This window comes from Mytilus galloprovincialis, chromosome 8 (genome assembly GCF_965363235.1).
Source record: "Mytilus galloprovincialis chromosome 8, xbMytGall1.hap1.1, whole genome shotgun sequence".
Taxonomy (NCBI): domain Eukaryota; kingdom Metazoa; phylum Mollusca; class Bivalvia; order Mytilida; family Mytilidae; genus Mytilus; species Mytilus galloprovincialis.
The window spans coordinates 86,624,899-86,913,256 of record NC_134845.1 but is presented as its reverse complement, the minus strand read 5'-3'; the positions used below and the strand labels follow the sequence as shown (position 1 = coordinate 86,913,256).

Here is a 288,358-nt window from a genome sequence, read left to right as displayed (position 1 = left end):
AAATATTTTGTCAAAACATTATGAAAAGAATTAAACTAGCTAAATATATTTTAGTCAAAATGTTTGGTACCCCTTCAAACACGTCTCTGTAAAAAAAAATGTAATGATACGATAAATCCACAGTAGAACTATTTCAACTTTAACAACATCGTGACTTTGTACAACCTTGCAAAAGATTACCAAGACATTTAAGGAAGCTGGCTTGTCATGTTTTAGATGTTTTGTCAGATTTTCGGAATCCTCTGGTTTTATCCATTTGAATGCATTAAAAAATTTGCCCGGTGACCCCCATTTTTCTTTTTGTAAATCTTTTACATGTATTATGATAAGCCATCTGTAAAAGTCTTTTAAAATTTTAATTACTTTTTAACAGTTTTTGAGAACTTCAACTTGTCAATGATAAAGGTATGAAAAATCAAGAGAGAATATTTTCCCGCCAAAATTTCAATGGCTTTTATCTAGAAAACAAGCACGGTGACCTATATATTTTTATTGCTCTTTGGATTCAATTATTAATCCCCTATCTATATAAACTAGTGTTTTGAAAAGTTAATTACTTTGAAAATGAAAATCAAACTCCCTTAACATGCTGAATAAAACTACAACTTCACTTTCCCAAAGAGAGCACATCATTTAAGCACAACTACATTTTATAACAAGGTATTCAGATTGTCCTAGTTATTCACTATAACAGAGCATAGCATAGCGATATAGGGAGTAAATGACCTGTCGACGATATGATGTGTCATGTGCTGCAGAAAGCGTCACCTTATTGTGTGACAATGAAGTATATTGTTCAGTGTATACTTGAATGAGTAAGACGACAGGTGACACTTGTGAAATAGGACATGTCTATGGAGACAGAAACCACATATGAAACACAATATGTTTACTCCTGAGGAGCACCTGGGATTACTTACGATTTTCGAGGGGTTCGAGTTGCTTAGGTTTTATTTGTCTTTTGTTATGTTTTCCTAAAGCATGATCGGATATTTTAAGACTACAGTTTAAACATCCTTTTGGTATGTGTTGTCTCTCTTGATGAAGAGTCGATTTATCAAAGATAGTAATGCCTTGCAGATTTTAATTAACAAAACAGAATAAAACATCAAATTAATCCATTTTTATTGTAAAAACCATAAAGAACATTCCAATGGCAATTGAGGTTGATATATACCCATGTATCAACAGAATTTAACATGAAATAACGATTATACATGTAGCTTAATTAATGTATGATATGAATTAACAAAACGAAAATAAAACAAAATATAAAATGTATCCGAACTTTTATTACAAAAACCAACAAGAATTTGTCCATAGTACACGGATGCCCTACTCGCGCTATCATTTTCTAAATTCAGTGTACCGTGAAATTATGGTAAACAAATCTAATTTGGCATTTAAATTAGAAAGATCATATCATAAGGATCATATGTACTAAGTTTAAAGTTGATTAGACTTAAACTTTATAAACATAATCTACCTTGACCAATAACTTTAACCTGGAACTTGCACTATCATTTCCTATGTTCAGTGAACCGTGAAATTGGGGTCCAATCTACAATTTGGCCTTAAAATTAGTACGATCATATCATAAGAGGAATGTGCACTAAGTTTCACATTGATTGAAGTTCATCATCATCAAAAACTACCTTGACCAAAACCTTTAACCTGAAGCGGAACAGACGGACAGACGAACGACCGAATGGACAAACGGACGCACAAACCAGAACACATTATGCCCTTCTACTATCGTAGATGGAGCACAAAAAATGATTTCCATTGAAGGAAATGTCATCATGAACCAACGTATATTATCACAAAGTTACATGAAATGAAATAATTGAATATAATAGTTATTTTCCCAGCATCGAATGTAGCTTAATGAATGCAGCATTATGTATTTGAAAGCTTCCAATGAACAGCTTAGCTACACTTTTCCCCATTATAAAAGTAATATGGTTAGCAAAAATAAGTAAAACTAAAAGAAATGAAAACAATTATCCTTCAAGGGAAAGAAATTCAGCCTTTATTCATCCACCATCATGTTATCACATGAAGTCCATCATCCCTCTATTTTTTTATTTCTTTGTAGTTTTCAAATCAAGATTTCTGGTTAGCATTCCTTTTCCATGTCTTTGTATTCTTGAATCTTTTCTCTAAAAAAAATTGAATGGGTGAAAAATACTGTTTTATGCTCATGTCTTATGTCAAAACTATTTAAAAAAAAAACACTAAAGCAACTTCTATCAACCTTTTTTCCCAAAATGACACCTGCCAATTACGTATGCTCTTCCTTAAATTCTACCAAATGTTGTTTGAAGAAATATAATAGAGAACGAAGCATAATATGTATTCTTATTGTTAACATGACTGCCCAGAATAATAGCTAACTCTAACATCATGTACATGTTGTAAAATCTTGTGCTGGTTGTTTAAATATGTGAAACTATGGACGTTTACACGTTTTAGATTTTTTTACCGTCAAGAAAAGCTGTTGAAAAAAACAGAAGTCTATAACATAATGTTATTAAGTATTATTTTTGTTCATTTTTTTTAAATATTGAATAAATGCAATGAATAGTGACAATACACACATATTGTATGGTTTCCCAACATTTGACCTATCTTGGCGTTGCTGAAACATCTATTTAAATGATAGATACATCTTAAAATGTGCTACACAAAACATATGAAAAAAGTAAATGAATACAAAAATCAATAAATTATTTTAGAAAACAATATTTTTAATCAGATCTAAGGACAATTTTTACATTCCGAATGAATCTTTCCGATTGACTCTCTCCTCTATCGACCAAACTGTGTTGTAGTAAATTTTAGTAAGTATCGAATAATAAAATTATTTAACATTTTGTTTTCAATTGTTTAACATCTGTGCAATGTCTTAATTTGATTATATTTCAATTGTGTAAGGTATATATACCAAGCCCGTCAAATGCTCAATTTGAATTTGCATACCGATTTCAGAATTATCAAAATTATTTTTTATAAGGTTTTAACGAATTTTAATTGAGTTCATGATTTTATAAAAAAAAAAGCTGACATTCAGATATCATTTTAAAACTGACTGTTCATACTTATTAAGAATAATTTTGATAAAATATGAAACTAATAATATGTTTTTGTTTATTCTTTTTTTTGTGTGTTGATCACATTAAATATTTCTTAAATTTTTGTATTGTTTAAGGTATCTTGTTGCATAATTATACATACCTTTGTATACATATCGTGTAAAATTTCAAAAACAGCATTGTATTTTAAAGTAAATTGCAGTGAAATCTGAACGTAACATGTACCTGGACAATCTTCTTAGTTGCCCTGTGATAGTTTGGTTTCATTACCAACAAAATATTTTCCCCCGCCAGAGGGCGATGGGTTATTGTTAATTTTATATTCAAATACTTATAGTCAGTGCCACTTCCGTGTGTCACTGTACATGATGTTGTAGACCATAAGCCCCACTGACCATCTACTAAAATACAAATATCATAAACAAAGAATGATTAAACATTTGTAAGGTAAACATGCAACTTCATCTTTTAGCTTAGTTTATTTTTCTATGTTCTTCTTTTGTGTGTTTTTGTTGTGTGTCTTTTTATTGTGTTTTATTTCTCGCCATGACAATGTCAGTTTGTTTTGAACTGCTAAATAAAGAAAAAAAATATGGTATCTTTCTTTCTCGGTCTATTTCACATCAACCAAACATGGTGAGCTTTGGACTGCTAATAACTTTACAGTTGAGACATTTTTGAAATTTATTTTACAAATCGTATAAAACTGTCATGCAAACACAAGTAATTAGATATTTCTTTTGCATTTTCAAACTAATGACCTTTCATTTGACACGATAGTGACTGTGCACATGTTATGCTTCTTTTATATATTTGGAGGATTCTACTAACACAGAGTAATAACGATTTTTCCATTTTAATAGAAAAATCCGCCACGTGACATGATTCGTCACAAACAATCACTGACGAGGACAGAACGTTAATGTCCTTTGATATGAGTGCCCGTTGTAATTTATGAACCACATAAAATAGTTTGGGACCTGACTTGATTCCTAATTTGCTGGTGTATATAATTTTATAAATTTCCCTCTCTATTGAAAGAATATATGTGTACTATAAGATATGTTTTCTAGTAATTATTATCTTCTCAACATAATTTTAAACAAATATGTTATCCTTATTGCCATGAAAATAGCTTACCTGGAATTGTACAGCTTGATATGTTAAATTTAGTAATGCCCGTGATTGAATCAAAGTCATAACCACCGTGTATCATCGTACAGCGGATATAGGTACTAACCAAGCGGGCATGATCGATTTTGAACTGACATGGTAACGAAAATCTTTGTTTTATTTTATCAACATTCAGTGTACATTTTTCAACATCTGAAATTCCTGCTCAAAAAAAATTTTCCCATCGATTTTTTCATATTATAAGACAACTTTTATATTTTAATACGAACAATTAACTTGCAAATTCGCAAATAGTTGTGAATGTCAACACTAACTTTCAATTTCGATACAATTGTCGAGACATTTAGATGTTTTACCTGAAAGAAAGCTAATACAGGGCAAAAGTAATAGTTACCAATCATAAACCTACCTGTGATTACTCATTCCTTGAAACTATTTGGGTAATAAACGAGTATGAAAATTTCGTTTTTGTGTACGGTGTACAGCAACTTCACTATGCACCGTACAGAAGGATTTATGTGGTCAGCTAAACACTGTACTCAACGCCTCATTTCTGAATAAAATATCGAAAAAGACATATGCATGAAAGATTTCAATGCCAATTATTGATACAACTATAATTATCTCGCGCACAGTGGCCTTCTATCAGAAAAAAGAGTTCAAATGAGTATGGAATGATATCGGATGAGACGAGTGCCAACTTCTTTGACAACTATTTGCACACGTTTTTGGTAATCGTTCATGTTTTGGGAAAATAATGAGACACCCCTTATCATCAGCCTACAACCAAATCATTTCTTAATACAACAATAATGTTTAGATTGAGGTACACATTGATAATATGTGAACCAAACAAAGATTTTCGTTACCGTGTGAGGTCAAAATCGATTACGCCCGATTGGTTAGTACCTATATCCGCTGTACTGATGATACACGGTGATAACAATTTCCTTCTGTATTACTGAGTTTAGTTTGAGAAGCCATTCATTCGATCAAGTCGATCATATTGCTACATATTAAAGTGTTGAAATTAAAAATTCTGAAAAATAAAAGTTGGGTGCACTTAAGATTTAAATACGCATGGTGTATTTTTTTTTTTTTTTTTTGCCTTTAAAAAAACATAGCAAAAACATTAATAAACTACATCAATAAAACTAAGAATGGAAATGAGAAATTTGTCAAAGAGACATCAACCCGACCAAATGACAAACAACAGCTTAAGGTATCCAATGGATCTTCAACTCAGCGAGAAAACCTGCATCCGGAGATGGCCCATAGCCTACTTCTAAATAAAAGCGTGTACCAGGTCAGTAAAATGGATGACACACCAAACTTCAAAATATATAAATGAAATAAAATGGGGAAAAACACATACATGACTGATACAGACTAAAGGCTCCTGATTTTGAACAGGCGCAAAAATATACTTAGTGAGTGAGATGTAAACCGTCTACTTTTACTTCTAGACAATAAAAAGAAACACATACAATGTAGTTATACGCACACTAAAACTCAGTTAAAGTGTACACCGAGTCCGATGTCAGAATAAGTAACAACCGTAACTTATCAAAGTGACAATGAACTACTAGCATTTACTGACATTTCAGCTCAATACCCTCAATTAGACTGATTGAAAGATAATGTCTTCATCATATGAAATCAAGTATAATCCCTCCCGTTATGGGTTTAGTATCAAGCCTTATAAAATCAAAGTATCTCGATGCTTCCACCGATAATATATTCAAGTTATTTCTATTAAGAGAAAATGAAACAAAAAAAAAACATTACCGATAGTTAAAGATACGACTCAAGGGTAAACATTTTTTTTATTACTTTTGTTCTTTTATTCTTTTGTTCTTTTTATATTTATAGGACATTGCTTATTAAAGTATATCAAGATATATAAAAATTACGTACAAGTCGGTTATCCTTGTCTTGTTTCTAAATATATTGGATGATATTGTTGTAAAGTTGTTGCTACTTAAATCTTTGAAATTAAAACATTTAAAGAAAGAGATAAGTGGGAGGCCGGAACAAAAATAAATATGTTTCAGTCTGCCAAATTCAATATGTATCTAACCTAAGTCAATCGTATGTAATTAACTGGTTGTCGTTGATTGAGATCTGTCACATTTATTTTGCTTATTGTTTTGACCGTTGTATTTTTGAGTTGTTTTACTTTTTTCGTGTATTTTCTTTTTTTTTTTTTTTGGCAAACTTAATGGTATGATTGTGCTCCTTGTGGAAGTAATTCATTTGCGTACATCCACTCATGTTGCCTCTGTTGATTATTGGAGTATCACATAACATCCGTAATGAAAGAAGCAAACATTGGAAAAGGATAAATGTAGATATCTAGATTGATTGGTACATATCTCACGTGTTGGAGCACTTATACTTTGGATATGCAACACATAAATAGGAAATAATACGGTCTTTGTTCATACTTCACTTGCAATTGCGTTCAGTGTTCAAATCATCAAATCTAAGTATTGTTATAGATTACAATTATTAATAGTAATATAATTTGAGAACTAGAATTTCAATACTTCTTTATCCTAAGGAAATCCACCGCTATAATGTATTCTTACGACACAGAAACGCTCACGAAAAAATAATGATACTCATTGTGTCAATAATCACGTATACCACTTTTTAGTTTGTCTGGATCAATTATGTGCGCCTTTATTACGTTTCTTACTTAATAAAGAAAATCACCTGTATCTCTGCACTATTAACGTTCATCAAGCGTCTAAGTGATCGTCATAATGTAGGATAAACTAAAAAATAATATTTGTTCTGTACGTACTTAATCACAATTCCCTAATGGCAGCAGTACTGATTGTCAATTATGAGAATTCAATTTGCCGATTGATTCGTGCAATAAACATCATAGTTTTCAAACTACAAGCTGAACTTGAAAACCGAAGTATCGATGCCCCTAAACGTACTAATTCTGTTCACTAAAACCAAAGTTTTCAACGGAAATGCACGGACCACGAAAGTTCACTATTTTTTTTTTACTGAACTAGATGATGAACCAATCTACGATGTCAACCGTACAAATGAAGACCTAGTATTTCAGTATTTTTGTATTCATAAATATATTACTTACAGGGTCTTTAATGACACAAAATGTTTAAACATATCCGGTGCTAAAGTTGATATTTCGTTTCTATCTAATTTTCTGAAAATAGATTAAATATCAATGAATCGTCATTACTTTTGAATACTATTGAATACGAAATGCGCTTAAAAAATAAATTGCACGTTAGGGTTTATAAATAACTGAGAAATGGTTGGAGCAAAGAAGACGAAGAACATATTTATGATCTTGAACAAATACTTTGAAATTGCTATTCTAAAAAGACATTGGTAAAACAAAGATATTTACACGCTATTTAATGACACCAAATTCTTAAAGGCATCTTTCTCTACAGTTGAAATTGTATTAGGTGATAAAATACCGAAAAAAGATAAGGAATTACTATATCGACATTTGTTATTGATTTGAGCATTTTCAATCCGACTTGATGTCATCATTTATCGAAAATAACATATGGTCACCAAAACTCGATTGCTTTTCTCACTTTCGCCGGAATAAACTTGATCAACTTTCAATGCAAGATTCGTGTCCATCGGAATTATGTTCTTAAAGTTAGTACTCAACTTAAAATGTTAAGCCATACCAGCATGTATAAGTTAGTAAAAGTATATAGTGAACAAACATTAATTGTTTTGCTTAATGAAATCATAAAGGGGACGTCATCATCTCCACAAATCAATTAAAATATAAAATTATATTACGGCTTGTTACCGGACGCTCCTTCTGCTACTAAATTTTCTCCTATTTTTTTTGCATCATCAATGTTGTGATCCCATGCACATAAACAAATCTATACTCGCAACAATATACAAATAAGCGGTTTTGAATATATACTTAAAAGGATTAGAATAATAACAACAACTTATACGACCGAATCTCTTTTTTCAGATAAACGTTCATAAGGAATTGTTTACGTACAACACCAATTTTTGTGTATTTCGTGTGTACAGATACCATGAATTCAATTGTTAAACGAATGCTAAATTTTGTATGGAAAATTTGACAAAACCACGAAATCATTATGTCCACGAAAGTGTAAGTTTTCCTCAATGTCACAAAAATTCTAGTAGCTTCGAACTAAACTTCATTTAAAGTTTCACGTGAGTATGTGAATCAAAACATTTTTTTTGGAATACAAAGTTTATCTGGAGTACTAATAAAAATTGGATGCAACAATCGACAAATCGTTTAATCATTCGAGAAAATCGACTAAATCATGAAATCGGTCGTAGAATTTGAATAATTCAGTTCCGTCTTTCTTGATCTTGAAATCAATACTTACATAGTTTTCAATGACACAAGATCCTTAAACGTATCTGATTTGATAGTTTCAATTTGATTAACACTTAGATGTCTGAAAATAAATGCCGTGTCTCCTTTATCATGTTAATACAGTGTCAGTATACCACTATTCATGATTATTTAAATGTATTAAATATGACACAAGTTTTTAAAATGTTAACCAATCCTGGCAGGGTGAAAGTCACACTCACAAGGAACACTCAATGTGTGTAAATATATAAAACAGGTGTTGACCAAAAAAGGACGACGAGCCAATTTTTATTTTTATCCTTCATGTTTAAACGCCAAATTTTTGTAAGCTATTACAAGGGTGTTAATTTACTCTATAACATGGCTTAGCGGGTAACATTTTTTTTTTTTATCGTCACTTTCTCTTCTATACCAATCAAAAATCGATAATTAAAAGGTCAATGAATAAATTTTCCATCAAGTAACTAAAGACAACGTTTTTGCTCAAATTTTATAATTTGACAGTCAAATTAAAAAAAATAATATCTTGCTTCACTTCTGTTATTTTTGTTAATACCCAGGGCGTTGTTATGTGTGTGATGTCAATGAAAATACTTTGTTAAAATCAATCGGGTCCAGGACCAATCCAGTATATCTTATCATAATCCTTCGTTTTTAAATCAGTTTCCTATGTGCATATATTTAGAGTAATTAAGAGCTGATAAACTCAGTGTATGATAAATATATATTTCCGGTTATGGAGTACTTTTCTCAGCATTTATTTCCATATTTTTCTAGAAATTCACAATTGCATGTTTGTAGTATAATTATTGTGTGTACTAAAAAAAAGGTGTTTCGGTTATGGTCATGTAGACCTAGGCTTATCCTCATCAGGTATCCCTAGCCTATTTGTTTCCTCCTTTGTAATATGTAGAATAGTTCAAATTTGATTTCTTTGATTGGGAAAAATCCGTGGTCTAACCTGAGTATTGTCTTAGACAATCTCCATATACGTTTATTATAACCCTTTGTCGAATTGATTATCAAAACCATGATAAGGGACAAAAAACTGAAATATAGATTTGAAAAACTATATAGAACAACTCTAAGCCAGAGGAAGGGACATTGCAACTATATTAAAGAATTAAGCTTGAAAAGTAAAATGGAGCATCAATAACTTACAATGAAGTAACAAATAGTTATGTCCGAAATAAATGTGCCACATGAAAAGAATACAGGAAGCACTTAACAGGATATGTCAATTAAAGTGAAATGACAAGAAATATTAATTGCATCAACAGAATGTTATAAAGTTCTTGACTTATACATACAAGTCACTAGTTCAGATTTCATTCTCATGGGGATTCGACCACCTGTATATACGAATATTACAATAAATATTTGTTCAACCGCTGACAAATAATGTTGGTTTTTTTCTGAATGGAAAAAAAAACTAATTGACTTTAACTATTAAACTATAATTATTTAGCTGACCAATAAATAATACTATTATTTTAATAGAGATGCGAGTTATATATAGAATATATGTAAAAGATTTTCTATTTATTTTCCTTTGTAATATCGATCCAGAAGAAGAAAATAATACATTATTATGTGTATCTGTTACGAACACTCCATAACTATTTTAACATAAAGTTCAGGTCAGTTGATGTCAAAAACACACGTGCATGTATCTGTGACGTATATAGAATCAACCAACCAGCATACGAGATATTGTAATCACGTGGAAGCAATTAGATAGAAATATTTGACTGATAAAATACACATACTTATCTATCACACACGACAGGATCTATGTTTATGCTATAACATCGGAAGTAAAGGACTATTGTGTCTTATTTTTGTTAAAACAACCAGTAATAATCTTCTCTCAAATAGAGTTTGATATTACACGTTATTCTCAAATAGAATAGCAACATATAATAATCTCTCAAAAAGAGATATTAATAGAATAGCAAAAATAAAGTAATCTCTCAAATAGAGACTGCTTTTGTTTTTTTAAAAAAAACAGTAATAATCATCTCTCAAATAGGAATTGATAAAACAGTAATAATCATCTCTCAAACAGAGATTGATAAAACAGTAATAATCATCTCTCAAATAGAGATTGATACTCTGAGGATTGATAATACAAGTTGTTCTCAAAAAGAACATATAATAATCTCTCAAATAGAGACTGCTATTAATAGAATAGCAAACACTGCTTTAATAACTAAATTGTTCTCAAATAGAATAACAAAAAAAGATATTTAATGTCTCAAATACAGTATTAAAAGCAATGAGAAAAAGTTTTACATACAAAGAGACAATAATCTAAAAGAGTATTTAACTAATTCAAAGAAGGAAAAAATATATAAACACGAAATCAATAAAGAAAAAAAATATAAAGAACAATAAACTAACTGCAGAGCTTATTAATAAAAAAGAGGAAACAATACCAAAAAAAATAGAAAGAAGAAAAAAGATAAAAAAAAACGAATGTATAAACAGGTGTCGTATCCCCATAAGAGAAATCAAATTGGAACTATTCTACATATTACAAAGGAGAAAACATATAAGCTAGGGATACCTGATGAGGATAAGCCTAGGTCTACATGACCGTAACCGAAACACCCTTTTTTAGTATACACACAATAATTAAACTACAAACATGCAATTGTGAATTTCTAGAAAAATATGGAAATAAATGCAGAAGAATGCATTCCATAACCAGAAAAATGTATCATACACTGAGTTTACCAGCTCTTAATTACTCTAAATGTATTCACATAGGAAATTGATTTAAAGACGAAGGATTATGATAAGATATACTGGATTGGTCCTGGACCCGCTTGATTTTTACAAAAACAATTCACCTGCAAATGGCATACTGATCTGTCGTTTAGTATAAAAAATTAAATAACACATATCTGAGAAGGTATTAATCGCGGTTGACAATGTTTTTTATGGGTAACAATCTGCTCTATCACCCTCTTAGCTATGTGTTATTTATACAATGTTGACCAGACAATTTAAGAACTAGAAATTTATGTAGTTTATTTCAAGTCAAGTTGGTTCATCGATTACCATGTAGATAACAATAGTGTAGAAATTTTTACAATATAACAGAATTGTTACGTATATAAGAGTTACATATTTAATGTGTATTTATTATGATATTTGTTCATTTTAAGATATTATGTAACACCAGTGTACTGTAAAAAAAATATTTAGTGGACTTTATTTGCATTCAGTGAAACCAATGTTTTTTGTGGACAGTAAATGATGCTTAAATTAATTAGTAATTTTTTATGAAAATGACATGGTCATCGTGTCGGACAAAATCAGCAACTTGTTTTTCTTTATTTCATGTCAAGAATGATAGAGTAACTATACAGTTAAGTCTGGAGTAAGATTCGGAAATTAAGTAGCTGTGGGCACATAAATACTTTATGTTCGTTGGAACGAGTGCATTAAAACATTTCTTCAATACTCCTTTACTCAAATGCAATACTTACATTAGTAATGAAACAAGATCGTTGCAATTTTGTTATTATTCAATATTCTGAAAATATATGATTGATTGATGAATTATCAGCAAAATACTATTAAAATTATTTAAACACTACGATTTTCTTGATATTAGAATCGACGTCATATTCAACCAGGCCTAATTCCGAATAATTGATTGAATATTTTTCATTGTCAATGCATTCAAGCGGTAATAAGTAGTCCAAGGATGTATACATGCTGGAAATGCAGTATTGCCATAAACAGATTTGAGACGATCAGATACATTGTATTTCAAAATGTCGACCATTGCAGTGAACAATAAGAATTTAAGTCAGTTATTAATTCAATTCCATTGACGTGTGATCATTTAACGTATCTGATGATATACCGGTATTTGGAATTTGATTTTGATGTAGATGTCTAGATAACGGAGTTGTGAATTAAAAGAGAGAGAGAGAGATGAGAGAGAGAGAACGAGCGATTTTAATTGCAATCATTATTAAACTATTTCTTGGTAAAAAAACAAACCATACTTACAATTGTGTTGTAGTATGACCTAAACCATCAGATATACCCATTACATGTTTCCCGGAACATAGAACTACTGTGCCTGGGCAACGACAAGGGATGACCTCTATACATGGATTAGCACAAGTCGTTTGCAATGAACAAAGTATTGCAATAACTGTGAGGGTGTACATGATTACAAAAATGTTCTCTTTTTTTCCTTATGAGATTAAAACATATAAAAAAATGAAAAATGGTATAGATATATAACGTGACCTATGTACCTACAAATGTGTGAACTAAAACAAAAATCTATCGGTTTTTTTTATTAAGCGTAGCAATTTTCGACACTTATATCTAAAAATTTTTAAAAAATCACAGCAATTCAAACTTTTTCAAATTCTAAATTTAGTAATACCCAAAAAGAAATTATAGTTTTTGTCTATCGTATCCTTTTTGTAAAGGTTTTCACACGTACCAGTAAAGAACCATTTAAAATTAATGTTTGACTGAAAATATCTTATATCAAAAAAAAAAGATGTGAAATTATTAACATTTATACTAATCTCCACTAGAGACGAACCATAAAAGTTAGCAACCAATGATCACTGTACGGATCAACAATGTGCAAAACTTATACCGCATAGTTAGCTATTAAGGACCCTGAAATAACAAATGTAAAACTTTTCAAAACGAAAACCCAACGGTCTGATTTATGTACAAAACCATTAAGTTGGAACCTTACACTACAGGGAGATAACTCTGTAAAATCATCTAAACATTTTAATTACGTTGTGTTGTTAAGGGAAGATTAAGCTTCTTTATGATCAAAAGTAGTGTTTGTCAAACTGCTGTATAACCAGTGTATTTTTTCTGATAAAATGGTTGGTTCAATTTTTTTGAAATTTTATATATTTTTGTCAAAGGGTCAAAGTAGATACTTTGTCAAAATTTTATGAAAATTAAACGAGCCAAATTAATTTTAGTGAAGGTGTTGGGTACCACCTTAAGTTAAACGTAAGTCAAAGATGATACGACAAAAACTACATTACAGCATGTACAAGATTAGGTAAATACTAAATATGGCATGGTTAAACATTTTTGCTCGAGCCAAACTCTCTTCCTTGCATAGGACCGTGATGTACAAGTACATTGTAAGGGTCTATGCACTAGCAACTGAATAGAAGAACTACTACTGCTACATTTACTTCACACAAAAAAAAATGTTCTGGATTTTTAACACGCAATACCAAGAACAACAAGATTTGTTTCGTTGTTATTAATGATAGAGAGTCACTTAAGTACTTAAATATGTCAAGGATAAAGATTTATATATAATGAAAGATACAATTGTATGATAAAATATTTGACGTTTTATTTGTCATTGATTTTTTCATTGACTATTATCGCGGTATTGAACCACATTGACGACGTGCGGTTGGCTTTAGATGTTATGATATCAATTCGTACGATTCGAATAATAAATCAATGGCTGGTTGAATTAACATAACCTCCACAAGTTCACACTTACATGTATACTAGGTGTTTGTTATAAGTTATACTTAAAATCATTGTGTACAGGAACAATGAGATAAAAGCAATTGTATGTTTTTACAAAGAGTATATGTAGATGATATTAATAAATTTCTGAATGATTCATTACATGTATATCATGAAGAAAAGGATAATAATTCTCTTTTGACATTTTAAACTTAGACACTTTTTTATAATAAAGAAAATTTTGATTATTTCCTATCTCAAACATTAAATGACACAAGAGAACGATGATATGGTGAAATCGTATACGTTTTATAATTGTACATGTGAATATATAAAACTAATGAAATGTGGTAAGACAACCAATGAGACAACTATCCGTTAAAGTTGAACGTTGTTGTAATCAATTACAGGCAACCAAACAATCTTCAACAGTGAGCAAAGTACATACCATATAGTCAGCTATGTAAAGCCCCTCTATAGATTAAAACTGTGACAGAAAAACAATGAATTTAAATATAACAATTGTTCAGTGTAGGATTATATTTTGTTTTATTTACCATCAATATCTTTTGAATTATAGAAATAATTATAACTATATAGTATTCCACACTGTCCGTTTTACAAAAAACAATCTATGACTAAGAATATAAAAAAGTATCTTCATTCCAAAAAAGAAAACAACTTTTACAGTTCATTCAACGATTTATTACTGTTATCCAGGGAAAATACAAAACAAAAAGTTAAATTTGACACGTTAAGATTTGAAAGTTTGATGCAACACTGTATGGCATGTTAGTAAAATCCATTACGGCAGACAATGTGTTAATAGACTTTTTTATACCACTGACTTGTGACCGCAGAGTTGGGTTCTTCCGGCAGGTTACCAACTCTGTCATCAGTTTTCGTGGCAAATAAACCGTATTGTGTTTTCTATACACGGCAAACTCATGTGAAACTTCCCTCCAAATTACACCAATTACACATTTTAATGTTACTTCTTTTAGTTTATCCTACTTGACGGAGTACCAAGATGTCCTACCAGATAGTAGATTACCTGTCAATATAGTATATACTGGATTGATCACGCAATGATATAAACATAGTCTGTTCACTAAAATTGTAAGTAAAACTGTGTATTCTGTTCTACATGTAAATTTGTAGACTCAATTTTGTTCGTTAAAGATTGTCCTTTATTGACCAACTGTATAGGTTGCACAAATACAAATGAAAATGGAAATGTGTATGTCTTTAGTTATCATATTATTTAAACTCACGTTGATTATTATTTATTATTTTTACATCCTTCTTATAATCATTCCTTATGTTCATTAGTGTTAAATGAGACTGGTAGGATGGTCCAAAGTTCTTAATAAATATAATCAAAGCTGTCATTTGTTACATTTACAGAGGTCAGAAGTAGTTCAATGACACTAATTTATTAATGAACCTCAAAGTGTTAAAGGTATTAAAACTGTGGCATACAATGATTTTAATGAAAAGTTTTTTCATGTTAATATGAATTTTAAACTATGTTTGCATTGCAGATGGCTGTTTACATTTAAGCACCCATATATTCATAAAATATATAACTGCATGACTGCTGTACCCATGTTTTCACTATTTTATTTATTGTGTCTGTTTGGTTCCCGCATCAATGTAAGCATAACGAAATTTGATGAGACTTTCGTACAAAGTGAAATGTTTATTGTTATAAAACCAGGCTTAAGCCTCCATTTTCTACATTTGAAAATGCCTGTACCAAGTTGAGAATATGTCAGTTTTTGTCCATTAGTTTTTGATGTGTTTTGTCATTTGATTTTGGCATCTAAGCAGGGACTTTCCAATTTCATTTTCCTCTAAGTTCAGTACTTGTATGATTTTACTTTTAACATGTTTTCACAAGAATGAAAGAGTCATCATTAGAAAGAGTTATTTTATTCACTACAAACACTGGACAATGTTGCATTTTTAGAAAACAACCATGCATGTCTCCAATTGACAGTTTTGATAGTGTTCAACCTAATGGTGCACTAATAATTTTGACAGGCACTCGTGTCGTATAATTCAGATGGGATAATGATGGTCTTGATAAGGGTGGTATCTTCAAACTGTAAAATATAAAGAAAGAAATATTAACTTTCATACCAGAATGAAGAGTTTTTACATAAACTTAAACAGTTAAACAATGTTGAATGTAGGTTGTATGATGAATATCGGCTATTATAAGAACACATTACTGTTTTATCATTTATAATGTTTGCGATACCGTGAAATAAAATATTGAACTATTGAGCATGTTGAATATAATACTTTGAATTTCGTTCTAATGCGTAATGGCAGAAAACGACTTGCAAGAAACAAAACGTAAATGCATTTTTAAGCTCCGACGGCGCCAGTAAACTTAATTTGCGACCATCAAATCCCCAATTGAAGCCGTCGGAGCTTAAAATACAATACAGTTATCTCCTCATTCAACACAAACTCAAAAGATATGTCATCATATACAAGTATATCGTATCATTTCTAGTCCTGTAACCATTTTTCCCTTATCGTTTATCAAAATAATACAAAAAGATTGAAAAGAATAATGTGTTCATATACCAATTACAAAGCAACTGAAATTAGGCTATTCTATCTATGTCTTTCATTGTGTCTTTTTAAGCGTTCCTGATGATGGTAAATGCAGACACAATTTGTGGTAGAGTAAATTTTTTAAAGTTTTGTCTTAATCTTAAACATGATAATGTTGGTAATGGAAAGAAAAGAACAGTAAAACTGACAAAAAATTAAAATGTAGCGCTGAGTATTACTCAGTGCTTAAATTGTCAGCAATTCGTGTTCTTTTAGAAATGCTAACATGATAAAAGTCTCTAGTCGACTTTTTGTAAGAATAACTATTTTTAATTTATAAACTCTAACCAACAATCGAGTTCTTGATAAATAACTTTCAAGTAATATTAGTAGATTACATCTGTAGATATCAATAACGTTAACAAACACAAAATTTACAAAATAAATATACGGACTGATTTTAAATACTTGCATCCATCGTTACGAGGTTTATTGACCGTTAACTATGCTGTTGACATTTGCCATTCCGGGGCCTTTTAAAAATGACTATGCGGTATGGATTTTGCTCATTATTGAGAGTCATACGGTTACCTACAATTGGGTCTAGACCAAGCATTACATAAAGTAAACGCATGTTAACACCGCGTGTACATATTTCGTTAGTTAACTTCATTTTTTTGCGTTTACTTCAAATTTTAGTATTTTTTTCCCAATATTGCTGTCATTTTTATTAAACAATTCATCCTGATATAAAGATATAACTGATTTACTATGTGGATATTAAGATTTACATAATAAAGTGCCAATATGGCCAGTTTCTGTTGATGCGGACAAATAGTTTTGTTATACGGGTCAGTCTGAGGTATGCAAACTTCTGATATGTGTTTACAGTTCAATAATTTGAACACCTGAGGACATTCTGGCACTATGAATTGATGCATACCAAATTGTTTCGTCATTTTTTTTCCAATATTGCTGTCATATGTATTAAACAATCAATCCTTATATTAAAATATAACTGATTTACTATGTGGCTAATAAGATTTACATAATAAAGTGCAAATACGGTCAGTTTCTGTTGATGCGGATAAATAATTTTGTTATACGAGTCAGTCTGAGGTAAGAAAACTTCTGATATGTGTTTACAATTCAATATTTTGAACAAATGAGGACATGTTAGCACTATAAATTGATGCATACCAAATTGTTTAGTCATTTTATTCTAATATTGCTGTCATGTCGAGTACTCTCAACTCGTATTTTCTTGTTAATTCGACCTGTTGATACTGTTTATAATGCTTTTTTGTTATTTTATATCTATAAGGATCTTGTCTATATACCAGCTTTGATTATTTGGAATATCTTTCAATTTTCACTTCTTTTTACTACATTTGTATAAACTTCAAGTTTTACCTGTATTTTTTAAACCGTTTTTTGTTCTAAAGTGAAGATTTTCGAAGGGTTAAATATTTCGTAGTGGTGTCTTGCCATGGCTTTGTTTGGACTTGTTTGTTTGCCTTTTGGCCATGAATGTTTGTCCCTAATATTTTATTAACTGTGCGTTTGCATTCATATATCGCAGATCAAATTTATTCGTTCATAGTGTATTAATTTACGTTTTTTGATTGAGTTAAGCCTGCCAATTCCTATTTCACCGTGTGTTTTTCTATGTTGTGATGTTATGCTATTGTTTCAGGAAAAAGGGAGAAGGTTTGGATCCATTACAACGTTTAATCGCGCTGCAAATGTTTGCACCTGTCTAAAGTCGGGAATCTGATGTACAGTAGTTGTCGTTTGTTTATGTAATTTATACGTGTTTCTCGTTTTTATATATAGATTAGACCGTTGGTTTTCCCTTTTGAATGGTTTTACACTTGCTATTTATGGGGCCCTTTATAGCTTGTTGTTCGGAGTGAGCCACAGCTCCGTGTTGAAGGCCGTACATTGACTTATAATGGTTTACCCTTTTTTAAATTGTTATTTGGATGGATAGTTGTCTCATTGGCACTCACAACACATCTTCACATATATATATGTATTAAACAATCCATCCTTGTATTAAGATATAACTGATTTACTATGCGGCTAATAAGATCTACACAATAAAGTGCAAATATGGTCAGTTTCTGTTGATGCAGATAAATAATATTGTTATACAAGTCAGTCTAAGGTAAGAAAACTTCTGATATGTGTTTACAATTTAATATTTTGAATGAAAAGAGGACATGCTGGCACTATAAACTGATGCATACCAAATTGTTTAGTCATTTTATTCTAATATTGCTGACATGTCGAGTACTCTGAAATCGTATTTTCTTGTTAATTCGACCTGTTGATACTGTTTATAATGCTTTTTTGTTATTTTATATTTATATGGATCTGTCTATATACCAGCTTTGATTATTTGAAATATCTTTTAATTTCCACTTCTTCTTACTACATTTGTATAAACATCAAGTTTTACCTGTATTTTTTTAAACCGTTTTTTGTTCTAAAGTGAAGATTTTCGAAGGGTTAAATATTTCGTAGTGGTGTCGTGCCATGGCTTTGTTTGGACTTGTTTGTTTGCCTTTTGGCCTTGAATGTTTGTCCCTAATATGTTATTAACTGTGCGTTTTCATTCAGATATCACAGATCAAATTTATTCGTTCATAGTGTATTAATTTACGTTTTTTGATTGAGTTAAGAATGCCAATTCCTATTTTACCGTGTGTTTTTCTATGTTGTAATGTTATACTATTGTTTCAGGAAAAAGGGAGAAGGTTTGGATCCATTACAACGTTTAATCCCGCTGCAAATGTTTGCACCTGTCCAAAGTCGGGAATCTGATGTACAGTAGTTGTCGTTTGTTTATGTAATTTATACGTGTTTCCCGTTTTTTTTATATAGATTAGACCGTTGGTTTTCCCGTTTGAATGGTTTAACACTTGTTATTTTGGGGCCCTTTATAGCTTGTTGTTCGGTGTGAGCCTCAGCTTTACCCTTTTTTAAAATTGTTATTTGGATGGAGATTTGTCTCATTGACACTCACACCACATCTTCCTATATCTATATGTATTAAACAGTCCATCTTTGTATTAAAATATAACTGATTTACTATGCGGCTAATAAGATCTACACAATAAAGTGCAAATATGGTCAGTTTCTGTTAATGCGGACAAATAATATTGTTATACAAGTCAGTCTGAGGTAAGAAAACTTCTGATATGTGTTTACAATTCAATATTTTGAATAAAAAGAGGACATGCTGGCACTACAATTGATGCATATTGAATTATTGAATCATTTTTGCATTATTGCTGTCATATGTATTACACAGTCCATCCTGATATCAAAAAATATAACTGATGTACTGTGCGGCTAATAACAATTTCATAATAAAGTGCCAATATGGTATGCTTTCGTTGATCCAGACAAATAATTTTGTCCTACCAGTCAATCTGAGGTATGAAAACTTCTGGTTTTTGTTAACGATCAATATTTTGATTAAAAAGAGGACATGCTGGCACTCTTAATCGATGCGAACAAAATTTTGCTTTCCAATATAACTGTCATTTGTATTATACAGTCCCTCCTGATCTAAAAATATAACTGAATTACTGTGCAGTTATATAGATTTACTAGATGAAAGGCAAATGTTGTTAGGTTTGGTTAATGAGGTCAAATAATTTTATTTTCTACGAGTCATCCTGAGTCAGAAAGTCTGAGATGTAAAAACTGCTTGATTTTGGTGATGATTTAATTATTTGATTAATAGAAAGACATGCTTGTACTGTATATTTGTGCAGAAAAGGAAATTTTGTATGTTAATTTTCAATTAATTAAAAAGATGCAATAGCATTATTAATTTACTGTAATCGTCAATATCACGTCAATTGAAAATGAACACTTGGTCTTTTAAAGGATACTACAGATACAGTTAAGTCTGCCTCACATCTTGACTTACATCTAGAAATTGACAATGACGGTCGGTTGAAAACAAAACTTTACGACAAAAGAGATGATTTCAGCTTTCCAATTGTGAACTTTCCATTTCTAAGTAGCAACATTCCAGCAGCACCTGCATACGGGGTATAAATATGCCTATTGATACGATATTCCCGTGCTTGCATTTCCTATCATGATTTTCTTGATAGAGGGTTGCTGCTCACAAGGAAACTATTAAACCAAGAGTTCCAAATGGTGAAGTTGAAATAATACCGAATTTTGTTATCACATAAGCAACACGACGAGTGTCACATGTGGAGCAGGATCTGCTTACCCTTCCGGAGCACCTGAGATCACCCCTAGTTTTTGGTGGGGTTCGTGTTGTTTATGCTTTAGTTTTATATGTTGTGTCATGTGTACCATTGTTTGTCTGTTTGTCTTTTTCATTTTTAGCCATGGTGTTGTCAGTTTATTATAGATTTATGAGTTTGACTGTCCGTATGGTATCTTTCGTCCCTCTTTTTTTCACGTTAACTCAGCAGTTAACGCAAAAGTAAACGCCCGTTTCGACTTTAGAAAATAAGAAGACGCGCAGATTTTACGTTAACGTGAAGGTAAACGCGAGAGTAAACGCACGTTTACTTTTTATGTCTACCGAAATTTCGGAGTTCACGCACAGTTAATACGGCGTTTACTTGAAGTGCACGCGAGTAAACACCGTCTACATGTAATGCTTGGTCTGCACCTAACTGTATACTGTTAACCTCTATCATACTGCATCTTTTTTTTGATCTTATTTTTTTACCGTTTGTTACTTTTATTTCAAAAAATTGTAAAGGAAACACAAGAGATGCGAATGAAATCAAAGCGACACCCAATCGTTAAGTTTAAACTGACAACGCAAAGGCTAAAAAATATACGAAACAAAACAAGACTACTAATCAATCAACACTAAACAATACACAAAAGTAAAAAAAAAACATAAAAGCCAAAGACTGCGCAACACAAACCCTCCCACAAACTTCGAGTGATCTCAGGAATCTAATGTTTCGGAAGAATAAGCAGATACTGCCTTTAATATGTTTAAGAAGTCAGCTTCATATGCATAAAGGAACAACTCTGCAAAAAAGAGGGCCACAGTTGGTTCCCATGAAAATGCCGGTTATTTGTTGAAAAACAGATCAAACGTAGCAGATTTGTTATGTTAATCATGAAATCAAACATCTTTATAGTGTCATTTTCAAAGAGTACTTGTTTAGATTTGATTGCGTTTTTAGTTTAGGATTGGATATACTCGCATGTAAGTGCCAATAATTACATTAAATATTGACAAATATCATAATAAGAATAACCTATATTTGACAAGACACAAAATTTTTAATGAGACATAACTTAAAAATCAAACTATGTATTTCAACATTTTGAAAAATTACTCGAGATCCTAGGAGCCTCTAGTTAATTAGACAATGTTGTTGATTGTCCATTTTTTATTTTTTTTTTTTTGTGGTATTCAACTGGCACGTCAATGTCATCGAGACTAGTGACTGTTAATAGAGAGTACAAATGTAGGTACTGTTAATCAAAACTAGGGACTGTTAATCGAAAGTAGTGACTGTTAATCATAATAAAATATATTTCTATTACCTAAATAAATTGAATTTTTCCAATCGCTACCACATTTTCGTCCTGGTTCTCCGTGACAGTCGTAGTCGCATTCTGCTTCAGGAATTTTTGGATAGTTACTTTCAATTAGGACATTTCCACATAGACAATAGGAACCTACCTACAAATTATAAATTATAATTGGTAAACAGCTGGACATGTTGATTAGAAAGTAGAACTTTACCTGGAGGCAGAAATGAACGATATTTTATCGTTTTTTTATGTGTAATTAAGGTTACCAGTGCATAATGTGGAACTTTAAATAATGAAGAGGTTCAACGTTGAATTGTTGACGTGATTATTTTCTTAATGTGTTGAAGTCCCATTGGTGGTCTTCTGCTGTTTTTTTTTTTTTTTCTCTTTGATCGGATTTTTGTTACTTTGACATATTCCCCTTTTACATTCGCAATTTTTCTTGATCATTTGCTGTTCGACTTTTTGTAGAGGGTACAGTTATTAATGTATATTCAATTAACGGTTGCTTGACATTAAATTGATTTTTGTTAACTTAGGTAAAAACGGTCTTTGTAAATATTGGAAGATACGAACTTGCATGCCACAAAATCGGTATCCACTGCAATGTTGCTTACAGAATGCAAGAGACATGTGGAAGCTGCTTGTCATGTTGTGTTTCAAGTGCCTGCTAGCATCATCCTTGTAACAACCTAGATGATCTGATCTCTCTACAATAAAAACAATTAAGTTGATGAAAAGGATCGAGGCAAAATATTATAAACGGACATTGTAACGCAAGAGTTGAAAAAAAATACAACGTCATAGCTAAATAGGAGACCAACAGAAAAAAAAAATACTAACCATACCAAAAATCGAAGGTGATATCTGCTGCCCCAGAAATATATAAGGTCGATCTATACCGATGACCTTGTTAATTTATAAAATAAAAAGTTTATTGCAAAACACAAAATATTTGATATTGGTCATTTTACAACAATCTAAACAACCTCATGATAATATAACATAAAAAAGTATACCGAGTCATGAGGACATATATTGTTAGCAAAGCATGAACACATTATATGTATTTAAATAAGATTGATATGCAATGTCGAATACAAATAAAGAAAAAAAAATACCACCAGCAAAAGTAAATTAAATAAAAGTCAGTCCTTAACGACATAAAATTAAATACTAAATGTTATAAACATAGACAGAACACATTTGACGTAACTTTAACATGTTTAACCGGTTCAGAAATTTAAAAGCTATTTTAAATATTGAGAAACATAAAAGTTTTTAAACACTTTCTTCTGGTACGATTTAAATTTGCTAATTTTGGTTATAAACGCAGATTTCCTCTATAAAACAATTACGATTAACATTTACATCTTGACGATAATCATTGAAAAATTCCAAAACAGATCTGTCAAAGCAATTTTGGTTTTGTTTTTTTGATTAAAATTTAAATAAAGGCAACAATAGTATATCGATGTGCAAAACTCATATTTTAAAAAAAACAAATCCGGGTCACAAACCAAAACTGAGGGAAACGTAAATATAAGTTGTGCCAGATACGGCTAAGGTAATCTATTCCTGGGACAAGAAAATCCTTGGTTTTTCGAAAAAATCAAAGTTTTGTATCAGGAAATTTATAAAAATGATCACATTATTGATATTCACAATTACCATATTCCTGACTTGGTACAGGACATTTTTTAAAGAAGAAATGGTGGGTTAAATCTGGTTTTGTGGCACGCCAAACCTCCCACTTTAATGGCATGTTAAATATGACATTAAAATGACAACACAACATTACAGGACTACAATACAAATAATTATGAGAACATATTTGACAAATGAAAAATAGCTAACAAAAGGCACCAGATTTAAAATTTTAATACGCCAGGCCAGAAGTGCGTTTTGTCCACACAAGACTAACTAGTGACGCCCAGATACAAAAGTTTTAAAACTATTCAAACTATTGATAAGAACTGATTTTTAATTTTATTCATTAACTTACAATATTGTGATCTAATTATCTTTTTTTTTAATGCAAATTTGTGTAGTCGCACGCTTTCTTTGATAAATTGAATTATGATGTAATGTGTAACGTGTATGGTGTAAAGAAACATCGTATGTGTATGTTCCAATGGTGTATACATATAGTGAATGGTGTTAGTGGGAGGTTTACACCATTTAATGACTGTATGGCATATTCAATATCACACTCCATATCAACCCTCAACCAATATAATAATTTTGCAGAGCACTTAGTATTATATTGTTGTCTTGGATTGATATAGGTGTGATATTGAAATAAGACATATGTTATTTTCTATTATTCTGCTTTGACACATTTATAATATTTTTGTTTTATCAAATCACACAATGTTATCAAAATGTTAATTGACATATTACGGGGATAACTAACCAGTAAATGATCATTTTAACCAATTTAAGAAAATCGTACCTAGTTTAACACACACTGGAATGTCTTTGTTCGTGATAATACAGGTTTCTCCAAATGAACATGGATTTGGCCAGCATGTATCTGATTCCTGTAAAAATATATTTGTTATTAATTGGTCACAACTCATTTGTCGATAGATCGAACAAATTGCACTTCAGTGAGCATAGTGAGAGAAAAACCTATTTTATTCAAAATAGCTTGTCAAATTTAGATATAATTGTAGGGAGCAATTCAAAAAATATTCTTCTAATATGACGTGCTTCTTTTGATTTGTAAACAACACCGTGATAAAATTCTCGATATATCTATACTTAACGCAGACTCCAAGATGTACACAAATGGCTGTTTAAATATGCCTCCCACGTTAATCCACATGTATCGTAACATATGTGTAAACGGTTGTGGATTTCGCTGTGTTAACAGTTACAATTGAATAAAACCCTACAGAACATTTATTTTGATTCTGACGCAAAACAAAAAGAATTTACACATTAGAAAACGGAAAAATGGACAAAAACAAAATTAATTAAAATTCCGCGAAATTCCAGTAATGATTTTGGCGCATTAACGTCATTTCAAAATATGACGTCATACGAATGAAAACGTCAAAGCTGAAGGTTTTTCTATTGCGTTTACCTTCTAAACTCGGATACAATTGCATTAAAGGTAGGTTTTGCTTGTTTTCTGTTATTTTGCATTATTCCCACATTTACTGATTTCAACAAGTCAACATGGCGGGTCCTTGGTTACAACATGTCAACAACTAATTTGACGGTAGCTTACGATAAAAAGATTTAAATTTAAAATTGCAAATGTTGGGTTTACTGAGAAGTACAAAAAGTAATCACATTTTTTTTTCTAGCGGTTAGTTAAGAAATCATACATGCAGGTTTATTAGATTTGTTTTACATTTATCGAACAGTGGGTAAAATAGAACAGCCACACACACGGTATACCCATCTTCGCTTCAGTTTTTTAATGATCGTATTTGTCCTATCAGAATCAAAATCAATCATGGAAGCCATAGATTTGTTGTAAATTTACACATGGCCTGGGCCGTGATATTCGTTAATTGTATCCCTCGCTAACGCTCAGGATAAAATTCGAATATCACGCCCCAGGCCATGTGTAAATTTCCAACAAATCTATGGCTTCCATGAATTATTTCTTAAATAACTATGATGACTGACTACCACTTCTTTAAAACAAACGCATTATAATTTGTCTGTTATAGATATAACTAATTGTATAAAAAAATGTTCATCCCATTAGGCTATACAAATTATCTGTTTGGCCGTGTATCCATAAATCAAACAAACGATATATTTTTACCTGAGTGTGTGAATAATATTCCCTTGCTAAACCTATGAACAGTTATTCATGATGGCTTTATATTTAAGTTATTTGTACATGTGATACATTCACTTTTATAATTTTCGTGTGATTAAAAGACAACAAATAATGATCCAGAGTCGTTTTATGCTCCCTATAATGAGCCATGTTATAAAAGTCACCCAGTTATTTATGTTTTTTTTTTGTATACTATCATGCAAACATCAACATATATAAGAATACGAAGTCTAAGCGAATGAGTAACACAATCTTAACAAGATAAAGAGAAAGAACAATCCCTTACTTCAATTGGTTTGTGCAGCGGGAATACCAGAGCCCATTACATACATTTTCTGGGATAACATTTTCCGGCTATTACTTTTAACATTTGATATTACCTTTAAGTTTTTCAGTGATGCTTTATGGACATGATAATTTTTATATTGTACTGTCTTAGTTTATCTAGTATGTATTTTTATTTTCTTTATAATTTGTTATACAATTGCTTCAACATATAGAGATAAAACTGGCATGACAAGTTTAAGTTTTGCTAAAAATGGATATAAATCTTCCGCTGAAATGAGTTATACTTTGGCGCAATTACGTCCTTTTGCTAAAATGTCCTCTATTTGAGATAAAATGTCCTCCGCCGTTTCAGTGGGAACTTTTAATACCCTAAGGCCATTTATAATAATTCAATGGGAATTGTTAAATTAATCATACGAAATGTACTTTTAATCAGCAGTAGTGACAACAGTGACATATTGGGACATATGGGATTTGTTTTTATTATCTATTACTTGGCCAAAGATATTTTTGATATCTTGTAAAATAACAAAGTCTGGTTAAACAATTTTGGAAATGTTAACAGGTTCTGCACATACATATATAATTAAAAGTATAAACAAAATATAATTACATGAATAAAATGAATAAAAACATTTGCAAATATGTATAATCTCATTAATCAATATTCCGAGCTATAACACATGTATCACTGCCCTCAATTATAATAAAAATAGAAATAAGACACATGTTCTTTAAGTACTTACTATTTCCCATGTTGACATTTCTGAGTACATGTAATGTTCCTTATCTATTGTTGTGGCCTGTTGAGTCGCGTTAAGCAGCTCGCAGTATAAATGACTTTTAACAAAGTTTAACGCAGTACATCCTGCGTACCTAGTGCATCGTAACATGCACATCCTTGGTCCTACATTGAAAAACACTTTCAGTATCTGAGATTCAAGGTACTGGCCACTTTGAAAACTTCCACCAGCTACTAAACACACTAAACACCCCATTGTGAGAATTAAGTTGGTGACCATTACATTAATAATCAACATTGTCCTAGAACGAACCAAAATGTGTTTCAAATTGAAGTATGTATAATCAGGAATCCTCAATACAAATCTGAAACAAATCAAAGTATATCTAACGTACAAATGTGTATATTGAAAATTACTGTATTACATTTCGTTGACAAAAATTAACTCATAAACAAATAGCCATATTATAATTATAGAATAAGACGCGTTTTAAAAGGAATTTATTGGTGTATAAACTCGACCAATTCACTCACTAAAAGACTTTTATGATATGTTTGTGAGTGACTTTGTCCAGTTTATACACCAACAGATTCCTTTAAAAAGGCGTTGAATCCTTATATTCATTACAATTGGAGATGAGGAATATACTTTTCCACACTCGTTACCTCTATCACACGTAACTTGTTTTCATTTCATTGAATATGCCTCACGTATGAAGATATTTGTTGGTTAACGCAAAAATATGTACTCAATGAAATTTGCTATCTGGACAAAAATAAACTGCAAAAACTCTTTTTATCATTCAAACGAATATTTTTGTGTTTATTATTTATTTATTACATGTATTATTATTGATAACGTGCAGTGGAAATGAATTCTGTTAACTTCGGTGTTATTATCGCCGCCATTATGTTTAAATTGGTTACGTAACTAGTTCGGTCAACGTCGTTATCATCGTCTATCGAAAAATGACCAACGTCAAGATCAACTACCGAAAGTCCTCTCGACCAATCATATCGGCGTATTCCCTAATATTCAAATCATATAAGAGTTATACATCAATGAATGCATGTTATTATATGGAGAATTAAATTGACATCCATAAATGAACAGATGTTTATATATACCTTAGTAATGTTAATTCAGAAATTATTGAGTGCATTTATTATTACGATTTTGTTATTTTAGACTTAAACGTGATTTCAATTTTTGTGATATTGAGAAAAAAAATCCTGTTTAATTGATATAAAAAACGCGAGATTAAAACATTACGACAATTACCCTGTCAAATTTGTCGCAATAATTAAATCATTGCAATAATTTCTTAGTTTACAGAATATAGATTTACTATGAATATGAATACATTCATTAAAGTCTTATGAAACGAGTTTCTTGAAAGAGTTGATGTTATCGAAATTATTGAACTAATGCATGAATATATACTAAACTAATCTTGCATGCAAGTTTTTTTGTTTTTGTTTTTTTTTTCTTTTTTCATTTAATACTCATTTATCATGTTTATAATGTGTTGTATCTCAATATATTCATTCAATGGTTGTTAAGTTTATTCACTTATCTAAGTATTGTCAAAGTTGCACATTAAACAACAATTATAACAGAGATGTGTCAAGCTTGGCAAACAGGTTAATTGAAATAGCCAAGACAATGCAAATGTCCAGGTTCATCATAAAAATATTGCAAATGACATTTTTTTTCAAGTTTCAAAACATGTCTACAAAAACATAACCCCATAGTAATGTCAAATTACTTTAAAACTAAGCTATCAAATACAAATATTTGTTGATAAGAAGTAACATACTTATTTTTTCCGAATTTTACATTGTTGGCAAATCTCTTCATCCTTGTTTGGGTAGTCTCCTTTGAGTTAATCATCCCATTATATAGTGGATCAATATTGCCAAAGATTTACCTAAGAGTTCTCTAATTGTAGTTAACAATCGCTCAAAATAAGAACAACTTACCACAAACCTCAATCCATTTAAAGAAAAACCATATCCTTTCCGCGGTAACTACAATGTTCCATGTGTTACTATACACTAGCATAAATAAAAATCTCAAAAATACTGAACTCCGAGAAAAATTCAAAACGGAAAGTCCCTGATCAAATAACAAAATCAAATGATAAAAAACATCAAACAAATGGACAATAACTGTCATATTCTGACTTGGTACGGGCATTTTCAAATGTAGAAAACGATGGATATAACCTAGTTGTATAGCAATAAACCTTTCACGTGTATGACAGTCATATCAAATTCCATTATAATTACAACGATGCGTTAACAAAACAGACATTCTATGTTAAATTGTTAAAATAGGGTACCAGCAGTCATTACCCTGTCACAATCTCAATTTGAACAAAAACAAAGAAATATAAAACAAAGAAACACAAAAAGCATCTATCAAATTTAACAACTACATTCGTTGCTTACTTATGTATGTATTAACCACTCAATGCTCCAACCCTTTTTGTGATGTTTCCCAAAAAAGGCAGTATCATCGGCTAAGAAGACCAGGTAGATAAAAATCTACACAAAGACACAATTTATTAAATGAATAAATAAAAGCAAGGAGGACAAAAGGTCCCCTTGTTTAACACTAAGAAGATTACTAATGAACATCAGGTTGCATATTTACGAATCAATTAGGCGACGCACTGATGAATATAAACTTTTAACAATAGATACAAATTTATACCATTATTTAAGAGGTTGTTGTCATGAATTTCTTCTATGTCGTATAACAACATCCTTTTGAATGTGCACGGAGGCACAACATAGCTTCAGTTGAGGAAATTCTACATGTGGTATTATTATACCTTACATATATTACAAACAATTCTATTGGATAACAACTTATCACGTGACATGGAATAATTTGGTTAACTTTCATGTAATTGCATGGGAGGACGAATAACCCTTAAAATTTACACCAGCGGTGAATAACCCTATTATTCACCGGCGAATAACCTTTTTAGTGTCTAGATTTGCACTCGAGTTACCTCCATGCAAATGACGTCAAAGACGTAAATAAACAAGATGGCAGCGTTCACGTTACACTGACAGCCCATCGAGAGACGAGGAAATAAGGCTTTGGAAATGAATAGAGTGTCAGCAGCCGATGTTATCTCCACTAAACGGTCCTTTTCATGGCATTAATATTTTACGAAAATATTCTACCTTTGTTGTACATCCGAGAAATTCTAGAACACAAACATGACAAATATATTTTCCTGAGCTATTTTCAAACGTCAGCTTGTGTTTGTTATGTAAAAAATATAGTGTTCAAAATGCCCTTCCACTGTTTATTCGGTATAATAAAACAATTGTGGCCCCATAGAATCGATGAATATCCAAAATTATCAACCCTTAAAAGTTATTTCACTTCGGGCTGCGCACTCATTGAAATAACCTTCTCGTGTTGACAATTTTGGATATTCACCTTTTCAACGGGCCATAATTGTATATTATTCCATACACTGTTAACAACACATCTTCAGTTGAACAATCAGGACAAAATCCATAGTTATTGTCTATTAATTTTTGTTTGTCTTCTGACCATAATACTTCGTCGTTTTTTTTGGTGTGTAAATTTTCTAAAAATTACCAATTCAGGGACAGCAGCCCAACCAAAAATTGTCTGATTGGTCTAAAAGTTTCAGGGCAGATAGAACTTTACCTAATAAACATTATACCGTTTGTACTATTTTAAGCCATGTCGGCCATCTTGGTTCATGGGCTAGGTCATCGGACACATTTTGTAAACTAGATATCCCATTAATGATTATGACAGAGTTTTGTTAAATTTGGTCAATTAGTTTCAGAGAAGAAGGTATAATACCACCATTGATTTTCGCCTTTTAGTCTTTGTTAAATTGGCATTTAAAAAAAATGTACAGTATTTACCTTTATTTTAACCAAAGAAATACTTTGCATAAATAAAGTTTAATCCTTTTCAGTGCTACACTGAAAATTTCACACTACATTTCATCGCATATAAGAAAGTAACCATCACCGGAAGTAAACAACCCAAATCGTATACTGTTTTTACTGGTAACTATGTAACGTTAACTTTCCAAAATATTTTATAAGACCATCAACTAAAAAAGGAATGATGCTTTTAGACATCCAACATACATGTTTATGACTAAGAAAAATTTAAGTGCATTGAAATGCAGGGTTAATTTTCTACAACTGTCGAATGCAAGGGAATATTTTTTTAGACCTACTTTCGTATATAACCGGATGTGACGTACCATGATTTGGTGGTATTACACCTAAAAAATTACTAAAATTTTAGAAAAACCTTTAACTATAAAGGGCAATAACTCATTAAGGGATCAAATGACAACTTTGGTCATGTTGCCTTATTTGTAAATCTTACTTTGCGGTACATTATTGCTGTTTACAGTTTATTACTTTATATTATAATATTCAAGATAATAACTAAAAGCTGCAACATTTCCTTAAAATTACTAATTCGGGGGCAGCAACTAAACCACGGGTTGTCTGATTTGTCTAACAATTTGAGGGCAGATGGATATTGACCTGATAAACAATTTCATCCCCATGTCAGATTTGCTCTAAATACTTTAGTTTCAGAGATATAAGCCAACATCTACATTTTACCTCTATGTTCTATTTAAGCCATAGCGGCCATCTTGGTTGGTTGGTTGGGTCCTGGACATATTTTTTTAAACAAGATACATTAGTGATGATTGTGACCAAGTTTGGTTAAACTTGGCCAAGTTGTTTCAGAGGAAAAGATTTTTGTTAAGACGACGGACGGCGACGGACGACGGACCCCAAGTGATGAGAAAAGCTCGGCCCTTTGGGCCAGGTGAGCTCAACAAAAGGGAACATCGAAGAGGATGTGTAACTATCATCAAGACAAAACATAGAAAACTCAAGACTAAGCATCAACAACCAAACCACTAACAGGGGTGATGCTCCGGCAGGGTCTGAAGATCCTTCTCTTCATGTGGCACCTGTCGTGTTACTTGTGTATTGCAACACGGTAAAAAGTCTATTTCGGTAAGTCGATTTCACATTCGTGGTGAAAAGGGAAATGAATTGTAGTTACGACTTAAAGATCATATCCGGTATCATCGATGAAACGGTTAGTCAGTAAAAGTCATAAGGGATGATAATCATGATAGTATATGAGCTCCACTGCGATCATAACAATAATTAAATATATTTGTTCCTGTGTTGCAATCAATAAATGAATTAAAGCCGAAGGTTATATAAATGAAATATATATATATATATATTTACCTTCACAATAAAAAGAAGTACATATACAATGTTTGTCATCCGTTCTTAATTGATATCGTATTATAGCCTAAAAGATATATATCAAAGGTATACGGATATTCACTTTGGTTTCCTTTTTTATTAGTATCCAGTAGAATGGCGTAAAATAATCCGCCTTGATTTATTTAACTGTTTAATTGACTTTTTCATAACTACATCAGTTCATATACTATATTATTTATACATTAATTAAACAAAAAAGAGAATTATTTGTTCATCCATGTGTTGAAGTTCAACAGCTTGTGACTTATATTTAAGTCCTTTGTGCAATACATTTTATCAATTCGTATGGTAATTAAGTACAAAGTAAAAACTGCATGCGCTATAAATATGTTTCTATGTCGGTAAAGTTCTATAAGGTTAACATTTTAACTGGGCCTTTTCTTAATGAACATGAATAATACAAATAAATATCGGCCAGTACTTTTAGTCACCACAACAAACAAGAGTGCTTTTGAAAATGTTCCCTAAACAGCAATATCGATAAACCAGGATAAAAAAAATATGAATTCCTGACGTATTTAATAGTCCATATAAAATAATTTAATCATTGAAATGATAACATAAATATAAAGAGTTGACTGATAATAATTTCGCACATGATAAAACATAATTATCTAGCTGGATGCTTCCTAGAATGAGGATATTTGATCAATAGTCATTTTTTTTTCCTTCAATAAACGTTTTACTAAATACAAAACATCGTTCGCATATACCATCATAATCAATTCACTGCTTGGTGGTAGAAATGTGGTAACCTTTACTATATTCTCGTCCGGCAAAAATCCCGACCGTTGTAAATACGCATCCACATTCAGTTGCAACAGAAACGTTAAATATGACGACTAGTCACGGTAGTGGTAGTGTCACACTCTCTGTACATGGAACAAAATTTTTTGAATAATTATCTTTGATCTTTCCATGTAAAGTTTAATGTCGTGACGATCAACAAATAACATCATCTATTGTCTATTTAGTGTGATGAAAGTAATGATAGATCAAGAAGGATAATCCTGGAAATATACAAAAGTGTACAAAATATACAAAAGTGTTACTTAAACGTTATGTAGTCTTGTCAATAATAGTTTGTTGTTGTTTATCAGTTTGATCTCGATTTAGGGTTTCTCTATAATTTGTTTGTTTAACTAGTACTGTGGAGTATTTTTTTTATACATGCCCGACAGGTTGTACGTAGAAAATCCTTCCCTCTAATTTTTAGAAATTATCTTCAAAAATATATATATATATCTGTGCATTTCCACAAAATGTTCAATGGTTGCCACATGTGGGCAACATTAACTTATACTTCGTTAGCACGGGATATCCCAACGGTTGTTGTAGGGTATTTTTTTTTTTTGGGGGTCTGTTTTTGATATTGTGTTCATTATACAGTTGTTAGCCATATGAGCCGTTTTATTCTTATTCTTATGCTTTTGATTTTTGAATTGAAATTATTATATGATATTAAAATAGGAAAATGTGAAATGTTCGCCAATGAAACAACCTATCAAAAGAGAACAAGTGTCATAGCAATTAACAAATATTGGTCACCGTACTACCTTCAAGACTAATTCCAACCCATAACGCATGGTCAATTATAAAAGGGCCCGAAAAGACAAATATAAAAGATATATGGCATATATGATGATCATCGACGAAAAATATCTAATTTGAAATGAGCTGTTTTGTTTACCTTTCTACTATTAAATCTTTTGTCTTGATGCATATTAGATTTATGATTAAATCTACCAAAAATAACAATGACAAACTGTCAATCAGAATTATATATCATATATACTGAAGGCCTTACGGTGACCTATAAGTGTTAATTGGGATAAACTTAGTTGTAAAACCTCGGGTGCAGTGATACACAATGAAGCTGTATTTCTTTGAAAGCATTAATGAAGTGTATTCTTCACTACCTCGCTTGATTACACATCTTACGAATACTGGAATATAATGATGAATTGTATATAACTAATTTACTTTCATAACAAGATTGTGAACAAACTATTCATTAACTTTTCTTAATCACTAAATACATGATCATTTGTTTTTAATTATGAGTTTGATTATTCCTTTGGTATCTTTCGCCTCTTTTATAAAATGACATACTCTGTTCATTTTACTTTTCCTGTAATTATCACAAATGCATTAGGAAAATATAAAAGACAAGTCACCTAACTTGTTTTTGTGATTTTTAACTCAAAACAATTGAATGTATTTTAAAAACCTGTCAGCTGACAAAGCCTGATGATTTTGTTCAAAGCAGGAATAACACACCAGTCTTCACGACACGACTACTAATACATGTAAGAAACACCTGTTTTGTTGTTTTTCTTGAGCGAAATATGCGAGCAAGTGCCTAGGGTTTCAAATTTGTGAAACAGGGAGTTAAAAAATGATTTTGAAATATCGTTTATTAAAACAGTAAACTTTTTTTTTAGATACTATATATCACCGTATATTTACTTGTATCTATTTATTTGTAATGATTCCTCCGCCATCTCTGGAAATCCATGTTTATGTTTTAAACTGTCATGTTTTAAGCGTTAAACAATCTACGGTGTAGAAAATGTTTACCATTTGCTGAGCCCTTATGATTCGATCAAGGACATACACAAATCTAAAACGTATTCATATGATGAGAGTCAACAACATATGTTAACAGTTCTAACAACGCGATTTGATTGACCCTACATGCACATTTATATTTTCAACAGTATTTTAGGAGTTTTTTATGTTTCTGTATAGTGTATTGTGAGTTGTAGTTTGTCGTTTGTCTTTTCTTTCGTTTTCATTGTGCCATAGTATTGTATTTTTAGTGTGTTGTCGTTTTTCTGTCGTTTTTATTCACTCATAGTATTGTATTTGTAGTGTTGTTTAAGGAGAAAATGAAAAATTAATAACAGTTTGATGCACTACAAGTTTTTGTCTGATTCTAGGAAATATAGCGTGCTTTATGCTTTGTCTTTTATTCACACCATCTGCTCTACTTCCTTTGTATAATTAAAAATGGGAACACGCTGTTTAATTGCATAATACTGCGATTATAATAATCATCAGTAAAAGCAATTCTTCTAGCATTCCGGATGATAATTATTCACTAATTGATTGGGAAATATATGCGGTATCCTTAATATCGTGACCATATGTACATTGATTGACAGATAAAGGCAATAGTATAATACTCTGTTGAAAAGTCATAAACCGATAAAGCTTAAATAAATCTGGGTCACAAATCAAAACTGATGGAAACAATCAACTAAAAGTGGAAACAAATAGAACAACAGAAACACTGAACTGCTACAAAAATAAACGTCTATATACAGAGAAACGGACTTTTTGGATAAGAAAATAAACCAAAATAAAGCTGTGAGAAATAATATTACAAATGAATAAACATTTGACCAGACAGAACCAATTCCACCCCAATTGCCGTCCCCACACCAAAAATAAATCATCCATATCCGGAATTTGAACATATAAATACGCTTACATTTATTCCTTCTGGTAGCGACCCATGTTGTTCAAAAGACGTACTTTTCAAGAAACGAATGCACAAATACAAAATGATGAATATATATATAAAGCCGTTTCCGCTGGCGGTTTCTTTGGTAGACGGTTCATATTGACAGTCTAACCGTCGGGACCGACAATATTTTGACGCATTTGCACTCCTTTCTTTTATTCCTATCTAAAAGTAAAATGAATATAGGTCGATATTTGAAACGATAATCATTTTTACTTAAAGACAGTGTGTTCAATGATATTCTGAATAACTTAATTGGTATGAAATTTTATTTTTAAGCAAGACGCGCGTTTCGTCTACAAAAGACTCATAAATGACATTCGAACAAAAAAATGTGTAAAACGTCAAATAAAGTAAGAAGTTGGAGAGGTTTTTCCTTCATGATACATCTTTAAAACTGAAGATGATATACCAAGTCAGAATATAACTAGCATTGTTTTAAGTTACACATCAAACACATTATAATTATTCATATTCAATACAAATACCTTCGTGTAGGCTGTCTACCTACTATATTACGTAAAGTGTATGCATCAACTTTTTTTTAATTCAAGCAATCTTTCAAGTTATCATGTTTGTACATGTGTTTATTCTATTTATTCTTTCGTTTTAGAAAGTCACGTGGTCTTCTTATTCGTTATATCCAATATATAAACAGCTGATGTGTCGATCTGCTGCAAAATACGGAAAGGATTTACAAAAACCTACAGTTTATCTATTTTTGCTAACAGTAAGATTTCATTTAATATATGTAGGTAATGACGTATTTAAATTGATTTACATTTAGGAACATATTAGGCAAAATGAAATTCTGACAGTGCATACTAGATACAAAATTGTTTTACTGAATTATTATTATATGTAATTTAAATAAACACGTTGAAAGATGAAAATGGTAGCATAACATTGTGTTTGCAAAGATTTGACAAAACGTTTCGAAACGGTATTTTTTTCTTCCCCGTCATTTCAGATCCTCCTCAAGGGCTTTTGATTATTGTGATTACTTGACAATTTTAATAAAGATTATCTAATTAACAGACACAATTTTTCATTAATTATATGATTGTACTTTTGATTATTTGATTATCTTGTCTAATACATAATAAATGATTATTTCATTATTTTGGCAAACATTATGTATTTAGGTGATTAATGGGACACCTTCGTGATGGCCCTCACTTATTAAAAAGCTATTTAAATTGTTCTTTGCAGGCATTTCACAAAAGAAAGTTCGGTGCTCGTTGTATATAACATACGATTTGCAGGCTTAGTAAACAGATACATTTGTTAATTATTTAATCATGTGTATTTAAGGTAACAGCCGATTTAACTGTTTTGTTTTAATTCAGTAAATCAAATAAGATCCGTATCACTATTTCATTAACATTATAAGTTAATTATAGTTTAGAAATAGCAAGATCGTTGTTGTGTGCTGTAATGTATCTTACAAAATACAGTTAAATAACATCTTTGATAATTATTATTAATAAGATATATTTTGTTGATGAAGTTGTACAACATGTTTGCAAACATACAGATAAAATGTGAAAAAAAAAACAGTTGTAAAAAAAAATGTACAATTGTAAACAGCATATATATCTATATATTGCTGCTACGTAGGAATCCATACAGATCTGTTCATATCTTTTTGACACTGAAAATGCTGTGCAATGAGTTCACCCTTTTTTAAACACAAATATTGAGTATAAACAAATCAAACGTACGTGTGACATGTATAAGTAGTATATGATGTACTTATTGTGATTGTGCATGTTGTGTGTAGCTTTTCTGAAATAGACAATATACAAATATGTTTAATTTTTATAGGAGTTTGTAAAATACAGGACCCTCAGACACCATGCAATCATTTACAATTGGTTTGATATATGTTCTACATATTTATCCTACAGTCTGCGCTACTTTGACAACTGAGGATATAAGTAGCACTGGTACGTTCACATTATATTGTCAGAATATTTCGAATGATTCGAGTACACGTGATATGCGTTCTAATCCTAACTATAACAGTTCAAGCAGCATAACTATTTCTTCGAAGTTGTTTTTGCGTAACCTAAAGGAAAACACCAATGTAACGACGATGGGTAGCGCAATGATGTTTCAACCCCAAACAGACCATCTTAAAGGCATATATGATCAACTATTATTTGCACAAGACGTGTTTGTTATACCTTTCGTGTGTCCAATTGGCATTATAGGGAATGGGTTTGTAGCAATTAACTTATTTTCTAAACGGAACGCAAATTCGTCGTTTATTTACATGGCCTTCATTTTGCTGGCAGACATTCTTAGCTTGGTATCTGACTTGTTTCTCCCTTTGGCTAGACTTCTTCAGCTGAACGAATCCAAGACACTTTATGAAACAGCAGTTGACATTTATTTTTGGAATGCCGACATCTTGAGTTTTCTTTTCCGGAGATTCAGTTTGAATGTGTTCTGCGTTTTGTCATTTGAACGTTTAATAGCAATCAAGACCCCTTTGAAACTACACTTGTCGATTACAGCAACCCATTCAAGTATATTCATTATATTGGCTTTATTTGTAAGCATTTTTGCGACGATTGTTACACCGTTATTTACTAAAATGGTACCTTTGTATGGGAATGCACTGAATACAACGATCTATACACATTCCGTTACTGACTTTTACCTTGAGAATGAGGAATATTTTGGAATATTGATGATAATCGTTCGTTTTCTTGACGGACCCGTGCAGATCATGTTTTTTACTGTCATAAATGGAATGATTGTTCACGTGTTGTATAAAAACAAACTTGCGATGGCTTTATCTGAGAACCAGGATAGAACGAAAACTATAAGCAAGTTACAATCTAGATTATGTAAAATATTCTTAATTCTGTCCGTCACAAACATGTTTGCGTTTTTGCCAAATTCCGTAATTATTATAGTGGCAAAACTGTTTCCAGAAACGGGACTTAATATCAAATCCTATTCCATGAAACTGATTATGTTTGGTGGAAACATTCTGCGAGTTCTGAACAGTTTGACAGATTTTGCTGTTTTTCTCATTATGTCAAAGGACATTCGTAATGATTTCAAAAAATGTTCATTTGTAGGAAAAAGAAGATTAAATTTAAAGAACTATATTTGAACAATATGAACATGATAGAATATACTCAAAGTTGATTTGATAGAAATTGCGGTCGATTTATCAATTATTTTCAAAACTATCTCATCATACGAATATGTTGTAATTTGCAGAATCAATACAAATGTTAATTAAATTATTTGACAACAGCCTAGGGTAAAATGTATCTAAAACGATGGTTGTTCTGCTTACGTGTTTGTTGTTTGTTGACAATCAATTAATTCAATGTTTGCCCTCGAGCTTTTTACGTAGACACTACACACTGTTCAGACATTACTAGACTCGACACTTAACTGTAATCGACGTTGGTTTCGATTTCATGTAATAAGTCTGATTCAGTCCTTGGTCATCTTGGTGTAGTCTGAAATGGTCTCGACAAAGGGCTCGACCTTTCCTCTCCTTGTCTTACCTTCAAAATTTGTCTTGACTGGTCTGAACCAGCCTATCTAATTTAAACCGAAAATTATAGCTTTTTTTACCTTTTGATTAAAATTTAAATTTGAAAGCAATAAATCAAACTACCAAACAACCTAGTATTCTTTAAGATCAATATATAATTAAGATAGTTAAAGAGATTGATGAAAATCCAAGTTGATTTGAATAGGTTATAGATTTAATTAAAGATAAATATCTGATTTAATCAAAACTGAAAATTCTTCATTTTTTTGTTTTTAGCTCTGATATAGATTCGAGGTGAGCTGTTTTCAGAGTGAGAACCAGAAATGACTAGCAACTGTACACGGGCTATAAGATAGCAGCAAGTCATAAAACATACTACATTTTCTCAATGAATGTTGATTACAAATTTCTGATGTCCCATTCAAGTACTAAAAAGAGGGACGAAAGATACCAAAGGGACAGTCAAACTCATAATCTAAAACAAACTGACAACGCCATGGCTATAAAATGAAAAAGACAATCAAAAAAACAATAGTACACATGACACAACATAGAAAACTAAAGAATAAACAACACGAACCCCACAAAAACTAGGTGCTCCAGAAGGGTAAGCAGATCCTGCTCCACATGTGGCATCCGTCGTGTTGCTTATGTGATTACAAATCCGGTAAATAGTCTAATTCGGTAGGTCACATTCATGAAAGGGAAGGGGTTGAAGTTACGACGTAAGGAACATATCCGATATCATTTGTGAAACGGTTATTCCATACCGGTCAACCAACTCGTGATGGCGTCCGTAAAATGTACGAAGGGATGATTTCAACTTCACCATTTGGAAGTCTTGGTTTAATAGCTTCCTTGTGAGCAGTAACCCTCTATCAAGAAAATCATGATAGGAAATGCAAGCACGGGAATATCGTATCAATTGGGAGATATATACCCCGTATGCAGATGCTGCTAGAATGTTGCTACTTAGAAATGGAAAGTTCACAATTGGAAAGCTGAAATCATCTCTTTTGTCGTAAAGTTTTGTTTTCAACCGACCCTCATTGTCAATTTCTAGATGTAAGTCGAGATATGAAGCCGACTTAACTGTATCTGTAGTATCCTTTATCTCCAATTCGATGGGATAGATGCGTTCCACATAGTCACCAAATGTTGAATAGTTTAGTGAAAGAACGTCATCTATATAGCGGAAAGTAGAGTTAAAGGATATTGCTAACTTCTTATCTTTCTTCCAAAGAAGTTCCTGCATGAAGTCAGCGTCATAATAATAAAGAAACAAGTCGGCAAGTAGAGGGGCACAGTTTGTTCCCATTGGGATGCCGACAGTCTGTTGAAAAACACGTCCTCCGAACGTTACAAATATGTTGTCAATCAAGAAATCAAGCATCTTGATAATATCGGTTTCAGAGAATTTTTTGTTTGAATCAGAGTGATTCTTTACAAAGTATGATTTATCCCTCCCTAAGACAAGATACTTGTATCTACGTTGGCCACTTTTTTTATGAAGCAAAGTAATACCAACTCTTTCAATTTGTCTTTTAGTTTGGAATGTGGAATACTTGTGTAAAGAGTAGAAAAGTCAAATGTTTTAATACTGTTACAAGATGAAACATACGCCTACGCCTACGCAATCCAGTGTATCTAACACACATCCTCTTCATGGTTAATTAAATAGAAAAAATAAATAAAATCTCTGTTTCAATTTCTATTTCAAAAGTCTGCTTTCATGTAGACTATTTTCACATTAGAATTAAAATTCTAACTTCAAACACAAAACGTATTTTAAACTTTATAAAATATCTTAATTTTATTAGGGCTAATTTATCAAACCATTTTACAGTATAAGGCATGATTTACCATATTACGCAAGTTTGATGAGATCATTTAACCAGTGTGCATACGAGATGTAAGTTCTGTGGAACGGTCCCAATAAATGTTTATTTAGGAAATAAAAAACTAGTGATATATAGTAAATAACTCAGTAACTAGTTCAATTTTTATTTCCGATTAAATCCATACGTCATACCTTTAAATTGTAAAACCGCAGCATTTTATGTCACTGTTATATCTACATAAAAAGAAGTGAGGACAATTTTATACATTTATTTTAGGTGTCTAATTGTGATGCCGGTTTGTCTTTCCAGGAAATTATTGTTTGCATTCTATTTCTACCTTCATGATATGAAACATTTAACAATGTTTAATGGAACAGCTAGTAATATTTCTTTTCATGTTTTATTATACTCGTGATATAAATGAAATGTAATCAAATGAAATATAAATCAGTGTATTCTTGTCATTTCAGTTGCAATTAAGTATATTTGAAAATAAAAATAAGGAGATGTGCTACAATTTCTTCATAAACATGTTATATTGTGTTTACGTAAAATGTTTTCTTATACATTAGTCAGTAGGCTCATGATGAACATGGTATATTGTGTTTACGTAAAATGTTTTCTTATACATTAGTCTGTAGGCTCAAGATGAACATGGTATATTGTGTTTACGTAAAATGTTTTCTTATACATTAGTCAGTAGGCTCATGATAAACATGGTATATTGTGTTTATGTAAAATGTTTTCTTATACATTAGTCAGTAGGCTCATGATAAACATGTAATATTGTGTTTACGTAAAATGTTTACTTATACATTAGTCAGTAGGCTCATGATAAACATGGTATATTGTGTTTACGTAAAATGTTTACTTATACATTAGTCAGTAGGCTCATGATAAACATGGTATATTGTGTTTACGTAAAATGTTTACTTATACATTAGTCAGTAGGCTCATGATAAACATGGTAGAATAACAAATCTAAAATCTACTTTTAGTTTGTTGTTTAATTATTCGTGTCTAAGTGACAATATGCAAGAAACATAGGGAAGTGTAGCGTAACATAAATTTAGAGTCTTACGGATCCAAAAAGCAGTGACAACTCATTCTTGTTGAGCTATGCACCAAATAGATTTAATCTGCAATACCGGCGAAATAATACAAACAATGTTTTGATAAATAAAAAAAAAGACTCATGTGTCAGCCCGAACAGAAGAGCTCACGTATTACAACACATTACTGTAAAGCTACTGGCCAAATGGAACGTCATTCTTTAAATACTTTAATGTACCCCCTATCAAGTCTGATACATTTGATATGTTTTTTTTCTGTATTTTATTCTTTTAAATATTTTATCTGATTTACATGATCATTACTGGAAATCAGGGATATTTATATATTTTAAATATTCAAGTCTAAGATATAGACCAAACAGATTATGTCTAACTTGTCTTATTCTTTAAAATAAATGAAAAGCTTTTGAAATCTATTTACTATTAAAAGTAATGTGCACTTAGTCAAAATTCCCAGGAGATTATTTTAACATGTTACTACCGGTAATACTTATGGTGATTCACATTATGATGTATGCAAAAGTGTTGTGAAAGGTCTGTTTCAATTATAACAAGTAACAAAAAAATGAATAATTTCAAATTTACACTGAAATTTTCTCTGACATTTTCTAATAAACAGCATTGTAATTCATTTTTTGTTCTTTTTTTATGCTGCTAAATTTGACTTAATACCAATAATTACACGATTACTTATTACCAAGTTAGTTAATCATTTTCTTGTAATGGTTATAAAAAACATAAAATAACTGCATTACAAACTTTATCATTACTTTATATTATGTCATAGAGATTTGAATGTGACGCCAGTTTGTGTTGCGTTGATACATTCGTGTGACGCGCAGTTTATATTTCCTTAGTGGTGTACATCTGAACTGCCTTATATTAATGTCCGTTGTTATTCAGTAGTTTGCCTGTTGTGTGTACTATTAAATTATTTATTTAATCACACTTGTTTCTTTCCTGCTTTTGGCACCAAGGTTAATGTAGTCCCTGTTTTCAATGAGAATTTCGTCATGTGTACAATCATCAATTACAAGCAAAAATGTTAAAAAAAGCAATTGTTCTCGGATTAATAAGGTTTAGTTTGAGGGTATTTTGTACCGTGCTACAGATATGTGCCTTGAGTTTATAGAGTTCCGTTTAAAATTTCTTTTTCCCAATTTTAATGTAAATATAAAAGAAGTTAGCAATATCCTTTTATTCTACTTTCCGCCATATAGATGATGTTCTTTCACTAAATAATTCAAAATTTGGTGACTATATGGAACGCAGCTATCCCATCGAGCTAGAGATAAAGGATACTACAGATATAGTTAAGTCAGCCTCATATCTTGACTTGTATCTAGAAATTGACAATGAGGGTCGATTAAAAACAAAACTTTACGACAAAAGAGATGATTTCAGCTTTCCAATTGTAAACTTTCCATTTCTCAGTAGCAACATTCCAGCAGCACCTGCATACGAAGTATATATCTCCAAATTGATACGATATTCCCGAGCTTGCATTTCCTATCAGGATTTTCTTGATGGAGGGTTGCTGCTCACAAGGACGCTATTAAACTAGGAATTCCAAATGGTGAAGTTGAAATTATCCCTTCGTAAATTTTACGGACGCCATCACGAGTTGTTTGACCGTTATGGAATAACCGTTTCACAAATGATATCGGATATCGGATAGATTTTTTGCGTCGTAACTACAATCCCTTCTCTTTCATGAATGTGACCTACCGAATTAGACTATATACCGGATTTGTTAAGCAACACGACGGGTGCAACATGAGGAGCAAAATCTGCTTACCCTTCAAGAACACCTGAGATCACCCCTAGTTTTTGTTGGGGTTCGTATTGTTTATTCTTTGGTTTTCTATGTTGTGTCGTGTGTGCTGTTGTTTGTTTGTCTTTTTCATTTTTAGCCATGGCGTTGTCAGTTTCTTTTAGATTTCTGAGCTTGACTGTCCCTTTGGTATCTTTCGTCCCTCTTTTCCAAACATTTAAATTGATTGAATTTCATAAGACTTAATTATTTGTTTGATTTCTTTCCGTCTTGTTATGCAAACACAAATAAGCTTGTCTTTAAATCAATGTTAATAGTTTGTATAACATTACATATAATAAATTGTAGGGTTTTTTATTGTCTGAAACATGAAGTCTGTATTGCTTTTGTCATTTTTTTTTTCTGAAATGTAAAATGTTATTGATAGAAGGCATGGTGTAAGTAAATAGTTAAAGATTTACACGATGTTGCATCCCCTTTGTTTTTATTAATATAAGATGAAATAATTTGAACAAACAATATTCGGTGATACACACTGCAATCGTTTAGGTTATATTTAATGTGATTTTATTGGCCTTTTTATCTATTTTAGGAGAAAATATTATAAGAACTTTAAAAGTACGTTATATAGGTGTAGATAAACAGAAGTCCATATGTTGTACAATGTATTATAAGGAGAATAAAAAGGATAGAAGATATCAAGGTTGATTGTTAAAGAAAAACAACAAAACAAATAAAAAAACAATAAAATATTGGAGCTGAAACATTACAATGAAAACTATTATAAACATTTAGCAGCTTAGAATATCTATAAATGGGATAATAAACGGGAAACTCTACGCTACAATTTACGACAAAAGGGACGATTGTTTGTTCCCTGAAACTCCACACTAAAATTTACGATAAAAAGAAACGGTTTTTTGTTTCCTATTGTTAATTTTCCATTTTTAGAGGGTGATGTTACCTTGGCACCATCTTACGGTGTTTATATTTCACAGTTCGTTCGCTATGCCCGTGTCTGTTGTGACGTTTTTTATTTTAACGAGGGCAATCTATGCATTACTGGTAAATTATTAAACCAGGGATATCATTATAATAAATTATAAAAATCTTTACTATTTTTTTCTATAGATATAAAAAATTGGTTTTGAAGTTTGAAAACTTACTTCAAACGGGATAGCACATCCTCATTTTTACGGAAATGTTCTTAACCGTGCCCGGAAATTTAGAAATGATCCTTGTAAACTGATCGCTTCTTTAAATAAACTTATTCTAAAAGGTTACCAACTCAACACTGTAAAACGATCATTGAATATTGTTTTATTGGTATCAATATTGATTTTGTAATCAGTAAATTAAAAGCAAACTAAATATTACTAGTATGTTATATATATATATATATATATACACATTCATGGATCTACAATCTGTCGATACCCGTCACTTGCATTGCACAAGGTCATGTTTTTTCTCTGACTGTTTTTGACGTTTTTAAATTAAATCCTTTGGATGTTGGATGTGTACGGATTGATAGTTTAGTCTTAGATGTATGATTTTTTATTAGTTGTTAGTGGCTTTGAACTGGCTTTCATCTAACTGCGAGTACTCTAAGATCTGTTCCTTGTGTCTTTTTGTTGTCGGGATGTATAAGTACTCGGCCACGACCACTTGTAATTTTGTCCATTTGTTGAGTTAAGCCTTTTTGAAAAGATTTTCATATTTTGTCTTATGTTGTACTGTTATACCACTGTCCCAGGTAAAGGGGAGGGTTGGGATCCCGCTAACATGTTTAACCCCGCCACAGTATTTATGTAAGTGCCTATCCCAAGTCAGGAACCTGTAATTCAGTGGTTGTCGTTTGTTTATGTGTAACATATTTGTTTTTCGTTCAGTCTTTTATACTAATAAGGCCGGCAGTTTTCTAGTTTGAATTGTTTTACATTATCATATCGGGGCCTTTTATAGCTGACTATGCGGTATGGGCTTTACTCATTATTGAAGGCCGTACGATGACCTATAGTTGTTAATGTCTGTGTCATTTTGGTTTCTTGTCGATAGTTGTCTAATTAGCAATCATACCACATCCACTTTTTTTATTAGATAAAGGCAACAGTAGTATTCCGCTGTTCAAAATTCACAATCCATAGAGAAAAAACAAATCAGGGTTAAGAACTAAAACTGAGGGAACCGTATCAAATATAAGAAACTACGACACAACAGAAACATTTACCGAAATGCAACACACACAGAAACGAACTATAATATCCATTTTCCTAACTTGGTACAGTGCATTTTATGAATAAATGGTGGGTTTTAAATATTTCTTTCTCTAACATGCACATTTTTGTTTAATAGTATATATCAAATACGCTAGAAATGTCAATTAAGAGGTTTCATTGTTTTGTATTTTAACAGTTTAGAAAATGATCAGGAGGAACATCATACCGCCTTTTAATGATAAGACGTCTAATATCAAATTGCATAAACCGCTTACCACCAAAATGATATTAACGTAGAAAAAGAGATGATTGTTTTTACTTTCTTTTTAAAGTATTTTGTAGTTAAGCACTCGTGGGGTGGTTAAATTTTCTTATTTAGAAAATAAGAAAAACAAAAGAGAATATGCTAGATTTGTTTTAATAATAAAGAGACATATAAAGCATTACATTTTTTTCTGGTTCGATTTTTTAAAATATGATAAAATTATAAAGAGATGATCAATGATTTTGAAGTAGAAAAATACCCATAAATAACAAGAAAACGTAAAAAAATTTACTTTTTAAAAAAATCATGCATTAAAGCAAACTAAGCAACAACAAAAAAAATAACATAACCACAAAGTACACAACATTCATATGAAAAAGACTCCGCAATACTTGAAAGATAAAAAAAAAACCAATTTGAATTAATAACATGAAATAAATGTTTTTCAGATTTAAATTCTTTCTCAATACATTCAACTGTTTTTATTCTGCAGTTGACAACAATACATGTTTTCGTGGGACGAGAAATGAGATCTTGAAACAATCTATTTACAAATTGTGTGATGCTTTGAACAACATGACATTATTCATGTACAATATATCACGTTTGATGTAATTAATGAAATCTGTTAATTTACATGACAATACCTGATAATAAGTGAATTGAAACTCTACAGCTGAAAAGCTTTTCAAAATTCAAGTGCGTAACCTTTGCTTTTGACGATTTAGAGGTAAACATACCTTATGTAGCAACTATCAATCAGTTCAGACGAAGTTTAACCAAATTTGATATGAAATACAGCATATACTTGTATATTACATTACCATAATGGATTAAAAGTGTTTTGATGACAGCAATACATTAAAGAACACATTCATGAATGTTAATTATAAGATACAATTGCTGCGTATACTTTTGCATCCCGAACATTCTTGCCATGCGTTTTTTTTTTACATAGAATTTGCCTTTTGTAAGTGTTTAGATAGTCTTTGAAAATAGCATGCAATTGCATGTCTTTAAAGTGAACAACCATACAGATGCGATAGGTATTACTGTAAATCAGTAACTTATGTAACTGTTGTTCTATGGGTGGGTATTACACTTGATTTTTTGTTTGTTTTTGTTGATTGTATTACCGTTTGTTAATAAATTATGAATAAATTGATGCAGTAATATCAATGATAATATATCATAGTACAACAAGAATCCTAGTGTTCTATAATAACTAAGATTTTTACTTGATTTTATTTAATACAAATCAGAATTCTTTCTTTAAATAGTAGATATTGGAAACCCAACTTGTACTGTAACATTTACATACATGTACCGTCTGCTATTCTAACTTCATTTTAATATATATCTAACGATAAACTGACCATTTACAACAACACTTTTTTCATTGATCTTAAAATATCCACAAAACACGGGACGTAGAAAAATATTCAAAAGTTTATTATTTTCTGTAATCAGGTTTTCTTTGTCGTTGGTTTTATTCGTTACTTTATATTAAGGTAGATCATAAGTAAATTTTTTTGAGACAGAATTTTCTTATAATTTGCCAAAATGAAGATTTTACTATGCTTTATTCCAAAATGTAATAAAAAGTATGGGTCACTTTGCTATTTTTCAAGCTATGAGTCGTTGAAAATTGCCTAAATGTGGTTAGTTTGTTCATGAAAAAACACATCAGAGTGCATAAAAAATTCTATGAGATATAATTTTGAAATAAATTGTGAAAAGACAGGTTTCATAATATCTTTTACAATATCATGATTTTCTTGATAGCGGGTTGCTGCTCACAAAGAAGCTATTAAACCAGGAGTTTCAAATGGTGAAGTTGAAATCATCCCTTCGTAAATTTTGCGGACGCCATCACGAGTTGGTTGACCGTTATGGAATAACCGTTTCACAAATGATATCGGATATGTTCCTTACGTCGTAACTACAATCCCCTTCCCTTTCATGAATGTGACCTACCGAATTAGACTATTTACCGGATTTGTTATCACATTAGCAACACGACGGGTGCCACAAGTGGAGCAGGATATGCTTACCCTTCCGGAGCACCTGAGATCACCCCTAGTTTTTTGGTGGGGTTCGTATTGTTTATTCTTTAGTTTTCTATGTTGTGTCGTGTGTGCTCTTGTTTGTTTGTCCTTTTCATTTTTAGCCATGGCGTTGTCAGTTTGTTTAAGATTTATGAGTTTGACTGTCCCTTTGGTATCTTTCGTCCCTCTTTTACGAAACTAAAAAGAAAACATTGTGTCATCGTACTTGTTTTCAAGTAAAAATAAAAGAGATTCCACATAAGCCCCGTATAAATTTTGTACTAAAAGAGTTATCTCCCATTAAATAGCTCATTCTAAAAAATATGATTTTAAAAACCAAAACGGTTGATATTTGTTAAAATATTGTGAATAATACAATAAATTAACAAGTTTCTTTATACATATAAACAGTTTAATCATTAAATTGCAAATGTGTTTCCAAATTTGCTTATTTGGGCAAATAAATAGACCGATTTTGTACTGTGATTGTACAATTCAAGATGGCGGCATAGCATGAATCTACCTTAAAAGAACTATGGTATAAGTTTCGTCTATTTATATATTATGTATTAATAATGTCTTGCTTGGACAATTTACGTTTTGCACCTATTGTCGTTGTGCTTCATTACTTTGCTTCATGTCTTGTGAAAGTCCTTATTGATCCAATATCTGAATCAGTACTTTTGATCTATTTACTCATAACAAAATCTTTTTCCAGACCAAAAATATTATATTTTCAAGTATTACCGTTAATGACAAATTTCTATTAGCTAATAATACATTATTTAAACAAATTCGATTTTTACCAACTTCTTGATTGTATTTTTTTCTGAGTGATAAGATGTCTTGAAACGTAGATTCAACGTTTTCCAGTTTACCTAGAATCTTTAGCTATATCAAGAGTACCAGTGGTGCATGTGGTATGAATAAAGGCAAAAGTAGTATACCACTGTTCAAAACTCATAAATCTATGGACAAAAAACAAAATCGGGGCAACAAACTAAAACTGAGGGAAACACATTAAACATCAGAGGAGAACAACGACACAACATTAAAATGTAACACACACAGCAACGGACTAAGCATTAGACAAAATCCGATGAGAATAACCAATATAACATCAAAACCAAATATATGAATTTTGGATAGAAAAGTACCGTGACACGAATGAGTTTCTCATAACTATTTTTGTATTTATAACTATTTTGATTAGTAAATTATATGATTATCATTAATTGCCTTTGTGCTGATGGACCTGTTTGTTTGTCATTTGTAAGTACTTATTTATCAATCGTATCCGTAGCGTTTGATCTATAAAGTCATCCAAATTAACCAATTTTGCTCGTTAAAGATTGTCCATTTCTAACCAACTGTATAGGTTGCATAAATATAAATGAAAATGGAAATTTATATGTCTTTAGTTATCATATCATTTAAACTGACGTTGATTATTAATCATTATTTTTACATCCTTCTTATAATCATTCCTTATGTTCATTAGTATTAAATGGGACTTGTACGATGGTCCAAAGTTCTTAATGAATATAATCAAAGCTGTCAATTGTTACATTTACAGAGGTCAGTATTTAGTTGTTTTAAGTAGTTCAATGACACTAATTAATGAACCTAAAAGTGTTAAAGGTATTAAAACTGTAGCATACAATGATTTTAATGAAGAGTTTATCATGTTAATATGAATTTTAAACTAGAATTTACACAAACTATGCTTGCATTGCAGACGGCTGCTTACATTTAAGCAACCAATTCCACCAAGCATCTGACGATAATTTATAGCTGTGTATTTTTAATGTTTAGCAAACATGTCGAAATATTCATAAAATACATAACTGCATGATTGCTGTACCCATGTTTTCACTATTTTATTAATTATGTCTGTTTAGTTCCCGCATCAATGTAAACATAACGGAATTTGATGAGACTTTCGTACAAAGTGAAATGTTTATCGTTATAAAACCAGGTTTAGGCCACCATTTTTTACATTTGAAAATGCCTGTACCAAGTCGAGAATATGTCAGTTTTTGTCCATTCGTTTTTGAAGTGTTTTGTCATTTAATTGTGCCATGTAAGCAGGGACTTTCCAATTTCATTTTCCTCTGAGTTCAGTATTTTTATGATTTTACTTTTTACATGTGTTCATAAGAATGAAAGAGTCGATCATTAGAAAGAGTTATTTTATTCACTACAAAAACTGGACAATGTTGCATTTTTAGAAAACAATCATGCATGTCTCCAATTGCCAGTTTTGATAGAGTTCAACCTGATGGTTCACTAATAATTTTGACAGGCACTCGTATCGTATAATTCAGATTGGATAATGATGGTCTTGATAAGGGTGGTCTTGATAATGGTGGTATCTTCAAACTGTAAAATATAAAGAAAGAAATATTAACTTTCATACACAGCAAGACTCAGTGATAGCGAAAGAAGTTAATGCTAATGCAAGAACGTTTGTAACGTTTATTTTGATTGGATAACGTCAATTACTTAGTATACATGGCATCAATTATCAAATGATGTTATCGGACGTACGCGCAAGCGCAGACGGCATATGACAGATTTTAAATACATGTTATAACGTTGTTTTCTGTCAGCTTCATTAGAATGAAGATAACAATATTGTATTTTAGGCTCCGACGGCATCAATTGGGGATTAGATGGTCGCAAATACCCGTTTACTGTCTCCGCTAAAGCGTCGCCAGTAAACTTAATTTGCGACCATCCAATCCCCAATTGATGCCGTCGGAGCTTGAAATACAATATAGTTATCTCCTAATTCAACACAAACTCAAAAGATATGTCATCATATACAAGTATAGCGTATCATTCCTAGGCCTGTAACCATTTTACCCTATTATCAAAATAATACAAACAGATTGAATAGAATAATCTTTTCATATACCAATTACAAAGCAACTGAAATAAGAATATTCTATCTATGTCTTTGATTATGTTTGTTCAAGCGTTCCTGCTGATGGTAAATGCAGACACAATTTGTGGTAGGGTAAAAATTTTAAAGTTTTGTCTTAATCTTGAATATGCTAATGGAAAGAACAGATAGTAAAACTGACAAAAAAAAATAAAATGTAACGCTGAGTATTACTCAGAGCTTACATTGGCAGCAATTCGTGTTCCTCTAGAAATGCTAACATGATAAAAGTCTCTAGTCGACTTTTTGTAAGAGTTTCTATTTTTAATTTATGAACTCTTACCAACAATCGAGTTCTTGATAAATAACTTTCAAGTAATATTAGTAGATCACATCTGTAAATATCAATAACGTTAACAAATACAAAATTTACAAAATGAATATACGGACTGATTTTAAATACTTGCATCCATCGTTATGAGGGTTATTAACCGTTTACTATGCTGTTGACATGTGCCATGCCGGGGCCTTTTAAAAATGACTATGCGGTATGGATTTTGCTCATTATTGAGAGTCATACGGTTACCTACAGTTGGGTCTAGACCAAGCTTTACATAAAGTAAATGCATATTAACGCCTCGTGCACATATTTCGTAAATTAACTTTAATTACGTTAAATTGGTCAAAATGGAAATTTCTAATGTCTACTGTCTACCCAAGTGATTGTGTAAATTAAGAAATAAACTTTTACGATTCAATATTTTGATGAAAAGAGGACATGTTGACATTATAAATTGAGGCATACCAAATTTTTAGTATTTTTTTCCCCAATATTGCTGTCATTTATATTAATCCATTCATCCTGATATAAAAATATAGCTACTTTACTATGAGGATATTAAAATTTACATAGTGAAGTGCCAAAATGGTCAGTTTCTATTAATGCGGACAAATAATTTTGTTATGCGGGTCAGTCTGAGGTATGCAAACTTCTGATATGTGTTTACAGTTCAATATTTTGAATAAATGAGGACATGCTGGCATTATAAATTGATGCATACCAAATTGTTTAGTCATTTTATTCTACTATTGCTGTCATGTCGAGTACTCTCAAATCGTATTTTCTTGTTAATTCGACCTGTTGATACTGTTTATAATGCTTTTTTGTTATTTCAAATTTATATGGATCTTGTCTATATACCAGCTTTGATTATTTAGAATATCTTTCAATTTTCACTTCTTCTTACTACATTTGTATAAACTTCAAGATTTACCTGTATTTTTTTCAAACCGTTTTTTGTTCTAAAGTGAAGATTTTCGAAGGGTTAAATATTTCGTACTGGTGTCTTGCCATGGCTTTGTTTGGACTTGTTTTTTTTTGCCTTTTGGCCTTGAATGTTTGTCCCTAATATTTTATTAACTGTGCTTTTGCATTCAGATATCGCAGATCAAATTTATTAGTTCATAGTGTATTCATTTACGTTTTTTGATTCAGTTAAGCCTGCCAATTTATATTTTACCGTGTGTTTTTCTATGTTGTGATGTTATGCTATTGTTTCAGGAAAAAAGGAGAAGGTTTGGATCCATTACAACGTTTAATTCCGCTGCAAATGTTTGCACCTGTCCAAACTTGGGAATCTGATGTACAGTAGTTGTCGTTTGTTTATGTAATTTATACGTGTTTCTCGTTTTTTTTTATATAGATTAGACCATTGGTTTTCTTGTTTGAATGGTTTTAGACTTGTTATTTTGGGGTCCTTTATAGCTTGTTGTACGGTGTGAGCCACAGCTCCGTGTTGAAGGCCGTACCTTGACTGATAATGGTTAACCCTTTTTTTTAATTGTTATTTGGATGGAGAGTTGTCTCATTGACACTCACACCACATCTTCCTATATCTATATGTATTAAACAATCTATCCTTGTATTAAAATATAACTGATTTACTATACGGTTAATAAGATCTACACAATAAAGTGCAAATATGGTCAGTTTATGTTGATGCGGACAAATAATATTGTTAGACAAGTCAGTCTGAAGTAAGAACACTTCTGATATGTGTTTACAATTCAATATTTTGAATAAAAAGAGGACATGATGGCATTACAATTGATGCCTACCGAATTATTTAGTCATGTTTGCATTATTGCTGTCATATGTATTATACTCTCCATCCTGATATAAAAATATAATTGATTTACTGTGCGGCTAATTATAGTTTCATAATAAAGTGTCAATATGGTATGCTTTGGTTGATGCAGACATATAATTTTGTCCTACCAGTCAATCTGAGGTATGAAAACTTCTGGTTTTTGTTAACGATTCAATATTTTGATTAAAAAGAGGAAATGCTGGCACTCTCAATCGATGAGAACAAAATTTTGCTGTCCAATATAACTGTCATTCGTATTATACAGTCCCTCCTGATCTAAAAATATAACTGAATTACTGTGCAGCTATATAGATTTACTTGATGAAGGGCAAATGTTGTTAGGTTTGGTTAATGAGGTCAAATAATTTTATTTTCTACGAGTCATTCCGAGTCAGACAGTCTGAGATGTGAAAACTGCTTGATTTTGGTGATGATTTAATTATTTGATTAAAAAAAAACATGCTTGTACTGTATATTTGTGCAGAAAGGAAATTTTTTATGTTAACTTTCAATTAATCAAAAAGATGTAATAGCATTATTAATTTACTGTTATCGTCAATATCACGTCAATTGAAAATGAACCCTTGGTCTTTTAAAGGATACTACAGATACAGTTAAGTCTGCCTCATATCTTGACTTACATCTAGAAATTGACAATGAGGGTCGGTTGAAAACAAAACTTTACGACAAAAGAGATGATTTCAGCTTTCCAATTGTGAACTTTCCATTTCTAAGTGGCAACATTTGAGCAGCTCCTGCATACGGGGTATACATCTCTACCGAAATTTCGGAGTTTACGCACAGTTAATACGGCGTGTACTTGAAGTGCACGCGAGTAAACACCGTCTACGTGTAATGCTTGGTCTGCACCCAACTGTACATTGTTAACTTCTATCATACTGGATCTTTTTTTTAATCTTATTTTTTTTACCGTTTTTTACTTTTATTTCAAAAAATTGTAAAGGAAACACAAGAGATGCGAATGACATCAACGCCACACCCAATCGTTAAGTTTCAACTGCCAACGCAAAGGCTAAAAAATATACGAAACAAAACAAGACAACTAATCAATCAACAGTAAACAATACACAAAAGTAAAAAAACCAACATAAAAGCCAAAGACTGCGCAACAGGAACCCTACCACAAACTTGGGGAGATCTCAGGAATCTAATGTTTCGGAAGAATAAGCAAATACTGCTTCACAAATGCAACTGCCTTTAAGAAGTCAGCTTCATATGCATAAAGGAACAACTCTACAAAAAACGGGGCCACAGTTGGTTCCCATGAAAATGCCGATTATTTGTTGAAAAACAGATCAAACGTAACAGATTTGTTATGTTAATGATGAAATCAAACATCTTTATAATGTCATTTTCAAAGAGTACTTGTTTAGATTTGATTGCGTTTTTAGTTTAGAATTGGGTATACTCGCATGTAAATGCCAATAATTACATTGACTATTGACAAATATCATAATAAGAATAACCTATATTTGACAAGACACAAAATTTTGAATGAGACATCAAACTATGTATTTCAACATTTGGAAAATTACTCGTGATCCTAGGAGCCTCATGTTAATTAGACAATGTTGTTGGCTGTCCATTTTTGATTTTTTTGTGGTATTCAACTGGCACGTCAATGTAATCGAGACTAGTGACTGTTAATAGAGAGTACAAATGTAGGTACTGTTTATCAAAAACTAGGGACTGTTAATCGAAAGTAGTGACTGTTAATCATAATAAAAAATATTTCTATTACCTAAATAAATTGAATTTTTCCAATCGCTACCACATTTTCGTCCTGGTTCTCCGTTACAATCGTAATCGCATTCTGCTTCTGGAATTTTTGGATATTTAATTTCAATCAGGACATTTCCACACAGACAAAAGGAACCTACCTACAAATTTTAAATTATAATTGGTGAACAGCTGGACATGTTGATTAGAAAATAGAACTTTACCTAGAGGCAGAAATGAACGATATTTTATCGGTATTTTTTATGTGCAATTAAGGTAACCAGTTCATAATGTGGAACTTTAAATAATGAAGAGGTTCAACGTTGAATTGTTGTAGTGATTATTTTCTTAATGTGTTGAAGTCCCATTCGTGATCTTCTGTTGTTTTTTTTCTCTTTGATTGGATTTTTGTTACTTTGACATATTCCCCATTTACATTCGCAATTTTTCTTGATCATTTCCTGTTCGACTTTTTGTAGAGGGTACAGTTATTAATGTATATTCAATTCACGGTTGCTTGACATTAAATTGATTTTTGTTAACCTAAGTTAAAACGGTCTTTTAAAATATTGAAAGATACGAACTTGCATGCCACAAAATCGGTATCCACTGCAATGTTGCTTACAGAATGCAAGAGACATGGAGAAGCTGCTTGTCATGTTGTGTTTCAAGTGCCTGCTAGCATCATCCTTGTAACAACCTAGATAATCTGATCTCTCTACAATAAAAACAACTAAGTTGATGAAAGGGATCGAGGCAAAAGATTCTGAACGGACATTGAAACTCAAGAGTTGAAAAAAAATACAACGTTTTAGCTAAAAAAAAAAAAAGGAGACCAACAGAAAAAAGTACGAACCATACCAAAAATCGAAGGTGATATCTGCTGCTCCAGAAGTATATAAGGGTCGATCTATACCGATGTATAAAGTGTAAATTGTAAATCGTAAAACTAGCGTGTGTTTCAATGAAATCTATAAAATAATTTGTAGATATTTTTTAATATCTTTTGTGCGTTGATGTTTTTAAAAGTATCATGTGCTTTTTTTCATATCAGAATAAGAACAATTGGATTATTGCTGAAATCGGTTATGAGTACATGTAATGTTCCTTATCTATTGTTGTGGCCTGTTGAGTCGAGTTAAGCAGTTCGCAGTATAAATGACTGTTAACGAAGTAAAAAGCAGTATACCCAGCGTATCTAGTGCATCTTAACATACACATTATTGGTCCCAAATTGCAAAACACTTTGAGTATCTGAGATTCAAGGTACTTGCCACTATGAAAAACTCCACCAGATACTAAATACACCATTGTGATAATTAAGTGGATGACCATTGCTCTAATAATCAACATTGTCCTAGAACAATACAAGTATGTTTAACGTTGGAGTGTGTGTCCTTAACACCTATCTGAAAAAAATCAAAGTATCATATATCTGATGTGCAAACGTGTATATTGAAATTTACTGTATTGCATTCCGTTGACAAATGAAAAAATAGAAGAAGAAAACAAGATTATAATACATCAATGTACGTGTGTTAGTATATGGATAAATAAATGAACATACTAGTACAGGAATGTATGGATGTTTATATTAAGGTAGTTAGACTTTCATACGCAGCTTAGTAAATAGATCAACAGTGAATATGAATTCATTCATTAAAGTCATATGAAACGAGTTTCTTGAATAATTTGATTTTATCGAAATTTTTAAACAAATGCATGAATATATATTAAACTTAGTTCTGCATGCACGTTTTGTTTTACATTTAATATACATCTATAACGTAGTATCGTCATATGATATTTCATTCAGTGATAGTTGAATGAAATTTATTAACTTTTCATCTTAAAAAGGAAAAACTAGACTATCAAGATAAAACATTGTTCAACTTGAAATAAAATGAAGTTTCATATGACTTTAAACCCTAATTAGTACTACACAACACGTTTACAAACTTATTATATCTACAACAGAATAATCAAGGATGATTGCAACAAAATAACAGAAGAGAAAACAAATACAATTAAAAATCATTCGAACTAAATGCAACACAATTTTATAAATACTGATACATTGCAATCAAAATTTAAGTAATATCCGATACCAAATACTAGTTAATATATACATAGTTTGTTACATTCTTCTAAAGGTGTAATCCAGCTTGGTAAAAACATATCTTTAATACGTGTTTTAAGCCTGTAATTCAGTGCGTGTCGTCTGTTTATGTGTTACATATTTGGTTTTTGTTTATTGTTTGTACATAAAAAGGCCGTCATTTGAATTGGTTTTCATTGTCATTTCGGGGCCTTTTTAGCTGACTATGCGGTATAGGTTTTGCTTATTGTTTAAGGCCGTACGGTGAACTATAGTTGTTATACCACATCTTGCCTTTTGTAGTAAATGATTAGAATGAATGCTAACTCATACTATCGAGCTGAAGTTGTTTGAGTCTTCCAAGAAACCGCTTTTGGGGACCGCATCGTTCATTGAGGTCAAATTATCATTATATATTCAATTGTTAAACATATTAAACATTGAATTAAAAAGAATTTTAAAAAAGGTGGAACAGGAAAGAGGAATTGTACCTACCATTTAATCAAATATAATTATATTTTACATTTACAATATCAAAAAAAATATGTGGAAGTAAACAATGAATGACTACCTCTACATAACAATAATCAAGTATATTTGTTGCACTCAATAAACATGATAAATAAATCTACCCATAAAATCAAAACCGAAGGGTATATAAATTAAAATATTATATATATCTTTACCTTCACCAGTAGAAAAACAGTACACACACAATGTGTCGTCCGTTCTTTATCGATATCGTGTTATAGACTCTAAAATATATAAAAGGTATACGGATATTCAATTTTGTTTCCTTATTTTATTAGTATCCAGTAAAACTGCGTAAAATAATTCGCTTTTGTTTATTAAACTGTTTAATTGACTTTTTCATAACTACATCCGTTCATATACTATATTATTTAAACATTATTTGAAAAAATATAGAATAATGGTTCATCTATGTGTTGAAGTTTAACAGCTTGTGACTTATATTTTAGTCCCTTGTGCATTAAATTTGATCAATTCGTATGGATGACCAATATATGAACGGATGTAGTTATGAAAACATGCAGAAGTTAAAGAGAGTCAAGGGATGGACTTTTTAATTAATTATTCTAACTATCTTTAAGTATCGCAAATCGCTCGTAAACCGCACGTAGCAAAACGTTACGTTAGAATCCGTAAATGCATATGACGATGGTTTTAACGATTTTACAGCGTGAGTCTACGATTTATTTAAAGATTATTTTTAAAAGTAAAATAACAAGTGCTTGCTCGTTCTGAATGGTTTCAGTCTTGGCGTGTCACGACTGCTTTGTGAATTGTTTTGAGCGATAACCAGCATGTTGCGTGTAGTTACTAGTTCTTACTTTTATCGTTTATATTCTTATGTATTGTTTACAATTGGGAAAGAAAAGATATAAAGTTTTCGAATTCGTGAAGACTCGTTCTAACACGTTACTATTAGTTACATCACGTAAACGGGTTGAAACTAACACGTTAAAACTTCGATGATTAAAAACAACTCATCATAGATACCAGGAATTGACATTTATTATTTGCGCCAGACGCGCATTTCGTCTATAAAAAAAACAAACACACATCAGTGACGCTCGAATCAAAAAGTTAAAAAAAAATCAATAAACTGCTGGTAAAAATGTTCGCCCTTTGTTCGTATTTACAGTGGAACAACTCGTAATGGATCTTATCAAATCGGCAGTAGCTCGTAAATATAGAATAAAAGACTTTTTGTTTTTGATACTGACTTGATCACAGTAAAATATCAGGTGAGCCTGATATTTCCTGTGATAAAGTCAGTCTCAAAAACAAAAAGTCTTTTATTCTGTTTATCGATAATTTAAAAAAAAATAAAAATCACTACTGTAACAATAATAGAGAAAATAACAAACGAACTTCTTTTTCGCGTCGAATCACGGCGAATCACACTTGACGTCAAAGGCTGCATAACGTCATTTGAAATTTTGTCACAGTGCAGTAAACATGGCGTTCTCTTACACAAAATGAAAAGGAATTATTGCATGCGTTTCATTAATATTCCGCTTTGGACATGACACTAACAATGGCAAATATAATGGTAGCATACCGGTAAGTCAAATTTCTTTATTTTTCACAAAGCATCAGCATAGTGATAGTCAGAAATAAGAATGATACGATATGAATCTGACAGCAGATTTTTCATCGATCATCATTTACTGTTCAACGACACGTTATAATTTATATTTTACTTAGTTTAATAAATAAAATTACATTTATTTTGTCATTATTCGCTCAGTGTTCATCCGATGAAAACGATCACATTGATTTCAAATAATTTTAAGAAAGCACTGTGAGGTGAGAAGACATTTATACAGGAGACAATGTAAGCTGACTGTAAATTATCTGAACAAGCTCATTTCCTGTCGACTTCATAATCATTTCAAACATTTTAATAGACGTCACTAAACTTTTAGCTTATAATTCTTGCTTTTTCAAAGTCATGTTAATTTATTTTCAACACGGACCAGAAAAATAAAACCTGCGGTTACCTTTAATTTCAGAAGCAAATTTAGAGGTAGGCGATCCGGGTCACAGTTATCCCTTATAAAGGCTACAATTCTGGTCAAAGCAGACTTTTATAGTTTGGTGTCCCCGGTTACGCCCCTTTTTTAAATTTATCCTAGATCCGCATATGAATATCACGGTTCACTTTTTTGTTCTTTGTTCTATGAATATCTGTCATATTGACAATGACACCACATCTTTTAAAATTGTATATGATGGTCCCACAAAAATGTCGAAAATACGTAAATTTCATTTTTTTCTAGCTTCTCTCATGCGATAGCGGTACCTTTTTAGTAACTATTTATGCGTTGCGTTTAAATTTGAATTGTAACACTTTATAGTGACTGAACAGGTAAAACAAATACTTCTCAAGAAACAGAAAAAGAAAACTACTTGGAACAGCACCATCTATGTATAGGTTAAGGTATGGTATGAATAAAAACTCCGCATGGACGATATGTTATTTGTACTTAATATAACGCATTTTTTTTTTAAAGTCTATCGGTTCTTTCATGCATTTGCTGTTCACATTTTCACAACAATCGTTCATAAAGGCTGAACTGAAAGTTTAAAACAATGTAAAGTGTTTCATTCGCCAAAAATCTCGTGCGTTTCTGCGAAAAAAATCACGCGCAATTTTGTGAATGAAAGGGGAAAGTAGATCCTTACGCGTTGCATTCGTGCATGTCATTTGCGTACTAACCCAATGATTTTTATATCACGGCCAGTCCACTGATACTGACATTACAAGCGAGTACACATCAAAGGAAAAATGTACAAATTACCGATAAAGTTTTTAAAAAGCCCAAAAACCATACAAATCGTGGGATCGTTGAGTTGATGCAGTCCGTTAGAAAAAATCCGAGTAAGTGAAAGGAGCATTAACAAAATAACAGTAATAAGAAGCTAGTCATTATAATGATTTCATTTTAGTCTTCTTTATTTCTATACTATTAAAAAATGGATTAGTTCAAAACAGTTACTATATAAAAGAAGATTATGTATGAATTTTTGAAACACTAAGGCTTTTCTACCTCAAGAATTGATTACCTTAGCTATATTTGACTAAGCTTTTAGGAATTTTGGTCCTCAATGCTCTTCAACTTCGTACTTTTTTTTTGCCTTTTTCATTTTTTGGATTCAAGCAAGAGACCAAATGACATAGTAACTGATAACGTTTGGTCACCGTTCGGCCTTCAACGATGAAAAACCAATACTGCAAAATCAGCTATAAAAGGCCACGACATGTCTAATGTTAAATATTTCAAACGAAAAAATGAACAACATAGTTAATGTAAAATATTTAATCAAGGAAAAACACATAAGAAACACAAAAACAAAGACAATGATTTATGGCCAGAAGACAAACAGAAATGGTTAGACAATCAGTATTCATAATAAATTCTACTTTATACATGTATAAAACAAATCAGCCATTATTACCCATTGTAATACCGATTGTCTGTTGAAATAAAAATCCTCTAAACTCAACAAATACATTATTGATCAAAAAGTCCAGCAATCTGATTATATCATCTTCAGTATATGTTCTGATAGATTTAGTGTGGTTCATCACATGATAAGAATTATCATAGCCCAAAACAAGAAATTTTTATCTACGATTCACATTTTTATAGAAAATGAAAACTGTTATTCCTTGGTTTTCGATTGTTGCTGTGCTACATATTTGAGTTTAGTTCATTATCCTGTACATAAGTTAGGCTTTTAGTTTTCTCGGTTGGATTGTTGGTCATTTTGTCTTTATTGGAGAGTTATCGCATTGGCAACCGTACCAAATATTCTTATTGTATGTGATATACTGACGAATATTTGCTTGAATAAAGTCATTGGCCATTTCAAAATCAAAAGGATTGTGGCTAATGTAACTTTTCGTACCACAAAATCAAAATTCAGTCAATTCATTGGTTGAATTTCCAATCTTTCGAAGGCTTATGACCAATCACGACGTGAATTACACTTTTGACAAAATACTTAGAATGCATTAGATTCTGAAAAAGCGTAAAATGACACGTTTATTCGGCCAAATCTATTTAACATAGTTATCGACACAGTGAGTTATACAAATTTGACTCGTACTCGTACTGAATGATGTGAAGTCATTTCTACTTAAAATCGAGAATATGTTTGACGGTGGACGAATTGAAGCCTATCAGTTGGCTGAATCCGAAAATATAAAAAGTGCTTTGCCATGCAAAATTAAATGTACACGTTTTTCAAACACGAGGCACGAAAACCAACGTTCGCAGGGGTGATGTCCTGGTGTTTAAAAGTAAACGAAATCTTTTGATAATGCTATGAAACCAAATTAAACGGCCTTATATAAAAATAGAATGAGAACTAGAGTATGCCATTTTTTTAGCCAACAATATGTTTATGCTGCGGGTTTTAGGGTGTGGTTTTTTTTTGGGGGGGGGGAGGGGGAGGAATGTCAAAAAAAATATATAAGATTGAACCTGATTTTATAGCTAGCTAAATCTCTCACTTGATTGATAGTCGCATTAAGTTCAATTAGAAATCCAAACAGACTAATAGCTAAAAATTTAAAAAAAAAATCGGTGTACAGCAGTCAACTTTGTGTTATTATCTTAATCACTATAATAAACAAACAAATATGTAACAAAGCAGCACTTAAAGGCATATAAACAACGCACATTAGCAAAATTGAAAGACAAGAATACAAATACACAATTATGGGATGTATAAGTACAGAGCCATGTCATATGTAACAAAAAAAAAACACAAAAAGGCATATAGACAAAGCAGATAATCCAAAATAAAGACAAGAATACAAAAATTTAGAGCACTGTCAAAATCGAATTAAGTGCAAACAGAGATAAATATATCCATGTTTATTCTTTCTTAGGGAGACCATTCGATATAAGTATTGGTGACGCTCGATTTTAACGCGATATCTTACTAGTGCTTTTCATAATAATATTATTATCAGAACTTGCATAATGTCTATTAATAATATGATTACTAAGTGTACACATATATTAATCATTTAATTCTGGTTGGTTGCTCTAGGTATGTCTTATTACATGACTTATTATATGTTGATTTAGGAAAACTATGATCAACGAATTGTATTGCTTAAGTATATCAATCTAAATAAATATAATTACTCAATATTTTAGACTGACAACCATGAAAAGTGACTTTATAAAACTTGATTATTGATGTGTAAATATGATATAAAAGCAACGAAGGAAAGTAAAAGAATATATATCCTTAAACAAAAACTAGATTTGTCTGTTAAAAGATTTAAATATTTTGCTACGACCTTTTTTAAATGAATTAGAGAACCGTATCGTTATTGTAAATAAATACATATGAAGTTCAGATGAGACGTCAATTTAACCTAATGACACAAATAACACTAGATGTTTTGGTCGACATGATTGTGTAAATAAACATAGATACCAGGACTAAATTTTGTATATACGACAGACGCGCGTTTCGTCTACAAAAGACTCATCAGTGACGCTCGAATCCAAAAATGTAAAAAAGGCCAAAATGAAGTACAAAGTTGAAGAGCATTCAGGACCAAAATTCCTAAAGGTATTGCCAAATACAGCTAAGGTAATCTATACCTGAGGTAGAAAAGCCTTAGTATTTCAAAAACTCAAACTTTTGTAAACAGTAAATGTATATATTATATAACCATATCAATGATAATTCATGTCAGCACAAGTGTTGACTACTGGAATGGTGATACCTTCGGGAAATAAATCTCCACCAGCAGTGGCATCGACCCAGTGGTTGTAAATAAACTCATCATAGATACCAGGATTAAATTTTGTATATACGCCAGACGCGCGTTTCGTCTACAAAAGACTCATCAGTGACGCTCGAATCCAAAAATGTCAAAAAGGCCAAAATGAAGTACAAAGTTGAAGAGCATTCAGGACCAAAATTCCTAAAGGTATTGCCAAATACAGCTAAGGTAATCTATACCTGAGGTAGAAAAGCCTTAGTATTTCAAAAACTCAAAATTTTGTAAACAGTAAATGTATATATTATATAACCATATCAATGATAATTCATGTCAGCACAAGTGCTGACTACTGGGATGGTGATACCTTCGGGAAATAAATCTCCACCAGCAGTGGCATCGACCCAGTGGTTGTAAATAAACTCATCATAGATACCAGGATTAAATTTTGTATATACGCCAGACGCGCGTTTCGTCTACAAAAGACTCATCAGTGACGCTCGAATCCAAAAATGTAAAAAAGGCCAAAATGAAGTACAAAGTTGAAGAGCATTCAGGACCAAAATTCCTAAAGGTATTGCCAAATACAGCTAAGGTAATCTATACCTGAGGTAGAAAAGCCTTAGTATTTCAAAAACTCAAAATTTTGTAAACAGTAAATGTATATATTATATAACCATATCAATGATAATTCATGTCAGCACAAGTGTTGACTACTGGGATGGTGATACCTTCGGGAAATAAATCTCCACCAGCAGTGGCATCGACCCAGTGGTTGTAAATAGACTCATCATAGATACCAGGATTAAATTTTGTATATACGCCAGACGCGCGTTTCGTCTACAAAAGACTCATCAGTGACGCTCGAATCCAAAAATGTCAAAAAGGCCAAAATGAAGTACAAAGTTGAAGAGCATTCAGGACCAAAATTCCTAAAGGTATTGCCAAATACAGCTAAGGTAATCTATACCTGAGGTAGAAAAGCCTTAGTATTTCAAAAACTCAAAATTTTGTAAACAGTAAATGTATATATATAACCATATCAATGATAATTCATGTCAGCACAAGTGTTGACTACTGGGATGGTGATACCTTCGGGAAATAAATCTTCACCAGCAGTGGCATCGACCCAATGGTTGTAAATAAACTCATCATAGATACCAGGATTAAATTTTGTATATACGCCAGACGCGCGAATCGTCTACAAAAGACTCATCAGTGACGCTCTAATTAAAAAAATGTTAAAAAGGCCCTTGTTTGTCATTATTTTATTTACATCAGATTACAATTCGTTTTATGTCATTTACATGTACGCTATCGATAGCATTTATACATTGCTGCGCATAAATGAAAATGAATTACTTTAAATTATAAAGAAAAGTGAGACCTGTTAAAAATCTGATTTTTGAATGAATAAATATCTTTTGTAATAAAGAATTATAGTATACCTGTCTATCGTTTATAAAGCTTTAGATCCTATGCTACTGATCAAATGATTACCTTTTTAGAAGATAATAACAACGGTCCTTCAATGAATACATTGTGAAATGTTTTTAAAATTTTTATTGAAAAAAGTCAATGAAAATCTTAACTGATCATGATTTTGATATTTGACAATGTTTGATTAGGAACTTTTCGTTTTCAATATTGATCGGAGCCCGGTATATTTGTGGTGTTACTTTTTTGTACTAGGACAAGACGATATTTCTATTTAAGTCTCACCTTTTACATGAAATTAACTTTTCATTTATATGTAGCAACTTTTCATGTTTTCTTCGACTTTTTTTCAGTTTTAATACTTGATTATAAAGCTTAAAAGAGGGACGAAAGATACCAAAGGGACAGTCAAACTCATAAATCTAAAACAAACTGACAACGCCATGGCTAAAAATAAAAAAGACAAACAGAAAAACAATAGTACACACGACACAACATAGAAAACTAAAGAATAAACAACACGAACCCCACCAAAAACTAGGGGTGATCTCAGGTGCTCCGGAAGGGTAAGCAGATCCTGCTCCACATGTGGCACCCGTCGTGTTGCTTAAGTGATTACAAATCCGGTAAATAGTCTAATTCGGTAGGTCATATTCATGAAAGGGTAGGGGATTGTAGTTACGACGTAAGGAACATATCCGATATCATTTGTGAAACGGTTATTCCATAACGGTCAACCAACTCGTGATGGCGTCCGTAAAATTTACGAACGGATGATTTCAACTTCACCATTTGGAACTCTTGGTTTAATAGCTTCCTTGTGAGCAGCAAACCTCTATCAAGAAAATCATGATAGGAAATGCAAGCACGGGAATATTTATGTTCGTCGAAGCCTTTCTGAAATAAAATCTTTAAAACTTACAGTATCTAATATGTGACGAGAGTTTACAGGACCCCAGACGTTTGCCAGGTACATAAACAAGTTGTCGGATTAAAGTAGTTTCTATATCTCAACCCTGCTCCACTTACACGACGGGTGTCACATCTGGAACAAGATCTGCTTACCCTTCCGTAACACATGAGATCACCCCCAATTTTTGGTTGGGTTCGTGTTGCTAAGTTTTAAGTTTTCAATGCTATGTCTTATGTACTGTTATTTGTTTGTTTGTCTTTTTCTTTTTTAGTCATGGTGTTGTCAGTTTATGAGTTTGAGTGTCCCTCTGGTATATGTCGCCCCCTTTAAAGCTTTCTTATTGAACTAACAATAATAGTTAAAACAAAAATCAACTGATGATATTATCATAAAAAAACTTTTTTTCTTTTTCTTATATAGATAAAAACAAAAATATACAAAACAAATTTGCAGGTTATTCATGTAAACTTTATGCAAAATCATTATAAAACAGGTAAACAACATTACTTTAACTTAAAAATAACTTAAATTTTTATACACAATCATCAGGTTATTTATATGTAAATGAAGTTATTATATTACTGGTCTTTCATTACGATATAAATTCAATAAGAAATGTAATCAAACGCGGGTAATATTCAACCCACTGATAATAGATATTTTGATTTTACTTTATTTAGAACTAAAGTTATATTATAAGTTATTACAAATATGTATAGAAAACTTTCGTACGCGATATAAATATGTATTTATTTTAGGGTTTGGTTTGATTGAAACTTTGTCAAAATATATTTAATAGGGCGACCATGGGTTATTTCATGAAATGTTTGTTCATAGAAGTGATATTAATATCACGCTTGTATTTGAAAATTCATTGTATAAGAAATTGTACAAAAGTCTCAGCTTTGAAACAAATTAAAAATCATGCATTTTTAAAGTTCTGAATTAAATCAAAGTTGAAATTCAATGGCGAATACGTGGAGTAATTAGTACTTGAATGTTTAAATTTGACTTGTGTTTTGACCGAGAACACAGCGTGTTTGTTTTGATTGTATCATTTGTTATATTTCAACTAATAGATAAATAATACTGTCATTGATACTTTATGAAATTTTCTTTTGATCTAACAGACTGATAATTTCCTTTCTCTGCACAGTATCGTTAGAAACCAAGGGCGCACTGCCCGTTGTCCATGAAATTAACAACATCGTCGTAGGTAAAATAGCAATAAACAGATTATCATTGGTCATCTCAACTCGTCGTACCGACTCCATCGAGAAAATCAATAGCGTTAAGATGATCAACGATAATCTATAAATATTTAAAACCTTTGTAAACAAAGTAAGGACAATAATAGACTGCTGTAAAAGTGAGAGGTTTAGCGCTATAAAACAAGGTTCAATCCACCATTTTCTACCTTTGAAATACCTGTAACAAGTCAGGAATATGTCAGTTGTTGTTTCATTCGTTTGATGTGTTTTGTAATTTGATTTTGCCATGTGATTAGGGACTTTCCGATTGAATATTTCTCGGAGTTCATTATTTTTGTGATTTTTACTTTTTACACATATTTTGCAAAATCACGTGAATTTGCCAACTTCAAGGACTGCTTGATAAAGACAACAGTAGTATACCGCTGTTCGAAATTCAGAAATCGATTGAGAAAAAAAATCCGGGTTACAAACATAAACTGTGGGAAACTCATCAAATATAAGAGGAGAACAACGACACAACATAAAACAGCATTAAAATGTAAAATACACAGAAACGAACAATGAAAGTCCCAACTATGTATTGGCTTCCGAAGCTACACAAAGCACCTTACAAATATAGATTTATTTCGTCTTCTTCTATTCTTGTTACCAGTACACTTGGTAGAATCAAAAACCTGATAATAAATTGTTCAAATAAGGCCTTCGAAAATAGTGGAATTAATTACTTTTTGAATGTCAAAAACTCGTTGGAAGTACTTGATAAATTGCATGCTTATATTGGTTTTTTTTTATCTGTTCAAAGTTTTGATTTTTTTACCCTATATACCATATTGCCTCACATTCTCATTATGAAAAAATTCACACAGCTTATTAAACGGGCATTTAAAAACTTTTTTAAGTCAGAATGTGAATATATATGTTCAAACTCTTTTAGGTCATTTTTTAGTAGCAATCAACAAAAAAACTATGTCAATTGGACATGCCTTGATACTATATCTGCCCTTGAATTTTTACTTGATAACATATTTGTTCGCTTTGAAGAATCCGTATATCGTCAGGTTATCGGAATTCCAATGGGGACTAACTGTGCACCACTTATTGCGGATCTGTTTTTGTATTGCTATGAGTTACAATTTATGACAAAAATCAGCAAAGACCCATCGAAACAACATCTGATACACAAATTTAATAATACTTTTAGATATTTGGATGATATTTTGGCTCTCAATAATGACGACTTCAGGATGTATAGTAAAGAAATTTATCCGGTTGAACTTACTTAAAATAAAGCTCATACTAACAATGACCACTGCCCTTTCCTCGATCTTGATATCTATATCATTAACGGAAAGCTTAATACTAACATTTATGATGAAAGAGATGATTTCTCATTTCCTATCTTTTATTATCCAGTTTTAGATGGTGACGTTCCCTTGTCACCATCTTACGTTGTTTATATATCTCAACTTGTACGATTCGCTAGTGCATTTAACAATGTTTTAGATTTCAACCAGAAAAATTTATGCATGACAGAAAAATTATCACACCAGCTAGTTTTCGATATCATAAACTAGTCAAAACATTTACTAAATTGTATCATCGGTATAAGGACATCATTCGTACATATAGCTCAACATGCAGACTTCTTGAACGTTCAGGTAATTCACATATAATATTTTATTTGAAATATTCTTTATAAAGCACACAAATGTCAGTATTCACCTCAGAAGCTTACAAAACCTTTAAATAGACTTATTAAGAAGGGATATAGTTACGATACTGTTCTCAGGTCATTAAAGATTGCATATTTTGGCGTCAATATTGATTAATTTATAGGGTCTTTGCATCGGAACTAAACACATTTATTTAAAAACCAGTTGTTGGCATGACACGGGTTTTGTTCTTCTCATATTTGTTATGATGGTATGATACTAAACCTCTCACGGGAAGTATTGTGCCTGATATTCATATGATGAAGACATAATCTTTCAATCAGTTTAATTGAAGTCTGGAGCTGGCATGTCAGTTAACTGCTAGTAGTCTGATGTTATTCATGTATTATTGTCATTTTGTTTATTTTCTTTGGTTACATCTTCAGACTCGGACTTCTCTTGAACTGAATTTTAATGTGCATATTGTTATGCGTTTACTTTTATGCATTGGCTAGAGGTAGAGGGGGAGGGTTGAGATCTCATAAACATGTTTAACCCCGCCGTATTTTTGCGCCGGTCCCACGTCAGGAGCTTCTGGTCTTTGTTAGTCTTGTATTATTCTTAATTTTAGTTTCTTGTGTACAATTTAGAGTTTAGTATGGCGTTCATTATCACTGAACTACTATATATATTTGTTAAGGGGCAAGCTGAAGGACGCATCCGGGTGCGGGAATTCCTCGTTGCATTGAAAACCTGTTGGTGACCTTCTGTTGTTGTCTCGGGTGGTTGTCTCTTTGACACATTCCCCATTTCAATTCTCAATTTTATAATATATAACGATGGCCATTTTTCTGACTTAGAACAGGACATTTTAAGAAAAAAATTGTGAGTTGAACCTAATTTTGTGGCATGCCAAACCTCCCGCTTTTATGGCAATGTTAAATATAACATTAAAATGACAACATTACATGACAGAACTACAATACAAATAAATAGGAGAACATATAGGACAGAGATACCCACGAATGACAGCTAACAAAAGGTACACCAGGTCTAAAATTTAATACGCCAGACGAGCGTTTTGTCCACACAAGACTAACCAGTGACGCCCAGATGAAAAAAATTCGAAAGCCAAACAATTACAAATTCGAAGAGCACCGAGGACCAAAAATTCCAAAAAGTTGTGCCCAATACCGCCAGGGTTTTCTGACTGGAAGAAGAACATCCTTATTATTTAGAACAATGTACACCCCTGAAAACAGTACATTTTATAAAATAGCTGTATATAATAGATTTAAATGACAAAACTAAGGTGGTGACTACAGAATTAAAACGGAAACATTACATAAAACAACTTAAGAAAGCACATAAAAATACACATCCGAGTTAGCCGTTGCCATCAACGAACAAAGTGACGTCAGATTTGAATTTCTAAAAACATTTCCCAAAATAAGATAGAAATAGGATAGAATTCAAGATTTGATTTGTAATACTGATACAACATTAATTTATAACAATGAAAATCACAATACTAATTAATATCAAATTGTGATAGTAATTAGATAATTTATTGTATTATTTAGCTATGTCGGTGTTTCTCCTGAATCAAACTATAAACCAAATAAATCGTATAAATTTCGTTGACCCAAACTAAAATCTAATAAATGAACTGGGTGCTTAATTATATTTACCATAACACACGAGTACAACAGAAAAAAAAATTAAAAACTACAAAAGTTAAGACATTTGACAAAATCTAATGAGAAAAACAAATATTACATCAAAACTTAATACATGAATTAAGGATAGAAAAGTACCGTGACACGTCTTATAGCAATGCGAATTCACACTCAGAAAAACATCCAAGATCGGGAATAAGTCACGTTTGGTAATAAAAGATCAAATGACGTAATGACAAACCACAATCTAACACGTGGTAAAAATATCCTTGGTTAGTTTGAACAAAGACACATCGTATGGATCAACCAATTTGTGATTGTGTCCGTAAAATTTACGGAGTGTCATGATTGTTGCATCAAGAACAATATCAAAGCTGTTCTTTAAATTGAGATGACCGTCTTTTAATAGTGGAAGATATAGCACGGTAAACAATGTATAACTTGTCATTTAAAGCATTTTTAGTAAATTGTATGTTATATTTTCATTATTATTTTTGTCATTTTAAGCTGTCTCCCAATGACAACAAAAGCATCGCCAAAATCAAATCATGTGCATACATGTACAAATATATGTATATCAAAATGTTTGTTTTACTTAGTGAGGCCTGTCGTTATCAATTTTGATGACACTGTTAATACGACAGCATCCTAGTATATTAAATCAAACAAAACTATAGAACTTGCATAATGTTTATTGATGATATACTATTTGTACAAATATATTAGTCATTAAATAATAGTTGTTGCTTTGATTCAGACTTTCGGATTAAAGGCCAGTATCACGTCATATTCTTTAATGCGTTATGGTTAAGTATAGTTTAGGAAACTCGTAATAAAAGAATGCAAGTTCGACAAGGTCCAACTGTAGTTCTTTTCTATTAAAATTAGAAAGTATACTGGAAAGTTTCATATTATTTTTAGAGTTTTCAATTTCCAAATGCTAATTATAAAAATGACGAGACAGTGTCTATGCTTTTTATAGTTGAGAAATCATTCGATCTTACTCACTATACCGACCTGTCGTCGTTCAATGTGTGTGCTTTCAAGGTAAGAAAATATTAGGCAATGTTTAAAACTTCGAATTCAAGCTCACAAAAGTTCTTGTAAAACATAATGAAATCGACTAAATATAATACTAAATTGTGTAATAATTTTCAAATCAATTTTATTTGAAAGTGTCTATCAACTATTAAACAGTGGTAACATACAATTGAACTTCTAACCTAAGCAGAGATGTTACAAAACATTTTCAATCCCTTTCGCATTATTTTTTTTTTCGTGTGTAAGTGTGATTTCATTTCTTTTTAATTTTGGTTTTCTGTTTTGTTTCGGATTTTAATGTGGTGCCACTTTCGCTGAACTAAATTTATATTATGTCTTAAAGACCAGCTTTGATCGACTTGTTGTCTCTCTTGCTGTAAATACTATTGGTAATTCGTATCATTACAACACATGAGTATGTTTTTCAGAAAGACAGATTTATAAAAAAAATATGTAATGCTTGCTTTCTCAAAAATCCATCTACAGAAGTTTTATTAAAAATTGTATATATTTATAGTCAACAATTATTTTTTAATGATTTGAAAATATTAAATACATCGCAATGTGTGGTCATTGAATGGTACTGATTTAAGTTGGTAAACGCACCTCCCAATTTTTTCCAAAAACGTTCAATTATATTCAAATTTCATGGAATCAATGACCGTGTTGAATATTATCATTACACTGACAATATAACATTGCCTCTGACAAAAATGTTAGCCTCATACATTCTATCGAAAACAAATAATCTGTCATTCAATCCACCTTCCCCCTTTCAAAGCCATGTATATTTTAAATCATAAATATATTTATTATATCCTTCAGTGAGTTTATATCACATGTAAATAACTTACTAGTAGTTTTTAAATAGTGGATAGTCATTGTTGTCGACATAAATAAAGACAATAAAAGTATACCACTGTTCAAGGGTCATAAATCGCTTATAGTAAGCGAAAACAAGTAATAATATAATCAGATTGATATAATTAAGGACGTTCGCTTGTCATGTTTTTGGATTTTTGTCAAATTTTCGGAATCCTCTGTTTTTATCCATTTGAATGCCTTAACATTTTTTACCCATTGACCCCCATTTTTTTATATAAATCTTTTACTTGTATAATTATAAGCCATCTGTAAAAGTCTTTTAAAATCTTTGTTATTTTTACTTAGTTTTGAGAACTTTTAAAACTTGTCAATGATAAAGCTATGAAAAATCAAGAGATATCATTTTCCCATCAAAATTTGAATGACTAATATCTATCTCGAAAACAAGCACATTGACCTATATAATTTGTTTTCCTTTTTTTTTGTTCCTTTATTAATCCCTATCAATATATACTAGTGTTATGAAAAGCTTGTTATTTTGAAACTGAGTAGCAAACTTCCCTAAGCAAAAAATAATATATGCTATTGATTAATTAACGTCCAATATCAAAACATCAACATGATTCTTATTGAAACAGTATATACTGTATTAGATTTTTAATTTCAAAATAAAAATTACTGTAGGATTGGTAAGTTAATACGAAAAAAATACCGAACATGAAGGTAAAGTTAAAAATGAAATATTGCCAATTCTTGTGTTCACATTTCTTGAGTGTTGTAAAAAAATTCATGTCCTTTCTTGTGAAATATCTGTTCTCAGCAAATGATTAGTTTAATTTTAATTATGACGTTAAATTTTTTCTTGAATTCTTCTAAAAATCTATTCTGACATACTGAAAAAGGGCAATCATGCTTGATGACATCACGTATAAAGAACACGATCTTCTGCAAATCTCTAAAAAAAAAATGCCGGATAAAAATCTTTAGAGAAACAAATTCCACCACTATGACTCGTGTATCACGATATTTCTCCACTCTCATCATTATAAGTGAAAGATTATAAAAACTTGGCAAGCCTCGCGCTTTTAATATTAAATCAAACTGTCTCGAGTCCAGAAAACACGTAACAGACTTGTGGCAGTGATGAAATCTGTGTGTCATCAATTAAAACACATTACTTTTGGTTTTTTCTAAAAAAAACAATATTACACTAACCTATATTGCATACTCGTTAAGCCAAATTTAAATGGTAGTACATGTAGCTATATTGTCCAAAGGAACCTTTGTATATAAACTTAAAACAAATTGGAAAAAAGCTATTATTTGTAGTAGCTAGGGGAAACTTCGGAGGCAAGTTATTAACCTGATTGGTTTTTTTATAAAGGTAACTCGTTTTATATGTTTGCAGGTTTACAAGGTTAAAGACCGTAACAGGACATGATGTCGAAACGCGTTTGTGTTGAGTGTGAGTATAGTCGTTTAATGTTTGAAATAGAATTGAGATTAAAACATTGACCGGTTACATGTAGGTATACTATGTAAATTTTAATATTGCGTTTGTATCAGTTATCGTTTGTTTTATATTAACACAAGTATATTTAATTTCTATATGGTTTCAACGATTCTTTGGAAGATTAATCCTTTATACTGTTAAAACAAAAAAGCTGTTATAACGTTGTAACATAAATAAGTTGACAGATAAGCAATTAACATAAATATCGAATAGATAAACATGACAGGTTTCCCTTTTGAAATAAAAAAGACGATACAAAAACTACTTGAGATTAGTTATTGTTCTTGATCACTATTTTGCCTATGATACTCACTACTTAACATAGCTGCTCGTATATTGACCATGGACAAGAATATTTTGCAATAATATTATCATTTTCATAACCTCGTATTGACATTGAAAATATTTGTATAAATGTAAATATAAATTCTTCTGTAAAACACGAACAACTATAGACGTCTCATCATTCTCTTTTTTTCAGTTGCGGTGACTATCATTATAATGTTCTTAAGTGGGGTACATGGATATGGATTTTATAGACTAGGGCAATGCCCACAACTTGAAAACTGTGTGAGTTTTGCGGTCAAAGAGGGAAACCTGTTCAACACGTTGATGCAAGAATTGGAGCCAGGTGATATCCTGGGAACAATTGACGCTGCAATGGAACTAATGTGCAGGTATTCTTCTATTCATTTATATATATAACAATCCACATATTCGTGCAAGCAAACATTTAACTCCCTTAAAATCCCTTGAACCCTTAACCCAAAACAAAACAAAAAACAAATAAATAGAACATAATAAAACATGGCTTTCTTTATTCATTTATGGATGTATTGCTAATTCTGATGTCTTTTCTGTGTCGTTAAAAACAATTTATATAATTTATCCCAAAAGGGATACAAAGTTTTCAAACATATTATTCCCTGCGTAAGATAAGCTCGATGTCTTTTAAGAATATAATTATAAATATATAACAGTGCACTAGACATGCCGTTTTAGTTTTATAGTTTGTATGACATAAACCAAAACACAGCAACAAACAACGACTGAAATACGATTGAAAATATATTTTATTGGTAAGTTTGAAATAATTGATTATTTTGTAGATAATAAATATAGGAAGATTTTGTATGACTGCCAATGAGACAACTCTCCATCCAATTAACAGTTTGTAAAAGTAAACCATTATAGGGCAAAATACGGTCTTATAATCGGAGCCTTGGCTCAGACCAAACAGCAAGCTATAAAGGGCCCAAAAAATTAATAGTGTAAAACCATCTAAACGGGAAAACCAATATATACACATGGAAAAAAGTATTGCAACACCTTGATTTTTTAAAACTTGAAAAATCAGTCTCTTATTTTGGATGGAATATGATAAAATATTTGTAAAATAATATTGAAACGTAGTTAATGATAACATTGGCTTTAAAACGAACAAAAAATGTATGAAAAAAAAAGTTTTATCTAACCAAAATTTTTATAACAAAATGAAGTGTTTTTTGTACAAAAAAATGCATTTTACAACTTTTACTGTAGTCGAACTTTACAATGTCAGACATTTCAAAATTAATCTTTCGATGATTGTTCACATCATGGTTGATCGTTATACGCCAAAGAATAAGTACTTTGTGCGCAGCCTCCATTCAAACGGATAACCGCATCTTAACGTCTTCTGATTCCTGCCATAAGTCGACTAATTTGTTGCTTAGCTCGCAGCAACCATTCTTGACGAATGGTATTAATTATTTCATGACTTGTTTTAACTGGGGTGTCCTTTCATGCACTTTGCGCCCAATTGTGTCCCATATATGCTCGATATGGTTCAAATTCGGGCTACGATTGGGCCAAGGAAGATAAACCGAATTGGATCTTCCTCCACGACGCTAATTTCCAACTTTGGCGAGCTCTGCACTATATTGGATACTGGAATCTTTATGTCTATTCGTAGGCAAAGGTCCCCGAAATGGTATTATCGCACGATAACCAGTAGCGATGAGCCGATCTCGAACAGTTCTTGTTTAAAGGCTCCTGTATGGTCATTAATCTCTTTAAATTTTTAGGATTGTATTGTTTGCAATGGGTTTACTTCTGATTAACCTTCATTATGCTTTATTTTCCCTAGCAGATGTAATAGGGGTTTTTCTTGACCTCGGAAGGTCTTTAACATCGTTTCTTTCCTGGTTTTTATTCTGAAAACGACTTATAGTGGAATGGTGATGACCAATAATACGTGCAATTATCACAGCGACGTACCTGCTTCCCTTATGCTTGATATCTGCTATTGTGCTCCAGTTATGAGTTGCGGATGACCAATTACAAGGTGTCAATAACATAAATTTATAAACTTGGTTATTTTAAGTATTGAAAACAATGACGATAAAAACATCGGTTTTAGTGTTTACGAGTACAGTAGCTGCATGTGCGGATAAGAACTGATAGAGTCGATATTTATTGATTAAACTCATGTGATATTTAAATAATGTTTAAATAGTTCTATTTCAACAAATTATTTAACAAAAAAATAAAAAGTGTTTTTTTAATTTGAATTTCAATTTGGTGTTGCAATACTTTTTTCCATGTGTATATATCAAAAACGAGAAATGAGAAACACCTATGAAACACAAAAACAAACGACATCTACTTAACATCAGATTCATGAATTAGGACAAGTGCAAATAATTGTAGCGGGATTAAACGTTTCAATGGTAACTTACCTTCTCCCTTATCTAAAACAATATTGTATCATCACAACATAAAAAGACTGTTATTCATTGTTTTAGTAATAGACCTGCAGTAATACGTTGCTTTTTGGACATGACTTATCAGGATTGTTTTCAAGTGAAAAACGCAGTGCATGCATTTGACAGAAATGATTTCCAACAAATCATTGACGGTTTTTGCTACTACACAGATGGTTAGTATTTGGTGCAAACTATCAACTTCCAAAACAAAGTTGTCGGCTTTCCGGCTTTCCGGAAATTACCGAAGTCCTGCGTTTTTTTATTGCCGAGTTTATGAGCTTTGGTCCTTGTATGGAAGTTGGAAAACTATATGATTTAAATATTGCGATAATCTTGAATTTGTACGAAATTCTCCCTCTTCTTAGAAATTTTTCCCTGTTGCTTTTCGTTACTTTTTTTATTAGAAAACAGAATTAGAGCGGGCAGTCAGACTGTTACTCGAAACACCACTTTCAAAATTGCAAGATGCAAGATACAAAACCTGTTCAAAAGCTTGTCTTTCAACTAAGAAAGAATCCCGATACTGATTAAGGTTCAGAATTCTTAATTGTTTGTTTTGATTACTAGTAAGCTTTCATTACATAAAGACTACACTTATTATATAGGTTTCGGATATATCTAGAAACGGCGAATAATCATTACCATGGCTGCGTTGTTTCATTTAGTGAGAGACCAATCCGTCAGAATTTGTTTTCAATTCAATGTTAAAACAAATAACTAGTAGTAAAAAACATTTTTTAGCTCACCTGTCCCGAAGGGACAAGTGAGCTTATGCCATCACTTGGCGTCCGTCGTCGTCCGTCGTCTGTCGTCTGTCGTCTGTCGTCGTCTGTCGTCGTCTGTCGTCGAAAACTATTTCAAGAATCTTCTCCTCTGAAACTACCTGGCCAAATACTTTCAATCTTTTACTGAATGTTCCTTATGGTATCTAATTTATAAATTGTATCCGAAGTTTTGATCTATCAACAAACATGGTCGCCATTGCTAAAAATAGAACATAGGGGTCAAATGCAGTTTTTGGCTTATAACTCAAAAACCAAAGCATTTAGAGCAAATCTGACCAGGGTAATATTGTTTATCAGGTCAAGATCTATCTGCCCTGAAATTTTCAGATGAATCAGACAACCCGTTGTTGGGTTGCTGCCCCTGAATTGGTAATTTTAAGGAAATTTTGCTGTTTTTGGTTATTATCTTGAATATTATTATAGATAGAGATAAACTGTAAACAGGAATAATGTTCAGCAAAGTAAGATTTACAAATAAGTCGACATGACGGAAATGGTCAGTTGACCCCTTTAGGAGTTATTGCCCTTTATAGTCAATTTTTAACCATTTTTCGTAAATCTTAGTAATCTTTTACAAAAATCTTCTCCTCTGAAACTACTGGGCCAAATACTTCCAAACTTTAACTGAATGTTCCTTAGGGTATCTTGTTTGTAAATTGTTTCCGAAATTGTGATCTATCAACAAACATGGTCGCCATTGCTAAAAATAGAACATAGGGGTCAAATGCAGTTTTTGGCTTATAACTCAAAAACCAAAGCATTTAGATCAAATCTGACAAGGATAATATTGTTTATAAGGGCAAGATCTATCTGCCCTGAAATTTTCAGATGAATTAGACAACCTGTTGTTGGGTTACTGCCCCTGGAGAGGTAATTTTAAGAAATTTTGCTGTTTTTGGTTATTATCTTGAATATTATTATAGATAGAGATAAACTGTAATCAGCAATAATGTTCAGCAAAGTAAGATTTACAAATAAGTCAAAATGACGGAAATGGTCAGTTGACCCCTTTAGGAGTTATTGCCCTTTATAGTCAATTTTTAACCATTTTTCGTAAATCTTAGTAATCTTTTACAAAAATCTTCTCCTCTGAAACTACTGGGCCAAATACTTCCAAACTTTAATTGAATGTTCCTTAGGGTATCTAGTTTGTAAATTGTATCCGAAGTTATGATCTATCAACAAACATGGTCGCCATTGCTAAAAATAGAACATAGGGGTCAAATGCAGTTTTTGGCTTATAACTCAAAAACCAAAGCATTTAGAGCAAATCTGACGTTGGGTAATATTGTTTATCAGGTCATGATCTATCTGCCCTGAAATTTTCAGAAGAATCAGACAACCTGTTGTTGGGTTGCTGCCCCTGAATTGATAATTTTAAGGAAATTTTGCTGTTTTTGTTTATTATCTTGAATATAATTATAGATAGAAATAAACTGTAAACAGCAATAATGTTCAGCAAAGTAAGATCTTCAATTAAGTCAATTTGACCAAAATTGTCAATTGACCCCTTAAGGAGTTTTTGCCCTTTAAAGACTTTTTTCACAATTTGTTCATCATGTTGACTTACTTTAAAAAAATCTTCTCCTTTGAAACTGCTGTATCAATTTCAGCCAAACTTAGGCTAAATGAGTTTCAGAGTATCTAGTATAAATTTTATATTTTATTTCCTTGTATGTCAAGAAACATAGCTCCTATGGCTAAAATAGAACATAGGAGAAAATGATTATTTTTTTTGGCTTTTGAAGAAAATAGGACGATCCAAAAAACATTTAAATAAATTGAAAAGCCAAAATAATCATTGATGAGAGATTTAACCAAAAGAATTAAGGTGAGCGATTCAGGCTCTTGAGAGCCTCTTGTTTTTCATGCAATTGCTGTCACTTTGTCTTGATTTATGATTTTTGAATGACAGTTTGGTATCTGTAGGCTTTTATAATGTGCAATGATGCAACAAGACAAATGCTATGCATGTTTTGCATATACTAGTAGGCTGGAATACAATACAGCATTTAGAACATTTTCTTTATTCAATATCTGTAAGTTGTGATCCAATGGATCTAAAAGTAACAAATAGTTCTTTATGCACAATTTTTTATTTCAGAAATGTCAGACCTATTACGAATCGGCACAAAAGTTAACAATCGCCATTGGTTTTTTGGCTGCATGGAAATTATGTCCATAGTCCTTACAAAATCAAAAACTGATCAAACATACTTGGAATATTTTCGATGCAGGTGCGTTTGATTTTGATATTATGTTATCATAAAATTATTGAGAATGGAAATGGGGAATATATCAAAGTGACAACAAATCGACCAAAGAGCAGATAACAGCAAAAGGCCATCAATCAGGGGTCTTCAACGTAGCCAGAAAATTCCGCACCGGGAGGTGGTCCTTAGCTGGTCCCTAAGTAAATTGTGTACATGTTCTTTTAAAATGGACGGCACACTAACCTCCAAAACTTATAAAATAATCTATACTGAAATTCAATAGCATAAACATTTTGTTCCCATCCGACATCAATGGGACCACTTCATGAATAATGATTGGTAAAAATTTTGTTTTCCATAATAATTTTGATATTTGCTATCTACCTATAACAAGTATTGAATTTTTCAAAAATAGTATTTACATAATGAAAATTGTCTTGCTAGAACTCTATTGCTAAGGCAATTAAGAAAATTAACTTTTGATACCAAAGCTCACCTTTTGTTTGTCAAAATAATGGAAGTAGTGATTAACCCTTGTAAAAACGGGTGGATTTGTCAATTATATACGAACAGACAATATAACTATGCTGAATTGAATTTTTGTTGGAGACAACTATCCAATAGAGACAACATGACGTTACAGTTAGGAACTATAGGTTGAAGTATTAAACGAACTGATTTATTTTCAAAACATTTATTCAGTATTGATATACATGTACATGGTCCGTGTGTGTTTTTTCTTCTTCTTGTTTTATGATGTTTTTTAGCTATTCGGTGATTTTGTTGCTTCTTTTTGTTACAGCAAAGACAGAACTATACCTGTATTTGATTTTCTTAGTGTGTGTTTTACTGAACATTTGAAAGGTACAAGTGATGAAGATATCATCATTTTCGTGAGAGAAAAAGCCTTAGATACTCAAAAGTATTTTTGTTTGCGAGCAGAAAAGTATATAATACAGCAAATTATAAAATTGTATTTGAAAGTTTTGTAATTTTGAAAGAGAAACTAGTTAGAGTGAAACATTAAAACAATTTGTAAAACAAAACCTACTTTATGTATTCTTTTAATTTGTTATTCAGGAAAATATTCTAGTAAAACAATTTTAATTTGCCCTTACTTTTATTTTCGGTTAAATTTGGAAATGGACTTTATCTTTTTAAGGAATGACTGTAATATTTGTTCTGTCTATGAAGAAATAACATAACAAATTTGGTGCACACTGAATAACGCGCGTAGCGGGTTATTTAACAGTGTGCACCACATTTTTTATGTTATTTCGAATAGGCAGAAAAAAATATTACAGTCATTTCTTATAATTTAATTCTAAATTCCATTTTGAACCGTAGAAAACCATAAAAAACGTTGCTGACGTCACGGTCACATGACTAAATTATGTATATGGGCTGATAACAAAATAACGTCAGCCAATCAGAAGACGCGTTACGTCCAAAATAAAATTATTGTTGGATAAAATACGTTATATTTTAATACACACAAAAAACATTGATGTTAGTTTTCTTTATTTACCTTAGTCCATAAAAAAATAACAAAATAAAACGTAACCATGGTAACGGTTATAACCCAGCAGTAGGAGTGAAAACATAATAACTGTCATATATTCTTCACTTGGCACAATCATTTTCCGAAGACGGTAGTGTGTTTAAGCTGGCTTAATAAAACAAAACCGACTAAAAACAAATCTAACATAGACGTCAACAAAAATGCTTGTTAATGGTAAATCTAACAAGGAAACCACGTATGTTGACAACTCCAGATAATTAGCCAACTGTTATTTTTTACTTAAAGCAGACAACCCTCCATTTTTAACAATCAATCATATTTGTCAGAACAAAACTATTTAAGTGCTCTCTTTTATATATACATAGGTGACCGTTTAATATGTTTACATTTCTTTTATTAACTATATTCACATGCTAGAGTAAATAAACTCAATATAGATACCATGACTAATTTAGTATATACGCCAGACGCGCGTTTCGTCTTCAAAAGACTCATCAGTGACGCTCGAATCGAAAAAAGTTAAAAAGGCCAAATAAAGTACGAAGTTGAAGAGCATTGAGTTCAGTTAAAGATTTTGTTATTACAATTAGAAAGAAAAAAATGTAACTTGAAGGTGATTATATGTTTAGACAATATACTTGGTTAAGATTTAAGAACATTTAAAAACCTCGACTACGCCTCTGGCTTTACATATTTATATAAGATGAACAATTGTTGCCTCACCTATAAAAAACGATCATTGAAATAACTATCCGAGGGAAAACACATTTCGCCATATATTAGGTACAAAAACCACTTCCAAATAATACATTTTGATAGTAAAATGTATCTGGATTTTTGTGACAGATTTGACAGGAGAAAAAAAGTTAAACTGAACTGCAATGCATTCAGAATGAAATAAAAACACGGGATGTAAATAAGTATATTTTTACGTCTTTCTTTTTCATCTTTTTCAATGTATATTTTGTTATTATCAAGTGATTTTGCCATGTGTTTCCTTTGTTCGCTTCCTCTAAATAACTGTACCCTGTGATTATTTTTTTTGTGGAACAGAAAAATAACTTTGAGTGTACATTGAATCAGAGACATATATACCTTTACTATAAATAATTTAGCTGATCTGTAAAGTTAACATCTCCATGTCTTATATATCATGTACTGTAGCATGTGCAGTACGACGCTAGATTAAAACTGACGTGTAAAGGTAACACCCGGCCAGCGAAACCTTCATTTTATGAAGCCCATGTGATCGTGAGGTCTAGCGGGGCGGTTACAGTGGAGGCGATTTGGTGTCACGATATCTCAGTAGCATGGGTTCGAATCCCGGCGAGGGAAGAACAATTTTGCTTTCAATTTGCGAAATCAAATTTACAGATCTAACATTGTTGGGTTGATGTTTAGACGAGTTGTATATATGTAAAACTTTTAAATTCGCAAACTACATTTCACATCAAATAAAAACAGTTCGTTAAAATATATATATGTCTCTGGTTGGATCTATAATTTCTGCTGCAAAGAACTTATTAGAAATTTCAATTTCACATCTGAACCACAATACAAATCTGCGCTAAAATCCATAATTATTTTTTTCAAAGTTTTTCATTCAGACGCGTGACGTGTTGAATAATATTTTGTGATGATATATAATGTATGATATGTATTTTGTATCTTGTGATATATATATTATATATACTAGAACATACCCGTGATATCGCGGGTCTGTGACTGAATTAAAGAATACAACTATGCGTTAGCCTTATTTTAGTATTGGTATTGTCATCTGATAAAGTCATGCCGATTATAAGATGCACAGTTTTCTCTGCTTTCAACATCTTTCTGTTTGAAACCGTCGACCTGGATCTTATCAATTATTGGTACTATTATTTATTTGGAAAACAAAATGGCCTGGAAAGGAGTATTTTTTTATCAACAGCATTGTCCTTTATGAGTTATAAATAAAGTTGAATTCTTTGATTCGCTGTTTGGCGCCATTCCGACTAACAAATTGAAAACTGTACATGCTGTACCTATACGCCTTATTTTAAGTCCAGATTTTTATTATTCGTATTGTCATCTTAGAAAGTTATACTGATTAAAATACTACAATCGGGAACAATGTGACAATGATTGAATTTAGTTGTGTCAACCCTGTGATTACGACCCGTGTATATAGCAAAATCTTAAATACAGCGTTTGGTGGTGCGCCTGTCAGATGCGGAACGTACAGATAAGTTATTAGGTAACAGTTGCATATACTATTGGTATCGGTATCGGATTCGACCCGGAACTTCTTAATTATTGGCAATATCAATTATGTGGAAAACAAAAGGGTCTGGAGTGGTGTAATTTTTAATCAACAGCATTGTACTATATTAGTTATATATAAAGTTGAATTCTTTGATTCTTCGTTTTTACGTGATGACGGCTGACAAATTGGACCTCGTAAGTTTAGTATTATGCTAGAACACACCCGTGATATCACGGGTCCGTGACTGAATTAAAGTATATAACTATGCGCAAGCCTTATTTTAGTATTAGTATTGTCATCTGATAAAGTCATGTCGATTATAAGATACACAGTTTTTCTCTGCTTTCAAGTCTTTCTGTTTGAACCCGTTGAACTGGAACTTATCAGTTATTGGTAATATTAATTATTTGGAAAACAAAAGGTCCTGGAATGGAGTATTTTTTAATCAACAGCATTGTCCTATATAAGTTATAAATAAAGTTGAATTTTTTGCTTTGCTGTTTTACGTCATGCCCACTAACAAATTGAAAACTGTACCTATACGCCTTATTTTTAGTCCAGATTTTTAGTATTCGTATTGTTATCTTAGAAAGTCTTACTGATTAAAATACTACAATAGGTAACAATTTGACAATTTGACAATTTAGTAGTGTCAACCCTGTGGTTATGACCCGTGTATATAGCATATTAGTCCTGAATACAACATTTGGTGGTGCGCCTGTCAGATGCGGAACGTACAGATATGGTTATAGGTAACAGGTGAATATACTATTGGTATCGGTAGCGGACTCGACCCGGAACTTCTTAATTATTGGCAATATTAATTACGTGGAAAACAAAAGGGCCTGGAGTGGTGTAATTTTTAATCTACACCTTTGTACTATATTAGTTATATATAAAGTTGAATTCTGTGATTCGTCGTTTTTACGTGATGACGGCTGACAAATTGGACCTCGTAATTTTAGTATTATAGATATTATTAGTTACATTGTGTGTAAGTGACCTAGTACGATATATATGGGGTCAGTATAATCCATATTGGGTGAGAGCAAAGCTCGAATCCCCATATGGAATTTACTTACCACATATATATCGTATTAGGTCACTAGCACACCGTGAAACGAATTTATCTTACCTTCTTTATATCTTCACATGTGGTATTTTGACTAGCGGCCATTCTTCAATCCTTATATAGATCCTCAACTTCCATTTGTCTAGACATAAAGCAAATGCCAACAATAACAACTTTTAAGCTTCAAATTTATTTTATGAATTTAGTTCAATCGCTTATTACATGTATCATTTTTTTCGTCTGTTGAATCTTTTCACGTTTCAGTTTTTTTATTTTTTTTGAAAGGGAATTAAGTAACTCTGTTATGCCAACAATAACAACTTTTTAGCTGTATGTTTTATGAACTTATTTCAACCTTTCATCATCAATTTCTACGTCTGTTGAATCTTTTTAGATTTTTCCTCAACACCGTGTTGTTTTTATAAAGGGTTACGGCATCTTTTTTGTTTTGAAAGGGAAATAACTCCTTACTAACCCCATATGGTAACCAACCCTGGGTATATTTTTTTAAGACACCCTATATAAAATATACATTGTCACCAAGTGTAGTCCTTATATATACCAATCATATCTCTATAAATCAATAGGAGGTAAGATAGATATATATATATTTATCATATGTTTAGTAGTAATTTTATACAGTAGTTTTAAATATGTGATAAATAGCCTGCTGTTTAATCCATATCGCGCAACTTTGATACGCACCCTTTATCGCATACCCTTATCTATAATACTAAAATTACGAGGTCCAATTTGTCAGCCGTCATCACGTAAAAACGACGAATCACAGAATTCAACTTTATATATAACTAATATAGTACAAAGTTGTAGATTAAAAATCACACCACTCCAGGCCCTTTTGTTTTCCACGTAATTAATATTGCCAATAATTAAGAAGTTCCGGGTCGAGTCCGCTACCGATACCAATAGTATATTCACCTGTTACCTATTATCTTATCTGTACGTTCCGCATCTGACAGGCGCACCACCAAACGTTGTATTCAGGACTAATATGCTATATACACGGGTCATAACCACAGGGTTGACACTACTAAATTGTCAAATTGTTTTCTATTGTAGTATTTTAATCAGTAAGACTTTCTAAGATAACAATACGAATACTAAAAATCTGGACTAAAAATAAGGCGTATAGGTACAGTTTTCAATTTGTTAGTGGGCATGACGTAAAACAGCAAAGCAAAGAATTCAACTTTATTTATAGCTTATATAGGACAATGCTGTTGATTAAAAAATACTCCATTCCAGGACCTTTTGTTTTCCAAATAATTAATATTACCAATAACTGATAAGTTCCAGTTCAACGGGTTCAAACAGAAAGACTTGAAAGCAGAGAAAAACTGTGTATCTTATAATCGACATGACTTTATCAGATGACAATACTAATACTAAATAAAATAAGGCTTGCGCATAGTTATATACTTTAATTCAGTCACGGACCCGTGATATCACGGGTGTGTTCTAGTATATTATATATATATATGTAGGACTCAAATTTATGGCGGGTTCCAAATCTATGGCAGATTCCTAATCTATGGCAAATGTGACGTTACATGCAAACGCCGATCAACTCTAATCTATGGCAGATTTTTGTTTTCTCCAAATCTATGGCAGTTCTTAAAAAATTGCGTCACAATGGAATAACGCAATATTGAATGGTAGCTGCCACAAACGATTGCGAAGCTCATAGATTTGAACACGATTCCAGGTGAAGGAACTATCCTAGACAATAATTTGCGGATGATTTAAAGGAAGATGTGACCTATTATTCGGAAGAGGGTCAAAATGTCCTGCATCAGCCAACACCCGCGATGTACAACATGTACAAGCTAGAGCACCATTTTTTCAGTACCGGATTATCTAAAAAGGAGAATAGTAAATATTTTACTATCTGCAGCTGGCAAATTTTATAAAGTCAAAGATAAAATTAACGGATATTGATTTAAATTGTCAACAAATAAAAAGATGTATTAACGATATAAAAAATATTATTTGAAAATTCAAACTGTTTATTTTTATTTTTTTAACTTTTTTTTGTTAAGGGACTTACTAGTTGGTCTAAGGAATTGGTAAAATATAGGTACCATGATTATATATATTTTTTTTATTTTTACGGGGCACAACATTTCAAGCCTGAAGTCTGTACTGAGGAATTCATCATTTACAAAAAAATTGGATACCATCACGATTTGGTTGACCATTACTTCACAAATGTTGATAGACATGTCGTTCATTTCCACTCGTTTCAGACACTGATGAGTCTTATGTAGACGAAACGCGCGTCTGGCGTACTAAATTATAATCCTGATACCTTTAATAACTATTCAGACAAGCCATTGATCAAATATGTACTGCATTGTTTTCCATTAGCTAAAAATTTGCCATAGATTTGGAAACAACAAAAATCCGCCATAGATTGGGAAATTACAAAACTTGCCATTAGGATTGTAAAAATCTGCCATAGATTTGGGATGGCGTGACGTCAGATTTGGAACCCACCATAGATTTGAATCCTACATATATTCTGAGCAAAAAAAGTTTAGCAACACTTTAAAAAAAAAAAAAAAATTCTGATCTTTCTGGAAAAAAATTATATAATCCGTTTCCTGGTGATTGATTTCGCGCCATTTCAGCTTTGCACGTGTAATTGATGTTTTACCTTCTGTACCTGTACTATTAAAACGATATTAAAAATTTCTTTTTCACTTAAACGTTCAGAAACACACCATTGGTAAGAAAAACACATACACCTTTGAAAAAATAAGATGGGGCGGCAACCAGGTTTCCCCAAAAAATGACCGTCAGAAAGCTCTTCGAATGGTTGATGCCGAAATGAGTGTTGCTGACATCGTGGCTCGATTAAATGTGCTTAAGGCAACAGTTTAGAGACTAACAAACAGATATCGACAGATAATTGCAACTGAACAGGATAGGAGCGCTACCTTCGCTTTACGTCAAAACGTGACAAGTTTTTTTTTCCGGCCACAAAAGTAGTGCATTGACTAAGGCAAGGACGTATAACTAATATACGTCCTTGACTAAGGGCAGCTGCTGCATGGTGTGCCTGTCAATCCTTTATTGGTACCGCACTTCTGAGAAATTGATTTTGAATAACACTATACTCATTTCCGAATTTTGACCCTCCCGCGCTCCATATATACAAAGAAATTCTCATGAATGTGAGTGATAAACGTTCATGTTGCTTCTGCGGTCCTACTAAAAAGCGCCCGGGAGCGCCCGTGAAAAGAAAAAGCGCCCGGGGAAAAGAAAAAGCGCCCGGAGAAGAAAATATAGCGCCCGGGAGAAGAAAATAATAATATTTTATAACAATATTTTTTTCCTTAAAAAATAACTAAATCATTGCTTGTTTAGTCCTTAATATAAATGGGGATATGTACGATGCTACATTTAAAGTGTTGTTGCACTTTTACATTTCAGATTTCAAAATTGTATATAAGTAAGTAAATAAATATAAATATAAGAGTATATAGAAGAATCGTGAAAGACATTGTCCTCGATCAAAATGTATATTTTGTTATTTAAAAATAATCGGTGCCTGAGGTCTAATATTTTCGCAACTGCATGGTGAACACTTTTTTATACAGATGCTGAGATAGATTTATTATATCATTTTATAAAACTAAAACTGCTTCAACATGTTCAATGGCTATGCTTATCAGGGTTTTAATGCTTAGACTTAAATTTCAAACCAAACACCTGTTTTTACCCCCTTGTTTTAACTACGGTACATGTATAGTACTGCTTTTTTCATGTGCTGATTTATTATGTGTATCTCTTTTAATTTTGATTAAATTAATATTTATCTGTGAAATTTGGGTTAATTGTCTTATACATTTTTTATTTTGATATCGTTTTTGAAAAATATTTCTTTTGGTGTCTTACATTTTATAAATCTTCCGCATAAACTGTGATCCATTATTATCAATCTTTCGAAAAGTATTCATATATTATTGTTAAAATTGAAATATTCATACTTGTTTTTGTGCTTTATTACAAATTTCTATTATCTGAATTTACAAATTACTTGTCTAAAATAAAATAAAAAATCAATGTTCATAACTTAAAAAATTTGTCTCATGCCAATAAAATATCTATATATTTTCCCCGGGCGCTTTTTCTGTTCCCCGGGCGCTTTTTCTGTTCACCGGGCGCTTTTTATTTTCCCCGGGCGCTTTTTCTTCAACCGGGGGCTCCCGGGCGCATTTTAGTAGGACCCTTCTTCTGACATGTTATAATTCCATTTTGTTATTATTATGATTTTGCAATAAAATAAAATTTCAAATTTTTGTTGCTTAACTTTTTTGGCTTATACATGTTATATATATACAACGCAATTTGTTTTACATGTACACGTATAAAAATTGCGGTTTTTATCCAACACAATCATAGAATTGAACGTACATGTAGTTTTCAATTTAGTCCTGTTATATATAAGCTTATCATAGTATCGTTTGAAATTAATATATTATGTCGATAGAATACATTCCTGTTTTTATACATATTTATTGTTTTTCAACTTATGTAGTTTTCATTTGTAATTATTTACTTAAATATAAATATTATAAAATTTCTCGATAACCATCTCGTTTTCTTTGTGATAATGTCAACGTATATTTGTTTCGCCAAACAAAAGTTCCAATGGAAACTTTATTATAAACATTGTCATAATAACTATTCCTGTTGGAACAAATATTCTATACCATTTATTCCGTTAGGAACATATTGTGACGAAAAAGTGTTTAAGTATGGAGACTCAAACTAAAGTGTGTATTCTTGTGTTTGTGCTTTGTTGTTTGGTGTCTACGTTTCACACGTCCACGGACGACAAATGCCACTTGAAAGTATACTCTTTAACAGGGTAACCCTAAAAATCTCTGGTCACATAAATAAATAAATGGATCCTGGTGTAGTCTGAACGAAGTCTTGCAAGTTAATAAACACAAAGTCGATTTAAAGTTCAATACTGTAATATTCAAAATCCAAAGTACATGTTACAGTAATACAAGTTTACAACATCTAAACTGCAGGCTCAACAATACGGTGGCATAATCTTATAAAATCTCCTACGTACGCACCTCTCGTACACAAAATCGTATATCCCTCGTATATCGTATCTCGCCCGCCTTCTCACTATCTATTTCTCTCTTTTATACTACTCTAGTAACCTGATTACAATATGGTTAAATGACTCTGAACAAAGAAATATTCTACAGGAGCTATATTACAGGAGCCCGGAGCCCGGAGCCCGGAGCTAAGGTCAATCGAAACTGAGGTCAACTGAGACACCTGCATCAACTTAGCAAAGGGGCACCAACTGATTAACATGATTGATTTGACATTTAACAAGTACAATCTGATTGAAGGCGATAAACATAGATTGTAAGGAATTACTTTATAACAGTTAATTAGAATAAGTAATCTAATTATACCATGATAATAAAACCCAATGATGCATGTAATAAACGAAAAACGTTACACAGCCCCCCTCTTAGACCTGTAATTAATAGTTATCCCATAAGGACGCGGTGTGTCAGTGTAAGATCACCCCGATGGCCGGAGGCCAGAGGGTGATCCAACACTGACACACCAAGTCCGACTGGGATAACTATTTTACATCCCAGCTGTTTTAGATTAGACGCAAACCATTTACAATTCATAAAATCTAGTTTAGAACGCCACACAACCATAACAATATACTTTATATATTACTATATGATATATACCCTTTTTGACCCCCAAACACGATGAGTAGATATCAAACAATGTCAACTCGCCCCACTTGCCAATCGGCCCACGCTATATCGCCACTTTATAAAAATATCGTCCCAATCTTGTTTACCGACTTGCCCCACTTTGAAAAAGTGTAAAATCAAATTAAACAATCAGTCTGAAAACTCACAAATTAACGTAAAAGGTTAAAACCCCACTGAATAAAGGTTTGACAACTCGCCCACTAATAAAAATATCTTGCTTCCTTTAAGTATGTCAAATTACTATTATTTCTTACAAGTCGTCCTGGTGTAGTGGTATGTGTCGTGGCTTGATATGCTAAAGGTCTCGAGTTCGAATCCCAGCATATCTACTGGATTTTTTCTACGTGAATTTTGATAGATAGTCTTTTCCGTAAAATTAATTATAAGTTTTATAGTGGATTTGACATTCCCGCCAAAATGTTACAGAACAAAGGAAAGCATGCATAACAAAGAAACTCAAACTAGAGTGATCTGGCAGGGGTGATCCGCCTCAGATCACCCCTGTTAGAACAAAGGAGCTGGGATGTAATGAACTTCCACTGTTCAGTTTATGCAGCATAAAAAATATAATAAAACTATATAAAAATTAAAAACCAATTGTTCAGAGAACAATTGTAGGTCTTTCCACTAGTAAAGATCTATTTTGATATTGAAATATGAAAAATCAGTTTAAAATGTTAGTTCTTATGGCTTTATGATGTATTTATATGAATTTAAAGCAAAGGTCAAAATGTAGAACGTCGTTTTAACCTATGACCTTGACCTCAATTTCAAGGTCACAAAGCAAGGACCTTAAATCAGAAGACCCTAGGTCTTTAATATGTTTGGTTAATGAGTAATATAACTTTACACGTAATTCTAAATGTAAGATGGACAAAAACTCCAATTTATTGTCTGCGCACCCTTTCAATCAAAATATACAAGTAAGGACATGTCGCAACTAACAATTTATGAAAAATTATTTGTCGATATGTCATAAGGTATTTGAAAATAAATGAAAATAAGCCAAAATCAAATTTAGAATATGACCTTGACCTTTGACCTTGACCTCATTTTTATTATTTTCGACCAAGGACCCCAAATCTAAAGACCATATGTCTTTATCACTTATGGTTTACCATTTAGAAATGCATATCACTTAATTAAATGGAAAAGGGGGAATAACTCTCATATGGAGTCACCGTAAAGCTTCGGTACAAATGAATATCCTAATCCTGAAGATGTAACGAGCAATTTGGTAAAATAAATTTGTCGTAATCTTTAACGGTTGCAAAGGAGTAGTGGCCACAAGAAAAACAGTGTTTGGGGAGATAACTCTTACAACGTAAAGTATTTTGTTACACAGTTGTAAAGTTTTAAAGCGTATAAACTATACGATACCATATTCCAAATATCTAAGCGACATCTTTTGAAACATCAATAATACGCAAGAAAAAAAATTAGGCGGAAGAAAAAAAAAAAAAAAAAAAATAATAATAATTAAAAACCAATTGTTCAGAGAACAATTGTAGGTCTTTCCACTAGAAAAGATCTTTTTTGATATTGAAATATTAAAAATCAGTTTAAAATGTTAGTTCCTATGGCTGTATGATGTATTTATATGAATTTAAAGCAAAGGTCAAAATCTAGAACGTCATATTAACCTATGACCTTGACCTCAATTTCAAGTTCACAAACCAAGGACCTTAAATCAAAAGACCCAAGGTCTTTAATATGTTTGGTTTATTAGTAATATCACTTTACGCGTAATTCTAAATGTAAGATGGGCAAAAACTCCTATTTATTGTCTGCGCACCCTTTCAATCAAAATATACAAGAAAGGACATGTCACAACTAACAATTTATGAAAAATTATTTGTCGATATGTCATAAGGTATTTGAAAATAAATGAAAATAAGCCAAAATCAAAATTTAGAATATGACCTTGACCTTTGACCTTGACCTCATTTTTATTATTTTCGACCAAGGACCCCAAATCTAAAGACCCTATGTCTTTATCACTTATGGTTTACCATTTAGAAATGCATATCACTTAATTTAAGAGAAAAGGGGGAATAACTCTCATATGGAGTCTCCGTAAAGCTTCGGTCCAAATGAATATCCTAATCCTGAAGATGTAACGAGCAATTTGGTAAAATAAATTTGTCGTAATCTTTAACGGTTGCGAAGGAGTAGTGGCCACAAGAAAAACAGTGTTTGGGGAGATAACTCTTACAACGTAAAGTATTTTGTTACACAGTTGTAAATTTTTAAAGCGTATAAACTATACGATACCATATTCCAAATATCTAAGCGACATCTTTTGAAACATCAATAATACGCAAGAAAAAAATTTAGGCGGAAGAAAAAAAAAAAAAAAAATAATAATAATAATTAAAAACCAATTGTTCAGAGAACAATTGAAGGTCTTTCCACAAGTAAAGGTCTATTTTGATATTGAAATATGAAAAATCAGTTTAAAATGTTAGTTCCTATGGCTTTATGATGTATTTATATGAATTTAAAGCAAAGGTCAAAATCTAGAACGTCCTTTTAACCTATGACCTTGACCTAAATTTCGAGGTCACAAATCAAGGACCTTAAATCATAAGACCCTAGGTCTTTAATATGTTTGGTTAATGAGTAATACCACTTTACGCGTAATTCTAAATGTAAGATGGACAAAAACTCCAATTTATTGTATGCGCACCCTTTCAACCAAAATATACAAGTAAGGACATGTTGCAACTAACAATTTAGGAAAAAATAATTGTCAATATGTCATACAGTATTTGAAAATAAGTGAAAATAAGCCAAAATCAAATTTTAGAATATGACCTTGACCTTTGACCTTGACCTTATTTACATTTTTTTGGACCAAGGATCTCAAATCAAGTGACCCTAGGTCTCTATCACTTATGTTTTACCAGTTAGAAACGCATATCACTTATATCAAATGCATAAGGGGAAATAACTCTCATATGGAGTCTCCAGATAGCTTCGGTCCAAATGAATTGCCTAATCCTGAAGAAGTAACGAGCAGTGTGGTAAAATAAATTTGTCGTAATCTTTTATGGTTGCGAAGGAGTAGTGGCCACAAGAAAAACAGTGTTTGGGAAGATAACTCTTACAACGTAAAGTATTTTGTTACGCAGTTGTAAATTTTAAAAGCGTATAAACTATACGACATCATATTCCAAATATCTAAGCGACATCTTTTGAAACATCAATACTACGCAAGAAAAAAATTTAGGCGGAAGAAAAAAAAAAAAAAAAAAAATTAAAAACCAATTGTTCAAAGAACAATTGAAGGTCTTTCCACAAGTAAAGATCTATTTTATTATCAAAATATTAAAAATCAATCTAAAATGTCAGTTCCTATGGCTTTATAATGTATAAATATGAATTTAAAGCAAAGGTCAAAATCTAGAACGTGCAAATTACCTATGACCTTGACCTCAATTTCAAGGTCATAAACCAAGGATCTCAAATCAAAAGACCCTAGGTCTTTATTATATATGGTTAATGAGTTATATCACTTTACGCATAATTCTAAATATAAGATGGGCAAAAACTCCCATTTATTGTCTGCGCACCCTTTCAACCAAAATATACAAGTAAGGACATGTCGCAACTAACAATTTATGAAAAATTATTTGTCGATATGTCATAAGGTATTTGAAAATAAATGAAAACAAGCCAAAATTAAAATTTAGAATATGACCTTGACCTTTGACCTTGACCTTATTTTCATTTTTTTGGACCAAGGAACTTTAATCCAAAGACCCTAGGCCTATATCACTGATGGTTTACCAGTTAGAAACGCATATCACTTATTTCAAATGCATAATGGGAAATAACTCTCATATGGAGTCTCCGGATAGCTTCAGTCCAAATGAATATCCTAATCCTTAAGAAGTAACGAGCAATTTGGTAAAATAAATTTGTCGTTATCTTTTACGGTTGCGAAGGAGTAGTGGCCACAAGAAAAACAGTGTTTGGGGAGATAACTATCACAACGTAAAGTATTTTGTTACGCAGTTGTGAATTTTTAAAGCGTATAAACTATACGACATCATATTCCAAATATCTAAGCGACATCTTTTGAAACATCAATACTACGCAAGAAAAAAATTTAGGCGGAAGAAAAAAAAAAAAAAAAATAATAATTAAAAACCAATTGTTCAGAGAACAATTGTAGGTCTTTCCACTAGAAAAGATCTTTTTTGATATTGAAATATTAAAAATCAGTTTAAAATGTTAGTTCCTATGGCTGTATGATGTATTTATATGAATTTAAAGCAAAGGTCAAAATCTAGAACGTCATATTAACCTATGACCTTGACCTCAATTTCAAGTTCACAAACCAAGGACCTTAAATCAAAAGACCCAAGGTCTTTAATATGTTTGGTTTATTAGTAATATCACTTTACGCGTAATTCTAAATGTAAGATGGGCAAAAACTCCTATTTATTGTCTGCGCACCCTTTCAATCAAAATATACAAGTAAGGACATGTCGCAACTAACAATTTATGAAAAATTATTTGTCGATATGTCATAAGGTATTTGAAAATAAATGAAAATAAGCCAAAATCAAAATTTAGAATATGACCTTGACCTTTGACCTTGACCTCATTTTTATTATTTTCGACCAAGGACCCCAAATCTAAAGACCCTATGTCTTTATCACTTATGGTTTACCATTTAGAAATGCATATCACTTAATTTAAGGGAAAAGGGGGAATAACTCTCATATGGAGTCTCCGTAAAGCTTCGGTCCAAATGAATATCCTAATCCTGAAGATGTAATGAGCAATTTGGTAAAATAAATTTGTCGTAATCTTTAACGGTTGCGAAGGAGTAGTGGCCACAAGAAAAACAGTGTTTGGGGAGATAACTCTTACAACGTAAAGTATTTTGTTACACAGTTGTAAATTTTTAAAGCGTATAAACTATACGATACCATATTCCAAATATCTAAGCGACATCTTTTGAAACATCAATAATACGCAAGAAAAAAAATTAGGCGGAAGAAAAAAAAAAAAAAAAATAATAATAATAATAATAATTAAAAACCAATTGTTCAGAGAACAATTGTAGGTCTTTCCACTAGAAAAGATCTTTTTTGATATTGAAATATTAAAAATCAGTTTAAAATGTTAGTTCCTATGGCTGTATGATGTATTTATATGAATTTAAAGCAAAGGTCAAAATCTAGAACGTCATATTAACCTATGACCTTGACCTCAATTTCAAGTTCACAAACCAAGGACCTTAAATCAAAAGACCCAAGGTCTTTAATATGTTTGGTTTATTAGTAATATCACTTTACGCGTAATTCTAAATGTAAGATGGGCAAAAACTCCTATTTATTGTCTGCGCACCCTTTCAATCAAAATATACAAGTAAGGACATGTCGCAACTAACAATTTATGAAAAATTATTTGTCGATATGTCATAAGGTATTTGAAAATAAATGAAAATAAGCCAAAATCAAAATTTAGAATATGACCTTGACCTTTGACCTTGACCTCATTTTTATTATTTTCGACCAAGGACCCCAAATCTAAAGACCCTATGTCTTTATCACTTATGGTTTACCATTTAGAAATGCATATCACTTAATTTAAGGGAAAAGGGGGAATAACTCTCATATGGAGTCTCCGTAAAGCTTCGGTCCAAATGAATATCCTAATCCTGAAGATGTAACGAGCAATTTGGTAAAATAAATTTGTCGTAATCTTTAACGGTTGCGAAGGAGTAGTGGCCACAAGAAAAACAGTGTTTGGGGAGATAACTCTTACAACGTAAAGTATTTTGTTACACAGTTGTAAATTTTTAAAGCGTATAAACTATACAACATCATATTCCAAATTTCTAAGCGACATTTTTTGAAGCATCAATATTACGCAAGAAAAAAATTTAGGCGGAAGAAAAAAAAAAAAAATAATAATAATAATAATCAGAACAAAAACAATAGGTCTTTCATCCGAAAGGTGAAAGACCTAATAATCAGAACAAATTCAATAGGTCTTTCCACGGAAAGGTGGAAAGACCTAATAATCAGAACAAATTCAATAGGTCTTTCCACCATTAGTGGCAAGGTTTCGGTGCAAAATATAGTTGACATGCATTTTGTGTCCGGACACATGGACACAACGATAAATTACAAATATTAAATATAGGAATTCAGTTTAACATAGATGCTTGATTTAATATAAATGACCAAATGACAAATGACACAATTGAAATTTCAATCAGATTCAATTTTCTTAAATAAATAAATTATACTGCAAATCTCTGTTTGCATTGTGTTTAGGCACCGGACACATCCATATAGAACACCAATGGCTATACTAATATTTAATATTTAAATCATGCCTGGATAAAGGTGTGCTATATTCAAGATATAGAGTGGATTAATCGTCAATATAATACAATATTATACCCTTATATGAAGTATGAAAAGGGACAAACTTGCGTTGACCAAATTCTTGCAACTTTTACTGTAATGAACTTTAAATACGCAATGCGCAGGCGCACGTACAATCTATTTATCCAGGGTACAGGGGAACCACTTGAAGGTGTAGAGCCGACTTTTAAATTGGTCCTCATGACTATTGATAATAAAATCAAATGGCAATGCAACTATTTCAAAGTAAGAATATATATTATATTCCTAGACAATTATCAGATATCTATGCGTATTAGACGTTTCACACTCGCCTGGCGTTAATGTTCATAATTATAGCGAAAAAAATGGGGGAAATAAAATATTTATAGCAGTATATGTAGTATAACACTAAATGATATAAAATATTTTAGTATAACACTATTTCATACTACTAAAAATATTTTATTTCCCCCTTTCTTTCCGCAATATTAAAGAAATTGTCAGGCGGCTGTTGCATATCTGTCAACTGACCTGTATCCTGTGGGTGTTTCACAATTCTGATGATTACCCGTGATACCCGCTAGTCGTTAAATAACCCAGGAATTCCAAAAATGGTCCGTTTTCATTATGATTCCTAAGCCATCAGACTGATTTCATAAGTAATTTTCCTTTGAAATACGGCGGCAAATTCGTAATTCTAGCTACCATGAACAGGAAGGGCCGTTTAACTATAGCTGTGTGTGCTGTCAAATTAACTGACCAATTAAATGTATGGCTTCACTTGACAGCTTTGGTGTCAAACACACTAATTACCTTAGCGTTAGGTCGTAAATAAATTGTGTATTTCAAATATAAAAAGAATATGTGGTATGCGGATTGCCAATTCCGACCGTGCATGCGAGGACTGTATAGCCAGTCAAGGTCGTTAACCACTTCCATTTGTTGGATTGCCAATGAGACAATTCTCCACAAGAGACCAAATGACACATAAAATAGGTTACCGTACGGTCTTTAACAATGAGTAAAGCCCATACCGCATAGTCAGCTATAAAAGGCCACGAAATGACAATTCAAAACATAGATGTAAAAACAATACAAACGAGAAAAATAATATAACGGCCTAGTGTATGTACGAAAGTGGTTTACAACAATTTGAGTTACTTCCTCTTTTTGTCACCTTTCAAAACAAACTCCTTGAATTTACGTTTATATAATTTGTAAAATAGACTAAACGAATTTAAAACAAATTGAATTTAAAATACATATTACTTTTCATTATTTTTCTACCTTAGTACAATTACAGCGTCACGTAGAACACCACATGCTGGATGTCGGCTATGCTTGACATGGGGTGGCGGTTTCGAGCGGAGAAAAACGATCCCGGCAAGTTCAAGTACCAACATTTTTTTTTTGAGAGTTGTTAGTACCAAATAATATATTGTACGGAAGGAACCGAACCGTAATCTGTTTCCTGCAAGTAATAGTAGACGTTTCCAGTGGCCTGTTTTCTCAATGACCTCTCCCTAGTTCTTCAAATGCAAGTTTCAGGATGAAATAATTCTTTTGACGATATTTTCATGTATAATTTACTTAGAAATGAAGTCCAATCATGGAATTTAACCAAATACCAGCTTAAGGATGTATTCTTCTGACATTTCAGTCTCGTTCAGTCTCACTGAAATCTCATTCTCGAATTATTTCCAAAACATGTGATATAAGTGAAAAATAGCAATGAATTTGATAATTATCATATAATCAAACTTAACTCTGTGAAAGAATTGTGTATTTCTAATAAGTAGTTTTTGAGTAATGAAATTTTCAAATTTTATTACGAATCAAGTTAGTCTTTTTTAGTGAAATTTTGAGAAAAATGGTAGAGGGGTACAAAAAAAATAATTTACCAGAAACATAAACATTCCATATAATTTTTTCTTTTCAAATTTCATAGATATGTATTTTTTTAATCATTTATAGCAAGAGAGTTGAAAAAATATGCATTTTGTTCTTTAAAGAGAGAAAAATCAAAAATTTACAAAATTGTCAATATGGAAAATTTGACATGAAAAAGCATCAAAGTCTGATAAAACTTTCTTACATTAACACCTACCTATAGTTTTTGTGAGTTGAATTTACTCAGATTGGTCCCCTTCATCTTTATTGAGAGTATGAAAAAAAGTTTAATTGTGGAACTGTGATTTTTTTCACGATAGTAGCCCAAAAATGGGTAAAAACTGATTAAAAATGGAAAAATCTTCAAAATTGCGTACTTTCAGAGGGCTGTAGCAAAAAAAGAAGCGCACCACCATATGATTTTTTCTTCACCAATTTGTTCGGGTGGGGGACAGAATGATTTCATATATGAATATAGTTGCCTGGTAAGAGCTGAAAAATAGGCATGATTAGCGTTAGATTGAAATGAATAATAATGTCCTCCCTTCCCTTCATCATCCTTCATTTATAAATTTAAACTGACCACCACGGAATAGCCCAATAGTGTTGAAAGTAGCTACTCGACGAATTCTCAATCTCTTCTCGAGTGACTTGCTTCTCGGTCCTTACTCGATTGTTTTTGACATGTCAAAAACTCTCGGGTAGATAGTCAGATCGATGACGAGTAGGGTAGACTTACCCGAACATCCTTGTCGATTGATTCAGACCAGTCTCCCGATCACGTAATTTGTCTTGATCGGGCTTAATCGAGTTGATCTGATCGGCAGTGTGAACCTAGCTTTAGTCTAAACGACGCCATGTTTTTTATGTGCCTCTGCCGTCTTAATAACCTATCAAAGAAGAAGAGATAAAAGAGAGCCAGAAGATCTTCCAAATGCAAAAAAAAAAAAAACAGAAATAGACTTCTTCTGGCTCACTTCCGAAGAACAAAAAAAAAAAAAACGCGACCCATGAATATGTTTTCAAAAACGCCTTGCCCCTATATATTTCCCCAAAAAATGGCATTATCAAATATATAAATAAAAAATAGATAAGGGGCGGGACCAAACCTATAGAAAACATAATGAAGAAATGACGAAATATACAGAATAAGTTAATTGATTTTTGGTTGCCTTGTGTCCAGTGGAAAATATAGCACGTATGTTTAGGACAAATATAATAGAGATCAAAGGATAAAGAATAGAGTGAAATGGTTAAAACTAAAAGATATAGAATTATAGAATTATAGAAACGATCTTCGATCTGAAACCCTCCCCTCACACACACACACCATAACCAGAACTGCCAATACTCGCATATATACATCTCTATACACATTTCTAAATTTGAACTCCCCCCCCCCCCCCCCCCCCCAAGACACTCTGAGGTTTTCTATCCGCTCCTGTTATATGTGTCTTATTATATACATTTTGTACGGGTCTAGATGATAGCTAAACGTACAATCATATAATTTGTTGGATACCTAATTATATTATATACTGTATCACAAAATAAACTTGTATACACCCTCCTCTCCCAATGCAGTATTGAAAAGTAAATCATTTAAAAGTCCTGATGATAAAATATTTTTTGATATATGCTCTGTATACTTATTTAAACAATGACATATAGTAATTATTGAACTACTGTGGGGCTTGAAAAAAGTCTATTTAAGGGATTCGGAGACGAGAACAGTAAAAAAAAACTCAGCAACGAAACCTAAATGTAAAATGATGTACGGCATAATACATGAGAGCACATATTATAGATAGAATTAAATATGAAGTTCATGCCTCATACAGTGAAGTCCTATGTCATAGAACTATTGTAACATGAGTTAGTAACTGGTTCCAATTTATCCTGAAGTGTCTGTATTAAAGAACTAGTTCCGGAGTATATTTAGCTTATGTCTCTACTTGTCACGGGGTCTCTGGTTCTGCTGTTGTAATTAGGTGATTTTTTTTTCTTCATGTAGCAAAAAAAGAGGTGGCTTAGTTCAAATAATTATAACTTCCTGGAAGGCTTTTTATTCTTTTTTCATGTTTGCCCTCCTGCAACGTCTCTGAGGATCAAGAAAAGTAAAAAATAATATACATGTAGCACAAAAGAACGTCATGATAACATGTATCTGGACTTAGAAGGGGGAAAAGGGGGGGGGGGCAGCTATGTATATTTTTTTTATTTCAATTAGTAGACTGTAGGGGAGTTTCTTCAGAAAAGGTATTTATTGGAGATTTTTTTGCAATGCACGCAGGCATCTGTTTCTTTCCATGAACATGTTGTGTACTGGTCACTCGCATTTTTTGCTCTACCTGGCCGTTATTGGCATTAATTGCCAGTGCACGAACTCGCACGAACACCAAATTTAGTTAGAGGGGCGATATTCTGACGCGTTTTTTTTTTATTCTTGGTCACTCAAGTTTAGAAAGAAAGGGGAGAAAATCCAATCACAAACGCTGTTGCAAATTTGACCTAAAGGCGTCAAAAATTTTCCCATGATGCAATTATTGATCATTATTGCATATAAATAAAAAAAACTATTATACCAATTGAATAGAAAATATTGCATTCAAATGACATTTTATAAAATGGAATAAAAAATATTGCATTTGAATGGAAATTATACCATTTGAATGAAAAATTATACCATTTGAATGAAAAATTATACAATTTGAATGAAAAAATATAACATTCAAATGAAAAAATATTGCATTTAAATATAAAATATTGCATTTAAATGAGAAATATCGAATTTTAGCAACCAATACCATGCCATATTAAACGGAGTGTCTATTCATCCGGCTAGCCGGACGAATAGTTTAAAATCTCTATTCGTCCGGCCATCTGTTTGCGGATGCGCAAATGTTCAATATCAATAAAGTATCATGTGACGCGGAAAGTGTCCCGGATGAGGTGTCGGATAACACGCGGTGTCGGATAACACACGCGCGTATGCAATGGACATTTTGAGAATTGGAGATCGTACTTTATATTTAAAGATGTTCTAGAGAAAACTAGAGAGAATGTGATTGCTTTAAACAAATGTCTATAGGAGTGATTCCAGAACAATAGCGTATACATGTTAACTGTGAGGAATAAGCCTTAATTGAATTAAAGTGAAATTGATGATTTACCCCATTTACCTTATGGAGGCAAAACGCATTCGGGAAAAATACTATATCAAACTTGCTTGGATGCATTGTATTTTCAAGTTATACTACAACGGAGATCTATGACCATTCTGATATGCCTAGACTGGGAATAAGACACCAGGGTTGGGGGATCCCCCCTTTTTTCTGTTGTATCTAATATACATTTTTTTCTAAAACAAATCTTATCTAAAACACAATGCTACTTTTGGGGACAGGTTACACGTGCCTACCATTTCTCTAATTTCCTATGAATTAAAAATCGCCGAACAATTTAGTAAATAAGTGAAGATGATTGTGCATAATCATATGAGGACCTTACTTTAACCAAACTCCACAGAAACAATAAACTATTTATATTACAGGAAATATTAATTCATATAGGCAGAACAACAAAAGAGAGAATCCCCCCCCCCTCCCCAAGTACCCAAAAAATGGATGGATGGATGGCCATCTTTTCCAAGACAGTCAAATAAGAATGATAACCGTTAAAAAATATTTTGTACAGAGTCAAAATATTATCATAAATTTGATTGTATGATCTATATTAAATAAAGCCATTGCATATTGATACACAAAACTATGACTAGAATCAATACAAATATTGGAATACAAAAGATCATGCACATTAAACCACTAAAGCCCTATTCCTCAGAAAATATATGCGCACATAGAATATTAGAATTAAAAAAAGTCTGAAACTTATTTCTTTTTTTTCAGAATGACTTCTTTTTTATAAAAAGATGTTAGATGTTAGATGTTAGACAATACAATTGAAAACAACTTGTGCTTTATTTAAAACCTTCAAAACAGTTATATCTACATCATTATATTTTGGGCCGGAAAAATAGCGAAAAACCGTAAAAAATGCTATTTGTCCGGCTTGCCGGATGAATAGACATTTTTGACTATTTGTCCGGCTAGCCGGACGAATATAGCCACTGCCTACTTTAAATAGTGATTAAAAGAAACCAATATATTCACAATGTGGTATAGAAGTTAATAGTAAAGATAACTTCTTGTTCAAGATAGAAAAATCCGTTATATTGTAGTTGTATTCCTAACCTATCATATGCATTTATAGTTATTCTTCTGTGTATTTTGTGTAATAAAAAAAAGTAATGTTATAAATATAATAAATTGCAATGGTTAATAAACACGAATTTGTTGCTGAAGTGGTCTGGTGATATACGTGGAAATAATATGCTACAGTCATGTGCAGATGGAACACATGAAACTTCATTCCAAACACGACCCTGATTCCATACTTTACCAGAGACCAGCAAAAAATTAAGTAGAACAAACAAGCAAACGAAATTCAAAGGATAAAAAAAAATCAAGAAATAAGAGTAGAAAATACGCTATTACATAGAAGTAAAGAATATAACACAGAAATACAAAATAAACACGGTAGTAACAACAAACACAGAACATTTTGAAATACTTCAAACATGTTTAATCAGTATACAAGCGAAATATTAGGTTTCGATTATAACCGGGTTAAGGTTGAGCGAACGGGAATTTCTTTCACAGTAATAATCAATTACACAGGTGACAAGCAATTGATTGATTGAGGCGCGTGTCGATAAAACAATAAATAACTTTCTAATTTCAAAAGATATGATTATAAAATTTGAAATTATGTAATTTTTCAAAGCCTACTTCTATATGCAATGTCCTTTGTGACAGTTGACTTGTAACATTCCATCAGGTCCTTGGTGCACATTTTAGTTCTAAGTGCACTATGGAGATCCTTAGTGGTATTTCTTCGGACCCTGTAAATTTTATTTAGTTATTTATTTTTAAAGAAATCCATTAAACTATACATTTTTGTCCAGTTATAAATACATTTCTTGAAATATTGAAATTCTGAAATAGTACTTAGCTCTTATCTATACGAAGAAATATCTATTCCCCTATTAAAATTACAAAGAGATTTCCTCATCAAATTTTGTTTTTTATCGTAATCGTAGGACGACGACTTATATAAAAATCAGTCGTTTTCGAGACATTTTTTTTACTTTAAGAAGCTTGATGCATTCGGACTTAGTTTAACAGCTAGGCCTTGAATGAATTTAGATTAAAGGAGTAGGTTCAGTAAGACCCCTTTTTGGCCCCAAAATATAGCAGTTTTACAAAATTGTTAAAATGTAACTTTTTAATTATTTATTGGATAGTAGAATGCTTCTGCTACATAAATATGGGCTGTTTTTGACAATACAATGCACATATATCCGGTACTAGCACCATTAAGTCATGCTAAATTACTGAAATCTTCACAATTCTAGCATTTTAGTTAAATTTTAGACGGTTTTCGTGTAAAACGAAAGTGGCCGCATTCGTGTTCATCCTTAATATCAGGGTTGGCAAAACCCGGTTTTTATGAGTATTGCCCAGCCCAGTGGGAAATACTGGGAAAACCCGGGTTTTAATGGGTAATACTGGGCAATACTGGGTAATATAAAATACTGGCCTGAATTTTAAAGAGGATTCAGTGATCAAACTCAATTGCAATACATTTAAGATATTTATAAACACATTTTGATTTATAAATTAGTTTACTTGTTTGAGAGTGATAATACAAGTGTATATACATTTGAAAAAGTACTATTCTTGCAACTATGAGACAAGTAAACATGTAGGCACTCATTACACAAATATTAATGGAAAAGGCCTGATCTGTCTTTATCAATAATTCTCTTCTGAAAGTCTATTAAGTCACCCTCTCGTCTAAATTGATCAAACTGTTAAAATAAATTCATTATAATTTTTCATTTTTTATTAATTTTGCATTCAACTTGACATTTACTAAATCGATCTTCTAATAACTTCATTTTTTTTTTTTTATATAAGTTTGAATTTTTCAGTATTAATTAATTATTTTGAAATTTAGCTTAATCTTATCTTTCATTAATTTGTTTGAAATCAGTGATAAAAGAATTATACGTTTTATGATTTGAAAGTGACTTATAGACCCAATGGGTCGGGTGTATATTATTGTGTATGTAATATATGTGTACTTTTTACTGAAATGTGATTACACATGTCACTATAATAAACATTTACTTACTTACTTACTTACTAAATTCAAAGAATTCATTTTTTAAATGTATATCACTAATTAATAAGTAATTATTCAGATTAGGACATTGATATGTTTATATAACAATATTCAGCATTTTCATTTCTATAAGGGCTAATGACTTGACCCTGTAGGGTGTTTATTTAGCAATATGATTGCATAGACATTTAAATTTATAATTCAAATAAACACTGCTATAAAATAAAATGCATTTTTTTTTATAGTTTGGATAGTTGAAACAATACACGGAAATTAACAAGGTATTAATAATCCTAAAATATTCAAATTTTGTATTCTGCCTACATAGAAGTAGTGGACAAAAGAATGAAATTGAATTTTCAATCTTCTAGAAACATGACTCTCAATGGTTATCTGTATAAAATGTATATATTTAGCTATAATATTATGAAACTACAGCAAGACTTTACTATTTTGTGTTGAAATAAGCTTAAAAAGTCTTATTGCCAAGTATTACCCAGTATTAACCATTTCTGGGAGTATTGCCCAGCCCGGGAAAACCCGGGATTTCCAGCCTGGGTAATACTTTGCCAACCCTGCTTAATATTGAAATATAAGTTGTATTTGACGATAATACATAACATATATATAGGTTGAGGATGAACACGGATGCGGCCACTTTCATTTTTACCAAAAACCATCTGAAAAGTGACAGGGAAAGCTTATTGTTTCTTTTTATTTATTAATGAGACCAAGTTGTATTTAATTGTCATGCCTTTCCTAACAAAAGAGGAAGTGAAAGGTCTACAAATAGTGAAATGTGCCACAAGAAGCCACTAACTAATATCAACAGTCAAATAGCACTGTGTCTAGCTGTGTCCACCTGTAGCCAGCATATTTTATAAGTTTTATACAGAAATTACGTTGTGTCCACTTGTGTCCGCCTGTGTCCCCTCATTTTTAGAAGTTTTATATAGAAATAGCACTGTGTCCAGCTGTGTCCACCTGTAGCCAACATTTTTTATAAGTTTTATATAGAAATTACGTTGTGTCCACTTGTGTCCGCCTGTGTCCCCTCATTTTTAGAAGTTTTATATAGAAATAGCACTGTGTCCAGCTGTGTCCACCTGTAGCCAGCAAATTTTATAAGTTTTATATAGAAATTGCGTTGTGTCCACTTGTGTCCGCCTGTATCCCCTCATTTCTAAAATTTTTATATAGAAATAGCACTGTGTCCAGCTGTGTCCACCTGTAGCCAGCAAATTTTATAAGTTTTATATAAAAATTGCGTTGTGTCCACTTGTGTCCGCCTGTATCCCCTCATTTCTAGAAGTTTTATGTAGAAATAATATTGTGTCCAGCTGTGTCCACCTGTAGCCAGCATATTTTATAAGTTTTATATAGAAATTACGTTGTGTCCACTTGTGTCCGCCTGTGTCCCCTCATTTCTAGAAGTTTTATATAGAAATAGCACTGTGTCCAGCTGTGTCCACCTGTAGCCAGCATATTTTATAAGTTTTATATAGAAATTGCGTTGTGTCCACTTGTGTCCGCCTGTGTCCCCTCATTTCTAGAAGTTTTATATAGAAATAGCACTGTGTCCAGCTGTGTCCACCTGTAGCCAGCATATTTTATAAGTTTTATATAGAAATTGCGTTGTGTCCACTTGTGTCCGCCTGTGTCCCCTCATTTTCAGAAGTTTTATATAGAAATAACGTTGTGTCCAGCTGTGTCCGTCTGTAGCCAGCAGTTTTCATAAGTTTTATATAGAAGTTACGTTGTGTCCACTTGTGTCCGCCTGTATCCCCTCATTTCTAGAAGTTTTATATAGAAATAGCACTGTGTCCAGCTGTGTCCACCTGTAGCCAGCAAATTTTATAAGTTTTATATAGAAATTGCGTTGTGTCCACTTGTGTCCGCCTGTGTCCCCTCATTTTTAGAAGTTTTATATAGAAATAGCACTGTGTCCAGCTGTGTCCACCTGTAGCCAACATTTTTTATAAGTTTTATATAGAAATTACGTTGTGTCCACTTGTGTCCGCCTGTGTCCCCTCATTTTTAGAAGTTTTATATAGAAATAGCACTGTGTCCAGCTGTGTCCACCTGTAGCCAGCAAATTTTATAAGTTTTATATAGAAATTGCGTTGTGTCCACTTGTGTCCGCCTGTATCCCCTCATTTCTAAAATTTTTATATAGAAATAGCACTGTGTCCAGCTGTGTCCACCTGTAGCCAGCAAATTTTACAAGTTTTATATAGAAATTGCGTTGTGTCCACTTGTATCCGCCTGTATCCCCTCATTTCTAGAAGTTTTATGTAGAAATAATATTGTGTCCAGCTGTGTCCACCTGTAGCCAGCATATTTTATAAGTTTTATATAGAAATTACGTTGTGTCCACTTGTGTCCGCCTGTGTCCCCTCATTTCTAGAAGTTTTATATAGAAATAGCACTGTGTCCAGCTGTGTCCACCTGTAGCCAGCATATTTTATAAGTTTTATATAGAAATTGCGTTGTGTCCACTTGTGTCCGCCTGTGTCCCCTCATTTCTAGAAGTTTTATATAGAAATAGCACTGTGTCCAGCTGTGTCCACCTGTAGCCAGCATATTTTATAAGTTTTATATAGAAATTGCGTTGTGTCCACTTGTGTCCGCCTGTGTCCCCTCATTTTCAGAAGTTTTATATAGAAATAACGTTGTGTCCAGCTGTGTCCGTCTGTAGCCAGCAGTTTTCATAAGTTTTATATAGAAGTTACGTTGTGTCCACTTGTGTCCGCCTGTATCCCCTCATTTCTAGAAGTTTTATATAGAAATAGCACTGTGTCCAGCTGTGTCCACCTGTAGCCAGCAAATTTTATAAGTTTTATATAGAAATTGCGTTGTGTCCACTTGTGTCCGCCTGTGTCCCCTCATTTCTAGAAGTTTTATATAGAAATAGCACTGTGTCCAGCTGTGTCCACCTGTAGCCAGCATATTTTATAAGTTTTATATAGAAATTGCGTTGTGTCCACTTGTGTCCGCCTGTGTCCCCTCATTTTCAGAAGTTTTATATAGAAATAACGTTGTGTCCAGCTGTGTCCGTCTGTAGCCAGCAGTTTTCATAAGTTTTATATAGAAGTTACGTTGTGTCCACTTGTGTCCGCCTGTATCCCCTCATTTCTAGAAGTTTTATATAGAAATAGCACTGTGTCCAGCTGTGTCCACCTGTAGCCAGCAAATTTTATAAGTTTTATATAGAAATTGCGTTGTGTCCACTTGTGTCCGCCTGTGTCCCCTCATTTTTAGAAGTTTTATATAGAAATAGCACTGTGTCCAGCTGTGTCCACCTGTAGCCAACATTTTTTATAAGTTTTATATAGAAATTACGTTGCGTCCACTTGTGTCCGCCTGTATCCCCTCATTTCTAAATTTTTTATATAGAAATAGCACTGTGTCCAGCTGTGTCCACCTGTAGCCAGCGAATTTTACAAGTTTTATATAGAAATTGCGTTGTGTCCACTTGTGTCCGCCTGTGTCCCCTCATTTCTAGAAGTTTTATATAGAAATAGCACTGTGTCCAGCTGTGTCCACCTGTAGCCAGCATATTTTATAAGTTTTATATAGAAATTGCGTTGTGTCCACTTGTGTCCGCCTGTGTCCCCTCATTTCTAGAAGTTTTATATAGAAATAGCACTGTGTCCAGCTGTGTCCACCTGTAGCCAGCATATTTTATAAGTTTTATATAGAAATTGCGTTGTGTCCACTTGTGTCCGCCTGTGTCCCCTCATTTTCAGAAGTTTTATATAGAAATAACGTTGTGTCCAGCTGTGTCCGTCTGTAGCCAGCAGTTTTCATAAGTTTTATATAGAAGTTACGTTGTGTCCACTTGTGTCCGCCTGTATCCCCTCATTTCTAGAAGTTTTATATAGAAATAGCACTGTGTCCATCTGTGTCCACCTGTAGCCAGCAAATTTTATAAGTTTTATATAGAAATTGCGTTGTGTCCACTTGTGTCCGCCTGTGTCCCCTCATTTTTGAAGTTTTATATAGAAATAGCGTTGTGTCCACTTGTGTCCGCCTGTATCCCCTCATTTCTAGAAGTTTTATATAGAAATAGCACTGTGTCCAGCTGTGTCCACCTATAGCCAGCATTTTTTTTAAAGTTTTATATAGAAATTACGTTGTGTCCACTTGTGTCCGCCTGTGTCCCCTCATTTCTAGAAGTTTTATATAGAAATAGCACTGTGTCCAGCTGTGTCCACCTGTAGCCAGCAAATTTTATAAGTTTTATATAGAAATTACGTTGTGTCCACTTGTGTCCGCCTGTGTCCCCTCATTTTTAGAAGTTTTATATAGAAATAACGTTGTGTCCAGCTGTGTCCGTCTGTAGCCAGCAGTTTTCATAAGTTTTATATAGAAATTACGTTGTGTCCACTTGTGTCCGCCTGTATCCCCTCATTTCTAGAAGTTTTATATAGAAATAGCACTGTGTCCAGCTGTGTCCACCTGTAGCCAGCAAATTTTATAAGTTTTATATAGAAATTGCGTTGTGTCCACTTGTGTCCGCCTGTAGCCCCTCATTTCTAGAAGTTTTATATAGAAATAATGTTGTGCCCAGCTGTGTCCACCTGTAGCCAGCATATTTTATAAGTTTTATATAGAAATTACGTTGTGTCCACTTGTGTCCGTCTGTAGCACCCCAAATTCAGAAGTTTTATATAGTAATAACGTTGTGTCCAGCTGTGTCCACCTGTAGCCAGCATATTTATCAGTTTAATATAGAAATTACGTTGTGTCCACTTGTGTCCGCCTGTAGCCCCCATATTCAGAAGTTTTATATAGAAATAACGTTGTGTCCAGTTGTGTCCGCCTGTAGCCCCCATATTCAGAAGTTTTATATATAGAAATAACGTTGTGTCCAGTTGTGTCCATCTGTAGCGCCCATATTCAGAAGTTTCATATAGAAATAACGTTGTGTCCAGTTGTGTCCGCCTGTAGCCCCCCATATTCAGAAGTTTTATATAGGATTAGAACTGTGTACAGCTGTGTCCACCTGTAGCCAGCAGATTTTTAAGTTTAAATAGAAATAACGTTGTGTCCAGCTGTGTCCGCCTAAATCACAAGTTTTATATAACACTGGGCTACTGTAACGACTATAATCATGATAATAGACATTGATTGTTTATCTGTTTATATAGTTATATATATGCGTGTCCATGTATCCCCGGACACAAAATGCATGCTAACTATATTTTGCACCGAAAATAGGACATATCTACTTTCCACGGAAAAGTGGAAAGACCTAATAATAATCAGAACAAATACAATAGGTCTTTCCACGGAAAAGTGGAAAGACCTAATAATAATAATCAGAACAAATTCAATAGGTCTTTCCACGGAAAGGTGGAAAGACCTAATAATCAGAACAAATTCAATAGGTCTTTCCACGGAAAGGCGGAAAGACCTAATTACTCATCTCATAGTGATATCCTAACTATCACTGGAACATAAAAAAAAACTTGGGATCCAAGAGTAACTTAAAAGACAAAATAAAATTTGTTCCGATTGACACCAAGCAAAAAGTAGGGTCCCAGGTTCCAAATTTTCATAACGACTTTAAAATAATTTTTGAGAACAAAATTAAAGTCTATGTAAAAAAAAACATAATCACCTATCAAAACACGAAATATAAAAATATATATATTTGCTAACAAGTGCTGACAATGATTTATTTAAGTCCACAATTTCTTTTTTTTTAAATGTAGTTAATCACATTGTTTAAAGGGCTCCGTGACACCATAACAATAGGTTTAGGGTCTCGTGCACCAATTTGTACTTTTAATGGGCTCCGTGACACCATAACAATATGTTTAGGGTCTCGTGCACCAAATAAAGTTAAATTTCGACTTTAAACAGTCACAAAAAAACTTCTGCATAAAACAACATAGTATACACAAAAAATAAACAATTGTTCATAAAGTCACTTGTTTTATTCACTATCTTCTTCCGTCGTTTCATTGTGGTTTTTTTCCCTTTCATTAGGCCTTCCATGCCCGGGTGACCGATACCTGGCCTCTGGTGTCGATCTCCTTTGCGTAAATCTGTCTCTCGAGAATCTCTACGGTCCCCTTCTCGGTTCTGGAAATTCTGGTGGACGATTTTTAAACATCGGGGATCTGCCTCTTCCACGTCATCTATCATGGTTATAGAATCGCACTCGGGACTCTATACCGTTATTCCGTGGGTAATTATCAGGAACATTATTTCTGTCGACATTTTCTCTTCGTGTTCCTTCTACTTCTGTAGTTACATCTTCATCACTATCCCAGTCTTCAACTTCAAATATCGGCCGCTGAACTGGTTTGAATTGCTTGGCGAGACCCTTCTCTCCAACTCTAAAGCATTCTTCCTGCATCGCATTAATTACTGCATCATGCAGGGTATTATATCTGGTTCGCTTGACAGCAAGGCGAAAATCTCCTCATTGTCCGCACTTGTCAAGTAACGTTTTAATAAAGTTCTCATCTTCGATCTCAGGACTGTCCGGATACGCTCTACAGTACAAATCCTCTATGGCTTGACCGAAATCTCTACAAGATTCTTCCGGATTTCTCTTTCTCAGTTTTGCCTCTGTCACAAAACTTTGTTTCATCGCCGTATGTCCTTTTAGTGTACTGTTGTATTGAATAAACTCATTCCAAACATCATTCCCTGCTCCGGAAAAGGTCCTCCGAACTGGATACTCATTAGATTGAGGAATTTTCCTTCCACGGATACACCAAGTATTCGGGTATTCCGTAGTAGTTTCGTTTATATCAGTAGATTCATTTTCCCGAGTATCAGTCTCTTGCAATTGAACATGTCCTGGTGATAAGCCCATGTTTTCCGATGTTTGACCGGGTAACTCAAGCTCCATGTGCCTTTGATTAGGCCTAGGGCTCGAGTACGAGGGCATTTCATCTGAGTCATAGGGCATTCCAGGGTCAGTCATAACATATTCCCGAGACTTCTGTATAACCCGATCGTTATGAAGATAAATCCATGCTGATGCGACAAGGCTTCTACTGAGAGTAAGCAAAATAATCCATATTTGCCAAAATTTCTTCCAACCATTTTCTCCGTCTTTTTCCGTATTGCTCATCTCCTGGATAACTCTATAATGATTTTTTCTTGGGTAACAGTGCCCGATGTTCCGGCGATACCGGACCTCTGGCATAGTCTCCGTATGAATATCATTAAGAGTTCGTCCAGTGGCATTCGAACTTCTAAACCCAGAATCTGGTGGGGAAAATACTTGATATCTAGAGCAATTCTGCCTTACCTGAGAGAGCGTTGGAGCCTGAGTTGATGTCCTTGTTGTTCTTTTTGGTGTTTCCATTATGTTATTACAAGTTCGTTGAAGTCACACACAGTAAATCCCACCGCTGCCACCAATGTGACGAAAAAGTGTTTAAGTATGGAGACTCAAACTAAAGTGTGTATTCTTGTGTTTGTGCTTTGTTGTTTGGTGTCTACGTTTCACACGTCCACGGACGACAAATGCCACTTGAAAGTATACAGGGTAACCCTAAAAATCTCTGGTAGCGTGATTAAGGGAATCCTGGTCACATAAATAAATAAATGGATCCTGGTGTAGTCTGAACGAAGTCTTGCAAGTTAATAAACACAAAGTCGATTTAAAGTTCAATACTGTAATATTCAAAATCCAAAGTACATGTTACAGTAATACAAGTTTACAAAAACTGCAGGCTCAACAATACGGTGGCATAATCTTAAATCTCCTACATACGCACCTCTCGTACACAAAATCGTATCTCCCTCGTATATCGTATCTCGCCCCCCCCCCCCCCCCCCCCACCTTTCTCACTATCTATTTCTCTCTTTTATACTACTCTAGTAACCTGATTACAATATGGTTAAATGACTCTGAACAAAGAAATATTCTACAGGAGCTATATTACAGGAGCCCGGAGCTAAGGTCAATCGAAACTGAGGTCAACTGAGACACCTGCATCAACTTAGCAAAGGGGCACCAACTGATTAACATGATTGATTTGACATTTAACACGTACAATCTGATTGAATGCGATAAACATAGATTGTAAGGAATTACTTTATAACAGTTAATTAGAATAAGTAATCTAATTATACCATGATAATAAAACCCAATGATGCATGTACTAAACGAAAAACGTTACAATATACTGTAATATTTATTCCTGTGGAAATAATATTCCAGAATATTCTTTCCTTTTGGAACTTATGTTATGAAGGAACTTCTATTCCGTGACAATAGAAGGTGTTAGATCGGATTTGTCAGACTTATTTTATAAATTATCGGAACATTTCGGGTGTCTACCTATATCTTCTTTTAAATCGTCTGCAAGCGCCAAGATGAAGGTTTGGCTAGATGTTTCTCTTTTCTTATATGCTTTAAGGAAGTGTTAAAACTCTTACTGAAATAGAAAACTGTTGTTCTTTCAATCTTCTTCAGAACAGAGCATGAACATTTCAGCATAGTAGTCATAGCAAGCTCCAGATGTTCTTTAACAGTTTTGACACGCCCCCAAAAAAATAATGTTTTCGCTCATGAAACAGCATTTCATTCCATTTAGAACAGTGATTTTACCAGTCCTCCACAATAAAATGATTTTGTTATGAAAAACAACGGAGGCAGAACCTAAGAAGAGAATTAGAAGTTCTTTTATACTAAATATAACTTAAACTTTTAATAAAGTCTAAAGAGGAAGAAAGATTCTGTGACATTATTTCCTTGTAACAGGTCCGTTGGGTCCAGATACACGTTTACACCCTACATGTTCCCATCTTACAAGTTAACCCCTAAGGTCTGTTTACACCCTACACGTTCACGCCCAATTTTCATTCTACACTCTGTGGTCCCTGACCTGATGAAAGAAGCCGAGGTTGTTGACATTAGAGTGCGTTCTGACAACTTAGAGCTAGATGTTCACTGCAGCTACACACAGTGCTCAGAAGATACAGATCTTGTGGATGGAGCAATGTCATGCAACTACCTATTTCCTTTAGGTTGCCATAATCTCACTTTATTTAGAAACAATGAAAAAGACATATATTTATCATGTTTATAGCAATACACTAACCAAAACATGATAAGAATTTATTCAACACAAAAATAAAACACATTGTCATAATCTCATTTAATTTACAGATACAATGAAGAAGAAAAAATGATTATTAATTTAAGCATTAAATGTAATCATATACTAACCAAAACATGATTCAGGTTTATTCAACTCAGAAGAACGTCAGAATCTATTTATTTAGAAACAAGGGAAAAAAATGTATTTACAGCAATAATACAAAATTAGTGAACACAAAACTAAGCAATGAAAATTAGGTGCGAACATGTAGGGTGCGAAAGTGAAAGGGGACATTACGTCGAACAGACCCAGATTCTTACTTCCACAGGAACAATACAGTTATTGTTCCTTGTTAAATAAGCAGACTAAAGAATAAACTAACAGATTGAGCAACCCCTTTTAAACCAATGCAATATACTTTTGTTTCTACACTTACTGAAAGCCGTCATCTATATAAAAAGAAACATTAGAAACACTTATGAACAACATCAACAATTTTAAAAACCTCTGAATATCAGTTTTAAACAGTGGTATTTATTGCTACGTTGCCTTTATTTAGGGCCGGCCGGTGCACAAATTTCATCCAACTAGAAACAAAAGTATAGCATCACAGCATAAAAAAAGACACTATAAGATATATATCAATTGAAATGTTAAGTCAATCAAAAGACATATTATCATAAACAAGACAGTAAAAGGAAACTTTACATTAACACTGAATGAATAAATTTGATCCTCTGGAAACTTTGTCATGAAAAATGCTTTAAATTCCATTCCTATCTTACAAAAAAGCATGTTGTATGATTTTTCTTGCTTTGAAATATATCAGGGTGATTTTGTTCTATACTTTATTCGTTGTATTTGACTCTAGGACAAAGTAACCTTAATTTCTGTAAACCAACTTATTTTCCCAGGCTATTATTTTCGCGACTTGTAACAAATATTTTGGATCTTTTCTTTTTAAACTAGTCTGACTATTAGTAAATTAGAAATTCATGAAATAAGATAGCCGTAAAGTGAGCAAGAAAGGGTGAAACACAAAATTAAGTATCTGCTAGTTAAAACCAGTTTTCAGGAGACTGTAAATCAGTGGTTGTCATTTGTTTATGTGTTACATATTTGTTTTTCGTTCATTTTTTTATATAAATAAGGCCAATAGTTGTCTCGTTTGAATTGTTTTTCATTGTCTTATATGGGCCTTTTATAGCTGACTATGCAGTATGGGCTTTGCTCATGTTGAAGGCCATATGGTGACCTATAGTTGTTAATGTCTGTGTCATTTTGGTCTCTTGTGGACAGTTGTCTTATTGGCAATCATACCACATCTTCTTTGTATGTATACATGTATAATGATAATTCCAGAACAGTTCTGATGTTACAATTATTTTTCAGGAGTCTGATCAGAATGGACACGAGGACTCAGATGGGGAAATTGATATTAGTTCACCTAGTCCTGTTGTAAATTCTGGTCCATTTAAACACCTGTATGATGTTAAAGTACCTACAGCAGTAAAAGATGGAGATAACTTAAAGTTCACAATTACAGTTTGTGATGTAAGATTTAGGAAAGGACAAAATATTGTGCATTATACTGTTAATTCTGAAATTATAGCCAGTTTTTTGGTTAATACGTTCAATGCGACACTGTCAGTATCGCAATAATAAGTTGGTTTTTTTTATATCTGTAAGCAGCTATTCATGAAATCACTATAATAATAAATAATAATTTTATGGCTGAATGCAATAAGTTTCTGACTTTACAGTATATTATATTATAGAAACATGAGATGAAGAGTTGTACATGTATATGATTGAGACAGCAAACCAACAATACAATTCACTGAAATGCATGCATGCACAGTACAAAATTTGAAATTAACAAGAAATTTAAAAAGATGTAAATAAATTTAAAACAGAAATTAATAAAGAGGTGTCATCAACATCAAATTTAAGAAATTATAAAGAAAACAACATTAATTTAGATATGATATATCATGTACTATGAATATATACAACAAATTACAACACTGAGAATATCCCTAACTTTTGAGAGATTAACTTGAACAAAGGTAAGAGTTAACTAGTTTTCGAAGATGTCATATGAGTTCCAATGAGACAACTCTCCGTCCAAGTCACAATTTACAAAAAGTGAAAAATTATCGGTCAAAGTACCACCTTCAACATTGAGCTTTATAAATATAATAGCTATTCACAAACAATTATAAAGCGTCCAATAATGAAGAGACTAAAGTGCAAAACAATTTAAACAGGAAAAACAACAGTCTAATTATAAATAAAAAAACAAGAACCACTTATAAACCACATCAACAATTAACAACCACTGGACAATTATGCATCTGAAGTGACTAATAGGTCAGATTGCCTTGTCTAAATGTTTTAAAGGCTTCTGACAGTGACTAATAGGTCAGATTACCTTGTCTAAATGTTTTCATGGCTTCTGACGGTGACTAATAGGTCAGATTGACTTGTCTAAATGTTTTCAAGGCTTCTGACAGTGACTTATAGGTCAGATTGCCTTGTCTAAATGTTTTCAAGGCTTCTGACAGTGACTAATAGGTCAGATTGCCTTGTCTAAAAGTTTCAAGGCTTCTGACAGTGACTAATAGGTCAGATTGTCTTGTCTAAATGTTTTCAAGGCTTCTGACAGTGACTAATAGGTCAGATTACCTTGTCTAAATGTTTTTAAAGTTTAATTGATTACAACTTGTACACATTTGACAATAATTTAATTTTGGATGTAACGCATCTTCTAATTGGCTGACGTTATTTTGTTATCAGCCCATAGACATAATTTAGTCATGTGACCGTGACGTTAGCAACGTTTTTTTCATGGTTTTCTACGGTTTAAAATGAAATTTAGAATTAAATTATAAGAAATGACTGTAATATTTTTTCTGCCTATTCGAAATAACATAAAAAATGTGGTGCACTCTGTTAAATAACCTGCTACACGCGTTATTCAGTGTGCACCAAATTTTTTATGTTATTTCTTCATAGACAGAATAAATATTACAGTCATTCCTTAATTATATTTTACTGATGATTGTATTATTTCTGTTAATGTTTATATATTAGCCAGACAATGATGAAGAACTTAGTACAGTTACCAGAATTTATGACGATATAGAATGGTTACAGCATTGTTTAATGACACAGAACAGTGTATCAGGAATTATAGTATGTATCTTTAATAAATTGATAGACCTTATATGTAAATTATACAACAGGATACAGAAATTGGGACATATCATATGATGTTTCGTTTTGTATAATTCTCGGAGTCTCATTACATTTATTTCATCACCTCCTGTAATTGTGGACCTTAAAAGGAAACCATAATACCAGTGCATGTTAACATATAATAGTGCTTTCTTTGTCTGATTCTATCTCTTTCCATTCATACATTTGTTCGTCAACCAACAGGTTTAAGGTTTTGGTTTAAGGTAGTGCACCATAAAGTTGATCAACTTTAAAATTGGATCATGAATATAAATGTATGAGGTATAAACTTAATTAAAAATATTCTAATTTAATAATGCAGGTTACTAAACTTTAAAATGTTGTAATATGAGATGGGCATGGTGTCAAATGGACACATATACAATTTTTTTTTCTCTGAAACTAATTTCTCTATTCAATTACAACCAATTTTTATTGCAATATCTACTATGATGGTTATATCCATTCATATTGTGAACTTTGTAACTGTAGTAAAAAATCAAGATTAGACCTAAAACTACACTGCAATTTGTTTTCTTCCTTTGACATAATTTTCAATTGCCTAGATTGTTGATGTTCAGGCTTGATATGTAACAATAGATTTGGATAAAATTGATAATGTCATAAAATTTGAATAAGTGGTTGTAAATTCAGAAATTATTGCGAGGTTTTAATAATTGCAAAAAATGCGATAGAGTTGTAAACGCTATAATTTAAACTTGCATTTTGTGAAATATTTTATATGAATTAAACAGGATTTTTCTCAAAATCGTAAAAATTAAAATTAAAATCGCATTTAAATCTAAAATGACAAAATTGCAATAATAATTGCACGCAATAATTTCTTAATTTACAGTATACATGTATATGCCATATATCTTTCAAAATTTTGTATAAATCTGAAAATCAACATATCACCAAATGTGCTATATTTTAATTATTAGGTACCACCTTTACCAAACAGACCAGAAACAGATGCTAAGGCAGCAGAATCTAAATCAAAGAAACAGTTAGGAAGTGGCAGTAAGGTCATGGTTCAAGATGATTTTACTCGGGACTGTAGGAGTGCTGAAAAGTAAGTGTGATGTATCTTCTGCAGATTTATTTCAAGAAGTGGACAGGAAAATAAAAATATATCAAGTTATAGTTTAAAACATATTTATTTATAGTGGATTGGGAAACAAGTTTTGCAACTTATATTAATCCCTTTCTACTTTACGGTTGCCTGATAAGTGCGGCCTTGTAGGGGCATTAGTCTGTTCTTTTTCGAAGCAAGGGTGTCTTTAATGTGGAAGAGATATGGCTTTCTCTTAACAAGGGTCAACCATTTATCGTCCCCTTCCGACGGACTAGTTATAGTATAGATGACTTACCCTGCTTATCAATCATAAGTTATAAACATTTAACACAGATTACAAATCTTAAAAACAGTTTGGTATTGGTAGTAAGGTCATGGTTTATGATGATTTTACTAGGGACTGTAGGGGTGCAGAAAAGCAAGTGTGCAGAAACTTTTCAGAAGTAGACAGGAAAATAAAACAATTATGAGGTTATAATATGAATGGCTTATTTTAAGTTTTAAACATTTTACTGATCTTAAATTTATAACATTCAACAATATTATCATCTGTGTCTGTGACATCCTCTAGGATATATAGTATCACATTAAAATGACATAGTATTTTGTATTGAACTATGTGGTACTATATTATATGATAAGAAGAGACTTTTTTGAATCTCAATGCACACACAAACCTAAAAATAAACCATTAATGACAACATTAGTAGTAGAAACTTGGTGTTTTATTTATTAAATAGATTTTTTTTTATATTAAGTTTTTATATTAGAATTATTTTTATCTTCCAGCTACTTTAAACTTGTTACTCATCATGAAGTGTTTGGAAAAGATGAAAATCTACGAAAATTTCTGTTAGAAAAAGAGGTGAGACTTTCTTTCATTTTTATATTGTCGATAATGAAGTGATATGTGTTTCAGAGATTAGTGTGACATCTATTATAGCTAATTAAACTAGATATAAGAAGATGTGGTATGAGTGCCAATGAGACAACTCTCCATCCATATAACAATTTATAAAAAGTAAACCATTATAGGTCAAGGTACGGCCTTCAACAGGGAGCCTTGGCTCGATCACACTGAACAACAAGCTATAAAGGGCCCCAATATCTCAGTAGTGTAAAACCATTCAAACGGGAAAACCAACGATTTAATCTATATAATAAAACGAGAAACGAGAAACACATATAAATTACATAAACAAACGAAAACTACTGTACATCAGATTACAATTATTGTTTAGGCGCCAGCTGAAACACACCTCCAGGATTTTCTTGCTTTATTTAAGACCTATCTGTGGCCTTGGGCTGTTTTCTGCTCTTGGCCGGGTTGTTGTCTCTTTGACACATACCCCATATTCAATCTCAATTTTATTTTAATAAAATTTTACTTTTCTATAACAATGAAGAATTGAAATTCAGTCCAAAGTGCCAAGTGAGCTTTTGTCATCATTATTTTCCTCTGCAACAACTGGGTCAATATCTAACCAAGCTAGCTACAATCTTCAATGGGGTATTTATAGTTGGAAATGTGTCCAAGGAACCTGCCTTTCAATCAAAATGGCTGCATACATGTACATGTACATGAAAATATAAAAGAGGGACGAAAGATACCAAAGGGACAGCCAAACTCATAAATCTAAAACAAACTGACAACATCATGGCTAAAAATGAAAAAGACAAACAAACAACAGCACACATGACACAACATAGAAAACTAAAGAGTAAACCCCACAAACCCCACCAAAAAACTAGGGGTGATCTCAGATGCTATATATAACATATAGGAGTAAAAAATGCATCACTGTTTTTTTTTTTCCTATGGTCGGGTTGTTGTCTCTTTGGCACATTCCCCATTTCCATTCTCAATTTTAAGTTTTTTCAAATATTTTGAAAACTGCTACTAAATGATAAAAACTGACAAGTGAATAAACATTCAGAATGTTGAGTTCTACCTGATGTCCGTTTAAAAAAAGGGGTTCAAAAATTAATTGCCTGCACTTGTTTTATACTGCAACTAGTTAATTGTGTTTATTCCCAAAATATAGTAACAAAGCTATATTTTGTATGATGTCAATTACATCATGGAACACTTTCTCCACAATCAGGGGTCCATTAAGGGATGAAAATAAGTTTGACATTTGTGTTAAGATTTAAAAGCTATTATGTATTAATTTAAGTTGCAGTATAAAAACAATGTTAGGTCAATGTCAGAAAAATATAAACTTTTTGTACTCAGAGCAATACTGAGGGAGGGCTCTGTATATTGTTCTAATATTGAATTTGAAAATAATAATATGTTACGTAATATAACAAAATCATGATAAATTTGTTACACAGTGTTACACAATTGTCCTAATACAGAATTTATGAGGTCACCCGATATGAATTTGATTAACCCAATAAATTCTCGTATTAGGACAATTGCACACTGTGTAACTATAATATAAATACGCAGACTTGTATTTTTGCATTTATTATATATTTTATAGGCAGCAGTGAAAGCTAAAGTTAAGAGAGGATTCTTCAACAGAATGTCAAATATGGTAGATGAAGCCAGAAAAGGACAGCATAAGGTATGATTAATCATCTTTAATTTATTCACAAAACTGGAGGCAGACCACATATATTAAATTTTTGCTGATAAATTATAAGAAGGGGAATCAATCTAAAAAACATTTTTTTTTTATATTAAGGCTTGTTAGAGCACAAGAAACTTGATTAGGGTCCTTCATTGTTTATTTTTAAACTTTTTTTTACCGTTAAAGCTTGTAACTTTATTTTTTATTCACTTTGCCCAGTATTCTCCATTTTTTTATATTTTAGCAGCTCGATATACTCAATTCTTTATTTTTCGGCCCAATTTTTCTTTTTTATTTTACTTTTTGGCCAATTTCGCTGCACTCTTGCATTATTATTTCCTATTCTGTATACGCCATCCAGTCTTCTTGCATGTTATCTGATTTCAAGTCTTGCATCATTCTTGTTGGTCCATCAGTTTAACTTATATAGAGGGCTTAAGAGCAGGTTAAAAAAACATCACATACATGCATCTATTTGACTTAAACGGATAGTAGCTACGATTTTCATTAAAATTACTTTTTTAATCTATATGCCGGATTTTGTACAAAAAGTAAAATAATTATGATTAAAACAATTACTGGTTACGTTCCATTAAGTGTTTAGAAGCTTTTTAACGTTTAGCACCTACATTTATTTATTGTCTATAGATAATAACTCGATGTTAAGCCCAATCCTTATTCATATGACCTTGACTCTTCAGTTCCTAATGCGCAATCGCACATTGTGCCTCGAAGGGAAAAGGGTCGAACAGGGGAATGTTATCGCGGAAATAGTACGTGAATTTACAGTTTCAACGAGAAAAGAAATAAAAAAGAGGTGCAGACAAGTTATTGTAAAATAAAAATAAAAAACGTCGACAAGATCGGTCATTAAAATCACTCAAAACACCTGTGACGCAGGCAAAGTCAAACAGAAGTAGCCAACGGTTTGCGTAATGTTTACATTTCTTCAATTTTCCAGATCACATGAACAAAAATCTCAACGTGTTCATAATTGTCAAAAATATGTTTATAAATTGACGGGCAGTAATCTCCCACCTTAGAAGAAATTATAAATCAACTTCCTAAACTTTAGTATTATTTTTCAAGTGTCCTTCATGGAGGCCCCAATTTAACACACAAACACGTGTATACATTATCGGCATGGTTAAGTCATACAAATGTAATAACAAGTGTATACTATCGCCATTGTTGGAGAATCTTGGGTTGGAATAATATGCCGGTATTTGTTATATTTTTTATTTACATAATTTGATAAATGGCGTCAAATATGTACGTTTGGTATAGAGTAATTATCAAATATGTAAAATAAACAAAAAGCACGTGTTCGTATCTATATTTATCTTGGTTAGCTCACTTGCTGTGTCGGCAAAGTTCGGGAAGTAAACCCGATGCATAATTAATGAGATGAATAGGCACACAACACGATATGAATTATCAATTATTTTTACCACACTTCTGTAGTTTATGAAAACATTCTAGCAATCTTATTGATTATATTTAGTACATATCTTTGATTTTAGCAGCTTTAAAACTTGTTCATATTTTTGTCAAAATCGTAGCTACTATCCCTTTAATTGACAAAATTTATAAACACTGCATCAACACTGGTTATTTCAATGTATGTGGTATGATTGCCAATGAAAAAACTGTCCACAAGAGACCCAAATGACACAGACATTAACAACTATAGGTCACCATACGGCCTTCAACAATGAGCAAAGCCCATACCTCATAGTCAGCTATAAAAGGCCCCCATAAGACAATGTAAAGCAATTCTAGAAAACTAACGGCCTTAATTTTAAATAAAAAAAAAAAAAAAAAAGGACGAAAAACAAATATGTCACACATAAACGAATGACAACCACTTAATTACAGGCTCCTGACTTTGGACAGTCAAGTATAGATATGATAAGTCATCTTTGCTGGCCAAGGGGATCAATCCTTTCCACTCCTCTGTACCATTCCCAGATTAAGACCACATTTGTGTATTAACATACTTGTGCCTACTAAAGACAGATATAAGTCACACCCTCTCTGACTACATCATTCTTGACCAATGACAGCACTTGAACAATTTTTAATTTGAAGGTAAAATTCAATGGCTGTGTCTTAGTCTTTAATAAATTTTGAAAAACTACCAATTACATACATTATGTTGTCTTTTCAGCTTTTGCACAAGGAACATACCTAATAAAAGTAAATGATGAAAAACTTGAAAACGGCTACCAAAAGAAAGCAATACCTTTCGGCTCCAAAATTCTGACTGTAAAATATATCTGCCAAGGTTCAGATTAATTTGATGTTTTTATTTAAGATTAAGGGGAGATAATCACAAAAATTTACATTCTACAGAAAATCTTTCTTAAGATTCTCCCCCTACACTATTTACAAAGGAAATGTGTAACATAAACACTACATAACAGTGTATGAAATATTTGTTATTTTAGTGACTAAATTCATTGGCATGTTGTTATTGTTTTTATGCCCCATTTTATTTTCTGGTCTGTGCATCCGGTTGTGTGTTTATTAATAATCTGTCCTTCTGTCCATTCATCCATTCGTCCATCTGTCCTGCTTCAGGTTAAGGTAGTTTTGGTGAAGTTGAAGTCCAATCAACTTAAAACTTAGTATACATGTTCCCTATGATATGATCTTTCTAATTTTAATGCCAAGTTAGAGTTTTTTCTCAATTTTCACTGTAAATGAAAGTGCTGATGTGGCATCCGTGTACTAGGGACACATTCTTGTTAAATCATCACTGGTGTTTTGATTCATTAAAGTTGTGTCCAACTATTTGCTACTTGAAGTTTAAATCTAATATCTTCTGAAAAACACCTTGATTTTGAATTTTGTATTAAATAGGTTTTCAACATTTAGTTTACCTTGTTTTTGTTTTCTTGGATAATTCTTAAAATGTATAAATACCTTTAAATTTTTAAACTGTTTTCAGGATGTTGATGATTTTTTTCAAAAACAAAGAGAATGGGCTGTTAATTATGGAAAGTATATGAAAGATGCATCACTGGTACGTAAAACACATATATCACATACATATACAAAATACACATGTAAATAAACATCACAGGTACGTAAAACACATATCACATACATGTATAAAATACACATGTAAATAAACATCACAGGTACGTAAAACACATATCACATACATGTATAAAATACACATGTAAATAAACATCACAGGTACGTAAAACACATATCACATACATGTATAAAATACACATGTAAATAAACATCACAGGTACGTAAAACACATATCACATACATGTATAAAATACACATGTAAATACACATCACAGGTACGTAAAACACATATCACATACATGTATAAAATACACATGTAAATAAACATCACAGGTACATAGTATATGTATAGATTATGTATGCCCTTTTCCATATTGGCCCTGGTATCATCCTGAGACTCCCATATCGGCCTCGAGGCTTAAGCCGAGGTTGGATATGGGTCAAGGGATGATACCAGGGCCAATATGGAAAAGACATATTATAATCTATTTATTACATATTTAAGTTCTGCAGGAAAGAGGAAAACAAATCCAATTATAACAATTTAATGAAACATAACAGGTAAAAATCTTAACATTTGATCACAAATGTGTTGTTAAGGATGCAATGACATACATCATTTAGGATCAGGGCACAATAACCAATAACCTCTTTATTGAAACGGGGAACTTTGAGGTTATTACATATACAAAACCTGACGTTTTCGTGACAAATATGTGATAAATATCATAATACTACATCAAAGGTACAATATCCACACATATTATATATATCACATATGGTATAACCCTTTTAAATTTGTCACATTCTGCATAAATATTTACCGTTATATAGAAATATAAGATTAGAAAAGAACTGCCATGTTGAAGACAAAATGAGAATATTAGTTCATCAAATTTATCACTAAAAAGTTAAAAAGAATGGTAGCAAAAAACCACCCATCAAAATTTAATAAAAGTGCCTTCCGACCGCTCAATACAATTAATTCTTGAACAGCCCTAACTACATTTAAACAGGGATGATTTTAAGGGTCCAAGAAATAATTGTTCTACCCTTGGCACTATAATTACATAACTTTATCAATGAGAGATTAAATTCTTGAAAACATAATAATGTTAACATTAAGATCTTTGATGCTGTGTTCAGTTTATTATAATTAAGGCTTACTGAATGTATGGACAAAATATATCAATAAGTTTTTCTCATCTTTTTTTTTCAGAATTTCAACAAAATGGTATATGCTCAGATGAGTGAGTTTTTTAATTGTAATATTATCTGAAAAATATGTATTTTACTTTCTCATATACTTAGCAATAACATGATAGCTTTTGCATATGTGTAATGAATGGAAGTACACAAGCCATAATTTCCCACCCGGGCTGATAACCCATATCAGGGGCATCTTGTGCACAAAACTCATATCAGTCTTCTCATGCAAGTTACTTCCGGTATTTCCAGTATCGTTTGTTTACTTTTCCATTGTGGCGTCAGATTTTTTTTATTATGACGTCACGTTTTCACTGTCCCTTTGGTATCTTTCACCCCTCTTTTACAGGAACTTTTGTGAAGTCCATTGACGTGGGAAAAATAACGGTAAGGTGTATTGAATCCAGTGGTAAATCTGTTTGTACAGAAAAGCTGTTATTGAAAAAAGAAGATGTAAACATGGCTAAATCTAATGTCATATAGATTTTTAAAATAATGCTAGTTTCATGGATTTACAGGATCTACAGAATCTATGTTACCATAAATATATATGGAGGTAGTGATGTTATTGTTGGACAATTATAGTGTATATTATGTTGGATACATAATTTCACTTCTTTGTAAAGTTTTTGAATGTTTAAATTATTTCATTTGTTTATTTGCCTTACATTAAGCAATTGTCGGAAGTATATGATAAAGTGATTAATACATGGCCTTCGTCTCTGGCTGAAATGAGGTTCTCAGGATGATAGCCGGGCCAATATGGAAAAGACCATGTATTGAGCTCTATTTATCATATACTTATACTAAATAACATATGATTTTTACCGTAGGATAATAGCATTAAATTTATGTAAATTCCATATTTTTCGAATTGGTGCTTAGTGGGCTGGTATGAAAAATTTATCACAAGCCTTTCTGTAATGTTATAGAATGGCATTCCGATGATACTCTGCAAATTCAGGAAAATTCACCTCAATGGTACGTTTTCAGTGAAAAACATTACAAAGTAGTGTACAAAACAATTATTTGGATACTGGAAAGTATTCTATAAAATGAAAAAAAAACAAACAAAAAAAACCCAAACAAATGATAAAATAAATCCATTTTTAAAAGTTTCAAGCATAATTTAGAAAGTGACTTTTTCTCTGTTGATGGTATATGATAGAAAGATTTCATATCGAATGTACTACATTGGGGGTCTGACATCCGTGAACTTTTCATTCTTTGAACTGCTATTTGAGAACCATGTTAAAGGATCAATATATTAATCTGTTATTTTTTTCACTGTTGAAGCATATATATGATAAAAAGGTCATCACATGTCATATTTCATATTACATGTGTTATTTGATATCAGCCATCGAGTCATGCAGCTCTTGGGCTGATATTGAACCTAGCGCTGATTATACATGCGATATGAAAAGACCATGTTATAATCTGATAGTATTATTCTTCTTGACAACAGAATAGGCAGCAAGATAGTATGAGATAATTGCTGCTACTTAGCAGATATCAACAGAAATGTTCAAATTATTTTGTCTCTTATTAGTCTATGAAAACTTCATATGGAAATCAACAAGAATAATATATGTAAAAAAAGAAGATGCTGTTTTGGTGAAAACAATAAAATGGATGTTTTCAGATATTTTTATTTTTAATTGTTTTAGTTTCCTGTAAATAACTTAGATAAATTGAATCAAATGTGATTTAATAGACAGACAAAACAATAGATGATTAAAATATAGTTTAGTTTAAACAATATTTTATTTTTCAAAAAGTGCATGAAATACAATTATATAATATAAATACTGGGATTCTGAAACAAGAAAAACTTATATAAATCTGTCTCCCTTATTTTCTGCTATGCTTTACATTTTAACCTAAATATTATCAAAATGTTTTTCAGGACTAGCAAGTTGTTATACTCATTTAGGAACATGTCTGTCAGGAGGAACTATAGACAGAGATGAAACTTCAGTCAGGATTAACAAGTAGGTCACAGAAACCTAATTTGTGCATGTTTTTGAGTTTTTAACACACTTTAGTTTATTTTCTACACTATGTTTGTTTTAATTTATTCAGAATATAACTTGATTGTAGTTTTGCTTAAATAACATATCCATGGAAACATGTAGAGATATAACCGTTTGTTGGCATTTGTATACTGTAAACCAACTAATACCCCTGAGCAACTGATTTTTTGTGGTTTTCGCAAAAATGAAAATAAATCGAATATAAATTGTTGCGAAAATTTAAAATTTGATCTTGCCTTATCTAACTACAACAGGTTAATTTGAAAATCATGAAATTGAATCGCTGTGAAGTAGGTTAGAAAGAGCTTAAGGCAAAATAAAGTATTTGCGAAAATAAGTTACAGTAATTAGTTCCATCTCTCCACTTGGTGGTATAAATTCAATTATTTGGAATAATACTCCTTTTTAAAATCCTAAATCTTGGCCTGGTACTGAATGAATATCAAAGACACTTAAGTGATGATGTTATCCTAGTCAAATATGTTAAAGGGGAGATAATCAAATTTTTTTAACTTCATATTAAAAGGGGAGATTTTTAAAATTTATTAACTTCATAGAAAGGGGAGATAAATTTTGATTTTTAAACTTCATACAAAGTGGAGGTAATCAAAACCATTATCTGCATATAAAGAGGAGATAATCAAAATTTATCAACTTCATGTAAAGGGAAGATAATCAAAATCATTATCTGCATATAAAGGGGAGATAATCAAAATTTATCAACTTCATTTAAAGGAAAGATAATCAAAATTTATGAACTTCATAATTATATGAGTGTTATTTCAGGGAAAGGGGTATCCTTTTATGAGTTCATTTACAGTTTGGTTATACAATTAAATGTATATGTTTCGGTGGTTATTTTCAATTAATATCGTTATGTGAAAAATGAAAAAAAAATAGAAAAAAAAATGATTTTGTAATTAGGACTAAAAAAGCATACCAAAAAAAAACATATAAGTATATTTGTATTTATCTACAGACCATTTCAACACTGATTTGGATTCATTAAGGCACACCTCAAAGAAACATTTTAATATTGGTCGATATAATGTTGTCTTTTTTTTCATTTTTTTTTCAATTAAATAAGGAATGACTGTAATATTTTTTCTGTCTATGAAGAAATAACCTAAAAAATTTGGTGCACACTGAATAACACGCGTAGCGGGTTATTTAACAGTGTGCACCACATTTTTTATGTTATTTCGAATAGACTGAAAAAATATTACAGTCATTTCTTATAATTTAATTCTAAATTCCATTTTAAACCGTAGAAAACCATGAAAAAACGTTGATGACTTCACGGTCACATGACTAAATTATGTCAATGGGCTCATAACAAAATAACGTCAGCCAGAAGACGTGTTACATCCAAAATTAAATTATAAGGCATTATTCAGAGGTTTCAACTGAAAGTTCTAAAACCAGAAAATGCACTGATTGCACAACTGGATGCTGCTCATTAACTAATATTATTTACTTTCAAATTATTATTTATTTAAGTCGTAATCAGTAGTACTACATGTAGTAGGATTTACACTGTTTTTAATCTGCTGTAAAACATTTTGTCTAACATTTTTTTTAAATAACCTTGTTTTTTGTTCTGCCTCACAGAATGCACAAATTGTCTTATCACTATTTATACAATTTTACAATAAATGTGCATTGACAAAATATAACTCTTTTATTGAAATCAGGATTATTTTGATAGGAACTATACTCATTGTCTTTACTCATTTGATATATTCAAAAATTGTAAACCAACTTATTTTTGCAAGTGATTTTGATTTTGTGACTTTCGAGGGTAGAAAAATAGCATGAATATAAATTGTTGCGAATATGTAAAAGCTTGGGTCTTTCATTATTAAACTACATCAAGTAAATAACAGTCGTGAAATTATTTATATTTATTGAAATATAAACATGATAAATAATTACAAAATGCTTTATAGGTACAAAAATGAACGAAAAAACTGATTTTTTATTTTTTTTTTTTACATTTACTTTACTTTGTTGGAAAAGATGAATCTCCAATTTGAATTTTCAAAAAGGTGCAAAATTACTATAGAATTTAGTATTTACTTTGGCAAAACCATGGAATAATTGAAAATATTCATGAATAATATTTTTCTCCCTCAATCTGACAACAAAAATTGTACTCTCAAGAATAAATGAATCCACATTTAGTCAGATAATCCAGTACAGCATCAGTTATAGGTTACTTTTTTTGGTGGTATGATGCAGAAAAAATAAAAAGCAATGCAATGCACAGTTATTGTAAATTAAGAGATAACTGTATTGTATTTGAAGCTTTAAGGACGTCCATCGGTAGTTTTACTGTCACAAATTTAGTTTACCTGGCAACGGGGAGGGGAGACAGGTAAACCGGTATTTGCGACAGTAAAACTACTGATGGACGTCCGCAAAGCTTCAAATACAATACAGTTATCTCTATTCTAATGCAAAACAATTTCACTATTAAATTTCAATCATGATTTCAGTGTAAAATCTTCATTAAAGAAAATTCTGTGAAAAGATGTTATCTTCTTTGGTCCGTACACTAGGTGACGTCATAGGTATGCTTCAGGCGTCAAACATAAACACCAGGCGTTTTCTGGCTTCTGTGCCGCTTCAGAATGTAATAAAATTTCATAAAAAGAAGATTTTTAGGTGCAACATGTGAATTTTTTGGCTTATTACTGTAGAAATTACATATCAATATATTCAGCATTTCAAAATGTCGGCTTGCTGAATTACAGACAAGGAGATAGAGAATTTTATGCTAACTGTCATCCAATCAGAACCATTGTTACAAAATAATTGCATTAGAATGTACAGTATTATAACTTTAGTTTTGTTCTTTAGATATCTGGGAAAACTTGGTGAAGGCATAGAAAATGCTAAGGTATAAACTATTTCTAAGAGCTCTCACCCTCTGCTAGGCTTCATTGATAATGCAGTGAGTTTTATGTTCTGGAAACAGCAGTTTTAAACATTAGATAATATTGCATGGCCAGTTTATCATGAATAGCACATAAGTGCAGTTTAGAATAGATATGAATGTGTAACTGCTAGTAAAATAGATGCATATAGCCAAAATGTAGCAGTAATGAAAAATATGTGATATTCATAGTTCCAGATTTTTATGCTCAATTTGCTAGCTATATTTTATCATTGGCCTTCTTTAAGACCCTCTCATCTTTTATTCTTTATCTTTCGCCACTTATTCTTCTACACGCCTTATCAAATACTGCTTAGCTGAAGCTAGTTGACCAATTTATACCAAAACTGAACACAGAATAATTCTGATGGTTATTATATATGTAATGATAAAAAAAATGCAATTTATTAGTTGTTTTTAGGAGAACAATGTTCTTTTTTTCAACTAAGATGAATTTGTCTTAATACAGTATTATTATACATAATTTGATATAAACTCTTGTCTGCATAAACAAAAAATCAAGCTATTGTCTCAGCATTTAACAAGAGCATAACTTACCATAAGGGTCATGAGGGACCATTGGACTGTACCTATCCTGTGCTTTTATAAGATTTAACTTGCTTTAAGTTTCAAACAAAGAATTAAGAAATAATTCTTTCATGCCATGCTCTATGCTCATTTTAACATGGGTAGGCATTATATTTGTTAATATCTTAATACCGAGCGTTAGCGAGGTATTAAATGTTTACAAATATAATGCCTACCCATGTTAAAATGAGCATAGAGCATGGCATTATAGAATTATTTCGATTCTAATAGGAATATTTTGAACTTTTGTACTTCGAAGCGGACCTATAGTAGACGCTCGAAATGTCGCCATTTTGATTTGATGAACCAAAAAGTTATAGAAAAATCAACAGTTTGTCAATAAAAAAAGATCAGAAACATTTAAACTTATTTTTAGAATTATTTTTTTTAATTTCCTAGCGAACAAGACCAACAAAAATGTCCATTTTGATCTCTGGCGTTGTTCAAAATTCATCTGACGTTGCAATTTCAATTGTGACATCAATCACGTGCAGCCCATGTTCTCTTCGAATTAGAACATGGCTTTGTACCCAAAGCTAAAGAAGAACGTCATATTAGAATGACCATTTAAATGGAAGGTTTTAGACATGTGAATTAATTGATGATTTATTTATCTCAGATGAGTGCTTCATGTGTTTTATTTCAGAATTTAATGTTTGACTCCTAAAATATCAAATATTAATTTCGTATGCCTTTTTTATTTGGAAAAAGATTATAAATTTTATTAATAATCTGAATTTTGTACTTTGTATTTATTAGTTATAATTTTTTTTTTTTTATATACGATTTGAATTTTCCAGAGTGACATACTTTTAAAATGTTAAGTTATTCCTAAGACTATTATTTTGTTTCTATTATTTTATTGATAGTTTTGTTTTATTTTTTCTCTATAGCATGGCTTAGAGGTATTAAGTGCCAATGATGAGAAGACTGTTGCCTTTCAATTAGACCTGTTTGCCAGGTACATGGATGCAGTAAAGGTAATTTAGGAACAAACACACTTTTTGACACCTGGTCCAGTATAGACTTTTGTCATCATTTGATATCTGTTATTATAAATCTGAGCATTTCACACTGTCATCCCACATTAGTTGGACCAGTGTTACCAAAACAAAACAAAAACATAAATTTTATGCAAGATGTATAAATTGCTATAAACAGCCTGGTAAAAGAGAAACAAAAGATACCAGAAAGACAATCAAACTCATAAGCCAAAAATAAACTTATTGGCACTCATACCACATCTTCTTATATCTATTTACAACACAATGGCTAAAAAAAACAACACAAACAATAGAACACAAAACACAACAGAGAAAGTTAAAGACAGAGCAAAATAAACACCAACAAATGGCACATGATTGGTTGAAAATTTGTTTTTACTGGAAAAAATTGACATTTTAAATATGCCTTCATCAAATTTTCATAAAATATTTGCATGTATTTATTAAAGAAAATGTAACCTGGTTTAACATAAAATTGAGAATGGAAATGGGGAATGTGTCAAAGCAACAACAACCCTACCATAGAGCAGACAACAGCCAAATGCCACCAATGGGTCTTCAATTTAGCAAGAAACTCTCTCACCTGGAGGTGTCCTTCAGCTTGCCCCTTAACAAATATGTATACTGTTCAGTGATAATGGACGTCATACTAAACTCTGAATTATACACAAGAAATAAAAGTAAAAATTAACATTTATTAAAACAGGAAATGTTGTTCAGAAGAACCTGTTTACTGGTGGAGTATGAAGATGCATGTAAAGCTTTAGAAAAGGCTAAACCTAACAAGAAACAGGCAGTAAGTGTTTTAAATCTTTTGTGTATATAGCAGTGTATATTAAAAGGTAGCACCAAAACATGCCTAACATGTACATTTAATGGAATTTGAAGAAGGGTAGTAGAAGGCTAGGGGTGTCATTTCAAATCCCCCCCCAAAAAAACCAAATCAATCCTTACTGGAGCCAAAAAATTGATCATAAATTCACTAGTCCTGATCGGTGTGAATCAGGCAAACATTAAGCTCTTTATTTAATTGTTTTGGAAAACATTGTCTTATTTGTTTGCTTTTATTTACTATTAACAGTTATAACTTAAATTAATTTAGTATATATTTTATTTTGCCCTTACCCATTTCTCAGTGTTGTAAATTGCGATTTTCAAATTTGTTCGATGTAATTAAAAAGAAAAGATCCAAGTTTTACATATTTGCTATGAATTATCAACATGTTGTTTTCTCTCTCTCTAAAATACGGGAAATAAACTGCTCACCAATATTACTTGGTTTACAATATTGATTTCCTAAAGGGAAGTAACTATCTCATTTGATTTCTTTAAGGCAGAAGAAACCAAAGAGAAAGCAGAGAAAATGTATGAAGAATGCACCATAAATGCCAGAAAAGAGGTAAATTTATACAAAATCTGCAGAATGTTTTTTTGAAACAATTTTAATCATCCTAATAATCTTCATATTTGTTTGCATGCAATATATTTCAGTTGAATTATAGTAAAAATGCAAACACAGCTTCCTGCTCAGTATAAAAAAATAGGAGAAGTGTTATATGCAATGAGACAACAATTCACATAAAAACCAAAAGTCATGGATGCCAGCTTCTGCTATAATAGGTTTATATATTTCCTTAAGACTATAATCATGTTTCTATTTATTTGGAGGCGGATTTATAATTAGTCGACAAGATGTTTCTAGCAATGTTTATGTATTTTAACTTTGTAGTATACATATTTTTATTTTGCCAATTTTTATTAATAAAAATTTCAAATCTATGAATTCTTATACATAAAATTTTGAATCAGTGTCATATCTGGTAAAATGAAAAAAATACTAAACTTTGAAGAAATTTCTAAACAGAAAGTCCCTTATCTAATGGCAAAATCAAAAGCTCAAACACACCAAACAAATAGATACAAACTATCATATTTTTGACTTGTGGTACAGGCATTTTCTATGTTTAAAATGGCAGACCAAACCTGGCCTTATAGGTAGCCAAACCTCTCACTTGTATGAGAGTTACATAAAATTCTATTATGTTGACCACAATGTAAATTAAAATAAACTTACTCAGTACATGTTGAATTATCAGATTTTTGTCTCGCCTTGACAGAGTCAAAAAGCGAGACATAGGTATGCTGTTCCTGGCGACAGCGTCAACAATGTATTAGTTTGTGATTAGGTCTAGTTTTGGTAGGTTAGTCATATTATTAGCCATGTAAGTCAGTCATGGTTCATTGACTTTGAATATTTGTGTAACTTGTGTAAGATGTTAAAGTATTGTTATTTTGATTTCAACATTTGCATAATCAAAATTACAAAATGGGTGAGACATATCTTTGTGATAACAGTTTATTTTTCTGTGGGACTGTATTCCTATATGCCTTTATATAACACAAGGTACTTCACTCACAATTTAGAAAAATGTCAGGTGATAATGAAATTCTGTTATATGCCGATTTGATTTATCTTTACAATGGTGTATAACATGCCTACTTTTGTTGTTGGAATCATCGGTAGCAATCCTACCCAAGTATGTCAATTGTAATTATTTTGTCTACCTACGATGGGTTGGCAATAAATGCATCACATCTCTTTATCAGGCATGGGGTAATCGTAATCAGTAATCGTAATCAGCTGTAATCGATTACATTTTGCAGTGTAATCCTATGTAATCAGTAATCATGCCATTTCCGATTACAAGTAATCATAATGTAATCGATTACATTGCAAAAAACAGGTGTAATCATGATTACTTTTAGATTACTTTAAGATTACATTCATATGATTACTTGCTGATTACAAATCTTGTATATATATGAAAATAGTTTTTGATCTAGACAATATGAAAATAAGAAAATGTAAAGCTTGAATGAAACTACATGAAACTGGTATTATCAATGATAGGACCTTGTTTAATGTGATAAATTGTATCATCTATATAACAAATTTGTATAACCAAGTGTTTTATTTTGTTAACAGTTCAGTAAAGGAAATTGCCTCTCCAATATTTTGTTGTGAGATTGAGCTCTTATGATACAAGAATATGCCTTGAAAGCATTTTTTTGCTTGATTGAAAACTTCTGATATTAACTCCAATTTCATATAAGTTTAACCAATATTTTTACATAACTACTTTGAAATTCAAATGCAGAAAACATTTAGTTCCAATTTTACTTTGATGGTCGACATAAATATATGAGCTCACTTAATTCAAAATGAAAGTTAAAACAAGATTTCATTTATTTTCAAATTGAATAAATTTTGTTTTCCGTAAATTCGTGTATATTACATGTAATATGTGCTTTCTAATTTTTATTCTTTATTAACTTTGAGCCTTACGGCTCATCAGTACAAACAAGTACATGTACAGTGTATACATGTACATATGGCATAATATTACAAACAATATGCATAGTAAACAACAGGTGACGTCAGAAGTTTCATTAGTACAAAATATATTTTATTAAAATAAACTGTTTCTTAATTTAAAGAGAAATGTATAGACTTTCCTAAGATACAAAGCTGTTCTGTGTTTTCACCTGACAATAATTATTAATTAGATCAAGTATTAAAAAATTTCAAACAAAATAATGACAATCAACCACTTTTAACTTTATTGATATTGTTATTATACAATAAAATTTTAATACCCAAGCTCACCTATTGTTTGTTAAAAAAAATGGAAGTGGTGATTAACACCTGTAAAAACATTAATGGATGTGTCAATTATGTCCCAACAGACAATAAAACTATACTTAATTATTTTTTTTCTTATTTGTTCAGGTTTTTTGTTAATTAGGCAGTTGGTTAAAATTTGTAGAAAAAATAAAGTTATATCTTTTACATAGAGAAAGGACATGCACTTGTCTGTAATAGCTATTTTATCAAATTACACATGTTACACTGTACTTGTCTATAAATTCTTTTAATTAAGATGAATAATTTAAGGCTTTTAAAAAAATCACCAAAATTAGCTTATTTGTGAGGATAAAAAATTTAAAAAAAAAACTTCGATATTGCAATATACAATGTAATCATAAGTAATCTAAAGTAATCATGATTACTTTAAAGAAAGTAATCTAATGTAATCGATTACATATGAAAAAGGGTGTAATTGTAATGTAATCGATTACATTTTATTAGCAAAGTAATTGTAATTTAATAGATTACATTTTAAAGTAATCGACCCCATCCCTGCTCTTTATATATCTCGGTTTCCTATTGGTCAATTTTATGGGAAAGTCTAAATGATTCTCAGAGTTGTCTGATCTTGTTTCATTTCATATGTAAAGTCAAGAGAGAGTCTGAATGACATTGACATCATGGGAAAATTTATGTCTAAAAAAGGAAACTTGTAACTTATTAGACATACCACAAATAACACTTGTTAGATTTTTTCACAGTATCTTATACAATTTTACTAACTTGATGATAAGTTCTATTAATAAGAAAACTAACATTTTTTTCTGAAACAATTTTTATAATTAATCATCTACTGCAAGACGTATTTTGCCAATTTTGTGTCGGTAGACAAAATAATTATGATTGACATACTTGGGTAGGATTGCTAACAATGATTCCAACAACAAAATTAGGCATGTTATACATCATTGTAAAGATAAATCAATTTAGATTTACGACTTAACAAGTTTTAAAGTTTTTTTCTGAGACGAGTGCCAGTGTGCTCTCATTGCATTTATGTTAATTGAGATTTGAAAATTATCCTTTGCAGTTGAAGACATTCCTACGAAACAGGCTGATATCCTTTGAAGATTGTTTGTCAAAGTTTGCAGAATCCCAAATAAAGACGGCAAGAGATACATATACCCTACTTGTCAGATCACTAACAGAAATCAAACAAATGGATTAATGTCTTATTGCTGCAAAAACTGTTATAAATAACTTATTTACGAACAAAAGGCAAAAGATATACGAAGATTATGACTCTGGACTTTTTTTTACACAATTTTGAGGACTTGGAAGACGTTTTTATTTTAGCTCAAGCTTCAGTTCAGAGCAGAAATCATAACATAAACAACACATATATAGACTTAATGAAAGGAGTAGGTCCGGTAAGGACCGATTTTGGCCCCGAATTTCAGTTTCATCTAACGAGATATTTAGGACACTTTTTAAACACTTAAGTGTCTATTTCAATTGATTCGATTAGTTTATGTAACAGATTTTAACTGATTCAGTCATTAAAAACACTCCGATTGAAGCTTAAATATGAAAAATCTAACAAATATGCCAAAAAACGTCACTTTTCAGATGGTTTTCGTCAAAAATGAAAGTGGCCGCATCCGTGTTCATCCTCAACCTTTATATATGTTATGTATTATCATCAAATACAACTTACATTTCAATATTATGAATGAACACGAATGCGGCCACTTTCATTTAAGACGGAAACCGTCTAAAATTTAACTAAAATGCTATAATTGTGAAGATTTTAGTAATTTAGCATGACTTTATGATGCTAGTACACGATATATGTACATTGTATTGTCAAAAACAGCACATATTTATGTAGCAGAAGCATTCTACTTTCCAAAAAATAGCTAAAAGATTACATTTTCACAATTTTGCAAAGCTGCTTAATTTTGGGGCCAAAAAGGGGTCTTACTGAACCTACTCCTTTATATTATTCCTAAAAAAAGATGAAGATTGATTTTAGTTTGTTGTAAGCAGTTTTAAACTGAAATGGTTTTAATATCTTAAAATTTCAAATTCCTCTGTGATTAATCATGCTACATTCAATTATGAAAAATGAAATATATACTAGTACTTTGAAGTTGATTCTAAATTTCAAATGAATTAATTTATTTTAACATACTAGGTTGTTTTTGACAGTTTCAAATGGCACTAAATCTTTGTATTTCTAAATTAAAGGGGCTCCTGGGTATAAATCAAATTTTTTTTCTAATATAGGATTTCGCTATATTTTTTTATAAATGAACTTTATCATATACTTAAAAGAAAAATGAAATAAAAAAATGGGGTCACCGTTCATTTAAGCTCACAATCTGCCTCCGGAAGAAGCATACATTTTTGTTAATGTCGTTTTTTTCTGTTGAACTAATAGGAGAAATAGAGGTAATATCGAAATGAAAAAATAACCTAATTACAGAAATCGCTTGAATTTTACAATTATTTAGTTTATGTACAGCTTATATGAAAACAATAATAAAAAATATAGGTCACCGATGAGTTAAAAAAGATAGATCAAATTTAATGCCAAAAAACATTTTTGCACCAAAGGGAGATAATTTGGAGCTTTTTCAATGATATAAACATTTTAAAAGTCATCTGGGACCAAACCAAATCGATTTTTTGGGTTGATTTTTTTACCATATCATAAAGTAATAACTAATAGTGTAATAAATAAAATTTGTAATGAAAAAATAAAGGTTCAATTTTTTGCTGAAATTTTTGCACCCACCTTAAGACTTGTAAAAGAGTTTAGATATGACTGATAAACATTTATTTTAATTTTGTAAATTAGCATGTAAAGTATGGCATATTTTACACTAAAAGGTTGTACTTGTTAAGATAAGGGGATTTGTTATGCTTGCCTATTGTGTTGTAAACAAAGCATAAATTTGTGAAAAATATTTTAGAATTTGAATATATACTATTAAATCTAAATTGACATTTGCTTATGCTTAAAAGCTATTTAATACTGAAGTAAATTTTCTGTTTTTAGGTGATTAATTATTAAATATTGTTTTATTTTCTGAAAACTAATATTTAGTAGGAAGGTAACACCAAATGGGATTATGATATGTATTATAGTTGTTAAACATCAAATTTTCTATATGCTATCTAGGAATGAAATTGTATTTTACAGGTTATATAATATTTATATATTGTCACCACTAGCTATAGTAAATGAATACAAAGCTATCCCTTTTAAAAGGCAATTTGCCTCAGCTGAATTTAGGCATCTAAAAATGGGTTAATACCATTGGTTGTTTATTTTTATATATTTTAATGAATAAATTAGTGAATATCTATTTGAACAAATGTTGAAAATGTTATCAGAATGCTTTGTAGGTATTTAAAAGTACTAATTTTAGTGCAATTAATTCTAGTCAAAATTTGTATACTTATTAAAGATACTCATTAAGCTTTACGTTAATATATTGTTAATATAATAGTGATCAATTGTTTTTGTTGAGAATAGATTTGTTTTTTTATTTAATATAATAGTTATTTATCTACAGTGAAACCTGTTAAAACCGAACCTCTTCTGGACTTAAGATTTTGTTCGGTTTTGGCCAATGTTCGGTTTAATCAGGTTCACAACGCACTTTATTTGATATGACGGTGCTTACGAACATGTTTGGTTTACACAGGTTTTCGGTTTATACAGGATTCGGTTTAGTCAGGTTTCACTGTATATGGTGTCCATTTGATGTCATCTTAATTTACCTAAACACTTAACATATGAACAGATATACACATACAAATAAGGAGAAACTTTTATTATATTTTTTCATTTGTTTATTTTTTTAAGAAATATTAACCATGAAATGAAAACACCAACAAAGTATTTTTTCTACTGTAGCTGATTTTACAGGTTATTTACATATATTTTGTTTAAAATTTTTTTTCTTCTGTTAACAGAAACAACATTTTTTAATGTTAAATATTTTAAGGATTTTCTTTAGGATGGAAGTGCAATGTTTAATGAGAAACTAGACAAAGCTATTTGTTTTCAGTTAATGAAAGTTTCCCGTTTGAATGGTTTTACATAAGGTGTGAGCCAAGGCTCAATGTTGAAGGCCATACCTTGACCTATAATGGTTTACTTTTATAAATTGTTATTTGGATGGAGATCTAGAGTTGTCTCATTGGCACTCATACCACATCTTCCTATATCTATTGTATTATTGGATTCTCATTTCGATCTACTTGCTGACAAGTAATAATTGTATATAAAAAGATTAAGTTAGGACTGCTTTATATCATGATTGTTTTCTCAAAATTATTAAGAAATGATACTTTGTTTTGTACTAATTTCAAAATCAGAACAAAAAATTTCCATAGTATTTTATATTTGGTCAATAAATAAAAGTGTATGAAAGAAGTGTAATTGAAAGTTCTTTTTAGATTTTTATACAGTAAGCATATAGAACAAAAATAGGCATTTTTCTTTGTAACCTACATTTAGCAGAAAATAATCTGTGTTTAATTATTTACAGAAAGTATCTGTTTCATAATGCATAAAGCATATTGATATCTTTATACCATTTAGATAATGTGTGTTGCCAAAACTATGTCTTTATAGCAATTCATCAATTCATTAATATAGTTTACACTATTCCAATAGCATTCCAGAGATAACTTTGACATTCCATATGTAGTTTGGATAATTCCTTTGCTTTAACATGTTACTGTATACAATTCTATAATATTTGTTTTAAACATTGTGCAATCAAATTGTATTTTATAACAATTCAAAAGTTAATAAACTGTGATTTTATTTTTGAGACATTTTCGTACTTACTTAAACCCTTGGTGCCTCCATTAATGAAATGGGCCTCAATGTTTCTATAACTATATTTTTTACAAGATGAGATAGCTGGTCTTGCACTCAATCCAAACCAGAGAGATACAGAATTTTTATCTTAAGGTATCCTTGTTCCTGATAAGCTTTCTGCCTCATATAAACATTTGGAATTTGTAGGAATTTTCTTCTCCTATATGGTTTCTTGGCTTACAACTCCCATTCTTCTGGCTATTTTCACATACCTGTGAGTTTATTATACTAGTATTTGTAGTTGAATCATTCTCTTGTGACTATTTGAGATATTTTATTTTATTAAAGCTTTTGAAATAAATAATTTGAAGCCACCAATGCTTGGGTGAATAATGACTTCAATGCATATTAGGCTCTTTTAAAACAGTACTTGATGACCAAAGCCATCTTTATGCAAGGATGTCATTGCAAAAAAAAAATACAGGAGCCATATTGAAAAGACCTTGCTGCTTCTAAATTTATGCTAAAAAATCTGATCCTGCTGATGAGAAAACTAAAATCGATTTTTGTACGTCAACGGCATAAGCAGATGTGTAAAAAAGCGAAAAAAACATTTTGAGGATTTTGGGAATTTTTTTCTTACAATAAATTAGAAATTTTATATCCTTGTTATTAATGACCCATTCGTATTTCACATAGTTTTAACTCTTGTTTATTATGTCATTATAATTGGTCACGAACTGGTTAAATGTTTCATTCAAGACCAAGATGATAACCAATATTTTATCAACACCTCACAATGAAAGGATTTCAGACGTTCCGTGCAAATCTAACTGGCAAACAGGGATGGGGTCGATTACTTTAAAATGTAATCTATTAAATTACAATTACTTTGCTAATAAAATGTAATCGATTACATTACAATTACACCCTTTTTCATATGTAATCGATTACATTAGATTACTTTCTTTAAAGTAATCATGATTACTTTAGATTACTTATGATTACATTGTATATTGCAATATCGAAGTTTTTTTTTTAAATTTTTTATCCTCACAAATAAGCTAATTTTGGTGATTTTTTTAAAAGCCTTAAATTATTCATCTTAATTAAAAGAATTTATAGACAAGTACAGTGTAACATGTGTAATTTGATAAAAATAGCTATTACAGACAAGTGCATGTCCTTTCTCTATGTAAAAGATATAACTTTATTTTTTTCTACAAATTTTAACCAACTGCCTAATTAACAAAAAACCTGAACAAATAAGAAAAAAAATAATTAAGTATAGTTTTATTGTCTGTTGGGACATAATTGACACATCCATTAATGTTTTTACAGGTGTTAATCACCACTTCCATTTTTTTTAACAAACAATAGGTGAGCTTGGGTATTAAAATTTTATTGTATAATAACAATATCAATAAAGTTAAAAGTGGTTGATTGTCATTATTTTGTTTGAAATTTTTTAATACTTGATCTAATTAATAATTATTGTCAGGTGAAAACACAGAACAGCTTTGTATCTTAGGAAAGTCTATACATTTCTCTTTAAATTAAGAAACAGTTTATTTTAATAAAATATATTTTGTACTAATGAAACTTCTGACGTCACCTGTTGTTTACTATGCATATTGTTTGTAATATTATGCCATATGTACATGTATACACTGTACATGTACTTGTTTGTACTGATGAGCCGTAAGGCTCAAAGTTAATAAAGAATAAAAATTAGAAAGCACATATTACATGTAATATACACGAATTTACGGAAAACAAAATTTATTCAATTTGAAAATAAATGAAATCTTGTTTTAACTTTCATTTTGAATTAAGTGAGCTCATATATTTATGTCGACCATCAAAGTAAAATTGGAACTAAATGTTTTCTGCATTTGAATTTCAAAGTAGTTATGTAAAAATATTGGTTAAACTTATATGAAATTGGAGTTAATATCAGAAGTTTTCAATCAAGCAAAAAAATGCTTTCAAGGCATATTCTTGTATCATAAGAGCTCAATCTCACAACAAAATATTGGAGAGGCAATTTCCTTTACTGAACTGTTAACAAAATAAAACACTTGGTTATACAAATTTGTTATATAGATGATACAATTTATCACATTAAACAAGGTCCTATCATTGATAATACCAGTTTCATGTAGTTTCATTCAAGCTTTACATTTTCTTATTTTCATATTGTCTAGATCAAAAACTATTTTCATATATATACAAGATTTGTAATCAGCAAGTAATCATATGAATGTAATCTTAAAGTAATCTAAAAGTAATCATGATTACACCTGTTTTTTGCAATGTAATCGATTACATTATGATTACTTGTAATCGGAAATGGCATGATTACTGATTACATAGGATTACACTGCAAAATGTAATCGATTACAGCTGATTACGATTACTGATTACGATTACCCCATGCCTGCTGGCAAAATTGATAAACAAGTAGAAGAAAATTAAAAAAAAACCACACATAATCAAGGCTAAAAAAAAACAACGAACGACAAACAAGAAACTACAAAACACTTCAAAAGTAACTATTGAGCAAAACGAATGTCACTGTACACTGGGGGTTTACTCATGAGATGCGGATCCGGAAGGGTAAGCAGTTCCTACTCCACATATGGCACCCATTCTTTTATTTATTGAATCTTCAATTACAATAAAGTAGCGTGATCTTAAATAGAGACAATTATCATTTAATGACATTTTTGAATGCAGTGTAACATGTCTTGGAAATTGTTAGTCTTAATAGTGGTGAGAGCCTTTTTACAACTGGAGTAAACTATAAGACAGTGTCGCGTATCTTGTCACATTGCAACTGGTGGGTCTCCAAGAGGCTTTTGGATGCTCTCAACGACAGCTTTCCAAAAAAAGTCCTCCCCAACTCCGCCTTTATAGTTCAGGTATGGAGTTGTCTTTATCAATGTTTTGACCGGACATGTCATATGATTAGAATTTATAGTTTTCAACATGATGAGTAGAAAAACATCTTTTCCTTGTTGTCGTCTGCGTTCTTGCACAAAATCTACCTCCCACTGGCACCACTCGCTTTTAGCAAACTCATTGCTCATAATTACTATGATTTTCCAACATTTTTGCAAGTAAGTGTCTATATTTTCTGTTATTGATGCACCAACATCGAAATCTCGGTCATGTATACACAGGTTTAGACCTTCATCTTCGAGTTTTCTAAGTAGAATCTTATGAACCCATTCTCTATCAGCGTCACAGTAAACAACAAATGCATGATATTCGTAATCCTCGCTACTGTTTAGGCTTATATAACCCTGACGTTTAAGTCTGTGTATTCTAAACAGATAAAAATAGTTTCTGATATTTGCATTACATCTGTATACAATAACTAAAAGAGTAATTGTTATAAATGCAAATGACGACAATATAATTGCAATGGTGTGTAATTGATTCCAATGAGTGCATATTTCTTTAGTTGGATTATATTTTATCAAATGTTTCCCACGCATATTCTCTGGATACATGCATACAAACCTCTGTGGATAGTTAGTCATTATTGGACGGGTTTTATTTTTATTTCTTAGCCAATCACGAAACCACATGATATCACATGTACATAAAAAGGGATTGTTTGAAAGGTCAAGTCCTTTCAACCTCAATAGCATTTCCATTGGAAAAGTATTCGGGCTGATCGACTGAATGGAATTCCCTTCGAGATTTAAGTATTGTAGATTAGACATATTATCAAATGTTCCTTCTTTCAGTTCGAGCAAAGAATTTCCTTGAAGAATCAACTGTTGAAGTGACATCATCAAGCAAAAAACGTAAGTTGGTAACTCCTTTAGGTGTGTAGCATGTAGATTCAGATAAATAAGGTTCTGTAAAGGACTAAACATTTGTTTCCAAGGCATGTATCCTCCTCGTAAAAAGTTACCTGTCAAATCTAAATGTGTTAACTTTGGGATGTGTTTAAATATGTTCACTTGATTATATCTTCCATGCTCGTCAAAGCGAAATCCGTTTTGCCCAAAATTTAGTTTTTGCAATGACATACTTTTCAAAGCTGTTGGCTCAATTGCTTTAATTCCGTTAGATTGAATATGTAATTCTTTCAACTGAGGTATTAAGCTAAATGTATTATTCAACAGCACACTAAACTTATTGTTATTTAACTGAAGATACTTTAGTGACGGCAAACATTCGAACATAGACGGTTTTAGTTCAAAGAGAAGGTTTTTGTTCATGAATAAAGTTGTTAGATTCCTAAGATTACTTGTCCTGTTAGTTTTGCTGCAAAAACTAGGAAAAAGAACAATTTTGTTGCCATTGACAATTATTTTTTTCACATTAACGGGTTGCAGCACATCAAACGTAGTAAGCTTATTTCCTGAGAGATCAAGCGTGTGCAGGTTAACACAATTTGCAACTTCTTTGAAAGAAAATTCCAGTAACTTGTTTTTGGAAAGTATTATTTTCGTTATATTTCTAAACGCCTTTGTACCAAACATACCAACCGGAATATAGGTCCAATCGTTGTCGTTCAAATATACGTTTTCTAATTTAGACTTTAGTTCAACCAAGGCTATGCTGACATCGGTTACATTTAAGGACTTTTCTTTGGCGATGATGAGAGTTTTTAAAATTGGCAAAACTGAAAAGGTGTCATCGTATAACCTACGTATTGAATTAGAAATAAAAGCAAGAGATGTTACGTTGTTTTTTGTTAAATTGGACATAAATTCTTTGTTCATAACATAGAATGTGTTGTTAGTAAAATGAATAGCTGTGACATATTCTGGAAATCTCGGTATGAACGTGAGCCAAGAACAGGTTGCTAATCCCTTTTTTAAATTAAAGTTGCATCTTTTATCATATGATGAGCAATCGTAATAGATACAAATAAAAACTAACAGCATGAATCTTCTTGGACAAGCCATTTCAATCTGCAACCAAAAAATAAACTATTACTTGAACTACAGTAGAATTAATATAATTGGTAACTATTTTAAATGTCCTTATCAATATAAACATGTGATCTCTATCTTTTATATTGATATGCTCAGTAACTCGTGTCATATAAGTCAGAATGAGATAATGTATATTGATTCGAATTTAACTTAAGTATATGTAGCTACTACTAACAAGGGGTAGTAAACAATAAATACTAGCAAAATTTTCTGTCAAATGCATTCACAAGGAAACCCTACCAAATTACAAAAACAAATGCACACCATACATTTATCATATTTAACTATCATTTATACGGTCACTCATCATCTCGGATCTGATGTAACAATTCCTTCTCTTAAACTCTATTTATGAATTTCCATGGTTTGCGATACAACCTCAACATTGACCCGTCAATCTTTTTGATGTGAGCGTTACTGACGAATCTTATGTAGACGAAACGTGCGTTTGGCATATTAGATTTTAAGCCTGGTACTTTTGATAACTATTTGCATTACTATTTTTGATATATAAATTGTGCATAATGAAAAAAAAACATGTTTGTGTTATTCATGTATCTAAGAATTGATATTTTGTTCCAATTAGGTTGCTTCAAATAAAACATTATCAAAATAGTTGTACTGTATATTGCCTGTTATAAATAGATCATTAGACATAGCGATTAAAGTTTTGAAATATACCAAAAGCAAGTTCCACCGAGAATATCTATCGATTTAAAATACAGGACATAACTTTTAAGTGTAACAGGATTATGACAAACACCAGGAAATATACGTTTCATTATGAATCAGATGAAACGCGAATAACCCGGAACATTATATTTGTGTTGATTAGACTTTTTATTCATAAAACAACACCTGTTAAGTGTTCTATAGTGTTATATTGTATTGTATTTTATTTTATTTTTATTTCATTGTATTATTATAAATCAATCATTGTAATTATTGTATGACATTTAAAACCTGCAAGTGTCCATAATTGGATGATTAAAGTATTCTTATTCTTATTCTTATTATTATTCTTATATGTGTGCTGTTCATTAACTGAAATTAGCTAGACACATTAGACCATATGCCATGGTTAAGTTGTTGTCTAAGTTTGATATAGTTATGTGTTGACACATCGATCTCGAGAGTATTTGATAAGTTTCACACAGAAACACGACAAATGATATATAAAGGCAACAGTAGTATACCGCTGTTCAAAACTCATAAATCCATGGACAAAAAACAAAATCGGGGTAACAAACTAAAACCGAGGGAAACGCATTAAATATAAGAGGAGAACAACGACATAACACCGAAACGTAACACACACACAGAAACGGACCAAGCATCAGACAAAACACCACGAGAATAACAAATATAACATGAAAACCAAATACATGAATTTGGGATAGACAAGTACCGTGCCACGTCTTATCTCAATTTCTCAAAAATAATAGAAAACACAAAAGACTCAACGTTAAAATGCAACACACACAGAAACGAACAATAATATAACAATGGCCATCTTCCTGACTTGGTACAGGACACCTTTAAAGGGGAATAAAAGTGGTGGGTTGAACCTGGTTTTGTGGCATGCCAAACCTCGCACTTTAATGGCAAAGTTAAATATAACATTGAAATGACAACATAATATTACAGGACTACAATACAAATTAATAGAACATATTAGACAAAGAAAAACATGATTAATAGATAACAAAAAGCATCAGGTTTAAAATTCAATACGCCAAAAACGCGCCTTGTCCACACAAGACTTACAAGTGACGCCCAGATATAAAAGATCGAAAGTGAAAAAAGTACAAAGTTGTACAGCACTGAAGATAAAAAGTTGAAAAGGTTTCGCCAAATACGGCATTGTTTTTATGCCCAGGATAAGAACATTCTTATTATATAGAACAATTCATGCTATTGCAAACAGTAAATTTTATCAAATGAATATGAAAGAGATATACATAAAGAAACTGAAGTATTAACTAATTACAGAAAACTAAACCCGAATACATAACGCCCAGATATAAAAGATCGGAAGTGAAAAAGGTACAAAGTTGTACAGCACTGAAGATAAAAAGTTGAAAAGGTTTTGCCAAATACGGCATTGTTTTTATGCCCGGGATAAGAACATCCTTATTATATAGAACAATTCATGCTATTGCAAACAGTAAATTTTAACAAATGAATATGAAAGAATATACATAATGAAACTGAAGTATTAACTAATTACAGAAAACTAAACCCGAATACATAATGCTATTAAAGTTTAACACAGAATAGACACATCCGAATCAGTCCAGGCGTCAACGTAATTTAAAAAATGTGACGTCACATACGATGGCGAAAAGGCACAAACGTTATGCCACATTTGAATTTATGAAATTTAGAAACAGCATGACGTCACATATGAAAAACTATCAAAGTGAGATAGAATTAGGATTGATTTAAGATTATATTAGAACTAAATACTGATAATTCATTTAAATAAAATGCATATTGCAATACTTATTAATAACAATTAACTGTAATATACATATGTCCAGTTTGTTATGAATCCAACTTCAAACGTAAATAATCGTACAAAATTTAATATAATTAATAAAGGCGGTGATTAATTTTTCTATCCGTAACACCTAAATATAATAAAAAGACGTCAACACATTTGACAAAATCCGATGAGAATTACAAATATAACATTAAACATGTAAACTAAATACATGAATTTGGGATCAACAAGTACAGAAACACGTCTTATAGTAATGCGAATTCACATTCAGCAAAACAGTCACAATCGGGAATAAGTCACGTTTGGTAATTAAAAGATTAGACGACATAATGACAAACCACAATCTACCATGTGATAAAAATGTCCTTAGCTAGTTTGGTTAAAGAGACATCATATGGATCCACCAATTCGTGATGGTGTCCATAAAATTTACGGAGTGTCAATTTTAATCTGTCCTCCTCATAACTTTGTTGGAGCAGTTTCTGCGTAAGGAGCACACTCCTGTATATGAAGTCCGTATAGTGTGAACAAGCACGTGAATAACGTATCAATTGTAATATGTAAACACCATACGAAGGGGCAGAGGGTATGTTACTGCTGAGAAATGGGAAATTGGTAATTGGGAAGTTGAAATCGTCCCGTTTATCATAGATTTTCGTGTGAAGTCGTCCATCTACGTCAATATTGAGGAAAAGATCAAGGTATGAAGCACCTTTTTTTTTAGTATTGATTTATGAAAGAAAGAAAATTCTGAAGGTTTGTTATAACGTTTTTGGTAAATATTGCTCATTTTTACGGCAAATGTTAATCTGAGTATAGAACCTGTACACCTGGTAAAGTTTTCAGGCATGGCAGGAATTAAATTATCAAATTTAAGTTTTTATTGATTTTGAGTTTTTTTGTCAGGTTACCACAGAAGATGCAGAGATCAATTTATCAACTAATGTTTGAAAAATGTTTTAGATGTTTCACTATGTAATATGTGAGTTTTTTTAATTGACATGTACAATAGATGGACCATAGCTATCTTTACAACAATAGGTGATTTCAACTATACTATAAATGTATAGACTGTGTAAATGAAATTGGTCGTACAGGTTATATCTATATCAAGGTGGTACTCTACAGGAGATAACTCTGAAAAGTCAGCTAAACGTTTTAATAACGTTGTATTGTTAAGAAATATTAAGCTTCTCGATGATCAAATTTAGTGATTGTCAAACTGCTACATCTCCAGTCAAATTTTTCCAAGAAAGTTATTGATTCAAGTTTTTTGAAATTTTTATATTTTTTTTCAAAAAGTTAATATTTTGTCAAAATTTCATTCAAATTAAATGCGTCAAATCAATTTTAGTCAAGGTGTTGGGTATCACCTTAATGTCTTATTTTATTTTCAGTAATTATAGAACTTGATCTTTTCTTGGTTTCAAAACTACTCATGTTATTACACTATACGTCATCTTATTTGAAAAAAAACCTTAGAATATATTTATCATACATTATATGTTTATAATCTGTATATAATTTACACATGTCACTATAATAAATAATTTACTTACTTACTTACTTTATCATCTCCGCCCCAACCCCCAATCCCCCAATGCCTTAAAACAGTTTTAAATAGTGTTCGTGAATATGCAACATACGTGTAATGTGTTGTCCCCTCGCAACGAAATGAAATGACATAAAATCTGACATACGAACTTTTTGCGAACTTTTTGAATAATCAATAAATATCAGCGAAAAATGAAAACTTTGATTTTGATGACAAAAAAACTAAGTCGTATCATTCAAAACTGATATGCAAGTGTAGTTCTTGAAATACATATCTACAAATCTACCAAGATTAATTTTAAACCGCATGCAGATGTAAACATCCAATTGAATATTGTACTCATAAGTTGTTGTTTAGCTCATAAACACAATTATGCAAAATAATGAGCATACAATTAATTTCATTTGAAAGCTCACATACTCCCACTAGTTGAATCGCATAAATCCTTTATTCTATATCATATAGTATTTTTCTTTGTAGTTCTCTTTTTGGTCTTGTAGTTGAGAATTTGCCAAATTCAAAATGTAAAAGCATATTATACATGTATGCTAGTAAACTATATATATATAACATGTTGAAGTGTTGAATACTGCTTCGTTTCGTTTATTTTCATTTTCTTTTTAATTTTGGTAATCGAAATGAAAGCAAGCAATTGCTAAATTTTTTATAAAACACGCTTCGTTTCTAAAATATGATCGTCACTGCTTCCATTTCGAAAAGATTAAATAAGAACAGAATGTTTTGCTATTAAACAATCATAATCTACGATATTTCAAAACTTACAATTATAATCGTCCGAAGTTACAGAAAGAACTTTATCCACACATATGCAAGTATATTTTTACTTTTTGGTAACCTTTCATCTCTACATATCTTTTTGTAATACATTAACTTCCTCATTGTTGTTTCATATAGTCACAAGCTCTATTTTTAGGATCCTCTATTGCTGTGACGTTACGCACGGTAATGCGTTCGGATTAAAATTACGTTATTATATGATTTTAGAACAGCAACCATTTGCCTATAAAAAAATAAAATCACCAACATCCATATATCTACAGAAAGGCCCGGACATTTTTTTTTTTATTTTAAGTTAATTCTATAAATTTTTGCACCATACATTTATTTTATTGAACTCACAAATCTTACTTTTGCGTTAAAAATTGCATGTCCGGCGTAACATTTCAGATTAAATTAAATGCATTTCTCTATGTTCCGTTGTAATTTTGCACATGAAATCTGCGAAATTTAGTATATCAGCTTCCTACTAGATTTATATTATAACATAATACCCGTTTTTTGGTATTGGCTGAACTTTGAACCAAGCCTTCAACGAAATATTCAGCAGAGGAACCTGTCTTAATGAGTTTTGAGGAAAGTTTATCAAAATTTCAGTTTTATTATTATCCCTATAAAATAATCAAATCATATTAAAACTTTACTCAATAGAAAGTTCAGAAAAAGATAAACATTTTCAAAGTTTCAAATGTAAAATAAAACTTTTTTTTGAAGCAGATTTTTTAAAAATCGAATGTCTAGCCACTATGTCCAAACGTTATTTTTGTCCATTCCTTAGGTGAAACATGTTGTATAAATACTAAATGTGCATTTATAATACAAAACTAACATATTTATAAGATACAAACTATAAGTTCATACAAATGGTTAAATGAGTCGGGTGTTTTCACTAACATTATGACCTTACATTTTTTTTCGGAAAGTATTCCCTATGTCTAGCCATTATGTCCAAGGGTGTCATTTTGACGTTTCTGCACAGTGGCGTCTTTTATACAAATACACACTATTTACGAACTGTTTAGGCAGTTAAAATGATGCCGGGAATGTTCATTCCAAAATAGTCTGCTGAATCAAAATAACACTCAGATTAGAAAAACATACACACATAAGGAATAAACCCTTTATAGACACAGGGGAAAAGGGGGAATGGGCCGAGGGATAATTTGTTACGGACAAAAGTTCACGCAAATCTAAAACACCTTTATAGATTAGAAACCGATTAGAATCCGAGTTACAAAGGTCTTATCAATTTTAAACAACTATATAAATACGTATTTGTAAAATTAAACAATCAGTGCTAAAAAGATCGAGGAATAGTCTCAAAACTCGCACAGATATTGGACAAAATTGAGTTCAATCTAAAAAAAAACATTTCAACTAAAATCATTATAAAAAGAAATATTGCTGAATTATTATATGACCGATTTTTATGAATTAAATACAAATGTACCATAAATTTTTATGTTCAATTTGTCAAAAAAATGTTCAGGCTAAATTTATCTTCTCATGTGTCCCTCCGGAAGCAAAATTTTTTTTAAAGGTTGCTATGTATTCTATCCAAAATAAAATTGGAAAAATTTGCATTTGTTTTCATCTAATCACAGATCAAAAAATAAAAACTATCCTTAATTGCCTTATACATGATAAATTTTGAAATATTTCTTCAGCTTATGGTTTTTATTTGATAAAAGTCGATCGATAACAAAATGTCAAAGTTAGTATATGGCGTCAAATTTGTCAGTTATACATGTTACGTCTTGCGACGCAATACCGTGCGTAACGTCTGTAGATTGTTGATGTATTGATACCATACGGTTAATTACATATTGTTAATTTATGTGTCATTGTGAAAAAAGTTGCTTCATTGCAAATCATACCACATCTTCTTTTTAGAGTAAGCCAACATGCTCTTTAACAACAAAAAAAGTTTTAAACGATCAAACAACAGACTTATGCTGCATTCGCGCAGTCATGGTCATCGTCATTATACATCACCCTCTCTGCATGATGTCTCTATTAATGACTTGTTGCCATTCATACAAAAACCGTTAGGTATTCATCACATTCGCACGAAACTTTATTCATTACCCCTTTCAAAACTTCATTCTCTGTTCAATTTATGTTTGGAATCCACTGTTACAAACCCTCATTCAAACCAATACAAACTTCAAGCTATAATTTCGGATATTGCAAGTCACAGACTTTTCAAGCCAGTTCGCATTGGAAAAGATGAAAAAGAGAAAAGATATTTTCTAAATCTTTCCTTTGCCAACAAAGGTCTCGATGGCGTCAACCTTGGCAATATCCTTCATCATAAATTAGTTCAATCGAAAATACCTCCTTATTTTAAAGACCAGTCTGTACCAATAATTTCTTATACCTATACCAAACCTATTGCAACTAAAATTTTCAATTACAAACGCGTTTTGCAGGATCTCGATATTGACGACTTCAAGTCTAAACCTCCTGATTGCACTTGTGCTAGTTCCCAATTCACATATAATCCCGCTGGCCACGTTATTACCGGTGACCTTAACATTGTTAATAACACTTCTCTACGAAACGTGTTATCGAAAGGTCCGAAATATCGTGAGCCTAAATCCATCAATTGGAAATACAACTTTAAAATTTTGATGGATTCAGTCGAGGATTATGCCAGGCAATGGGCTAAGCGCGAGAAGGAAGACGTAGACACTCTATCCGAATGGATAAAGGCAGTGAGGTCCTTAATACAAATCAGAATTAAGAAACTGAATGGGTCCATCAATGCCCATGCTACGTCAATTTTTAAAGACCCAAATGTTGCTAAACACCTATCCGACCTCCATGATAAATATGTTGTTGTCCCCGCAGACAAAGCCCCAAATAACATCGTTTTTGTCTGTAAAAGTCATTACATTAATTGCTTGATAAACGAATTAGGTATAGACAATTCACTTGGAAACTCAACATATACCCTCACGACACTTACCAAAGAGGAAATCCTGGATAATCATAGGTCTGTTCTTTGTTCCTTTGGTATTTCAACCAAAGATGAAGAACTGGATCTTCCATCACTGTATTGGATACCTAAACTACATAAGTGTCCTTACAAACAGCGGTATATTGCTGGGTCTTCCAAGTGCTCCACAAAACCTCTTTCTAAATTATTAACATCCATTTTATCAGCAATCAAAGACGGGCTTCAAAGTTATTGTGAAACTGCCTATTCTAGAGGTGGCGTGAATCAGATGTGGATACTTAAAAATTCCAAAGATCTTTTAGAGTACATACAATCTAACTCTCTTTCATCTTGTAACAGTATTAAAACATTTGACTTCTCTACTCTTTACACAAGTATTCCACATTCCAAACTTAAAGACAAATTAAAAGAGTTGGTATTACTTTGCTTCATAAAAAAGAATGGCCAACGTAGATACAAGTATCTTGTCTTAGGGAGGGATAAATCCTACTTTGTAAAGAATCACTCTGATTCAAACAAAAAATTCTCTGAAACCGATATTATCAAGATGCTTGATTTCTTGATTGACAACATATTTGTTACGTTCGGAGGACGTGTTTTTCAACAGACTGTCGGCATACCAATGGGAACAAACTGTGCCCCTCTACTTGCTGACTTGTTTCTTTATTATTATGAGGCTGACTTCATGCAGGAACTTCTTAGGAAGAAAGATAAGAAGTTAGCAATATCCTTTAACTCTACTTTCCGCTATATAGATGACGTTCTTTCACTAAACAATTCAAAATTTGGTGACTATGTGGAACGCATCTATCCCATCGAATTGGAGATAAAGGATACTACAGATACAGTTAAGTCAGCTTCATATCTTGACTTACATCTAGAAATTGACAATGAGGGTCGGTTGAAGACAAAACTTTACGACAAAAGAGATGATTTCAGCTTTCCAATTGTGAACTTTCCATTTCTAAGTAGCAACATTCCAGCAGCACCTGCATACGGGGTATATATCTCTCAATTGATACGATATTCCCGTGCTTGCATTTCCTATCATGATTTTCTTGATAGAGGGTTACTGCTCACAAGGAAGCTATTAAATCAAGAGTTCCAAATGGTGAAGTTGAAATCATCCCTTCGTAAATTTTACGGACGCCATCACGAGTTGGTTGACCGTTATGGAATAACCATTTCACAAATGATATCGGATATGTTCCTCACGTCGTAACTACAATCCCCTTCCCTTTCATGAATTTGACCTACCGAATTAGACTATTTACCGGATTTGTAATCACATAAGCAACACGACGGGTGCCGCATGTGGAGCAGGATCTGCTTACCCTTCCGGAGCACCTGAGATCACCCCTAGTTTTTGGTGGGGTTCGTGTTGTTTATTCTTTAGTTTTCTATGTTGTGTCATGTGTACTATTGTTTTTCTGTTTGTCTTTTTCATTTTTAGCCATGGCGTTGTCAGTTTGTTTTAGATTTATGAGTTTGACTGTCACTTTGGTATCTTTCGTCCCTCTTCTATAAGAGCAGTCGAAATGCGTTGATTGTATATTTCTATGTTATATACAGTCACTGACCCTATTTCATTTTTCTTCATGAATATTTCAAAAGTAGTTGACGGAACCATATGTGTCATGACGACCTCTTCATCCTGTCCTTGTTTCCAATGTATACAACGAAGCATGGAAAGACTCAAACTTATTCCTTTTACAATTAGTGGTTGAGGTAGTTTTTGATAAAGTTGAGGTCCAATCAACTTGAAACTTAGTAAACATGTTCACTATGTTATGGTCTTTCTAATTTTAATGCCAGAATTAATTAGAGATTTTACCCTATTTTCATGGTCCACTGACCATAGAATATGATAGTGCGGATGGGGCATCCGTTTACTTTGAACACATTCTTGTTGTTGATATTTTAGTAAATTATCAAGCGAATTCGTTTACCATTTATTGGTTTCAACAGGTAACATGTACATTTCATTATGTTGTATATTTTCTCCGCGAGATATGATACCTTTTTAAAGGTTTTTTTTCCAATATCTAAACAAATAAATAACAATAACTCAATAAACAACAATTGAACATGAGTTTTTTGTTTTGTTTTATAGATTGCAGTATAAAGACAATATTAATGCAATGCGTTATACATGATATAGAAAAAATGATCAGCTATACAGGATCCACCAAAATGAGATTTTATCTAGTCTACAATGTCAATAGTTTTATATGCTGTGTTTTGTGTACTGCTGTCTATCTTTCGTTTTTTTCATTATTGCAGTCTCTTTTATTTTTGTTTTTGCCCTGGCGTTGTCAGTTTTTTTGGGACTCTAATTATATCTGTTGAAAATCGTTATCCTTTCTTCTACGATGTTTGAGAATGTCGATTGTTGAAGATGCAGTACCTCATTGATCAAAACAGTTTCTTTAATTATAACCTCTAGTTTAAATATTGGTCAGTAGTTTATCACCTGTTCAACGTTTGACAAAGTGTTTGACTCTATGATATTTTAATTGGCGTTAATCATCACTAGAAAGACATAGATCGGCGAAATATTGTTCAATCTTATTTCTAATGAGAGTTCGTTTCCCGGAACAATGTACGTATTTACACTTTCGGGATTTTTCTGAAATTTATTTCCAAATTATCTTAGATATCCTCATAAAAAACTTCTGATTTCAAGCAACAATTCCTTTTTAATATTGTCTTCAAATGTTTTAAATTGTGATGTCAAAGTTTACGGAAACCCGTGTGACTTTACGCAACGGCGGACAAATTTACATACAAGTGAAAATATGTGTCTATAGAGTAACGTTGATCTTAATCAAGATAACAAAATTTCAATGACTTTTTAAAACGCAGTGTACTAATTCTAGGAAATTATTTATTCGTGATTAGAATTTAACTGTAGAAAGTAAAATTATTAAAATTTAAAAGTACAAACTACAGACATGTCACATTGCAACGGGTGGATCTCCAAGTGGCTTTTGGATACTCTCAAAGACAGCTTTCCAAAATAAGTCCTCCCCTACTCCACCTTTATAGGTCAGGTATGGAGTTGTCTTGATCAAATTTTTAACAGGACACGTCATATGATTAGAATTGATAGTTTTCAACATGATGAGTAAAAATACATCTTTTCCTTGTTGCCGCCTACGTTCCTGCAAAAAATCTACTTCCCACTGACACCACTCGCTTTTAGCGAAATCATTGCTCATTATAACTATAATTTTCCAGCATTTTTGTAAGTAAGTGTCTATGTTTTTAGTTATTGATGCACCAACATCGAAATCCCGATGATGAACACACAGCTTGAGACCATCATCTTCGAGTTTTCTCAGGAAAATATTATGAACCCATTCTCTATCAGCGTCACAGTAAACAACAAAAGCATGATATTCGTAATCCTCGCTACTGTTTAGACGAATGTATCCCCGTCGTTTAAGTCTGTGTATTCGAAACAGATAGAAATAATTTCGGATATTTGCATGGCATCTGTATGCCATAACTATAAGAGTAATTATTATAAAGCCAAATGATGACAAAATAATCGCCGTTGTATATAGTTGATTCCAAGGTGTGCATATGTCGTTAGTTGGATGATATCTACACACACATTTTCCATGCATATTCTCCGGATAAATGCATTTGTACCTATATGGGTAGTTAACCAATATTTGTCGGTTTTTATTTTCATTTTTTAACCAATCACTAAACCACATAAGGTCACATGTACACGAGAAATGATTGTTCGAGAGGTCGAGAGTTTTCAGTCTCATTAACAGTTCATTAGGAAAAGATGACGAGTTAATCAATTGAATATAATTCCCTTGGAGATTAAGGTATTGTAAATTTGTCATATTTTCAAATGTTCCTTCTTTCCAATCACGCAAGTAATTCCCTTGAAGAATCAAGCGTTGAAGTGATGACATCAAGTGAAACACGTTAGTTGGTATTTTCTGCAGATATGTTGAAGCGAGATTGAGAGAAGTAAGGTTTGGAAATGCCTAAACATTTGACGTAACACAGGTTCGTTTTCTGATGGTAAAAAGTTATCCTTCAAATCCAACTGTGTTAATTTCGGGACGTGTTTAAATATATATATTGGATCAAATCGTCGATCACCATCAAAATGAAATCTGCTATGTCCAAACATAGGTCTTTGCAACGAAAAACTTTGAAAAGTATTTCGCTCATTTTTTTTCAATTTGTTGTATTGAAAATGTAGTTCGGTCAGCTGAGATATACTGTTAAATGTATCGTTCAACAAAACAGTCAATCTATTACCATTCAGCTGGAGGGTTTTAAGAGACGGCAAACATTTGAACATGGTCGGTGTTAGTTCAGAAAGAGCGTTGTCGTTTATGCGTAGAAATTGAACTTTTTGCAGTAGACTTGTCCCGTTAATGCTGTTACAAAAACTCGAAAGACTAACAATATCGTTTCCATCAACAATTATGTCTTTCACATATTGAGTGTGTCACATCAAGAGTCACAGTAAACAACAATGCATGATATTCGTAATCCTCGCTACTGTTAGACGTATATAACCCTGACTTTTAAGTCTGTGTATTCTAAACAGATAAAAGTAGTTTCTGATATTTGCATTGCATCTGGATACAATAATTGAAAGACTAATTGTCATAAATGCAAATGACGACAATATAATCGCCATGGTGTATAATTGATTCCAAGGAGTGCATATTTCTTTAGTTGGATTATATTTTATCAAATGTTTCCCACGCATATTCTCTGGAGAAATGCATATAGACCTCCCTGGATAGTTAGGCATTATTGGACGGGTTTTATTTTTATTTCGTAGCCAATCACGAAACCACATAATGTCACATGTACACGAAAAGTGATTGTTAGAAAGGTCAAGTTTTTTCAGACTCGATAGCATTTCCTTTGGAAAAGTAGACGGGCTGATCAACTGAATGTAATTCCCTTCGAGATTTAAGTATTGTAGATCAGACATATTATCAAATGTTCCTTCTTTCAGTTCACGCAAGGAATTTCCTTGAAGAATCAACTGTTGAAGTGACTTCATCAAGCAAAAAACGTAAGTTGGTAACTCCTTTAGGTGTGTAGCATGTAGATTCAGATAAATAAGGTTCTGTAAAGGACTAAACATTTGTTTCCAAGGCATGTATTCTCCTCGTAAAAAGTTACCTGTCAAATCTAAATGTGTTAACTTTGGGATGTGTTTAAATATGTTCACTTGATTATATCTTCCATCATCGTCAAAATGAAATCCGTTTTGCCCAAAATTTAGTATTTGCAATGACATACTTCTAAAAGCTGTTGGCTCGATTGTTTTAATTCCGTTAGATTGAATATGTAATTCTTTCAACTGAGGTATTACGTTAAATGTATTATTCAACAACACATTAAACTTATTGTTATTTAACTGAAGGGTTTTTAGTGACGGCAAACATTCGAACATATACGGATTTAGTTCAAAGAGAAAGTTTTCGTTCATGAATAAAGTTGTTAGAGTCTTAAGATTACTTGTCCTGTTAGTTTTGCTGCAAAAACTAGGAAAAAGAACAATTTTGTTGCCATTGACATTTTATTTTTTCACATTGACGGGTTGCAGCACATCTAGTGTTAGTAAGCTTATTTTCTGAGAGATCAAGTGTATACGTGAGCAAAGAACAGGTTGCTAATCCCTTTTTTGAATTAGAATTGCATCTTTTATCATATGATGAGCAATCGTAATATATACAAATAAAAACTAAGCTAAGGTAATCTATTCCTGAAGTAGATAAGCCTTAGTATTTCAAAAAATTAAAAATTTTGTAAACAGTTAATTTATAAATAAAAAGACTTGGTCCAATAATTGACCCCTGTGGGACCCCTGGCTTAACTGAAACGAAATCTGACTTTCACCTTCTAAAACTTTTTTTTCTCGACTATTTACAAAAATTGAATCCTGAAATTGAGTGCAAGAAACGGAAGCAAGCAAGGAACACTAATCCTGTTTTTTTTTATCGTATCTTTATTATGGTTGATATAATCAAAGGACACTTAAATTATTAATATATTAGTGTGTCCCCGACATCCTTCGATATTCGATGTGTTGCCGACATCCTTTTTCAATTTTTTAAAAATAAGACGTTTTTCGACCATAATGACGGATATTTGTGAGTAACAAGTATTTTCCCGAGTACAATAAAGAATTCGGACATGTTCATTTGTTGATAATGTAGGCGGTTCTTGATAATCAAGATGTTGTTATGAAAAATTTTGCCGATATCCTCTATGTTGACCCAATTCCTAAAACTGGTATCGAAGTGTTTGCAAAATTGAGACAACCAATAATATTGAGCGATGGCTCATTTATTTTCCTACTTTATATAGTCTTTGGTGGACTATTTTTCATAATCATAACCCTCATATAACTGGCATTATAAGTAAAATTCTTACCTTGAAGCGACAAGATGGTGGTCCTATTTCAATCGCCGACACCCTGCGTTATGACGTAGATCCCCCCTTGTTATATTGATATGCTCAGTAACTCGTGTTATATTAGTCAGAATGAGATAACTAAGTTAATGTATATTGATTCGAATTTAACTAAGTAATTGTATCTACTACTAACAAGTGGTAGTAAACAATAAGTACTAGCAAAATTTTCTATCAAAAGCATTCACAAGGAAACCCTACCAAATTTCAAAAACAAATGCACACCATACATTAATTATATCTAAAGACCATTTATACGGTCACTCATCATCTCGGATCTGATGTAACAATTCCTTCTCTTAAACTGTATTTATGTATTTCCATGGTTTGCGATATAACCTCAACATTGACCTGTCAATCTTTTTGATGTGAGCGTCACTGATGAGTCTTATGTAGACGAAACGCACGTTTGGCATATAAAAGTTTAAGCCTGGTACTTTTGATAACTATTAGCATTTCTATCTTTAATATATATGTAAGCCTCAAATCTATGTCCGGCCTCAAATCTATGTCCTTTTCCCAAATCTATGTCCTTTTTAATATTGCGTGAAATACGTTCCAAATCTATGTCCTGTACTGTCTCACATCTATGTCCTTTATTTACTCAAATCTATGGCCATTTTTGGCTCAAATCTATGTCCTTTCTTCGACGTAAACAAAACAAAACGTCATCAGGTAAACAATGAAAAGTAAACAATTACAGGTGTAAGTACGGCCTTCAACACGGAGCATTAACTCACACCGAACAAACTATGTACAAGTGGTTTATATGACAAAAGCAAGGTTAACATTTTAACTATTAAAACACATGGTTTAACATTCCTTTATCTTTTGTCTTTAAAACTGGAGGGAAATCTGTTATGAATAGTGGACTGATGGAATATTTTCAAAAACGTTAACTAGAGATTTATCCTCTTGAACTGTTTTCTGTCAATTATCAGGATATCTTCACTCCTACTATTGGGGAGTATTTGCAATTCAAAACAAATGCAGCTATGGACAAAGGGATGGCAGTGTTTACATCCGGTTTCAGGAAAAGGGAATATGCCAAAACATAAAGAATGATTCTTCTAGGGGAAAGATTTTTGTTATTAAAGACATAATTACAAGTTTTACATTTGAACTAAATAGATATCAGCTAAGGCCATACAATTGATAAATGCTCTATTGTGATTTACAATTTGTGGTATGAATGTCAATTTAAAAGCAATATGAAAAAATTTAGAGACAATTGAAGTACGCTGAAGTTGCATACAAATAGTCATCTTTACTGTCTTTTTAGTAAAAAAAAGTATGTGTAGTTTAATTATTGAAGACGGCATACAATAATAACACACACATGTACAGATTTTAACCACACACATAGAAACAAAAATTACTTTATTAAACAATCATACAAGACCGTACTTAAAAAACAATATTTTAAATCATGGACTTTCTTAGTCCCGGTTTAAATACAAGCGAAATAATTTAGCTAAATTTACTTATACTTGAGCTCTTGTACACACATGGAGAACACATACCAATAAATTGATATTGAACTATGGGAAATGACTTAATAAAAAAATACCTATAAGGCTGAAATTATTAGACGGGCATAAATTTGCGCATGGCTTAAAAAGAATTAAAACATAACAGTTTTAAAGCCTTATCTTTTATAACGGACATAGATTTGAGAAAAACGTCACGATTAAAAATCAGCCACAGATTTGAGGCCGAATTATTTTTTAAGGACATATATTTGTGAATGACGTCATAATTAAAAATCGGCCACAGATTTGAGGCCGAATATTTTTATATGGACATAGATTAGCGATTGACGTCACGATGGGGCATATATTTGAGAAACGAACACAGATTAGAGGTCGTACATAGATCTGAGGTTTACATATATATTGTGCATAAAGAAGAAAAAAACATGTTTGTGTAATTCATGTATCTCAGAATTGATATTTTGTTCCAATTAGGTTGCTTCAAATAAAACATTATCAAAATAGTTGTACTTTATATTGCATATTATAAATAAATCATTAGACATAGCGATTAACGTTTTGAAATATATCAAAAGCAAGTTCCCCCGAGAATATCTATTAATTTGAAATACAGGAAATAACTTTTAAGTATTACAGGATAATGATAAACACCAGGAAATAGATATTTCATGTGAAAACAGATGAATCGCGAATAACACGGAACATTATATTTGTGTTGATTAGACTTTTTATTCATAAAATTGTTCAGTGTTCTATAGTGTTGTATTGTGTTGAATTTATTTTATTTTTATTTTATTGTTATAAATCAATCATTGTAATCAGTGTATGAAATTTACAACCCGCAAATGTCCATAATTGGATGATTAAAGTATTCTTATTCTTATTCTCATTCTTATTCTTATTATTATATGTGTGCAGTTCATTAAGGTGGTACCTAACACTTTCACTAAAATTAATTTGGCTCTTTTAATTTTCATAGAATTTTGACAAATTATTTACTTTGACCCTTTGACACAAATATTAAAATTTCAAAAAATTTGAACCAACCAATTTATCAGAAAAATTACACTGGTTATGTAGCAGTTAGACAAACACTAATTTTGATTATTGAGAAGCTTAATATTTCCATATTAACACAACGTAATTAAAACGTTTAGTTGATTTTACAGAGTTATCTTCCTGTGGTGTTAGATTCCACCTTAACTTAATTAGCTAGACACATTAGACCATATGGTTTAGTTGTTGTCCAAGTTAGATATAGTGTTGTGTTTACAGATCGATCTCGAGAGTATTTGATTAGTTTCACACAGAAACACGACAAATGATATCATTCACCTTTTTTTAGTATTGATTTATGAAAGAAAGAAAATTCTGAACGTTTTTGGTAAATATTGCTAATAGTATAGAACCTGTACACCTGGTAAAGTTTTAAGCGTTGCAGGAATTAAATAATTAAATTTTGAACGATTTTTTTTTATTTTAGAAAATAACTTTTTATTAATTTTGAATGTTTTGTCAGGTTACCACAGAAGATGCAGAGATCAACTTATCAAGTAATGTTTGAAAAATGTTTTTAGATGTTCCACTATGTAATATGTGAGTTGTTTAAATTGACATGAACAATAGATGTACCATAGCTATATTTATCTTTATAGGCGATTTAAACTATACTGTAAATGTACAGACTGTGTAAATAAATTCGGTCGAACTGTTTATATGTTATATCTATATCAAGGTGGAACTTAACTCTATAGGAGATAACTCTGAAAAGATAGCTAAACGTTTTAATTACGTTGTATTGTTGAGGAAATATTAAGCTTCACGATGATCAAATTTAGTGTTTGTCAAACTGCTATATCTCCAGTCAAATTTTTCCAAGAAAGTTTACTTATTGATTCAAGTTTTTTGAAATTTTTATATTTTTTTTCAAAAAGTTAATATTTTGTCAAAATTTTATTCAAATTAAATGCGTCAAGTTAATTAAGTCAAGGTGTTGGGTATCACCTTAATGTCTTCTTTTATTTTCAGTAATTATAAAATTTGATCTTTTCTTGGTTTTTACTCATGTAATATATTATATGTCATCTTATTTGAAAACATCCTTAGAAGATTTATCATCTCCGCCCCCAACCCCCAATCCCCCAATTCATTAACAGTTTTATATATTGTTCGTGAATATGTAACATACGTGTAATGTGTTACCCCCTCGCAACAAAATGAAATGACATAAAATCTGACTTACGAACTTTTTGAAATATCAATAAATATCAGCGAAAAATTAAAACTTTGATTTTGATGACAAAAAACTAAGTCGTATCATTCAAAACTGATATGCAAGTGTAGTTCTTGAAATACATATCTACAAATCTACCAAGATTAATTTTAAACCGCATGCAGATGTAAACATCCAATTGAATATTGTACTCATAAGTTGTTGTTTAGCTCATAAACACAATTATGCAAAATAATGAGCATACAATTAATTTCATTTGAAAGCTCACATACTCCCACCAGTTGAATCACATAAATCCTTTATTCTATATCATATGGTATTTTTCTTTGTAGTTCTCTTTTTGGTCTTGTAGTTGAGAATTTGCCAAATTCAAAATGTAAAAGCATATTATACATGTATGCTAGTAAACTATATATATATAACATGTTGAAGTGTTGAATGCTGCTTCGTTTCGTTTATTTTCATTTTCTTTTTAATTTTGGTAATCGAAATGAAAGCAAGCAATTGCTAAATTTTTTATAAAACACGCTTCGTTTCTAAAATATGATCGTCACTGCTTCCATTTCGAAAAGATTAAATAAGAACAGAATGTTTTGCTATTAAACAATCATAATCTACGATATTTCAAAACTTACAATTATAATCGTCCGAAGTTACAGAAAGAACTTTATCCACACATATGCAAGTATATTTTTACTTTTTGGTAACCTTTCATCTCTACATATCTTTTTGTAATACATTAACTTCCTCATTGTTGTTTCATATAGTCACAAGCTCTATTTTTAGGATCCTCTATTGCTGTAGATTGTTGATGTATTGATGAAGGCCATACGGTTAATTACATATTGTTAATTTATGTGTCATTGTGAAAAGTTGCTTCATTGCAAATCATACCACATCTTCTTTTTAGAGTAAGCCAACATGCTCTTTAACAACAAAAAAAGTTTTAAACGATCAAACAACAGACTTATGCTGCATTCGTTCTATAAGAGCAGTCGAAATGCGTTGATTGTATATTTCTATGTTATATACAGTCACTGACCCTATTTCATTTTTCTTCATGAATATTTCAAAAGTAGTTGACGGAACCATATGTGTCATGACGACCTCTTCATCCTGTCCTTGTTTCCAATGTATACAACGAAGCATGGAAAGACTCAAACTTATTTCTCTTACAATTAGTGGTTTAGGTAGTTTTTGATAAAGTTGAGGTCCAATCAACTTGAAACTTAGTAAACATGTTCACTATGTTATGGTCTTTCTAATTTTAATGCCAGAATTAATTAGAGATTTTACCCAATTTTCATGGACCACTGACCATAGAATATGATAGTGCGGATGGGGCATCTGTTTACTTGGAACACATTCTTGTTGTTGATATTTTAGTAAGTTCTCAAACGAATTCGTTCTCACCATTGATTGGTTTCAACAGGTAACATGTATATTTCATTGTGTTGTATATTTTCTCCGCCATATATGAGGCCTTTTTAACGGGGATTTTTTCCAAATATTTAAATAATCAAATAAATAACAATAACACAATAAACGACAATTGAACATGAGTTTTTGGTTTTGTTTTAAAGATAGCAGTATAAAGACAATACTAATGTAATGCCTTAATTATGATATAATTAAAAATTATCATCTATACAGGATCAACCAAATAGAGACTTTATACCTGAATTAATTATATTCTAGTGTAAATTGTCAATATTTTCCAATACTGTGTGTTGTGTACTGCTGTTTGTCTTTCGATTTTTCATTAATGCAATCTTTTTGTTTTTGTGTGACTTTAATATTTTTTGAAAATCGTTCGTCTTTTTTCTACAATGTTTGAGTGTGTCGTTTGTTGAAGATGCAATACCTTATCAAAACAGGTTCTTTACTAAATAGCCTCTAGTTTAAATATTGGTCAGTAGATTATTTGTCCGGGTTGGGCATTCCGTTCGTTTCTTCAAAATTTTATCCCCTATTCAACGTTTGTAAAAGTTTTTTTACTTTATAATATTTTGGTGTTGATCTAAAAAGACATTAATTGGCGAAATGGGCGTAAAACGAAAGAGCTTCTTGTCCAATCTTACAACTAAATAGAGTTCGTTTCCCGGAAATAAAAAAAATGTATTTACACTTTTGGTATTTTGCTGAATTTTGTCTCCAAATAACCTGAAATATCCTCCGAAAAACCTTCTGACGTCAAGCAACAATTACTTTTTAATAGTGACGTCAAATGTTTTGAATTGTGATGTCAAAGTTTGCGGAAACCTGTGTGATTTTGCGTAATGGCGGACAAATTTACATACAAGTGTAAATATGTGTCTATAGAGTAACTTTGATCTTTATAAAGACAATAAAATTTCAATGACTTTTTAAGTGTAATGATTCTAGGAAATTATTCGTGGTGTTTCAAACATGTCTCTAGAAAGTCAAATTATGATGGACTAACAACAGACATGTCACATTGCAACTGGTGGATCTCCAAGAGGCTTTTGGATACTCTCAATCACAGCTTTCCAAAATAAGTCCTCCCCTACTCCACCTTTATAGGTCAGGTATGGGGTTGTCTTTATCAATGTTTTGACAGGACACGTCATATGATTAGAATTTATAGTTTTCAACATGATAAGTAAAAATACATCTTTTCCTTGTTGCCGCCTGCGTTCCTGCAAAAAATCCACTTCCCATTGACACCACTCGCTTTTAGCAAAATCATTACTCATAATTACAATAATTTTCCAGCATTTTTGTAAGTAAGTGTCTATGTTTTCTGTTATTGATGCGCCAATATCGAAATCCCGATGATGAACACACAGCTTGAGACCATCATCTTCGAGTTTTCTCAGGAAAATATTATGAACCCATTCTCTATCAGCGTCACAGTAAACAACAAATGCATGATATTCGTAATCATCGCTACTGTTTAGACGAATATATCCCCGTCGCTTTAGTCTGTGTATTCTAAATAGATAAAAATAATTTCGGATATTTGCATGGCATCTGTATGCCATAACTATAAGAGTAATTATTATAAAGCCAAATGATGACAAAATAATCGCCGTTGTATATAGTTGATTCCAAGGTGTGCATATGTCGTTAGTTGGGTTATATCTTAACAAAAATTTCCCATGCATATTCTCCGGAGAAATGCATTTGTACCTGTACGGATAGTTAACCAATATTGGTCGGTTTTTGTTTTCATTTCTTGACCAATTACAAAACCACATAAGGTCACATGTACACGAGAAATGATTGTTCGAGAGGTCGAGCGTTTTCAGTCTCATTAACAGTTCATTAGGAAAAGATGACGAGTTAATCAACTGAATATAATTCCCTTGGAGATTTAGGTATTGTAAATGTGTCATATTTTCAAATGTTCCTATTTTCCAATCACGCAAGTAATTCCCCTGAAGAATCAAGCGTTGAAGTGATGGCATCAAGTGAAAAACGTTAGTTGGTATTTTCTGCAGATATGTTGAAGCAAGATTGAGAGAAGTAAGGTTTTGTAAATGCCTAAACATTTGACGTAACACAGGTTCGTTTTCTGATGGTAAAAAGTTATCCGTCAAATCCAATTGTATTAACTTGGGGACGTTTTTAAATATATTATTTGGATTAAATCGTCGATCATCATCAAAATGGAATCCGTTGTGTCCAACATTTAACCTTTGCAACGATAAACTTTGAAAAGCATTTCGCTCAATTTTTTTCAATTTGTTGTATTGAATATGTAATTCGGTCAGCTGAGGTATACTGCTAAATGTATTGTTCAACAAGACAGTCAATCTATTACCATTCAGCTGGAGGGTTTTAAGTGACGGCAAACATTTGAACATGGTCGGTGTTAGTTCAGAAAGAGCGTTGTCGTTTATGCTTAGTAATTGAAGTTTTTGCAGTAGACTTGTCCCGTCAATGCTGTTACAAAAACTCGAAAGACGAACAATATCGTTTCCATCAACAATCATGTCTTTTAAATTAACAGAGTGTGTCACATCAAGAGTGATGAGTTTATTTCTTGTGAGTTCAAGTCGATGCAAGTTCATAAGATTTGCAACTTCGGCAAAAGAAAATTCTTGGAGTTTGTTCTTTGAAAGATGAATTTCCCTGATATCTTTAAAAGCCTTTTCATCGAACATGCCAGTAGGAATATTAGCCCAACCATTTTCCATTAAGCCAATGTATTCCAGAGAAGCTGTTAATTTACTTAATGCCTTTTTGACATCCGAAATATTTAATGCCTTCTCTCCTGATATAATGAGACTTTTCAAAACTTTCAAACCAGAAAACGCGTCCTCATCTAAAATTCGAATTGCATTAGAGGTAAGAATTAGAGATGTTATATTGTTTTTCGTTAAGTTTGTCATAAATTCCCCGTTGATAATATCAAATTTGTTGTTAGTAAAATAGATGGATTTCACATATTCTGGAAATCTTGGTATGTACGTGAGCTCAACACAAGTAGCAGATCTTTTTGATGGTTTACATCTACATTTTGGGTCACACGATGAACAGCCGTAAAAAATACATATGAACACTAACAGCACATATGTTTTTTTATTAGCCATTTCAATCTGTAATCAGAATATAAACATTCTTTAGACTTTATAAAGTATGAAGTACATGTACGGAAAATATTTGTTTACTCGTTTTTTCTAAAATTATACTTTTGTCTATGATTATTCGAATACCTATCCATAAACATACAAATATTTCTCTATCAGAGAGTAATATCAAACGCTAAAATATATACAAGGAAATCAGATATGATCTTAAACGATTAATGTGCAACATTTACTTCCTATGTCTACACGTTGTTGTTAATGATATATATAGTAAAAAAAGTATGTTACAACATTAATAAAATCTTGAGGATCTTAAAAGTCTTACTATATTATAACATGTATAATATAGACTATCTTTTTTCTGAATGTTTATCTATGTATGACATGCGTATGAACTATTTGTAAATATTAGTTACCAATTCTAGATATATTCTATCAAGGACTTTTTTTTTTTGCATTCAGACCATTTGAACTTACAGTTGCTGATTTTACATAGTTTGAGGTCCTTCAAAATATACTGTGAATTCATTATTATTCATTTGATATCAATTTTCGTGGATTTCGTGGGAACAGGTAAACCACGAAATTAAATGTTCAACGAATAGCAAATTTTCTATAGGCTGGTATGCAGATTTCAGCAAAACCACGAAATTATTTATCCACGAACATGTAAGTTTTCCTTAATCCACGAAAATTGGTACCCACGAAAATAAATAAATCCACAGTAATGTATTTAACCATAAATCAGTGAAACATCCTGTGTGCAGATCATCAATTTCGTTGATTATTTATATAATAAGGATTATCATGGTATTATTTTTTACATTATCAATAACATTTCAGACTCTCTATAAATAAAGATATTTATGTTTTCCTTATACAGTATTTATAACAGCGCATCATATAATATTAAAATTACCCTAAGCGCTTTACAACATATATCGAGTCACAAATAAAAGTGTTAACAATAAAATATGAAAGACCATGTTATAAAATCCTAAAACATACACATTTTGAATATATATTAAATTATATATGTATAAAAGTATACTTAGTCTTATGAATTTACTGATAAACAATGAAATTTAAATAGGCATTTCTGAAGAAATCAGTTTTCAGGGTTTTCTTAAAAACATTCACAGAACGGATGTTTCGCAGATCCCTAGGTAAATCATTCCACAGAACGGCCGCCACTTTGTCGAAACTTCTTTCCTCATTTTTGTTGTTGATGTACACAAGAAAGAAAAAACTGCAAGTCTCAATTAAAGGAACAATAGCTGTAAAATCCATGTTCACCTATTTGAACCACAATTTATTTCATTTATAATATGCCAAAACGTACATTCAGATTAAAAAAATCCATAGGATACAATTATCAAAGCTTGGACATGTAATAATTCATTAGCAAAGTAAAAGCCCTCTTACTTTCCACCAGGACACTCTCCGGAAGACTGAAAATGACGATGGTACCAAATATAAACATATGAGGTTCACTGTTACTTTGAGATGAAGAACAGCAATAAAGCATTGTTCCTTTTCTTTTTGTTAGTTTTTTATGTTGTGTATTTACTGATTTTGTGTCATGGATTGATACTAATGTCCTTTTATTTTCATATTATGAATATAAATTTAATATAAACAGACTTACAGGCACGTGCCATTGTAAGTGTATACTGACGACTTTTTCTAGGTCTGTTTCATCTCATGTTATTGATTACAAATAAATACCTTTAAAATATGTTAACCTGTTTAAAAATAACTTTGTGATGTTCATATAAGTCAACGAAATGGATATTTCTCGTGGTACCTTTGTGTTAATTTTCAATGATGACATTATTTTCTTTCAAATGAATGAACACGCTTACCTCATGCTTAACATATGCACAACTGTCCTCATTAAGGTTTGAGTGAAACTTTGAATTGATATGGTATACATGAGGTTTAATCATTGACTTGTAAGCCAATAATGCATAAGCGAAGTTGTTTTTGTCGAAACTGAAATAACAGACTGGTTATAGCATTATCTTTTTTTCAATAATTTGCCATCAAAAAGGTTTGAAACAAAACAAAATATTATTATTTTACTTTTTCAAAATTGTTAATTATGCTCTTTTTGGCCTTTTTTTCAAAGAATACACCAAATAACGGAAAAATGGAAGGGTAGGATTGTTAAGTCAAATTTAAATATCAAAATCAAATGCAGTAGGCAAAACCTCTATACTCAGAAATGTAGGCATAAAATTTATAAGACAAACGATCTTTTCATTCTTCCCTTGATAAAGGTGTTGGGAAAAGATTAATATATTTTTTATATTGTAGATGCATACCCTGGAAACCATATAAAAAAATTATACATCGAAGTCGTCAGATAAGTGCTCAATTTACTAGTAACCCATTTTCTCAAAATCCAACATAGACTGTCCCTCTGGTATCTCCCCTCTTCTATTACAAGACTTATAAAAAGCTTCTACAAATTTGTAAGGAGATGAATTTCAAATTGGCCAACCTACTGTTTTGGTCACTGCTGAGTCTCATAAAGACAAAACGCGCGTCTAGGGTAACAAATAATCCTTACATATATCTCATGGGTTGATTTCAAGCATAAATGTCACAAATTCATGTATCCTGAATGATATTATTATGTTGAAATGAATTTATCATAAATACTAGCATTAAAATTGTGTATGGAAGACTCGCGATATGACTTAAAATAACTCATCAGTGACGCTCGAATAATAAAAAATAAAAAGACCAAAAACAAATTACGGAAGTGAAAAGCGTGAAGGACCACAATTGAAAGTTTTTTCCAAATATATCTATTAACTATTCCCTTTCCTGGGGGTAGACAATCCTTAGTATTTCCATGCAAACATTCAAAGTTTTATAAACAGTTAATTTATAATAATGACCATATCAATTATAGTTCATGTTATCAACAAAATGCTGACCATTGGGCTGGTTATACTCTCGAAGTAACCTCCTCTAGCAGCGAAATAGACCCAAGAGTTTGTCAATAAACTATTCATATATTAAAATTTCGTTCAGGAATTGTCATATTAGACCAATGCTGCAATACTTTATATAAATATCTTATTATAAGAATTCCAGATTAAAAATTAAAATATTATAAAGTCACATTTTAGTTTGATGTAATAGAAATAAAAATGCTGGTTTTATATTATTTTACTTACTGCTACCTTGCATGTATAAATACCCACTTCTACAAAGTATTTAAATAACTTCCTTAGCGTAATTTGATGTATACAATCTCATGTACTGATATGGGCCGTTCACTCTACAATTTGTAGAGGAAAATGGAGATTTTGTCAAAAGGTTCGAGGTGATTTAAATACAAATATAGATATATGTTAAGTGTTTCAACCTACTTTGTTGTGTTCGTTTTATACCTTGTCAGTTATAAATAGAAAAATTTGAAAAGACGAATTCAACAAATATTTACGTTGTGTTACACTGAGAGTAAATCGTCAACGTGTTTTAATGAAATAGAATAACAAAAGCTTCGGTTTGTTTCTAAAATTGTATCATGGAATTCAAGTTAATTGAAAAGAACAAATGTTTAATCTGTACATAATAACAGTTCTACATAACGCTAAATTTAAAAACAAGCAAACTTAAACAAATCTTAATCGTCATAATACTTAATTAATCTCGAATCATTGTTTATTTCTCGAACATTGCAAAAATATATATACAAGAAATAATCTGAATTAACAGTACAAAGGTCACGAACTGGAATTGTCGTTGTCTCAAATCAAGATTTCTCTGTCAAATATTTTGATGCCGGCGAGGTCGTTTGGTCTTAAATGTTCCCGATTATGACAATTTGACTGAGAGTGGATTTGCATGGTTGATCATGTATGCATAGCCGAAAACATTTACGTAAAAGTCGCACACGGTCTACTCACGGTCTGTGATTATCGGTCCTTCAACTCTGTACTAGTTTGGCTTTATAAATATTTTGATATGAGCGTCACTGATGAGTCTTATGTAGACGAAACGCGCGTCTGACGTACTAAATTATAATCCTGGTACCTTTGATAACTATTTGTAACATGTTATTACTTTTATTATTTCTTTCGTACTCGCTTGAGTATATTTGAACAGCGGTTAACTATTGCTTCCTTCATTAATTTGCCAGTGTATCAATTTGTAAAGCCAACGATTTTGTACTTGAAATTGGAAGAATCACAACAAACATGGTCACCTATAGTTGTTAATTTATGTGTCATGCGAAGAGTTGTCTCACTGGCAATTGTACCTCATATTTATTTTGGGACATTATCAATGTAGTGCACGTTTTAAAACGCTGAATCAGCTGATTATTAAAATCTTATAATACTTAGGCACACATTTTTGTTGACAATTACATCAGCTGAATTACTGACGGGAACACTTAATTCTACATTATTTTTTTGTATTTATGAACTTTTTAAAAATTAATAAAACGTGAATGAAATAGTGATTAAGATTATATCGTATATCTGATACTTCTATCACATCTTAAATATAGGTAAATAAAATATTAAAATATATTTGTGTATATGGATGTTCATTTACATTTTGACAGAGATATACTAACGCCTCTCTTATTTGATCATCTAGAACAGTTTAATTTCAAAAATTATTTCGTGCTAATAAAATGATATTTACAAAAATCACCATCGTTTTCAGCTTGTAAAACTCGAATATATCAATCTCGTCTTTAAGGAAATAGACACCAAATCTATATCTACAACTTCCCTATTGGTATTTACATTCTAACTTGAATAGTGATATTGAAGTGTGACCTTGTATCTTAAACTTTAACCAGCTGGTCTTTGTTTTGGGTTCAAACACATCTATTGAAATGTCAAAAAATGTCTTCATAGATATAGCCAAATGTAGTATGAATGCAAATGAGACAACTCTCCATCAAAATAACAATTTATAAAAGAAAACTATTATAGATCAATGTATGCTATTCCAGTTCATAGATTTCAAGTTACTGACCTAACCTTGGCTCAGTGATTTAGTGGGAACAGACAAGTAGTTTACATGGCTAAAATACTGCTTGATATTTAAATCAAAGGTATACATTATGTACAAAAAAATGTAGTTACTTATACTTCCACACTTGGCAGATCAATACTAGAGAATCATATGCATACAGAAAAGCTAAGACAGAATAATACTTAAGAGAATCAAACAGATAAGCTAACACTGACAGAACATTTTAAATAAACGTATCTTCTTCTACATAAATTCACATTCACTGTAATAAAGATAAAAGGTTGTTTAACTACAACAAAATATATTAACAGGCCTACCACTTACATAAAAATTCTCCAACTCATTTTTGTCTTACAGATAGGTATAACTTAAAAAATGTAGTTTGTGCTATAGAAAACCTACTCATCATGAAAAAAAATAATTTGAAAAACATGCTGTCTTTATCATGTTTATATAAAAAAATCTCTTTTAAAAAGGCATTTCTCGAAGAACATGGTGTGTTTAACTTTGTTTTATAGCTAGCTTAACCTGCAATCAAGTATTTTACTTTATACATGTATGGCGGTTGTAAATGTCAATGTACGTGTGATTTTCAACAACCAATGTCTCAAGAAAAAAAAATTTGAAACTCTTTAACTAAATACATTTACTTACGATTTATTTGAGTTGGAATGTTAATGTATATTCTACATGTCTACATATAGATGGCTATATATTTACACTATTTTACTTTTTAATACTTTTACCATTAAAATGATTAAGTCGCGTTTCGGATGTTTATGAGATGATTTAGTTGCGATCTAAAATTTAAAAAAAAATACATATCCTTTAGGGGGTCTCCTAAGGGGGGTCTGATCCCGGATCCCGCTTACTGTTTTTTCACTTTAGGTAGATCGTTCTTTTTTTATTTTTACTACAAAGCTTCAAATACCAGCGAGAAAGTGGGTTGAATTCTGCTTTATCCATTTAAAATTTACTATTCTTATTAACAGTACCATTAAACATTTGAAAAAAGAAGTGAATCAGACAAACATTTTGCTTTTACAAATATCATACCAAGATTTGATACACTCAAGACAATTTCAGTTTTAAAATGCTTATTTAGCATTTTAGCTTATTTTTCATTTATATTTTGCATCAAATGAAATGACAATGGGGTTATCCAAATTATAAAACACGTATAAATCCCTCCCTTAACACAGAAGATAGGATCGGTATTGAATGGTTTGCGCTACAACCTACAAATGCCAGCAAAAGATTTTCAATATTTATTGTCTCCATTGCATATATTCTATACATACACACATACATTTATTCAAATAAAATAGTTGGATCGCAAATATTTTGAACGGATTTGATTATTTGTCTTGAATGTTTCAAAGCAGTACAAACAAAAATTAGTTTGGTTTTGACAAATACTTATAGCATGTACACTAGAGACACTTGATATTCATTTTAGAATAGTTACCGTTGTAGCGTGTACAATAGTCTTTCTAGAAAGTGTATGCCTTTCAATTTCAGGTTTCCTTTTACCGTAAAACATGCGGTTTTTTTTCAATCTTCTCGATAACCAAACTCCCCGGCAGTTCCAGTTCCGATCCGCATACGGGCCCGAATACTACTCTACACTAATGATGAAGTAAAGGAAAAAGGTTCCGGAACGGAAACGATCACTGTACGGAGTTTGCTCAATAACATAACAAAAACAAAGAATGTCGAAAATCTATCTGTTAACAGGAGACAAAACGTTTCCGTATCACACAGATTATAATTTTATATGAATAAATTATACGAATTGAAATAATTTCGTTTCAATGTGATACAACGGAATAGTGTATTTCTGTTTGTCTACGGGGATAAAGAACTTCCTCAATAATTTAAAAAAAAAACCTCTTAATTAAAAATATTCGCTTTGTCACATTTAAATCATTTTGAAACGTTCAAACAACTTTAAAACGAATACTGTTTACATTACGAACACTTATCAGAGGAGATGTATTACCATGAAAAAGATTTGATAAGTCGTACACGTTTGTTATAGCTTGAAATTAAATTGAGTTATTCAAATTCAATATAATAATTAACAAGCCTTTTGATATCAAGCGATATCCATAAACCACTCGGTATAAAACGTTTAATCATCTTACTTCAGCATTATAATATTACCACTGTTATTTCAACAGATCGGGCAGAGCTCATGTTTTAACTTGAATAAGGACAGTCTATTGGAAGATGTGTGTGACACGGATGATTGCTGTTATAATTATTATTGAATTCAAATCACATATCAGTGGCACCCAAACGCATATACAAAAGAAATGAGAGTATGATACGGGGCGAATAACTGGACACTTCATTGATGAATTTATACCAAAACTCCTGTCTATAGATGGAATGGTCTTTAATAAGTGAACTTCTTAAAATCCGCCCACTCAAGTGAAATAAATCTAGTCATAAAAACAATGTAAAAAACGAAAATTTGACTTTTTCGATATGTAAAAAGTACATAGTTTGTCAAACTGCAACGGGTGGATTGCCCAGAGGTTTCTGTATGCCTTCAATTACAGCTTTCCAAAACAAATCTTCTCCTACTCCAGTTTGATGTGTAACATATGGAGTTGTTTTCAGCAATGTTCTGATTGGACTTATCATGTGCTTTGAATTGATGGTTTTCAGCATAATTGGTAGAAATGCGTTTCTTCCTTGCCTGCGTCTGCGGTCTTGTGAAAATTCTAGCTCCCATTGACACCATTCACTCTTTGCAAATTCATTACTCATAATAACTATAATTTTCCAACATTTCTTTAGATAAGTATCTACGTTTTCAGTTTTTGAGACCCCAACATCAAAGTCTCGGAAATGTATACAGAGCTTGAAACCTTCGTTTTCAAGTTTAGGCAAAAAAATATTATGGACCCATTTTCTGTCTGAGTCACAATATACTACAAATGCGTGATACTCGTAATCCTCGCTGCTATTTAATCTTATATAGCCTTTGCGCTTAAGTGTGTGTAGTCGGAACAGGTAGCAGTAGTTTCTGATATTGGAATGACATTTGTATGCGGCTAGTATTAGAACAAGACACAACACAGTAAATGATGCTAACGTTATTGCTATTGTGAATAACGGGTTCCAGGGCGTACAACTTTCTTTCGTTGGATTATAATCTTTTAAGAGAACTCTGTGCATTTTTTCTGGATAAATGCATTTATAATCACGTGGAAAGTTGATTAGTTTTGGTAAACTAAGATTTTTATTTCTGATCCAATCTCGAAACCACATAAGATCGCATGTACAGGCAAAATGATTTTTTGATAAATCAAGTACTTCAAGTCTGTTTAACATTCCATCTGGGAACGATGATTCGTTGATAAGGCTGATATAATTACCTTGAAGATTCAAGTACCGCAAATTGTTCATCGGCTTAAATAGCCTGTCATTCCACGAGGACAAAGAGTTGCCTTGCAGAGTCAGCCGTTTTAGTGATCGCAGTGATTGAAAAGCTTCAGGTGGTATCCATGTTAGACGAGTAGAGTGCAGATTCAAATTGGTAAGATTTGTTAGTGGTCTAAACATTCTATGTAATATGTGTGATCCTATTAAAAAGTTGCTTGTTAAGTCAAGGTATTTCAGCTTAGGATTATGTAAAAAGATATTGTCCAAATCGACTCCTCTTAAACGATGAAAGTGAAAATTATTGAAACCCATATTCAGCCTGTGTAAGGATAGGCTTTGAAAAGCTTTTCCGTATATTTTTGTAAACTTATTTTTTTCAATAGATAAATTTTTCAATTGCGGCATTGTTTCAAAAGTCGAAGGCAACAAAACATTCAATCTATTACCATTGAGTTGAAGGATTTCAAGAGACGGCAAACAATTGAACGTTTTGGGATCTATCTTAGATAGTGCATTTTCGTTTAAAAAGATTGATCTAAGTCTTGGAACATTACTTGCATCGCTATTGTTAACGCAAAATCTTGGAAGTCGCACAATATCGTTATTGTTCAGAATTAATTTTCGTATATTCACAATCGTTGGTATAATAAATGTAATAAGTTTATTTTGGGACATATCTAGTGTCTTTAAGTTCTTGAGATTCGATATTCCTTTCATGGAAAAATTCGAAAAACTATTTCTGCCAAGATGTATTTCGGTAATATTTGTTAAAGCTGAAGAAGTTACAACAAAATCTGGAACAAATGCCCAACCATTGTCTTCTAGACGAATTTTCTCAAATGTTGTCCCACGTCCACTAAATGCTTTTTTGAAATATGTGATATTTAATCTTTTTTCGTTTGATATTTCTAAAGAGCGTAAAAACTTTAAGTCGATGAACGCTTCGTCATCAACATGGCGAACTGAGTTTGAAACCAGAGATAAGGATTGTATATAGTATCGTGTTATATTTGAAAACAAATGTCTTGTCAGAGTATACAATTTGTTGTTTTGTAAATGAATAGATTTTACATACTTCGGAAATGTTGGTATGTATGTAAGCCTCGAACATTTTGCTAATTTACTGGATGTGTAACATGTGCATACCTGATTAGGGCATTGTTTACACATTAAACACTCGATACATATGATAATAACCATTACTGATATTGTTGATCTTCCCATCATCGCATTGGTTAATATCTGCAAGTAGAACACAAATCAGAAAACAAAGTTTTGTATATTGCTTTGTACGGAAAATACAAACTTTAAAAAGAGAAACCTTTACTTAGATATCATAGTTTGCTATACTAATATAAAAAAAAGAAGATGTGGTATGATTGCCAATGAGACAACTATTCACAAAAAACCAAAATGACACAGACGTTAAAAAATAAAGGGGCGAGTAATCAAGCTTTTTTCTTTAAAGTATTAGTTAAAAAAACGTTTACAAATGCTCTATAGTAAAATGATAATTCACTAGATATGACTCATCAATGTATTGGACATGACTGACACGACGATTGTCGCTAGTGGAGTAGTATTTGCTTGCCCCGTCGGAGCACACATGGTTCCGAATGTTTTGGTTGGGATTGAGATGCTCATTCTTAATTTTTTATGAACTGTTTTGAAAGCTTGTTTGTCTCTTCGTCCTTATTTTTGTAATGGCGAAGCCAATTTTTCCGGACTTTAAATACCAAATATATAAATGGCCTTCGCAGTATAGACTAAACTTTTCGTAATTTATAGTTTTCAATTTTTCTTTTAACTGGTAATAATTTCCAGTCAAAACGATATTTTGGCAGCCAAACGTTTTTTTTAAAGCATTATTTAAAGAATATGACGGCTACCTAACAGGATATATTTGAAAATCTTAAGACTAATCACATCGGGCCCTGCTTTTTGATAATTTAATACTACATTTATATTATAGCAAATTATGAATTTGGTCAGAGTACAAATAAGCTATATATGTATATATATCAGAAAATGTCTGCAATCTGCCGTCAAAATTAAAATTTATAAACGAAAAAGAACGGAATTTTTTTTTCTTTATTTACTTGATAAAAGTTGTCAGTAACTCCCTAGTTATTGGGAGGGTAAGGCGCCAACTAAAATGTTTACCTCCGCCACAATGTTTATGTGCCTGACCTAAGTCGTAAACCTTCACTTATTTTATATGTTGTTTATACAAAATTAGATCGTTACTTTTCTCGTCTAAATAGTTTTACATTTTGGCATTTTGGGTCCTTTAATAGCTTATATAACTTACTTACCATACCAAGAGGTTTCACGTAACAAGTTTATTGCTTTACAAAATCCGTGTCAACTTCTGCTAAACGCATTCAAATTTCCTGTTTTCTCTTATTTTGTACAGAAATTATATCATATCATCATATGATTATTCGTAATACCATACTCGTGATATGAGAAAGTACTTTAAAACAATAGATTATATCTTTACTGTAAATAGAATTAAGGAAATTGTAAATGCGATTAATCCAAAACAAAAGTGTCGATTTCCTTTAAATAATTATTTCAAATCAATGAGGGAAATTGTTGTTGTGTCTAGCGTACTATTATTGTCCTGTTTCGTCTTTTTAAACATGGGTTTATCATTTTATTTTCGATCTATGAGTTTAAATGTCCCTCTGATATCTTGTGCATCTCTTTTAGAAGAATCAATACATCATACAATCCAAATCATAACAGGCTAGTTTCAACAAAATTCTGAATAGCAGATTCTGCTCTTATCAGTACAATACGGATATATGAAGACATTCAATATCGACCAAAGGGGGACTGATGAATAGAATATTTTTTTTCGACCGGCAGTAAATCTTTTGACAAAGTTGGGCGTCCGTTTCGCTGTTGGTGATGAACAAGTAGCTATGGACATTTAGGATGGGGACATTAGATTCGATCTCTCGTTTAAAGAGAGTGTGACTATCTCTGCAACTCTCTGGATGGTCCGTAGTTGGACAATTCAAGTCCATTTATTATTATAAGAAGATGTATGAGTGCCAATGAGATAACTCTCTATACCAGTCTCAATTTGTAAAATTAACTAGAGGTCAAATTGGTCTTCAACAATGATTAGTGAAAACATATTTAACGGGAAAACAACAGTCTAATCTATATTGAAATCAAGAAACGAGAAACATTTATGAACACATTAACAAACGACAACCATGTGCACTGACCATTCAGTTTTTGACTTAAGTCAGGTGCAAACAAATGCAGCGGGTTTAAACATTTCACCACCATTTTTTTAATTTAAAAGCCATGTCAGGAAAATGGCCAGTGTTATATTATAGTTCGTGTATGTGTGTGTTACATTTACATGTTGCATTCCTGTTGTGTTGTAGTTCTCCTCTAATATTTGATGTGTTTCCCTCTGTTTTAGTTTGTAACCCGAATTTGTTTTTTAGCCATCGATTTATGAATTTCAAACAGCGGTAAACCTATACCCTCACCTGAACCAATAGTACAACATCACATAAAAGCAAGACATGAAATATAAATTAAAACTGCTTAACTCAATGAAAAGAAATATTAACCCAACCAAGTGAATATACATCGAACGAAAAAATTAATCTATTAAACAATATTAATACAAAATTATAGAATAAGGAGTGAAATGTTGATTAATTCCAGAAAGACACAATAACCTTGAACAAAAGGCCACCAAATAGCACAATGTACACAGAAAAATCCAATTTATTGTCTATAGTAATTGAGTAATTATTTATACAAAATGAAAAATTTTGTTGTTCATGGTGCGAAAACAGATTTGGAAATTTAAAGTCTTAACAAACAATTATCAAATAGATAAAAGAAGATGTGGTATGAGTGTCAATGAGACAACTCTCTATCAAAGTCACAATTTATAAAGGTAAACCATTATAGGTCAAGACACAGTCATCAACACGGAGCCTACACTCACATCTAAAAGCAAGCTATAAATGGTCCCAAATTTTACTAGTGTAAAACCATTGAAAAGGGAAAACCAATGGTCTAATATAAATAAAAAACGAGAAACACTTATGAACCACATAAACTGGCAACCGCCACTGAACATCAGATTCCTAACTTCGGACTGGTGGTAACAATTGCTGCGGGATTAAACGTTTTAATGGTACCGAAGAATTTATATATTAAAAATAGATAGACGAAATATTACTTTAAATAAACTCATCATAGATAGCAGGATTGAAATTTTATATTAACGCCAGACGCACGTTTCGTCTACAAAAGACTCATCAGTGACGCTGGAATCAAAAATTGTATTAAATAAGTCAACATTAAATTAAATAAGTAAACATTAAATTACAAAAAAAAACTTACAAATTGTATCAAAAGTTGAAACACGAAAGCACGATTTGAAAGTACTCGCAATTACTGCAATCTAGTAAAAAGCCAAGAACAAGTAATAATAAAAACAAAATCATGCATCAGAGACATATATCAACAAAAATACATCCCAAAAAAAGTATTTTAACGTCATGAACAGTCTGCGAAAACATGATTTGTGCAATGCAAAAAATACATGTATCGACAGGCAGTATTATAGTTGAGTCTTATGTAGACAAAACGCGTGTCTGGCTTCATGTATTTCATAATGACAAAATCGATATTTTTTGCCACTGATAACCATATTCAAATTTTTGATAACAACAATGATAAGATCACCTTTAACAATGAGCTTGTTTAACGACTTGATGAGCAGATACGTATACACGGATCACAGAGTGATGTACAATATTATCGTATACTTTAGCATGTTTAGGGAAGTGAAATTTACTAATAAAATCTATGTATTTATGAATAAATTTAGTAACAGTTTTAAGTTATTAATGGTAATGTAATTCCTTACATAATACTTAAATACATTTAATAACTGCAGATCTTTACTTAGTGTAATTTTGTTGCACAAGAAGCCCTCCACGCCCACACTTTTTTTGTTACATTGTAGGATGTATTTCTTCTATTTGTACCAATCTGATGAATTATTCTTTATCAAGTAATTTGTTATTATGTTGTACTGTTACACCACTGTCCGAGGTTAGCGAGCGAGTTGGGCACCAAATTTTATGTTGTTTTGTTTACTTATTTTATGTTGAACTCTGCCACATTATGCATATCATTTTCCAAAGTCAGGAGCCTTTAAAGCATTAGTTGTCGTTAGTTGCTGTGTTACATATTTGATATTCTTTAATTTTTTGTACATACAGTAAGCCATTAGTCTTCTCGTTTGAATTGTTTTATATTTGTCATTTCGGGGCTTTTTATAGCTGACATGGGCTTTCCTAATTATTAAGGGCCGTATGGCGACCTATGGTTGTTAATTTCTTTGTCATTTGGTCATTTGTGTAGAGCTGTCTCATTTTCAATCATACCACATCTTCTGTCTTTATACTAAATATAGTGAATGTTGGCGTTTAGAATAATTAAAAGTTTGATATAATGTACATAAAATTAATGCAAATCAAGTAGAATTTATAGAAGGATAAAAGACGTTGTAGTTTGTTTGTAACAGTCTAAAATAATACGAATCTGTATTGTGTCAAAAATCAATGGATGAAAGATGATGTAGTGTTTTATTTGTAACAGTTTTAATTTATGTATTGTTGCTAAATACATGGACGAAAGAATGTGTAGGGTTTTATTTGTAACAGTTTAAAATGATACAATTCTGTATTGTTCCCAAATCAAAAGATGAAAGATGTTGTAGTGTTTTATTTGTAACAGTCTTAAATTATACTAATAAAGTATTGTTTTCAAATCAATGAATGACAAGTTATAGAGTGTTTTATTTGTAACAATCTAGATATATACACTTTTGTATTATTTGAATATCAATAGATGAAAGCTTTTGTAGTGTTTAATTGTAGCAATCTAAAATTATACAATGTTGTATTGTTTTCAAATCAAGGGATAAAAACATGCCGAAGTGTTTTATTTTTGACAGTCTAAAATTTTGTATTGTTGCCAAATTTAAATCAATGAATGAAAGATGTTGTAGTATTTATATTTATAACAGTCTTAAATTATACAGTGATGAATTGTTTCCAAAATAACCTTGCTCCATAGGAAAAACTATTAAATATTGTTCTGAAATTGATTCGTAATTAACTGTTTGCTTGAAACATCCACAATTCGTAACCTTTAAATGTTTCAATACGTGTACTTCATATCTGATATGCTAAAATATCAGAACGAAGGGACCTGACTTGCTCAGTACAGTCTGCTAGACTTTTTTCATCGTAGAACTTGCTGATTAGTCCACAGTCGCTTATTGATGAGTCATAAATAACCATTTTGCATGTTGATGATTTACTCCGACATTGCAAGATACATTGTGATAAGCTGTAATTTTTATCTTCTTCCACTGGTTGGTCCATAGGAAAGTACACTTTTCCTGTCACTATCTTCGAGATATGAACGTCCAAAAGAGTTCCATCTGTTAAATGATAGCAATATGGTTTGAATATTAAAGTAGATTTAATGAGGGACGCAAGATACAAGAGGGACATTCAAACTCATAGATAAAATTTAAACTGACAATGTTATAATATTTCCAAAAGAAGATTGAAAACGAATTTTCTGACCTACCAATGCAGCATTGTTTGGGGGGAAAATTGTTATTTTCAAGTAATGAAAATACATGTTACTGACCCGAAAAGGAATATCAAACCGTCGTCCACTTGTGATAATATAGGTACAAGTAATAACAACAAAAAGAGTATAGAAGTTGACAAGACACTGCGTATTAACAAATATCATAAAAGTATTTGATAGAGCTTTAAAAAAGTACAATGTACATGCAGTAGAGTACGCTTAGATCAGTACTTTTTTGTATTATACCCTTTTGTTTTTTTGTGTTTGTACTTAATGGCTATCTGGCTTCAAGCTCTTTCAAAAAAATAACATTTTTTTGTTAATGTGTAATGGGGGCTAGGCCGATTCACTTTCTTAACTTTGTTTATTAGTCTGTCATAATCAAAGTGGTTTTCGTAGTTTACGCTCGGTCATAATTGTTTCTCGATGATTATAATGTTATAAATAAGGACTTTTTTTTATTCTTTTTTATCAATATTGTTTCCCATATTCGATTTCGGGGTTATAAATATTGGTTACTTTACGATGGCCAATATTGGTTGTTTTATTTGTTCTGGTCTTGATATAGAATTATTAAATTGTCAATTGTTTTCCTTGTTTTTTTTCTCGTTTTATATTGGCATGAAACTTTTGTTGTAGACATTCTAAATTATATGGTCATTGTTATATTATAGTTCGTTTCTGTGTGTATTACATTATAACGTTGTGTCGTTTGTTTTCGCCTTTTTTTGAGTGTAAATTCACATTGCGATAAGACGTGTCACGGTACTTGTCTATCCCAAATTCATGTATTTGGTTTTGATGTTATATATATATGTTATACATGTATTTGTTATTCTCGTGGGATTTTGTCTATATGTGTTACATTTTAGTGTTATGTCGTTGTTCTCCTCTTATATTTAATGCGTTTCCCTCGGTTTTAGTTTGTTATCCCGATTTTGTTTTTTGTCCATGGATTTATGAGTTTTGAACAGCGGTATACTACTGTTGCCTTTATCTGCATGTAGAAATACGAAGATTTGGTATCATTGAGAATGAGACAATTCCCCAAAATGTATAGATCAATTAGGACTTCAACGATAGTTATAGTTACTTATTCATTCACTTCAAACATTATTGCTTAAACGACATGTATTTTTCATCATTCTTGTAACCCTCAATTTTACCTTAAAACATTTACCACTGAACCATAGTATGTAGATCACTATGTTTCAACATTTTTTTGTGCTTTGGGGGTATTCATTTACATGTACTCAGTGATAAATATTCATGCTTCTCATCGTTTAAACAATATCTTTGGTGAACAGTAATTGTCGGATGCTCTGATAAATGTATAGATTGAATGATTATATAAGTGACTTCCATAGCGAAGAATGACATTACAGAAACAATTAAGGATATATGAAAATAACCATTGTTTCAATTTCAATTATAAAACAAAATATTGTATAGGTCTTAAAAAAGAAGAAGAAAAATGAGACGATTCGTGTGCATTTAACTTTTTATGCAACGGTTATTCAATCATTAATAAAAATTATCAGTGCTCTATTTTAGATTTGCATGTTGATCTTACTTATATCGTTTTGGCGGATTTGAAAAATATACATTGTGTCATATGTTTGCATATGCAAATTATGTTCTTTGAATCTTAAACTTTAAGATAATTAAAAGGAATGAGCCTGTCTATTCTATAAATTCCAATCAGTGACGTTATCTTTTACAAAAACTTCCATTTTACGAGTAATTCATAGGAAGTACTTTGTCCTCCAAAAATGGTTTCTCGTTGATTAAAAGACAAAAATTTAAAGTAAGACATTTGTGTTCATTATGTTCATATCAACAATATTTGAAAACAATTACATTAAACTTCAACAACTTAAGCAGATAAGTTACAATCGCTTAACATAATTCGCATCATTGCATTCACAACAAGAGGCTGTATAATTACAGCCAGTACGGAAAAATCTAAAACTCAAACTTGATCATTTTTACCTTTTTTGTTCAAAACTGAAACTTGCGAAAAACAGTGTATAAACGGTTCTAAAACTATCAAACTATCAACCAGAAAGAGCTTATTAAGACAAAAAAATATAGACATTATTTTCGTTAAAAACAATCTATGGAATATTTAAGTTCAGATTGCCGTTTCGAAATTTCGATAAGGTGTTTTTATTATTAGAATATTTTAAATTTTCCAATGTTAATGTGTTTCACGTGTTTCACACGATCAAATGGTAAAAGCCGGAACCTGTTGAACCCTAGTGTTAATTTGTTCAGAGATTTCAGATATAATTGTCCTATGAATACATTTAAATGTCTTGGATTGTTATAATTGCCTTCGAAGACTATCTAAAAAGACATCTCAAAATATGTTATATTATTGTTTAATTATCTACAAGAACGTTTATACTCCCAACCATTGCCAAATATTTTACAACTCCTACATGAGTATTAAACTGTAAATGTTTAGTGGACATTGTCCTGGTGTTTACTCGGTTCTTCCGTGCAAATCCTTTTAATATGCTTTCTTTACCGAAAGATACATGTAGTTAGAATTTGGCTCGTAATGTAAAACATTGTATTCTAAAAATCTGCACACTTTGTAATACCTGAATTTAGATTGGTTGACAATGCCTTTCTATTTGTACCGAATACATGGAATATATTTGTTAAATTAACCACTCGGCGCCTACCACCAAGAATTTCTTCAAAGCAAATTTGACTTGAAAACCTTATCAGATGTTTTTAACGAACCATTACAGTTTTATGGATGCACATATGAAAAAATTGAAATGTTTTACGCAAAATTCCAAAGGGTCGAAACAATATTCAGGAAATAATAACGTGACATAGTGAAACAGTGGTGAACAATCACAACTTCTGATAATAATCAAATCAGGAATCGTCATGGTGAAATTCAATAATTTCTAGCATTATTTCTATAATGGGAATGCATCGCCACACGCTTTTGTAGAGCTTTGAGAGCTATTCAATCATTGCTTTTTAAATTTTTGTATTGGATGAATTAGACTTTTCGGGTTTTGTCTCCAGTTTTAAATTAATCGATATACTTAATGAATGGCTATTTTTTATTTTGAATTTATTGAACCATAAAATTAATTTTTGACTCTTCACATTGAATAATCCGCGAAGCGGATTATGTAAAATGTGAAGAGTCAACAATTAATTTTATGGGTCAATAAATTCAAAATAAATTATAGCCATTCATTATAAATAAATTTCTATCAAAAATAAGGCTCAAAGAACTTTTTATATTATTTATATTAACAATAACAACGTACGTACACACATGTTGGCGTACACAACGTCAGAGTGGACGTGTCGCCATAAAAATTGACAACATTGAAAATAAAACTAATACTTTTAACCAATCAGAAGACAGCAAATACACCAAATTTATTTATTTCTCTGTGTTAATGACGACCGACAACAGAATTGCGTTACCTATGACAAAATGAATCAAACATGAAAGTAAAAATAAGGTATTGTGAGAGAAAATGGGTTTTTGACATTTATTTTTTTTTTGGGGGGGGGGGGGTCGGGGGGGATTTATTCCATTTAACATCAAGAATATTTTTTTAAACTATGAAATGATTAATTATGTGATTAATCAATTACACAACTAGGGATTCGTTAAAAGTTATACACACTCATATTCACTGTATGAAAAGAGAATTTTAAGAAATAGTGGGTTTATAGAATTCAGTTAGTGTCAAATATTTCAAACTTTTTGATTTTTATTTTTTCTGTATTTGTACATGCATGTGCCAAGGTTGATTTACTTGAAATACCATGTATCCGCTTATAAACATAATTACTTAGGACTTATTTAGATACAATAATTGTTGTACAGTCGTTATCAATAATTGTTTGATCACCATAAAATGAGATTACAAGGTAATCCTTCGCTTCTAATTATGTTTTGTTTAAATAATCGAAATTTTACTAAAAGTAAGCTACAAGTCTTATAATATATTTATAAGTTGGTCCAATGTTAGGAAATAAGCCAAAATAGCGTGGAACTTGAAGAAACAATGTGGGTACCTGCATTTAAGTAAAGATAGAAAAATGCTTAGAAAAGGGTCCTTCACAATCTAAGTTCCGAATAAAACACTCATAATAACTTTTTTACTTTAATACAGGATACTGACATCGGTCTTATATATAACAAAAGAGGGACGAAAGATACCAGAGGGACAGTTAAACTAATAAATCAAAAAATATAACGAACCCCACCAAAAACTATATAACGTATGCTTACCTGTACCAAATAATCCAATGAAACAATAAATAATAAACCATCCGATCAAAACTTTAGCCATATTGAAAATACTGTTACAGTTAATATAGGAGCCAAGTTGACACTTTATCGTCATAGTATTCTGTGTTTTTGTATTAATGAAATAATGATATGAATGCCTGTATAAATTATTGTAAGCATCATACTTAATGCTATATTCTAATACGATTAAACATGTTACAGTGAGATTTGAATTCAGAATGTGTACGCTACAATAATTTGATATAAGTAATCAATGTATTAATTTCCTATGGTATTGTGTTAAATCAACATATGGTCTATATCACATTGTTGAACAATATTTGGAAAGCTTGTTTTCGGACATATGACGAAAATACAAGTTAAATTGATTAAAATAACCTTTTGAACAATACAGATTAACCCCAATTTTACATCTTTGACGTGAATAGTATGATATTATTGTTTAATTAACACAATACATATTATTGTAGTATCGGAAACACTGAAACCGTTTACGACATCGCATAATGATTAGTTTCCGGAACACTCTCCTTTCTTCCTATACACTTAACAACGTAAATTTTATTAATCCTATTAAGTATGATTTTCAAATTTTAAATTCATTATCATTCTATCGATGTTGTTTTTACAATCATGTAATTGATTTGTTTATATGTATTTTACTTATTTATCATGACTTCCTGGATTGACACGAAAAATTTTGAGAAACAGAATGCCTTTTGAAGAATATTTGTAATGTGTTTTCCTTTTAATAACAAAAAAAACAGAATCCGTTGGAAAAAAATGAAGAACAACTCAATTTTTGTGATGTTTGCAGTTTGAGACGGGTCTAATTCCATGTTATGTTTTTCACTGGATTTATTTTCACAAATATGTGTCAAGTTCTTCCTCAAGTTGGGTAGCTTTTAGGTTTAAAAAATGGTCATGATGGTGCATTTATCAACTATACTTACAATTACTAGACAACTATTGGCGTACAGTTACGTCATTTAAACATAATTTACGTTTACCTATTCTTGTTAACTTTTTACACATCATGAATTTGAAGGATAGTTTTATCATCGGCAGTCATCTTTTTATTTCTATTCGTGGACTGGCCAAGTTTGAGGTATAAAAAAATATGCTTGATGTGGTGTTGTCATTGCATTATTTAAGGTCAATGATCCGTTATTTGGTAAAAAATGGGCGTAAATGATTTAGACATTTTGACGCGAATACCATGCTGAGTTAAACTAAAGACCAACCAATGACATGACAACCAGAAACAAAATGACATGGATGTAACAATAGGTCACAGTAACTTTAAGTCTTCAACAATGAAAAAAACAGATACCATTTAATTAAAATCAATGAATAGACATAACATACTGAGAGATAACCATATATCATAAAACTTTCATCAAGGAAAAAAAGACCTACAGTAAAAAGACAATCGTTCTCGGTAGAAAGGATTTACCTTTTTAATGTGAAGTAATACAATTTACTGATAATTTACTGTATGAATGAGCCTTTTATATGATATCAAGGAACTATCCATGTAGAAAAGTAATATTGAAAACATGTTTAAGAAATGATAACACTACAATAAAGCCACCATGCTGAGTTAAACTAAAGACCAACCAATGACATGACAACCAGAAACAAAATGACATGGATGTAACAATAGGTCACAGTAAACTTTAAGCCTTCAACAATGAAAAAAAACAGATACAGTCAAACCTGATTAAACCGGACCCTGAATAAACCGGTTTCCTGTCCATTCCGGCCGAAAATGAAAGTCCCATATTTTTCCTACCAAAGTCTTTGTTAAAATACCCTTTGTAAACCGGACCCTGTGTATTCCGAATTCCGGTCTAATTATGAAGTCCCAATACTCTTAATTACATTAATTATTACCTGTCAAAACCGGTTTGTTTAATTAATTTCAATGATCGATATGCAATCAAAACATGTTTGTTTATACAATATGGCTTTTCGTGATAATCAATTAGTCAGGTGTCAAACCTACAGTTGTACAGTAGTGAGCTGTATTATTTATTAAAACATTATAAACGTGTCAATTAAACGAAAAGACACAGCGAGAATATATCTCGGATTGAACTTACGTTTTAACTTGAATAAACAAATTAAAATCGCGGAGTAAGAAATTCACATCGTGATTTCGAAATCCTGTGTTCCCTGTTGTGAACCCCTAAACAAATGACCTTGATAATGAAAAACACCCGGATGACAACAATCAATGGATACTATACACTGTACGACAACGTTTCGAAAGTGATGAAATTACGTTTGATAATATTCTGGCTTTTTAATCGGCCATTCCAACATTTCAAATTATTGATCATGGGAGTAAATCGAAACTCTCGTCTTACAATCCAAACAACGCGAGCATGATGATGCAAATGCAAACAATGAAAAATGAAGTGAAAGTATTCTAATTTATCAGATATAATTTACAATCAGAGAGAACTTTTACATGCAAAATGTCGGACGTCACAAGTCATTAACTTCCGGTCAAAACGGAAACCTGAATAAACCGGCTCACTGTCCAAACCGGCCCTTTTTCATAGTCCCGTAGCCGGCCGGTATATACAGGTTTTACTGTACCATTAAATTAAAATCAATGAATAGACATAACATACTGAGAGATAACCATATATCATAAAACTTTCATCAAGGAAAAAAAGACCTACAGTAAAAAGACAATCGTTCTCGGTAGAAAGGATTTACCTTTTTAATGTGAAGTAATACAATTTACTGATAATTTACTGTATGAATGAGCCTTTTATATCATATCAAGGAACTATCCATGTAGAAAAGTAATATTGAAAACATGTTTAAGAAATGATAACACTACAATAAAGCCATCAAGCTGGTTATATATAAGCTTGTAGTCAATATTTAATTGCAAGGTCCTCCTTCAACTTCAATATTGTCGATGGACACTCGGCTCTGTTGTCTGTTTGAATGTGCGATAATATGTGCTTCGATCCTTATTTTAAACGAATCTGTATGGTTAAGAGTTGTTTGAAATTTTGTCCATTCATTTTCAACTTTAGCCACTAAACGATACTCGTGTATGAGGCTATACATGACTTTCTCCTCCTACAATACAGAAGAGCGTATCATATTCAATGTTGATGACACCCTTAATCAAAATCATGTTTTCACATACAACATTCGATCATTAAATTAGATTTTGTATACATAACGTTTGCCTTTCCGTCATTTAGATCTGAACTTATAGCATTTTGTACATGTATGTTCGTGTATATCACTCCAATACTATCCAAAAACCACATTAAAGTACAATCAAAGCTATGTTTTTTAAATGCTTACTTTTTGTATAGTTATTTTTCCATTCGTTTTTTATGTGTTTTGTCATTTGATTTTGCCATGTGATTATTTACTTTTCGATTTGATTTTCCTCTGATTTCAGTATTTTTGTGATTTACTTTTTTCTTCATGTTTCAATTTTTATCAATTTTAAGACCAATTATTGAAAGAATTTTACCGAAACATATAAACTGATGAAGTTTTGGTCCGGCGTATAGTACCAAAGACTAAAACAATACTAAAAAAATGTCGGTGACGTCAATGAAATATAACCGCTGTGATTAGAATCCATTTTAGCCCACAAAAAGTGTCCAGAATCTGTAATAGATATAATGCAAGACTCATTTCTTACTAGGAAAGACTAATGTTTGAGAAATATAAACAACACATGTTTATATGAATGTTATATTATACTTTATCTTACCTCCTTTACATTTTTAGGTTAGAATTACTTAAAAGTATTCCTTATTTTGTTAGTAAGGTTCCATATTTGGTTTGTAGGCAAGGCTTATCAATGCACGGTAAGTAGTTATGCTACGTCCCTTTGTCAAACCAACACCGTTTGATGAAAATTTTGAAAGGTTCCAAAATACGATGAAATTGATGATGAACGATTGAATTAAACTCTTCAAACACAGTGCAAGCTAACGCGTTGTTATTGTTTCCGTTTGTTTTATATAGACAAACGTAATTAGGTTGATAATACAAAGTATTGAAGACTTAATCATTTTAATATGCCACTAGTCTAAATACCACTTTTAGGATAAATTCGTTACACAGTGTGTAAGTGACATTATACGATAGTGTAAGTAAATTTAGAAAAACTGGGTCTAACTGGAGTTAGATAGAGGAAGTTCGTCATTAGTCTATGCTCCCCGGAGTAGCCAAGGGACTATGTAAGTAAGTAATTTCCATTGGAATTTGAGCTTCGCTCTAACTCTATATTATATTTACTGACCCCATTTATATCGTTTTAGGTCAATAGCACACTGTGTAAATAAAAGTATTCACTATCCCATATACCGAAATTGTTCAAGCGTTGAGGTAATCAAATTCATAGGTTGAATACAAACTGACAACGCCAGGACACCAAAACATCTAGTATACATAACTAAACCTATAACACTTAAGACTGAGAAACACAACACCTCTCCAAAGAGTGGTTATCTAAAGGATTACCACAATTCATTCCCTCTGTCATCGCGTTGCTTTATTAGTCAAGTATTTGTGAATTGTTCGTTCTGATAATTTTGGGCTGAAAGACGGTGATGACGACCCTTTGGATGCAATATATTGAACAAGTGCCTATTTTTCTTACCTTTGTTTGTTTATAATTTTATGTATTCGTATTTTTAAAGATATTTGATAAGGTTGATTAAGCTTATACAGGAATATATTTTGGTTTAGAAACGTAGATTGATCCGTAATGGGGTATATATAAGCTAATAAACAGTCATCTATAAATGCTGGAAAACACATCATAAGCACAGAAACCTACCAACATTACAAAAGACTAATTAAATAGAAATATAAGACATAATTTTCGTTATATATCCGTAAGGGTCCATTTTTTGTCAATTAATTCACTGACACTTTAACTGAACACATTGAACAAATGTTGAAAACCATTCATTTGTGGTCACATAATTTTGAAATGCCTATGCGAAATATTTTGTCCTTAAATATTACAATAATGATGTGATGGCATATTCGGATGAAAATACGTATACTATGGTTTATTTTTCGACAATTTGTTGCGTTTGTTATTACTGATAAACTTATACAGCTGCTTTGTATTTACAGACAAATAATAGTTCACAAGAAACAAAATATAAAAATAAAGACTGAGCAACACGAACCCCACCAAAAACTAGGGAATGGTCAACAGACCCTGTTCCACATGTGGCACCCGTAGTGTTGATCAATACATATCGATTTATATCATTATCTAAAAAAATGAATTGTTGTCAAATAAAGCAGTAATATCATCTAGTTATAAATATAATTTGAAGCTTTACCAATTGTCCCAAAGCTAGTTGATGAAACTAATATATGTCAAATAATATACAATTCATTACCAGCTTTGTAATACGATGATGGTTCGCCAGTAAGTGTATTGTCAGAAAAGTCCCAATGTGTAATACCTAATTGGTGATTTCTCTCTGAAGCCCAGAAACAGATATTTTTCCCATCGAATGTGCAACTGAATTTTGCTGAAAATTTTAAATGTGCATTCAAGGTTATTATAACAATAACCAATGACAATACAAATGAGCTTAAAATGGGATAAAAAATATAAAAGTGTATTGATATTTGTCAAACTGTCTTTACGTGTGGATATCAAAATCGGGCCGCTTTAGAAGTTTGTCACATTTATTAACTTAGGATATTTACTATATTGTTACAGAAATCTTATTTGTTATCAATAATGAATGATAAAAAGATAGATCTCAGCATGCAGACAATTGTCATCAAAAAATCATCCCGAAACTAAGGTTTCAATATCCATTTTTTTTTACTTTTATAATTATGTTACAAATATTTTGTGATTATATTGTGTAATTTAAAAGAGAATCCAAAGGTATTGAAGAGAGAATCAAACTAATAAGCCATTAAAACAACTAAAGACCGTGCAACACGAACCCAAACAAAACATAAACTTTGATTAATATCCGATGCTTCGAACGTAGAAGTGTTTCCTGCTCCACATATGCAACCGCCGATTGCTCGAAGGTTTTTAGAGTTGAAAAATATTTAAAAAGGCAGTCCGTGATGAAATTTTCATACTCACAACACATGAAGATTTAATATCACAAAATACATATATACATATATAATTCATTGAGAAAACTTGCATGGCTTTTGATTTATCAATTTAGTTTACTTACATGGTAGCTGGGTATGTACAAAAAATGTATTATTGTATCATTGCACCCCGTATTACATACGTTTTGATAAATTATTTGATTTAATTTACTTGCATAGTAGCTGGGTAGGTATTATTGTATTGTTGCACCCCGTATAGCATACGTTTTGATTTAACATTTAATTCAATTTGCTTACATAGTAGCTGGGTAGGTATTAATGTATTATTGCACCCCGTATTACATACGTTTTGGGTGCAACATCTGTTACTGCATTCATTGTAAACCTGTTGGCTGATTGCATCGCATTGCTAAAAATCAAATCAGTTACTAATTCGTCAAGCAAGAAATACATTTTTATCTAGTATATCTGTTTGTTTTGTTAACACATCGTTGTCAATATAAGGAAATTTGTTGCGACTGTCATACAAGTGAGAAGTTTAGCTAGCTTAAAATACATTTTACATTATGTAGTTTTCTTACTTTGAAATAAATCAGAAAGGAGTAGAATTGGGCAGGTCTTATCGTCTAAGAGGCCGATCAAAATTCAATTCAAAATATACTAAAATATTTTTGTGTAAAAGTAACGAATTAAAAGATTTGTAAGAGTTGCTACAATGCAATGTTTCTCTGTAAAAATGAACAGTAACATTGATTTTAATATCAAGGGTTTGTTTATAGAAAGGTTTTTCAGCATGCTTGTTTGTCTCCTCAACCATGTGCTTGAATGACAAGTAAATAAAGGTTGAGCCGAATGGTTCAATAAAGAAGACAAACAATTTTAGTAAGAAACTGAAATTCCATTAGATCGTCTTTTTCATGGTATAGGTTGCTCTTTGTAAAAACAGCTGTTTCTCAAACCACGCCTCTTTTGGGGAGATTAAGAATATTCATAGAAAATTAATTTTGTCTACATACTGGTTCCCAGTTCTGATCTGTAGGTTGCATCTCATAGAGACATAACTTGGGAAAGTTACCAGAAAATATACATGTGAATATTGTTTATATTGAAATACATGGTAACCCTACAGTCGAAGCAGGGATAGTTAAGAAATTTAGTGTTAGTTTAAACTCTTAGACGTTCGGTTCATATAAACGTTGAAAATATGCCGCACAGCCCTTTATTTTGACATTAGAAAAAAATAGTAGTGCATACGAACTTTCCATTCTAGGATATGATTTTTTTCAAAACTTTATGGTAAAAGTGGTACAGTTTTGCCGCAAAGGGAGTTCCTACGGGAAAATGCATTGGCAGTATTTACAGAAATGCAACCTATAACTTGTTATCCAGTTATCTTTTATTTACATACACAGGTGATAGATATTACAAAACTCTGAAATTCTTGAAATATTCAAAACACAATTATTCTTATATCATTTGCATTTATGGGAATACATTGATATGATTGGTCGAGTGGACCTCCGGTAGTGTATCTTGTCGTTATTTGTTTTTCGATAGATGACTTGGCCGAACTACTTTTTTGTAACCATTGTACAATGGCGGCGAAAATAAAACAATCCTGTTCGACGTTGAAAATATTCATTTTCACTTCGTGTTTACCGTTGAATTTAATAATGAACACAAAAAAGTCATGTGAAAGATAAAAAGATATGTTTTAGTTTGTTTTTTTTTCTCGTATAGAAAGTTTTTTTGAGTACATATAGCAAGTTTCTTTGAGTACATATTGCGGGGTTAACCAACAAATAAATTCCTGAGCCAGGCCAATTCAATGACATATATATAGGGTTGTCACTGACTCAGACGTACTTATGAATATAATTATTTTCTGTGACTGTATCTTACATTAATTTGTAGGATCCTTTACTATAGATAATTTAGCTGACCTGTAACAATAACATCTTCATGCCTTATATATCATGTACTGTAGTACGCCGCTAGATTAAAACTGACGTGGAAAGGTAACACATGCCCACCGAAAGCTCTTTTTTTTGAGAGCCCAGGTGGTCGTGTGGTCTAGCGGGACGGCTGCAGTGCAGGCGATTTGGTGTCACGATATCACAGTAGCATGGGTTCGAATCCCGGCGAGGGAAGAACCAAATTTACAGATCTAACATTGTTGGGTTGATGTTTAGACGAGTTGTATATACATTATGTACACAGCCATGTATCACCATCATTGATGGCGATCCGGTGGATACATCTGTTGTAGGGTTGTCACTGACTCAGACGTACTTATGAATATAATTATTTTCTGTGACTGTATCTTACATTAATTTGTAGGATCCTTTACTATAGATAATTTAGCTGACCTGTAACAATAACATCTTCATGCCTTATATATCATGTACTGTAGTACGCCGCTAGATTAAAACTGACGTGGAAAGGTAACACATGCCCACCGAAAGCTCTTTTTTTTGAGAGCCCAGGTGGTCGTGTGGTCTAGCGGGACGGCTGCAGTGCAGGCGATTTGGTGTCACGATATCACAGTAGCATGGGTTCGAATCCCGGCGAGGGAAGAACCAAATTTACAGATCTAACATTGTTGGGTTGATGTTTAGACGAGTTGTATATATATATATATATATATATATACAACTCGTCTAAACATCAACCCAACAATGTCAGATCTGTAAATTTGCTTTCGCAAATTTGTTATTCTTCCCTCACCGGGATTCGAACCCATGCTACCATGATATCGTGACACCAAATCACCTGCACTGTAGCCGTCCCGTTAGACCACACGACCACATGGGCTTCACAAAAATAAAGCTTTCAGTGGCCGTGTGTTACTTTCCGTCGTCAGTTTTAATCTAGCGTCGTACTACAGTACATGATATATAAGGCATGGAGATGTTATAGTTACAGATCAGCTCAATTATTTATAGTAAAGGATCCTACAATATATATATATACATGTATAAAAAGTAAAATCACAAAAATACTGAACTTAGAGGAAAATCAATTCGGAAAGTCCATAATCACATGGCAAAATCAAATAACAAAACGCATCAAGAACGGATGGACAAGAACTGTCATATTCCTGACTTGGTACAGGCATTTTCAAATGTGCAAACGTTATATAATTTATCATCACACTTTGTGAAAAAGGTTCAAAATGGAAGTTATCGAAAACACTATGGTTGAATAACCTAATGAACAAATAGAATGGAAGGAACAGTTGGGACACTAAGAGAGAACACATCAGGATTAAAAAGTCCCGGAAGACACAAAGAGAACAGACATAGACATTTGAGTTGGTGTTGGTAATCAGTCCGTTCATGCTAGCATACAAAGATGTTACGCATGGAATTGGTGTCTCCCTGCACTCAAATTTGGAACATTTGAATGCAGCCTATCGAAATAAAAAAAACACAATCCAGAAGCTGAATGGCAGAAATCCGGACCAAAATTTTTTCAGATCTTTAAATATTTCGTAAGGAATAAACATACTTCTGAAGTCAACGATTAATTAGGCTCAGTATCATGCTTAATTTATTATAAAACTTGACAAAATTGCATGTAGACAGAATACAAAGACATAGAATGAAAGCCAGGAATCCGTTATCTATTGAATAGTGCTTGCCAAAGTCTAAAAGAATACATGTACATCGACGGCAATCCTCTAGCTTGCCGCATGCGCTAAATTGTACAGTAAACGCCTTGAACAACTAAGAGTTATCATGGAAGGAAGGATTGATAAACGCATAAAAAAATTGGAAACTAACTGCGATATCAGATCTGCAAACACACTAGCAAGTTAGATTTATTCTCTTGATTTTAATCGATGGTGTTGGTGAAGCTCTGCAAAAATCTGCAAATCTCAAAATCGGGAAGATAAAGGCATCATCATAGCAAAATCAATAATAACAGTTTGACTGCTATGCTTGATATTGAGAATAGCTTTACAACGACATTCATTAACAGCTGTTATTATTATTCAGTTCGAAACACATTCATTCCAAAATAACAATTATTCTAGATAGGCCTCACATCGAGACAGTCCATTAATTTTGTTGAGTAACATACAGCTTTTACAATTTCGCAGCTATTAAAATTCAATTGTGCAACTCGTCGTCATAAGGATACAATTTATCACTCATTATAAAGAGATCACTGTGTCTCAGTTTTTTGTGGTAATGCTTCATGTTAAAAGGCTTTATTGAATGTCCCTAGACAAGTATTCTTAGTATTCAGCATCTCTTTTGCTACTTTTGCTATGATGAGGCACGACTATAAGACACAGCCTGTTGTACAACGAACCTAACGTATTCATTGAAAAGCAGGAAAACGACGCTACCTTTTATATGTGCTTGTATATCGTTTGTGGCAGCTAGTTTTAATTTTTAAGAAGCGTTGTATTAATCAACCTTCCATGACAATTCTGAATTGCTTAAGGCGTTTGCTGTTTAATTTAGCTATTTAAGGTGGCTCGGGGCCTATTCAAAGTTTCTATCAGAAGTGCCGTATTTTTTGTTATTTTATTCTTTACAGAAATTGAATCAAATTGGTCGAAAAAAAAATAGGGGGTGACGGACCATTTAAGCTCAAAATTTTACTTTTAAACAGTTATGTGAAAGCGATCATTTTTCAATGAAATGATAGGGAAAATAGAGGTGTTGACATATTTTTATCGGATTATCAAAAAATTCCTTTTATGACACTTGGTCCAAAACTGTAATATAAAAAGCTGAAATAAAGCTTCAAAGAGTGAGCAAATAAAAAAAATAGGTCACTGATAAGGAAAAAAATATATTTTGCCTTAAAACTCAAATTTTGGCGCGAAAATGGTGAAAATGGGTGAAATGTCATTTTTGGCCCTTTAACAAATACGGGTTATAACGAAAATATTCTATTATTCACATAACTATAATGATTTAACATTTCTAATCAATCAAAATATTTAAAAAAATTATATCGAATTTACGACAAATACTATTTTAATTCATGCGTGAAATTATGCGCAGTCGAACTGTCCCGAGCCACCTTAAGCAAGCTCATTGGCAATATATCTGTTCGAGAATACGAGCCGTCAATGTATTATATTAATTTGGCAAGCACAATTCAATCAATGACAGATTCCTTTACTTTCTCTGTGCGTTTTTGGATTCTGTCTTATTGCCTTGTTTTGCAGTTTTAACAAACATTTTGTATGATACCGCGGCACCTGGGATTCAAAATCTCCAGCACTGTGTTTGGCTAAGACAACAATTGTGTGCACAGTCACGTCAACTTTTGTCAGTGCTTTGTGAAAATTGTCAGATACATCACCACAAAAAAAACTCACTGCAGTCATTGTTCTTGTTAATTCTCTACAACTGTGTATGGCTATTTCAAATGTATTTTTCTGTCGGAGACTCATCTTCAACTTCCGAAATATGTTTTTGTTTTTGCAGACGAAATATTTTGGTTCTAAAAATTCATTGTGACAGGATTAGTGCCATTTTGCCTTTGGATCCTGGATTTTTCTGCAATTCCATTTACTAAATTCACTTTCCTGAGTCGAGTGTATCGAGAAACATTGCTCAACGCGCAACATCTTTGTATGCTATTATCAAAGAACTGATTGCCAGTTCGAATGTCTATGTCTGTTCTTTTAGTATCTGCTAGGAATATTAGTACTTACGTTCCGTTTCCCAAGTCTTTCCTGTTTATTTAATTATAAGAGACTTTCATAATAATTAGTAAAAAAAAACTGATAATGACATGGCAAAAACCGACAAAAACAAACAACAGACAAATAACGGTACACAAACACATTACAGAGAACAAAAAGTGAACAATACCAACGCTATCAATAACCACAGAAAATATCTGGTGCTTCGTAAGTGTAAGCTAATTCTACTCCCGTCGTGCTGCTTGTCTAAGTTCAAATCTTGTGGTCAGTATAATTTGGCTGCTCAAATTCGAAGGAGGTGAACGGGATTGTAGTTTGGACAATTTAAGCATTTCCGACGTCATCTGTGAATCAGATATTCCATAAAGGTCAACTAACTTGTGAAGGCTTCCGTAAAATCTTCGGAGGGATGATTTCAACTTTACTACTTGAACTCTTGGTTTATTGGTTTCTTTGTAGGAACTGTCATTGTACATTTCATGCCATATTTTAATCAAACTTAATTTAGCATATTTACCTGACGATATCAGGATATTGGTATTTAGTCAAATCTTAAGCGGAATTTGTGACACAATTATAATTCTAAAATTGATAAAATGTAAACAACATGTCGAAATATTTAGGCTTGAAATAAATATATTTTTGGATAAGTTAATGCAAGCACACGAGATGTATAGTGTCTTATACGATTACAGGTTTGTAATGTTTAACAACCATATTATATCAGTGTGTAAACACGTTAATTATGAGCTTTGAAAGTCAAGTAGTTCGAGCATTTTTCTGAGTAAGTGTTAAAAAATTTCAAACAAATATTCTTTACTGTGGTTAGCATTCATTAGTCGTCAGTATCCATAGCTTAACAACTTGTGGTGATATTGATAATTAAGGATCTTCCTTGAAGGTCGCGCACAAATTCGCAGCTAAATAATTCGATTGATGTGTCATTTGAATACAAGAGTTATATTCCTTTCAACTATGAGTCTATGTTCAATTTCATAAAGTCAATATGTGGATTGTCTACCTTGAACAGGGTTATAAATTTATCTTATACATGTATTTTTTTTTAATTTAAAATCGTTACAAAATCTGTAACGTACTAGATACTCGTATTTGTTCTTGGTTTATCAAAGACATTTATGTATATCTATAATTTCTTTTATTTGGTTTGAAATGTTTAAAATTAATGTATACCAGTATAAAGAATCATTTTGTTATCTTATAAATATGTTTTTGTTATCTGTAAACATGGTAAATGTGCATACCGTGTTCATACGTTAAAAAATAAGCAAATTCAAACCTGCCTTCATCATCACTAACTTTCTTAGAGCGGTGAGACAAACTGCTCTAAATAACAGATCACAGGCACTCATCAAAATAAAAAAAAATCCTTTATTTATGAATTGAATGCTTCTTTTTTGTAACTTCATTGGGGTGAAAAAGCGTTGACACAGTTTGTAAGAAGCGCGGGAGCACGGTAAACGCTTTTACAACCCTATGAAGTTACAAAATTAAGCATTCAATACTTATAATTACATTTTTTTAGCTATGATCATGAAAACACGAATTTTATATTATTTTTATTTAATTGACTTGTGCACTTTATTGTGGGACCACGTATTATCATGAATGGTAAGTTTTATTGAGTAATGCAATTCCTTAAGGAATACCACGTGATGTGCAGTTAGCCAATCAAAATAAAGTATTCTAATGAAACATACATCTAATGTAATTATCATACCTTAATATACCATTAAGGTATATAGAAGGAAATATTCTGAAACATGTGACTGTGTCACAGAAAAAAGCATCTTCCAAGTATTCATGAAATTGCTCTCTATTAAAGCCATATCCTGGAAATTAATAAAAAAAAAACAGCTTTTTCCTACTTTTAATTTGAGGTACAAAATGCCGGTGAAAATATTAAATGTGCTGTCAAGAATACACTGTTTCAAATTGTGGTATACCTAAAAAAATGTCCAACAGCATTCGTCCTTCTACTCGTAAAGGCATTTGTTTCTAAGATCGATATGGTGTATACCATTATGCCAGAACTAAAATGAAGCAGAAAGCTGATGTAACTTATCTGCTTTACTCGATCCCTTAAGACAAATACATGAAAGAAGTGTAATAACGCCTAACACAAACACACATACGCACAAACACAAAACAGCCATAGCCACCACTTTATTCCAGAAGCTTCTAACTGATGCCGAATGCTAGAGTGTAAATTGTAATTGGGACCTTTTCTGAAAAAGACTATAAATGAAAACAGAACTACATCATCTTCCAATAATGATTGAATGTTAGGAAAATTGACCAGAGTTATTTTACTTTAATCACAGAGAGGGGAAAGCAAACAATTTTTAATTTAAGCCTAATTAACATTAAAACAATTTTCCACTAACAAATAAAGTTACCTTATTGAAATATAAGGACTTTGTTAGTTAAATCTATTAATTTGAATTTTCATTAGATTTATGAATTTTTATGACAATAGGGAAACATGCTACTTAATTCAGGGTTTTATTTCCTTTTAATCCAGGTATATCTGGTGAATTTATTTTCATGGCTTAACTTCTATGATTTTAAACTAATATTATGTTAAACAGTCCCACTAGACCACGATCGCACCACGCTCACCGCGATCTAAAATAAATCCAGATCGTGGTGAGGTCGCGGTATGAGCGGCATGAACACGTAAACTTTCGTTGCTTTCACAATGCTACTACGTCCTCAATACGCTTCTACAACGATCCTGCTACGATTATACCACGATCTCACCGCGCTTATTCTGCCACCTCACTACGCTTATCAATATATTTCTACGCTCATCACGTTCTAACTACGACCATACCACGAGTTATTTGATTGCAACACGATCTTACCACGCATCTACTGCGAGTATAGCACGTTCTTACCAGGATTATATTACGTTCATACCGCGATCTTACAACGTTCTCAGCAATAACGGCAAACAACTAGTTTCATATCGATACAGTTCCATTCCTTCTTTTTTTTAATTAATACGTAGATTTCTCGGAAACAATACAGTCATGCCACCAAAATATACTAGAACACGTGGGCGTGGTGGTAGGAGTTGATGGAAAGATAGAGGGAGCAAAGTAACGAATCCTAATCAGGCAGAGATGACGGATCGACAAAGCCAACCTAAATCACAACATATTGCTGATCCATAAAGCTCAAATGACGATATTTCAGTGAACGATAGCAGAGATGATACAGATGTGTCAATAGATATAGAAAGATATTGTATTAGTTCCAATGAGACAACTCTCCATCCAAGTAACAATTTATGAATGTAAACCATTATAGGCAAAGGTACGGCCTTCAACACGGAGCCATGGCCCACACCGAACAGTAAGCTATAAAGGACCTAAACAATTACTAGTGTAAAATCATTTAAAAGTGAAAGCCAACGGTCTTATCTATATGAAAACGAGAAACATGGTTGAGGCGTGAGAGCAAATGGATAATAACATACAGACAAACAACTTTAGGGAGTTTTTTATATATTTTAATCGGAAAATGACAATAAGAATGATGGTCGTTTAGTATGAACGTAGTCAGGTGGTAAGAAGAGCGTTATGAGGACGGCAAGGGCGTGCTAGAATCGTACTATGGTCGTGAACAGCGTGGTATGGTCGTAATGGAAGCGTAGTTGGGTCGCGGTGAGAACGTGATGGTCGTAGTGAGGTCGTAGTGAGGTCGTAATAACGTCGCTGTGAGATCGTAGCGCAGCATCTCCAAATAGAACCTCGCTACGATGGTACAGCGACCTTTGTGATCTTACCACGATCTTAGTGTTCTCTCACTACGTGTCTACAACGACCTGATTTCGCTACGACTGCACCGCGATTGTTTTGAAGATGTTCAAAGTTGGCCACGCTCTTCACGATCTTTAAGATCTCGCCACAACTGTGATACGAACTTACTGCGATCTACACGATCGTACTACGATCGTCAAAATTTGCATTTTTTTCATGGATCGTAGTTCCATCGTGGTCTAGTGGGACTGCGGTATTAGATATTGACCACGGATATTAAATTTATATCTCCAGGATACATGAAATTGTGCTATTATATTATCTTTATGATTAGGGTTAACATTGGTGCAGTTGTATTAAACAATAAATGCAAAACACTCAGGCACACTGGAGACATTGTTCTGTCAGTTTAAATATACATTAAAATATGACTTTATATTAAAACTTGCAATGTTTAATTCCTTAAAAAAGTTAGAACCAGTTATTGTATCAAGAAAATTTCGTAGGTTCCTCTAATGATGGACGTGTTGTCCTTCAACGGGGTATCACAGACACAGTAGACTGTCCGTCAATAAGTCAGCTATCATTTATCTCGCTTTATGTGTATTTACATGAGAAAGAGATGTTTGTTCAGTGAAACGTGATATTAAAGAAAAAAAGATGTAATTAATAAAATTGAGAATGGAAATGGGTAATGTGTCAAAGAGACAACAACCCGACAATAGAATGTTCAGATAACAGCAGAAGGTCACAAACAGGTCTTTAATGCAGAGAAAAACTCCCCAACCCGGAGGCGTCCTTCAGCTGGCCCCTAAACAAATATACATACAAGTTCAGTGATAATGAACGCCATACTGAACTCCAAATTGTACCCAAGAACCAAAATAAAGAATTATACAAGACTGACTTGGGACAGGCGCAAAAATGCGAGGGGGTAAACATGTTTATGAGATCTCATCCCCCCCCCCTTTATACCTCTAGCCAATGTAAAATTCAGTTCAAGAGAAGTCCGAGTCTGATGTCAGAAGATGTAACCAAAGAAAATAAACAAAATGACACTAATACATAAATAACAACAGACTACTTGCAGTTAACGGACATACCTGCTCCAGACTTCAACTAAACTGATTGAAATAGTATGTCTTCATCATATGAATATCAGCCAACAACTGGTTTTTAAATAAATGTGTTTAGTTTCGATGCAAAGACCCTATAAGTGAATCAAAATTAACGCCAAAATATGCAATCTTTAATGACCTGACAACAGTATCGTATCTATATCCCTTCTTAATAAGTCTATTTAAAGGTTTTGTTAGCTTCTAGGGTGAATAATAACATTTGTGTGCTTTACAAAGAATATTTCATCGGAATTCTTGTCTTGTATCGGCTAAATGATTGTCACATTTTGTCATATCTTCCTTCAAGGTTTCGGATTTTTAAATGTTTTTGTCATTAACATATTGAGGATTCATTGAGGATGTTCATTCGGTGATCTCAGATAGAAATCGTGTATTTAAAGAGAATTGAGACTGAAAACGTACACATGAGAAGTGTCTTCTACAACGTGTATGCCCTTTCCTGGATCGTTCAGTTGAGTCCGCTTGCTGTTGTGGCAAGCCTGTTTGAGCTCCAGGAGCTGATGATCTTATCATAATTGGAATAATAAATATGGGAAGAGGATTTGCCATTGACTCGACAGGGATGATACTGATAGTAGGGACTGCAGCCAGCATTGGCGAATCTTGACAAAGGGCCCTTACATAGTACTTCAACCTTTTGGTGAAGACACCAAATTTGCATTCAACAGAATTGGTGCTTGATAATTCATGTGAACTAATTGGGAAGAGACCCAAGGCAGAGAGTTTGTTATGTAGTATTGGTGTACTTGCGTTGTACTGGCTAAGGTCAAATTTTGACTTAGATGATGTGTCCATTGCAGGAATTTTTAATTCTTCATTTCGATTCTCCATTAATTCATTTACAAAAGATATCTTTTTTGGAAAGTACCCTGTTATTCAAATGCACTTTAAAATCGAACTGTGTCTCCTTCCTCAGTTGTTTTCAGGTCGTCTATCCGTCTTAGCACAGCAATAAATTTCTCATGGTCTGACCGTCAATTCCAACAAGCGCTCACCACTAGCCTTGTGGTCTAGCCTGTGTTCAGACTACTGCAGTTGCTGATATATTGCTCCCATCTGTTCATTATTAACATTCATTGCCTCTTTTTGTTCAGCTTGCATCGCTATGAGACCAAAACATATTATATCAATTCGCGCTTCGCTCTGTTTTATATTGCGGTCAATCTAAGCTGTTCTTTGGGCATTAGATTTTCTATCTGCTTAAAAGTCTTGGTACAATTGTTGAAAAGTCATTTCCGAGTTGTCCTCTGTTAAAGTGTCTTCTGCTTGGGGTTCGCCACTATATCCCCAAGTGATTCAGTTTCTGCTATTTCAATATTATTGGCCTAAATTCTTGCCATTTCACTGATTGGTGGTAATACAATTCTCAAATCACAGTATGATATCTCAAATAGCAATATATTGCAAACCAAGAAATAAGATAGGCAATAAATAATATCTTACGGCAGATAAATCTCAAATCACAGCTTTTATGTATGACCTAAGACAAAACATATTGCAGCTATTTAAAGAAAGCTACTACTGCAGCCTTTTATGAAAGCTACTACTTTGTATATGAAATGATCATGACAAAGCATGGAAATCAAAAGGGCAGATTTGGAACAGAGACTTAATGACACTGTATTTCAATGAACTGTTTAAATTCAAGTCAATTCTCAATGATGAATATTTTTTTCATTTTTGCAAGGCGGCCATTTTGAAAATATTTACCGAATTAGTAATAACATAAAAAGTAAAATCACATAAATACTGAACTCAGAGTAAAACGAATCGGAAAGTCCATAATCACATGGCAAACTCAAATGACAAAACACATAAAAAACGAATGGACAGGAACTGTCATATTCCGGACTAGGTAAAGACATTTTCAAATGTAGAAAATGGTGGATTTAACCTGGTTTTTATAGCGCTAACCCTCTCACTTTGATGACAGTCTCGTCAAATAAGCAACACGACGGGTGCCACATGTGGAGTGGGATCTGCTTACCCTTCCGGAGCACTTGGGATAACCCCAGGTTTTTAGTGGGGTTCGTGTTGCTTAGTCTTTAGTTTTCTATGTTGTGTCTTGTGTGCTATTATTTGTCTGATTGTCCAATATTTTGTTAGCGCTGGCGTTGTCAGGTTTTTTTTCAATGCATGAGTTTGACTGTCCCTCTTGTATTTTTCGCCCATCTTTTTGATATCTATCTAAAATGCTATACTATTGTTAGATGTATTAATAAGTTTTGTTTGTCTTAAACAGCTTTTTGAATGCATTTGTGTTTAACTTAAATGCAGGGGAAGAAAGAATGTGAATCAGGAAGGGGTCAGTGACGACACCCTCTGGGACGTGTATTGGCCAGTATAGTATAAAATTTGTTTCGCGTTGTGTTTTTAAAGTAGTAAAATTTGCACGCACCAAAAAAGGGTAACTAAATTTGGCGAACTGCACCTGATTTGGAGGCATACTCCGATTGAATAAAAAATAAATTCTAAATCATATCTAACAATAACTTAAATAGAGCAGGTACTAAAGAACAGTTGAATTGTGAGTTCTTACAATATTACAGACACAACAAAAGTTAAATACTGAAAAAGTTAAAGTAAGATTTTTTACTTCTAACTTAAGATGGTTAAATCAAGTTAAACTTAAAATAAACATTTAATTAATAGATAATTGATCTGTAGAAATTAAGGAGTATTATCAATTTCAGGTCACATACATTACAATGATTTTTTGTATGTGTATAAAATAGACATAAAAATCAAACTAACACAAACAAATTGTGTAAGGGGAAATCAATAAATTAAAACAATTTGAACTATACATATTTTTCATTTCAATTTAAATATGCAAAGGAATTTTAAATCAGTAACAAACATTAGTTATAATGTAAATGTACACTTGTCTCAAAGTAAAAACAAATCCACGCATGTCAATCTTAAAGTATGTACACGGTAAAACAATATATATTTGAAAGTTCTTTGTTTTGTTATTATATGATATACTAGGTAAGCAAAAAATGTCTTCTAAACTGATTGAAACGTACGTTAACTAAATCGTCTACGTGTGCTGGAAATTGATACATCAAAATAAAAAGGAAAATTTTAGAACTAGATCTCCTCTTTTTATTTTTGTAAAATAAACGCCAACAAAATTATAATAAACACAAATACATTTGGTCACTGTTGCCACTTCTCAAATAACTTTGTATGAATTAATCATATTTAGGCAATCATCGAATATAGAATAAGATGGATCACCAGGAGTGTAGTGCCAATGTCAAGAGGACAACCCAACAATAAAAATAGACAAACTGCATTTTCTCGAGTTTACATGTGATAAAGAACCTTAATTGTGTTGTTGAATGCCAAACTGCTGTTACGTTGCTTTATAAAAACCCAATCCCGCTTCTTTTAATCACTCAGGAATATTTTTTTTTTAAATAAAGAAAAGGCATATTTGAGCCTTTCAAAAATAGAAAATTTTGTTTATTTTAATTAATGGCATTTTTTACATTTTTACGTACTTGATCTGTTATCAAGTTATTGTTATTGTGAATAACAATGATTTTAAGTACAATACTTCTCTATATATTAAAACGTTACAAGTGACAATAGGTGTTGACTAAAGATAGGGTAATAGGATTACAAAAGCTTTCAAAAGCTGGATAAAAGGTTGAAAAAAGGTTAAAAGTACACAATGTTATATAATATCTTCAAATCAGTATCTGCATAACACTATATAACAATTTCATACAAAAGAAATTTACATATTACCTGATTTATCTGCACCTCATGCTTATTTTGACAATTAAAGTCTCTTTTTTGATCATCAAGGTCTTGGTATTTGAAAATCAAAACAAAAATACAAATTTTGAAGAGCTGATTATAGACAATCAATTAGGTCCTATAAAATTAAACACATGTGAAATACGTATCATGGTCATACTGTATTACAGTTCTCCAATGAAGCTATGGAAAATTTTATCTCTAAAAAAAAATATTAAGAGAATTGAATTAAGCACTATGGAAGCCATTTATATCTTAATTAAACAATGATAGATATATACTAGTGCACATTACTTTTTAAGTAAATGTAATAATTACTACACTAAAACATACTCGTTGAGTTTTAAATTTTTAAGAGTAAAATAAACACACAAATCTCGAGTTGTTTTTGTGAATGAGTAACATTAATTGACCAAAGTCAATCAACGTAAATGATGTCATTGAAAAATCGGTTATACTGTCACGTAATAGCATTAGCATTGTGACATAGAAAATGCACCGCAAATTATACCAATGGGAAAGTTGTCTATAGAACGTACGACATGACACTAATATATGTAGGAAAAGATGTAAAACAGAAAATAATAGCCAGTTTTGAACTATGTTGAAATAACAATGATTGTAAAATTGTTTGTTTTGTTTAAATTTTTTTTTCACTTTATTTTCAAAACCTTTTTAGCACATAAAATAACCTACTCACCCGATCAAAGCATCAGAGACAACCAAAGTTTATTGTGGGGCTCCTGTTGCTAAGTCCTTAGTTTTTTTTTATGTTGTATTATGTAAACTGTTAGTTTTTTGTTTTACTGGGGTTTTTTTTATTGCTAAGGCGTAATCAGTTTTTCAATCACTAATGGGGTTGAAAACCTTTGTTATCCTTTGGTTCTCTATTATTACAGTTTGTGGTTAAAGAAGAACGAAAGATAGAAGAGGGACAGTCAAACTCATAAATCGAAAATAAACTGACAACGCCATGGCAAATAACGAAAAAGGCAAACATACAAACAATAATACACATGACACAACATAGAAAACTAAAGAGTTAGCAACATGAACCCCACCAAAAACTAGGGGTGATCTCAAATGCTCCGGAAAGGTAAGCAGATCCTGCTCCATATGTGGTACCCGTCATGTTGCTCATGTTATAACATCCGGTAAATAGTCTAATTTGGTAGGTCACATTCGTGAAAGGGAAGGGGATTGTTGTTACGACGTAAGGAACATATCCGATATCATTTGTGAAACGGTTACTCCACAACATTAACCAACTCGTGATGGCATCCCTAAAATTTACGAAGGGATGATTTCAACTTCACCATTTGGAACTCTTGGTTTAATAGCTTTCTTGTGGATGTTGTGAGCAGCAACCCTCCATCAAGAACATCATGATAGAAAATGCGAGCACGGGAATATCGTATCAATTGGGAGATAGTAAGATGTGTGATAGTTATGAAACCAAAATAAAAACTCCCTCAGGTTAAGGTTAACAGTAATGGCTTTGGCTACACATGATTAAACTTTAAATGCCTGTATTCTTTTCTATGTTTTCTAACAGAATACATGTATATATTAAACTCTCCAAACGTTTCGTTGTAAAAAGTAAAACTTAAAAAAAAAGCTGAACTTTCAAAACGGAAAGTCCCTAATCAATGGAAAAATCAAAAGTTAAACTATACCAAACGTATGGAAAACAACTGCAAACTAATATTAAATACCTTTTCCAAACGTGAGATAGCAATGTTTCTACATTCTTCACAAAATTTGTCAACTTTGTTTTGGTTATTTTTTTTTATATTGATTGCAAATCATCAGGAAAAACTTCGTTAAATGAATAACAAAAAATGAAGGTTTGTGTTGAATTAAAACCATTTGTTTAATGTCGAACCGCGTTTAAAACTGATTTCATTTCAAAGGACAGTACTGCTGTTTTAATTGATCAAATTGGGAATTTACTTTGTAGTATTTTTTTCTTGTTATATTGAATTGCTTATCATGTTTATATGTGTCTCTAACTTTAAATCCCATTAAATCTGTTTTGATTTCTGTACAAAGACAGACAAGTGTTTGTGTTTTTCATATGCAAGAAGTAATTTTATAGAACAGTCCTTATTTCATGTATTTTTCTTTGTTTCAGCACATTTTGATGTTTTCAATGTATATTCTGTTAAAAAAGCAGCCTTTATGTGAATAGAATTTTAGGTGAAAAATGTTTTAAAAGATTGATGTATCACGACTTTAACTAGCTGTAAAACCAGGTATAACCGACCATTTTGTGTCTAAAGACACCTGTACCAATTCATGGATATCGTGTTGTTTTTCACTTGTTCCGTTGATATGGTTGATTATGTCAGTTTTTATGGACATCTCCTTTTCGAATTTCCTAAGAGATCAGTATGTTGTTATTCTTTTTTTTTAACTCGCATAATTTACTTCATAGTTATCAAAGGTACCAGGATTATAATTTAGTACGCAAGATTCGCTTTTCGTCTACATGGTCTGAGACCACAATTGTCGTCCTTTGATTTAAACGAATATAGTCCCTAGTATTGACAGTGGGTTACTTGCAAATGTTTTTTATACCCCTTCCAAATTTATTTCTCCATGTTTTATGCCTCAAATTTCAAGTAGGGGAATGAAATTACACTGTAAAAAAAATTGGGTCCAGAATTTTAAAGGAAAGTAGTGATTTGGTCCAGCTGAAAAAGGTTAAAAATTAGCACTTCGGAAGCTGTCAAAAGATTTAAACGCCCTAAACATAAAATTGTCCATATTTCGAGTTAGAGCCGATGACGTTTTCTTTAATTTTGATATAATTTGTCCAAAAGTAGTACAACACACTGTACAAATTTAATTTAGAAAGCGCCGGTGGGATTTTTTTAATTTTCATTTAACCATGAAAGTACAAAGGTAGGTGACGCTCATATCAAAATCTTTATAAAGCCAAACAAGTGAAAAGTTGAAGAGCATTGAGGATCCAAAATTCAAAAAAGTTGTGCCAAATACGGCTAAGGTAATCTATGCCTGGGATAAGAAAATCCTTAGTTTTTCCAAAAAATCAAAGTTTTGTTAACAGGAAATTTATAAAAATGACCACATTATTGATATTCATGTCAACACCAAAGTGTTGACTACTGAGCTTGTGATTCACCCAGGGACGACACGTCCACCAGCACTGACATCGACCCAGTGGTGTAAATAGTTATCAAAGGTATTATTTAGTACCCCAGACGCGTATATATATATTAAAATATTATTACTTAAAATGTATGACAAATTTTATAAGCATTTGATCTACATCTTTAAAAAACAAAAAGAAGTAAGAAGCAAAAAAAAAACCACTAAAACTTACCCACATTTCTTACAATCACTGAAAATAAAAAATAATTAACAATAAATGAGATAACTTATTATTCTGTGCTGAAAATAATACACATGTGAAACACTTATGTGACTGGTTTGTAAGAGAAATTTATCAAAAATGGTGGATAATTAACCAATATATACAACAACATAAAGTTATTATTTGTCTTTCACCGTTCTGGTCAATGATTTTATTTTCATAATTCTGTGTTTCCTCGTTCTAGTATGATATGTTTATTATATAGTTATGGGGAAAAAAATGACATTTTTTTACGATTCCCTCATTTTTGTTTGTTAACTTGATATGGCACTTCAATCATCTAAGAAATGTTAAGATCAATGAACCAATTTGCTTTCATTCAACAAGCACATTGATTTTATCGTACGAAAGAAGTAAATCAAACAGTTATAATAATAATAATTGTTTGTTTCAATATTTCAAAATAGTTCTAACCGTTTGTCAGCCTTAAATCTACTACTGACTAGTATATAACATAAGTAGTCATTATGGCTTTTATTGTTTTAAATGCCGTTTAGAGAAAGAACACAACCATTAGAAGGCATAACATTAAATACAAATACTTATTATGAATATAGACCACACCATATTAATACTTACATTTTGCAGACTCTATAAAAGAATAGTGAATAGATTGAAGTAATTGTACAAAGGCATAATAAATGAGTTGATATTTAACGAAATTAATCAATAATTAGAAAGAAGATTGATCAATCTTTATTTTTTAAGATATGAAAAATAGCAGAAATAATAACTCGGTTCCAAATTTTTGGTTTTCTATCTAAATCTGTTTATTTATATTTCGATTTAAAATGAGTACATAATTGTAGTATTATACAATCACAATCATGTTAATTTTCCCTGGGAATTCATTGACCTTAAACTTTTTTTTTAACAAAACTTTCTGGTTTTTAACTACTAATTGATAGTAAGGTTTCTGATACATTACATAATAAAAGTATGTAAATATTATCTAGTATTCCACTGTCCATAAACCATACACTTTAATCTGAAACAGTCGTAGTTCCTATCACAACGGATTTTTTTTTATGTTTTTTCCATTTATATTAACAGCATTAATGGAACAAAAGCCTTTGTTCCTATCACAACATAGATGTATTTATTTTTTCTCATTTGTATTTTTGCACCAGATCTACATTTCGACATTTAATATCTCTTCAGTAATGCTGAAGTAAACGGAGCTGAAAATGATTTTAAAAAACGTTGAAGTGCTGATGAAACCAACAAGAACAAGATGTAAAATTCTAACCCAGATTGACATAATGTGTTGTTGCTGTTGTCAGAAGTTGAAATACCCTACGTCACTGTTTATTGATACAAATATACCAGTAATTCAGAACCAAAAAGTAAGACTTAAAAAAAGTAAAACAGACATAATTATTGAAAAAGAAGATTTCTTTAAGTATTCAAATTTTACCTGGTAAATCATGATAAACTTAATATTAATATCAGGAATGCAAAACTCATCAAAGATACCAGACATGCTTCGTCTTACGCATGCCCAGTGGAGCTTAAATAACAATTTTACATAACTTCTTTTAACACGAAGTTCAACAGCATAAACAGAAAAAAGAAGAATCATTAAGTTATATGACCACAAGGCTGTCCTGTGATTGAAGAATTGTAATAAAAAAAAACTTTCTTGTTACACCGAGGTAAAAACAACGCGTTGTGATTCAAACAATACCAAGCACTATAGGCAGAATTTATAAAGTCAAATGCGATCACACAAAAACATTGATAAGTGGCAAATAATGTTGATGTAAACGTGCATCGAATAATTGCGTTTTATTTTGTTCCTTTATATGTTGAACTTTCAACCTGAGTTTGATAAAGATTAAGGCATATAGAAACCCATAGTTATTCATTTTGACCTAATTTGTTGTGTATGACCCGAAAAGATGTTCACCTTTTATATTTGTTTACAAAAAATATTTACTATTCACATGAACTATCATTGATATTGATGGAATGATAACAACCCAATCATGTAACATTTTTTCGGGCCATACACAACAAATTAAATAAAGATTATAGAACAATCATAATCTACGATGAGAAGTTTCAGTAGTTATCATATATCCAGACTTAAAAGTATTCATACATTGATATATTCGTAATCTTAGAAGTTCTCTGGTGTTGTTGGATTGACACTTATAATTTATGAACATTATCAAACTACTTTGTGAACTTATATTATATAATACACGGGTTAGATTCCAAAACAGTTAGGGGGAAAATAACGGATAAAGAAAAGATAAGAATCGGACAATCAGATATTTTAACAGTCGAGCTGGCATTTCAATTTGTATAAAAATTTCTGGTAAAATTGTACAATAAATCCGGTTAAACCCATCATTGGTTCTTGTCATTTTTGGTTGCTATTTAGAGGGGAATTCTGGCAATATTGTAATCTGTTTTAACACCTATGGGTATGAGGATGGAAACCTTGTACAAAGGTCAATGTTGTTATCCAAAACAATTTGTAATGGCATTGGCAATCGTAGGTTAAATAAAAAGACAATTATAAGGCCAAGCAATGAAATCAAACATTTTTAAAATGCAACAAATAGCACGGTAGAAATAACCATCAACCTGATAAAACTGCGTGGATTGATTACGGTTTCTTATATAGGTACTCCAGCTCCCCTTGGTACTCCTGTCTTGTAACTCATTAAGATACAGACGACAACGAGTAAAATGAAACAAAAACAATACCAAGATGTGGTGTCAGACAGACACTTTATAATGGTCCCGTTTTCAAAAACGGTTGCAAGCTCATTATGAGAAGGATTTCATGACAAGGTCTTTATAACGGTTATAACTCGGATTTGCCGAGGTTTCAATCCCGTGATTTCTAAAAAAAATAGAGGAATGGAACCTAATGTAATAAATGATATATAGCTCATTACAAATAAACTCATCACAGATACCAGAACTAAATTGTGTATATACAATAGACTCACAAACTAAAAATCGAATCAAAAAATGTGAATGCGTTAAGGAACAAAGTGTATATACAAAATATTCATGTTATTCTCACGAAAAGTCCTAAGTGCCTAATTTCTGGCAAAATCAGCGGAGTGGAACCGAACGTGAACTCAATTTGTATCTCATCATATTAGGTTCACATACTTAAGACCAACAGTCTGTAAATGCGTTTAGGAAAAAATCCGTATATAGTTCGTTGTGAAATGATGGAATGATGGAATGACAAACAAGGATAAAACTACATGGTCCCGATGTTTCTCAGTAGTACATGTATCGATTCATTTATGATTATACCATGAACAGTATTATAGAGAATCACTGTAAAATAAAGGCAACAGTAGTATACCGCTGTTCAAACTCATAAATCCATGGACAAAAAACAAAATCGGGGTAACAAACTAAAAGTGAGGGAAACGCATTAAATATAAGAGGAGAACAACGACACAACACTACAATGTAACACACACAGAAACGGACCTAGCATCAGACAAAATCCCACGAGAATAACAAATATAACATCAAAACCAAATACATGAATTTGGGATAGACAAGTACCGTGACACGTCTTATCGCAATGTGAATTTACACTAAAAAAATAAGAGAAAACAAACTACCCAACGTTAAAATGTAACACACACAGAAACGAACTATAATATAGCAATGGCCATATTCCTGACTTGGTACAGGACATTTTTAAAGGAAAAAATGGCGGGTTGAACCTGGTTTTGTGGCATGCCAAACCTCCCCTTTTATAGCCATTTGAAATATAACATTAAAATGACAACTCAACACCACAGGACTACAATATAAACAAATTGGAGAATACAATTTACAAAGAAACATCCTTTCGGAGTCAGAAAATTATGGTCCAAAACATTATGTGAAAATAATGGTTTTTCCGACTTAGTTACAAGCAGATGAACTCAGATATAATTATACAACGAATATCTTAAGAAAGGCAACAAAAATGTATACTTACTTAATTCCTCTACAATGAATAGAAAACATTGATATTTAATTTATAGAACAGTTACCATGATCGGTATAAAATGTATAAGATAATGCAAATACAGCAAAATGAAATGATATGGAAAAATGTAATGTAATTTGGAAAAGAAGATGTAAAAATAAGAACGTCAAACTAAAATTTACAATTGTTGTGATTAAATGAGTGTAGTACTTCAGACCTGTAATACAAATCTAGTCACTGCCATCAACAGTGGGGTTTGAATCATTTCACCATTTTCTACATAAGTAAATGCCTGTACCAAGTCAGGAATATGACAGTTGTTATCCATGCGTTTGATGTGTTTGAACTTTTGAATTTGCAATTTGACTTGGGACTTTCCTTTTTGAATTTTCTTCGGAGTTCAGTATTTTTTGTGTTTTTACTTTTTTCCTGATAAGCCTGTGAACCTTTAACAGGTTAAATTTCGATATTTTCTATACAGCTCACAATTGGACGTTGTTAAACATACGATTCAACTAACAAATAAACAAATGTATTATTCAATAATGACGTGAGATGTGACATTCTGATAATAAAGACTAAGACAGCAGATGGCGAAAACAAAAAGAAGTGACAATACAAATAGATGAAAAAGATATGGTCTATAACGAATATCCTCAGTCTTACTGAACCGTATTTCAAACATAAGTTCAACTCTAGTCAATCGAATCAAACTGTTGATGTCAAAGAGTAAAATGAAACAATACCAAGATGTGGTGTCAGACAGACACTTAATTATGGTCCTGTTTTCAAAAACGGTTGCAAGCTCATTGTGAGAAGGAATAAACGAAAAGGTCTTTATAACTGTTAATATGGATAAATCAAGGGTAAGTTATTCCTATGATTTGCACCACGTGACTTTGTCCCTTTTCTTTAAATTACTTCCCTTAGTTTAAGATTAAAATCAAAAATTATATAGGATAATTTTCGGATAGCATAGTCCTCTTCTGTCATTCCGTCATGGATCTAAAACTAATGTGTTTTTGAAAACTTCCTTTGGCGGATATTTACAAAAATGTTGTGTTTATCTAAGAGAAAGTGCTAAAAATTTGACTTTTTACAAAATAGGAAGGTTGAAATCGTCATGTTTCTAGAAGAATTTTGCCGAAATCTTAAGCAGTTAGATGAAAAGCTATTTAGCATTAAAATTCAACCTACAAGGTGGTTCCCTATATACGGACAAACATGAACAATATCTTCTTGTATCTTGAACTCTGTTCTAAACCTTGCGTTTCTACGATTTGTGACTATTTTATTTAGCAATTATACATCGATTACGCTTCCGATTTTCAAACTAAAAAAGCCAAAAGTTTTCAAGTAGTCAATGTTCTTTTGAACACGAACAGAATCCTAAAAACCTGTACAATTCACCTATATGTTGACAACTTGTTGATACAGAATATGAATTGGCATGTTGTCCGCATATATAATTTAGAGGCATATATAATGCTAATGTAATGGCTGCCGTTATGATAGGACAAAATGGCCGTTATGCAAATAAGCAAAATACCTGCAATTTTGCCATATGTTCCACCTTCTTAAGTCAGTGATTTACTCGGTTATGTCAAAGGATGCAATGCATCTATAGAATGATTATTTAGAAAAATCACGTTAATGTGATCTAATCAATTTATAACAGTGCAACGCCGGCAATAATACTTTTCTCAGTGATTTGGAGAGCCTTTTCGCTCTTCATTTCCTGTGACATAATTTGAAAATCTTATGCCTCATTTATTGTGTTTATCATCCAATCAATGTGTGGTTTAAGATATGTAGGACCAACGTGTTCTTGTTAAGCGAACATTTTAAATTTTGAAAAAAAAACAATCAAACCGTTCAGAAAAATAAACAACAATTAAAAAACAATTGTTCAGAGAACAATTGAAAGTCTTTCCACATCAAAGAAATTTTGATAAGAAGATAGTTTCATTATACTAATGCGATAAATAATGGTTTAATTATATTTTTGAGTGATGTAAGGGAGATAATATGCTACTTCCGGTGATATGAATGTCACTTTTGGTCTCATATGACAGCTTCTTTCACACTGATTCAAAAAATATATAGTTTATATATACTTTTGTATGTAGAATGGGAGAAATGACCACTTCCGGTTTGCTGGAAGTCATTTTTAGTCTTCAGTAATCAGTTCATGTATCTATATGACAAAATATATGGAGTCTGAGTAATTTTATATGAAAAAATTGCAAAAAAAACTACTTCCGGTTTTCTCAAGGTCACTTCCGGTAGACATTTTTTTAGGTCATTTGTCACCTAACCTTTTGTACAAGGTCAAATGCCTTTATAATGAACTTAGTTGAAATTATAATCAAATAACCTCATATCAAGACATTTCAGGGGCACCAACTCCTATAGGATGCCATTAAATTGTATCAGACTTAATGTAGCATATCTTCATAACAATAAAGCAGACATTTTGCACTTGATCTTTTATATGTATCTTTCAAAGTGTCAGAGAAAATGCAAAAACAAGCAAGTCACAATTGAGAACTTGACCTTGACCTTTGACTTTGACCTCATTTTCTAAGCTAGGACCTAGGGGACTCAAATAAAATCATTCCAGTATTATACGGTTAACTGTTTTTGAGTTAAAAAAACATACCGACAAATTAACTTTGTAAAGGTAGATAACTCCTATAAAATTTCATTGAATCGATTCGATCCAAACAAGCCAAAAATTACTGAGGATGTAACGAACAATTTGTAAAAAGAATTGTGTCGATATCTTTTTTTGTTACAAAGGAGATGTACTCACTTGATAAACAGAGAATAGGGAGATAACTCTTACAAAGAAAATGGTTAGCCTTAGCAGGGTGAAATTTAAAAGCGCATTAAGTATTCAATACAATACAAGAAATATCTAAGCGACATATTGCGAAACAAAAATTTCAGAAGTTGGCGGAAAAAAAAATAATAATCAGAAGAAATACAATAAATCTTTCCACAGAAAAGTGGAAAGACTTAATTAATGAAATTAATGAATTAAAATAAATCCGCTTTGAAACTGCGAACTGCTCGCAACTAGTTTCCTCGGTCTACACGAGGAAATATTAGGGATATTCGAATATAACATTTTGAAAATAATTTAGAAATGAATAAAATGGCTTTTTCTATATATTTTTCCCCTTTATGATTTGACAGGCATTATACATATTCGTTTATGGTTGCACACAATAAAGCTAGCCAAATAAAAGAGATAAAACAATACGATACGACATAACAGAAAAAAAATATATAAGTATAACATTTTCACTAAGTAAAGTTAATTATAATCACAGTACATGCATATCGATACATCAATAATTAAATTCATTCAGTTACTTTAACCTTGGAGTTCCAGAATCTGATATGTTCATTTACACATTATTTTTTGTTAGGCAAATATGCTTTATAAAGTTAAATTGTCTTTTATAAGTCCCTTTCTATGATTTTTTTTTAATTTTGCATCATAAATTCAAACAGTCAGATGAAACCAGATTGATTTCTACTACAATAGGAAACACCACCCATAGTACGTGTTCTATAGTCTCTGGTTCTTCCTTGCAAAAGTTCCATGAACGGTATTGAACAAGGTTCATTTCTAAAAGTCAATATAAGTACATAAAACCCGGTCAGTCATTCGGTATTGAAACGAACAAAACGTTATTTGTTTTTAAAAAAAACTTAAAATTACAATTGTGTATTTTGTTTTGCAATTTGAAACATTTTTATTTAATATAATCTTCACATTTTGATCAGCTGCAATGTCAACTGATTGTGTACCTTGGTTTATTATCAATGATCTTTTAAGCTTTGTTTGACTTGAAAATGGCTATTGTAATCTTATAGTTCGTTTCTGTGTGTGTTGCATTTTAGTGTGTATGTTGTGTTGTTGTTCTTCTCTTATAGTTGATGTGTTTCACTCAGTTTTAGTTTGTAACCCGATCAAAAATTTATCATTGGTTCTTTTCATTGTTGGCTATAATCTAAAAGTTGTTTATGACAATAACTATTGTTATGTTGGAAACCTGATGCAAAGGTCATTGTTGTTATCAAAAAAAATGTGACTGCATTGGTAATCGTAGGATAAATTAAAAACGCAATTATAAGGCAAAGCAATAGAATCACACAAAGTCAAAATACAGCCAATACCGCGAAAGACATAACTATCAACATGATTAAATAAACTGATCCTTACATGTTAACACGGTGTGGATTTATACTAGTTTTTTAAATAGGTTTTCAGCTCTATTTTGTATTCCTGCCGTGTAACTCATTAAATTACAGATGACAAAGGGTAACAAAAAACAATACATTGAGGTATCAGAATGACATGTATGGCCTCGTTTTCAAAAACGATTTCAAGCTCAATATGGGAAGGACTTTAAAAAATAGTCTGAATAACTGTTATTATAACGAATTTATTAAAGCTCAAATCATAGCTTTGGAACCTAATGTATACATGATTTGTACCTCATCACAATAGACTCACAAACTAAAAATCTACTCAAAATATTTGAATGCGTTTAGGAACCAAACGTATATACATGTTATTTTCACGATATCTTAAGTTTAGCGCTTAATTTCTGCCAAAATTAGCGGAGCGGAACCAAACGTTAATCAATCTGTAGCTTACCATATTAGAGTCACATACTAAAGACCAACAGTCTGTAAATGCATTTAGAAAACATTCCGTCTATAGTTTGTTGTCGAATGATGGAACGATGGAAAGACGAACAAGGGTTAAACTACATGGTCCCAATGTGTATCAATTTATTTATGATTATAACATGAACAGTATTATTGAGGAACAATGTAATCCTTTCGGAGTCTGAAAATTATGGTGCAAAACATTTTCTGAAAATAATGTTTTTTTTAGACCTAGTTACAAGCAGATAACAGACTAACTCAGATATAATTATGTGACGAATATTTTACGAAAAGCAAATAAAAATGTATACTTACAAAGCACCTCTACAATAAATAGAAAAACATTGATCGTTATAAAATGTATAAGATAATGCAATTACAGTAAAATTAAATGATATGGACAAATGTAATGTTATTTGGAAAAAAAGATATAGAAATAAGTATGTCAAATCATTTTTAAATACTAAATTAAACAAAATTTTCCAGCACGCTTCAAAGAAAAACGTTTAACAACGATATTCCTTAAATATTCTAAAAAAAATATCTTTAATAAATCAGTTAATGGATCATGTTATCTTGAATACACATCAGATAAATATAACTGGTTAACATTTTACAATTGTTGTGAAGTAGTACTTTGGACCTGTTATACAAATCTAGTCACTGCCATCAACTTTGAGGTTTGAATTCTTTTCTTATAAACATGTTAACCTTTGACAGGTTGAATTTCTATATTTTCTATACAACTACAGCTCACAATTGGACGTTGTTAAAAATACGATTCAACTAACAAATAAACAAATGTATTATTCAATAATGACGTGAGATGTGACATTCTGATAATAAAGACTAAGACAGCAGATGACGAAAACAAAAAGAAGTGACAATACAAATAGATGAAAAAGATAAACAATAGCTTAACGAATATCCTCAGTCTTACTGAACCGTATTCCAAACATAAGTTCAACCGTAGTCAATCGAATCATAGGTACTTTATAAATATGATTTGCACCACGTGACTTTTGCCCTTATGATTAAATAACTTCTCTTAGTCTAAGATTGAAATTATAAATTATATCAAATTTTCGGATAATCCAGTCCATTTCCGCAATGGATCTAAGACTAATGTGTTTTGGAAAACTTCCTTTGACGGATATTTACAAAAATGTTTTGTAAATCTAAGGGAAAATGCTGAAAATTTGACCTATTACAAAATAGGAAGGTTGAAATCATCATGTTTTAAAAGAATTTGAACGTAAACTTAAGAAAACAGGTAGTTTTAAAGTTATCAAGCTTTCAAATTCAACATGCAAGGTGTTCCCCTTTATACAGACAAATCATGAACAATATCTTCTTGTATCTTGATTTCTGTTCTGAACCTTGCGTTTCGACGATAGTTAGCTATTTTATATAGCAATTATCAGTCGGTTACGCGTCCGATTTTCAAATTGAAAAGAATGAAAGTTTTCAAAGTAGTCCAATAAATGTTCTTTTGAACACTAAAAGAACCCTAAAAACCTGTACAATTCACCTATGTTCGAACAAATTGTTGATACAGCATATGAATGGGCATATTTGCAATTTTAATTAAGAGTCATATATAATCCTATTATAATGGCTGCCGTCATGATAAGGCAAAATGGTAAGACAAGACAAGACAAGACAATACAAGACAATTTATTACAACTTAAGCACACGTATGGTGCTATTAATATGTGTTGCTTCATAAATTCAAAAATTCAGATGGAACCAGATAGATTTCTACTACAGTACTACAAAATGAAAAACCAACCACAGTAGATGTTCTATAGTTTCTGGTTCTTCCACTGTTAAAGGTTCATTATAAAAAGTCAATATTAGTAGATAAAACCCAGTCAATCATTCGGTATTTAAATGAACAGAGTTTTTATTATTTTTTGAAAAACTTAATAACACATTGTGTATTTTTTTTGCAATTTGAAACATTTTATCTTAAAATTTTGATCATTTGCAATTTCAACTGAACTGTACCTTGGTTTAAAATTGTATTATACATGACTTTTGAACCTTTGAACATTTTAGTGTTTCTGTTGTGTCGTTGTTCTCCTCTTATATAAACAAAAAAAAGAAGATGTGGTATGATTGTCAACGAGACAACTCTCCACAAGAGACCGAAATAACACAGTAATAAACACCTATTGTTCACCGTACGGCATTCAACAATAAGCAAATACTCCTGTTGTCTTTATTTGTAGAATAAAGGCATCAGTAGTATACCGCTGATGGAAATTCATAAATCGATAGAGAAAAAACAAATCCGTGTTACAAACTAATACTGAGGGAAGCACATCAAATATAAGAGGAGAACTACAACACAACAGAAACACAACATTAAAATGTAACACAAACAGAAACACAACATTAAAATGTAACACAAACAGAAACACAACATTAAAATGTAACACAAACAGAAACACAACATTAAAATGTAACACAAACAGAAACACAACATTAAAATGTAACACACACAGAAACGATTTATAATATAACAATGGCCATTTTCTTAACTTTGTTCACGACATTTTAAGAAAAAAAAATGGTAGGTTGAACCTGGTTTTGTGGCCTTCCAAACCTTCCGCTGTTATAACAATGTTAAATATAGCATTAAAATGACAACATTACATGATAGGATTACAATACAAATAAATGGGAGAGCATATAGAACATAGAAACACACGAATAATAGCTAACATTAGGTGCCGGGTTTTAAAATTTAATACGCCAGATGCGATGAAAAAAGTTTGAAAGCAAAAAAAAGGTACAAAGTTGAAGAGCATTGAGGACTAAAAGTTCCAAAAAGTTGTGCCAAATTAAGTGTTTTCTGCCTAGGATAAGAACAGCCTTATCATTTAGAATAATTCATACTTTTGCAAACAGTATTTTTTTTTATAAAATGACTATACATGTATAATAGATATAAATGATAAAACCGGTGACTAAAAACTGAAAGATACATATCCTTTCACAAGCATATAAAAATTCACAGTCGCGTTATCCAAATCAATAAACGCACAAATTTAAGAGACGTCACATTGGAATTTCGAAAAATTTCCTAAAAAATAGGATAGAATTCGGATAGAATTCAAGATTGGGTAGTAATGTTGATATAACATTTATTAATAACAATAAAAATGAAAATACTATAGCGTTATTGCATGAATATTGTCCCGAGTAGAATTGTATATTGCATGAGCTTGCGAGTGCAATATATGTTCTACGAGGGACAATATTCTCCAATCTTCATGCAATAACCCTTTTATTGTATAGCAATATCATATTTGAAAGTAAAAATTGGTTTAAACTAAGATTTTGTCGTTGATGACGTCATGAATTTTGAAAATTTATTAAACTAGTGCAATATTGGAATTTATTGCACGCTAACTTTTGGTTACTTTATGTGGGAAATATTATATTGCTATACAATTATAATTAATATCAAAGTGTGGTAGTAATTAGATAAACAATTTGATATCTAGCTATGTCGGTATTTCTCTCAATCAAATTGTAAACCAAATATATCGTATAAATTTAATTGGACCAAATGAACTGGATGATTAATTATCTCTACCATAACACACGAGAACAGAAAAAAACTGCAAACGATAAAACATTTGACAAAATCCGAGGAGAATAATAAAAATTACATCAAAACTAAATGCATGAATTTCGGATAGAAAAGTACCGTGACACGTCTTACAGCAATGCGAATTCACACTCAGCAAAACAGTCATAATCGGGTATAAGTCACGTTCGGGAATTTAAAAATGTAGAAAATATGAATATCAAAAAGAAAAACAGCTCGTATTTTTTCCTCTTTCAGTGTTGATTACTATAGATTGTAAACTTTTTAGTGATATTTCAATCCCATAAAATTGTAAGAATGTCGGTTTAGAATATTTCACATTTACCAAATATTACGATTCCCATCACTGTCTTTGTCATGCTACCTACCGTCATGTATTCAACCAAAATATAAAAAGGTGTCAGGTAATTAATTTACCACCAACATAGCTACCTAAATTCTACAGTACGGTAAACAGATTATCTTGCATGGTCATTGGGTTGTTATTATGTGGGAACTTTTCTTCGAAACAACTTTGTAACGTATCCTCTTACAAAATTGCGTACTAGAGGAAAGGACAAATATTTCTAGTAAAACCTTTTATAAGTTGTATAACAATTGTATCTTTTATACAGTTTGCAAAGGTCAAAATATAGGGCTGTGTGGCATATTTTCAACGTTTGTAAGCCCCGAACTTCTAAGAGTTTAAACTAACACTAAATTTCTTAACTATCCCTACCTCGTCTGTAGGGTTACCATAGATTTCTATATAAACAATATTCACATGTATGTTTTCTGGTAACTTTCCCAAGTTATATCTCTATGAGATGCAACCTACAGATCAGAACCGGGAACCAGTATGTAAACAAAATTAATTTTCTATGAATATTCTAAATCTCCCCCAAAAGAGGCGTGGTTTGAGAAACAGCTGTATTTACAAAGTGCAACCTTTACAGTTTCTTATTATTTCTTGCAAAATGTGCATGAATTAGATTGTACAAGGTTCATTTTGTAAGAGTAAAGCTTAAGTATCCAAACTATAACTGGCATTGTACCTTGGTGTATAAATGTATTGTACATGTCTTATGAACCTTATGGACGTAAGAAAAATGTTAATATCAAAGTGTAAAACAGCTTATGATTTTCCACTTTCAGTGTTGATTTCTGTAGATTGTTACAATTTTAATGATATTTTAATCCCATAAATTTGTTAAAATGTGGGTCATTCTATCATCTTTGCTGTCATTCGCGTATTCAACCAATACATCAATTCGTGTCTACAGTACCGTTCACAAATGTCATATACGTTAATTGGGTTACTTTAATGTGATACCTTTTCAAGAAACACCTATATGATAACGCGTCCTCTTACAAAATTGCGTACTAGAGAGAAAGGACAAATATTTCTAGTAAAACCTTTTATAAGTTGTATAACAGTTGTTTCTTTTATACGGGTGCACCACAGTTCGTTTACACCAGGGAAGAGTTCCCATTATACATTAAGCATGTCAAGGTTTCAGACTGTGTCAAGTATCATTTAACATTCATGAACTCAATATTCAATCATTGACCATTTGTCTTATTTCAGGTATAATTAAGTTCTTTTAATGATATGAAGCTAATACTTACATAGGTTTTTCTCTGAAAAAAAATCAATCTAATGATAAGATAAACTGCACAATATTGTGAAATATTAAAACATAAAGAACACCAATAAATAAATATGCTACAGTTTTTGCCACTAACATATATCAAGTAGGAATAAAATTGATTGTAATACTACAGTATACGGTACAGTAAATGATAAACTATGTCTTGGATCTATGATCGATCCTTAGTGTGTGCACTTTCTATATACAAGATGATAACATATGCCGCTGGAAAAGGTCACCTCTTCAAGCTTGATAATATGTGAATAGGTCGGTAAAATTATTAGAAATGTATGATAAGGTCAATTAAGTTCCAATATATTCGTCTGTCATATTTATTGGTGTTCCTGGCTGTGTTTAATCAACTATATGATATGATGAATATATTTGTGTTTATGTCAGATACTCAAATATATATAAATATATTAATATTGCTGTTAATGTTTTCGTGTAAAAGTGAAAATGTTAATGCAAGATATAATTCTTTGCATTCATCAGATAATAATTGTCACACCATGTCCGAGAACAAATTTTATGGAAAAAAACATTTCAATATTCCAGTACAGTTCTTTGGAACAGTATTCCTGTTTAAATCAAAATGATAGAAACGACAGAACAGTCCAAACAAACTCAATATAATTTCTTGTTTCTAAACCAAAAAGTAATCATCAGATGAAGTTTATCTACTTTTAGAAAAATCAATCTATATATTTGTCTTGCATATCTGACATTTACAAAAAATGTTCATAAAACGATTCCGTACGTTTTTCGCCATTTGTTTTTGCATAAAAAGGTGTATGTGTGTAAACGTATACATCATATTATTGTTAAATTTTGAGTAACAGAGGGAATCAGGGGAGATTAGTACTGTTCTTACTGGTTTTACCATCTTTAGATAGAGTATTTATTATCATTATTTTATACTTCATTTCTGTATCCATTCAATATGACTTTTTCAGTATATTTTTCGTTGATAAATTTGAATAGGAGTACTTACTCAGAAGTTATTTCTGTCCTGCAATGTACACAATTTACAGTTAAAATTATATTTGTAAATCAAAACACATATTAAAGAACCTAAGACAAAAATATAAATAATAAACACACAATATGTTTGTTTTGTAAAAGTATGGTCTATTGCTATTTATACACACCGATGTGATCATACGATTTATAGTTTCCTTAACGAGTTACAGGTAAAAGAATTTAAAAATACAAATCATTCGGATAATACATCCTTCTCCTTAATTAATAATGATTAATAAACATAATAAGATTAGATAACTAAAATAAAATTTTGAATTGAAACAACTACTAGTAGCTCATGTGGAAAGCACCAAATAATACTTTGCAGTTTATAATGACAAATGGATCAAGAACCTGTCTTTAATATAATTTAAGTCTACCAAAAAGATGTTTGTTAAGCACAAAATCCAAAATGAAATGTGCAATAACAAATAAAATTGAGAATGGAAATGGGGAATGTGCCAAAGAGACAACAACCCGACCATAGAAAAAAAAACAAAAAAAAACAAAAAACAACAGCAGAAGGTCACTAACAGGTCTTCAATGTAGCGAGAAATTCCCGCACCCGGAGGCGTCCTTCAACTGGCCCCTTAACAAATATATACTAGTTCAGTGATAATGAACGCCGTACTAATTTCCAAATTACACACAAGAAACTAAAATTAAAATAATACAAGACTAACAAAGGCTAGAGGCTCCTGACTTGGGACAGGTGCAAAAATGCGGCGGGGTTAAACATGTGTGTGAAATCTCAACCCTCCCCCTATACATCTAGCCAATGTAGTAAAGTAAACGCATAACGATACGCACATTAAAATTCAGTTCAAGAGAAGTCCGAGTCTGATGTCAGAAGATGTAACCAAAGAAAATAAACAAAATGACAATAATACATAAATAAAAACTACTAGCAGTTAACTGACATGCCAGCTCCAGACTTCAATTAAACTGACTGAAAGATTATGATTTCATCATATGAACATCAGGCACAATCCTTCCCGTAAGGGGTTTAGTATCATACCATCATAACATATATGAGAAAAACATAACCCGTGTTAAAACTTGTTTAAAATCATTGTATTTAGATTAGAAAAAATTTAAAAAGTAAACGTGAACCATCATATAGAAATAAAAGGATGTGCTATGCTTGTCAATAACACAACTATTCATCATAGTTATAATGATGGAGACAAAATCCCCATGTTGTTCAATGTTTCCGTTTTAGGCATTTAAACGTTTACATTGACATGTGTGTACTTATTCAACATAACCCAAATTAAAGCAAACCAATCGGACAGAACAAAAGAAAAGGTCAACATGAATATATCATGTATATTGGGTTAAGATAATTAAAACGGAAATACATCGATATCATTAATCAACAGCAATCTAGATCCCAATCATAAGTTCGTCTTTCAATAAAAGAGGACAAAAGATACCAAAGGGACAGTCAAACTCATATATCTAAAACAAACTGACAACGCCATGGCTAAAAATGAAAAAGACAAACAAACAACAGCACACATGCCACAACATATAAAACTAAAGAATAAACAACACGAACCCAACCAAAAAACTAGGGGTGATCTCAGGTGCTCCGGAAGGATCCTGCTCCACATGTGGCACCCGTTGAATTGATTATGTGATAACAAATCCGGTAATTAGTCTAATTCGGTAGGTTACATTCATGAAAGGGAAGGGGATTGTAGTTACGACGTAAGGAACATATCCGATATCATTTGTGAAACGGTTATTCAATAACGGTCAACCAACTCGTGATGGCATCCGTAAAATTTACGAAGGGATGATTTCAACTTCACCATTTGGAACTCTTGGTTTAATAGCTTCCTTGTGAGCAGCAATCCTCTATCGAGAAAATCATAATAGGAAATACAAGCACGGGAATATTGTATCAATAGGGAGATATATACCCCGTATGCAGGTGCTGTAGGAAAGTAGATTTAAAGGATATTGCTAACTTCTCATCTTTCTTCCTAAGAAGTTCCTGCATGAAGTCAGCCACATAATAATAAAGAAACAAGTCGGCAAGTAGAGGGGCTCAGTTTGTTCCCATTGGAATGCCGACAGTCTGTTAAAAAAACACGTACTTCGAACTAACAAATATGTTGTCAATCAAGAAATCAAGCATCTTAATAATATCAGTTTCAGAGAATTTTTTGTTTGAATCAGAGTGATCCTTTACAAAGTAGGATGTATCCCTCCCTAAGACAAGATACTTGTTTCTACGTTGGCCATTTTTTTTATGATGCAAAAGTTACCAACTCTTTCAACTTGTCTCTTAGTTTGGAATGTGAATAACTTGTGTAAAGAGTAGAAAAGTCAAATGTTTTAATATTGTTACAAGATGAAAGAGAGTTAGTCTGTATGTACTCTAACATATCTTTGGAATTTTAAGTATCCACATCTGATTCACGCCCCCTCTAGAATAGGCAGTTTAACAATAACTTTGAAGCCCGTCTTTGATTGCTGATAAAATAGATGTTAATAATTTAGAAAGAGGTTTCGTGGAGCACTTGGAAGACGCATGGCGCTTATACGGAAAATTGAGACGAAAACAAGTCGGCTCAGTTAACCTGTTTATGATCGGGATCGTAAAACATGTATATCTTCAAACACTGTCTCAACGTTTTTGTGTTAGGAACATCGCCACCTCCTCTATTCAAACTAATAATGACCTTTAAATGGGAACATGTACGATCATGACATATAAATTGTGACAGACAAGTATCGATATTGAAATTGATAAGCTGTAATTAGTCCCGATGTAGGGAAAAGAGGATATTAATAAATTAATAGATTTTAATATAACACAACCAATGACTAAGTTACTGAATGAGGACATGTCTTACATATTTGAGGTTCAGTATTAACATAAACAGGGCTTAACATATTAATGCTGTCTGCTATTATCACAATGCTTTTTTTCCAAAACTTATAAAAAAGTTCTACGACTCTACATTGTTGAATTAACTATTGTGTCTTCTTTATCATGATGGTATATTTGTTTACTCAGGAACAGTCTTTTATATGTATTTATCAAAGTTGTACAAAATCGAACATGTAAAAATGTTGTTTGTTTATAGTTGACACGTGTTTTGTTAATTATAGTAATGTCGGTTCAATTGGGATGTTGAGTTCACGCACTAGTGAACTAAGATGGTTTAAAGTCATTCGAGCCTTTGAAGTCAAAGTGTACAGTAGCATTTTGCCAAATGAAAAATATTATTAATTATATTATTTATTTTCAGGTTTGTAGGCAACTAGTATGGGGTAACCAGCACAAGCTGCTTTTAATACCTGTGTATTTTACGAACTTTCCATAATATTATACTCATATTTATTATAAAATGTGCGCTTGTCTCTGCAAGTGGCGTCTCCCATGTTAGAGTTTGTGGTTATTTGATAAATATTTTATTTTCGTTTGAGTTTACGAATAAGAATTAAACAGTAAATACATAAGCGTAGAATACATATTCCCGAATATATCTTATCACTTAAAATAGGTGAAGGTCCGAGTCTGACGATAAATAACTAATTAATAAAATTGAGAATGGAAATGGGGAATGTGTCAAAGAGACAACAACCCGACCAAATAAAAAACAACAGCAGAGGGTCACCAACAGGTCTTCAATGTAGCGAGAAATTCCCGCACCCGGAGGCGTCCTTCAGCTGGCCCCTAAACAAATATATACTAGTCCAGTGATAATGAACGCCATACTAATTTCCAAATTGTACACAAGAAACTAAAATTAAAATAATACAAGACTAACAAAGGCCAGAGGCTCCTGACTTGGGACAGGCGCAAAAGTGCGGCGGGGTTAAACATGTTTGTGAGATCTCAACCCTCCCCCTATACCTCTAACCAATGTAGTAAAGTAAACGCATAACAATACGCACATTAAAATTCAGTTCAAGAGAAATCCGAGTCTGATGTCAGAAGATGTAACCAAAGAAAATAAACAAAATGACAATAATACATAAATAACAACAGACTACTAGCAGTTAACTGACATGCCAGCTCCAGACTTCAATTAAACTGACTGAAAGATTATGATTTCATCATATGAACATCAGGCACAATCCTTCCCGTTAGGGGTTTAGTATCATACCATCATAACATATATGAGAAGAACATAACCCGTGTCATGCCAACAACTGTTTTTAGAATAAATGTGTTTAGTTCCGATGCAAAGACCTTATCAGTGACTCAATATTAACGCCAAAATATGCAATCTTTAATGACTTGACAACAGTATCGTAATTATATCCCTTCTTAATAAGTCTATTCAAAGGTTTTGTAAGTTTCTGAGGTGAATACTGACACCTTTGTGCTTTATAAAGAATATTTCCATAAAAAATTGGATGTGAAATACCTGAACATATTAGAAGTAGAATGAGAAGTCGAAATGAGTTTTATCATAAATACTTAAAGATATAATATTTGGACCTAAGACTGATAAAGGGTCTAAAATAAAATATGCCATGTTGTAATCCATATATACTTTACGCGCGTTTTGATAATATCATTCAGGAAAGTTGAATCAATGTGTATGTTATTGACAATAAAGGTAATAAATTGATAGACACAGATCTGTTTCAATAATTATTTATAACATCTTTAACATAAAATGAAATTTTATTAAAAGGCAAAAACTTGCTTTGAGCTTTACATATCTATGTTTTTCAAATTTGCATATCTGATTTCATAATGAACTGTTTACCTGTACTTAGTATTTTGTACTCTTCGGAAAGAAAACTACATAACATCACACTTACCCGCATGCTAAGCATCTGTATCTGTATAGTTTAGCTGTTCTTGTAGCTCTATAAAAGATATCATATTTAGATATTCTCAAGGGAGATGTCTAACTTTCATAGCATTTGTTCTTATATAAATATGTTAACGTAACTTCTTCTTTGATTACTCACCTCTAATTTGCTCGACATTTTACTCTCATATCAATATTCTGCCCCACACTTAGGCAATCTTTCAAAATTATTGATCTCTTTTCTGGACAATTTTTTTTCATGAATGCTTTAAGGTATACTATTTTGGAAGCTAAACTGAACAAAATATATATGTATTTACATTACTTATGAATGTCGTGCAACCTATTAGTCTTATTAGTCAAAAGTAAACCATATATATATTCTAAAACCGACGTCGCTAAAATTAGTTCATTACGTGCAAAAAGAGAATCAATTTAAAGCAATTTACAGCACTGCCAAATCACTGATTAGTTCTAAGTGTTTGTTTAAGAAACAATTCATGGAAGCCATAGATTTGTTGGAAATTTACACATGGCCTGGGCCGTGATATTCGAATTTTATCCTGAGCGTTAGCGAGGGATAAAATTAACGAATATCACGGCCCAGGCCATGTGTAAATTTACAACAAATCTATGGCTTCCATGAATTATTTCGATTCTAATAGGACAAATACGATCATTAAAAACCTGAAGCGATGATGGGTATACCGTGTGTGTGGCTGTTCTATTTTACCACCTGTTCGATAAATGTAAAACAAATCTAATAAACCTGCATGAATGATTTCTTAACTAACCGCTAGAAAAAAATGTGATTACTTTTTTTACTTCTCAGTAAACCCAACATTTGCAATTTTAGATTTGCATTTTTTATCGTAAGCTACCGTCAAATTTCACTGTTGACATGTTGTAACCAAGGAGCCGCCATGTTGACTTGCTGAAATCAGTAAATGTGCGAATATTGCATTAGAACAGAAAACAAGCAACACCTACCTCAATACTTTATTTTAATGCAATTGTATCCGAGTTTAGAAGGTAAACACAATAGAAAAACCTTCAGCTTTGACGTTTTCATTCGTATGACGTCATGTTTTGAAATGACGTTAATGCGCAAAAATCATTACTGGAATTTCGCGGAATTTTAAATTTGTTTTGTTTTTGTCCATTTTTCCGTTCTCTAATGTGTAAATTCTTTTTGCTATGCATCAGAATCAGAATAAATGTTCTGTAGGGTTTTATTCAATTGTAATTGTTAACACAGCGAAATCCACAATCGTTTACACATAGGTTACGATACATGTGGATTTACGTGGGAGGCATATTTAAACAGCCATCTGTGTACATCTTGGAGTCTGCGCTAAGTATAGATATATCGAGAATTTTATCACGGTGTTGTTTACAAAGCGAAAGAAGCACGTCATATTAGAATATATTATAATATCATGTCTGCAAGAGAAAGAACAAGTATTTAACATATGATAACTTAGTATATTATACGTGCGTATTGATAAGGTGGTACCTTGACTAAAATTAATGTGTTTCGTTTTATTTTCATAAACATTTTGACAAAATATTTACTTTGACCCTTTGACAAAAATAAAAAATTCAAAAAACTTCAACCAATCATTTTCTCAGAAAAAATTGGTTGGATATATAGCAGTTTAAAAAACACTAATTTTGATATATTGAGAAGCTTAATATTTTCTTAACTATACAACGTAATTAAAACGTTTTACTGATTTTACAGAGTTGTCTCCCTGTAGTGTTAGGTACCACTCTAATATCATACAATCGGTCCAACTGGAATCAAAACAAACTGAACAAAGGATAATTGTAGAGATGAAGAACACTTCAACGCAATGGCAAATATGACTTCGAAAGACAAACCTTTGTATTTTGGTTTTATTATTGTAGCAAAAGCCAATCCACAGAAGAGATGAACGAACATCAAAAACGGAAATTAGAGAAACAACTTTGTTAAATGTCTTTTATAAACACAAACCTGACGTTCTTTTGAGGTTTCGGGTTTTCTTCTTTTTTGACAGTTTCTCTGAGAAAAAACAATGATCTTATTTACAATTTCATTCTCATCTTATATGTGCGTCAAAATTGTAAATTATTTTAAAATCAAATAAACAGTGTTTTTCTAAATATAAACAAACAGAATTAGCTTTATTAAGATAACCCAAAAATAACGCAAACTAGTTCCCAAATTGCACTTAAAGTACTTTTTTTCTTTACGATTGACTTGATAAGATTTTGATGATAATTGATATAAAGTTTGTACTGACACTTTGTAATTAAAAACTGTAGGTTCCTTTATGTCCCTTACTAAAGACAATTTAGTTTTCTTTGGTTGCTAACTTCTTGGCATGAGTTCCAAAGTCTTGAGATAAAACTTAAGCTAGAAAGGCCAACTATTCAATAAAACTTAAACATATAATTAAGCGTTTACGGAGTGAAGGTATGAATAGGTCTTCGTCAAAAATCAAAGAAAATCAGTTTTGAGATGTTTATGTTACTATAGAATTGAGAAGGATCATGAAACATCCTTTGATAGATCGGATTAACAGTTTCCTTTAAATTTATTTCACTTCAAAGCTTTTGTCTTAAAATTATTCAATCTTTTTTTACATTCGCTATATCATCAGTTTATACGAGGTCCTTTATAGTGTTTAAAATTCCTTAGCAGTTCAACTTAATATTTTTATCGTAAGATTAATTTTACGCTTAAGGTTTTTTGTGAAAAGGGCTACTGGATTTTTATTATTTAAAGTATAAACCGGTATTCCAATTTTTATTCGTGGATATTGAAATTCTAATGTGTACTAGAAAGATTTTGAATCCTACTGAATTCTGATATGTAAACATATCTTTATAAATTTGCTTGTTTTGTAACTCATGAAATGCTGGTTATTTCAATCAATGATCAGAGAACAACACTGATTAACAGTGTACATATAGGCATTGCATTATCATGATTACCACATATTCTATTAAATCTGGAGAAATTTGATTATCTGAGATACAAATACATTATCTTATTAAAACAAGAAGCGGAAGATGCCATATTTATTCAACCCTATGCAGTCGAAAAAAGACTGCTTATAATTATATCCGAAGTAATTTAAAAGACAACATTAAAGAGTTTTCAAAGCAATTCATAGAAGCAATAACTAAGAACAAACTTACCCAAATGTTAGTTCCGCAAACAGTTTCACTATTTCACTATCTGCTACTGTCTTTTTGGCATATTTGACTGATGGCATTATAGGAATCTGTATTTCTTGTATTTGATCGATTTGTGACTTTATTTGTTTTAGTCTTTGTAACAATTTCGTGGTATCTTTTATACCCTGGGTGTCTTGATAAAACTTCTGCTGCTCCTTTGCCTTGTCCAAAGTTTTTTTTAACTCATTGCCAACAGACTGTAAGGTTTGGACATTCGTTGTGTCTTTCTTCTTCAGTGTATTAATAAGACCATCAACTTCCTTATCAATCATTTCTTTCAATTGTCTGCCCTCTTCTCTTATAGCCTGGATGACTTGCTGTACATCATCTTGATATGTATTGGTACCTTGGTCTATATCTGCTATCTTTGACTGCAGGTTTCTCATCTTCATGTCGATCACTGTTTTGACCTCATTTTTGATTCCTTCAGTTGATTCCCTGATTTCAGCAAAGTCATGTGATTTGTGTTTTTTAATCACACATATTTTACATATTGGTGCATCACATTCCTTGCAGTAATATATAAAGTTTTCATCATGTTCTTTACAATATTGTTTTACTTCCGGGTTTATATTTGGACCACTTAGAAATGTGTGATTCTTGGTCATTTTTGTCCGTAAATGAGATATTTTACATCCATCACAAAACAGCTGGTCACACTGTTCACAATAGTTATGTCCAGGTCCGGAAACACAAATTTCACACGTTTCAGAAGCAGCCTGAGCCATTTTGGTTTGTTTTGTTTGCAAGGTGTTATGACAAGGTTATTTAAATCCCGATCATATACGGAGATAGAATAACTTTTTTCCGGATCATCAACTTATTTTCGTTTAATAAAAGGTAAAAAAAGTCGTAATTATTCCTCTCATAAATCATTATTGTCATTCTTGTTTTTTAAGGATTAACCGTCATTTGTTACATTTAAAAGTATAAATATAATCAGTTTTACTGTTGTCAAATGATCACTTCAATCCCTTAATATAATATATAAGTAACAATTAGTGGTTATTCAATATTTGATATGTTTTTAATAGTAAGATGGTAATCGATATATTTGGAATTAGGCTACATTAGAAATAAGCCACTGGTTTTAAATTTTGTTGCTTCGTTTACTCCGCATTTATTATGATTCAGTAATTTTTGAATGTCGTTTAATTTATAGTGCAAGATAAAGGAAATGATAAAGCTACGAAGTTTTTTCGTTACCCTGATGGTACACTTGTCCAACATTTTGTAATATGTATATATATTTTGGAATCAACGCTTTTCGCTTATGAAGTTCTTATTCCGTTTAAAAAAACGACTTAGAATTGTTCTTTTTATTGGAAATTTGACCGACTTCAACTGTTTCTTTGTAACCATAAACACTTGAAATAGGTTAAACATTTCATGTGAAAAAATAGTCAGATATAAATAGTTGATTAACAGTTTATTTACTACTGAGGTCAACCACATTGAAGTTGTTGATTTATTTAACTACTTCATTATGTGTACTTGTTAAACATGTTAAAGGGATAATGCAGTAAATATAATAACGACGATTACATCTATAACATATCAGGCGATATACACTAGTCACATATAAATACATATATGTAACAGGTATAATCGATGTATTACATATTAAGACATTACATATGGCTATGTATTTAACTATCCCTATATACGTAACAGCTAATTGGTAAAACATGGTGACATAAATCGATTAGGAAGAGACAAATCGAGGGTAAATACAAAAAAAGCTGCAATGAGTTGTAGTGATATAATTACTGAATTATGATATATATCAGGATATCTGGTTATATGCATTTGTTACTTTTTTATACTTTTATATTTTTTATTTCATTCTATTGATTTTGACAATTTGCTTAGTGTACAGCATTGACCTAAGTATCCCCGATTTACTATTTTATTCTGTATTCAAGGAGAATATCAAATAAACGTGAATTGATATAAATCATTTAAGGTACATTGTAGCACCCTACAGATATTGCAATTTTTCTCCCTATTGAATTTTTCTTAAACTTTGCATACCTATACTATGCAGTGGCCTCTATAAAAATTTGAGTTAAAAAAAAGTATGTCACCAGACTCGTTTCTATGGTAACGGCCACCAAAGTTGGTACATTACGGGTATGCATAAATACATACCTGATGTAGAAACTCTGGATTTTTTTTAAGCTTTTGAAAGTATTTTGAAAGGTTTGTTCTTAATTTATTGCAAAATTATAATTAAAAATGTAAATAAAGCACAAATAATGGCAGTTTTATCTATGTTCATTAATTTCGGCTCCAATTTCATTAACACTGCTGCACACAAAAAGCACAGATTTTGTTAAAAATTTCTATTTGTCTGAAATTTCCCAAAAAATGGTCCATTGAATTTTTTTTTAGATTTGACATATGATGGTCATAACAATGAGCTTTAAAAAAATAAAATAAAAAAATGGGTCACCAGACTATTTTTTGACTGAAAAACGTTTTTTTGACCCCTAACGACACAGTGATCAACAGCTGTTATTTATATATCTTTCAAAATCAGTGTAAAAATTGTGACACATGTTTTCATGTCCTTTGTTAAACTTACACAGAATAATGCACTTTCAAATGACAATGAAATGACAGCATTTTTGTGTCTCTATGAACAAAGGTTACCATGGCAACAGGACAAGAAGTTGGATAAATTCAAGTTTTTGGATTGTTCTGATGTGCAAGAGTTACTACCTAACAGACAAAAAGAGATCAAATACCATGATTTCAGAGCTACAACAAATAGCGTCTATGTAAATGTAAACAAATTTATATTATGTTAAACTGTTATGTAGCTTATATAAGCATTACTGTGGTAAAAAATGAGCAAAATAGATAAATAAAGGCAACAGTTTTTGTATGTAGAAAATAGTGAATTAAGCCTTATTTTATAGATAGCTTAACCTCTCACTTGTATGACATTTTTAAAAGGAGTTTATGTGTGTCTTAACTGGACCAAGTCACTTACAAACATATCATAAAACTGGACCAAGTCACTCACAAATATATCATAAAACTGGACCAAGTCACTCACAAACATATCATAAAACTGGACCAGGTCACTCACAAACATATCATAAAACTGGAACAAGTCACACACAAACATATCATAAAACTGAAACAAGTCACACACAAACATTTCATAAAACTGGAACAAGTCACACACAAACATATCATAAAACTGGACCAAGTCACTCACAAACATATCATAAAACTGGAACAAACATATCATAAAACTGGAACAAGTCACACAATAACATATCATAAAACTGGAACAAGTCACACACAAACATTTCATAAAACTGGAACAAGTCACACACAAACATTTCATAAAACTGGAACAAGTCACACACAAACATTTCATAAAACTGGAACAAGTCACACACAAACATATCATAAAACTGGAACAATTCACACACAAACATAACATAAAACTGGAACAAGTCACACACAAACATTTCATAAAACTGGAACAAGTCACACACAAACATTTCATAAAACTGGAACAAGTCACACACAAACATTTCATAAAACTGGAACAAGTCACACACAAACATTTCATAAAACTGGAACAAGTCACACACAAACATATCATAAAACTGGAACAAGTCACACACAAACATTTCATAAAACTGGAACAAGTCACACACAAACATATCATAAAACTGTAACAAGTCACACACAAACATATCATAAAACTGGAACAAGTCACACACAAACATTTCATAAAACTGGAACAAGTCACACACAAACATATCATAAAACTGGAACAAGTCACACACAAATATATCATAAAACTGGAACAAGTCACACACAAACATATCATAAAACTGGAACAAGTCACACACAAACATTTCATAAAACTGGAACAAGTCACACACAAACATATTATAAAACTGGAACAAGTCACACACAAACATATCATAAAACTGGAACAAGTCACACAAAAACATATCATAAAACTTGAACAAGTCACACACAAACATTTCATAAATCTGGAACAAGTCACACACAAACATTTCATAAAACTGGAACAAGTCACACAAAAACATTTCGTAAAACTGGAACAAGTCACACACAAATATTTCATAAGAGTACTTTAGACTTTTATTTGTTTGTGAGTGAATTGGTTGAGTTTATACACCAATAAATTCCTTTAAAATGCGTTTAATCCTGTAATAAAAAGTTGACAGTTATAAAATTTATAAAAGCTACAGTAGTATCAAAACCGAGTGCTTCATTATATATAAGAAAAAGACAACGGAATAACAGAAACACCGAACTCAAACAAAAAGAAACGTCAACATACATAAAATTTTATAAAAAAAAACCATTTATTCGCCGCATAATTAGACATATTATCATACAAAGGTACCCGATTCAATACAACTCGATAAATAAATAAATAGTCATATGTTATCTACATAGAGTTATGATGAGTAAATTGAGTTACATATTTGTTTTTTCCGTTCATTATTAGGCCGTTGGTTTTCTCGTTCGAATTGTTTTACATTTGTGATTTCCTTTAGATATCTCTGTCAGTTAGTCTCATGTGGAGAGTTGTCTCATTGGCAATGCTGCCACATCTTCTTTTATATATATACATGCCTGTTTTCCTGCACACCTAGTTATCCATCTTGTTTCATTAAATATGTTAAATGTTTGTTTAATTTGACAAAAAAAAGGCCACTGCATAATAAAAGAGGGACGAAAGATACCAAAGGGACAGTCAAACTCATAAATCTAAAACAAACTGACAACGCCATGGCTAAAAATGAAAAAGACAAACAGAAAAACAATAGTACACATGACACAACATAGAAAACTAAAGAATAAACAACAGGAACCCCACCAAAAACTAGGGGTGATTTCAGGTGTTCCGGAAGGGTAAGCAGATCCTGCTCCACATGCGGCACCCGTCGTGTTCTAATATTGTTCTAATAATAGTGTAAATTCTTAAATATCATCATATTTACAAAGTCAAACTAAGTTTCAAGCAATTTTTTATGTTATCTTAGATGACAAATCCATATTCACTGATTTCATTGCAACTCCGAAGCTTGATTATTTATTAAAAAATGGTGACGTGTCTAATAACTTTATACCGTTATAGACGTCATTTTGATTTTAAAAAAAAGTAGTTCAAAACGGGAAAATGTGGGAACTATTCATCAAGCAAATTGATAGAATCATATAAAAAGTAAGTCTATTTTGCATTTTTCATTTGAACTCTTGACATAGATGGTATGTTTTGTTGTCATCAAAATCAAAACTATGTCAAGGTAAGTTCTGAAGATCGCCTCTCTCTCTCTCTCTCTCTCTCTCTCTCTCTCTCTCTCTCTCTCTCTCTCTCTCTCTCTCTCTCTCTCTCTCTCTCTCTGTTTCTCTCTCCCTCTCTCTCTCTTTCTCTCTCTCTCTTCCTCTCTCTCTCTCTCTCTCTCTCTCTCTCTCTCTCTCTCTCTCTCTCTCTCTCTCTCTCTCTCTCTCTCTCTCTCTCTCTCTCTCTCTCTCTCTCTCTCTCTCTCTCTCTCTCTCTCTCTCTCTCTCTCTCTCTCTCTCTCTCTCTCCGTTCTATTTTCTCATTTTGTGTATACTGATGTGTCATATGAAGATTCTAAATATAGTACATATCAGTTGAATACCTTATCTAGTCCACACTGTGTAATTTGGTTGCAATCGTCTGAAATTTGTCTTCCATTTGAACATGAATAGCAATATCTTGTATAGTTGAACATGATAAGATCAGCTGCTGTAAACATATACTTTTCAATCAGGTGTAACATCCCAAGATATGCATAATATGTCCAGATGAATTAATAGATTGATAATAAAAAAAATCGACGGAAACAAATATTTTCAACCAGTAATCTTATAACACATACCATTTTTCGGTAGTCTCTCATGTTTATTTTTGACTTAACGTGGTGCATCAGCTTTTTATCTTTTCAATCGGTCACCTGTAGGGCTTACTTCGATTCGTATAACTCGGGTTAGTATAGTCTGTCGAGTTTATTCGACTGACAATCAATATGAATAATTGATACAAAATAACTGCTTTTTTTATAAAATACAGCAGAAGAAAGGGGCTGACAAGGGGAATTTATTTTTGCCTGTATTTTGGAATTAACAAATATTGTTCATGTTGGTATCAACTGTCGATAATGTTTATAATTATATATTCAACAGAATCTTTTTTTTTTCTCAAAATGAATTTTTAATCTCACATTTTTTCACTAACAATCTATTTTTTCCAAAGCATACAGGATCCGGACTTTTCTTTCTGAAACATACTGTTTTTTTAAATTATTTTAATGTTCAATAGATTCAATTTTTTGTCACTTTCCTGTGCCTAGTTCGATTCGTCCTACTCGGGTTGACTCGAGTAAAAAAAAACATTGCTAATGCGCATGTGCGCAACATTTCCGAATCAAAGTCAAAACTCTTCAATCGAGTTTACTATCAAAAGGGAAGTGAACAAAAATGTATCTACTGAGCATTATAATACAAATGAATACATTTATGTGTCAGTAAGAGAAGTCCTAATCATATGTGCTTTTGATAAAAAAAAAAGTTTGTTAGCGAAACAAATTGAGAAAAAAAATCGTTCCGAGAAAAAAATTATAATTTTGTTTTATTTATAGACATTACCGACAGTTGATACACACATGAGATATATTTGTTGATTCAATAATTAATATATTTTTTAATGTGCTTTGTCTAAATGCTTTTTTGTGCTTCTTTGTTACATATTTGTTTGTTTTCATAGTGATTAAGATTATAACACAATGTTGACTGCTGTGTCCGTACTTTTGACATTTTATTTATTATATATGTTGGTTTTGTTCACACATCCCTTTCCATATAATTAAATGTTATGCGACTGTCATAAAAATGAGAGGTTTAGCTATCTATGAAACCAGATTAGTAATCCATTTTCTATGTTTTTTAAATTTTCCTCGGAGTTCAGTATTTTTGGGACTTTAGTTTTTGATATGATTTTCATAAAGTTTAGAAATAATAACTTAACGAAATCTTAAAATAAAAATATAAATATTTTAATTGAGTTTAACTAATGATTTAAAAAATCGACGTGTAGTGTTTTAATAGACAAATACATTTTATTTCTGCAACAGCAAAGAAGCTAAATGAAAATTGCAAATATTTTGTCAATGATAAAAATTCAACTAATATAATTCTCCTGGTATAAACAACCCATCGATGTAGACATAAAACCAATACTTGTACTAAATATCCAAGTATAATTAATACTTGTACCAAAAATCCAAATATATATAAACACTGAATATATATACGCTATAAAAAGGCTATAATAGATACCAAAGACTTTGTAAAGTGGATAGTCGCACGACAACGTCGATGCTATATATTTAAAATGAAATACACATTATTCATAATCATACATATATATATACACATATAATATATAATTCAAACATCAGTTTCAAACAAAAACCCTCAAATAGCTGAATAAACTTTTAACCAGAAGTCGTATTTACCAAGAAAATGCGACTGTTCAGATTGACGGTGTGGTGCTGAATGATTACATGGGCAATAAAATATCGCGAAAATAATTTTGAAGCGGGAAAACCTAACGCCCTCTATGCTACATTGATGAAACACCCAGGAGAAATTAATTTCACTCTAACATTTGTCTAATGCACTGCCCGTTTAAACGAATGAAATTACTAATACACAAAGAACCTACGGATATTTCGAAGTAAAGTATGAACTTAAAAAATGTTTTAATGAACTTATATAAACAACGCTTAAAGTTAAATAACAAGTTGCTTTCTTTAAAAAAAAGAAATGCAATCGTAAACCCAAAATGCATGTTTGGTATCAAATATTAGATATTTTTTAAGAAAAGAGTTGGTTTCTAGGCTTAATAACAAATTAATGACTTTTGTGCTTATAAAAAAGAAATGCAATACGTGAAACTTAATAGCTGTTTTTATTGGAATTTGAGATACACAACAGCCTGTGTTTGATTTTGCTTTTTCCACCTGCCCACCCGTGCCCACTCTAGCTATAATCTCTTTTTTTGTAAAAATATTGATTACAAATGCTTATCTGCTTTTTTCAAGTGATTGTACTTGCATGTTTTTTAGATTAAACAAAGGGAACTACATGCCCACTCCTATGGGTGGGCAGAGTTGACAAGGTAGAATTTTTGCCCACCCGGTGCCCGCTCCTTTGGTGGGCCGGTAGACAAAGCAGAATCAACCTGAGCTGTAGTGTATGTTCATAGTTATTTGAACAAGAAAAATTCACAAGTATGAAAATTGTAAGGTGTTCCTTTTATATTTGAACATGTTCTTTCATTAACTTTTAAAAAGTGTCTTTTACATGGTATAGTTACATTAATGTTTTATGGTATGTATGTAAGATTTTTTAAAACAGGTATATTCATAAGCACATGTTTTAGTCAGAAGCATGTTGTTTGAATTGTTATAACAGTGTTTTGGTACCCTTAGTAGGATGCAGTTCAAAGTGAGCCAAATATTGAAGGCTGTATCAAACCTGTTATTCCTTACTTTAACTACACTGTATCTTACTGGAGAGTTATCTTTGGTATTCCTACCACTTTAAAAATTTTCTCTCTGACATTTGATTATTTCATTAGAATAATCTAAATTTTTAAATTGAACTGAAGTAGCCTTGTAGGTTTCTGATATTGACCTATCCTTCTTCTCTTATACTAGTCTAGTCATTTTGGTGCACTGTATAACCTACTGATCACTGAGATGGTTTGTATTGAAAGAAAACAATGTAACCTGTAAATTTACATATTGCCTAATTGTACCACATTGTGTCTTGAAAGGGAGTTGTGTCAATGAAATTCATACCACATCTTCTGAATTTTAAAGCGAATCTGTTTTGAGTGAAAAATTGATTTCCAATATTGATTTTTTTTTTTAACTCAAACCAGTTGAATCTAGAGAAAGTAATCTCCAATTATATATGTCATTCAATGTCAAGTTTCTTGGTGTTTCTATGTTTGTTCAGTGTGAGCCAAGGCTATGTCCGTGTTGAACCCTTCAAGGACGTACATTGACCTATAATGGTTTATTTTTTTAAATTGTCATTAGAATGGAGAGTTGTCTCATTGGCACTCACACCACATCTTCCTATATATTTTAAGTGAAAGAAAAAGTAAATGCAAAAAACAAAGCAATTTAATACCAATAATTTTATTTTAAACAAACATGGCAAGTTTATTTAAGATAATACAAAAGCTCTGGTATAACAAAATAATAAAGATACATATAGCCTTTCAAAATTAAGAATCTTTTGAAACTTTCAGACACATACAATGTATCAATTTATATGCAAAGATATTACTTGAACAAACTTTGAAATTGGCTAAGATATTGATTTTTTAACCGGTTAAGAAATCCTTTTCTCTGACAAATTAATCATAATTAAGCAATAAACTTGTATTCTAATAATCTTAAACACTTGTGTCCTTGGTATTATTATAAAGTGCACTATAAAGTACAAAATATTAACACTCAACAATTAAAGTAAGGTTCAATTATATATTTACACTTATTTTATCAATACTTTAACCTTAAATATTAGGTATGTTTTAGCATTTTATGATTTTTATCTTTATATATTTTGTTAGGATTAAGTGCTTGTGCATAATAAAACGGACTTATCTTTCTCGAAATCCAACTCCAACCTCATCGTTGGTGAGCTGGGGACAAACACTAACGGAATGAGAACTTATACTTGTTAATAATTGAACAAATTATAATTAAATAAGTATTATCATCTGTATTTTACCTGGGTTTACCTGTCACAAAAATGCGCTCAATTGTAATTAAAAGCTGCGCGCAAACATAATGATTTTTGCGCGCAAATGTAATGGTAATGCGCGCAAACGTAATGCATCGATCTGCATCTGTCATCACTCGGTATCTGAAAATAGACATTTGATATATTATCGCTGACCCTATTAAGTCTACCGAAATTGCATGCATGATTAATTTTAAGATTTATGATTAAAGCGGCACTTTTAGGGTGCAATTGTTTCTAACTAAAGTTTTGAAAACGTTTTGAGGCGTTTGTTGTTATTTTCTAACTGTTACAGAAGTAGAAACAGCGTTTAATAATTCTTTTCTGACCCTATTTGAACTTTCAATAATTCATGCTCATGTTGTTGAAAAACATACTTTTATAAACGTAGAAAAAAATACTCTTAAACAGGTTGAAGTTAGAAACAAATTAATGTTTTCATGTAATGTATTAACAAACGAAAAACGAAAATTTTGAGTTATTGAGTATATTGTAAAAAAGGGGGAGGTTATTTTTTACATGTTGTGCCGTATCTCAAAAACCATTTATGATTATTGCTTAAAACTTTACACACTTCTTTGTTATATTAATCTAAAGATCTGTATACTTTTTGGTGATGATTCAAAACTTTATTTTGGAGTTATTGAGTATTTTGTTAAACAGGGGAGTTTTTTTTTTTTCATGTTGCGCTGTATCTCAAAAATAATTTTTGATTATTGCTTAAAACTTTACACACTTCTTTGTTATATTAATCTAAAGATCTGTATACTTTTTGGTTTTGATTCAAAATTTTATTTTAGTGAAATTTAGTTTTTTGTAAAAAAAAAACAGGGTTGGGGATTTCACATGTCCCCGCCGTGTCTCAAAAACAATATATGGTTATTGCTTAAAACTTTCTCAGAAACTACTTATGATTATTGCATAAAACTTCCACACAAGACGTAGGGCGTATCATGCGCTCATGGCGCAGCTGTTTATTTAATATACTAGAACACACCCGTGATATCGCGGGTCCGTGACTGATATATAACTATATATGCGTATGCCTTATTTTAGTATTGGTATTGTCATCTAATAAAGTCATGCCGATTATAACATGTATACGGTGCACAGTTTTCTCTGCTTTCAAAATATTTCTGTTTGAACCCGTCGACCTGGAACCTATCAATTATTGGTAATATTAATAGTTTGGAAAAATGGAGTATTTTTTACTCAACAGTATACAGCAAAATTCAAAATACACTGTTTGGTGGTACGCCTGTCAGATGCGGAACGTACAGATAAGGTAATAGGTAACAGGTGAATATACTATCGGTGTCGGACTCGATCCGGAACTTCTTAATTATTGGCAATATTAATTACGTGGAAAACAAACGGGCCTAGAGTGGTGTAATTTTTAATCAACACCATTGTGCTATATTAGTTATATATAAAGTTGAATTCTTTGATTCATCGTTTTTACGTGATGACGGATGACAAATTGGACCTCGTATTTTTAGTATTATAGATTTTAGTTGTAGGTTTCCGTTTTATTTTATTTTTTTCATATTCAATATCTATTTAATTACATTTTTAATAACCAATTTTTTTTTTTATTAAAGTTGCAATAATTAATCACAAAAAATAACTGTAATTTAATCATATGCAAGAAAGACTTCCCTTTAATTTCAGTATAAAAACATAAATAGCTTGCTTTTTACATCATGTACATCTTCCCTAAACTTAAAATCTAAAATAAAATACTACTAATATTTTTTTTAAAGATTGTATTATTAATTATTCTCGTTCAGAATATAAATCGCATTGTTTACATGAAATCTTATCTAAACACAGCTGGTTTCAACGTTTGACTCTAATTAAAATACACGCATGTAGGTTAATATTAGCAGCTTGTAATCGTGTGCAAGGAAATATTATATCATTATAAATTTCAGATCATACGTAAAATATCTCTATAGCAACTTAAGCATGTTAAGATGCTATTTATGCTTATTCAACAGATTAGTTAGCTGTTGCGCATGTATTTGAAAGGTGGTTGTAGACGCTATTGCGCATGTATTTGAAAGGTGGTCATAGAAAGAACAGAAGTGTTCCGATTAACATCCGGTGTTCCGAAAGACTACAGATATCGTCCAATATATATTGCATAAACCCTCAGGGGTTTACGCAATAACAAGCACTAAGTAACAGCATAATAGCTATTGATTACGAAAAACTTTGAATACATATTGTTTGATTAAATTACCTCAAAATATTTCGTTTATTAATGATGTGACTCAGGATTTCTTTCAATTGATTATCTAAGTATGTCAATGAATATATAATGGAGGTAGATATAATTTCCTTTTATCTGAACCAAATATTTTTTACTTTTTATTTAATGCTTCTTTTATATTTAGGTACAATATACTATTTTACAGTTATGTGTATTTTATTTGTTTGTATTTTTATTTTTGTATTAAATATATGAAGATGCGTACGCTATTGTTAAACTTTTTGTCAGGTATGAACAAACATGCGCAACACGACGGGTGTCACATGTTGAGCAGGATCTGCTTACCTTTCCGGAGTACCTGAGATCAACCTCTGTTTTTGGTGGGGTTTGTATTGTTCAATCTTTAGTTTTCTGTCTTGTGTTTTGTGTACTATTGTTTATAAATATGAGACAAATCTCCATCCAAGTAAAAATTTATAAAAGTAAATCATTATCATGATTATAGGTCAAGGTACGGCCTTCAACAAAAAGCCTTGGTTCATACCGAACAGCCAGCTCTAAAGGGCCCCACAAATTACTAGTGTAAAAACATTCAAACGGGAAAGCCAACAGTCTAATCTATATAAAATCGAGAAACACTTATGAACCACATAAACAGACGACAACCACTGAACACCAGTTTTTCTGTGTTTTTTTCTTTAATTTTTGGAAATGGAGCTATAAGTTATTATCGACTTATGTGTGTTTGAATGTCCCTCTTGTATTTTTGGCCTCTCCTTTACGTGCGTTACCGTCGTTTTTAAATAATAATATAACTGTTATTTCATAACTGTTCTAGTTTTCTAATTTGATATTAAAAAGATTTTGAAACTTTTAAGTAAGTGTTCTAATTATATTGCAAACACTGTACCTTCTTATCGAAAAACTGTATTTATATGTGTTATTGTTGTCCGGTATGATAGTCTGTAGTTACTTCATGGGTAATCATGGTTTGTTTGTACTTTTTTCAGTTGTCATTACCTCTTCTTGCGTGCTAATGTTTCAATGGACTTTTCATAATTGAAACCTAAAATTTCACAAAAATGTGTATATCACGCTGAAGAGGCATCGACTTGTTTGAATTAAAATTAGTTTAAGTACGATTCTGAAATTTGAATTATCATGAGACTGATTTTCATTTATATATCAAAAACATATAGTTACATGATAACCGAGTAGGGATATTAGTTCATGAGACGTTTTTCAAAGTTATTTCAAATAAACCAATCACTAAATATAGGAAAATGTGGTATAAGTGTCAATGAGACAGCATGTATTGAAATGCATAGAATAATATATATCCGTTGGTCTCATTATTACGCCAAAGATGTTGTTTTTCGTGGAAATGAAACTAAGTGCATTGTGATACCGTGTCAATCTACATGTATATGTGTATTGTACAACAATCGGTTCAACCAGGAAACTTAAAATTAAATGGAAGATTCATTAAAACTATTTGATTAATCCTCACAAAAGATTTATATTGATGTTCACATACACTTTTCAATGCTTAAATGTATTTAAAATGTATGTTAATCAAGAAAATCTAATTAAAAAAGACATGTTTAAGTATGGTTACGTGCTTTCGGAAATGTTCCTGTTTAGTTAAACAAATCTTCGACTACTGAGTTGATGATACCAGGGGATTATCAACCAGCAGCGATACTTACCAGTGGTGAAATTGAATGGTACACATACTTTCAGTTCATCAAATATCGGTCACGTTTCCGAGGAATCGAATTTTGATTATAAAAGATAAGATAACAGAATTGTTTTCTAAACAACGAAGTAAAATTGTGAAATCAAGTGTTTCGTTTGGACCTGACGTAAAAACTGAGTTTTCACTATATATTTCCATGTATAGTAGTAGGTTTTTAGGAAGTTGCTATGCAGGAATCAAATTCTGACTTTATTTTTAATTTTGATTGTTTCGCGGCTTTACCAATAGATTGGAATGCGTATAAGTAGAAACAGGTTTAATTGAAAAGATGTACTTAAATCTATAGATAATTGTAACAATACCCATGAGAAGCAGTAGGTTAATGGGAAAATCACATGAATCAGATAATATGTTGTATGTGTGTATGTTGAACACATGTTGTTAAGGGACCAGCTGAAATCTACGTTCTTGTTCGGAATTTGTCTCGCTGTGTTGAAGACCTTTTGGGGGACATCTGGTGCTTTCTGTCCCTTGGTCGGTTTGTTGTCTCTTTGACACATTCCCCATTTTCATTCTCAATTTTATTCTAAATTTAATTTTTAAAAATCATAATTCACCACTTACTTTATTGTGTTTTTCTTTTTGTCTTTTTGTGGGTTTTTTTTCGTGGTATTGTCACTTCGTGTTCGGCCATTCAGTTTGAATATTCCTTTTGTATCTTTAGTCTTTATTTTAACATATTAATTTATAGTTTTACTTACACTAAGCCAAAAACAGAATATATAAAATAAACAATGTATTTCATAGACGAGGGTATGGTATGATATTTTTCTCATCCAGTTGCCTGTAATTGCTTACATACATTTCGTTTGATTATTTGTTTCATTGGCAATTATACAATATCTCCTTATTTTTATAATGATAGACATAAAAAAAAAATACGTATCATTAATCACTACTGCTTTTATAAAAGATGTCATCACGATTTTAGGTAAAATCAACGTAACTGTTACAGGGTATTCAACAAGTTTCTGGTGATACATATTACTGGTTTCATTGTGAGGTCAGTACTATGCGATGAACCCGACAAATATTTTGTAGTAAATTATCTAGTGTTTGTCTGGTTTGTAATATTCGTGATGTTAAGACCTGAAGTGCTGTCCAATGTTGTGTTTTTATGTTATGATATATTGATGATGTTGATACAACTGTTGATTTTATTATTTATTTGTTAAAACAATAATCTATAGAAGAAATCAAATATAAGTCTGTTAACAGAAAGAGTTTACAATATATCAATATGTCAAAATGATGGCATTGATGCGACTGTTATACGAGTGACAGGTATCAATAAGACTCTTCAGTGATGTTCAAATCAAGAAAGTTAAAATGCCAAACAAGTGTAAATTTAAAAAGCATTGAGTACCCGAAATTCCAAAAACTTGTGCAAAATATGACGCAACTAACTCATCATTGATACCATGATAAAAGATAAAAAAAATTAGAAAGCCAAAAATAATATAAAGTTGGAGAGCACTGAGGAACCGAAAGTTGAGTCAAATACGACTTAAGTAATTTATGCTTTGTATTTAGCATTGTATATCAATTCGTTTAACGTAGTATCAAAATGCGATGGAATTTTATAAATATGATTTGTTCTCTTTACAGATTTTTTAATAAGAGACAAATAAGCCTGTGAATCAGTTTTCGATATTTAGTCAACAGGTTCATACGGTTGTTGTCTCTTTGACACATTCCCCATTTCCATTCTCAATTTTATCATAAGCAAGTAAGAAAAACTGTATCCTGGCGACGTTTTTGTTATTTTTAACTTTGTTTCGCTGGAATTCTTACTTAATAAGTGCATGGTTGGTTCCTTGTCTGGGAAAAACGATTTCGGATTCGGAATTCTCTTCTGATTTCCGATTTAAACTAAGGTTTATCTTAGGTCGGACAACAACGGCCTTTGATCGTACATTTTTCATTAGCATTAAAAATATATTTGTGTGTAAATCTTTAAAACATATGGACTACATCTATATTTGAATTCATCGATACTTTTCTATCCTAATTTTTTTTTTTTTTTCGTTTAATGATATGAAATCTGCATGTATATTCAACCATGCATTTTTAGTAAAGATTTTTTGTTTAGGAGTAGTATTTTAATGTGTGCTTTTACATATAGTTACGATATGTTTTTACAGTACATCTTGAATAAAATGATTACGAAGAGCAATAAGTTTTGTTTTACGGTTTCCCACCGACAGCCTTACAATTGGCTATAATATTTTGCCACTAAACATTTTGGCTAAATAATCCCTATAACTAATGTTGCTGATGAGTGATGTACATTAGTGATTCGAGTCAGCTTATATTAGCTTAATATTTAATTCAGTTGTATACATTGATATTAAATGCGAAGAAGAGTTCTCGCAACAATTAGATTGTTTTCACTAGTTGCAACTTATAACTTATATTTTCAATTTAAAAATCGTTGAAAAAACAATGTTTTACACTTCCTGCATATATTGTTTTACTAAAAAAATGGGTTTTCATATCAGAGTTTCCACAATTACACAAATGGAACTACTTACACTACACCAGACAGATCTGAATTCTGAAAGAGTGACGTTTCAGAATTACCCGAAGCCAAACGAGATTTCAAACAAATACATTACCTTAAAAAAACTTTTGAAAAAGCTGATAAAGCAAAGAAAACGCAAAACAAAAATAATTCCAATCCCGGAAAAGGAATCGGAGTGCAGCATAAGTGAAATACACAACTACTATAAACTCTTTCAAATTCAACAGCAAATTCTATTTCGCAACTTGCTTATGATACCCTCAGATCTAGGGAGGACTCATTTAAAAAAAACCTCAAGACTTGTGTTACGCAATGCTTTCAAAAGCTACACAAACAAACAGAAAAAATCCTGGAAAAAATGTCTACAATCTTCTTTCGATTATACAACAAACACGACAATTTTTGAAAAATAAAAACAAAAACATGAGTTCAAATAATTTATTCCGGGTTTTAACATACTCCATCTGTGACTTTAATGTCGTCAATAGAAATGGGTCCGTGAGAAGCGATGTCGCCTATTACTACTTCTCCTCTTATTGTAATATGGTACATGTATTGAAAATTAAAAGTATGTTGGAAAAGTTTCCACGTCTGTGCATACATTCCATGTCGATCATACCTATGGTGTCTACGGCCACTGTTGTCCTTTAGATCGATAAAAGAGAATTAGATACATGCAGTTATCATCAAATCTACATTTTCCAAATATCTATTTTTAAATATTCGTTTTAAAGTGATCACTAAAGTGATCAATTATATTATTCATCTTTTCTATTGCAAATTATCTCGGTGTGCAAATAATTAAGTTGGTCACTTGTTTTGATTCCCCATCAAACAAAAGTATAAAGGTGTAAAAATATGATTTCAAATTCTCGTTTTGGGTTTTAATTGTTCTAATATTTTTTAACATATTCCTAAAAGCTAAATATTTTACTGCTCAGAACCTAAAAGAAAGGCGAAAGATACAAGAGAGGCATTCAAATTCATAGTCGAAATAAACTGACAACGCCATTGCTAAAAAGAAAAAGGCAAACAGACAAAAACACTAGTACTCAAAACACAACATAAAATAATAAAGACTAAACAACACGAATCCAACCACACACTGGGGATATTTTAAGGTGCTCCAAAAGGGAAAGTAAATTTACCCCCACATGTGGCACACGTCATATGCATGTTGCTCATAATAGTAAAAACTCGCTATAAAGTCTAATTTGGTAAGGGACATTTATGAAAAGGGAATGGGATTGTAAAAGCGACATAATAAACATATCCGGTATCATCTGTAGCTGGATAATTTACAGCCAATTCGTTATAGCGCACTGAAATTCTAACTGACATATTTTACCGCATAAAATTGTTAAAATACAGCTAACTGCTATATATTCGACACTTGACCCGGAAATCTGAGGTACTTAACCTAGGGACGTCATACTGCACTCACTTTCCCTTTGTGACGTCAGAACTTTCTTATAATGACGTGAAAATCCTTCTACATGTACGAAAAGCTATGGTGTCGAGAATGGCTGACAAAAAGCGATAAGCCGTATTGAATCTGGCAATAAACATACCTTTATATCCACATAGAGTATCTCCATATGCGGAATGAAATACCAGAAACTGAAACAGTACTGGTGATGTGATCTAAATAATGGCGAGATAAGTTCTGCGTGTCCGCCTGTGTGGTGCAGCTTTGTTTGAGTAGACAGGAAATATCCATGCCCTTCAAACAAGAGAATCATCTTTCGTATAAATTATAAAATATTTCCAAAAGCTACTAGTATAATAACGAAGATTTATCCAAGCTTTACATAAACTTATACGACACAAGTACACATCCGATGAATCATCAAGAGCAACACTCCCCTATAACAGACGCAACCTAAAAGTGCTACTTATTAGTAAAAAAGGAACGAAACTTTCATTGTAAGTTTATGTAAAAACAATTGCCTGCTCAATACAAAGAATGCATATAAATACATTTTAACAAAATATTTTCAGCTTTCATGAAAAATAGTGAGACTTTTATGTGCATTAACTTATTAGATTTGAAATGTGTAAGTTATAAAGAAATGAAGCATAGTACATGTAGTATCATAATTCAATTTCAGTAACACTAGTGTATGGTAACCCACACCGATCGTAACTGTAAGGATGGTATTCGAATGAAATGGAAAATTTTAGACTTGTGTAGACGCTTTATCAAATGTGAAGATATGTCTGGGTCTCTTTGGGACCCTTAAATTCGAAATGAAGAGGATAAATATATCACAACTTATAAAAGCATGATTTACTTGTAGATGAGACACTCTGCTATCATAAAACATGGATTTAGATTAAAATGGGTTGCATTATCATCTGTTAAATAGCTCACTAGAGAGTTTTAACAGGTTTAACACAGCGTCATTAAATTAGCATGATAAAAGAAAGAGCTGCTAGCTTTTCAGGAGCACTTTAATATAACCTAAGTTTAAGTAGAGGTGTATGTTGCTGGGTTTTAAAGTTTTCTATGTAGTTTTGTGTAGACTGATGTTTGGCTGTTTCCTTTGTTTCATTTTTAGGTCATAAGTTGTCTGTCTTTGTGTCACCTTACATGCTCTAGAAGAGTAATCAGTTTCTGTCTTACAAGGGACATTCGTTGTCTCTAAAGAACAGACGTGCATTTTTAAAAATTATTATGTTTAACGAACTGCGATATAAATTTTCCCATATACACGTTACTATTTTCCATTGAATTTGTATGCGAGAGGGACAGAAGATACCAGCGGAACAGCCAACCACATAGATCGAAAATAAACTGACAACGCCGCCATGGCTAAAAAAGAAAATGACAAACAGACAATAATAGTACAACATAGAAAACTAAAGACTACAAACACGACCCCCACCAAAAATCGGGGTGATCGCAGGTGCTCCGGAAGGGTAAGACGATCCTGCTCCACATGTATTCTTCACGTTAATAATAGCTCAGTTTATAAAAGTTCTGAAGTTAATGTGTTTCGGCCACCCTTGTATAGTTGATTATCTCAAAGTGGGGACGTCATTTTGTCTTATATTTGTTATTGGAATTTGAACTCTAACATGTTTTATCTCACATCTATTTTAACATAGTGATTTTTAAGAGAGTTCTCGAGAATTTATTTTTTATGACAATGAATTAAATCATTTATTTACCTTTCTTACTTACAATTTGATTTTTTAATCATTTCATCTACTGTATTCAGCATATTCATCAATCGATTAAAACATGGATATAAAAATAATAAATCTGATAACCATAGAATGAGAGTTAGTGAATATTAAACAATCAATCTATGTCACTCATTTATATATTTATATTTGTATTGCTAGTTTTGCATCAAGTTTTCAATGCACTATGTTTATTCAATGCGAGAACTTATAAGAGTAAATTAAGTTTTAAGAATTTTCTATGATGTGTTTTCTGTTCGTTTTAAGTTTTCTGCCATGTCTTTGCCAATTTGTTTTTCAATTTATGACTTTGAAAAAATATTTTTGGGGTTTTTCTTTTACCTCTCTTTCAAATATGTAGGTTCAACTAGCGTGGGTAGCTCTTGTTGAAGGGCGTCTGGCGTATTAAATTATAACCTTGGTACTTTTGATAACTTTTTAACTACTAGTAGCCTTATAAATATTTATAGTAAGATATGCATGTATAAATTTAATTATTCTATTTATTAAATGGATTATATATCTACGATTAGGACGGAAATTAAAATATCGCAGATATCTTTCTTTAAATTTATGCAAAGATATATTTTAATGCCTAGAAGCCATGCTTTACCACAGAGTATGATGCTAACTAGTCGCTAAAAATTGACAAGCATGTAAAAAAATATTCAAATAATAACTTACTGCCAGTATGGTCATGCAGAGGTAAGCTTGGATTCTGATGATTACTCAAAAAGGTCCATTCCATATATAACCTAGGGCCTCCATGATGCCATGAACATATATTTGCATCGTCGAAATTACAGTTCATGGTTTGTGCTGTAAAAAAATTATGATATTCATTTTGTCCAATTTGTGGACGCAACTGCTTTTCGTGAGGAAGATCTCTTCATTATAAGAACAAGTTTTCTACTTTTTAACTGAAACGACTATATTGATTTGAACACGACTAAAAATCAAAATCCGTAAAGAGTTAACATGAGTAATAAGTGAACAGCTCTGAAAAGACTCAACATTAGATTATTATGTGATGATCATACACTAAGTTTACTTCTCCTTCAAACATATCAACTAATGTACTCAGTGTTGTTCAGACAATGTATTTGTAGTTCAAGAAGATCTGCTTAGTCTATATTTCAATCGTTTAGTATCCGTTATTTACAAGCACACACGAAACGACAAACTGGATTACTTTAACAGTACTGGATTGTCTGCAAGCAATATGTTTAAATCTTACAGCAATTGAAAGCAGGAACATGTCTGAACAGTACTGCGAATTTCAAACAGGAAAAATGTCTGAAAAGAACTGCTACTTTATACTGTTTTTCAAAGCAATTCAATATGGTGCCTTTCTCCTTAGTTAAAACATTTCATCCATGGATTTGATGGGTAAAGTCTGGTTAACGAACTAAATTGTTATGTAATGCTGCATTATAATTAAAAGAATCAAATGCTTCTATTGTTAATTATTTAAGTATGAAAGCCTCGAAAAGAACATTGTGCATATTCAATACTTTTACAAACATATAGGCGAAGTCAATCTTTAATATGTTAATAACTTCTATGTTATAACGAAGTAATTTTATTGAATGAAATTTGTTATATATACAGTTTTTTCAACGATACCACAAAGAGAACGTGCAGTAATATTTGTTATCTCTATTTTGTGCATTTTTCCTTTGATCTTTTTTTGTGATAATTTTCATATCATGTTACTCGCTTGAGATGGGAAATTATCGCTAGAAACTAAGCATGCACGTGGCGTTGCTAGCGAAATTGACATAAAATTGATAACGTCGTCATAGGTAAAATAGCGATAAAAAGATTATCATTGTTCATCTCAACTCGATTGCCTTTCTCGCTTTCGCCGTCCCGGCTCAAGCGAGAAAATCAATCTCATTGAGATGATCACCCTTATATAATTATATTTCATTCGGAAGGGAAATATAACTTTAGGTTAGCCTCGGCCAATCAAAATTATAGGATCTTTCATGTATGAAAAGAATATCTAACATTATTTTATTCAACTTGATATGAAATCTTGTGTGCTTTTTTAAATATATAACAACTGGAGAGAATGGGAGACACACAGCTCCATAATCAATACTTGCTATTTGTAATGTGCCGTTGCGTGGTATGCTTTTCTTGGAGTGTTGTCACTGGAATACTTGTCGTAGTTGACATAGTTGAAGTAAATGGTGTAGTTCGAGATGCATGTGTTTGAATTGGCATAGTAGTTGTATGGCCTGCAGTATTATCACACTTTGTATTGCACAATTGTTGACTACAACACCTCGTTCCAGTACAGTCGTTTGAATTATCACTCAAACTGTTACATTGCTATAAATGCAAGTAATTAAAACTTATAAATATCACCTTCACAATACACAAATAAGTTAAAATATCTGGTTTTCTGAACAATACCAAAATTTCTCATAGCACTTCATGATTTCAAAATAATTATTCGTTTTGGTGCCAGAAAATTGATTTCTAATCTATAATTCAATTGTGTGTAAACGGCTTGTTAAGATTAGAGTATGTAAAGTGAATCCAAATGAGTTAATTATGCAACAGATATGTGTGGCTCTGGTTAACACATTCTAATGTTACTATGGTATCCTTTGTCAATATGGGAGTGTTGCGTTTATCCGATTTACAATTCCTTTGGTACCGTACTCCTCTCTTTTATGGAGGGTTGCGTCTACACAATTTAATATTACGTTGACATTTTACGGCACACTATAGGGGAGTGTCGTGTTCATACGTTCTAAGATCTTTATGGAGGGTTGCGTCTACACAATTTAATATTACGTTGACATTGTACGGCACACTATAGGGGAGTGTCGTGTTAATACGTTCTAAGATCTTTATGGAGGGTTGCGTCTACACAATTTAATATTACGTTGAAATTGTACGGCACACTATAGGAGAGTGTCGTGTTAATTCGTTCTAAGATGTTTATGGAGGGTTGTGTCTACACAATTTAATATTACGTTGACATTGTACGGCACACTATAGGGGAGTGTCGTGTTAATACGTTCTTAGATCTTTAAGGAGGGTTGCGTCTACACAATTTAATATTACATTGACATTGTACGGCACACTATAGGGGAGTGTCGTGTTAATACATTCTCAGATCTTTATGGAGGGTTGCGTCTACACAATTTAATATTACGTTGACATTGTACGGCACACTATGGGGGAGTGTCGTGTTAATACGTTCTTAGATCTTTATGGAGGGTGGCGTCTATACAATTTAATATTACGTTGACATTGTACGGCACACTATAGGGAAGTGTCGTGTTAATACGTTCTCAGATCTTTATGGAGGGTTGCGTCTACACAATTTAATATTACGTTGACATTTTACGACACACTATAGGGAAGTGTCGTGTTAATACGTTCTTAGATCTTTATGGAGGGTTGCGTCTACACAATTTAATATTACGCTGACATTGTACGGCACACTATAGGGGAGTGTCGTGTTAATACGTTTTAAGTTCTTTTTGATTGAACGTCACACTATAGGGAAGTGTCGTGTTAATACGTTCTAAGATCTTTTTGATTGTACGGCACACTATAGGGGAGTGTCGCGTTAATACATTCTAAGATCTTTTTGATTGTACGTCACACTATCGGGAAGTGTCGTGTTAATACGTTCTAAGATCTTTTTGATTGTACGGCACACTATAGGGGAGTGTCGTGTTAATACGTTCTAAGATCTTTTTTATTATACGTCACACTATAGGGAAGTGTCGTGTTAATACGTTCTAAGATCTTTTAGATTGTACGGCACACTATAGGGGAGTGTCGTGTTAATACGTTCTTAGATCTTTTTGATTATACGTCACACTATAGGGAAGTGTTGTGTTAATACGTTCTAAGATCTTTTTGATTGTACGTCACACTATAAGGAAGTGTCGTGTTAATACGTTCTAAGATCTTTTTGATTGTACGGCACGCACACTATAGGGGAGTGTCGTGTTAATACGTTCTAAGATCTTTTTGATTGTACGTCACACTATAGGGAAGTGTCGTGTTAATACGTTCTAAGATCTTTTTGATTGTACGGCACACTATAGGGAAGTGTCGTGTTAATACGTTCTAAGATCTTTTTGATTGTACGGCACACTATAGGGAAGTGTCGTGTTAATACGTTCTAAGATCTTTTTGATTGTACGGCACACTATAGGGGAGTGTCGTGTTAATACGTTCTAAGATCTTTTTGATTGTACGTCACACTATAGGGAAGTGTCGTGTTAATACGTTCTAAGATCTTTTTGATTGTACGGCACACTATAGGGAAGTGTCGTGTTAATACGTTTTAAAATCTTTTTGATTGTACGGCACACTATAGGGGAGTGTCGTGTTAATGCGTTCTAAGATCTTTTTGATTTTACGGCACACTATATGGGAGTGTCGTGTTAATACGTTCTAAGATCTTTTTGATTGCACGTCACACTATAGGGGAGTGTCGTGTTAGATCTTTTTGATTGTACGGCACACTATAGGGGAGTGTCGTGTTAATACGTTCTAAGATCTTTTTGATTGTACGGCACACTATAGGGGAGTGTTGTGTTAATACGTTCTAAAATCTTATTGGTATCTTTCTCCTCTCTTTCGAAGATTGTTTACACGGATACAAGTTTCCATATCCCTTTGTAATCATACACCTCTACTTTAAGGAGAGTCGCGTGAAATGTTATCTTATATAAGAAAATGCATATACCAAGTCAGGAATATGATAGTTGTTATCCATCGTTTGATGCGATTGAGCTTTTGATTTTGCCATTTGATTATTGACTTTCCGACTTGAATTTTCCTTGGCGTTTGGTATTTTTGTGATTTTTTGTTTAAGAGCTTGATTGTTTTTGTAAAAACAATTTTACTACTCCGCTATTCTAGACTCGTGACGATTCAAAGCTTTGCGTATTGTAATTACAATCTTATCAAAAACTGTATGATGACATCTAATGTGTTTTATGTTGGGTTTTTTTCTGGGTTTGTTTGTTGTTATGCTGTCAAATTGACGTTTATCTGACATCTCTATTATTCACCACCATTCTCCATGTTATCTAAAATATCTTAAATGAATATTGTATACAAGAATAAAAATGTACTACTAACCGATTTATGAGCGCAACCACTGGTATATCTAGTCTGTCCAAGAATGTTGGCTGTTTCAACAATTTGACAAAGCTGATTTATAAATAAAACACAATCATATACATTTCTTACTCTTTGTTTAAACTTAAATACAAGAAAAATATTACAAAAATATTCATGTAATTTATCAACAGCACATTGCATTAATTCAATGACTATCCAACAATATCACATTCACTTGAGTTTATTAACAGAGGTTCAAGATTTATTGTAAAGTTTAATTAAATGTTATCTTTATATAAGAAATGTTTTTGATGTTTGTGTTTTTGTTTTCGATTTCCTTTTTATTTTAAACGTTTAAGCCTCGGTCACACCTTAACGAATATCTTGAACGGATAACTAACGGATAACCTTTTTCAATCTGTTCATGTCCGTTAGACGTCCGTTCTTATCCGTTAGACGTCCGTCTATATCCGTTGCATGTCCATTTAGCGTACGTTTTATCCGTCGACGTCCGTTCTGTCCGGTGAAAAATGTTGTGCAAGTTCAAAACTTTGAACGGACGTTTAACGGATGAAATGTCCGTTGAATGTCAGGTAGGTATCCGTTTTGTACGGTACTCGTCCGTTTCGTTTCCGTTTTGTATCCTGCACGTGTCCATTATACATTCGTTGGAGGTCTGGTAGATAAATTCAACAACAGATTTCTACCGGACGTTTAACGGGTAAAACGGATGTTGAACGAATGTGAAACGAACTTCTTCCGGACGTTTAACGGGTAAGACGAACGATGAACGGATCTGAAACGGATAAATGTCAATTGAAAATTTCGCATCAGAAATGCCAATTATTGGTATGTCAGATTTCTTGAGGTTCATGAATTCTTATTATTCATAATCGATCTTAGAGTAAGGACACGTGACCAATATCAAGTTGCTCTTATTCAGGACAGGCACTTCCCTTTGGCGGCATTTGGAAGAACAAACCAAAAACCAGTTACATAGAAACATTTTGAACCTTTATGAGATTTACATGTACTGTCGCCTTTAATTTTTCCGTATATCTTGTTCATGCGTTGTATCCGGTACGCTTCCGTTATGTGTCTGTTGTTTGCGGTACTCGTCCGTTGGATGTACGCTCGGCATCCGTTCTGTCCGGTACGTTTCTGTTTTTCGAACGGTGCATATCCGGTTTGTGTCCGTTATGCATTCGTTACGCACCCGTTTTATTTGTTCAGTACAAAACGGACTCCCAACGGATAACAATTTTGTCAACGGATAATTTAATTTTCATCCGTTAGGCATCCGTTCGTGCTATCCGGTAAGGTGTGACCGAGGCTTTGTGTATATTTTAAAATGAAATGAAGGACTTTTGAGTTTATACATATTTTCTCAGTATTATAATGATTGAATTTCCAGATGTTCTTACTAATTTGATCTAAACGTAACTGTTGGGTCGATGCCACTGCTAGTGGACGTTTCGTCCCGGAGGGTATCAGCAAACTATTAATCAGCACCTCGGTGTTAAAATGAATCTCAATTATATGGTCATTTTCAAAATTTACTGTTTTCAAAGTATAAATTATTCGAAATACTAAGCATTTTCTATTTCCAGCCATAGATAAAATAGCCATATTTAGCGCAACTTTTTCGAATTTAGGGTCACCAATACTCTTCAACTTTATACTTTTTTGGCTTTGTAACTTTTTTTAATCTGATGAGTCTTATGTAGACGAAACGCGTATCTGGCGTATCAAATTATCAATCTTGTACCTTTGATAACTAATTTGTGTCAGTGAATGATGATTATTTCATACTGTACCTGATCTTGTGGACAAAGCGTTATCTTGTTGCATGTCTGAGAAGCTGTGATTCCATGGTTACAAGCAAAACAAATTGTTTCGCCACTCCCAAGTACTAAATCTAAAAGACCAGGTAAAGCTTTAACGCTAAGCAATATGTTATTTGATTTTTTTTGTTGTCTTTATCAATTTTATACTTTTGATTGCGCCAATAAGAGACTAATATTTGATTTGGCTTCATTCCCCGAATTAAGCAATACTGTGCAGTATATGTGTGTATGGCTATACTAGTGGTTAACATTCGGAAACAAAGATTTATAACATTTCAATTGTGATATCTTTAAACAGATTGTTATTAGGTATGTCAGCACATATATGTATTATGCACTTTGCAAATGCGTTGTTTCTCAAACCACGCCTCTTTTGGGGAGATATATTACATTCATAGATAATTACTTTTGTTCACATAGTGGTTCCCAGATACAATCTTTAAACTTCATCTCATAGAGACATAAAGTTGGGACTATTACCAGTATAAAAACATACTTTTGCGGTGAAAAATGAATTCTGAAGTAGGCAACAAGTAAAGGTAAGGGTAGTACAGAATGTTAGTATAAGTTTAAACTCTTAACAAGTCCGGAGCATATAAATATTAAAAATATGCCACATAGCCTTATATTTTTACCTTTGAATAAAATAGAAGTGCATATCAACTGTCCATTCTATAATAATTATTCACGATATTTCATCATAAAAGTGTCAATTAATTGTTTATCCGCAAAGAGAGCTTAAATTGCATTGACTATATTTACAAAAATGCAAATAATAATAATTTATTTGTGTCGGTAATTTAGAGACAGCTTAACGTACGTCAAACGTTAACGCTACATGTAACGTTGTTTGCATTTATCCATTGTTAACGTTAACCATATCTCTTGTAACCGTTGTTCTAGTATATGTAATACGTTTTTATATTGAGTTGAGATTACAAGGTCAAACGAAAGAGACGTTGTTTACTGCCTGTTCAAACATTGAGTTTACCCATCCGTCACTTTGGTGCCTTGACCAGAGAATGTAATGACGAAAAAAGAAGGCCATTAGAGGGGGCCATCAAAGATTAATTTCTAAGATATAAGAGTTAGAGAAAACCACAACACAACGCGACGAAATCGACAGCTTATATGATACCTTGAAAAAGAAGAAAATATACTTTCGCAACTTGATAGTGAAATTCTAGAGGAGATAACAGAGGAAAACATGGAAGCAGAGATACAAGACTGAGATCGGTATGTGTTAGATATATTCAAAGGTGCGCAATTCATCAAGCTCAAAACAGAAAAAAAAATCAAAAGAAACTAATCAGAACGTAAGTACAGCAAATTTATTTTTTATCAACTCCACATCTTCATGCAGTTCTTCACATCAAATACAGATCGTCAATGAGCGCAACATATACTAGCATCTACCACAAAATCCCCAATTATTTTATCAAAGTAACACGTTCGAAAGACATGAAAAGGGAAAATTGACAAAACGATATATTTTACGACAATCATCCAAGATTTTGGATCCGTTAGGATTATTAAGCCCAGTAACTGTAAAAGCGAAAATTCTTATGTAATGACTTTGGAAGCTAAATTTGTCCATGTAGTGGGACAAAATAATAATCGAAGTACTACAACACAAGCGAGAAAAACACAAATTTACCAACTTTACATATATTTACCGGTGCATTAATACGTGTTTACGGCGAATGCGCATACAGCATGTATGATCGAAAAACCAAAATAATGATGGCAAATAATCAAGACTATAACTTTACCAAAGTAGATCACTTTGGAGCTGTAATGGAGCAAGACTTGCTGATCATATCTGCAACAACTATTCCAAAACATTCAGTAAAATAAATGTTTGGAGTGACAGTCAATACGGACTTAATTGGCTTACATCCGTTAAACCACAGAGACAATTTATCAAAGGTAGAATTGAAGAAATAAAAAGTTTGTGTGGAAATAATTTATTGAGATACTGCCCTACGAAGGACAATCCTGCAGATCTGCTTACACGTGGTATAACATCTGAAGAACTGCAACAGAATAAATTTAGTGGACCTGAATGGTTAAACAGCAATGAAGATTGGTCGACATCGAGTGGAAACAATGTAACGTCTAGCGTATGTACAACAGTGTCGTAGAACGATGACAAAATTGAAACAATGGAGATTGTACTATCAAATAGTACGACAGAGACAATTGATTGAGTACTTATGGACAAGATGGAAAGGAGAAAACCTTACGTTGTCGCGAGAATATTACCAAAGAGCTGGAGTCGACATTCAGAAGATTAAAGCAGGCGATGTCGTTCAGATACACGAAGAATCAAAATGCGTGAATTGGTAATTATGTGTTGTTGCACTATTAAAGGCAAGGACGGTTCAGTATGCGTTGCTATGTCAGCAATTACAAATCGACTTGTGATGGTGACGTTCCCTTGTCACCATCTTATGGTGTGTATATATCTCAACTTGTACGATTCGCTCGTGTATGTAACAACGTATTAGATTTTAGCGAGAGAAATTTATGTATTACTGAAAAATTATTTAGTTTTTGATATCACAAACAAGACAAAACATTTACTAAATTTAATCATCGGTATAAGGAAATAATTCGTAAAAATAACTCAACATGCAGACATCTTATACGTTCAGGTATTTCACATCGAATCTTTTATGGTAATATTCTTTACAAAGCACAAAAATGTCAGTATTCACCTCGAAAGCTTACAAAACCTTTAAACAGATTTATTAAGAAGGGAGATAGTTACGATACTGTTTTCAGGTCATTAAAGATTGCATATTTTTGCTTTAATATTGATTTACTTATAGGGTCTTTGCATCGGAACTAAACACATTTATTTTAAAAAAAATTAGTTGTTGGCATGACACGGGTTATGTTCATCTCATATATTTTATGATAGTATGATACTAAACCCCTAACGGGAGGGATTGTGCCTGATTTTCATATAATGAAGACATAATCGTTCAATCAGTTTAATTGAGGTCTGGAGCTGACATGTCAGTTAACTGCTAGTAGTCTGTTGTTATTTATGTATTATTGTCATTTTATTTATTTTCTTTTGTTACATCTTCTGACATCGGACTCGGACTTCTTTTGAACTGAATTTTAATGTGTGTATTGTTATGCGTTCACTTTTCTACATTGGCTAAAATTATAGGGGAGGGTTGAGATCTCATAAACATGTTTAACCCCGCCGCAATATTGCGCCTGTCCAAAGTCAGGAGCCTCTGGCCTTTGTTAGTCTTGTATGATTTTTTATTAGTTTCTTGTGTATATTTTGGAGTTTAGTATGACGTCCATTATCACTGTACTAGTATACATATTTTTGAAGGGTCCAGCTGAAGGTGGCCTACGGGTGCGGGAGTTTCTCGCTACATTGAAGACCCATTGTTGGCCTTCGACTGTTGTCTGCTCTATGGTCGGGTTGTTGTCGCTTTGACACATTCCCCATTTCCTTTCTCAATTTTATTGTGACCAAACTCTACCCGTTAGAAGTCAATATCATGGGCAATCAGTTAATAGAAACAAATAAAATGACAATTTTCTGTTCAATTATGAAGTATTTTATTTAAAAAAACACTATAAACATAAGTTTTCAATTTATCTATTACAAAGTTAAGCAGAACAATTAGATATCAAGTCGACGATATCAAGTTGGATGTAGAAAATGCATAACCTTTAAAAAACAATACCACGGACGAAGACCATATAAATCTATTAGTTCAGTAATTTTCGTGTCTGTCCTTCCATTATGTGACTCAAGAAAAAAATCCCAAAAATGGGTAACAATTGTATCGAAAAGAGAAAATCGAGTGTACCTTTTAATGTTAGGGCGTGTTTGTGTTGAATATTTTATACTGAAAACGTATAAAGCAAGAGTATTTGCTACATCATTTCGCTTCAGATTCTATCATTTTATATATCAAAGCTACAGGTGGACTTTATAACATAAGAAATTCATAGTACTTAAAGATGAAATATATGGGGCAAGTGAAATACCTTTCTAATGAATCACAAAAACAGAGTAGGTGTGTTCGAATATCTAATTTTTACTAAAAGTATTTGACGACAGTCTTAAAGTTGGATTTTAAAATGCATATCTTCAAAAAAAAAAACATAATTTTTTGTGTGTGATACAGGGATGGGGTAAATAAAAATGTAATGGTAATTAAGTGTAATGCATTACAATTTTCCATGTAATTGAATGTAATGTGTAATTGAGCATTTTTTTAATTACATGTAATGGTAACTTAATTAATTACATTGAAAAAGCATGTAATGCTCAATTACTTTTGAATTACATTCCAATTACATGTACTTTTATGGTGTTACAGTTAAGGATTTGTGTTTAATAATATAAATTGTAAAATTATATATATTTTTCAAATATTAATATCAATGCTTTTTTAATATATGAAGTCTGTAATTTATTCTGAAGTTTTTATATCATTTATTTGACCTACAGATATTTTTTTTAATAGTCTTATAATTTAAAAAATGTGATAACCATATATAAGGGTTGTTCAGTTTTTAAGAAGGATCTTTAATTAAATAGATTGATAAGTAATAAACACCTTGTTAAACAAAAACAATAAAATGTGTCACTGTGAAACATCATTCTGAGACAGTTCATTCAGAATTTAAAATCACTGCATACAATCATTTTGTCAAATTAGTATACACAAAAGGATTATAGAAATAAAAATTAACAGCTGTAAAAACAAACAGCAATTAATCAGATTAAAATGTCCAGGGGCAATGCCACTATTACAGATATTTTATCTAATATTGCTAATATTTAGACATTATATACGTTGTATACGTACTAAAAATTATTTTCAATATTGTGACAAGCACACTTTTTAATATTTTTAAAGTAAAATAAAAAAATATTTTAAATTCATTTATAATTTCTTTATTCATATTATGTTTAATTCAAATGAGTTCATTTCTGAGATGTCAGAATACCCCTTGATGTATTGGCAAGTTAATAGGAACAAATTCCCTCTCCTATCAATATAATGATCTCCTAATCATAAAACTTCCATGTCCTGATCAAGCAATATCTTGCACAACATTAACTCCTGTCGAAAGACTATTTACAATTGCTGTTTTCAGACCAGAATATTCAGACTAATTGACAAAACATTAAAATAACTATATTAAATGATTATCAAATGCAACGCTTAAACTATGCTTACATGAATATTTTACACATGCATTATATAAACATGTAAAATATTGTTAAAAAATTTCATGATGAAATGTAATGTGTAATTTAATTAATTACTTTAGTAAAGTAATTGTAATTTAATTAACTACATTTCAAAAACTGTGTAATGTGTAATTAGTGTAATTGACCATTTTTGCAATGTAATGTGTAATTTAATTAATTACATTCCAATGTAATTGACCCCAAGTCTGGTGTGATAATTAGGGTTTATAGTCTTCAACCACTGGAAATATTAAGTCTGCTCCTTCCACAAAATATTCAATTAGAATTTTTTTAAATGTTTATTAATTTTAAAAAATTCCACCTGGCAACCGATCAGACAATAGTTTTAAGTTGACTCAATGCAGATAAGAACATTAACTGATGATCATCAGCTAGTAGATACATTTGTCTTTTAAAATACAACTGACATATAAGGATCGTAATGGTGCTATGTTGATAAATTTATCGGTTTTCAAGAGCTAAATTGGCAGTAGAAGTAGAATCCTGACTGCTATGATCTGAGATGAAGTGACCGAAAAAACTAACGTTGGTGAACAGACTTGTTAATTTTATTTATTTGTTTAAAGACTGTCAAATTCAATGAGAGTTAACGTAATTTGTAATAATTAAATATTTTTTCTTATTTCTGATACAAATCTATTTTAGTTTATTCAGCATGCCTATATAAATCACAGCTAATGGACATTGCATCTGGTAGCCCCGAGTATGTCAGTGATTTAGAGACAGTTTAAATTACGGCAAACGCCTCTTGCATGTATCCATTGTTAATGTCACTATATCTTTTACTATGTAAGACGTTATTATAATATATATTACAATTCAAGTCAAACACAATAAACGTTGTTTACAGCCTGTCCAGGCATTGAGTTTACCTAACCGTTACAATTTGGTGACTTTGCATATTTTTCAATCATGTAATACGAAATTCTTGTAAGTAACTACCAACTACCCTACAAATATCATTTATGTTGTCTCTTTCTCTCTAAAATAATTTGGTGTTACCTTTAGATCCGCAGAGACTTTGTAGATTACACAAGTCTGAATTGCAGCATTTGTTGCATATTTGTGTAGCTCTCTTACTCTTGTCTCTTTTTCCAAACGGTGTCATGGCGCGACATGCCTAATGATAAAAAAAATGTATCTATATTCTTGTTTTCGTTTTGTGTTCTCGGTCAAGAGAAATGACAGGCAAAACAGATGAAATTGCAAATTTTTGATACAAAACGAATCCCAACCTATTTTAGAAAATATATAACGTTACGTTACAGTACAGAGATTTCATCTATTAAGGAAACTTAGTAGCTGAAATATTACTGTTTTAGAGATTAAATAAATTGTATTTCTATGATTTGATATTATAACATAGCTAAATATATTTTGATATACACAAAACGTTACTGTAAATGTCAACAAATGAAGAGTTCATTGCAAAAAAACAAACGTACGAAGAAGAAAAAAACTTATCGTGGGCATGTACTGATGTCAAATTAAACAGAAACATGGATCGTGTAAAATTCGGTTCGAACCCAATTTCATATGATTCAATATGGTTTTAGAAAGAAAATGTTGAAACGATATATTAGATATTGATACATTAATAAAATAAACACAGAATGGAAACGTTTGTCCGGATCATAAATAAACGTAGGTAAAAAATTTTATGTTGGGGACCATCACGTTTAATGACATCCATACGGCTTGTCTTTGAGTCAAAAATAAATGAATTGTAAGGTGTCATATACATCTAAAGGGACTTATTCAGTAGTAGTTCTTTTAAAAAAGAAGATGGGGTATGATTGCCAATGAGACAAATCTCCACAAGAGACCAAAATGACAAAGAAAATGTAAGCTATAGGTCACCGTACGGCCTTTAACAATGTGCAAAGCCCACACCGCATAGCCAGCTATGAAAGGCCCCGAAATGACAGTGTAAAACAATTAAAACGAAAAATTAACGGCCTTATTTATATGAAAAAAAATTAACGAAAAACAAATATGTAACACATAAACAAACGACGACTGAATTACAGGTACCTGACTTGGGATAGGCACATACTTACCTGTTCATCCTTACAGCCGACATTATAATAAATGTTTCCATCATCTGTTATCTCTTTTTTCGTATAACATTCCTGTGAAAAGGAAAACATTTCATTGATTGATGTTTGCTTCAAGGGCAAAATCTAAAAGAAATTAAAAAAAATAAAAATAATTGTACAATCTTAAATTAAAGTGAACAAGTGAAACAATGATTCCATTTTTGCAGCCAGTATTGATCAATTTGGTCAAAATAATGTACTGATTGATTCCTTAATAGGAATAAACGATGATTAACATTTTTTTAAACCTACAACATGAAATGAAACTGACCTTTCACATGGTCGCCTATATATTCATATTTCTGGATGTCATCTCAATGATTAATTCATTTAATTAGAGGGTTATAGACTAAATATACACACGCTGATATATGTAGGACTCAGATATATGGTGGATTCCAGATTTATTGCAGATGCCTTATCCATGTTATCCTAAACAGATTTGCCGTAAATGGCGGAGCAGTCAGTTTATATCTAACCAGTTATGTCAAAATTGCTGGAAACAAGTTGAAATGTTCAAGGATAGCGAAAAAGCTGTTTGTAAGTGAAAGCAAGTAATAAGAAAAACGGATTAGTAGTAAGACTAGGAAGCATATTTACAACCATTGTGAAATTAACACCGAATGTATGGTTAAAGTAGTGTGTCCCGGAAGTAAAAGCATTTCCTACTCTGCATGTGTTTGGTACATGTTTGACCATTAAATTAACCAAGTCTTATAACAACCTGAAAATTAATTTTTTACCAAATATTCATTTTAGAGTTTATAGAAATCTTTTTTGACTGATGACGATTTAAGTCCTGTGATATACAATGACTTGCCTCAAATATGTGGCTTTCTCTAAAAAAAAAAAAACGCATTTCCCCAAACAGTTTTTTTACATAAATGCAGCCGGAAATAATGTCAATATGTATCAGAAATCTATGACATAATTGTTTGTTTGTTTCCAAAAACATTATTTGCTACATTAGTACATGTACAGTGTTATAAAACTGACTACAAAAATTGTAATATTACATCTAAAAGAAAATTAAAGAGACCGTGGCGTTTAAAAACTGAACTTTGAATTAGCATTAAGCAAACCAAATTATACAGTTAAATTTCATACAATCAAATTGAGGACAACTCCAGGAACTCGAGAAGACAGAAACAAACACAGTTCTGAATTGTAATTCATTTATTTTAACAACTAATCTTTTATTTTCTTTTTTTCTAAAAAAAACCGTCATTGTTAGCGGCGGCTTCGATGTTACATTACATTACCTAATTGTGACGGAAAATAACGTAATATTCAAATCTGCAACAAATTTGGAGAAAACAAAAAATACTGCAATAGATTTGTGATTTATTTAACGTTTGTGACGTCATACTAACCCTAGGTTAGGAATTTGCCATAGTTCTGGAATCCACTATAGAGTCCTACATATAATCTATCTTGTCCAATCATTGTTCAATCTATACAAAACTTTGTCATATTCAGAACGATTACTTTAATATGTATCAGTTTTTTCAATGTGAGATGAAGAAACAATATTATGCTTAATTTGTTCATAGAAACAAATACCATGCAAAGACAAAATAAAAAATTAACCAACCTTTTAGATTGCCTTAACTATATAGATATACATTATATACCTCATGTCGACCACATTCTGTCACTGTTGTACAGTCATAAGGCTGTGCTACATTTTGACAATCTAAACACTTCACAGATTCTAAAATATATACGATATGATTCACAATATTGTTTTACAAACCGGACTCTTACATTAAAAAGTGTATTTACCTTGTTATTTTGTAGATCACTGCAATCATGCAGAAGGCGAAACAAAACTTTAAAATGAAATATTTGCTAATTTGAACAGAAATGTCAGAAATCTGCACTAGAGTGGAAATAAAAGTAAAATTTGACAGGAAATGGACATTATACAAAATATGCTGTATTCTCCTTTTTAATTGAATTCTAACTTGTTACCTTACATACCGTCTTCTCAGGGGTTGGTACTAGTATATAATAGTTTAAGTTCCTAAATATTGCTCTGTAATGCTACGTTATTTGGCAACAGCATAACTTTCTACATTTGAAAATGCCTGTACCAAGTCAGGAATACGACAGTTGTTGTCCTTTCGTTTTAGTGTTTTTTATCATTTGATTTTGCCATTTGATTAGGGACTTTCCGTTTTACGAGTTCAGTATTTTTGGGATTTTACTTTTTGCGGGTTATGGGCACGTAAAAAGTCTTATGTTAACAAAATATCAGCGCGTTAAATGTCTACATACATACCTACAGTCTTGCAGAAACATAATATTACAACACAAACGGAAATGATCTGTTTCATTATAACGATATCTATTGTAATGCCCTTATCATACATGCATAGGTCGACCTAAAGTTCACTATCATTTGTGAATATTATATATGGAAACTTCTGCTCGTTATCTTTCTTAACACACATTTGTTCATATGCTTGAAATATAGTGTGGATTGAGACAAACCATATTTCAAAAGAAACCAAATTATATACATTTTGATTATTTTAATTACTACCGTGTAGCGGGTTATTTTTGCGGGGTGTAAATTTGCGCTTATTTTCGCGGACATAACAAAATCGCCAAAATAAATTCCTCCAATTCGAAAGTTCACATGCAAAGGAATGGATAAAAATTTTTAATCCGCCAAAATATTTTGTATACCTTATTCAATCGAAATCGCGAAATTTTTCACCCGCTAAAATTACCCAATATACGATACGGTATTTGGTAATTAAAATCAGGGTTCTTGATCCTATTTTGTTTTAGTGTGTTGTTGTATTGGTGCCTCATTAGGCATATCTTACATTTTTCTCTTTTTCGTATTGAAAAATCAGCGTTTATTTCTATTGTTGTTTTCCTTAACGAGATTTTTATTACCATGTTTATAACAATAAACACTATAGTTGTTGAGGAATAACGATTCCGAATTTGATATATTCATATATTCAAAGAAGACAATTAGACTGTGGTATTGTTTTAGCTGTATTTATCTAAATTTTTAGATTAAAAATGATAGGAATTTTATCACGGATCATTGTTTTTATAAATACACAAATCGATATTTTACTCAAAAGACTTGTATGCAAATATCGTTATGTAATAGCATAAAAAGTTCGAACGACCAGTTGTAGTACTGCTAGCTTTGTCAACGAGAAAAATGAGTATGAAATACTTCCATTGTCGAGTTTGACATTCTATTAGTCTAAACTTGTCAGGATATGAAATATTTAAATGAAAGCATGAACTTTCAGGGCCAGGATGGACAAGACTCTTACGGCCACAAAGATAGTTTTAACAGAAAAAAAACACAACACAAGAATTAAAAAAAACTGAAGCAAAACCAACACGAATCCCGTATTAGCGGACTAGAGGTGAACTATTGTGTTCTGGAAGATTTTGAACATCTATAATAAAGATAACAAAAGACATTGTTCCTGTTCGTATGTAGAAATAAAGTAAAAAACGCGCTTTGTATGCAAAGTGTTCATTTTTTGCTCTAGTAGCATATGTCGTGATACTAATTGCATGACAAATATCTAATGATCAGACGCATCCAATAGCTTCTAGATTGAGATGTTATTCTTTTCAAACATGAATACAAGGATCAAGACAGGTAATTACAGACTAATATTGCATAATTCTGATAAAAATAGAAATTGTGCTGACACAAAAACGAATTCGTTATAAAAATAAACGTTTTGATATTTAAATGACTATCAATGACATGTTTTTTGAACGGTAATTTCAACATTTATATATAGAAATTTATATATATAAAATATGTCCTTCTTTCTTTTGGTATCAGCATCAAAGAAAACGAAGAAAACTTGCCTTCTTTATACTGGATACCTAAATTACACAACACTCCATATAAAGAATGATACATAGCTGGGTTTTCAAAATGTTCAACTAAACATCTTTCTAAAGTACTGACTACTATTCTTTCTACAGTTAAAGATGGGCTTCAAAAATATTGTGAGGAGATATATTTTACCAGTGGTGTTAACCAGATGTGGATTCTCAAAAAATTCGAAAGATCTACTGCTTAACCTTCGATCACAACCTTTGCAATTTTGCAGCAACATAAAAACTTTTGATTTTTCTACGCTATATACTACTACTCCCCATGCTCAGTTGAAAGATCGACTTCGCCATCTCATAAAACAGAGCTTTTTCTATAAAAATGGGAATCGTAGATACAAATTTCTTGTTTTGGGTTACAATAATTCATATTTTGTGAAGAATCACACTGAATCTTCCAGAAAATATACTTAAGATGATATTATCAAAATGCTGGACTTTTTGATCGACAACATATTTGTTGAGTTTGGTAGATTTATATTTCAACAGACAGTCGGTATTCAAATGGGTACTAATTGTGCATCCCTGCTGGCTGATTTGTTTTTGTACTCGTATGAAGCAGAATTCATTCAGAACCTCTAAAAGACAAAAAGAAAAAGCACCTTGCGAAATTCTTTAATTTTACTTTCCGATATATTGATGATGTTCTATCATTGAATAACCCATATTTCAGCCAATACCTACATCTCATATATCCCAGTGAACTTGAAATTAAGGATACTACTGATACTAGAAGGACTGCTTCATACCTTGATCTTTTCCTCAATATTGACGAAGATGGACGACTTCACACGAAAATCTATGATAAACGGGACGATTTCAACTTCCCAATTATCAATTTCCCATTTCTCAGCAGTAACATACCCTCTCTCTCTCTTCGTATGGTGTTTACATATCACAATTGATACGTTATTCTCGTGCTTGTTCACACTATACGGACTTCATATACAAGAGTGTGCTCCTTACGCAGAAACTGCTCCAACAAAGTTATGAGGAGGACAGATTAAAATTGACACTCAGTAAATTTTATGGACACCATCACGAATTGGTGGATCCATTCGATGTCTCTTTGACCAAACTAGCTAAGGACATTTTTACCACATGGTAAATTGTGGTTTGTCATTATGTCGTCTAATCTTTTAATTACCAAACGTGACTTATTCCCGATTGTGACTGTTTTGCTGAGTGTGAATTCGCATTACTATAAGACGTGTTACGGTACTTGTCTATCCTAATTCATGTATTTAGTTTAAATGTTTAATGTTATATTTGTAATTCTCATCGGATTTTGTCAAATGTGTTGACGTCTTTTCTATCATATTTATGTGTTATGGTAAAGAAAATTAATCACCGCATTCATTTATTAGATTTGATTTTGTTCAACGTAATCAGTACGATATTTTACGTTTCAAGTTAGATTCAAAACAAACTGGACATAGCTTTATGATATAGTTAATTGCTACCTTAGTTTGCTATAAATAAGTATTAAAATGTGCATTGTTATTAAATGCAATATCAGTATTTAGTTCAAATATAATCTTAAATCAATCCTAATTCTATCTTATTCATCCAAATGTGACGTCATTTTTCATTTTTTAATGATCTGTTTTACAAATTCAAATGACGTCATTTTTTTGTCATTTTTTACAATTTCAAATATGACGTCACTTGGCGTTGAGGTTTAAACTTATTCGGATGTGTCTACATTTTGTGTTGCAAATGTCTGGTTATGTAATGCATTTCAGTTGTTTCCTGTAATTAGTTAATACTTCAGTTTCATTATGTACATCTTTTGTATAGTAATTTTATAAATTTACTGTTTGCAAAAGTATAAATTATTCTAAATAATAGGGATGCTCTGGTAACTTAACAGAAAACCCTGGCCGTTTTTGGCACAACTTTTTTTATCTTTTGGTCCTCGATGCTGTTCGACTTCGTGCTTGTTTCGGCTTTCAAACTTTTTTATCTGGGCGTCACTATTAGATCTTGTGTGGACAAAATGCACTTCTGGCGTATTAAAATTTTGAACTTGTTGCCTTTTGTTGGCTGTTGTTCGTGTGTTTCTTTGTCAATTGTGTTCTCCAATTTATTTATATTGTAGTCCTGTGGTGTTGAGTTGTCATTTTAATGTTATATTTCACATGGCTGTAAAAGGGGAGGTTTGGCATGCCACAAAACCAGGTTCAACCCACTATTTTTTCCTTTAAAAATGTCCTGTACCAAGTCAGGAATAAGGCCATTGTTATATTATAGTTCGTTTCTGTGTGTGTTACAATTTAACGTTGCTTCGTTTGTTTTCTCTTAATTTTTAGTGTAAATTGACATTGCGATAAGACGTGTCACGGTACTTGTCTATCCCAAATTCATGTATTTGGTTTTGATGTTATATAATTGTTATTCTCGTGGGATTTTGTCTGATGCTTGGTCCGTTTCTGTGTGTGTTACACTGTAGTGTTGTGTCGTTGTTCTCGTCTTATATTTAATGCGTTTCCCTCAGTTTTAGTTTGTTACCCTGATTTTGTTTTTTGTCCATGGATTTATGAGTTTGAACAGCGGTATACTACTGTTGCCTTTATATATATATTGACTTTCGAGTTAACTGTATGTTCTACATAATAGGTCTGAACAAATTCAGAACTTATATTGTATAGTTCTATTTTTGTTTTCGTCTATATATGATTTTAGAACGTATATCAGGTATGCAATGAAGTTGGTGTCCTAATCTAATAGTTATCAATTATCATTCTGTAACGTATTGTTATGGTGTGTATTTGTAAATTGTCTAGGAAAGAATTGATTTATTATTACATTGCCATGATAATAAGATGCTTATTATTGGGATATTTTACGTTTATTGAAAGGAAATATTTCCTTTAAAATACCACAGCTTTTTCATCCCCCTTTTTTAAGCTCCCACAAAGTTACTGAGCTACTTATTTTCTTTATTAAGAGAAGACACATATTGAAACTAAGAGTTAATAATTCATATTAGAAAGAAAATGTCTAAAAAATTAATCAATCATTTACCTTTATGTTTTGCACTTGTTTGGCTTTATAAATATTTTGATATGAGCGTCACTGATGAGTCTTATGTAGACGAAACGCCCGTCTGGCGTCCTAAATTATAATCCTGGTACCTTTGATAACTATTGGTACAATATGAGTAAAATGAAATGGAAAAATAAAAATATTTGAAATGCATCAAAATATGATAACTCATAATCAAAAAGGGCATCTCAGGGTTTTCAGAAGAATCAATTCTCCGATCTTTATATTATTCCGAATTATATATAAAGGCTGATGAAAACTTAATATCTACATGGTTCTTCTCTGACGTGTAGCATTGTGTACCACGTTTTGTACTTTTGACGTGTAGCATTGTGTACCACGTTTTGTACTTTTCTTCTAAAATTGTTATGGAGAAAACTGATTTACAGGACTAGAATTAAAAACTAACTATATTTGGGCGAAATTCTGCACAAATTTGAATAAGCGATATCTTCACCAATAAACCACTAGCATATCAATAACAAAAAATTCAAGCACAAATGTAAAGGTGGTACATTTCTCCTTAAACTTTTTTAGTTAAAAGATATTTGATTGTTTTAAATGACTTTCAATTACAGCATTTTAAATATCTATAAAGTTATATTAATTATATTATTTCCGGATAACTGTATGTTCTTTATAATAGTTCTAAACAAATTCAAAACTTACATTGCATGGTTCTATTTTATATTTTCGTTTATATTTTAAGTGATTGCAAATAGCAGGTTATAAGATGCAAACATGTTTATATTACAATTCATTATTTATCAATTATCGTATTAAAGGTAATGTGTTGTGTGTATTTGTAAAATTGTCTAGTTTAGATTTGATTTATGGTTGCATTACTATGATAATAAGATACACATTTATCCTCTTGATAATTCTACGTTTATAAAAAGACATATTTTCGTTTTGGCACTCGGTTTGTTCGTCCTTCATTTTTAGCTCACCTGGCCCATAGGGCCAAGTGAGCTTTTCTCATCACTTGGCGTCCGGCGTCCGTCGTCGTTAACTTTTACAAAAATCTTCTCCCGTGAAACAACTGGGCCAAATTTAACCAAACTTGGCTACAATCATTATTAGGGTATTCAGTTTAAAAAATGTGTGGCGTGACCCGGTAAACCAACCAAGATGGCAGCCATGGCTAAAACTAGAACATAGGGGTAAAATGCAGATTTTGGCTTATATCTCAAAAAACAAATCATTTAGAGCAAATCTGACATGGTAACATTGTTTATCAGGTCTAGATCTATCTGCCCTGAAATTTTCAGATGAATCGGACAACCCGTTGTTGGGTTGGTAATTTTAAGGAAATTTTGCTGTTTTTGGTTATTATCTTGACTATTATTATAGATAGAGATAAACTGTAAACAGTTATAATGTTCAACAAAGTAAGATTTACAAATAAGTCAACATGACCGAAATGGTCAGTTGACCTCTTTAGGAGTAATTGCCCTTAATAGTCATTTTTTAACCAGTTTTGGTAAATCTTGGTAATCTTTTACAAAAATCTTCTCCTCTGAAACTACGGGGTCAAATTAAACCAAACTTGGCCACAATCATCTTTGGGGTATATAGTTTAAAAAATGTGTGGCGTGATCCGTCCAACCAACCAAGATGGCCGCCACGGCTAAGAATAGAACATAGGGGGTAAAATGCAGTTTTGGGCTTATAACTCAAAAACCAAAGCATTTAGAGCAAATCAGACATGGGGTAAAATTGTTTATCAGGTCAAGATCTATCTGCCCTGAAATTTTTAGATGAATCGGACAACCCGTTGTTGGGTTGCTGCCCCTGAATTGGTAATTTTAAGGAAATTATGCTGTTTTTGGTTATTATTATTATAGATAGAGATAAACTGTAAAGAGCAATAATGTTCAGCAAAGTAAGATTTACAAATAAGTCAAGATGACCGAAATGGTCAGTTGACCCCTTTAGGAGTTATTGCCCTTTATAGTCAATTTTTAACCATTTTTCGTAAATCTTAGTAATCTTTTACAAAAATCTTCTCCTCTGAAACTATTGGCCAAGTTCATTATAGATAGAGATAATTGTAAGCAGCAAGAATATTCAGTAAAGTAAGATGTACAAACACATCACCATCACCAAAACACAATTTTGTCATGAATCCATCTGCTTCCTTTGTTTAATATTCACATAGACCAAGGTGAGCGACACAGGCTCTTTAGAGCCTCTAGTTTAAGCTCCAGAAACGTTACCTTGTTGGGGTTTGTCCTGTATTAAGGGAATGCACATGTTGATATTTAGAGTTTATTCTTCATAATTAGCAAATGTAATGCCTTACTACGCCTAAATTAATAAAAATAAAAATATAATGGATATATTTTGCTCATTATTTAGTTTTATATGTATTGTTTTGTAGATTATTGACTAAAAATTGCTTGTTTTTCCATCGTTTTTCGAGTTTGGGTTACAGAAAGGAAGTTAGATTTCCAGTACTCTTGCAATAGATCTTCAGAGCTTTTAACTATCTCTATCGGATTTACCCTGCCCCTTCAGAGACTAAACTGATTGATAATGTTGGATAAGTACGAGTTTGAATGTCGTAGAATAGAGTAGTGAATAACTTAAAGTTAGAAGGAATTTGAAGCATAAAACTTATAGTAAGTTTTATTTTGTCACTCAAGAAATGTATTTATCTCATGTGATCTGAGTCAATATATCTTGAACAGTATAAGAAACAAAGAGTTATGTAATGATCCAAACATAACCAAAAATGAGACAATCATGCTGACGTTATTACGAATTCAGACTAAAGAATAAACGTTTCAAATTACTACAATCATTGACATGTATTCAAAACAATCTTTTTAACATTTATATATAGAAATTTATATTAAATGTCTCTCTGGTTAACTGCATGTCCTATATACTAATTCTAAACAAAACTGAAAATTTGTATTACAGTGTTCAGTTTTATTTTCGTCATTAATATCTATATATAAATATATCATATACATGTACATATACACATGTCTCCAACCGATCTGGATATACAACAAAGTGTTGATAACCGATGTACAGATGAATATTTCATAATTTATAATCGATTGGCAATTATCACTAGGAATACCAAATATTTATATTTGATGCATTTCAAAAATTGTCCAGGTTTAAAATTGAATAATCAATACATAGTTATATGCATGATAATAAAATAAGCTTTCTTGATGTCTTTACCCTTACTTATTTGATATTTATCTGTTTGGTCCAACAGCTTGATTATTACATCCGCCCATCACATATGCACATTAAACTCTTAAAATGTTACCATATATGTCTTCCTTTGTTAAAAGCATATACGGGTATTAATAGTTTGTTTTTAATAATTTACAAACGTAATGCCTAAATAATTAGTTATAAATTTCACTGCTACAATAGGGATGAAAGAAAATAGGATTTGTGCTGCAACTTCCGTATTATCTTTTGAATAAAAATACTTATATTTTAAACTTCTAAAGTAGACTTGTATTTCTTCATTATGTCTTCCTATTAATAGGAAAATTAAAATTGACAGATGTAGTGAGTCCGAATCACATTTTTCTGTTACCCTTCATCAGGAACGCTCAAACCTCAATATTTTACAACAAAGAGGGTATACACACTGAGACAGGCGTAGACACGACAATTGCCTAATGTCACATTTGCCGTAGATATTATAATCTTAGGTTTATTTTCATTCTTTTGTGAGGAATTCTCATAACTAGTATATCATAAATCGTAAATCATATTAGTTTTAAAGAACTTTCTGCACTTATAGCATGTTATTCAATTTCAACATTTTTTATTTCTAAAAGCATACATGGAGAGTTAAAAAGACAGGACGGCCATCGTGTAACTTCTTCTTACAACTGTGTTAGTTCAACTAAGACTCTAGTGGTATCTTAGTTTCTAAACTGACATATAGTATTGTGCACCACATTTTTTGCTTTTCTTCTGAAATAGTTTTGAATAAACATATTTACTGGATGAGAATAAATTGCTAATTTTATTTTGGCGAAATTCTGCAGAACTTTTGAAGTGGCTACGTCAATAAGTCACTATCACAACGGTAACCAAGTAAACGTGATTAAACTTTTTTTTACCATTTTTAGTCTAAAAGTTATTTGAAATTCTTCTTTAACTAGTTTGTCATTAGATGAACTAAATTAAAACAAATCAAAATGAAGAAATGGCTGCATCATAATGCTTTGTGTTTGGGAGAATCGTGGCTTAGTTTTTATAAAACTGTAATTATGCGTAGCATACAAACTATGATATATGTAGGTATTGATACGAACAGTCATTGAAAATAAAAACAGGTTTTATTATAATTCTTTAAAAGATTATTTATTACATTTCAAAAACTGTTATATGCAGATCAATAAGACCAATCTGCATGACTTATATTTCACAAAAGAGAAGTGCAATGAGAATGAAAGAATACCTATACATACTAAGCACATAATAAAATCAAAAAGTTATACTGACGTAAATTGGAAATTTTTTCTAAAAATATACTATGACATGCAATTTAAACGGTTTTTTAATAGCTGTTTATAGACATAAATATGAATTTGTACGTGTATATAAAACTGGTTCGTTGTATGTTTTTCCGGATTATATTAATAGGTTTTGGAAATTTAAATTACAGAGTACTATTTTTGTACATACCTCTTTTGCGCCTGTTCAAAAATGTCTATAAATATTAAACATGTTAAAGATTGTATTTATTGAATTTAAAGGCATTTTTCAATCAGTATCAACTGTAAGTTGAGTTTATATATATATATATATATATATATATATATATATATATATATATATATATATATATATATATATATATATATAAAACTTCTAATGTTAAATGAAATATTTTTCTTTTCAACAATTTTACAAGTTTTCTCTTTTTCTTTTCAGCTCTAAAAATGTTGCTCAGATTCTTGTTTGCTCTTATTTTATTTGTTGGAATGACTTTTTCTACAAACTCGTCAAATGCTACAAGTTGTGGTTTTGACATTGATGGAATAGATATAACAAAATTACAAACAGATATGGCAGGCGGAATTGAGGTGATATATTTAGATCTTGAACAATTAGACACGTACAAAAATGAGAATGAATCATCTAATAACCAAACATTTTCTAAAATCACTAATCAGTTTTCCAAACTTCAAAAATATTCCTTGTTGAGATGGATATTGACAACACGAAATGGTGAATACATGCTAGGTTATCCTGAGGATTTCAACGCGGACACATTTAACTTGCTTGATGGAAGATACTCGAGACGAATGCGTCTTCGGATTAAGATATTTCCGTCCAGTTGTCAGTACGATTTCAAGGAGAATGTTCATAACATACGAAAGAAACTTCTTCAAAAATTAAATGGTACTAACTTACCGTTTTCAATTTGCCACCACTTTTTTGAAAAACAAGAATGGAAATTTGATATTAATGTGCTTACAGGATATTGGCTTGGATATTCTTTGGAATGTTTTCCTTCGAATTGTGAAGATGAAGAGGGATGCACGCATGTGATTCCCAAATCAGTAATCAATAACATATTGCTTGTCATTATTGTGATGGCGAGTTTGAATTTACCACTTGCTTTCATATTTTTGCCGGAGAGAATTCGAAACATTAAAAAACGCATGAGTGTTTACCAATCTACAGATTTTCCGTACAGTTTAGCTAGGGTATCACTAAAAATAAATGAAGGATATGATTTAAGGGAAAACAAGCGTCTTCGTTCAATTCCTCCTGAAACCAGGATTATCACTTCCTTTTTATTTTGTTGTATTGTTGTTCACATCTTTAGGTACATATTAGTAAACTCGTTTCTGCAAGATAAAAATGAATACATAGATTTATATGGTGGGTTCGATGAATTCAATGGTTTCACGTCCGTGATGGAATCAAAATACATAGGTGTGTTTATATTTTTGTTTTTTGTGTTTTATATGCCTTATTCCGTTCTTTACTTGGCAGAGTCAGATAACAATATGTATGTAGTTTATTTTGAACAGAAAACTATAAGTATCAGAAAGGTAAATATCGAAAAAATGTTAAATGACAAGGCCTGTAAAAGCAAGGTTGGGTATACGAAATTTATCCAAAAGTTGTTAAACCGAATGTGTGTCTTGTTTAATTTGAAATTTTACGCAGCAATTGCAGCATCTTTTTCAACTTTACCACAGGGACCATGGTATATTAGATTGTGGAAATATATAGTTTTAGTTGTTGTAACCATTTTTAATGCATTCATAAATATCCCATATTGTGCAGTGCCTTTATTATGGATTTTGTTTGGTCCTTTCAGAACATTATTTAACAAAAAAGCAAAACTATTATGGATTTCACATTTTATTTTGTGCCTATTGGGTGCCGCATCTATTTTATTTATGTACAGAATTTTTTTCATAAGTACACTTACTTTTTTGTTGAAATCATTTACTTTTACATTTTTTGTTGCTATTCCAATGATTAATATTTCCTTCAAACTATTAGGTATAGGTGTTGCTTTGCTTTTCTATTTAATTATGTTTTACTTGGAATTTCAAGCAAAATATAAAAATCTTCTGACGAAATGTTTGTCTTTGAGAGGAACTGATTGTCAAGAAATGCCTGTATCAACATTTCAACGAATATGTGATCATACTATTCCAGTACGAAACGAAGCGATGACGTTATTTATCAAGTGTCTGTTAACATCGATTTTCTCTGGTATCTTGCTTCATACAATGAGTAATAGAAGAACAGACAAGGAAGAATTTTTAAAATCGATATTACCTATCTTGCTCGCTTTATTTGCCCCCGCTGCTTTAAACAAATTGACGGGTAACGATTCAGAAGGAAACGTGCTGAAATACGAAGATGTCATCAGGAGCATTCAAGAAAAGGAGGAAACCCCTGCAGATGATGAGGCAGACACATTGGATTTTGCATGTGGTTGTGATAAAAGTGTTTTCTGTGGAATGGTTTCATGTTTGCCTACATTGTGTATTTTTTTACTGACACTTGTTACCAGTTGCTTTTGTCCTTGTATTCTTAGCCATTGCTGGCCACAGTGTCAGTGTGCATTCAAAAGTAACGAACTTCTTAATCTAGATGAAACGATTGATGTAAATCAACCTAATGAAGATACTGTTGATGATGCTTGTTCCATGTTACGGTTATTGAGCTGCTGTCCAGAAGTGTAGCATAACAATAATAAGGAATACATCGTATAAATTATCAAAATCTTAAAATATTTTTTTCTTACAAAACAGTATTCATTGTTAAAAAACAACTGTTACAATACTTTAAAGGATATATATGAGGCCGTGTTCACACCAAACGCCGTGTACAATAAACATGTTTACATTTGGTTTAATGTAATGTACACTAGTTTCACATTAAATTTGTTTACATCTATACACCTTGTTTAGCTACCTGTACATAAGATTTGTTCACACTTGTGAACTATATGTCATTTAAATGTTCATTACGTAAAACTGAATTCAAATTTTCGAACAACTTTTCTTTGGGAAGGGACCATTTGACTTTAAAAAAGAGGGGGATGGATTTTTCCACAATTTGATTAAAAGAAAAATCAGGTCATGCAGATGATTAGAATGAACAAATATTCTGAATCCAAAGTTTCCCCATACATTATAGTGTTACATATTGAATTGTAACAATCGAACAAAAAACTAATTAAAAACTTTCGCGCGAGAAAATATTCTGACTCAGAACCACCACCCCCTCCCCTTTTTTTAAGTAAAGTGGTTGCTCCTTACAGAAAGTCATTTTGGATGATTTCCATTAGTTTAAAGATGTCTCGATTACGCATTAAAAACGAATGTTGCATCAGCGTGCTTACAGACGAAGAAAAAGAATTGCGATGTTAAGGATCACTACATTTCTATATTTTCTGTTTTTTTGTTTCAAATGGTATTTTTTCTCCAAGGAGTATTTGGCAAAGGGAGGGGGTAATGTTTTTTTTTTTTTTATTTCTAATTGTCTTTTAACGGATCTGAGCTACTACACAAACAAACGGTTAACCTCACCATTTTTTCAGTAATGCATTTATGAGTGAATCGTTGTTTGAGTATAAATACCAGTGGCAAATATTTATGTCAGAGTGTACGTCCAATCGATTCGGGAAGACCTTTTCAAATGAATTATGTGTTCGGCAATGATGATGGATTAGTCTTGGTAATGGGTTAATAAGGCTACGTAAAGTGTTTTTGTAACAAATAAATATATCAAGTTTAGACAAATATTTCTGTAAAGAACTTTATTGATAAGTGTTATAAGTATCAATTTTATATAAAAATGGGATAATTAAAGTTCTGAATGCCTAGTTTTGTGTACACTTAATTATAACCTACACAAGGCCTACATCGACTACCGACTGAATGTAGACAAAACTTGATTTAAACTACATGTAAACATTGAGTTTTATCAATGAGAACGTAATTATGTTTAGTTTATATGTGAGTTACACTAGCACAACACCGCGTTTAGGTCAATGTGAACACGGCCTTAGTTACCATTATTAAGATATGTATAGAAAGTGGTTTTTTTTCTTTTTTATACACACTGATCGTATAGACAGACAGTGTTTATAAAAGTATAACAGAAATACCAAACTTCAATTTGAACTAAAAATACACCATACCTTACATTCCCATTATTTCAAAATATCCAGTATTATTGGAATTGGCAAAGACAATAAAAGTGTTTATCATAATGAAAAAAGTTCACAAAGAATAATAAAAGATTAAGGTATCCATCCTAGTTGATATCATTTGTTGTTCATTGTGTTGTATTGCTTGTTGTAAGTTATTAAAGCCCCATTCATATATCTTGGTTATATATAACTGCTGACTTGGCATTTTGAGCTGAAGAAGCCGTGTGTCTGTATCATCAAGAAATATAAGTATACAGTTTGATCCTATATTCTAGAATTTGAGACAGAACAAAATGAAGTAAAGTAGAGTCTAAATAAATAAATCATCATACAAACTGTGTTGTATTTGGGATAATAACATTGATTTGATGTAAATAGTGGGGAAGCTGGGTTTTTTTTATATACGTCGGATTAACAGCTGCCCTCAAGCTTGTGACAGAAAAGGGAAAACACATTTAAAAGGCAATATACAGTTTAAAAAATATAAATTTCAAGATATCGGGAACTACTTTTCGATTTTATTATATTCCATTTAAACATTACTGAAATAAGCTGAGTAAGGCATGTCTTAAACCATTCTACATTTCTGTCGTCTGGTTGTACTTTTTAGAGATAATTACTGAAGGTACCAGGGCAGTTATCATGACTTACATTTTCAAAAGGTGTTTCCGTTCAATTGAAAAGTTGTTACGTGTTGCTCTTTCTTTTCTGTTCGACTAATCATCCAAGTCTATTTTATTCATTGCACAACATCGTGTTTTAGAATTATTATGAGATATTTGACAAATCGTGGTTAATAGGAAAGCGAGGGAATCCACGATTTATCATACATGTATATATTTTATTATTATTTTTGGGGAGGGGATGGTATATTTTTACTTTTCTTTTTTGTATTGTATTGTTTTCGATTTATATTTATACTGCATAAAATTCATTTGTTTTCATATTTTCTATTGACCTTGTTTAATTGTTTGTTTTTATTGCGTAGTTATCATTTATCTTTATAAAAGATTATTTTTGAAATGTGGCTACATTTGATTGTACATGTATTTGTCTTTAGTAAATACATTTGCTTTAAAAAGAAATCCGAATTGTTTTGTTTTTCTTTGAAACTGTAGTGGATTAAAGTCATATGAAACGAGTTACTGGTGAAAAATAATGTTTATCAAATTCTTAAACCAATGCATGTATATATCATAAACTTAATCTTCTGTGCACGATTTTATCATATTTTACTCAAGCATATCGTATAATCGTCATTTTTTTTCTCTGTCTTTAATGATGTGAAAATATGGCAGCTCATTACTTGTCATGTTTTGAAGCCGACCTTTATCGATTGTCACCTTATAGTAAACAATCAACAAAGAAGCATGTATATTGAGCACGTGTTTAACATGTGCAATCAGATAACAGTTGATTTCAGTGACAGATCCATGCGTATTGCGATCACTTGATTGTCACGAGGAGGGTCACGCTAAGGTCACTTTGCATATGGAAAATATGTCGGCGAATTGCTTCCTGGAATTAAAAAAGGGAAATTTCTTCTAAATGTGGACAAATTAAAGAATTTTCTTCAGTAAAAGTATATGTACATAAGTTTAATAATGAAAACTATCCATTTTGTTATAAAAAAAAAATGCATCATTTAGTTTAATTTGAGGTTTCATATGACTTTTAGCAACTTTCGCATAATTCCATTAGTGAAACAAATAAAAAGTAAATATATAAATTAAGATCTAATTAAGTTCAAACACATCAAACTTATGGAAAACTGTCATATTCCTGAGTTAGAACAGGCATATCCTTAAATAAGAATGGTCGATTAAATCTGGTTTCATAGCTAACTTAACCTCTCACTTGCATAAATAAAGGCAACAGTAGTATACCGTTGTTCGAAACTCACAAATCGATAGAAAAAAAACAAATCCGGGTTACAAACCAAAACCGAGAGAAACGCATAAAATTTAAGAGAACTACGACACAACAGAAACACAACACAAAATGTAAAACACACAGAAACAAACTATAATGTAACAATGGCCATTTTCCTGACTTGGTACAGGGCATTTCATGAAAATATGGTGGGTTGAACCTGGTTTTGTGGCATGCCAAACCTCCCTCTTTAATGGCAACGTTAATTATAATATTAAAATGACAACATTACACGACAGGGCTACAATAAATAAATGGGAGAAAATATAGGACAGAGAAACAAACGAATAATAGCCATCAAGAGGTACCAGGTTAAAAATATATATATATACGTCAGACGTGCATTGCGTCCACACAAAACTATGCTCAGATGAAAAAGTTTGAAAGCCAAAACAAGTACAAAGTTGAAGATCGTCGAGGACCAAAAGTTCCAAAAAGTTGTTACCAATATGGCCAGGGTTATCCGCCTGGGACAAAAAACATCATTATTAGCAAGAATAAATCATAATTTTGCAAACAGTAAATTTTATAAAATGACTATATAATAGATATACAACATTAAACTTAAGTGGTAACTAGCTATAGAATAAAAACGAATACATTACAAAATCACAGCCGTGTAAGCCAAAGCCATTGCAACGCCCAAAGTGACGTCATATTTGAATTTCTAAAACGTGTTCCGAAAATTAAGAAAGAATTTGGATGAAATTAAAGATTAAATGTGTATGTCTTATCTTACTTATATTAATAACAGTGAAAATTATTATTCTAATTAAATATCTAATTGTACAGTAGTAGTAATTAGATAATTAATTGTATTATCTAAATTTGTCGGTGTTTCTTATGATCAAACTACAAACCAAATATATCGTGTAAATTTCGTTGATCCAAAATAAAATCTACCAAATAAACTGGATGATTAGTTATCCCCAACACAACACACGAATACAACAGAAAAAAATACGATTTACAACTACAAACATTAAGACATTTGACAAAATCCGATGACAACAACAAACACAACATCAACATCCAACAAATGAATTCAGGATGGAAAAGTACCGTGCCACGTCTTAAAGCAATACGGATTCACACTCAGCAAAACAGTCACGTTCGGTAATAAAAAGATCAGACGACGTAATGACAAACCAAAATTTAACACGTGGTAAAAATGTCCATAGTTAGTTTAGACAAAGATAAAAACGTATGGATCAACCTATTTGTGATGGTGTCGGTAAAATTTACGGAGTGTCACTTTTAATCCGTCCTCCTCATAACTTTGTTGGAGCAGTTTATGCGTTAGGAGCACGCTCCTGTATATGAAGTCCGTTTAGTGGGAACATGCACGAGAATAGCGTATCAATTGAGATATGTAAACACAATACGAAGGGGCAGAGGGTATGATACTGCTGAGAAATGGGAAATTGATAATTTGGAAGTTGAAATCGTCCCGTTTATCATAGATTTTCGTTAAGAATTGCACATGAGGTGTTCCCGCTACCGCTCTCCATGTACACGACGTCACCGTTGTTGTGACGTTAGCTTTTCAGAGTTCAATACATGTATCATTGCAAGCAGACGTTCTTATTTATTAAGCCTTAATTTGTGTCCGATACAACCACTCTACGATATTGGTGCCGTGACCAGGATGAATCTGAAGCTACGTTCGATACGAGCAGGACATATAAGTGCAGTTTCCAGACTGATAAAGAAATTTGAAGACGTTCAACAGGAAGAAGATGAAACCGTGGACACGGAGGATTTGTCAAACATATTGGATAGTCTGAAACGGAAGCAAGAAATATTACGCAAGTTAGATGAGGACATAGTACAGGAACTGGACGACGGAGATATTGAAACAGAGATCGTTGAAGCAGATGAGTATGCATTTAACTTAGAAGGATAAATTCGTCAAGTCAACAAATTTCTCTTAGTCAAAACTACAGCGTTGAATACACACGCAGAAAGTTTTACTCCACGCATAGAAACTACTCAACCCGTTCATACTATAAACTCTTCATATACAGAACATCAGAACAATTCAAATTTCCGTTTGTCAGATTTTCGCCCATCCTTTAGCTCAACTAGTGAATACAACAAACTACCCAAGTTGAATCTCCCTACTTTCGATGGAGATATACTTCAATGGCAATCATTTTGGGACTCATTTGAGACAGCCGTGCATACGAACCCAACCTTAAGCAACGTCCAAAAATTCAATTATTTGAAATCGTTACTTCACGATGAAGCTCTAAAATCAGTGACAGGTTTTGCGCTCACTAATGCAAACTATGAAAAGGCAATTTCCCTATTACAAGAAAGATATGGTCAGCAACATAAAATTACACAGAGGTATATGCAGGAACTTATTGATATTACGTCGCCTAGGTACACACTTTTCAACCTCCGACATTTTTATGACAACATTGAAATTTACATAAGAGGTTTAGAATCACTAGGACAAACTGATGATTCATACGGAGCGCTGTTAGTGCCAATAATATTGAACAAACTACCTGGGGAAATTCGAAAAAACCTAGCAAGAGAATTTGGGTCCACAAACATACGCTTAGCAGACTTACGAAAAGGCATATTTAATGAAATAAATATCATGGAAGCCGGTAACTCAACAGACAGTCATGAAAATCCTACCGCTACTGCAGCATTTTTGACCAACACAAAACAGCGAAATCGACAATCAAGTCACAGCCACCAAAATAAGAATCACCAAAACACTAACTTCAAATCTAAACAGTGCGAATATGAAGTAGTCCTTCTAGTATCAGTAGTATCCTTAACTTCAAGTTCACTGGGATATATGAGATGCAAGTATTGGCTGAAATATGGGTAATTCAATGATAGGACATCATCAATATATCGGAAAGTAAAAATTAAAGAATTTCGCAAGGTGCTTTTTCTGTTTGTCTTTTAGAAGGGT

The 288,358-nt window shown here is 31.7% G+C and overlaps 7 protein-coding genes and 4 long non-coding RNA genes across 12 annotated transcripts; 2 read left to right on the top strand and 9 right to left on the bottom strand.

Annotated features, from left to right (window-relative positions):
- Nucleotides 1-50,873: 50,873 nt before the first annotated feature.
- LOC143042739 (uncharacterized) lies at nucleotides 50,874-56,148 on the bottom strand. The gene is made up of 3 exons (XR_012968110.1): nucleotides 56,051-56,148; nucleotides 55,489-55,627; nucleotides 50,874-51,071 (listed from the first exon to the last, which is right to left on the bottom strand). It is a non-coding gene; the product is annotated as an uncharacterized LOC143042739 (long non-coding RNA).
- A 14,894-nt stretch (nucleotides 56,149-71,042) lies between these two features.
- Nucleotides 71,043-83,131, top strand: LOC143042738 (uncharacterized). Of its 2 annotated transcripts, none has more exons than XR_012968109.1 (6): nucleotides 71,043-71,164; nucleotides 74,014-74,070; nucleotides 74,600-74,795; nucleotides 76,905-77,038; nucleotides 79,755-79,887; nucleotides 80,666-83,131. It is a non-coding gene; the product is annotated as an uncharacterized LOC143042738 (long non-coding RNA). The 2 variants fall into 2 exon arrangements; XR_012968108.1 differs by lacking the exon at nucleotides 71,043-71,164 and adding an exon at nucleotides 71,732-71,786.
- A 30,184-nt stretch (nucleotides 83,132-113,315) lies between these two features.
- Nucleotides 113,316-140,305, top strand: LOC143042737 (sorting nexin-5-like). The gene is made up of 14 exons (XM_076215181.1): nucleotides 113,316-113,365; nucleotides 115,480-115,641; nucleotides 117,184-117,285; nucleotides 118,272-118,402; nucleotides 119,195-119,270; nucleotides 120,895-120,978; nucleotides 123,938-124,012; nucleotides 125,249-125,279; nucleotides 127,145-127,229; nucleotides 130,134-130,173; nucleotides 131,691-131,777; nucleotides 132,508-132,597; nucleotides 133,135-133,200; nucleotides 136,541-140,305. Exons 1-14 carry the CDS (start codon nucleotides 113,360-113,362, stop codon nucleotides 136,676-136,678), a joined length of 1,173 nt encoding a protein of 390 aa, XP_076071296.1. The 5' UTR covers nucleotides 113,316-113,359; the 3' UTR covers nucleotides 136,679-140,305.
- Nucleotides 140,306-142,957: 2,652 nt separating this feature from the next.
- Nucleotides 142,958-145,291, bottom strand: LOC143043638 (toll-like receptor 1). The gene has a single exon (XM_076215849.1). It carries the CDS (start codon nucleotides 145,222-145,224, stop codon nucleotides 143,122-143,124), a length of 2,103 nt encoding a protein of 700 aa, XP_076071964.1. The 5' UTR covers nucleotides 145,225-145,291; the 3' UTR covers nucleotides 142,958-143,121.
- A 9,873-nt stretch (nucleotides 145,292-155,164) lies between these two features.
- On the bottom strand, nucleotides 155,165-157,151 carry LOC143042736 (toll-like receptor 2 type-2). The gene has a single exon (XM_076215180.1). The coding sequence runs from the start codon at nucleotides 157,008-157,010 to the stop codon at nucleotides 156,033-156,035; it is 978 nt and encodes a 325-aa protein (XP_076071295.1). The 5' UTR covers nucleotides 157,011-157,151; the 3' UTR covers nucleotides 155,165-156,032.
- Nucleotides 157,152-157,570: 419 nt separating this feature from the next.
- LOC143043810 (toll-like receptor 7) lies at nucleotides 157,571-158,683 on the bottom strand. Its single transcript, XM_076215991.1, has one exon. The coding sequence runs from the start codon at nucleotides 158,558-158,560 to the stop codon at nucleotides 157,571-157,573; it is 990 nt and encodes a 329-aa protein (XP_076072106.1). The 5' UTR covers nucleotides 158,561-158,683.
- A 6,942-nt stretch (nucleotides 158,684-165,625) lies between these two features.
- On the bottom strand, nucleotides 165,626-171,087 carry LOC143042735 (toll-like receptor 2 type-1). Its single transcript, XM_076215179.1, has 2 exons — nucleotides 171,020-171,087; nucleotides 165,626-167,837 (listed from the first exon to the last, which is right to left on the bottom strand). Exon 2 carries the CDS (start codon nucleotides 167,829-167,831, stop codon nucleotides 165,726-165,728), a length of 2,106 nt encoding a protein of 701 aa, XP_076071294.1. The 5' UTR covers nucleotides 167,832-167,837; nucleotides 171,020-171,087; the 3' UTR covers nucleotides 165,626-165,725.
- A 3,841-nt stretch (nucleotides 171,088-174,928) lies between these two features.
- Nucleotides 174,929-178,683, bottom strand: LOC143042734 (uncharacterized). Its single transcript, XM_076215177.1, has 2 exons — nucleotides 178,550-178,683; nucleotides 174,929-177,476 (listed from the first exon to the last, which is right to left on the bottom strand). The coding sequence occupies exons 1-2, from the start codon at nucleotides 178,550-178,552 to the stop codon at nucleotides 175,353-175,355; spliced, it is 2,127 nt and encodes a 708-aa protein (XP_076071292.1). The 5' UTR covers nucleotides 178,553-178,683; the 3' UTR covers nucleotides 174,929-175,352.
- Nucleotides 178,684-182,316: 3,633 nt separating this feature from the next.
- Nucleotides 182,317-240,018, bottom strand: LOC143043637 (uncharacterized). Its single transcript, XR_012968519.1, has 3 exons — nucleotides 239,682-240,018; nucleotides 193,597-193,708; nucleotides 182,317-182,736 (listed from the first exon to the last, which is right to left on the bottom strand). It is a non-coding gene; the product is annotated as an uncharacterized LOC143043637 (long non-coding RNA).
- Nucleotides 189,962-191,890, bottom strand: LOC143043636 (uncharacterized). The gene is made up of 2 exons (XR_012968518.1): nucleotides 190,712-191,890; nucleotides 189,962-190,302 (listed from the first exon to the last, which is right to left on the bottom strand). It is a non-coding gene; the product is annotated as an uncharacterized LOC143043636 (long non-coding RNA).
- Nucleotides 240,019-250,783: 10,765 nt separating the features above from the next.
- On the bottom strand, nucleotides 250,784-270,264 carry LOC143043634 (uncharacterized). Its single transcript, XM_076215848.1, has 10 exons — nucleotides 270,151-270,264; nucleotides 269,501-269,580; nucleotides 267,828-267,899; nucleotides 266,770-266,887; nucleotides 260,475-260,575; nucleotides 258,676-258,747; nucleotides 255,660-255,888; nucleotides 254,233-254,367; nucleotides 251,931-252,082; nucleotides 250,784-251,004 (listed from the first exon to the last, which is right to left on the bottom strand). The coding sequence occupies exons 1-10, from the start codon at nucleotides 270,239-270,241 to the stop codon at nucleotides 250,810-250,812; spliced, it is 1,245 nt and encodes a 414-aa protein (XP_076071963.1). The 5' UTR covers nucleotides 270,242-270,264; the 3' UTR covers nucleotides 250,784-250,809.
- Between the last annotated feature and the right edge of the window lie 18,094 nt (nucleotides 270,265-288,358).

What these genes read in the sequence shown, in the direction of transcription:
- LOC143042737 (XM_076215181.1), top strand. An exon ending in GACTGTAGGAGTGCTGAAAA is followed by an intron (nt 118,403 to 119,194) that starts GTAAGTGTGATG and finishes TTTATCTTCCAG; the next exon opens with CTACTTTAAACTTGTTACTC. An exon ending in AATGGTATATGCTCAGATGA is followed by an intron (nt 125,280 to 127,144) that starts GTGAGTTTTTTA and finishes AATGTTTTTCAG; the next exon opens with GACTAGCAAGTTGTTATACT.
- LOC143043638 (XM_076215849.1), bottom strand. Translation starts at nt 145,224, where the DNA reads ATGGCTTGTCCAAGAAGATTCATGCTGTTAGTTTTTATTTGTATCTAT.
- LOC143042736 (XM_076215180.1), bottom strand. Translation starts at nt 157,010, where the DNA reads ATGTCATCACTTCAACGCTTGATTCTTCAAGGGAATTACTTGCGTGAT.
- LOC143043810 (XM_076215991.1), bottom strand. Translation starts at nt 158,560, where the DNA reads ATGAACGAAAACTTTCTCTTTGAACTAAATCCGTATATGTTCGAATGT.
- LOC143042735 (XM_076215179.1), bottom strand. Translation starts at nt 167,831, where the DNA reads ATGGCTAATAAAAAAACATATGTGCTGTTAGTGTTCATATGTATTTTT.
- LOC143043634 (XM_076215848.1), bottom strand. Translation starts at nt 270,241, where the DNA reads ATGTATGATAAGGGCATTACAATAGATATCGTTATAATGAAACAGATC. An exon ending in CAGAATGTGGTCGACATGAG is followed by an intron (nt 267,900 to 269,500) that starts GTATATAATGTA and finishes TCCTTTTCACAG; the next exon opens with GAATGTTATACGAAAAAAGA. An exon ending in GTGGTTGCGCTCATAAATCG is followed by an intron (nt 255,889 to 258,675) that starts GTTAGTAGTACA and finishes TTGCATTTATAG; the next exon opens with CAATGTAACAGTTTGAGTGA.